Raw genomic sequence first — 272,505 nt, 5'->3', positions numbered from 1 at the left:
AAAGCTTTGTTGAGAGTAAGATTGTAGCATGTATTAATAGGTAAATTAGACTAAATACTTACAAAACGAAGAAATAAAAAAACAAGTTTAGTTTTAATATAATTTATTTATCATATTATATTATAAGTATTCAATTATCTCTACTTATTCTAATTATAACTTTAAGATTACATCAAAACAAACGTATTACAGATAGATAGCCTTATATTTAGCAATATATTGCAATATAGTACAATTAGCGTAAGAGCTAGCAATAACAAATTCGGCTACACTTTACATACCTTTTGCGAATTGCTAGCTCTTAAACTATTACGTTCATCTTTACATTTAAATAATTATCACGTGGTTTAGTTACCTTTACGCTCACGAACGTTATGTCATGAGTGAAGTCTAGTCGAGTCCCTACTCGCGGCTACTTCACTCATGTCAAGGCAGTTCGAAATTCGAATTACACAAAATAATTTCTTACACAAAACAAACTAATAACAAGATAAATTAACTGCAGTATTCAAAACCCTTAACTAAAAGATATACATCCTAGTGCAGGTAGGATTACTTCTCACAATACTGGTCTATGGCGTTATAAAATTATGTACTAAGCACACAAAATAACATGTAAATAAATATGGTAAATAACAAGTGAAGAGACGTGCCTCTACTGTACATATATACAGATATATGTAAAAGAGAAGAGTAATGATAGATTTATAAAATGCTCTTATAATTTTGTGTTGCAGGAAAAGTTTGTTTCTTCACTTTTCACTTTTGTCAACTCCATAATACAATAATTTCGATTGTTATGTACATAATATTATATAGACACGCTTTGTATTTAATTCGATCGTTATCACATTAAATTGTTGTTCCAAATGTTATCACCATTAATCGGTCATTTATAAAATGATGTCTGCGACATGATAAACGATAACGAGATTTATTGTTAACAAATAAAGATATCACTGAGCGCTTACTATGAGCTTAGTATGTCTACCACAGGATAAATATATACAGTAGCACATTCAAGTCCTTGAAAACAAATTCGCAAGGCAAAAAAAAAAACAAAAAGCGACACACAAAGTTATAACCGCGCGTGCGCGAGTCTGCACTGAACACTCATAAGTTATCTGACGCCACTAGTCTATGCATGCGTGCGCTCAATCCCGACCAGAGATAAGATATTACTGTATATTATTTATAGTGTGAAACGATTATATTTGTGCGTTATACATAGCTCGATGCTTCTTATCTGATCCAAATGCTACTAGGATACGACTTTTTTGAAATGCGTTACACGTCAGTGATTTTATTCGTCACTTACGCGTCGCTGCACCCGACAGCGTTGCTATTGGTTGCTACCATCATATTATGCTGCTATATTCCAAAATATATCGTATCCCAACACATTACGCAATCCTACACGTACAAAATATGTCGAACTTGTGACAGATAAGCTGCCACCTCCAAGCCCATAGTACGCTGCAAGTACACAATAAATATAATTTAACTATACGATATAATTCGGCTTTAAACATAACATATTTCAACTATAGCTGTCAACTACACGATACAACCAATAAGACAATTGTTCAAAAGATCTATAACATAAAAAGTTTCCTGTGAAATCAATTTTCTATTGTTACTAGAACAATTACGGTAATTCGCTCAGACAAAGCGACAAATAACACAAAGGCGAAGTGCAAACACAGGTGACATTCTAGTTCATTTATTAAAGCGTTAAATATATGTAATAAATACTGGTTCGAAAGTCGATCGACTTACAAAATATAGCCTTAACATAGCATAATCTAAATCACTTATGAGGCTTTCGCCTCGACAAAATGTGATACCAGCAGGGTAGCATGGCCACAGAGGATGCGAATTAGAAAACTGACACCACAAACTGTCAGTTTTCTTTGTCTATCTGTCACTTTATCTACTGTCAAACAAACCCTTTCTGGCCATGCTAAGCGTGCTGAAATTTGAACGTCCTATTCTTCGTAAACAATTGTTTGTACTCGTAAATCACGTACTAAACTACCGATGTTTATTGGCCTACAGCCTACAGGCAAAATGCACGGCGCCCGCGTAGCGCCGAAACTGTACATGGTGTGTCAGTTTTCGAAGTTGCCATAGAATTACACCAGACCTTTTAGTTAAAATATAAACACAGAAACACGTCTACTGATCGTATGTAGTCGTCGTTAGTCCCCTGTATTTGAATTTTAGTATATATTTAAAAAAAACATAATATATAGTACATACCTAGATGAAAGAACAGAAAGCACTAATTAAAATAATATCATAGTCATAGAAAGCTCCGTGCTACGCTAAGCGCGGTGCTTAGAAAAAGTTCAGGAAGTAAAAAATGTTGGATATGCAAGGTGTAACTAAACTAAATGATAATACTTTAGGGTATGTATGGGTCTCGTATATAAAGTTCGCTGTGAAAGTAGCTGCTCTGAAAGAGTAACTTTTTTCACCTTGGTATGGAAAAGTTCATTATGCGCAGCTTGCCCATACAAATAACAAAATTTGGTCGTCCAGCGCTGCTACTTTCACAGTGAATTCTATATAAGGGACAGATACACACCCTAAAGTATTATCACTTAGTTTTGTTACACCCAGTACCTATACTATGTGGATTATGGCCAAATAATAAAACGCTGCTTAGTTGTTCGCTCCAATGAGCACCTCTTGCCCAGTTGATTGTGCTCTTAAATAGTGACGGATTAAGACTACTTGATGCCCTAAGCAATCCATGCTTGTGGGCCCCCCTATCCTTATCTCAACTAGAATCGGTCTTTGGACCTTTACTCTTCTGGTGCCCCCTCAGACGTGATGCCCTAGGCAATTGCTTAATTTGATTAAGGACTAATCCGTCACTGCTCTTAAAGCCTTACCAATCTGTGATGCTATGGGCCAGTCCAAATATATCCAAAATGGAACTCTGAATTAGCTATTCTCAACCAAAATTTTCTAACTTCGTTATCGTATACTTTATCTACTTGTGTTCATGAGACAGAATGAAAAATGTAAACACAGTAGAGCCTTGCTATCTATTGATTTCAAACTTCGATTCGTCATCAGTTAAATGACAAATCTCTCAATTAAGTATTGATAGAGCGTTGTTTACATAAATGATTCTCTCTCGTGTACATACAACCTCTACACGTAAGGCCATGATGAAATAACCTCCAACTTTTTCGAGTCGGACAGCGAACGTGTACGCTCGTCGGGCGTGCGCCGGCAATCTTGGCGTGTGATCGTCCATCATGGCCCAGCAGGCTTACCATGGTCACCATAAAAGCGCTTTCTTTCTACGGAAGAATAGACAAAGTGAAATGTCCATTCTTTCCCGTTTCTACGTTGTTATGCTAAGCCTACAGGTGTAGAGGTTCCGTTCCTCGTCGTGCGAATGGCGTGCTAGCGGACACTCTACAGGTGGGTGATGATTATGTCGTCGTCGATTTCGTCTTTCTCGTCGTCTTCTTCTGGCGGTTGTTTGGCGGCTTCGGCGGCCGCTACAGGGTTTTCGGCGATGGCTTTCAGTCGGCGGGTCTAGAAAGAAACAGAAAGTTAGGTAGTTAGTTGCAAAAAAGTTATTTAGTTGCATTTATTTATAAGGTGTAACAAAACAAGTGACAATACATTAGTATGTGTATGTGTTCCTTATATTATTATAAAGTTCACTGTGAAAGTAGCAGCGCTGCAAGAGCATTTTTTTTATTATTTGTAAGGGCAAGCGCCCCAGCATCATAAATGTGTCCATATAAATCACAAAAAAAGCTATTTCAGCGCTGCTACTATCACAGCGAACTTTATATAAGGAACACATACACATCCAAAAGCAGGGGTCGGCAAGTAATTTTAGGTGAGGTCCGGATACTGTGGGAAACTTTTAACGAGGTTCAGAAAAAAACACACTTGTCTTTTGTAGCTTAAAAATATTATTTTAATTAATAAAAATATTACGTATACTTTATCTATGTATTAATTGGTACTTGGCATAAAATACATTACAATATTTCGCGGTCCGAGATTCGACCTTTCGCGGTCCGCATACGGACCGCGGTCCGCCTGTTGCCTACCCTCCTAAAGTACACTGTATAGTAGATGATGTTGAATGCTCGCTGGCTTAACGAAAAAGCTAAGATGCTCTCGTCATATTCGTTTTCGAAGTTTGAAATCAGAAATCCTATTGAAAATTTATGCCACTTGTCGATTCCTTTTGACAAATCCCGAAATTATCGAATGCAAGTAAAAATGTTGACATGTTACATGGACGGTGGACTTGTTTACATTGAATATTGATACAGTACTGATCCAGCGTGCAGCGTCAGAAAATAGAATCAAAAGATAGTATCTGCCACAGTATCAATGCAATTAACGAAATTCCAGAGTAGCTGAAATTATGAAGCCTCGCATTAGAGTTTATTTTCTTTTGTGTATAAATGATGTTCAATTTTGAATATCATAAAATCTCTTATACTTATATTTTATTTTCCGTGTTCACAAAAGATACGAAAATCTCTCATATTGTCATTTGCCGTTATTTTATTTCTGCCGATATCAATTAATGTAATCTAGTTGTAATATGATAGAACTATTGCTTCTACGAGGGGCATTGCCCTGTGATTCAATAAAATAGCTATACAACGGTGTTTTTTGCCATTCAATAAACAAAAAATAAGTAAAACCCAAGTCCTTTTTGCTAGAGGCTTGGTGATAAAATCTCTAGTTTTTGTGAACACGAATTTTGTTTATAACGTGAGACTACAATTCAGATTTATTTTATTTCTGAGAGAACCTTTAGGGCTGCGCTATACTGGAATGGCAGCGGCGCGGCGAGCACTTTCAGTGTCATATGATTTTAAACTTTATCTTCATTATTGTAATACATAGTATTGCTTGAGAAGTCAGCGGCCGCCCGTGGCCGCTCTCGGGCCGTAGCCGCTGGTGCCGCTGGCAGCCGCGATTTCTCAAGCGACACTATATTCCATTAACTACAATAATAAAGATAAAGTTTAAAATCATATGACACTGAAAGTGCAGGCCGCGCCGCGCCGCTGTTATTCCGGTGTGGCGCGGCCCTTATTGCTTTTGACATAACTCGGAATAAGAATAATTTACAGAAACTCCGAAGTAAAATAAATGTAATTGATTGAATATGCAATTTTGGTTTTTAAAGACTCCGGAAAAGTAGTTACCATCAGAAAATATTGTAAATTCATTGGCAACCGTGCCGCATTAAAAATCCCACATACCTAATTTCTCGAGACGACCCCAACTCTGTTGCGCAATCGTACATTTTTGCGAAACAATACTATATTATCTCCATTCCCGTCTCTCAAAGTATCCGTCGAAATCCGTTCAGCCATTTAATTGTAAATAGGTAGACACAGTCACACTTTCGTATAACATTAGCAAGAATGGACGGATACTTGATCCATCCTTTCATTCGTGGAAAGACTTATAAGTTGAAACTCACCTTTCTCATATGCAGTAGCTCAACGATGAGGTACCCAGCGAAGCCAACTATGAGCACCACCATCATGACATAGAGCTTCATGCGTGCACAGAGGTGCGTGGAGTACGCATATGCTACCACGAAACCAGCGCTCTCCCAGAGACGGAAATTCGAGAAGGCCGCTTCCTTTGTGCGCCGGAAGAGAACGCCGTAGATACCTGGGATAGAAGACTTAAGTTTAGCGTTTGTATTAAACTAGTATCGACGCCTTATAAACTCCGTTACGGAGTTTATTTAAAGTTTTTACGTCCGGTTTTTGACATTTTTGTCAGGAGTTCCGAGTTTATATATTTAATAGAGTTGTTTATTGGTATTGAAGTTAGCACTCAAATCAAAGTCAAAGTGCTTGTGAATAAAGAAGTCTTGTCAAAAATCTTGGAAACCGAGCTATGTAAGAGTTTCGGTTATTATCGGCATAATACAAGAAGTTTTAGAGGTCGAGACATTGACACAGAAATATGTGATGTAACGGCACGCATAGATTCCAAGTAATGTCCCGTTTTACTCTATGGATACGGAATCCTAAAGAATTCACTCAATCCTGTTTTATCCAGTCACTCAGAGCTTTTCACTTCGGCTAATTTGTAAGCACTTGACAGAATTGATCACATCACTGAGTGTAACAGCGAGGTCGCCCAGTTAACAAGCGGCAAAAAACTAATGGAATTTTTTGCAACACTTTTTACACACGCCAAATTATTGATTATTTAGTTGACGATGAGCTTTAGCAGTTGGCCAAAATAATTTCTAAGAAAACATGGTTTTTCATTATCAATGATTATTATCACCAGGCGTTCTTCAAGCCACAGAATGGCGAGAAGCGGTTCAAACTCTTGTTGGAAGCTAGTTTTTTGCTCGTCGGGTATCCGTCTTATGAAAGGAAGTAAAAAGTAACTTTAAGAGAACTGACATTCTATAATCACTTATTTAATAGATCCATCTTTGCCAGACGTTCACACCAAATAATATCTAAACTAGAGCATAAGAATCTAGAAGAACTTACCATTTATCTGCGTCTGCCACACGGCGTCACCCACTCCCCAGAGTCCGGAGATAACGAAGAATACAGTCGGAGATTCCGGGTTTGGTTTCCAGATGAGCAGCCAGATTATCAGGCTGAAGTGGAGGGCAGCCCCCATGACAAGTATGGGGAATCGTCCGATGTACTTCATGGCTGTTCCGAAGAGGAGTGAACAGAGCGCATTCACCACGCCGAAGCAAATCATCACGTAGCCAATGGAGCGGATACCGAGCGCGCACGACACGTAAGCCTGGAGACGAAATAGGATTTGTTAGGTTTTATTTTATTTTATTTATGCAATTTGGGGCCATCTATGGACTGTTCGCCCATATCCTTTTTTGCTATTTGACCGGTAGAGCATGATTTGTTAGGTTTGTATCGTAGTGTTTGTAGCCAAGGGAGGCCTACTCGGTCATAATATTTCGCGATGCATTTGCACTTTAAGTTTTGATGAATACTAGGGCGTATTTTTATGGCTTTATTTGTTAATTGGAAACTCCTGTTTCTAATTATATCTATTGTATCTTTAGAGTTTACTAGCTTGTTTGCCCAACAGAGATGCTATGCGGCGTCAATTCATTGTGTTGCTCTCATGTTATTATTGAATATTTCGACATTTGAAAGTACTACTCGACAATATTAAAGATTGCAATGTTCTCAAGCGCCTTGCACATAAGAGCTGCGTTTTAATTAAAATCAAGGGCAAAATAAGAAATAAACACCTAAAAATAAAACTGCAAACGGAAAACCTCAATGGCATTTGATTAATGAGCTAGAGATAACCCATCCGTCAAAATTTAATGGGCCGCATAATGAACAAAAAATTTTGACAAAAGGACAAACGTGTATGACATTTAGGTCTTACCTGAGTATAGTCAGCTCCGATAAAAGCCTGTTCCATGCCTATCCATAGCGTGATAGGGATAAGCAGTTGCTGGTTTGGCTTCTTCAGCTGATACGCAGTTGCAGACAGGAGTTGGATGCCTGTCACTTCTTTTGAAGGGTCTGCCTTACGTTGTTTTTCACCGTACCTACATGAAATGATGTAAGCAATATAATCATCCCTAAATTCAAGATTACCCTATTATTACCAAAGTTAACATGCCAACTGTATTAATTGCAAGCATTTTAAAAAACCTCTCTTTGATAACAATTTGTGAGAAAAGAAAAGGTAAACTTTAAGGAGAGCATTATGACGTGTAAGACATAATATTATAAGCGTGATGACAAAATCTCAAAATTCTATAGTAGTCTACCAGATGTTGCCAGAGGATTTATGATCATCACAGATATACGCTCCAGGAGTAATTGAGGGGTATTGTACTATCGTATTCATACACACCTGGATAGGGGATCCACAAGCAGTGCGACCATGAGCACGGCGACGAGGACGCAGGCGAGGTAGATGGCGCTGATCTCATAGATCTCGCTGTCGGGAGGGCGGTGAAGATTGCGGTTCTCCATGTGGCCACCGCCGATCATGCAGAAGTTGGCACCGCACTTCAGCATGCTGCTGTTATCGTGCGTCGCACCGCCCGCGTGCACGCCCGACGAGAATACTGTGGGACAAAGGGTCCATTAAATGCAAGTTTTATGGGAAGTAGAAATGTTTTTTGGGAATACTCTGCAAGCGAGTTCCATTGTTAAAAGCCAACTTTTGTATAATGTGCGCATGCGCATGTGACCTCAATAGATACGCACAAAAGAAACACGTTTTAAAGGAAAACTAATAATGAGAAGAAGATGACACATGGATACAAAAATAACTTACCTAAACTAGATATGAGGTTTCCCCAGAGCTCAGCAGTCTGCCAGGCGAGGAAGAAGAATCCGAAGAACCTGACAATGATTCCGTCCACTGCTTGGTCTGTCAGCTTCGCGTAAACACTACCAGCCTGCGTCAGGTAAGTAGCTTTGGACGTCCACATGGGTGCTGCGCCCAGTCCGACCACCACACCGGCCGGAACCAGCGTGTAGAAGGCGGGGTAGAACTGCGCTCCGATGTACGGAGCGTAGCACAACATGGACAGACATAGCGTCCATTTCACAGTTAGCCTCTTAATAAGGAAGGTAGGAACGAAAATACAGGACAGCACCAGCGCCGCGTAGATGGAGCTGAGCGATACAGTCCCCAGGCCGTCGGCGGCGTTGATCGAGGACTGCAGGTTGGCTGTGCCTTGGAACGCCGTGAACTGGACCATGAAAGCGGCACTGACGGCCGCGACGTTCTTTAGTATCCTCCATTTCTCGTTGCGCGGGAGTTTGACCTTGCCCGAAGCGAAGTTGTCTTCCTCCGTGGTGGGGAGGGGGGGTGGTTTGACGATGTCGTCGATGGAGTCGGCCGAAAAGCCGTCATTCTTGAAGCCGGTCTTGATTGTGTACACTGGGTCCTTGTCAGGCCGGTGATCTTCACCGCCGCCGTGTGTTGCTGTCATTACGTGTTCTCCTTGTGCCCTGGAAAAGAGAGCGAATATTATTATCATGTATTCGAAATCGCCATATTTGTTTACTTTAAGAGATGGTCCAAAATAAAAGAGTCTGGTATTCAGTCCTAGTCATCTTTCAGACCATTCGATCATACAACTATATCTGTTTAACATCTTGGTAGCAATTTTGGATAGTTGCAGTGGAAGTAAGAACATGTGGTGGGCCAATGACCGTTAAAATGAATACGTCATGCGCTGATAAAAGGCCACCACTAATTATGGAGAGAATTGATATTGACGCATCTGAAAACAATCAGTCCACAACATTTTGTCTTATCGTTATCTCAATATGGCATCCTAATTAAAACTTCTATTTGTGGGTTTGGTTACAGTTTAAGCTAAGCATTATCTTAACTGAGTTGGTTTAATTCAGTTTTTAATTCTTCCGCAGTGACCCTTATGTACCAAGCATACCCCTAAATAGTGAAAAGAAAAATTTGTGATAAGAAAAATGAAAATTTGTGCACCAAGACTTTGAAAATTTACAGTTCTCGCGAGATTTTTTGTTGGATGTAACACGTAGTCGTGGGCAAATTATTTGTTTATAAATAAGTTTATTCATGCACTCAGTTTTTCATTGATCGCCATTTAAGGCAAGGCCGCAAAGTGGTTCCGCAGCGAATCCAAATTAACTCTTACGGAATTTCGTACTGGTATAATTTAAGTTTTAATTCCGATTCGTAATTACAACTACCGTGGGAGAGTACACGAACGGGTACCACAATGACGTTGAAATCCGGCGTCAAATATGCTGTACGGATGCCGGTTACCAAAAAAATGCAAATATTATCTGAAAATGGTAAAAAGTAAGAGGTTTTTATAACCTACTCATAATTTTAGATCGCGTGTAAATTTGTAAATTTTCAAATTTTTTTGTCCTAAACTATTATAAAATGCAACAATATTTAATACTTAGATAGCTACTGAAAAGTATTATATTAGAAATCTCACCTAAGGTTAGATAAGGCCGGTTTCTTATATAGGTACATATTATGCCTAATATTTCTTGATATTATGTCCCGGGTGCGCATTACTAAGGGCATCAAACAGCACGAGACAGCTTGAGTATCCAGATATTAGGTTTTTCCCGATAAAGCCTCCAGGATATAGCTCGAACCTAATACTAGCACCTCGATAGCATCTGCCGTAGTTAACTAAATTGCTGCGAAGCCATAGTGCCGCGCATTGTATGCTAATGCGCGTATTTACAACATATAAATTAACACTATCAACTCCCATCTGACTTCCTTTGAGTTATATATAATCGAGATGATGAAGAACTTGATGAAACCGAAAAAGTATACTCGAAAAATACTGCCATGCTGCATCAAGACTCACATAGAAGTTATAACTAAGACGAATCCACTGAAAACTTTCAAGCTTAAATGTAACGAAAGCTGCTTAGACTTAAGCGTACCAAATAAAGGATACCAAAGAAGTACTTGGATACATTAAAACGACGATCTATATTTTGGCGCCATGAATTAAATATTGCACAAAACGTTAACATTGAATAGCCCTTGCTAGTAGGTATTACAAATGCGAAAGTGCGTAATGTCTTGTTGCCTCTTCAGGCTTATTTTTTTAAATTTTAGATCTAGATACTCCTTAAAAAAGGGCATATTTTTAAGATTATTATAAAAATAGACAGTTGCTGCGAGTTATACTTATTTCAGTGCTAATAAATTAAGGGTGCAAAATAAAGTTGGAGTACAATTATTTAGGCAGTGATATATTATATTCGGCGCAGGTTGTAACCATCGAGCCATAGTGTTACAACGAGCTATTGTTGTTATTGTTATCAGTTATCAGAATAAGCTTACCTCCGATTTGACCTGTATGCTGACGCCTTGGGAGTTAAAATGTACTAAACTAGTATATTTATTGTTTAGCGTGTACTCCTAAGCTATGTTAGCATCGCTGGTCTATGCCGAATTTTATTTTTAGTTACGCTAGCTCGACGCTGCCAAGAAAAAACATCCTTTTAGTGCATTCTACTGCTATATTGCTGTTTCTCTGCAGTTTTTATAACATCCATTTTTTTAATGAAATAAGGGGGCAAACGAGCAAACGGGTCACCTGATGGAAAGCAACTACCGTCGCCCATGGACACTCGCAACATCAGAAGAGCTGCAGGTGTGTTGCCGGCCTTTTAAGCGCATGCAAGTTTACTAAACCTAATAAAATAGTATAGCCAAAATTTGAGATACGTCTTTACGGTTGTTGCTTTTAGCAAATAGGTGTAATAAGCCGTGAATACACCGCGTCACATGTAAAACGTCGTACCTGCTCCTAACGTCGACTTTGATATTTGTGATTTATCCTACGAATAATAAAAACTAAGGAATCGTAACTCCCATACTATTACCGTTTTAAATTTGGTTCCTTTTGATCTGTCATGTAACGTCAGCCTAGTACCGCTCAAGGTCACCTAAATATTGCAAATGTATTGAAATGTGTACCTAAGGTACACTTTTTTGAGAAGTATTGTGGAGCATGTTTTTTGACGGAGTTACTTTTCCTTAGTTTTTATTATTCGTAGGATTTATCGCATAACTTCTATCAAGAGTTGCGTAAACTACATAGCAAAGTGGTTATTGCACAAACATAATATCATAGAAATACAGTGTAAAAGACACGTCCAAATAGATAAACCTGACGGTGTGTGGCGCCTTTGCCCCGAACGTGCATTCTGCAAGACTTTGATTGATATCGTTCGCTTCTTTATTTTTAAATTATTATTAAAAATAACATCGTGACTCATTAAAGTACGAGGATACAATATCAATCATCGTTGTTTCCTCGGAATTTTTTAAGAATTTATTGTCTAGAAATGTTTGGTAAGCATTCTTACCATCGTCTTGTCTGTCTATAGCTTTTTAGTAGCAATAATATTAATTTCCTAATACGAAAAACAAACTAAAATTAATTAGCAATATAAATTTGATTTGTATCAACCAAATTATCAAACAGGTGCAAAGTTTTCAGATACAGCCTTCTTCGTGTTTTTTGCGTGACAATTGCAAAATTAGATGGATCGGTTCCGAAAATGGCGAATTGTGTTGTTTTCCCACGGTATCACCGTACTTCCTGCGGCACCCCGTCATCATCAGAAGGTCAGATCTGGACGTCACAGCTAATAGTGCCCAATAGAGCCTTACGTAACATCTGTGCAGGTGACAGATATCAGTTCTTCCATTGTGATGGGTCTAATTAAAGGCTTTATTACGCAACATGATTGACGTTACAGAATTTATGCATGTTCTTGGATTGGAGAATATTGTACACGGCTGGCGCGAGATGCAGCGCGGGACCATACATTTTTCGACAATCAGGTGATCAGTCTGCATTGTCCTAAATAGCTAACACTCGAAACGTACTAACACTTACAAAATTGGAAACAACATTTTTCAACAATCAAGCCCTCGACCTGCATATGCCGATATAACATGCATATTCCGATATAACCTTGAAAACAAAATTTTCAACAACCGAACCCACAACCTCTGTCTCTAATCCACTGGACCATGGAGGCGTTCATTCATCATAGAGATAAAATCTCTACAAGTAGCGAACTATTAATAGTAAGGGGATCGCGTGCGTCTCTTTATTGGAACTAATGGGTCTACGTGGAATCGGATCATCTTGATTAGCTGTGGGAACCGTTGAGTGATCATCACTCTCTGGACGACATGATACCTAACAAAAAATTTCTACCACTGAATCTCCTATTTAAAGCTAGCAAAGAAAGTGGCAACCAATCTTGAAAATTTTTTAATATTATGATCGCAGGGAAAAGGGCTAAAAATGTTTGAGGACCGGAATAAGTCAGAAGGAAATTAGGAGTGGGAAGAATTTCAATTTCCCTCGCAAAGCAAAGCGGGAGACACACAAACAAAATATCTGTGAAGCTATTCCTTCTGTTGTTTAAATTAATGAAACTTCGTCCCTTGTTCGAACCACTCGGTTCCCACAAAACTACAAATCAAAATTCCCATAAAATGTCAAACTAACGTCAAACGCGTTGTTTGACGTAATATATTACGTATCAGAATACTAATTTGCCGCTTTACGTTTTATTTACGTTTCTTATTTTATTGGGCTAAAAACTAAATATAACTATAATCTATCTAATGCTATTATTACTTTTCGAGAATTTACATATAAACAATCTGTCTGGGCGCCTATTGCTCCATTAAGTTGTCGTTAAGCTATCAGTTGTCATGTCGGTCAGGTTGGCTGCACTATGATAACCAGCTTGTAAACGAGGTGGTACACGTGGGACGTGATATTATTTTCCCGGATTTACGAGCTTCGGCGCGAATGTGTGTGCTTATTCCCAGGGTATATGGTATATGCACGCCAAGGACATAATATACATTGCATTTATTACGAAAAATGCCTAATATATTATGCTTCTAATATTAATTATTTATTATCACTCGATTGTAGACAAGAAAGATAACACGTTTGATGGAGATACAAAGTCAGTTTAGTTTACATCATCCCTTCCGCTGGACTTTGATAATAATTAATAATAATAGTTAAAATCGGCACAGGGTTCTAACCCTATTCTTTCTTCGCCAAGGCAATACTACTGCTGACTGAAGATCTAAAGATAATAAATTCACACGCTTCTCCACTTATCCGTATTCTTGTCAACCTCACGAGATCGTGGCCGTGACATACGGAATCCGGTTCGCGCGACAAGTGTGCACGCGCCTTTATTGTGACGTCATACGGTAACTAGCCCCTCAAATATATTCTTCAAGTACTTTTTAAACTGAAAATGGATTTTGGCAAGGAGAAATTATAACTAAGTTTATGTTATTATTTACTACTACTCATACCAACGCAAGTAGTAATCTGTGTTTGGGATACAGTATAAGTAGACTACTATGCCACATATATAGATGGTTTTTAATCGATTACGGTTTTTAGTCCACACATTTTTGGGCATTCGCCTCAGCATTAATTTTTTCACCAAATTGGTAAATTTTTTGATTAATAATAATAAAAGGCCCGTGCCACTTTAGAATATTATACTCGTTTATTTTTAAAGTTGTCAAAGTGTTAATATAATAATTATGATGCGACCATGACTGAGCTCAGCTATATTGTAAATGCAGCGCTGCATCCCGAGGTCGAATTAAACAAGAAGGCTGATCAATCTGTTCATTAATTTTTACAGGGTTGACAAAACTAATTTGTAGACGTGTACAACTAATTTTGAAGTTAGGGTTATAGATTTATTATTATAAGCCTAAACTGTCCCACTGCTGGGCAAATGCCTCCCCCTGTCTCTCTCCTGCGCCACCACTGGCTGGTATGCCTCCAGCTCATCACGCCATCCTGTATAGGCCGGCCTCGGCGGCGGCGTCCGTCTTCGGGTGCCCACTCTGTTGAGATCCTTGCCCAGCGCTCGGAATGCATACCTACGGCCTAAAAGTGACTTGGCAGGCTTGACACCTACATCCTTGATACCTGCTTTAGAGCGCAGTGTGGTGTTCCTTATTTTTTTCTTATTCCTCTTTGCCAAACCCCGAGTTGGGACTTCTGTAAATCGGTCAATGACAAAGTTTGTGCACCGTAGGTTGCACATGTCGACGAGTCTGCGCTTCAGGGTGATCGGTAAATTTCCCTTCATCAGCGACTTCATGGACCAGTAGCTCTTCCAGGCGTTTTCAATGGTAGTTAGGTAGTTAGATACCTGCAGGCCTATGGTTGACAGCGCTGTATAAAAAAACTTTTACTTGGCAGCCCTGAATATTTGTAATTACCTAATTTCGCCGATTAACAGCACGGCATGAATAATGAATCTGTGCGCTAGATTTGCATCGGATTGTTTGCAGTAAATGACATTTTACTACAGTCTATTGTTTTCGAAAACAGTTTTTCTACTTTTATCTTGTCATCATCTCAGAAAGTTCTCGCTATTAAGATGTTATCATGGCAGTTGTAAGAACTGGCACATTTATTGAAAGCCGTTTGCGTATTTATGAAAGGAGCTGGACTAGCCCAGCCTACTACAGAATTTAAGATCTACCCTGACTTCTAAAATACAGCTACAGTGTACATTACCTTTCGAGGGCTTCCCTAGAGTAGATATACTCTGGACTTACAATATAGATACACCATTTAATAATAATCAAAGCAATTGCATTACAGAGAATGGCAAGACAAATATGACTTGCTGAAACCTAACAATGCGAATATGGCCGTAATAAAGTGCTGGGGGGGGCGATTAAAGCCGTCGTTAGGTGTTCACAATGGAACAAATTTCAATTTATGGGCAGGAAGCGCGGGCTTATTATGTGATGGCGTATTGATGGCCAAGGCCGAAGAACAATGCCCGCACTATAGACACTGTCACATAATCCTTTTGAAAGTGGATTGCAGATTGTAAAAGAAAAATTGCAACTGTCTCACTAATGAATTTTTTTTTATTGAAATAAGGGGGCAAACGAGCAAACGGGTCACCTGATGGAAAGCAACTTCCGTCGCCCATGGACACTCGAAGCATCAGAAGAGCTGCAGGTGCGTTGCCGGCCTTTTAAGAGGGAATAGGGTAATAGGGGAGGGTAGGGATGGGAAGGGAAGGGAATAGCTGAGGGTAGGGAAGGGATTAGGGTAGGGGATTGGGCCTCCGGTAAACTCACTCACTCGGCGAAACACAGCGCAAGCGCTGCTTCACGCCGGTTTTCTGTGAGAACGTGGTATTTCTCCGGTCGAGCCTGCCCATTCGTGCCGAAGCATGGCTCTCCCACGTATAATGTGTGGATAATAATATTATTATTATCCACACATTGTGTGATATAAACAAATTGGGTACACAGAATTATAGATGTCATGTTATCTACGTTGTCCTTAAGATAACATTTTAAACTTTCGCGTTGCATTATAATTAAACTTTTTAATCGGGACTTAACGCGACTTATTTAAGTAGTAATGCTACTACGAGTACATACTTTTTCTCGACGTTTCGCACCGGGCGGTCGGTTCTACGACTAGTCTACTAGTAGAATAGTCGTAGAACCGACCGCCCGGTGCAAACGAAGACGTCGCGCTCCTGCAGTCCCCTCGTGACCACGGCCGTTGCAACACGGCCGAAACGTCGAGAAAAAGTATGTACTCGTAGTAGCATTACTACTTAAATAAGTCGCGTTAAGTCCCGATTAAAAAGTTTAATTACGTTGTCCTTGTCAGTCAAGGAATATTTCCTTAATTATTTATTTATATACCTATCAGACGAAATAACCATACGATTAAATTGAACATAAAAACATGTAAAAGCTGATCTTAAACTCAAATTCGACGAACAGTTTAAATTCGCCAAAGCAATATACAATGAGTCTCGACACCAGTGTCCGAGCCATAACATTTTATGGATGTATGGTACCTATATTTTATCGACAAATTGGATGTCTATGTCAATCGGGTGTCGGGACACATTGTGATATGTGATATGTGTAAGGTACATAAACTATAAAACAGTGTATTTATTACCGACTAACTGCTGTGCAGTTTGGCGGGCTATTAGAATATAGAAAAATAATTTGGTTTTCAATAAAGATTTTTTTTATTATTATTATTATTAAACATCCTTGTATTAGTGTAAGAATAATAAAAATTCGTAACTCTATTGCAATATCTTCCAGAGGCCATCTTAGTAGATAACAACAGCTGATAGCATACACAATGTACTTAGAAGACGTTAGAAACGATTAATAAAAATAATTGCGTTATAATAACTGTTTTATGGTTATAATTACTATGTGTCAACTCTGATCCTTGCATGTCTAGTATAATTGTGATATACTTATATTATTTTATTTAATATAGTCGTGGAAAAAATAATACTTACATTCCATATTTTCACACATATGGTCACTTCAAACCTTATTGAAAATCTATTGTGTCTGCGATACCCACGACGAAGGTGGTAGGGTCAGAAAAAAAAAACAGTACCTACTCTAAACTTAAGTGTAGCCGCCATTTAATCTGTTGTCTAATTATTCAGATTTCATCACCGTAAAATATTTTTATTTTTTATATACGTTAAAGCGTTGTTATTAGTACGATTTTTCTCAGGATAACCAATTGCTTAAATCAGTGTTTCTCAAAGAGGGGTACGCGAAATGGGTTCGCCATTCGACGGCAGGGGGTTCGCATTAAGATTTACGCAATGGTGGCTTGATAACTGGCAGGCACGGGGGCTCTCTTTTGGCACTTTGTTTTCTTTGGGGAATTTTATTAGTTAGTAAGGGGTTCGCTGTCATCTGATAATTTTAACAGGGGTTCGTGGAGCCGAAAGTTTGAGAAACTCTCTTAAATGGTACCAAATCGACATGTCAAAACGATATTTTCCTTTTCCGGAATCATAACGAAATTCACCAAGCAGCGGTTTGCATGAAGACAATATCTGGTTCCTAAACAAACAGATATACTTTCTCAGTTATATTATTGTGGATTATGAAGCGTGTGTAAATCGTTCGCGTGGTTAATTCCAGCAATTAAATAGCTGGCGCAGTCTGGTCTGAACCGATGCTAACTGACGTGCGCCGGCGCAGCTCGTCAGTTCAATCAGCAAAGGGCTAATGGTTTTGTATCGTTTGGAAAGTCCAACTGAACAATGGATATTAAGTGCTCAATAAGTGCATCGTCTGTAGACATTTTATGACGTCAGCAGGAAGTCTACAGATATTTTGATAGGGCTATGTGAAGGAAATAAATGAACTAACAATATAATTCTTAGAGAAAACTTTGAAGCATGATATTAAGCTGGAAGTTGAAACTAGTCGTAGGGTCGCTTATGACTTAGAATATACCTATTAATAGATCGAAGCAGTTGATACTAGGGACTAGTATTACCACAGAAATAAATCAAGATAGAACGGCGACGCGCGTACGTTGCTAAGGAATCGATCGTGTCAATTTTTGCTTTGCATTTAGTTAGAACAAATAACTTACTAATTTCTGTGAGTATTACCATGTTATAAGTATTTTATAACTACTAGCTGTCCCGGCAAACGTTTTTCCATATTTATAATTATTTATACTAGGTACATATCAATATAAAAAGTAGATAAAAAATAAAAACCTATTCTCAGGCCTAACGAATGTACGTACAAAATTTCATTAAAATAGGTTGAGCCGTGTTTATTACAAAACTTGGTTTCGATTTAGTTTAAAGCTCCGTTTTTTGAGATTTGTGACAGTAGTTCGTCTACTCACTAGCACTTTTTATTGGCTACCCTCGATTCTCGAACCAATCGACAACATTGTTTAATAGATAAACCATCAAAACCCTCTCAAACCCGGCATTAGCGATCTTATTCGCTATCGTTTTCAGTCAATCGATGTGTAGCGAGGTGTGAGCACCGTTATGTTTATATAACCGAATCGTAACCCAACTCGACTGGAACCAGAATATAACATTCCAGAATATTCTAGGACTTATACTCTATCTGCCGTTCTCAGAGACGAATTTAGATTGTAACTAATTGAAGATTTTGAAATAAATATCATCATTATCATAATTTTGGTCTACGTAGCAAAATATGCATTTCTGGAAAAGTGCGTCTAAAATTTCTTTTAAGCGATATAAAACAATTAGAACCAACACACGAAGATTTTAATTGATTTATTATTAAAATACCATGAAAATCACAAAAGAAATCCATTTCGGTGTGAACACTGTATGAAAATATCAAATCAAATTTAATTACGCGGTTCTGGGGTCTTTAAAGACCCCAGCGTGAATAAACACATCTGTAACACAATAGATCTGCAATCCATGACAGCGTTCCTCATGCAGTTGCAGCTATATCCCGGCACACTAACACCTGTGTCTATTACACTGACACTGATAGAGACGCTGTGGCAAGCTTCATAAAAAGAGCCACGGAGGTGTCAACCGAACACATAAAAGATTATAACATAAAAATGGCTATAAAAGACAGGAACGATAAAGTCCTAAGCCGGCAGCTGGTAGATTCGACACAGAACGATATCTCTTTAACACCCTAGAAACTCCACCCAGCTTGAGTGACCCCTCTCCACCAAGTCAATGCACAACATCTAAAGGCAAAGGGTGGAGCAGCATAAAATCTAAGGAAATCGTAAAATGTCGGATCTACTGGCCGCCACACCGACTGGGACCTCACCGTTCAAAACATTAAACTTATTAATAAATATATATTTATTTATTATATGTATGTATTATAGTCTATTATATTAAGTATATATATATATATATATATATATATATATATATATATATATATATATATATATATATATATATATATATATATATATACAGGGTGTAACAAAAATAAGTGATAATACTTTAGGGTGTGTACGTGTTCCTTGTAGAGAGTTCACTGTGAAAGTAGCAGCGCTGAAATACCAAAAATTTTTTCACTTTTGTATGGGGAAACTCGTGACGCTCGAGCCATTGCCCATACAAAAGTGAAAAAAAATTTTCGTCTTTCAGAGCTGCTACTTTAACAGTGAACTCTCTACAAGGAACACGTACACGCCCTAAAGTATTATCACTTATTTTTGTTACACACTGTATATATATACATATATAAAAAAAAGTGGCCATGGCGTGATGGACTAGACGTAAGGATATGGACGAACAGTACATAGACGGCCCCAATTTTAATAATAAAAAAAAAACACACACACAATAGATGCACGCGAGCTTAGATAAGTGGCAATTATATCGAAATATAATTCCTTTTAGGAAGCTACCTAAAGAGCGGAGTTGTTACGATTAATTTAAAAGCCCGGACTTTGCGAAAACGAGAAAAAAAAATCCGGGCTTTTAAAGACCCCACGAGACCAACCGAGGGTTAAACAACTTTGTTTTGCTGAGACATACTAAATATATATTAGTTAAGACTAATATAATAATATCTTTTTACCACGTGTAGTGGTACGTCATAATTGTGACGTAGCTATTGTCAATATTGTAACAAAGAAAGCAAGGTTGTAATCTGTTACAATGGTGTATAATCGATTACTTAATTACTATGCAAATATAATCTTATGAATCACAATTCACAGCTGATTTAAGTAGATGTTTCCTTGTTTCGCTACTTGGTTATCTGAAATGACGCTTATATTGTGTGCGTGCGGGCGATTCGTTCGTATAGTCTAGTGACTACTGTATATTATTTAGTAGATGACACCCAAAATTCGTTTATCGCGTGGGAATCGTAATCAAAAAAAAAATCGAGGTTTTTTTCTGGGATTAAATGTATCCGGAGAGATTTATACCAAACTAGCTGTTGCCCGCGACTTCGTCCGCGTGGACTTCAGTTTATAGCGCGCGATGTCAACAAAATTGGTGTCAAAAGCTTTTATAAAAAAACCCTGGTACCCCTTAAATCAATACAGCTGTGCAGTGTGCAAACAATAAGTACTTCATTTTTGTATGTTAAACTTTATATATTATGCCAAATTTTAAAGCTTATTTAGCCCCCCAATTACACAACTTTACCCATAAACTATTTATCATTGATAGGTTTAGCCCCAATTTCACCAACGTCTGTTAGTGTTAACAGCTTGTTAAAATATCCTGTCTTCTCTTTCATTCATATGAAAAACAAAACAGCTAACGTGATACTAATTCGAGCATTAACTTTAACAGTCGTTGGTGAAATTTGGTCTTAAGGTTACGTCACTGCCTGCACAGATAAAGTACTGAGTTATTTAATACCGTAGAATAGATATAACAATCGAAAAAAATCGAGACTTAAATGTAAGATGATACCACCTCTTATAGAAAGATTTTTGAGCAAGCGTCAGCGCGATGTAGAAGACGCACGGCGCCATCTATTATGAATTTTTTGAACAAATTTACGACCCTTACAACCCTTTTTTCCAGTAAAAAAGTAGCCTATGTCCTTTCTCAGGCTTTAGACTATCAGTATACAAAATTTCATTACAATCGGTTCGGTAGTTTTGGCGTTTGGCGTGAAAGCGAGACTGACAGACAGACAGACAGACAGAGATACTTTCGCATTCATAATATTAGTACAGATTATGTGCATACTGCACAGCTGTTTTTGGGTATTTTGATTAATTAAGGGCCGCGCTACACCGGAATGGCAGCGGCGAGGCGAGCACTTTCAGCGCTGCCATTCCGGTGTAGCGCGGCCCTAAGAGGGGTACCACTTACCAGGGTTTTAAAAAGTTTTTAAATTTGACACAAATTTTGTTGACACCGCGCGCTATAAACTAAAGTCCACGCGGACGAAGTCGCGGGCAACAGCTAGTTATGAATAAAAACAATAATATATAATAAAGTAGGTATGATTAGTTCTGTTATAATAATGAAGTAAAAATTAAAGCGCCATCTGTTTTCATATATTAGAATTAAAATGTTGATTGCATTGATATATTTTCTGGATGGAATATAGGCCAACACAACACACTCGAACTCCTTAGAAATGCAGTAGGAGTTCTATAAGATAAGATAGATTGATTATTATTATAGCAAGTGATAATATTATTAAACATAATATTCTAACGTATTAAAAACTATAAACAAAAACATAATAACTAATAAGTATGATTAGTTCTATGTTCCAACGAAGTAAAAAAAGCGCCATCTGTTGAATCGTATTAGAACTAAAATGTTCATTGCTTCGCGTCGATATATTTCTGGATTTTTTATAATATATTATACATAAAATATATTTAAGATTTTTGAAATATTATTTTAATACACATCCAAGACCCAGGAACATTGAAAACTTTTTGTTCCGCCTGCGGGACTCGAACCCAGGACCCCCGGGATGAGCGCTGGCCACGCGCAATGCGAAGTAATTTTCATCGATATTTTCATGGAAATAAGATATTTTCCCACATCAAAATGTAGCCTATGTCCTTTCTCAGACTCTAGAATAACTGTGTACAAAATTTCATTGCAATCGGTTCAGTAGTTTTGGCGTGAAAGCGAGACAGACAGACAGACAGACAGACAGACAGACAGACAGACAGAGATACTTTCGCATTTATAATATTATATAATAATATAATAACTAATAAGTATGATTAGTTCTATGTTCCAACGAAGTAAAAAAAAAAGCGCCATCTGTTGAATCGTATTAGAACTAAAATGTTCATTGCATCGCGTCGATATATTTCTGGATTTTTTATAATATTATACATAAAATATATTTAAGATTTTTGAAATTTTATTTTAATACACATCCAAGACCCAGGAACATTGAAAACTTTTTGTTCCGCCTGCGGGACTCGAACCCAGGACCCCCGGGATGAGCGCTGGCCACGCGCAATGCGAAGTAATTTTCATCGATATTTTCATGGAAATAAGATATTTTCCCACATCAAAATGTAGCCTATGTCCTTTCTCAGACTCTAGAATAACTGTGTACAAAATTTCATTGCAATCGGTTCAGTAGTTTTGGCGTGAAAGCGAGACAGACAGACAGACAGACAGACAGACAGACAGACAGACAGACAGAGATACTTTCGCATTTATAATATTAGTATAGATTTCAGCAAGATCACACACTTTCGCATTTATAATAATATTTGTATGGATGTTATGTTAGATATTTGTATATTCAGTTATCTGAGTGCTGACCAAAATCTTTTGTGTAAGTAGGTTCTGCAATGTGTCGAGTCTAGAAGTTATTGAGTGTGTCGAAAGCCGTTTAGGCTTTGGGAAAGTGATCTCTAAATCATTGTCATAAGGTCCTATAGCTGGATAATAATGAATGAATATGTAAGAATGACTACTAATAGTTAGTACAATATTAGGTTTCGTGTACCGAAACATTATGGAAACTAGTTTTTGAGGTTACAATTATTAATAAGGCAAGCAAAAGTAAGTAAACACCTTCATTTTGGAACTTTGGTTGGAATAAGGTGTTTTCTAGACAAATACTATTTGGCAAACGTTGTTTTTTCATTTACAATGTTGGAATATGCTTAAGGCGGAGATTAATCTCAATCAAAAACGATAACCTTGCACACAACCAAAGACCAAGCGTATACGCATCGCAATAAGATTTATTTTAGCTTAGCATAAAACTGTAACTACTCGGGCGGATCTTCTCTATTTTTCATGTTTTTTTTTTAAATATCTTTGGAAATAAATATTATGAAAAAAAATTGTTCGGTTAAACAGATTTTAATATAGATTTACTAACAATTTATTCAAATAAAATGTATAATTATCCTAGTTAATACTTATTTTTCGATGAAATAGAGTTTTTTCGGGGGTGAGTTTGTGAATTAATTACAGCCAAATTATTACGTTTTATTAAAATGTTTATGGTTTAAGGTATTTTAAATATTGTGCTTTATATCTCATATTTTTTAACACTTCGTTATTATATTGGAACTAGGTAAACCGGGAGTCACGGAATAACAAATTGGGGTTTATCCTCACCTTAAGAGTATCAAAAGAAGATCCGACCGAGCAAGGAGTTGAAATTACAGGCGTTGCAATCTTGTCTCAAAATCTCTTGGATTTTCAATTGTGTTAGTAACGCTAAAACTCGAAAACGGCTGAACGGATTGGGCTGATTTTAGTCTTAAAATATTTGTGGAAGTCCAGGGAAGGTTTTAAAGTGACACGAAGTTCACCGGGACAGCTAGTATATGTATAATAAAACTTAAATAGCACGACTCAGGACTGCGCACTGATTGATCCGTTATAATGTTATTTCAGGAAAAAGATGTTGACCACTTTTCAGACCCACAGTATAAGCTCACACAACAATATCGCTAAGCTATTGAGGTGACACAATCAGGAACATAAGCTAATAGAAACCCTGAGACTATAATATCAAAGGCTTTTGCCTTTTTTGATCCAGATCCTGCCAACACAGGGGATGCTGTAGTGGGTATGTGTGGTGGGCTATTTGCCCATTAAAAAATAATAAGGTTATTCGTAGAAATCACGATAACCTCTGACTATTTTTACATTTCCGTATATCCCTATCCTTGGACCTGAACACGCGTTTAACGAATGAGTATGCCAAATTGAATTAAACAGTTTGTCAGATTGCGATAAGCTGCACGTTGCGAATCATCCATTGTAGCATTGTTTAATATTTGACCAATTTATACCAATTATACGCTCTATTTTTAATACAATGACTAATTCAACTTTAATTGTCGTATGAGACAGAACCTAAATACAGTGCTGTATAAATAGCATTTATGATTTCTGAGGAACATCTTTGATGTTTCGTTGTATAAAAAGTTTGGGAACTATTATACAAGGTGTTACAATACACAGTGATAATACTTAAGGGTTTTTATGTATCCATAGAGTTCACTGGAAAAGTATTAGCGCTTAAAGATCAAACATTTTTGGGAACTCTATACACACCCTAAAAGTTATCACTTTTTGTTACACCTTGTTATATATTTTTTTAACAAATAAAATATCACAAAATAGATAAAACAAAATAATATCAAATCTGGTCAAACTAAAAGTTATAATCGTCATTTTTGCTACATGCTGAATCATTTGTTAGCTTGCATTTAAAGTAAATTAAATCTAAACATGATGTAGATTGAAATAAAGATTCATCTAAATATATATAACTCTGACTGAACTCTGACTGACTGACATAGTGATCTATCAACGCACAGCCCAAACCACATCGGATCGGGCTGAAATTTAATAAATTCCACCACTAAGGGGATAAAATAGGGGATGAAAGATTGTATATAACAATACTTCTTAACGTGAGCGAAGCCGCGGGCAAAAGCTAGTAAAAAATAGAATTCTTTCTTCATAAACAATTTTTAACTCGGTATTCTTATAGGTACCTATAACATCAATACTATACTGTACGTTTATTACAAAACTGCTTCGATTTGCCAGGCATAGCATTAAAAGCAATTACAGTTCATTCCCGTTGAATAGTTCAATAGCATTTCCATTCCTCGCGGTCAGCTGATGTCCACGTGAGAGGCGCAAGGCTCTGCAACATGTGCACATAAATAGAATAACGGGTACCACTAGGGTTACCACTAGTATAAAAAACATTATTGCATCGATTTTCCGCACAAAAATCAGTTATAGGCTAAAAATCTATATTGTTTTTATAAATTTTCCACAATTAGCTGTATTAGAAGCGTTGTTTATAAGACGCGCTGGACAGTGTGTAGCAAGAGCAAGTATTTTTATTAGTACATACTTATTCGTGGATAGTTTTGAGGTTTTGTTCTTTCATAATTACAATAATTAAAATCTATTTAGAGCAAATCATTTTATCAAAATTTTACTGGATGGATTAAAAGAAAACCTACACAATTTGATAGCTCGAAAGCACATGCACTACTTTTTTACTGGGATTTTTATATTTTCATGAACTCGTAAAAAAATCAAATCATAAATTCATTGCTCTGACAACCCTAGCGCTAGAGGGCACTAACTAGTAACAAGCGTTATTTATATCTGCGCCGGCGCCTCGCAAATCTCACTTTATATCCATCCAGTACTTTCTTCGCTTAGGCGAGGCAATACCAGTTTGTCTAGATATCCCCGCCAGCACATTCAGTTTGAAGTTGAAAACTTGACATTTAAGTTGAATTCATTTGAATACCCACTTTGGCTTATCTTATGTAGAATTGGAATAGGATTTAGAAGAATTCTTATGGTAAGTTTCCAAGTATGTTTACTTTAAATATATGTATAAAGGATACAGTGGAAGAGAGTGAAAATTATATAACTTGATCTTCCCGAGTTCCGTAAAAACGTTTGGAAGGACGAATGGATGAACAAATGAACACAAAATAGATCTTTAAATGGTGTATTTCTTTTGACATAATATACGGAACCCTAAAACGAATCTTTCACATTATCTCCTTTCGAAATCAAAACTGCGTTAAACCATTGCGCTAAATGAGGACGGTGCTTGGGGAAGCTACATGTACTGACTTCTTCTCAAGACACTAAAAATAACCAGACAGGTTTCAAACAAAAGTGGCGCATATATTTGTAAGCGTACGGCGACTGAGTGAAAGTGCCATTGTAAGGAAGCGTGCACATGTGAGCGACGAGTGGCCGGTCAGCTCTCACCGCTCAAGGTCAGGCTACGCCCCTTAAAAGCTAGATTTGAGAGTAATATAATATTCTAGTTCAAACAAATTTGCGTCTAAAAAGCTGAATTTGCGACTATCATTAATTTAGGCTAGACTAATAATAGCTAGATTTGAGTCTATCCTTCTCTTGTAAAAACTATTTTTGAACTGTCTTTTAACATAATACAAGATCGTTTCTCTTTCGGTGGTTCGATGGAGCAATACAGATATATTTTATAACATCGTTTAAAGTACCGAGACGTAGGCAAGACGAAGTAAATACCACAGCTGTTACAGCGGTGCATAATCAAATTGTCCAGCGGTGTCATGTGACGTATTGGGCCCACAAAGGTAAATTTTTTTCATAAAATATTAATATTATGTTTCATTTTTTGCTCATGCGAGAAATATGTCATGCTATTAATTCTGACGCAACTGGACCTATGACTCTTGCAATGCTAACAGTGTGTACTAAGTTTTATTCACAAGGCGCTGGACTGTAGCCAACACTTTATAATGCGGGTCACAAATATGACCATGGCCACCAGAGGAGAATCATGTGCGTTGTGAGTGTTGGGTCATTTGGTACAGCAAATAACATTTTATAATATATATAAATCTCCATTCCAAAATCGCCAAAAGCAATCCATATAAAACCCATTTTTGTATCAATATCAGTTACATGATTAAATAATATAAAAGCTGTTCCTAATTTTTCTGCTCAACATTTTAAAAAAATAAGTCCCGCTGTTTACAAGGAAAATGAATTTATTTAGTAGGTAGATGGCTACTGGTTTTGCTATTGGCTATTTGTTGCATTTGGCAAAATTATTGACGCAAACAACTAAATAAAGGCAAATACGGCCTTCCACACATGGACGTCAAATACCAAACTTTTACTTGATTTTGTTTACTTTCCTATTTGAATCTTTTGATGTGCGACAAAGGTACGGATTCGTCAATTGGGTATTGGTAATATTTGTCAAATAGGCAAATAAGGCCAATACTTTGTCAAACATACCGTCTACACATGGTGATTGTTTGACGAATACATCAAAATATACGCAAATATACAAATAGCCATGTGAAGTGCCACGATAAGGTGACATTAGACATATAGTTTTTACATGACTTTCGAAAAGGAGGCTACATAATATTTCTTTCACTAACAAAAAAAAACGTCTGCATGTTTGCACAGATGGACAAATATTACTCCATACAATAACGTGCTATTATTTCGCACTATACATTATAAATATTGTACCATACAGGAATACTATAGAATACAAAAATCGGTACTTTTAAATAATAGAAAAAATCAACAACATAAAAATGGACATTATTAAGAGCGCGCTACGCGTTGAAGTCTTTAATAGAGACATATTGTTGTCAAACGTATGCAAATTAGATTAAAATCACAATATAGCCGTTTCTTTATTATCTAAATCTACAATTATACAAGTGATATTTAAGTTTGAAATTCCCAGAAATGATGTGTTTTAAATACTTCAACATTCGTAGTGCCTACATATTTTAAGGTTACTTAGAAAAAAAAAAATTGAGATTGTAATAATTATCTATATTGCACCATATAAACACGTGGCATTTCGTTTGAATTTTCGTCGGTCGCGGTCGCTCGCGGCAAAGATCCGAAAGCCACCTTAAAATAAAATTGAAGAGTTCAGTACGGTAAGACTGATTTGTAAACCATGGCTTTTCCGAAATTTGGCGCACATAATAACGTCGAGCGGAGCGGAGTGGACCGTATTTTTCATACACTTTTATGACCGAGTGCGTAAATAAGTTATCATGGTAGTCATAACGTGCGCCTATTCCTCAAGTATACAGCGAGTATTGATAAATCAGCTATGTGACGAAGGTCAGTGATCATTGAAGTAGAACCTTCTTTTTTTCCGACGTATCCGTAACCACTGTCCATACTAATATTATGAATGCGAAATTATGTCTGTCTATCTGTCTGTCTCTCTGTGTGTTACATCTTAACGTCCAAACCACTCAACCGATTTTGCTAAAATTAAGTATGGACATACTTTGATACCCGGTATACTTTTTATCCCGGAAAAATGGACGGTTCCGGCGCTATAAACGAATTTTGGCGTAACGGAGTTGCGGGCGTCATATAGTAAACATTAATTGATTTTATGAAACAATAATATTTGTATATTTTGTCGTTTGAGGCAATATTATGTTATATGACGTACGTGCTGTTTTGATAAGCGCACGCGTCATTATTTAATCTTAGTGATCGCTTTTTACAAAACCGCTTTTAATTAACGATTAATCATCATCATCATCATTGAGGAAATAATATTTGAAAGAAAGAAAGAAAGAACTTTATTTGGTAAAAATAATTGTACATTAAAAGAGGAAATAAAATAATTGAAAACCGTATCTACCAAATTGGTGCTTACTCAGCATGTGTTGCGATTATAGTCGCAACGCTGATTTTCAGTAAGCGCCTTGTGCTTTTAATAAGTAAATAATATAAAATTAACTTTTAACTTTTAAGAATACACATTTAACAGTCTTGACAGTCTTTAAAGTCTTTTTTTTTTTTTTTTATGAAATAAGGGGGCAAACGAGCAAACGGGTCACCTAATGGAAAGCAACTTCCGTCGCCCATGGACACTCGCAGCATCAGAAGAGCTGCAAGTGCGTTGCCGGCCTTTTAAGAGGGAATAGGGTAATAGGGGAGGGTAGGGAAGGGAAGGGAATAGTTGAGGGTAGGGAAGGGAATAGGGTAGGGGTAAGGGGATTGGGCCTCCGGTAAACTCACTCACTCGGCGAAACACAGCGCAAGCGCTGTTTCACGCCGGTTTTCTGTGAGAACGTGGTATTTATCCGGTCGAGCCGGCCCATTCGTGCCGAAGCATAGCTCTCCCACTTTAAAACATAAACAATAGAATTAATATCTCAAATTAATATTTCAAACCTGAGCACATGACTTGACGGTAACAAAGGACATAGGATATCAAAATCTAAGTTTGAATTCTGTGCAATATATTGGTGACTACTGTTTCATAGACCAGGGTCCAGGGATGGAGAATCTTTTGTATCAACGTGCCCTTTTCTGAAAAAATCTTTCTTAAGAAGTTATAAACGTGTCGTTTAATTTTTTTGTGATTAGCCTAAGCCTAATTCAGTGATCTCTTTGCAAAAGTGGATCTATAATTGTCATTATTGGTAAATAATTATCTCGATACTAGTTTTGTGGCCAGTAGCGTCACGCGTGCTTCAAATTGTACTGGTGCTACGCGTGCTATTGATTCGCCATCCCTGTCATAGACCACTTCCAGTTAATATTATTCGTAAATCCCCCTGATCCCTCTAAATTTAAGACTGTGCCTGTTGTCATCAGTTTCAGATAACTGTGTGTTTGTATGTGGCATCTTAGTTTCTAAACGAGTTGACTGATTCCTATCTAAATTTCATTTATTCAAAATTTTGTGATCGAAATAGTTAAGAACTATGTATATTTCGATGTAATTAATTAATTAAATGACATCTATTAATCAACACAGAATTTTAAATTATATTTTGATTGTATAGAATTTTGAATTTACCATTATTCTGGAAGTATCAGAATTCCATGACTTATTTAAAAACTGTATCTACTGAACTTGATCCTTTTGTATGGCGAATCCTTCATTATAACGGCGATGAGTCTGCCACTTCCATTCATTCTGAAATATATGGTTTCTCATAATTGTATCGAGATATACAATAATAGCCTTAACACAATATAATGAGTTGTTTCCGTGTTTGATGACAGTAATTTTTCTGTTGAATATAACTTCTACTTTGTTATGTTTGTTTTAATACTGATTTATATTAATGAAGCTCATAACTGAAGACGAATCTAAGAACCGGATAACTAACATTATAATATATAAAACTCAAAGGTGACTGGCTGACATGGTGATCTACAACGCACAGCCCAAACCACTGGACGGATAGGGCTGAAATTTTGCATGCAGGTAGATGCTATGACGTAGGCATCCGCTAAGAAAGGATTTTGATAAATTTCAACCCCAAGGGGTTGAAATAGGGGATGAAAGTTTGTATATAATAATACTTCTTAACGCGAGCGAAGCCGCGGGCAAAAGCTCGTTATAACATAAGGACAATCACTTATTTCTTCCGTTATAATTCGAAAAAACATTGTAACTTACCTACTTCATCATCTGACTAATATATTTGGCTATACGACCCATGTAATCCACATTATTTTGATTTCAAAACATTTTTCGGCTCTAAAGCGCTCATTTGTGCAAAAAACATCTAGGACCGCGACATTTATCGAGACTTAAAGCACAATCATACCAAATTTGAGCGGTTTGGACGTGAGGAGGTGACATACAGACAGATAGACAGATAGACAGATATACAGACTGACAGACTGAAAATCTTGTTCAGTTGTTTATGCGTAACAGAAAGACTAACAGAAATACCTTCGCATTAATAATATTAGTGTTGATAGTATAAAGTACTGGATTCCAGAGGGCCTAGACAAGCGACAAGCGATTATCGTAAACGCCAACGCCAATGCCACAAAATGTATAGGATTTGACATCAGTATTCGCTAGCGAAGCAATGACTTATGTCAAATCACATACATTTTGTAAGCGTTTACGATAATCGCTTGCCACTTATCTACTAGGACAGGACTGGATCAAGGCTCTGACAAGTGGACACTAATTAAGTTTCAATACAAACATTACCTAACCAATGTTTGTATTGAAACTTAATTATTATACAAGGTGTAACAAAAGTAAGTGATAATACTTTAGGGTGTGTATGTGTTCCTTGTAGAGAGTTCATTGTGAAAGTAGCAGCGCTGAAAGAGCAAAAACTTTATTGTGAATTATATGGGCAAGCGCCCCAGCGTCATGAATTTTCCCAAACAAAAGTAAAAAAGTTACTCTTTTAGCGCTGCTACTTTCACAGTGAACTCTATTATATAGGGGACCCATGCACACCCAAAACTCAAAAGTATTGTCACTTAGTTTTGTTACAGCCTGTATACTGGCGTTATTTACTATACTATATCAATATCACCGCTGTTTTTTGTTCGTACATCTCAGTCAATATTGATAGTACAATTTTAGCTTACGTGCTAACTAGCTTGATAATGTAATGACCAGTTAGCAAAAGTTAGCACCTACTTCATTTACTGACGCTCTATCAATGTTTAATATTTATATTATAACAACTTAATCAAATTAAGTTTTTAATAGTCCTGAATAATTACTGTGACAAACTTGTAAAAGAAAAGTAATGAACTTTAGTTTACCTCGACAAAGGAAGACCATCTTTTAATAAAAAAAACGTACCGTGCGGATTTTTTGTTGTTCTACGACGAAATTGCAAAAAAATACCTAAGGTTAAAAACCCAAATACAAATTTTGTTGTGTTTGGGTTTTTAACCTTAGGTAGGTTATGATTCGAAGTACGAAAATTGGGCCCCAGACCCCAGTTATAGGTACTTTGCATAAGTGACACAGTGTATTGTTATTCAAAAATTTGTGCAAATGTAAACGCTGAGTTTAAATGTCAGTATGCCAGCGCGATTCGAGTTATCTTTGTATTATAATAGAGACATGGGGCACGGTAGTGCTGACGCCAAGCGCAACGCAAGGTCACTAGAGCTTTCCTTTTTTAAACCCTTATCCATTTTTATGAACTTTCTTATGGAGATACTTTGTGTCCCGAAAGGAAATATAATACATTAATAATGCATTATTCCCGGCACTCAAAGGAAATAACACAACATTGTTATGTAGATACTTTAAGTCTCGGGGAAGGAATATAGGATACTTTTTATTTCGGAAAAATGTACCGTTCCCGCGTGATAATCGAATGCGTGCGGTGACATAATATGCGTTGCGACTTGTGGGCATCAATTAGTAAATGAACTCGCCTAGTTAGTTACTCGCAACAAGGAATATTCAAAAACTATTTATTTCCCAGCTTTCGTTAGGTTTTTAAATCGTAAAGTTGTATTACGCGAAAACTGTTGTGCCTCTTTTAATGCAATTATCATTCTTATTAAAAGTGTTTAAAGAAATGACAAAGACACTAACGTAAGTGGTAACAAAGAGTTTGGTCATAATATATCATTATGAATCACACTGTTTAATGTTATGAATCGTCAGTGCATTCACTTCGCGAAGAAAACCAAAATAAATAAACATGTCGTAATATGGCAGTCAAGTCACAATATCAATAATATACAGTAGTGAGTAGACCGTCTTCATACTAATTTGCGTGATTTTAGACAACTTGAAGATGCAAAACAATAACTTGAAAATGTATAATGTCAAGAATAAGGCTATGTTTTCTATTGTATCATAGTGACATAGAAATAAACATATCTGGATTAATTTTGCCGTTTAGTTTTTGCGCGACTGTCATTCAACCTATACAATTTTACATTAAGGCGGCCCCTAGACGATCACTTTTATTGTGCAATATTACGTATTGGCTAATATTATTGACCGTCTAGGGTTAATTTTGAACGTACGAACGAACGAAAATAAAATGTTCAATATATTTTTCAGTGATATTGAACAATAAAATTGATCCTCTAGGGGCCCATCTAACACTACAAATAGTTGCGAAGCACTTTTGGGTTGTCAATAGCGGTTTTATGTGCTTGTACTACAGGGTTGCGAAATTGCGATTCATTCTAGGTGGTGCTGGGTTGCGGACTTACGTAGCTTCTTAGGGTAAATTCAGACCGCAACGCGACGCGTTGATGCATTTGAAAGCATGGATTTGGCGGATTTCAATGGGCATTGTCCAAAAAAAATAACATGTACTTATTTTTTTTTCGTTAAAATAGGGTATTTTAAGAATATAAATTAAATAATTTTGAAATTCATTGGCTAGTTTTTTCTCAATAAATTTTTAAAGTTTCGCTCTGACGTCATCATCGGCGGCTAATTGACCTCTGCAGTATGTTTTAAATTTCCTTTCAATCTTATTTATAATGGCTGGTTCGACAAATGCAAGTTCTCATTATGTGAAAGCTGATACGAGAAGCTTACCAAAAGTTCGAAACGTAATGTTAGTCGAATTTATTGCTAATTTAACGCCATTGAAGGTCAAACTAAGGTTAAACATATTTGTTCAAAAATATAAGTAACTAATGGGCATTTTTTTCGTTTATATACAGAAAAACGATCACTGACCTTATTCCTCGAAATGTTTTTGTAATGAGCAAAATTAAAAAAAAATGGACAATCCCCATTGCGTGAGACGTCTTATAAATCTGTCAAGTCCATACAAATGCATTACTCGTCGCGTTGTAGTCTGAATTGACCCTTGTTCTAGGTGGTTCTAGGTTGCGGACTTACGTAGCTTCTTATACTACTACTACTCGTATAGAGTCGTAGAGAGTTGCGAGGTTGCGATACGTACTACGTGGTTGCTGGTTGTGGCGTCGTAATATCCCACCGCTGGTCGCGGCGAAGTCCGGGCGAGTGGCAGGCCAGCCTACAACCAAATCCCACCGTCAGTGCGACTACTTTTCTCGCACAGCTTACATTCGCTTATTGCTTAAACAGTGCTTGTACTTGAAGACTAGACACCAAGAAGTTCGCTTAGCTTGAATGAAATCGATATTATTTTTTTTTAATAATGGGAAAACGAGCAAACGGTCACCTGATGGAAATCAACTACCGTAGCCCATGGACACTTGCAACATCAGAAGAGTTGCAGGTGCGTTGCCGATTTATTGATATAGCACAGAAACAAAAAAACATTTCATTAGATGCTGGTAAATAATAGTAAAGCAATCATTTTTAATTCCACTCCAGCATCCACTAGCGCCTGCTACTGTATCTATGTAAAACATTCTCTACTTTTCATCTCGCTCCTATCTATGGAGTTGTGTAAAGGATAATTTCAAGGCAGAGTTTTTTGTTCAGGTAAAGTAATACCAAAATCACAATCGCATTGCACATGAAAACATCAAAATTAGTAGACACAACATAATATCGCTTAGTGTTTAATCAGAAGTTAACACATATAACCCCGACCTCCGTGGCTCAATGGTTAGAGTGTGTGGCAACTCAAGCCGGGGGTCGCGGGTTCGTATCCCGCCGATGGAACAAAAAGTTTTTCAATGTTCCTGGGTCATGGATGTGTATTAAATATGTTTATGATATAATAAAAATCTTAAATATATTATGTATAGTATAAAAGTATTAAATATATTTCCGTTGTCTGGTACCTGTAACACAAGTCCTTCAGGTACTTAACACGGGGCCAGACTGACGTGGTGTGAAGCGTCCATAGATATTATTATATATTATTATATTATATAACCCGACTATGTTAATTAGGCTATACGCATCTATCACACCTTATTTGTTAAAATCCTATCAGTAGTTTAGATTAGGCGCCATTATGAAAAAATATACATCATTATCGTTTATTTATCTCTATAGTCGGTTAAAAATATCGCGGAACTGGACAAAACGCAAATCTTAACCTTTTTGGAAAGTAATTCTTAACCCAGTTTTAAATGCACATTCTGTTACAACCTGTTTTAACCTTGGTACTGCTGAGAGATCTGGGACTGAGCTTATAACCGCTACACACACTCAGATAGTTCCTGCCAAAGCCAAACTGTCCAATAAAATTGCCATATCTATATCTTATCTTATATCTTTAAACGAGCAATTCTTGTATATATGTATATATATAATTGGAATTTCGGAATCGGCTCCAACGATTTTCATGAAATTTAGTATATAGGGGGTTTCGGGGGCGATAAATCGATCTAGCTAGAAATCATTTTTAGAAAATGTCATTTTATTCGTGTTTTATCGAATACCGAGTAAAGCTCGGTTAAATAGCTAGTTATAATATTAATACGCGAGCGAAAAATATTGGAACCGGTTTAAAAAAAAATGCGGACACGGTGAATGAAATTTAGCACAGTTATATTATATAATTAGTTTATATGGTGAAGGAATGCATCGAGCTAATGTTATTTTGAAATTATGCTTTTATTATACATTTTTTTAACAAATAAAACATTACACACACTACAACACACACACTAGGAATTTTGAATGACTAGCCTATACATACGAATTATGCTCTTTTATTTTTGGTTGAAGTTTGTTGTCAAATTGAAAATTGATTATAGTTTTTTTATTGAATCGTAAACACGGCCAGGACTTAAGATCGAATTTCGACCATTGGGTGATCTCTAGTTTTTAAGAAATGTGAAAGAAAAATTACAGTATCATGTGTAAATTTTATTTACACATGATAAGCTGTTACATGTTATTTAAGTCCTGTAAAGTTTAAAATAAAATGTAAAAAATATAATGTATAAAATAACAGTAAACAAAATCATTTTTGTCTTAATTTTTTGGCGCAACGGTTCGATCATTTTGGTAGTTAGTACTTAGTTGAACATGACGTGTAAAGGTTATAAGGAACTTAAAATTATAGGTAATGCACTTTAGCGCCAAGTGTTAAATTATATAATTCATTATCAATCAAGTTTGTTCAATATCGTTATTAATTATCCAATAAAATTATTGAATGGTATATAATATAATATAATAATATCTATGGACGCTTCACACCACGTCAGTCTGGCCCGGTGGTAAGTACCTGAAGGACTTGTGTTACAGGTACCAGACAACGGAAATATATTTAATACTTTTATACTATACATATATTTAAGATTTTTATTATATGATATACATATTTAATACACATCCATGACCCAGGAACTTTGAAAACTTTTTGTTCCGTCGGCGGGACTCGAACCCGCGACCCCCGGCTTGAGCTACCAACGCGCTCACCACTGAGCCACAGAGGTCGTCATAAACAAACACATTTTTTCTGAGCTTTAAGTTTAGGAAATACATTTGACAGTCTGTCACGTTTTAAATCCTAAAATAATCTAATTTGAATTTTTTATTAAACTATATTTTATAACCAAGGTCATCTTAATTATCACTTGATAGCGACTGAGAACAAGTTATAAAAATGTTATACACAAAAAACCTTTTTTTTTGTACCATCGTCGGTTTTGTTTGAATATTATATATTAATACGTAACGTATATGTAAATTATGTAAGCTGCAGTAGTCGTATCGTAAAATGTGTCTGTCTGTCTGTAACCTCTTCACGCCCAAACCGCTGAACCGATTTTAATTTTTGGTATGGAGATACTTTACGTCTCGGGAAATAATAATAATAATAATTTCTATGGACGTTTCACACCACGTCAGTCTGGCCCCGTGCTAAGTACCTACCTGAAGGACTTGTGTTACGGGTACCAGACAACGGAAATATATGTATATAATAATATTTTTATACTATACATATATTTAAGATTTTTATTATAATATAATACACATATTTAATACACATCCACGACCCAGGAACTTTGAACACTTTTTGTTCCGTCGGCGGGATTCGAACCCGCGACCCCCGGCTTGAGCTACCTACAGCTCACCAACTGAGCTACAGAGGGGAAATGATAGCTTTTGTTGCGTAAACATTCACTGTTCCTGTGCGCTCAACTAATTTTGGCGCAACGGAGTTGCGGGCGTCATGTAGTTGTAAATCATATCGTAATGTAAATCATAATTATGTAGAGTACAGACTATAGAGTATGTAGTATATACTATAGTCAGTTTGTTGCGTGCCCTGTTAATGCACTTTATCTATGTAGCCGGTCTTAAACCAAGGACACGCAAGCAGTCGAACAGGAAAGGGAGATAGTGTCTGGGAAATGAGAAGATGCTAAATATAAACGAGTACAAGAATCTAGTCTGCCCATCCAAACTCATATTACCTGTGACAGAAACCTTATTTCAAGAGCATAAGGATCATTAAAAGCTTTTAGGTAGAGTCATTTATAAATATGTTGATATTTAAAACTTCTGAGAATATATTTTATCTACTTATAGAATGTTTTGCTTTTATTCTTTTCATTTATGAAATTATCTGTCTTATCCTTACGTTGTGTTCTTTGATTTTTAGTTAAAATGTTGCTACATGCCTTTTCCTGTTAGTTCGAAGACAGCTTTAGTTTGTTCTTCAGGCTCCCTGAAATCATATCAATAGGTTTTCATGGTTTGTCATTGCTTTGAGCACTTGTTTAGAGAAGTAGCAATGGTGGAAATGTGTCTATTTAAAAATACCATCTTGCCTAATGCCATCTTACAATAAATTAGTCTAGATAACAATAGATAAAGATATGCTGTTGGCGAGCGCGGAACAAGTAGGGTCACGTAAGATGCATCTACGATAATAATTTACGGCGGTTCCGTAGACGTGACCACACACTTCCGCTATTTCGCGGATTCACAGGATTCGCAAAGAGTCGTCTGTGCTAATAACAAAATGATTTATTAGGGTCAATTCAGACCGCAACACGAGGCGTGGATGCAATTCTAAATTTGTACTGAATTGACAGATTCATTCATCATCATTGTTATCCGAAATTTGGTTTGTTTTTTTTTTTCTGATTATAATATATGTTTCTGATTTTGAGTGTCTATATAACTAGTCTTCTAAGAAACGCGTACGTAGGACAAAGGCGTCCATGGTCAATACTAATCTCTCACCATCAGGTGCACCGTCTGGTCGTTTATATACTGTGACTGCATCTGACCTTGATGATTTTATCTGATTTTAAAAGTACAAGTCTGTGGTAATTAGTGTTATTGTTTCATGGAATTTACTCGTTAAACCAAAACTGTTTTTGTTCAAATTCTATTATGATCACAGTATAAATTATACATGGTAAACCAGCATCTTACAAGTCCACATAATATTATACGCTTATGTAGTGTCGTTGGCGTGATTTTAGATAATTTTTAAGATCACGCGTAAAACTTGTCTCTATGTTGCACGAATTTGGTTTCAAGAAAACGTTTGACTTGTGCTACTGTGTATATTATATTTGTATTGTGTTATGATTATAACGATCATTAAAATTTTATGCTTTTATTAATTAATGAGAGGAGTTTACTGAAGCTTAAAATGTAATTAAAATATTTTAGGATGAGTCATACTCACCATAATATAATATATTTAATGTTATGACAAAGAATGATTTTGATAAGTTTTGTTTTTTTTCACAAGATTAAAATACGAGACTCATTTTGATAAAAGACTGCAGATTATGTTTTGTAGAGCCTACAGCACGCGGCACGTCACATAGTGACACATAGTAATATTATAAGCAAAGTATATTATTTTTATCTACCAGAAAAACGCTTCAAGATAACGTCGACTTTTTTTAAACGAGTTTAAAAAACTAATAATTAAAAATATACTTCCTGGTAAATAGCGCGTTTAATGACAATATATCACAAATCACAATGTCAGCTATCCATACTAATATTATAAATGCGAAAGTATCTCTGTCTGTCTGTCTGTCTGTCTGTCTGTCTGTCTGTCTGTCTGTCTGTCTGTCTGTCTTGCTTTCACGCCAAAACTACTGAACCGATTGCAATGAAATTTTGTATACAGTTATTCTAGAGTCTGAGAAAGGACATAGGCTACATTTTGATGTGGGAAAATATCTTATTTCCATGAAAATTTCGATGAAAATGAATTCGCATTGCGCGTGGCCAGCGCTCATCCCAGGGGTCCTGGGTTCGAGTCCCGCAGGCGGAACAAAAAGTTTTCAATTTTCCTGGGTCTTGGATGTGTATTAAAATAAAATTTCAAAAATCTTAAACATATTTTATGTATAATATTATAAAAAATCTAGAAATATATCAATGGAATGAACATTTTAGTTCTAATACGATTCAACAGATGGCGTTTTATTTTTTACTTTATTGTAACATAGAACTAATCATACTTATTAGTTAGTATGTTTTTGTTTATAGTTTTTAATACGTTAGAATATGATGTTTAATAATATTATAATCCATACTAATATTATAAATGCGAAAGTATCTCTGTCTGTCTGTCTGTCTGTCTGTCTTGTTTTCACGCCAAAACTACTGAACCGATTGCAATGAAATTTTGTATACAGTTATTCTAGAGTCTGAGAAAGGACATAGGCTACATTTTGATGTGGGAAAATATCTTATTTCCATGAAAATTTCGATGAAAATGAATTCGCATTGCGCGTGGCCAGCGCTCATCCCGGGGGTCCTGGGTTCGAGTCCCGCAGGCGGAACAAAAAGTTTTCAATTTTCCTGGGTCTTGGATGTGTATTAAAATAAAATTTCAAAAATCTTAAACATATTTTATGTATAATATTATAAAAAATCCAGAAATATATCAATGGAATGAACATTTTAGTTCTAATACGATTCAACAGATGGCGTTTTATTTTTTACTTTACTGTAACATAGAACTAATCATACTTATTAGTTAGTATGTTTTTGTTTATAGTTTTTAATACGTTAGAATATGATGTTTAATAATATTATAATCCATACTATACTAATATTATAAATGCGAAAGTATCTCTGTCTGTCTGTCTGTCTTGCTTTCACGCCAAAACTACTGAACCGATTGCAATGAAATTTTGTATACAGTTATTCTAGAGTCTGAGAAAGGACATAGGCTACATTTTGATGTGGGAAAATATCTTATTTCCATGAAAATTTCGATGAAAATGAATTCGCATTGCGCGTGGCCAGCGCTCATCCCGGGGGTCCTGGGTTCGAGTCCCGCAGGCGGAACAAAAAGTTTTCAATTTTCCTGGGTCTTGGATGTGTATTAAAATAAAATTTCAAAAATCTTAAACATATTTTATGTATAATATTATAAAAAATCCAGAAATATATCGATGGAATGAACATTTTAGTTCTAATACGATTCAACAGATGGCGTTTTATTTTTTACTTTATTGTAACATAGAACTAATCATACTTATTAGTTAGTATGTTTTTGTTTATAGTTTTTAATACGTTAGAATATGATGTTTAATAATATTATAATAATATTATATATATATACTAGCTGTTGCCCGCGACTTCGTCCGCGTGGGCTTTAGTTTATAGCGCGCGGTGTCAACAAAATTTGTGTCAAATTTAAAAACTTTTTAAAACCCTGGTAAGTGGTACCCCTCTTAGGGCCGCGCTACACCGGAATGGCAGCGCTGAAAGTGCTCGCCTCGCCGCTGCCATTCCGGTGTAGCGCGGCCCTTAATTAATCAAAATACCCAAAAACAGCTGTGCAGTGTGCACATAATCTATACTAATATTATAAATGCGAAAGTATCTCTGTCTGTCTGTCAGTCTCGCTTTCACGCCAAACGCCAAAACTACCGAACCGATTGTAATGAAATTTTGTATACAGATAGTCTAAAGCCTGAGAAAGGACATAGGCTACTTTTTTACTGGAAAAAAGGGTTGTAAGGGTCGTAAATTTGTTCGAAAAATTCATAATAGATGGCGCCGTGCGTCTTCTACATCGCGCTGACGCTTGCTCAAAAGTCTTTCTATAAGAGGTGGTATCATCTTACATTTAAGTCTCGATTTTTTTCGATTGTTATATCTATTCTACGGTATTAAATAACTCAATACTTTATCTGTGCAGGTAGTGACGTAACCTTAAGACCAAATTTCACCAACGACTGTTAAAGTTAATGATCGAATTAGTATCACGTTAGCTGTTTCGTTTTTCATATGAATGAAAGAGAAGACAGGACATTTTAACAAGCTGTTAACACTAACAGACGTTGGTGAAATTGGGGCTAAACCTATCAATGATAAATAGTTTATGGGTAAAGTTGTGTAATTGGGGGGCTAAATATGCTTTGAAATTTGGCATAAAATATAAAGTTTAATATAAAAAATAAAGTACTTATTGTGTGCACACTACACAGCTGTATTGATTTAAGGGGTACCAGGGTTTTTTTATAAAAGCTTTTGACACCAATTTTGTTGACATCGCGCGCTATAAACTGAAGTCCACGCGGACGAAGTCGCGGGAAACAGCTAGTATTCTATATAATAAAAAAAATATTTTAAATTTTGTTGGTCTCGCTAAAATTCGAGAATGGCTTAAACTTGGCTAATTTTAAAGTTGTTGAAAGTTTCGTGGTAGTCCAGGGAAGGTTTATAATATTATGAGGGAATATACGAAGTTAGTTATAGTTGGAAATTGGAATGGATGACAGAACCAAAATTATGGTAAATAATTCAAAAAGAGAACCTACGGACAGAGCTAAACCTTCTTTAGGCAAAATGCTAACGACAGATAGACGGGTAGACGAACATACTGACAGGGTATGTTCGTCTACCCGTCTATCTGTCGTTCGTCTAATAATCGTAGTATGTCTGGTCACAGACGTCCAGACATACTACGATCAAATCATCGTAACAGATCCAACAATCACCGTGTCAAATTATATATCAGTCTAGTTCATATCTTTATATCTTTAAACGAGCAATTCTTGTATATCTTATATCTTTAAACGAACAATTCTTGTATAATATATATAATTTCAATCTCGGAATCGGCTCCAACGATTTTCATGAAATTTAGTATATAGGGGGTTTCGGGGGCGATAAATCGATCTAGCTAGGAATCATTTTTAGAAAATGTCATTTTAGCTGTGTTTTATCGAATACGAGTACCAAGCAAAGCTAGGTCAAATAGCTAGTATATATTTAATATATATAATTGGAATCTCGGAATCGGCTCCAACGATTTTCATGAAATTTAGTATATAGGGGGTTTCGGGGGCGATAAATCGATCTAGCTAGAAATCATTTCTAGAAAATGTCATTTTATTCGTGTTTTATCGAATACCGAGCGAAGCTCGGTCAACTAGCTAGTATCTTACATCTTTAAACGAGCAATTCTTGTATATATACTGAATATAATTGGAATCTCGGAATCGACTCCAACGATTTTCATGAAATTTAGTATGTAGGGGGTTTCGGGGGCGATAAATCGATCTAGCTAGGAATCATTTTTAGAAAATATCATTTTATTCGTGTTTTATCGAAAACCGAGCAAAGCTATTTGACCGAGCTTTGCTCGGTATTCGAGGTATTCGAGCTAGTTATATTAATATGACAATATGTCCCTACGAGATTTGGCCTTCCTACGGCCGTAACCCGTGCACCCGTTAACAAGTAGCGAGCCGATCGTGTGAATTGATATTAGCGGGCGAGGCGAGCGAATTGATAACAATGACAAGGCTGTTCGGCCTTGCGAATCCGTTGCTCCAGACTTGACTGTGGGTTCCGTACTACTTGTAGAACTTAGTGAAATTGGATTTATGAGTTGCGACATCGAAATTAGTCAAAAAGTTATAGAAAAACAATGCGATATCAAATAGAATATGTGCGGTCGAAATGCAATATCAAATAGAATATGGAATCAAAAATAAAGTTTTCTAAGCCCAGTTCACCAGTCTGTCACGTCTGTTACGTTGGCCTGCCTGTCAGTATGTTCGTCTACCCGTCTATCTGTCGTTAGCATATTGCTTAAAGAAGGTTTAGCTCTGTCCATATGTTCCCTTTTGGCTTATTTACCATCATTTTGGTCCTGTCATCCATTCCAACTATAAAATGACCCTGTCTATCGAATTCCAGTTTCTATTGTCCTTACACGAGGACGATAATAGCATTGTCTATTATATAATAGTAATTGTATAATGAGTTCAATTCTAACAATATTTTATGTTCACAAACTACTATACGATGAATGCATAGTATTATTTCGCTTATAAAATATACTGTCATTAAACGCCACTACTCAACAACTTAAACGACAGTTAATCTACGATTAAAGTAATTGTTATTTTATCTGTGTACCTATCTAATAATCATCAGTTAAAACTACAATTAATTATCACCAACAGTTTGAGCTGCTAAATAGTAGTAAATACTTTAAGGATCTGTTTCACTACTTCCTGATAAGTCCCGGATAGGCAGTCTACAACTTAAACTGACAGATAAAGTATGCACTTTATCAGAAAGTGGATCAGGCCCTTAATCTTCTAAATAGGCAGTAATCTTTAAAACGCACTTGCGACTTCTTCAAATTCTGAATCTGACAAAAACAAATTCTGATGGAAAACAATTGATTGCTTACCATCAGACTAACCGTTAGTAAATTTAATAGTCATAATAGTGGCGTAATGTTTTCCAAAAACTCAGGAAAGGATACTATTTGGAAATTTATGGAATATTAAAATGTTAAAAGTATCACAAAAATGTATTAGAAAATAATAAAAACAACAATCAAGGTAATAAAAGGCTTAAGGATAAATATTAACGTCTTAAAAAATAATTTGGGGTTTTCCGGTCTTATTTCCTTATATTATTTTTTGCATAAATATGAAAAAATACCGTTACAATAGCTAAATTAAAGTAACTGTAAAATAAATATATGTATAATATAGATAATACAATATTATGTTTAATAGTCATAAGTCATAACTCTTAACAATATCTTTGGCGAAGTAAAAGACTTAAACGGGAACGAAGGTTCTTGCATAATTGAAATTATGCAAGGACCTTCGTTTATTAACAGTTATTATTTGAATTAATAATTTAATGAATTAATTTAATCTTTTTGTTTTCTGATAGAGAATAATTGTTTCTTCTAAAGGAAAATAAAAAGGGGAGATTTAGAAAGATTCACATATTTTTCTTTGTGTTTTTTGTTCTTTTTTGTAAACAACCTAAGGGCGGAATTTAGTGATGATAATGATGATGATGATAGCATAATTACTTAAAGGAAGTCATTATATTTTAAGCTGAAGTACTTTTCCTACTTCTGCTTAAAATATTATATAACTTAAGGTGACGCCGCGTTAAAATAAAAACATCGTTTTGGATATTATGTTTTAGATCGCTTGTTTTCTATGAGAGGACAAGAAATGGAACAGCAAGAAATGGAAAGGGCGTAAGCGACAAAATGGTTTTTGTCGCGTAATTTAAAAACCATAAATATATTTCATATCAGCTATAGGCAAATTATAGTATATGCTTGTTCTAATCTATGTACAAATTTTGGAAGCTTAAATCACTCTCCTCTGTTGGCAAAATTAGAATCCCTGATTTTATAGAGGTCTTTTTGATTAATTATTCTGTGTTATAAAAGTTGACCAATCTATGGGTAATTCAAAGATAAAGACATGATGAATACTGACAATGTACTTTAATTTCTTAGCTTTAGTCATTGTTGAGACAAATCGATATCGCTGCAGCCAAATTATCAAGGCGTCACCTTTATAACGTCATGAATACATCAATGCTAAAGTATTTTTCTTACGGTAGATTGAATTGTGTCCTTGAATAAATCTTTATTTATTTCTGTGAGCTCAACGCAGGAATAAGTTTAGGCGCCCACCACATAATACTACATTATTTTTCTACTTCCAGTTATCCAAAATAAAGCTACTGTGTGTGTGCACCCAATTTTGGCAGTGTAGTGAAGCTAGTCTACTGTATATTGCTTACATTATGTCAATACTAAGAAAAGTAATTTTGCGATGAGCAACAGATAATTTCTCACTTCGCTATTAATTTTTTATTGTTCTTATTTATTGTTATATAATAATATCTTAATTATGTTATTAACCTGCAAACAATACAGACCAGAATATTCCAATATACAGTTTGAAAACGTTAACAACAAAATACGATTAATAGATTATATTTATTAGGCATTTGGAACTAATTATGGTAACTTGGTAAGTATATAGAATCTACTTGCTTTAATAACTTAGTCATTAGTCAATATAGGCTATCGTGAGACGAAACGAAAATCAAGTTGGGCAAAAACCAAAACTAAAGTTAATCGTCTATGAAATAATCTGCTATCCATGGTCTTCGTTTCATTAGCAAGACTAGAGTAGAATATTGGTGACGCTTGCAGTAGTCCTGTGAGTGAGTTAATACTTTACAACGTACTTATACCTAATTATATTTAATTTCAGTTAATGTGCACATTACCTAGATAATCTGCAGATTCCCTGATTAAAACTATTTACTGATTAGAACTATTTAAAAATCTAACACTTTAACGGATGGTCCGTTAAATAATAGAAGCGTATAATTATTTGCACTCTCCCTAGTTAGTTTGCATTCCTTTCCTTCGTAAAACTCCTAAAAACTTTGACTGAAGCTTGTGAACCTAAGACTTTTGTTGTTTTGATTGGTTTTTTCTAGTTGATACGATCTGTTATATTTTATTAGTAGTGTAACATTTTGCTTCAAATTTAATAACTTATTCCTTTGTTTATGTCCAAAAAATATTATTAAATAATTCTGTACAACTAAATAATGTTTTATTTATTTTATGTTTTATTCAAACAAGAACCTGTTTTATGTAATTTAATGAGAATAGAATAAACTTTTTGCACTTTAACTGACTCACTCAGATAATCTGCAGTCTAACTTGTTTACGCACATTAACGGTAACATAATATACATATATTATGACATAATGAACCAATTCCAAATATCCCCATAAGACAGTCGGACTGATAGCAGGCCCGATCTGATCGGAGTTCAGAAAAAAAAGAAATTTACACGGGAATGCACGATACCAGCCCGTTCTTGTCCGCCTGCAGTCAGTCCGAATAACAATGCGACCAAATTTAACTACATGCCTTAATAAACTTCCCCATTTTTAACCGGCTTCCAAAACGAGGAGGTTTTAAGTTCGGCAGTGGATGTTTTTTTTTTCTAAAGCGGTTCAATAAGGGTTCAACTCGCAACTCAGTATAAAGCATGACAATTTGACGTCACGCTAACGCGTTGCTCGCGGGAACAAGTCGATAGGATCTTGATGACATTATAATTGCCTTATAACAGAGCGCAAGGCTGAATATTTTTTAACTACATAACAGCTGATAAACTGACAATAGTGACAGTATAATATTAAATTGTTGGTGTTATACTGACTGATTCGATTATCAAGTTTTTTTTTGATTTTGATTCGACCTGTCAAATAAACTCGAATCGATATTGACATCGCGTTGTTTTCCAAATCACATAATTTTTTGATAACAACCATACCTTTTATCGTGGCACTCAGTTTACCAATTTTTAACATAGGTACTCAAAATATTTAAATATGAATTTAAAAAAAACCATACACGATATCCTGTAATGGTTCAGCATTAATTGCGTGGAACAAATGCAAGTTATTAAAAATTAAAAAGAAAAAATATCAAAATTTAAACGTATTATTCAGAGTTGTTTTACCTCTGACATATTAACCTTTATACCAGCAATATAAGGTTCAATCTTGCAGTAATAAATAGCTCTTAAATCTGAAACGACTATACCAGTGATTAAACTTTCGGTCTTCAAGCCCGCCTCTCGTATGTAGTAATTTTCGGCAAACCTGTACTTATAATGTATTTTGTTTGTACATGTACAAAACATTTTGAAATTAAAATGTTCGTTTGAGAATAAAGAGAAACTCTTTTTTTTTGGTTTGTTATTATGTAAACTAAGCGTTAATAAAAATAATAAATTTTGATGGACTCAGTATGTTTAAGATTATTTTTTTGACACATTCAAGATCTAATGCGACAAACCTTAATATCATCTAAAATGTGCAATTTTTCCCTTCCCCGTTATTTTCAAAATACGTTTTTTACTCGTTCTTGAATATTTCTCTATCAATATCACAAACCTATTCATAATTATAATAAATTATATTACGATCACAAAAAGTCTACGTTTTTAAGTAAGGCATAATAAATGCCTTAACATCTACGCAATTATAAGCAGTAGATCTTCTTCCAAATACGTCCGTACCAGATTTATTTTAGTACAATTAGACGTTCCGCGCGGCTTCGCCCGTGTAAATTAGGAATTTCACGGAAACCGTGAATTTTTTCGCAAATTGTAGTTTATTCTAAGTGGTCTATTCTGTATCAGTACCAAATAACATAAAAATTGTTCCAGTAGTTCATTAGATATTAAGCCCTTTTAAATAATTTCCCCCATTTTTTCCACATTTTCCTCTTTTTCTTCGCTCCTATTAGTCTTAACGTAATAATATATAGATTATAACCTTCCTCGATAAATGGGCTATCTAACACTGAAAGAATTTTTAAAATCGGACCAGTAATTCCTGAGATTAGCGCGTTCAAACAAACAAACAAACAAACTCGTTCGCTTTGTAATATTATATAGTATAGATACAAGGATGTTTGAGCACGTGCATATATTTTTATTATAATAGTAGACTTGTATAACATGAAATTTCGAGATACACACCCAATACCTAACATTATCAATGGATGACGCAAGAGCCACAAAACTAATACGCCATTATCATTAGATCCTGTTTTTGAGTCCATCTAAAATTGTATTTTACCAGATCTCGTCTCGCCATGCTTTAAAATGTGTTGAAAAAGGTTAGAATCTAAGTTTTAGTGTGAACATCAAAACGTACTTTTTTCTCGCCCTGACTATTTGCTAAAAAAGGATTGAAAACTACAGAACGAACATCAAACCAAACCATCTTATTAAATATTTCCAACTAGATGTTACGCGCGGCTTCGCCCGCGTAATTTAGGAATTTCACAGAAAACGTACATTTTCCGCAAAAATTAAGATTATCGCGTTCAAACAAACAAACAAACTCTTTAGCTTTAATAATATTATAAAGCTATAGATAAACAATTTATACTTTCCTCCTCGCTGTTACAGCCGATAAAAAATAAGCAGTTCCTGCATAATGACGCAATACAAATAAAATAGTATATTGCGTGATATTTTACAAAATTCTTAAAAATGTTTTTTATTGGTAAGATTGTTTTCCTGTGCTGTTAGTACGCGAGGTCAGTGCAGCCTTCGATTGCTTTTGAAACCCGTGTACGTTAAATGTTAATAGACAGATAGGTGGTGCACAATTTTAAGACCGCTCCCCAAAACTGACAGTGGAAAGAGCAAAATACGTTGGTGGGTAAGAGCGGGTACACATTGGGCGTTCTGAAGCGCGCGTTAGGCGTAGGCGCGTTAAACGCGCGCTTGCATGTGTACGCTTCAATAGAATCCGGGGTTCTCAAAACGCGCGTTAGCAAAACGCCCAATGTGTACCTGCTCTACCGAGTAGGTAACGAAGAATATTTTTTTTTCTAATTTCCGATTCTCATTGCGACACATAAATTATAATACTTGACGTGCCAAATAGTGCGATGCTTTTATCAAATTCTTTACATTTATCGTCATATTTATTTATTTAACTAAAAATTATTTCGACAGGTTCCAAATCAAATACCTAATGTACAATTTGGAATTTGACAGCATTTCTCATTTTTATTTTTGAATTGCATCGTTGAAATGGTGCAATTCAAAAATGAATGTCAGTAAACCTGGAATTAAATAAGACAAAAGATGATAGAAGCAATAACTCATTTTGGCGTAACAGTTCGTTGGGCGTTTGCAAGCGGCAAATAAAAGAAAACAGTAAGGAGAAAGTGATTGTGAAACGATCGCAAATGAAACCCATACAAACAGCGGCAGGACAACGCCAGATCTTGGTCAACACTCAACACAATATTATGACAACTAATAAAGTTGATATTATATTTTTTTTTATTATAATGCTCTTGTTTTTATTCGAGGGTTTAGGGTTAGGAGGGATTATACTGTCCTATGTCTACACACTTATCTTCTATTTTTGTTTTCTGTTCTGTTTATTCTATTTACCTCCTTTTATTATTTTAGCACAATATAGCAAAAAATCTTCCCACAGAGCAAATGTTTTGATGAATTTAATTTTTTATTTCAAGGGCCCCATGCCCATTACGACCTCTGTGGGCTGTGGCTCAATTGGTTGAGTGTCTGGCAGCTCAAGCCGGGGGTCGAAAAAAAAAGTTTTCAAAGTTCCCGGGCCTGGATGTGTATTAAATATGTGTATGATATAATAAAAACCTTAAATATATGTATAGTATAAAAGTATTAAATATATTTCCGTTGTCCGTCAAGTCCTTCAGGTATAACTTAGGCCTTAGCACGGGGCCAGATTGACGTGGTGTGAAGCGTCTATAGGTATTATTATTATTATATTATTAAATTCAGTTTTAAAGATAATATTATAACATAATTAGCAAGATATATAAAATTAATAATCTATATTTTAAAAGTTCAGTACATTAATAAGTACAACAAAAAGTCTTGTTTTTTGTTAGTATTTAATTATTCATAATTCCATCCAAAAATAAAAATAAAACGTGAAAATCGCGTTTTTTTAGGTTGTCACGTCTTGCCGTAGGATAATTTGCCGATGCAGGAGTGTATTCTGAAAGACCTCGATACAGAATAAGTCACCCCGTATTTGTTTTGATAAGTCGCAGTATCGAACGATTCAAAAGGTGATTATCGTTACGCAACGAAACTAGTCTCGATTTCAACGTTTCGCGATATTTGTAGAAATTCGCATTAGTATTCCAATAGCAGAGACGCTAATGCGAATATTCTGGTACACAAGACACCATTAAAATTTGTACTACAGACTATAAATACTTGTTAGAATGCAAACGTTGATGGATACAATTTTGCGAAACCGAATGCAATATAAATAAACGATTTATTTGCAAGGAATATAACTATGCAGGTGCAAAATTGTACACTTTTTTTATAAAACTTAACCATTTATTTTATAAGTCAGATCTTCTTACTACTATTTAATTCAACTTCTTACTTGAATCAACACGACACGACATTATTTGATATAATGTCGTGTCGTGTTTATACGTTCATCTTATTTTTATGAATGAAAAAGAACGCATGATATTTATCAATACAACAAACAATAAACTGCTTCATTTTTATTATTTTTATTTATTTGGTCACAGAAGATTTATCATCGAAATACAATTACAACTTGATTTGTTTACAGAAGGCGCTGGAACATTCACAGGAGCTTCAACATTGTAAAGATTATATTATAACAAACCAACAAAATATCACGTACAAAGCTCTAGATAAAGACGTTAGCTGTTATCTAGTCAATTACAGCTCGCGTGCACTCGCTCGCCATAACCTATGTTTATGGTGTTGTAAATCCACAATGCGACATTTTATGGGTAAAGTTAGTTATACCTACACGGTTTACTAATATTTACACAACGGATTATGCAAGGTCTGTCAATTTACTACGATCCTTAATGCTTTCGAGTGTCGCCCGCATTAGAGACCCTGTGCTAGAAGCGACTTTAGAGTCATCATAATAGGACCCCGGACTTCGAGTATAGTGAATTGCATTCAATAGTTTCAACACATAGAATATATCGAAATTCTATGTTATTTGATTTTGCATTGCAAGTGCATCACGGGAGTATGTCAAATACCAAACATTTTTGATATGTAAATATGGTTGTCAAAATATCATTTAATCCGATCATATAAAGCAGTGCTTAGCCTAATCCAGAGCATTAACTACTATTCTCAGAATCATTTCACTACTTTTTGCATGAAAGATTTATCTTTTCAACCAACCATTCGTTCAGAAATTTCCTCTTTGGTTCACAATAATTACCTAGGTCGAGTAGTATTTCAACTCTTTGTTTAGTCCATCGACCCGTCCTAAGCTTTACCATATAGTTAGTAGGATTAGTATTTCATAATAACAACATTTGCTCAATTTGCGCTCGGATACTTCCGTTGGTTATCGTGTTTTATACTCGTATACTGTCGTTTGCGAATTATTCGATAATGATACTAAGGGCCTTGACACCAACAAAATTAGGTACAATTTTAGTAAACACGTTGTAAGTAACAAGTTTTCCCTACGTTTACTGTATATTTGAAAAATATTATACTTTTGAAATATTCTTTACTTTGCAAGAAATCCATATTCAAATAAACGATTATTATTTGGAAATTGTCTTTTTTTTTAGTTTTGGATTTGATTTTTTTATTTCAAATGCGATCTTCGATCATCCTTCTGTATCAAAATATATTATTATAATGTAGGTGGCCATAATAATAATAACAAGTTTAATTTTGGTGTTTCGAAAGTTCTCTTAAAACCCTGATCTAAAAGTAATAAGCAATTAGAATTACTATTCTACTTGCTCTGCCCAGTGCCCGAGATAAGCCTGTTCATCTCGACAGGCTAGTTCCCGGACCGTTAAGTTAAGGCACTTCCCCTACGGAGATGCCGTAATTTACCTACCGTTTTTAGAGTATTATTAACTCATAATTTGAAAGCTACAAAATTATAATAAAAACTTGAGAGGTGTCAAGGGACACCCGAATAGATAAAAATAGTGTCGAGGTCAAATCAAGGTCAAATATCGTTCTGTCTAGCCTTCAGATTTACGCCGAACGCGCGATAAGGAACTTCGTTCCAAAAATACAGCGATAATCTTAAGCATTTATGAACATTCCTTTCTCTGTTAATAATTTCCTATTTTTGTTTAGTTTATTATGCTCATGATGTCAGTTTCCAAAATAATACCAATTTATTTAAATTCAAGCATACATTCAGCATCTCCTTAGCATAAATTAATTTACAAATTACGTTTATTTGAAACACACGCCAATAAATCGACATTTTCATTAGCTACTTATTTGCCGTTTGATTTTTTTTAGGTCAATTTTGAACTAAGATAAGTAAAAAAATAGGATTTTGGTGCGATCACGGCAATGCGGCAAATGTATGATCAAGGTCGTTTTCTCAGGGGATGGCTTAACTAATAGAGCAACTCTGAATATATTTGTTTCAGATAAAAAATGTATCATATTCGTTTCCCATAACCACAAAACAATTTTCATCAATGACGTGACTCACGATGAGTCTAGAAACGTCGAACATGTAGAGTGAGAACTGCCCATTGTTTCGGATCGAGCTCTTATATAAAACTGCGACACCACAGCTTCGCGAGTTTCTGCGAAAATTTTGCATTTTGTCCGTTTCTGTCATAAAGTTAATATACCTAGCGGAATAGAGAAACAAAGGCCTGAGCAAGGGAGATGTCACTATCAGTAACACTGCGTGGTAAAAAGAGACGTGTGATACATGACAGCAGCCCTCTTTTTTTGACGTCCAGTCGGCACGTGCCGCACGTTGACAATTTAATCTCATAGAATTCATGTTCAATCATGTTTGTGTAAGTGTATACGCACACATATTTTTCACACAGATAAAAACCAATTTCGGTTTCGTTTGACAGCTCGAGATTGTTGCTCTGTTCCGCTAGGTATATTAACTTTATGGTTTCTGTAGTACCCGATGAACTATTTGTGTTGTTTACTTTTTGTATTCTCCGAAACTTCGAAGTAAACATGGTTATGTCTCCTTTTCCGCAGTTTATATTATCAGTCTATAGCTTTATCAAAATCGAACTAGGAGTTTCGAAGCCTATTGAATATGCTGATATCCAGCACTAATATTCCTGAAGTGTAGTGTTATCAAAATATTAAATTGTTAGAAAAAACTTGTTGAAAGTTAGCTGAAGTAAGACAAAAGACTATATCCGAATCCAAACATGAATAGCATAATACAGTCGAATGACAGAAACGTTTACAAAACAGTGCAGTTCTTGGAACCCGATCCTTTTAAGTCGATTCTTGGCTTTAATCGCGCTATCAGACTTTAGATAAAGTACGAAATTAACAATAATTAGGGTTGTAATACCTCGATCGTGGGAATCGCAGACACAATAGATTTTCAATTGTTATCCGACAGCCGGGTGCCGCTTGGGGACTGATGGGAAATTAAAATATAGGTTAAAAATATTCATTTTACACAAATTGTAAGCCTATTATTAGCTACACTTTCCTTAATATAAAAAAAAGCGAATACATATTGAACTTTACCAATAACTCTAGCTGGAAATTGAGATGGGTATTTTGGCAAAACAAGACATAGTCGTATTTTTTTCCGCAGTCCGATGATTGTAGTCCTTTGTATCTCGATGTGAGCTGACCCTTAGAGAGTTTCTGCCGGTAGATGTACCTCTCTAGCAAGGATTATTCAAACAACGTCGCGTCTAACTGGAAAGTAGGTCCGTGCTACATGTACTGTTGCCAACAAAAATATTTCAATTACTAAATGTATACTCTCTGAAAAATCTAAATAAAAATAATGCAAACATAAAATATATAACAATTAATAAAATTTCTCTTCTTTACACACGATTAAATAACGATAAAAATAGTAACACAAAGAATAAACCGCAACATTTTGTATTTGTCTGGTAAATAGTCCAACGTGTCATACTTCGAACAACATTCATATTTTTAATAATACCTCTATAATATAGGAGGTAAATGAGTAAAAATATTGTCAATATTGTGGTAAATTTTGACCTAGGTATTGCAAAAAAATGACGTACTCGTACACAAACAACACAAGTTTCGAGAATCGCTTCGTTGTTTATATGACATAATATTTTTGTTTGCGGTTCCAATGACCCAATTTTAGTTTAGTTAAAAGCATAAGCTATAATAATACCAATATAATATTATTTTAGCTAACATATAATCACTAACATTTTTTAAGTTTAGAAAAAAATAATAAATTATTTTTCACTTTTGTGTCGGACTGTACTGTACACTTAGCCACACAAACCCGTTTGGGTACCGTTTCTGAGGCAGACGCAAAACGAGGACATTACTCGTCCAGAATAGACGGAGCTTGGAGAATAAGATGCCGTACTCTGTAGTCTGCATAGACTTTAAAGCAAATTTTAAGGCAGCATATAATATACTGTCAAGAATTCAAGATTGGACCTGATAGCATGCTTTTCAGGGTTTTTAGATGCATTCGATAATTTCGACGGAAAAATTAGAAATCAATTTGACTTAACCAGGAGGAAGAAACTTTGAGGAAATCAAAAACGTATTTACGTTTTTGACTGTCGAAACTATCTATCGTAAGTCTAGGGAACCAAAAAAACATTAAATTCAACTACGCCTCATTGTGTCACAGTAACGTACCTAATTAACGTAAACGCCTTACTCACATTTTTAGAATTTTTGTCTAAGCATGGTTCTTCTAAAATATTGCAATAATTCCAATATCATTATTTATACGTCATGTCAATATAAAATGGAAATGAATTCTTGTTAGATGTTTGTATACAAGTCAAATAATAAAAAAAAAGCCTGATACTAGTTCAAGAGTCAATACACCTTGACTTCAGTCAATTTGCATAGTTAATATTGATTATTGTACAAAATACGCCGAACAAGGTGACTTCTTGCAAATAAACGAAAGGTAAAAATATGGCGGGAAGAGGAATCCGTGCCAAGCTCAGGGTTGGCGACGCAAAGTTTTAAATTTTATTTCACTTCCTCAAAAATATTATATTATGACAGTATATTACTTGAAATAAAATGTTTTGATTATTTGTGAAGTAGAGATAGTTTTTGGCCTGACAAAATGTTTGATTTTATGACGAAGTGGCAAATAGCATGTATATTTCTAAGGTACGGTACTGAATTCGTTATATCATTTTTATGTCATAGATATAAAAAAAAGTGCGGGAAAGTAGAATTATTGTTATTTTTATTGTAACAAATTCCTCATGTTTTAATAACAAAACGGATGCTATAAATTCGTTTTACGTAAAGATTTAAATTGTGCATAGTACATCATTAAGAATATAATTTACCTAAATCAATTAATTACAAATTAAACAATACATTAGCTGATTTATCCAGTGAACGGATATAAGGATTAATTCGATTCGTTTACTATTTTCTTGTACAAACTACCGAAGGAAATGACTACATACTCAACCCGGAAGATCAGTTTTTTTTTTCTAATTATTTTGACACTTCCATCTACAATAATATACCAAAAGCAGTACACGACATTTTTTGTACACTTAAGAGGTAACAGACATACAGACTTATATATTTTATAAATAACAAATATGAATTAAGTATGGTATATTATTTTTTACTATTTATTAATATTTATGCCCAGTTATTGTTTAGTATTTTGTAAGTAGCAACCCTACATGTGAGGCAAGCGGGTGCTGTTCGGTGGCGCCAGCACAGCGCAGAGACGAGGTGAAATCCTGCACTGGCGCAGGGTTGGCACAACTATTTCCTCTATTATATATTCATTATAAATATATTGCAACGAATTGTCCTTAGGGCTGCCGCCTGCCACATACAGTTCCTCTACTAAAATGTTTTTATCTTTTATATTTGCTATAAATTATTAGCCGTAGGGTTGACAAAAACTAATGTCTTTATTAAATATTATTTATTTCGCAAGGAGTTCGCGATAGGCAGCCCTGGTGATTACATAAACAAACATAACGCAAGTGCCTTTGGCCTCATTCTGAGTTCAATAATTATTTCGTGTCACGAATACCTAACTGTTATCATCTTGGTCCATTAACTGGACTTAATATCAATTGTGTTGTGCGACATGATAATGGTCATTAGGCACTAAAAATCTGTTTTCATAATATAGATTATAGAGGTATGTATTTAAATCATTATACTTAGTACGAAAATGCTTATTTACTTTATTGAATACTTAAATAACTGTAGATCTTTATAAATGGTCAAAAATGTCCAAAACGTTCTAAGTAGTCAACTATAATATTTGACTAAACGAAATCCTTCAAAGATAAGGCCACAGAATAGACATTACTAAGACTATTTTGTAGTCACTAACGACTACATTATTTCGATGGTCGTCGCTTGTTACGGAGACAGTACCTATAGACTACTAAAACAAAGAAACCAGCTGTATTGATACTTATATTTTCTTGGTATTAGCAGTATTAGCTACATTTTAATGGCTTCCACACTTCGATATTGGGGGCCAATTTCAATGAAATCAAGTAGGATTTATGATAGTTCCTAAATGTCTGCGCAGCCACAAGAATTCTCATGATACTAATAAGTGGGATTGATAAACGCCACGATTGTCGAGAAAGCAGGCGCAGGACGGACTTTTTACATGATTCTATTTATTCTGAAATCATTTTTCTTTTCAGTGAATGTGGTCAGCCTGCATTGTTCTTAAGAATGTTTGAACAAACATTTTTCTTGGTTCCACTGCAGGAATCGAACCCATAATCACGAGGAGAACTGAGAGGAAAGGCTTCCCCTTTGGCGTTGGAGACATTGATGCTATAATAATTATTACTTTACCCTTGACATGATCTGTATCCTAAGGACAAAATAATTAAGATATACTCTATTATACCTATCTTCGTAGTAAAATACGGAACGGAAACCTGCCAAACAATTCCAGGACAAAAAGTCAACAAAGTTCTTTGAAACTACTTCAACTTTGCTCGAACAAAAAGTTCTACAGAATGCGCAAAAAACATTATCCGCATCCAATCGATAACATTTTGATTTGACATAATATCATGTCACTGTCTAAAGTAACATGGTTGTTTTTTGTTTCAATCAAACTAATCTCTAGATATTAAAATAAATTCCTGTCATATCAAAAGTTTCTTGTCCTTTAAGTTTTTTACACATTTTCCATTTGCCAGGTTAGACTTAAAAAACTTTTACGAAATGTATTATTCGGTGGTTTCTGCTTAAAACAAAAACGACACTCAAGCAGTGTCGTTTTTGTTTTAATTAAAATTATTCCAAGAAACCGATATTTTTTAAGTTACTGATTATTTATTAAGCTACAAAACCCGCACGTGTTTAAGATGATCAACAAAATCGATATATTATTTCGATATCAAGCAATTGTGGATTCCTCGCACGGCGCGACACAACCTTGCTGCAAGGCTTCGTCGGTCGTTGCTGAGATCACTGACACTACTCATATCCACCCGATAGACATGTCTACCTGTAGACACTAGTATATCTACTAGAGTCTACAGGTAGACATATTGTAACTCTAGTAGTATCTCTACTAGTGTCTACAGGTAGACATGTAAGAAGAAGAAGAAGTTAGAAGACCAATATAATCAAAGCTTGTATAATGACGACACTATCTTCATTACAAGTTAATCGACAACTTGATGTCCAAGCTCAAGCATTAAATTTTTTTTTTTCATTATTGATTCAGAGTAAATTAACATTTACAAGCAAATGTATATAACGCAGCCAACTGGTTTAAATAACCGTACAATCAAACAGCTAGCCCTTTTACTGACGAACGAACGAACAACCCCATTCAATCACACGGCTATACGTCGCTTAGCCGACTTGTTGACTGAAACGTTCGACACTACAGCTAGATACTCATTTTGAACACAATTGCAATAAATACCTTGGTGATGCAAATGCAAAACTACGGGATTGTGAAATCATAATCCCGTAATTTCTCCTCGAATATTAGTTTATATTTTGATTCACTCGTATGTGTCCCTATAATTTCTGTCTCTTTAATAATACTTATAACGTATACATATTTACGAAAAATCTCTTAATACAACCACAAAACACTGGTTAGTTGACGCCATATTGTAAGCAAAACGCACGAGCGCTGAACTAATTCAATCAAACGGCGGCTTTTGAATCAGCTGTAGTGTTGTACGTTTTGAGCGACTTAAATATTCAATTAGAAAGCTAGACGTGTGATTGAATGGCGTTGTTCAGTAAAAGGGCTAGCTGTTTGATTGTACGGCTATTTAAACCAGTTGGCTGCGACATCCTACTAATATTATAAAGGCGAAAGTTTGTTTGGATGTATGGATGTGTGGATGTATGGATGTTTGTTACTCTTTCACGCAAAAACTACGGAACGGATTTTAATGAAACTTTACAATAATATATCCTACTAATATTATAAAGGCGAAAGTTTGTTTGGATGTATGGATGTGTGGATGTATTGATGTTTGTTACTCTTTCACGCAAAAACTACGGAACGGATTTTAATGAAACTTTACAATAATATAGCTTATACATCAGAATAACACATAGGCTACAATTTTAACCGACTTTCAAAATGGGGGAGGTGTTATGTTCGTTTTCTTATGTTCAACGATTACTCCGCCGTTTGTTAACCGATTTTCAAAAATTTTCTTTTGGTATATAGGGTATCATCCCAATTTGGCATTATATTCACAAAAGTGGTGATCTGATGAAGGATCCATAAGCAATCGAGGGAACTCCTCAAAATTTATAGGGAAACATGTGGTGTTAATAGCTAATTTTTATAGGAAAATGTACGGTTTCTGAAAAATTCCTAATTTACGCAGGCGAAGCCGCGCGGGACATCTAGTATATAATATTATTGTTACAAGCCACTGAGATCATAAACCGAATAAAACTTGAACAGCCGTAAATCATACCAAATATTATATCTAATATAGTTGTAAACATAAACAGTTAAACACGTTAGTAATACATTATAATGTAGTGACCGCAACGAATGAAGCGCTTGTGCTGTAAATTAAATAAATCTATACAACAAATACTACACATGTTGCATAAATACAAAAGGAATAATTTCATGAAGCACCTTCCATACGTACCTACACTATAAAAATGTTTTATTGGAAATATACAAACGGAAATCAAAATAAACGACGTTGCGTCACGATGGTAGCGGTGCAAATATAAAAATCAAGGCTGAACCTCTTGTGGTCAATGTGATGTAACTGATAAACAAGGAGATAAAAAGAGGAACAGAAAAACGACAGACATATTAACCAAACTCATTTCAGACTTTCGGTAAATAAAACTAGATTCTCTGGATTCTCATTATCCTTTATATATATTAAGTTTTTACTCAATTGTGCTATACACAGGAGTATGTTTTCTTATACCTTTTCTAACCCATTGGAATTGGCTGGATACATGTTTCTAATCGGATAATCAGGCTGTCTCAAACTTGAATACAACGTTTTTAGTTTCAACCAATGTACTCCTAAAACACTAGTAATTCTCCTAAAACACTCTAGTCATTCTCCTAAAACACTAATAACTCTTCTAAAACACTAGTAATTCTCCTAAAACACTAGTAATTCTCCTAAAACATTAGTAATTCTCCTAAAACAGGTGCACAATACTCCTAAAACACGGCGTTACCCTTGCCACAGCGGACATTCTAGCGGCGACACCCGTACCAGCCAGTTACGCAAACTCGTGAGAAACCGAACAGGATCTGTATAATTTAGATTGTTGATTTGCGAATTCTGTAACACTCGATATTGCCAGCGAATAGCGCGCAGAACCCGTTAAAACCGTACGTTTTGCCACATTTTAGGTAGTTCTTTTTCAACCAATTTTTTTTTGTTTAATCCGGTACAGTCGTTATGTAGGATAAGTGTCTTTTCAAATAACTCCATAAGATTTTCTTGCGCTAATCTACGATAAAGTAAATCGTACATTAAGGGTGGGTACCCTTGTTTGGGACGGTTGGGTGCACCAACTTACTTTAATTATACTTAACTTTAACTACAACAAAATGTCAAATGAACTGTCAAATATCTGATTAAAGTCAATAATGGACGCCATATTTGAGGGCAACCTTAACCTTAACTATAACAACGCCTCTGGTGCAACCCACCCTTAATATTTTGTCACCTCTTTCTTTCTCCGTATTTGTGAAAGAGAATAGGCTACTGATAATTAGACAAATGATTATTATGAATAACCCAAAGTGGCACGTGGGCCTTCCAAATTATAATCGTCTCTATAATTATGATGAACTTTTTCTGCAATTCAATTTTGCGGTTTTAAATCCGGTAGCTAAACCCACGAAATAAAAAACTAATAACACTTTGCAAGGATAGGAGCTTATTCATTCAATAACGTAAAGATTTTGTATTTAGCCAATCAAAAACGCTTAGATAAACTGTTGTCAAAATACCGACCATGGGTTTTTCGGTTCTCATTAGTTATCTGTATAATTAAATGAGGAACTTATCATACTAATTATTATTGTTCTTATCGTACTGACTACTGCTATTTTGGTAAACCGTCCAAAATCAATTATGTCACGTTCCAAACACGTGCTGGTAACGTCTGCTCGGAGTTGTGTTTACATGTCTATTGTCCATTAAAAAGTAAATTATATACACGCTATAGTCTATACATTTTACCTACCGTATTTTATACTCTACTGGATATACCTGCAACAGCGCAACAGCAAAGAACATTGTGATACGAAGGAAGGGACAATGCTTTTGTGTATTGCACACACATTTTGGCACTATGAAATTACACTTGTCTCCCTTGGTTTCAATGCAAGCCATAATCACTGAAGGTTTTGGAAGGATTATCTTCTTCTATACATATAATAAAATCGTAGAGGTAAAATTTTTGTACATTTAAAATAAACTTGAAAAAACGAGTCAGGGGCATGTTAGAAGAGTAGTAGAACACATTTTAACTGTTTTTGAAATTTTTGTTTCTCTGTCTCTTTGTCTGTTTGTGCAGGCTAATCTCCGAATCCGCTGAACCGATTTCAATGAAATTTGGCGTGGTGATACCTTACATCCCTGGTCAACATCATAGATACTTTTTATTAACCGACTTTCAAAAAAGGAGGAGTTAATGTTTACTTTGCTGTTTGTGGTCAGATTTTCAAATTTCTTTTTTTGTTGTATAGATTGCCCGAATTTGATACCATGTTTACAATAAAATTGGCCAAGTGCGAGTCGACTCGAAAAAAGACCAAAAAAATCATGTTTGTTGTATGGGAGCCTTCCTTAAATATTAATTTTATTTTGTTTTCAATATTTGTTGTTGTAGCGGCAACAGATATACACAATCTGTAAAAAATTTAGAACTCTACCTATAAAGGTTCTTGAGATACAGCCTGGAGAAGACAGACGGACAGACAACAAAGTCTTAGTAATAGGGTCCCGTTTTTACCCTTTGGGCACGGAACCCTAAAAACGGTGACTTGATAAGTAATGGAATTGAAGGAACTCCACGAAATTTACAACGACAACCAAAGTGATTACCAATTCTAGCAAAGGTCGATCTTTCAAACTTTTCCTAATATTCGTAAACGATTATTTAAACCCTGGATGGATATTGACCACTGCGTATCTCAATTCGTTACCGCCCTTGGAAATTTTGAAGTCAAACTTTACGGATCTAAGTTACTAGCATCGGTCGGGCACATAGGTAGAAATGGTAGAATATGTACGACCGAAGGCAGTATGTTTGAAAAACCTCTTATCATGTTCTCTGGGAGAGTTTTTTCTGCCAGAACTACAATGCTAGACAACCTACAGTGTAAATCTGATGTCGCATACTACGGTGATATCGTGGACAGCGCTATAGGAACTTAATCCGTGCCTTCAAGCGTTTTTGTCACAATTATTATTGGCAACAGTCTAACACAACAAATTCCAATTTGTTGTGTTGATCTTCTCTATTTTTCATGTTTTTTTTTAAATATCTTTGGAAATAAACATTAAGAAACAAAATTGTTCGGTTAAGGACATTTTAATATAGATTTACTAACAATTTATTCAAATAAAATGTATAATTATTCTAGTTAATACTTATATTTCGATGAAATATATTTTTATCGGAGGTGAGTTTGTAAATTAATTACAGCCAGTTAAAAGTGGTTTAAGGTAAGTATTTTAAATATTGTGCTTTAAATCTCATATTTTTTTAACACTTCGTTATTTTATTGGAACTAGGTAAACCGGGAGTCACGGAATAACAAATTGGGGTTTGTCCTCGCCTTAACTCGAATGTCTCTTCGAGCATACGTGATACAAACTACGATCGAATCATTTGAGCTATCGGAAGAAGACCCTAGAAGCATTCGCAACTTTTAAATATCGCGTTGACTGCAAGGAGTTTGCAGTGATCATCCGGGAATTATGCCCCGATCCCGTTACTCCTGACTTAAAACCACATTCCTCGCAACGCAGCTTAGCTCAGCTCCAGTGGAAACGCAGCCTTGTAGTTTATAGTTTTAGCACTCTGCAACTAACATTTTCTTAAATATTAGCTGGACTAGCGCACACTTGGATAACATCTGGCTTGACATAGACAAGTCTATCATAAGAACAAAACGAAGCACTCAATTTTTAAGACTGTTTTGTCTATGAAATCTTTTGTTTCAGCGCATGTTCAGACTTCCGACTGATCCGTAGGCTAGTATTATTCTCATTTCTGTCATAAGTCTAGTCTATCATAAGAACAAAACGAAGCACTCCATTTTTAAGACTGTTTTGTCTATGAAATCTTTTGTTTCAGCGCATGTTCAGACTTCCGACTGATCCGTAGGCTAGTATTATTGTCATTTCTGTCAATACTTACTGACGACATTAGCGGTATCATATTATCCTACTTATAAAACGTCATACTTGTCTCACCTTTCTCATCACAAACAATAGTATAGGGCGTCGGATACACTAGTCAGAATACTCGGTAATATTTCGGAACATACCAAAAGATTAATATATTATTATAGCGTGTCGAACCGCGATTACGAGCAAGCGTGACGTTGTCAGAATGAGTATTACGATGTGACCAATCGCGGCGGATATATAATGCAGTATCGCAAATGAAAGTTCTAGAAAGGTTTACATTTGACACGCGTGCCGAACAGCCTGACAAGCGATTTAGCCGAATATGAGACTTGTACTACACGACTTAGAGGCAGTGGCGGCCTTAGGGGGTGGCGACAATCGCCCGACGCCTAGCGCTCTTGCAGGGGCCTCGCGTCAAGCAAAAAGTCATAAAGTAGCATTTCATTTTAATTTTTGGCGGTGAGGTCCCGGCATCGACCGCGGTGGACAGACGGCCAAATGGCCTCGCAAAGATCTGCCGCCCGAGGCCACATAAGGGGTAAGGTAACCACTGCTTATGGAACTTAGGGTCAGAAACAGTCATTATATATTGCAATGTGACAAGATACAAATTAGGAATTAGTGATATTGTTTCTGAGGTATTGGGCTGGCTAATTTGAATTTGAATAGATCTTGGATGAGCAGCGTACTATAAATTCTAAACCTGTGTAATCTTCTTTACATACAGAAAACGGACGAGCAAACATGTTTTTTTTTAAATATGCACCGTACATTTACATAGTATTGGGCATGACATTATTTGAGTGTCTTTATTATGAAGGCATAAAACATTACCTGCTTCAATAATAAGCTTTGTCTACACTGTGCCTTTTTCTATTCGTCAAGGGCATGCGTTATAGCGCAGTCAACAGTGAACATGAGGCATGCCCGCGACGCATGCCCTCTGACCGTATCCAAAACTTCAAAAATGACAATATTGGCGTTGCGTTCCTTGACGCATTCAATTATTGAATGCGCCAATATGAAAGTTGATGACGAAAATTGAAGATGAAAGTATACAGTGTGGACATAGCTCAGAGATTTGCGTTTTTACCAAAAATGTTATGGGCACAAAAATAATGAATAATTTGCAAACAAGAATTAGCAAACAAGTCGATGTTGCAAATCGAATCGAATTAACCCATAACCTCTAGTGATAAATGTACCCAATAAATAACACTAACACACATTCCCGACTTGATCGATGAACAACGCTGTGTGCATACGCGTACGTATATAATATTATAAATACAAGACATGCAAAGAATAAGTCAGGTAAAGGCAGAGCTTACCTAGCTTATAATTCCTAGGGCACTAGTTTCTAGTATCTAACTCAAAAAATCGAGGGAAGGCTCAAAGTCTCATTTTCGGATAACTTTTAGAAGACTTTCCTCGATTTTTTGAATCCTCATAGTTTTGGCTATCTTTGTTGGAAATAAAATCTGTAGCAGACCTGGCTTTGTCTGACAAGTTAGAAAAGTCATATATATTAGAACAAAATATTGTATAGCCTGTTCATTGTGTCCATATTTTATTATAAGTAAGATGATTAGTCACTCGATTCCAGCACTGGTTCAGAGCTGTAAATGCAAATCTGTACCCTCCGCATTAAGTTAGCTTAGTTTATCTGGCAAGGATGTCACATAATCTATGTCAAGTTAACGGTCGCACTTGACAATTTACTTATGCCAATTAGTGGCTTACATTTAACGGGATGGTCTTTCTGGTTACTGTTTATTCTTTGCATCTTTACGGTTACCGGCTTTCCACATTCTTATCTATTAATGGTGTCAAATTTATATTTTTTATGAGAGTAGGCCACTTTGTTTCCGCCGCCGCCCCATGTATGTAAAGATGCCTTTATGGACGCCGCCGCCCCTAGGCCGTGGCCTATAACGGCCTATTTATAAATCCGGGACTGACTGTATCAGCGACTATTTGGCGAGTTATCAAATGAAAGTTTTGTGTGGGCTCTATATTTTATTTTTAATCAATGCCACTAATTATTTCTTAGAAAATGTGCGCGCTGGAATCACTATAGTTAATGAAGCATTAAATCACATTCCTAGTTAAGTGCGCTTAAACTCTGAGTTGCCAGGATTGTCGGTAGAAGTGAAAACGAAACATCAGAGTAGGTATAAATTTTCCCCGCGTAGTAGAACAAGAGTTGTTAGTACCCTATAATTCGTCGTTGAATTTCTAACACAACGTACGTCAATAGTAGCAACTTTTCAGGAGAGAGAAAAAATTGTTTGAATTTTGTAATAGACATCATACTTTATGTTTTTGTTGGCCGATACGCGTTCAGCTTGCACTGTATCAAAATGTCAAAATAGGCAAAGAGTGACAGTTTACGTGGTGTTAGATTATATTATTACTTCCTGTCCTACGCCGCGGTCTACTCTCCCTCCATCCGAATTTTCGATCAGGTCACATTGCCAGGCGCGAGATAATTTTTTAACAATCTCCAAAGAGTACACAATATCGCAAAACAATTTTTAAAACTTTAATAACTTGTTTGCTCCAGCTTTTTTATGTTTTACATTCGAATAATATATTAAAATATTACGAATGTCGTATAAATAACGGTCAGTTAATAGAGCTTATAGGTAATTGGATTATTATAACGATTTACACCGAGATAAAGTAGGAAGCACGATCAAATAGGAATATTCATTAGCGAATAGCAGTCGGCCTCAGGGGAGCATAAGGACGTATGCACATTGTGCTAGTTAACAGTGTGCACACGTCCTTACATATTATAATGCTTAGAAGATGATAAAAACTATCCATACTTAAATCTGTTTGTTACCCCCTCACAACCAAACCACTGAATCGATTTTGCTACGTATGGAGTTATTTTGAGTGAGTTAGTTTTAGAATTTGGAACATCTAGGGACACTTTTTACCCCGTTAAATGTACGGGCAATCTCAGTTGCGGGCTTCATCTAGCAGTAAATAAAAAATCGGCCAAGTGCGAGTCGGACTCGCGCACGAATGATTCCGTACCGTTATAGAGCAAAAGTAAGCCACAAATTGTGTTTTTTGTATGGGATTTTTTTATTTTATTTTAATATAATTATTAATTATTAAAGTACACATATAATAAAGGATTTAATTAAAATTTCAACTGTCAAATTGTTACCATTATTGAAATTGAGCAAAAAATTCCAAAAAAATCACGTTTCGTGTATGGAAGCTCCCATTCATTATTAATTTTTTTTTTTTTTTGGTATTTGTTGTTATAGCGGCAACAGAAATACACAATCTGTGAAAAATTCAGAAGTCTAGCTATAGCGGTTCTGGAGATACAGCCTGCTGACAGACAGATGGACAGACGGACAGACAGACAACGAAGTCTTAGTAATAGGGTCCCGTTTTTACCCTTTGGGTACGGAACCCTAAAAACTTCGTCAGACACGCGTATGAAAATTATCATGTTTATTGCATACCTATTACCGTTGTCACAATTTTACTGCGTTTATAAAAAGGAATAAACTATTTTTTTTTCGTTTTACACTATTTTATAACAATGTTTTGGTAAAGGCTTCTTAACACTTTCGATATTTACTAGATGTTGAACTTGGATTCACAAAAAATAATTTATCGTGCGGAAACCACAAATAACAAAATCCTATATAAAATATATACATTACATACAATAATTTTATCAAAATTAATTAGGAGGTTTAAGGTGACGCCGCGTTAAAGTAAAAATCGTTTTGGATATGTTTTAGACCGCTTGCTAAGTGCGCTTGCCGGCCCGGCTTCTTATAGAAAACAAGAAATGGAACAGCAAGAAATGGAAAGGGCGTAAGCGACAAAATGTTTTTTGTCGCGTAATTTAAAAACCATAAATATATTTCAAATAAGCTATGGGCAAATTATGATGTATGCTTGAACTAATCTATGTACAAATTTTGGAAGCTTAAATCACTCTCCTCTGTTGGCAAAATTAGAATCACCGTTTTTATAGAGGTCTTTTTGATTAATTATTCTGTGTTATAAAAGTTGACTAATCGTGTTATGCTATGGGTAATCCAAAGATAAAGACATGATAAATACTGACAATGAACTTTAATTTCTTAGCTTTAGTCATTGTTGAGAAAAATCGATATCGCTGCAGCCAAATTATCAAGGCGTCACCTTAAGCGAGACTTCTTTGACTTCCTTGAGTTTGGAATTGGCACCCTTGGGAAAGTTAGTGTAAGATATGGTGAGGTCCAAAATTTTGAGCTCTGAAGCATAAGGCAATATATAGAGAAAGAGTTTGGGAACCATCAACCAAGTAACCACATTATCCCATATTCCGAAAGATGCGTACTTAAATAATTCCAAAAAATAAAGATGCGTACTTAAATAATTCCCTAAATTAAAGGCTTTACGTAAAACATGAACATTATATTGTGATTTGTGTGAGCGTTGAATGTACAAGTGTTCTCTGATAAGAATTATTTACGGCCTGTTCAATGCTCACGTAACTATTGGTGTTATTGCGCGCTTAGACGATTTTCTGCAATGGATTACAAAACCTTATCATAGGGTTGCCATCCATATTTAATTATTTAAATGATTCTGAAATTTTATGTAAGTTTTCTTGGCAACGGCTTTAAATTGTTTAAAATTATATTAAATATTTTGGCCGAGATAAAACGCTGTGGCTAGATAGCTACAGCTTTATGGGAAGGCACTAAATGTGTGTGTTTTTATTTCTTTGAACTTCGAGCGAGCAAAGCACGATTTACCAGGTCTGATTTGATAGGAAATTTTGAGGTAATATTCGATATTGAAATGATCTAACATTAAAATTTAAAGGAACATGCTTTTCAGTTTTCAGCAAGGTCAAGCCAAAGTCCACCAGATAGATTTCAGCTGTGGCCTGTCGTATAATATTATTCCGTATGCAATAATATTATAAGATTATTCCGTTGCCGCTTAATGAAAACTTTGATAGCGCGATGCACGATTGTGGCGCTAGTAGCTTCAGTTCCTTTCCTTATAATGATAATTTAACTTGATTTTTCTCGTTAACTGGCCCAGTCAAGTCATCAGCTAACAAATGCCACTAACTGTAAGCATTAACAGTAAAAACTTCACAAATGACTGTGGTTAAACAATGGCTGGTTTTTTGCCAATCAACCACTTAAATTATTCTCGCAGTGTCAAGGAGTAATGAATATTTGATTGTATTTTTTTATAATATTATGGCAAATAAAAAGAAATGATGGGTAATTATTCCTAACGGCTAACACCCGTGTGGGAATGTTTTGATGAACAATATGAATTAATGAACATAGCAATTTATTTGTATTTCTTCTAAGGTTGGTTGAGTATCTTTATGATCGTGAATTAGTTATTTTTGTAAATTAAAAAAAAACATGAGGTGCGGCCGCTCCATCGATTGCTAAGTTTTCTACCTAATTTCTAGGATCTGTTTTTAGGGATCCGTACCCAAAGGGTAAAAACGGGACCCTATAACAAAGACTTCGATGTCTGTCCGTCTGTCTGTCTCCAGGCTGTAACTCAAGAACTGTAATAGCTAGAGAGTTGAAATTTTTACCGATTATGTATTTCTGTTGCCTGCCATGACAACAGATACTAAAAATGACATAAATTAGTAATTAAGGGGGCTCCCATACAACAAACGTGATTTTTTAAACATTTTTTGCTCGGTATTAATGATGACAACAGGCATCCACCTGAAATGTTCAACAAAATATTATTTAATTTGATTTATAATTTAATAATTAAAAATTTAAATAAAATTAATAATTAAGTGTGCTCCCATACAAAAAACACATTTTTTCTCCTTTGCTCTATGGTGGTGCGGAACCCAAAGTGCAAGAGTCCAACTCGCACTTGGCCAATTTTTTGTTTCTTTAATAGCTGTTTGTTTGTATCACAATTGGCATCTCGAAAACAGGAGTCCTTGACTTTGACTCAGGCTAATATTTTAAATCGATTCATACGGAAATAAACTGTGGTTGGAAATATTTTTATACATTTTGTGGAATATTTAATATTACTTCCGTAAATATTAGCAGATGTTCCGACAACATTTCCGCCTAGGGCCTTGGTTGATCATCCTGTATAGATGTGTTTATTAATCAACTTTATTAAGACATCGAGATGACAATTGACAATATGTTATGCCGCATCATCATTACTATGAGCACAGCTAGAATGCTATAACTATTCTCCGTTCCAGTTCATTTTGTCTCATGTTTGTCTCATCTAAATGTAAAAAAAAAGTGAAAAATCGATCAAATGTGAATTTGATTTATTGTGCTATAGTGAAATTTATTACTTATTATAGATATAATAATAAATTGAGCTTTATTTTTTAATTTTGCTGATAATGATTCGGAATGGATTTTAATATTGGACTTATTGATATTTATATATTTTTTAACTTATTTACTAACTAAATACACAATTTTTATAGATAGATTGATTTGAGACAATTGCTTACCAATATATAGATATAGCTGATAGATTCATTTAAGCTGACAAAATTTTTTGTTACTTTTAATAAGTATGTTTTATAAGTTTTCTGTATTGCTATTCGTTGGTCCATATAAAATAAAAATATAAATGCATAATATAGTATGCTGTATATAACTAAACTACGTTTGCGACTTGCGAGTCAGCTAAATATAAAAACTTGAGAGGTGTCAAGGGACACCCGGATGGAACGAAGTTGTTCCTTATGTATAAAAAACCTGTATACAATCAATAAAAAAAATAGAGATAGAGAGAAACATGCGCTACCGCACGGCTTATAACTATAGCAAAAAGCACAGACATAGATCAAGATAGATACCGCATGTCCCGCGAAGTACATAACACATGCGGTATCTATCTTGATTTAAGTCTGTGGCAAAAAGTGTCGTTACAACTTTTTGGCCTTAATTTTTTCCGTCTAGCCTCCTTCCTTTCGCAAGGCGCGATAAGGAACTTCGTTTCAATAAAATGCGACAGCAACTCCCTGTACCTAATTGTTACCTACGGCCGATGCGCCTGCGCACAATCCATCATATTTAATTCAAGTAATTATGCATTCACTATAGGGTTATCGAGGTTATCCATTGATTTATGCGACTTATCCACGTTTATCAATATTTATAATTCAATTTATACGAATTTCGCGAATATGTTAATATTCATGATTGAGCAACATTATAGGAAACGAAACACATAAAATTCTGAATATTTTCCTGCTGGCAACATTGATATTAAATTTTGATTGTTATCACGTATCATACTGAACTTTATAATTATAGGTGTTATTGAGAAGTAAAGCTTGTCAGTTTAGTCCTGAAAAGTTTTACAGTAGGCAACTATTTACAAGAAGCAGGAGGTTTTAGTGGTTACTCCCGGGACCCGGTCGCGGATCTTACGTCCGCCCCGGGGAGTCCCATATACCTCGGTGGTCCTCCCCAGGCCCCGGGGCTGCGTAAAGGCATTCCCCCAACGCAAAAAGGGTAACATTTTACAAGACAAAAGTCAAACAAACATATTTCTCATTCACCTATTCGAAATATCTTCTCCAAACATTTTATTCGTATTTTAGGTCACATTATGTAACATTTAAAAAAATACCGTCGATATTTGTCAATTGAATAGTCCTTACGTTTCAACAGTTTCAAAACAATAAACAAAGTCTCGCGCGGCCAAGGCTGCTGCGGCCAACAATGCTCGGCATTAGCGACACTTGTGACCAACGCGCGACGTGCGGCTTTGTTAGCTTAGTTTCAAGCAAGTAGATCCATAATAAAACGCGAAAGTGTATCTGTCTGTCTGAGACCTCTTCACGCCCAAACCTCTTGCGGATTTTGCTGTTTGCTGGAATTTTGGTGCAAAGGAGTTGCGGGAGTCATCTACTAGACGATTTCTATGTCCTTCTACTCAAAGTACCTCCATACTTCAAAATCGGTTCAGCGGTTTGAGCGTAAAGAGATGACAGACAGACTGACAGACACACTTTCGCACTTATAATATTCGTATTGATACATGGGCGTACCCAGGTTCTGGGCCAGGGGGGGCAAATTACCCAGATTCTGGGCCAGGGGGGGGCAAATTACGCAGATTCTGTGCCAGGGGGGGGCAAATCAGATTTTTTTTAAGCTAGGTGCTTATAAAGAATAAAAAATTAATAATTTTTAGTTATAAAAATACAAACAAATGACAAAAATTCGTTTTATTATTTTCAATTTTTATACATGAAAGTACTAGATAATATACTTAGTAGGGACGTCAACATGATCCAGCTGCCCCCCCCCCCCCTGCCCCCCCCCCCCCCCTCGGTACGCCTATGTATTGATATTTGCCCATGATCGACGTCCATTGTGCGTCCACAGCTTCGTAATCATGCTGGCAATCATTTATCCATCATGGCCCAACATCAAGTAAGATAAAGTTACTTCTTCTCGACGTTGGGCCATGATTCCGTATTAAATACTTAAGGCAAGCACTTACCTCAATTCCAAAACGATAACCTTGCACGCAACCGAAGTCGTATAATAGCAATAAGATTCATTTTAGCTTCTTCTCTTCTGTATGTTATTTTTCTCTTCTCTCTTCTCTATGTTATTTTTCATGTGTTTTTTAAATATCTTTGGAAATAAATATTAAGAAAAAAAATTGTTCGGTTCAGAACTTTTTAATATAGATTCACTAACAATTTATTCAAATGTATGTTATCCTAGTTAATTACTTATATTTCGATAATAAAGATTTTTGTCGGATGTGAGTTTGTAAATTAATTACAGCCAAAGTATTACCTACGTTTTATTAAAATGTTTATGATTTAAACCCTTTTAAATATTGTGGTTTATCATATTTTTTACATTTTGTTGTTATATTGGAATTAGGTAAACTTTTTTTTTTTTTTAATTTAGGTTGGAGTCAATAAATAACAAAATGGGGTTTGTCCTCGCCTTAAGTTTATTGTTTCTGCTGTGTATGCCAGTCTTAAATGAAGAATTTTCGAGTAAAATATTGTAGTAAACGTCATCAAATTTCACGCTTAGGTAAATACAATAATTAATGTTGGCTTTGACTTTTGCACGCGACGTCAAAGTATGCTGAGCTGTGTTTTTATGCTATACCAATATTTATTTTATTGGCATAGATTCACGATTATTGTCTCAATGATAGGTAATATCCAAACAACATTTTTTTTCTTGAGACAAGGAAAAGCAGTCAAAAACACGTATTGTAAAGAGCGCCTAAGGAAAACACACGTCAATAATTACTACAATAAAAAAAACTGTAAGAAATGTGCATACGCATTACGCAATAATATTATGTGCAAGGCTCATAAGTAACAAGTCATACGTCATCTATATCTATATCTATCTATATATCCTATCCTACTAATATTATAAAGGCAAAAGTTTGTTTGGATGTATGGATGTGTGGATGTATGGATGTTTGTTACTCTTTCACGCAAAAACTACTGAACGGATTTTAATGAAACTTTACAATAATATAGCTTATACATCAGAATAACACATAGGCTACAATTTTAACCGACTTTCAAAATGGTCTTTTGGTATGGTTCAAAATGGTGGGGGAGGTGTTATGTTCGTTTTCTTATGTTCAACGATTACTCCGCCGTTTGTTAACCGATTTTCAAAATTTTACTTTTGGTATATAGGGTATCATCCCAATTTAGTATTATATTCACAAAAGTGGTGATCTGATGAAGGATGCATAAGTAATCGAGGGAACTCCTCAAAATTTATATGGAAACATGTGGTGACTTCGGTTTCGTGAGAAGTATTCTAAGCATATGCTACCAACAAGTAAGATTTTGCACCGAGGTATACCTGGTATACCGTGGTTCGGAAGGTGCTGAGAGAACTCCTGATTCTTTATAGATACAAGTTTGGGAGTTTCGGCGTTGTTTTAAGAACGGAAAGCATATGCTACTATGCAAATTACATTCATCGTCATCATCATCACTACCATTTTATACCATACATCGTCCCGTGGTTATGACTTATGAGCCTATAATGACCCTGTTATTGGTACTTTTCATAGTCTTTTAGATCGAGACTCGAGTTTGTCAAGCGATAATTGAAAAAAATCTTTACTTAATATTGCTTGAGAGTATGTTTGCTTGAACGCGCTAATCTCAGGAACTACTGGTCCGATTTAAAAACTTATTTCAGTGTTAGCTAATTTATCGAGTAAGACTATAGGCTATATATTATCACGCTAAGACTAATACGACCGAAGAAACTCAGGAAAATGTGGGAAAAACGGGGGAAATATTAAAAATTACGAACTACTGGAGCAATTTTTATGGCAATATTTGGCATAGATATAGAGTAAACCAAGTGAAGGGAGTAGGGACATAAGAGCTATTTTTTATGGGAAAATGTACGGTTTCCGTAAAATTCCTAATGTACGCGGGCGAAGCCGCGCGGGACATCTAGTACATATTATAAAACAAAGTAGCTTTTTTTCCCTCATATCCTTTTGTTCCCTTTAATCTTTAAAACTACGCAACGGATTTTGATGATTCTTTCAGTGTTAGATAGCCCATTTATCGAGGAAGGCTATAGGCTATATTTTATCACGCTAAGACTAATAGGAGCGAAGAAATAGAGGAAAATGTGGAAAAAACGGGAAAAATTATTTGAAAGGGCTAACTTGAACGCGCTAATCTCAGGAACTACTGGTCCGATTTGAAAAATTCTTTCAGTGTTAGATAGCCCATTTATTGAGAAAGGCTATAGGCAATATTTTATCACGCTAAGGGAAAAAACGGGGAAATTATTTGAAAGGGCTTATCTCGCGAACTACTGGAGCAATTTTTATGTTATTTGGCACAGATAAGAAGTAGACCACGTGATCCTTCACGTGGTCTACTTCTTATCTGTGCCAAATATAATCATAGGCTATCGATTTTAATAATTTTTTCAGTGGCTATATATTTTATACCCCTGCGACGCTGGGGCGGGTCGCTAGTAATGTTATAATGGTTGACCGCAAATGAATGACCAATTTGTAGATATTTAGGGATATTCAAGGTGCGAGCTGACTGTCAGATCCTGTAAATATTTGTAATGGGCCGGGTTGTTGCAATGATAAGGTTCGTCTGATTCTTTACCATCATACTGTCATCATCACAAGAACAGTTTTCATATTGTATCAATATGTGATAGAGATGTTGATGATCAGATCACAACAACAATTATTAGCATTTCCTAGTGACTGACCATCCTTAAGTTATCAATTTCCAAGTTCACCTAGAAGGTCGTTCCCGTGACATGACGTCATACAAATTATAGGCGACACCGAGTCTCCACTCTGCGCATACGCATGGAGTATGTTGTATGCATGACTATGCCATATTGACGGTTTGTTCATTTTTCACATTTCAACTGTCAACTTACCAAACAGTACATCATAATATTAATACGTGAGAGAAAAACTTTGTAACCCTTTTTACGAAAAATGGGGAAACGTAGGTGCATGAAATTTCGCACAGATATAGTTTATATGGTTGAAGGACTGCAACGAGCTAATATTGTTTTAAAATTATACTTTTATCATATATATTTTTAACAAATAAAACGTTACACACACTACGACACTACTACTAGGAAAAATGACTGATTTTTGAGTGACAAGCCTATACATACGAATTATACTCTTTTATTTATGGTTGAAGCTGTTGACAAATTGAAAATGGATTTTTTTTTATTTAATTTTATACTATTTGATACTATTAGACAATGATTAAACGGCCAGTCTGAGATCAGCTGAGTCCCAGAGACAAGAATTGAAAAAAACTATAATGAAGACAATATTTTTTACAAAATATAGGTAGTAGTCCTAATGTCGTTGCAAGTAAGGTCGATCTCTAGTAATCATGAAAAAGGCTATCGAAATTTGGAGGTTGTCAAAGGATTTCGACTCTGAAATAATGATAATCCCTCTTTTCCTTTGAGCTAGCTTTGCGCCTCTTATGCTAAGTACTCACAAAAGGTTTTGCTCTATCGAGCAATCACGTAGAGTAACTACGGCTCGGGCTTTCGTCCACACATTCGGCATTGCTCGATAGTTTTATTATGTATGAGCTTTTGCCCGCGGCTTCGCTCGCGTTAAGAAGTGTTATTATATACAAACTTTCATCCCCTATTTTAACCACTTGGAGCTGGAATTGAATTGAATTGAAAATCCTTTCTTAGCGGATGCCTACGTCATAACATCTACCTGCATGCCAAATTTCAGCCCAAACCACTGGACGGCCAGTGGTTCGGGCTGTGCGTTGATAGATCACTATGTCAATCAATCAGTCACCTTTGAGTTTTATATATATAGATTTAAAGATTTAATTCCAACGAGCCTTCGAGCTGTAAGTTTTGCAGTCAACACGATGGTTTTGCTCGATTTGGAGTAAAACTATCGAGTAAAACCGCATGTGAAAACAACTTAGTTAGTATTCTTCATTAGAATGAAAACAAGTTATTATAAATGATGTAACAAAGCCATGAGGTTCAAGAATTATGAAATGAATTGTTAAATTACAATAATTACCGCTTTAATGATATTAGCAAGGAATTTTATGTTTCGCAACGTAAACTGTTCTTTGGATTTTGAAATCGTAGAATAACACATAAAAATACTGCATAAATACGTATACAAATCCGAGACTAAACCTTTGGAATATGTCACGTCTTTCTCCAGTGTCTATTCCATTGCTTCTCTATATTTCATAAAAATCTGTTGAGTCACTTAACTCAGACTGTATCAGACTTTTTTTCTAATTACATTGGTATAGATCAGCCGAGAAGAAGACAATGCAACAAGTGTAACATACCGATGTCAATATGGTCATGTTACGTCATAATTCCTGACGTGCGGCGTGTCAGGATGACGTGTCATGACGTAGACCGCTGACCTTGCGGTTATGGATTGGAATGAAAGTAAATGTCTAACGAAAAGTTATTTCCTTGTCGCGCTAATTAAAATAAGTTTCAAATAAAATAACTACTTAATTAATGTTATGACTTGTGGTGTGACTATTAGGTAGAGTTGGAGTTTCTTTCTAAAGCCTCTTGAGTTTTCTCTAACGATGTAATATCTAAGGTGTAATAAGTTGGATCTTGAATCAACAAATTGTAAATTTTGTTTTGATAGGTACTTGATATAAAACTACACATGCACAATTGCACGTCATGTCTGTTTTAAATTTGTAGAAATAGATACTTAATATAATGCACATGCACATTGTACATACAACGCAATGACCACACATTTTGCCGTATCTACACTCTACAATAAATTGACACATCAGCAAATTCCGCTTTGAAAACAATCACATGCTTGTTTTGTTTAATATCAAGTTGCATTGTTATTGTTTTTCCTAATGTTTACATTTGGGGACAGTGATATCATGGACACAGACATCCTAGACTGTGTCATGGACAAAATGTCACGCATAATTAACTAGAATCAAAATAAAAAAGAGGCACACAACTTTGCGCAGAGGCAATATCGTAACCAAAGAGGTTAATCCGATTATTGCTAGTCAAAAAAGGGGTTAAAAATGGGGCAAAATTTCATACAAATTTTGCCATTCATTATGAAGTGTTGTGCCTCGCTACGCCGTTGGGATCTTAATTTTATCTATTTAAATTCAGAAGGAACTTAATAAACCGGACTAATTATTAACGTTAAATTTTCTTAAATCAATCGGATATTCGAAAATTCGGATAATCGAATGTATTACATTACAGAAATCGGGTTAACGTGGGAGAGCCATGCTTCGGCACGAATGGGCCGGCTCGACCGGAGAAATACCACGTTCTCACAGAAAACCGGCGTGAAACAGCGCTTGCGCTGTGTTTCGCCGAGTGAGTGAGTTTACCGGAGGCCCAATCTCCTACCCTATTCCCTTCCCTACCCTCCCCTATTCCCTTCCCTTCCCATCCCTACCGTCCCCTATTACCTTATTCCCTCTTAAAAGGCCGGCAACGCACCTACAGCTCTTCTGATGATGCGAGTGTCCATGGGCGACGGAAGTTGCTTTCCATCAGGTGACCCGTTTGTTCGTTTGCCCTCTAATTTCATTAAAAAAAAACCTGTAGACACTACATAAAATTATGCGTTTGTTATAAACGACACAAAAAATCAATGCTTTACGAAATAATTATTAAGATTTAGAAGATTATTAGGAGACGTTTTCCTGTTAGTAGTCCGGATAATCGAGTTTCTACTGTATGAGGCTCTATTGGAAAGGTATGCTAATGTACATACATTTATATCTATTGACAAGGAAAATCATCTCAACCTTAACCCGAATATAGCGAAGGTGATAGAACGATTAGCAAGTGCTTTTCCTCAAAAGTTATGATTTAATTGTTATTCAAAAGGACATCATAAAGCATGCATTTTATTTAAAGCATTACGTTTTTTTTTTCAATTTCTGATTAGTCATATATTTAACTCTAAAAACGCTTCTAAGCTTTAAAATTAGTGATGAATTCAAAATAAGCATTCGATATTCCAGCATCTCAATATTTCGTTATTTGCGTCAAAACTCCGTTACATACTTTTGCTACATTTTAACGCTTAAAAAATCCAGTCCTTATAAACCGTTTCTATATGTTTTAATTAAATTGTCGCAATCGATATGTTTTATTCAATTTTGGACTTTAACAACTCGGCGTAGAGGCTGTTATAGCTTGCGCTGGGCCGGTGAAAACGAAAGTCGGTAAATGTGTGTCCCATCCTGTTGACATGTACATATTCACCACAAATCGTATATAAATGGAGGTTTATATAGCTATTAGAGCCTTACCCAACAAAAAGTATGAGTATCCTAATGTAAAGTGCAAAAAATGAAGCGCAAATCCTTTTTTTTTTGGGTTGATTAAAATGTGTCGTAAACGCCAATCGACATAGTGCTCCCAAAGTGATAATGTGCATAGAAATTTTCGTAATTTTTCGGCAACGGTCGTATTTCCCGTGCATCGGAAGACGTCACTGCAAGCGCTGTTTTTAAACTTAAAAGAAAAACATTATATTTATTACAGTACTCCCAAATTAAGGGGGTGACTAATCACCCCCTTAATTTGGGAGTACTGTAATAGTCTTGCGACAATTGAAATTGCCTAGTTGACCTCTATTACAAACAATTTTTCATAGCAGGTAATAGGTTACCTAACTTTTTCTTAGTTTTCTAAAGTCCTCAAAAATAGTGTCGAACACAACAATACGAGTAGTATTGACCTTGTGTACCCAAGAGAAATGTTTCGCACAAAAACCCGTTGCTGAGTAGTTTCTGAACAATGTCGTCGAGCAAGAAATTAATGTGGCAATTTAAAAAAATCGGCCAAGTGCGAGTCGGACTCGCACACGCAGGGTTCCGTACCGTTATAGAGGAAAAACAGGTCAAAAGTTGTGTTTTTTGTATGGGAAAAAACACATCCCATACAAAAAACACAATTTTTATTTTATTTTAATATTATTATTAAGTACACGTATTATAATAAAGGCATTTTTGAAAATTGGAAGTGCCACCCTGTTTGCATTATTGATAAAGAGCAAAAAAAGCAAAAAAAAAAAACACGTTTGTTGCATGGGAGCCCCCATTAAATTTTTTTTTTTAGTATTTGATGTTTTAGCGTAACAGATATACATAATCTGTGAAAATTTCAACTCTCTAGCTATCATCGTTCTTGAGATACAGCCTGGAGAGAGATAGACGGACAGACAGACGGACAGACGGAGAGACGGAAAGACGGACAGACAACGAAGTTTTATTAATAGGTCCCGTTTTCACCATTTGGGTACGGAACCATAAGAATCACACACGAGTAAGAAACAGCAAAATCCTGTAGCGTATAGATCACTTATTAGACTTCAACGAGCTCCGCGGCCCGTATTTTATCTTAGAATATCCATTTTTAAACAATTTTTTAGTATTAATAAATATGCGTAAGTTCTGAGAACACCTATATTGAAATTTAACGTTCTTAAAGATATAGTTTTTGTTTCCAGAATTTCGTAATCGAGGTAATACGAGTAATATATTTACTATGATACTACAAAATACAAATATACAACGTGACATGTTAGTAGTTATTTTCCCGCAGCAGAACGATTTACCTACAGACTATAGTAGTACTATCGAATTACTTCAAAAATCTGTGATCGAATCATACAAGTTATGTTTTTTAAGTAAAAAACATTTTGTATGACGTACTATGGCAACTTCATGCCGATAGGCGCGAGCGGCTATGACCCGAACGAATTTTATTTATGATTTGAATAAAAAAAACTTCACAAATCTATTGCACTACTAAGAGAATCATTTTACTGCGGGAAAACAACCATTAAAATTTCACGTAGTATAATAATATTCTATACATATTATTATATAACAAAGTCGCTTTTTCCCTATGTCCCTTTGTTCCCTTTAATCTTTAAAACTACGCAACGGATTTTGATGATTCTTTCATTGTTAGATTGCACATTTATCGAGGAAGGCTATAGGCTATATTTTATCACGCTAAGATTAATAGGGGCGAAGAAATAGAGGAAAATGTGGCAAAAACGGGGAAAATTATTTGAAAGGGGTAACTAAAACACGTGAACGTGGGTGAACGCGCTAATCTCAGAAACTACTGGTCCGATTTGAAAAATTATTTCAGTGTTAGATAGCCCATTTATTGAGGAAGGCTATAGGCTATATTTTATCACGCTAAGACTAATAGGAGAATGTGGAAAAAACGGGGGAAATTATTTGAAAGGGCTTATCTCGCGAACTACTGGAGCAATTTTATGTTATTTGGCACAGATAAGAAGTAGACTACGTGAAGGATAAATAGTTGATCGATTTTAATCATTATTTCAGTGGCTATATATTTTATACCCGTGCGACGCCGGGGCCCGGTCGCTAGTTATTAATAATAATCCGTGAGCTTCGAAAAATGAGTACCTGATTAAGGCGTGAAAGAAATATCCTGTGACATGTCTAATAATTTCGCGCTCGTCTCAGAGTGTTGGGCTGCACTGACCGACGGCCGTCGCGTCGCCTGGCATTACGAAAAAAAGCGTCCATAGATATTATTATTATTAATTTATTATATCGCATGAAAATCTAATTTTAAATAATTTTTAATAAAAGTATTTATTTTACTTGTGATCTTATTAATTTCGTTTGCATTTAGTGGACACCGGATGGCCTTCAATGATAATTTTAAAATAAAAAATATTGTCTTGACACGTGTGAAATCCATAAAAAGTAAAAACATTACATATTTTTTACACTACAAGGAAATGTAAAGATTATGTTTTTATTTCCTTTTTTTCTTTTGTTAATATACTGGATATACTCAATATTATGTTAATTTTATATAATAAGTAAATCATGATTAAAAACAATAATACTAGGGGACTATTATTATTATTAATCCTTATATCAACTCGCTTATAAACATTAACCAAAACAGTAATATTGTGCTGGTTCAAACAAAATTCCGGTTCGGAATTTCATCCTTATCTTAATTATTCGTTAGAACAAATATATCTAATTAATGAAAATTGATAATACGAGTTAAATATTTAGGCACGGCCAGACTATCTAATATTTGAGATATTACCTTGGCTTAGGTAACATGACTATTTTTTTTTTGTCAGATCTGGATGTATATTCTGCAGAATTATACATAAAATAAAAAGTCGGCCAAGTGTGAGTAGGACGTAAAAAAATTGGGTAGTTTTATGAAGGCCCCAAATTAATGTAAAAATACTTTTAAACTATCGTTTAGTCTGTTTGCAAAAGCGGGATAATTTCGGCGTTGCGGGGGACACCGGGAGAGAAAAAGCTGACTGTCCTGTTATTTTAGGCCAATAATATGTAGATATATCAACTATGTAAGTGAAAAAAATGTTGAAAACAAGTAATAAAATTGTATAGTACCGTCAGGCGACACGTACAACGCGTTATCTAGTCGTTACAAGATAAAATTACGTTCAATACACGTATTTACTGGAAATTTCAACAATATGGAAAAACAAGTGTACCTACTCATCATCAATATCGAATCTTGCCTTGGCGTCAGTAACGAAAAACGACAGGATGTGTCACGTAGCTCAGACAAAAATAGAAATGTTGTAAAAAAGAACATATTACGTTATTGCACATAATATTAACGTGATATTTGCTTTCAAAAGAATAGCCTATTTTTTTCTGAAAGTTTGACTTGTTCGACAATGTCAGCTTTAAGTGAAAATACACTTTTTTAATTTTTAATTGCGTATATTATTTACATTTTCATAACCACACACTTTCAGATTTAACAATAACTACTGTCTGAGAGTAATAAGATTCTCAATTTTATCCCTACCTTTAAGGCCTACGATGAGGCTGTAGTATAAGTAAGTATGTAGTTATGTACCAAGTATAAGTAAGTGAATTACACTACAATAAAGGTAGTCTTAACCAAGTCGTCGAGTGTTTCATTTCACCTATCGGGGCCCATCCTCACAAGGCCAATTGAATCCGATTTGACTGATAGAATTGGCGATGAGGGTGGCCTCGTGCATAAAAGAGTGCTCAACCGAGTCCGTTCATTTCGGCCTGCGCTCAGTCCAACCGGATCGATCGGCCTCCTTGTATATGGGAGCCTTTACGATTCCGTAAAATTCTTCGTTTAAGTATCGTTATAAAGGTTACACGGTACACCACTAATTATTATTTAATTACCACATTATCTAACTGCTACTTGTCTGTCATAGCGTATGAGATATGACGCATTATTTCACATCGCAACCATAAAGTTAATATTCCTTGCCGAATAGAGAAACAAAGGCCTGAGCAAGCGAGATGTCTCTATCAGTAACACTACGTGGTAAAAAGAGACGTGTGATACATGACAGCAGCATTCTTTTTTTGACGTCCAGTCGGCACGTGCCGCACGTTGACAATTTAATCTCATAGAATTCATGTTCAATCATGCTTGTGTAAATGTATACGTACACATATTTTTCACACAGGTGAAAACCAATTTCGGTTACGTTTGACATCTCGAGATTGTTGCTCTATTCCGCTAGGTATATTAACTTTATGATCGCAACAAGACATGGCAACGCAGCGATGCATACCAGTGACTTTTGACATTTAAATCTAATAAATAATATATAAAATTCTCGTGTCACAATGTTAAATAGCGTACTCCTCCGAAACGGCTTTACTGATTTTAACCAAATTTTATATGCATATCCAGTGGGTCTGAGAATCGGCTACTACGGAGTAATGCTCGTCGAGACCCGTGCATCCGCCAGCTGTAGGAGACAGGAACATCGCAGTGTTTTAGTGGGTAGGGCCGCGGCACTCACTATCTTTGCCGCGGCGAGCCCCACATATCCGCAGCGGGAGTACCTATCCCCTGCGTCGAATGCACACATTTATAATGATAAGTTCATTTGTTGAATAATAACAGTAAATTATTACAACTCGAGACTGACAGCGACCATTGTTTGTGCGACGGTATAGCGATGGACGTTGCCATGGTAACATACTTATTTAGTCACTTCAATAAAATAATACGGGCGACATACTTTATATGGCAAAGAAACGTTTTCCGGGACAGCGGTTTTATATTTTATATGCATCTGCATCGCCTTAAGAGGGCGACTAACCCCAAAAATCAAACATCGTTCTTCTCTCTTCACACTCCCGCCCGTCTTTCATATGCCAGGTGAAAAAGAACGACGCGGATTCATCGCCAAATTAGTTTTTTCTCAATAACTCGATAAATATACAACATTTAAAAAATCCGCTAGGTCGATCTCTCAATGATAGAATTTTATACAATGTGTTAAAATATTAACTTAGTTCAATGCACGGTTGTGGCAATAAATGAAAAATTCGTGAAAATTAGATGCATCTTTGTGAATTTTTTTCTATCGAGAAAATTTTAAGTTATCGTGTTTTTGCTCAGCTCGAATTCTCGGAAATATAATGTAGTATCTAATTTTAGAAAATGAAACAAACCGGGGCTTATTTTCAAGTATAAAAATGAATTATAAAATCGACACTTTAGGGTTAGTCGCCCCCTTAAGTCTTGTTAGTAAACACCAAACAAAACAATAAACAAATCATGTAAAATGAAAACAATGTTATAGGTGGGGAAAGTAGATAATGCGGTCGTTAATTTATTGCAAACTTTAATTGAATAAGGTAAACTATGATATTCTTTTATAAAAAAAACGTCATTGGAAGTAAATATAAAACGCCAATAATTGTCGATCATTGCCGATTGCAAGACATATTTAGCTGGGTACATAATATAATTACACTGGTTATACACTAAAATTAACAATAAAGCCCAGGGAATCGCATGCACCATAATAATGATCGTAGTCATCGTCAAATCCCTTAACTTTTTGGTTCACTTCGTTGACAAAATTATGGAATGTATGTTGTCTTAGTACCCTGGTTTGCTACGATCCAGGAAGCCAGAAGTAATTGGCTGGGACAGCGTTTGGTATAACTGTGCCCTGAAAGTAATTATGGTATCTCGTATCCTAGAAGCATATCGTCACTGAAGCTTTTAAGTTATTTCTTGCATTCAGCCGAACACAAGCATAATTTGACGCATTTTCGTGAGGTATTTACTGCTGGGTCATTCGTGCTGAAGCCCTCAGGTTATTCCTCGACGCGTGTTTATCTTGCGACAGATCGTGCGCGCGTGTCGAATTTCGTTCGCACGTCCTTGTTCCCAAATCGTCGGACCTACTTCGTCTGGCGATCCTTTGTAGAAGATATGAGGAAAAAGCCAAGAAACCAATTGGACTAAACTCTACATCACCGCAGAATATACAATTTCAAGCTGGCCGACTATCGTACAACTAAATATCACACTTTAATTGGACAACTTTTTAATTGTGGGTAATCGGAAAGGAATTGCGGTTTTTTAATGATTGGTGTCCAATTATTTAGTTGTAGTACAATTTAGTTGGAAAACTGTGCGAGCTCTCATAAGTCGCTACAGCTATTAGTATACTATGCAATTTAGCTGGCCATCTTGAAATTGTAAGTCTGCGGTCGCTCTTAGGCTATAAATAAGCCTAAAGGCCTAAATCTGAGAAACCCCTACTAAACGTTTAGGCCATTTATCAAACGATGAATGCAAGCAACGGTTTATTGTGTTTAGCTTTCGGATAATTTAATACTTAAGTCTGTTTCATTCACAACATAGTACCTACTTTTGCATGATATACCCGTTTTTTTTCTTTTGAGTCGGAAGGCTTATTAAAAAATGCTTTTATCCTTGAGTATCATTCATGATTTGGACACTGTTGCAAAAAAAACACATTTCTACTACACTTTTAGTCTTTAGCTTCGTAGGCTTTATACCTAAAGACAGCTTAAAAGAGTAAAAACCTAGTAGATAATTTAGTCATCGTTGTAAACCAGCATTTAGCGAAAAAAGTATTGTTTCCTTAAAAGGTCATTCGTGTGTAAAGGAAAGGATGTTTACGATGTGAACGCACATCCTAAAACAAAAATTCAGAACAGGTTTCTCTCGTGTGCAATATTTCGTGATGTCTCTGCATGATACAAGATAATAATTGTATCATTTAAATGCATAAGGTAAATTTTGCATCTCGCTTTTTAACCGAAGAAAGCTCTCGATTTGACAGGAAATTTTTGGTGTTTTGTGATAATTCTACCGATGAATCGATGTTGATAATAACTTTTGTGTTAATCGGTGGTATACTAGCATCAAGCATGGAAGGTAGACCTGGGTGAATTATCGAGAGTCCCACCAATACTTAATGCTCATTGCTGTAAACTTTTGGGTTTATCTAGGTGATGAAAAGCTGTATAGCCTTCCGGTGTTAAAACCTTTGATGCTATCACAAAAATATAAGATTATTATTCGTAAATCGTAAAGTACGCTGCACCGAAGCACCGTGCGAAAATGCCCTTTACTATAAATCATTCTGTAGATCGTTTTGTAACTTCTAACTAAGCTGGCCAAGTTCTAATTCAGAATTTAAATGTGGCAAAGCCGTGGCAATGCTTCTCATGAAGATTTATCACCATTCAGTAGTTGCTCTGAATTCATTACATGCATGCGATTAAAGATAGATCCAGTTTACCACTTTTCACAATAATCTGATTCGCATATTTTCGCGCATGATTACCACAAATTATTTTTCCGTAAGCGCGTAAGTTAAATCAGTCGACAATGTATTTGGAAAAAAATTGACACAAGTTTACGCGAAGACCTGCCGGTTGGCAGCGGGCGACATGAAGCAAACGCAGACGACGTGTCGCACCGACACTACTGGTTTCCATGTATTTCTATGAAATATCAAATACCCTCCGCAGCTAGCGACACGAAGCTAGCGTGTCGCTAGCTTCGTGTCGCTAGCTGCGTGTCGCTAGCTGCGTGTCGCTAGCTAGTGCGAAAATATGCGATTCAGATTATTGTGAAAAGTGGTAAACTGGATCTATCTTCAATCTATGAATGGTGATAAATCTTCATGAGAAGCATTGCCACGGCTTTGCCACATTTAAATTCTGAATAAGAACTTGGCCAGCTTAGTTAGAAGTTACAAAACGATCTACAGAATGATTTATAGTAAAGGGCATTTTCGCACGGTGCTTCGGTGCAGCGTGCTTTACGATTTACGAATAATAATCTTATATTTTTGTTCATAGAAATACATAGACACCAGTAGTGTCACGACTCACGACGACACGTAGTCTGCTGCAACTTCATGTAGCCGGCTTCCAACTAGTACCTTTTGTATCAATATTGACCAAAATGGCAGCTTTTGAAAATGAGTGTTTTTAATAAATTAAGTAAAAAAGATTAAGTTCTATGCATATAAACGCGCAGGCAACATCTACTTCTATTTAATTGCATCCCTTGAAAATTGCGATTACCAAATAGTTAATTATGGTCCGCTATAATCGCTTATATACAAGGAGACAATTAGGTTCCATTTGCGATCCTATTGTATATAAAATTATATGTTGCAACTTGCAACTCATGTTAGATATTGTAATGGAAGAAACTTAAAAATAACTAAACGTAATATATAACGTATTAATCCGAAGGGGCTCCATAACAAAAGGTTGGGACTTGGGAAACTCTGCCGTCGATCATTTTTAGGCTTCCGTACCCAAAGGGTAAAAACGAGACCCTATTACTAAGAACTACACTAAGACTATCTGTCCATCTGTCCGTCTTTCCGTCTGTCTGTATGTGTGTCTCCAGGCTGTAACGCAAGAACCGCTATAATAGCTAGACTTCTGAAATTTTCACAGATGTGTGATTTCACAGTGTATATATCTGTTGCCGCTATAACAACAAATGCTACATACAAAATAAATTAAATATTTAAGGACCATACAACAAACGTGATTTTTTTGCTATTTTTTGCTCGATATCAATAACGGCAACACATATGAACTTGAAATATTCACGAAATACTTCAAGTTCAATTGTATTTGTACTTTAATAATTAATAAATAAAAATTAAGGGGGCTACCATACAAAAAACACAATTTTCAGCCTATTTTTGCTCTATTGTGGTACGGAACCCGTCGTGCGCGAATCCAACTCGCACTTGGCCGATTTTTATATTATTTTCAGGATGCACAGACACTTTAATGCAGTATCTCGTCGCAACCGTGTTTGAGTTGAGCGAGTTTTATTTCTAGAACTTCTAAATTAAATTAACTATTTTAGTATGCGTCTATCAGTCTGTATAAATTTTTTAAATATCTGCGATAACCACGATGGAGGTGTTAAACCTCCATCGTGGGTATCGCAGACACAATTGTTTGTTTTTAGGTGTACCTAAACATACGAGTATGCCACGTACTGTAAGTATTTCTATTAATTTTTTTTGTTTTTTTTTTTTACGAAAGCAATTTTTCCTATGAACGGAAATTTGGAATAGTTTGTTATTTATTAAGGTAAACTATTTGTGTTATTGCTTACTTGATAATTATAATTGATAGAAGCTATTAATTTTAAAATGTATAAGTTGCAAAATTGTATCGCAATCCAAAAATGACCCTGTGTCTTAAAAATATTCCATAAATGGAAGGATGTTTTATTGAATAAGGAAATCATTCATTTAAGATTATGGAACTAACTCAGTTAATTAAGTTATGTAAACTTCCTACGCAAAAACTAAATTCTTCCTCTTGCAAAGATGCCTCTAAGTATCCTAAACTTACAAAATAAAAATATTAATATATCAAATTGTTAATTAACCCATCAATTCCCAAGCGGCAGCCGGCTGCCTCATAAGTCATAACACTTGAAAACTTGTCTGCGATACCCACGATGGAGGTGCTACGATTTAGGTTATATTATTATTGAAAAAACAAAAATACGAGACTGCCAAAACGTATAGGGCTTTCAGTACTTTCTTAATCAGGACCGAATGCCTAATAATAAGCAGGCTTTATATCGAACCAAATATACAGGCATACAAACATGTAAACACCCAAAAACCTTACTCAACTTTACAACTTACACGAATAACTCAATAACTAACCTTTAAAATTTAATGACCATAATCAAGCCTAGCTCTTCAATGGTTAATGGTTATACAATGTTCCTCGCCAGCCTGTTTGTTGATGGCTAAACCGCCTCGAACCGCCTCTAACCAGCTCAATCTGGTTATTGCCACCGTCGAACTAGTTACGGCCAGCTCAAACCGACAATCACTATAATTCATTGTCGATATTTTCATATTTATGAATGATTTGCAGAAACTATTTAGTTTATTTCATCTGACGACATTCGTTTCAGTGTGTTTTCTACGCCCGCCAACGTATCGATTCGAAATGCGCCTACGCAGTTTTCAAGACTTTGACATTTGGAGTGTTTACATAGCTACGTAGACCTGTCTCTAGTTATATAGTTATACGGTCGATAAGAATCCATACTAATATTAAAAATGGGATAGTGTGTTTGTATTTCTGTTACCTCTTTACGCATAAAGTACACTAGCTGTTTGACCGAGCTTTGCTCGGTATTCGATAAAACACGAATAAAATGACATTTTCTAAAAATCCTAGCTAGATCGATTTATCGCCTCCGAAACCCCCTATATACTAAATTTCATGAAAATCGTTGGAGCTGATTCCGAGATTCCAATTATATACAAGAATTGCTCGTTTAAAGATATAAGATAAGGAGTTATTAGGCCGTAAAAATGTATGAAATATTTTATTTAGTAAAAGAAATCGACAGTCTTTCAAGTTATACAAAGGCGCAGCAGCGATGATAAAGTGAACTCTGAACATAATTAAAAATCAACGTGTTCACTTTGCGCAAATACAACTATTTGTTTAACCCACATTGTGACGTCCTATGAAAGTAGTCAATGTTAAAGACAATAAAGTTTATGAATGTTGAATGTTTGTACTTTGCGCTCTTTTGTTCAATAAAAAAACATAAAACTTCCGAGTTACCAAACGCTTTCTAATGATTTAAGCTGTCCTAGTAAAACTTAAGGTAATTTCTTTAGTCTATCCCCAATAGCAAATTATTTACTTATTTATTCATTTATTTAACTTGTGGTTTAACTTGTCTTATTTTTTTCGTTGTGAAGGTCTCAGTCCGAACTTCTACAACGTTCAATTCGACGACGTATCTTTCAAAACAATTTGATAACTTGCAAACAAGTTTTATTTCCCTGTTCGAATTGTTTCAAAACCCATTCAATTCTAATGTATTTTTTTCCTAGGGACCATTAAGTCGTTGAGATCACTTGTCATTACCTGACACATTGTTCTTTGATTCGATCGATTAAACTAGGCAATCGTCTGCGAACACAATGACATTTTATGATCTTAGTGTTCGAGAGTTATATCCTCCATGTTATTATTGTAACACGTTTTCAGTCGATGGTTCCATTTCTGTTTTCTAATTTGATCCTTTATTGATATTGCGAGCCGGTTTTGTGAGCTGTAAGAGCCGTTTTCTAAATGTGATAAATCGCTTGCGGTTTCTCCGTCGTACTTATTTTTGTCTCATTGGAAACGTAATTTAGAGTTTAGACAATATTCTTATCACTCTTTCGACTTCATTTCGGTGGTTGTCGTCTTTCACACGTCCATCGTATTTTTACGAGGTTTAAAACTCGTTTAAAGCAATGCCACGTGTGATTGTTTCTAAATATAATTACAAGATTACGAGCGGTAATTGAAAGTGATTTTGCGACATTGTACAATTTTGAAACATCGTCGTTCTAAGTGAACTTGAATATTAGCAATTCTCTTCGAACTGTCCTTTGCTTTGGCCCGCTTTGCTCCCCTAAATTGTAGCTATAAAACTCGTTAAACAATTGAACAATAACACTAACAAGTTAATGAGAATTCTTAGGATAATTTAATAGGTTATTAATAATTAATAATAAAAGTAAATGAGATATTAAATCAGTGCGATGTTGAAATTGTGGAACTATCAACGTTCAAACAGAGTGGGAGCACGTAGCTCCGATACCCGCGGCTCCAACTAGGAAATTGTTGTTGTTGCTTTAAGAAATATTATTGATAAGCTATTGCCGACGGCTAGGCTGTCGTATTTCATTGTTTCCTAAAAACTTTACGCCAATCGATTACCAAAGATTTTGTCCAAGAAAGCGCGAAGAAGCCAAAAAAACGATTAAAAAAAATGCTCAGGTATTCTGTAACATGTTTACGGTCGATAATGTTATTTCGGTATACAACAGATGCGAGCGAACAAAAGAATCAAACACAAGACTAATCGGCGTTCACAGTGACAATATAGCACCACAAAATTTTCAAAACTACCTTCCAAAAAAACACAAAAACAAAAAAAAAAGAATCAGTAAAATTCGCATCGCGCAAACTTACCCTTAGAGTTGTACTCGATGTATGAATCCGGATTAGCATAAACGTTCACTGGACACTTCACTACGCGTGTGCTCGCGATGGCTGCTTGTCGTAACTGAAGGACGCGCGGCGCGGGGGCACCTTATGAACTCTTGCGTAGCCTCGCTGTAACCCGCGGAAAAGCCTGCGCCCGCGCGCCGAGCTTTATCTACTCCGGAGTTTCGGACTTTTCGGGAATTTCGGAATTTTATTGGTTTGGGTATTTATTTTTATTATGTTAGAGATTATTTGGGGCTTGGTTTTTTTTATATTATTGTTGTTGGGTCTTTTGTTACTTTTTAAGTACCGATGAAGTTGATGGACATACGATTGCGATCTTTCTGACTAATTAATTTTACTATTTTATTCTCCCTGGAAGCGGTTAGAAGGTTGTTATATTTTAAAGTTAAAATCACCAAAATTTCCAGGCAGTAACATAAACTAAATAAAAGAATAAATAAAAATAGTAATTTCTTCACATAACAGCGTTAATTACATAATTAAAATGTTATCACTGAAGCTGAGTGTAAAATATTTTACAGCATCGTTTAAGATAAGGCGTATTTAATTAAGTAAAAGATAATTAAAAAATTATAATATAATATGAGAATGTGAAAAAATAATTTAAATATATTATGAATTATTGTGACCGCTATACTAGCCCATTGACATTAAGTTTGCCGTTAGCCATCAGTTTAAAAATTTAATTTATATTATTATTTAAATATTATATATTATATTGGTGTCAAAGGATATATTTAAAAAGTTTCCGTTTTTTAAGCTTTTCTAGAGTCCATACTCTAGAAAAGTTGGAGGCGGACAGATCTCCAATTTATTTCTCTTTATATAAATTGAAAATAAAATAAACATGACAAAAATAAGGGATAAGAAGAAGTAAGAAAGAAATGAAGCAGACTGATTATTACTTACCACAGAAACCTCTTTTTTATATATTAATATACTTAATAGATATTATTAAGTATATTTTGTGGATTAAAATAAAATAAAATAAAACCTGATAAAATATAATGAAAATATTTGAGTTTAGCCATCCCACTGCTGGGCAAATACCATCAACATGGATCACCAGGAACATTTAATGATATCAGTCATCCTGTTATATCCGGATCAAACTGGCGGGTCAAATCGTAAGCCATACCATAAGATGCCAATTAAAATAAGAGAACACCTAATTCTCAGTTTCCTGGAAGTATGGATTTTTCTTTGATGACGTCACCGCACTCAACACAAGTACAGATTAATTGAGAACACTTAAGCGATCGTGCATCTTGCAGAACTAAAGGCATTTTTAATTTACACTCGCGATTCAACTATCTGAGAAAAAGAACCGCCTCTAAACTCGAAAGGAGATTTGTTCCTATTTCTATTTGTTTCATATGAAATTATTAATGCTTTGCATGTTTTAATAAAAATCATAAGTACTGAAAAGTTGGCATAAGTTGACATGGCTAAAAAATTAAGGAAAATGCAAAAAAAGACTCTTAATCATGAAATCATATTAATTTTGCAATTAAAATATTTAAACAAAAAAAAAACAATGTACATTTAAATACATTTAAAAGTATTTACTAATAATATAGTAATGAATAGTAGAATGAATATTAGAATATTTTCATAAGATTACCTACTCATCCAACTCATTCAAAAATTCATTAATCTGAGAAAATTTGTTTTTAATTTTAAAATGTTAACGGAATCAAAATATTCTATCAACGGATTCCGTTATTAATTAAATAAATTAGCAAAATTCTTGAAACTTTTGGAGCGCTGATTGTTAAGATATTTCGAATCAACGAACCCTGTGTTGCCTACAGCGTGACCCGGAAAATTCGAAAATCCAATTTTTTGTTGATTATGTAACATACTCGTATTGTAATAATCTTTATAAATAAAAATGAATTATAAAATTTGTTATTTCGCTAAAACTTGAGAACGTCTGAACTCTGAACTAATTTTGCCAATTTTAGTCTTGAATTAAGTAAAATGAGTTGAGTGGATACGACGATCATCCATAGTCTTATATATAAAAATGGATTTTCAAATGTGTTAGTCGCGCTAAAACTCGAAAACGGCTGAACGGATTGGGCTGATTTTAGTCTTAAAATATTCGTAGAAGTCCAGGGAAGGTTTTAAAGTGACACAAAGTTCACCGGGACAGCTAGTAATAAATAATAATAATACTTATCATAAATGCGAAAGTGTGTGTGTCTGTTTTGCTGTCTGTCTGTCTGCTACCTCTTCACGCCTAAGCCGCTGAACCGGTTTTGCCGAATCTCATATCTTTAAACGAGCAATTCTTGTATATATATTATATATAATTGGAATCTCGGAATCGGCTCCAACGAATTTCATGAAATTTAGTATACAGGGGGTTTTGGGGGCGATAAATCGATCTAGCTAGGAATCATTTTTAGAAAATGTCATTTTATTAACCCCCGACAAAAAAGAGGGATGTTATAAGTTTGACGTGTCTGTCTGTCTGTCTGTCTGTCTGTCTGTTTGTCTGTGTGTGTATCTGTCCGTGGCATCGTAGCATCCAAACGGGTGGACCGATTTTGATCTAGTTTTTTTTGTTTGAAAGCTGACATGATCGAGAGTGTTCTTAGCTATAATTCATTTATACGTGGGAGAGCCATGCTTCGGCACGAATGGGCCGGCTCGACCGGATAAATACCACGTTCTCACAGAAAACCGGCGTGAAACAGCGCTTGCGCTGTGTTTCGCCGAGTGAGTGAGATTACCGGAGGCCCAATCCCCTAACCCCTACCCTATTCCCTTTCCTACCCTCAACGATTCCCTTCCCTTCCCTTCCCTACCCTCCCCTATTACCCTATTCCCTCTTAAAAGGCCGGCAACGCACTTGCAGCTCTTCTGATGCTGCGAGTGTCCATGGGCGACGGAAGTTGCTTTCCATCAGGTGACCCGTTTGCTCGTTTGCCCCCTTATTTCATAAAAAAAAATAAAAAAAAAATCATCATCAGCCTGCTCAGTGCTGGACAATCAGGGTTTATCTGGTTCATGAAAGGCCGTTAGCAACTTATAGTCGTTTGATGGGTTTTATATTTCATTCTAGTTCCGTGACATTTGTGAATATACAATATACGTATACTCATAATAATGGAAAGTTGACCTGGTGCTGCAGCATCACCTGGTAATCAATAGGATATCCTATTCCTCGCCAACTTAGAGCAGAGGTTTCGTGTTTGGGCTCATTTTAATTGCGACAACCAGTAAGAAGTAGATAAAGTATAAACAGTAAGTATTTACATGCTGCTGCTGCAGCATCACCTGGATTCTATAGGAACCGAGCTTCGTATGAACCCAAAGTGGAGGTTTCATGTTTGGGCTCATATTAACGGCCTCATCGAAAAGGACATTGATACATGGTAATCATGAGAATATGATTCTGTTGATAGGAATTATTCTGCACTATAACCAACACAAGTTTAAAAAGTATGAAATAAAATTAAATTAAGAAATTTAAAAAAACCCCCGCCAAAAGCTACTTTAAAAAGTAATGAAATAATATTTACTGCCTTTAAGTTCAAATAATTCCTAACTTGTGTAAAGTAATATTTTAGTCCATAATTATTGTTGTCAAGGTGTGTCGGGGGACCGCTAATGTAGATGTTTGATTTCATATAACAAGTTTAAGGATCAATTCACAGCGATCTGAATCGAGATAGGTAACCAGCGACTTGGCGGTTGTAGGTTGTAGTTTACTTGGCGGTCCCCCGACACACCGTGACAACAATTATGGACTAAAATATTACTTGACACAAGTTAGGAATTATTTGAACTTAAAGGCAGTAAATATTATTTCATTACTTTTTAAAGTTGTTTTTGGCGGGGGTTTTTTTAAATTTCTTATTATTCGTAGCATCAAACACTATAATCTGGGGGCACGGTAGTGCCCCAGCCAAGCTTTTTAGCAAAGGCACGGCCGTACCATACTTTTCTCGAAGCGGTTCGCGGCTATTTCACACTCCCTTTATCTTCGATGGTAACAAAGCTAGGAATTTAGAATTACGGTCACTAGTAGATAGTATTAAAACTCGCTTAACCTCCAAATAACATGAAATTTCGATAAATAGTTTAATATTACGGATGGTCAAAGAGTTAGTACATTTTGTCACTCACTGACTGACAGATCATCAAAATTCTAAGGCACTTCTAGCAGACTTAGAACCTTGAAATTTGGTACCCGGATAGGTCTTTATTCACAATGAAAGGAAAAAATATGAAAACGGCCAAGTGCGAGTCGGACTGGCGTACATAGATGTAATTGATTGTACCGTTGGTTCTTGGTGGAAATGCATGTTGAACACTAATCCATACTAATATTATAAATGCGAAAGTATCTCTGTCTGTCTGTCTGTCTGTCTGTCTCGCTTTCATGCCAAAACTACTGAACCGATTGCAATGAAATTTTGTACACAGTTATTCTAGAGTCTGAGAAAGGACATAGGCTACATTTTGATGTGGGAAAATATCTTATTTCCATGAAAATATCGATGAAAATTAATTCGCATTGCGCGTGGGCAGCGCTCATCCCGGGGGTCCTGGGTTCGAGTCCCGCAGGCGGAACAAAAAGTTTTCAATGTTCCTGGGTCTTGGATGTGTATTAAAATAATATTTCAAAAATCTTAAATGTATTAATTTATGTATAATATTATAAATAATCCAGAAATATATCGATGCAATGAACATTTTAGTTCTAATACGATTCAACAGATGGCGTTTTATTTTTTACTTTATTGTAACATAGAACTAATCATACTTATTAGTTAGTATGTTTTTGTTTACAGTTTTTAATACGTTAGAATATTATATTTAATAATATAATCACTTGGTATAATAATAATCAATCTATCTTATCTTATAGAACTCCTACTGCATTTCTAATATATGTGACAAGCTGACAACAGAAGGCGCTCTAAAATAAAGGAGTTCGAGTGTACCGTGTTAGCCTATATTCCATCCAGAAAATATATCAATGCAATCAACATTTTAATTCTAATATATGAAAACAGATGGCGTTTTATTTTTTACTTTATTATTGTAACAGAACTAATCATACCTACTTTACTATGTAATATTGTTTTTATTCATAACTAGCTGTTGCCCGCGACTTCGTCCGCGTGGACTTTAGTTTATAGCGCGCGGTGTCAACAAAATTTGTGTCAAATTTAAAAACTTTTTAAAACCCTGGTAAGTGGTACCCCTCTTAGGGCCGCGCTACACCGGAATGGCAGCGCTGAAAGTGCTCGCCTCGCCGCTGCCATTCCGGTGTAGCGCGGCCCTTAATTAATCAAAATACCCAAAAACAGCTGTGCAGTGTGCACATAATCTATACTAATATTATAAATGCGAAAGTATCTCTGTCTGTCTGTCTGTCTGTCAGTCTCGCTTTCACGCCAAACGCCAAAACTACCGAACCGATTGTAATGAAATTTTGTATACAGATAGTCTAAAGCCTGAGAAAGGACATAGGCTACTTTTTTACTGGAAAAAAGGGTTGTGAGGGGGTGAAAATGCGTAAATTTGTTCAAATTAAGTTATTTCCAACAATCATAATAGATAGCGCCGTGCGTCTTCTACATCGCGCTGACGCTTGCTCAAAAGTCTTCCTATAAGACGTGGTATCATCTTACATTAAGTTTCGATTTTTTTCGATTGTTATATCTATTCTACGGTATTAAATAACTCAGTACTTTATCTGTGCACTGACGTAACCTTAAATCTATCAATGACAAATAGTTTATGGGTAAAGTTGTGTAATTGGAGGGCTAAATAAGCTTTAAAATTTGGCATAAAATATAAAGTTTAATATAAAAAAATTAAATACTTATTGTGTGCACACTGCACAGCTGTATTGATTTAAGGGGTACCAGGGTTTTTTTATAAAAGCTTTTGACACCAATTTTGTTGACATCGCGCGCTATAAACTGAAGTCCACGCGGACGAAGTCGCGGGCAACAGCTAGTAAAACAATATTTGCGTGCACTTTTTCCACTATATTAAGAAATTATTAACAAATTACACGACCGGTTTCGAAATTAATCATCTTCAGGTGTACTTAGTGCAGGTAGTTTTACAAAATTAATATAATCAAAACAAATATTGGGGATGTCAGCATCATGAAATTTTATACCATTTGGTAGAATTTCTCTACCGAATACGACTTTTTTCTACTAATGTTAAAATTAATATTTAGTTGGTTTTAGCTCTTTTATATTGATAAATTAATAACGTTATGTCATATATACAGATGCCATTGTTAAATTTTAAAATTTCAATTACAATATGTCACAAAATTACTATCAAATTATTAAAATATGTCAAAAAATTAATATACACACTGTCAAACTAACTTAATATCTACCTATACAATTGTCAATTAGATCACCAATAATTTAATTTATTTGTCCATAATATTAAAAATTATAAAAATATTAATATCTATAATAAAGTCAAATAAATTAAACTAAATTAAATAATGTCAATAAATATAATAAATTATCCATGAGATATATATAATTTATAAATATCAGGTCAATAAATTAAATTAGAGGTGAATTGTAAATTAAAGAATAATGTATAAATAATAATACTCTAAATGTCTTGTAATAATATTGAATTAGATAGGCAAGTCTGGTCGTTCAACAAGTTCCCCCATTTTTTGTGTCTGTTGACTTCAAGTGCTTCTAATGCGTCCATTTTCTTACTTTTGGGCAAAACATGTAGGTATTTGATGTTCTTGTCAGGTTCAAAATTATTTAAATGCTCAGCAAACGTCGATCTTTCTGTTTTTCTTTTCCAAGCTGTAATATGTTCTTTAATCCGTGTTTTAAATTTCATAAAAAATGGCGTACATAGGGTTCAGTACCGTAAATTTGTATGGGAGCCCTTCTTAAATAATAAGTTTATTTTATTTTTATTATTAATTATTAAAGTTTTATAATAATTAAATTAGTAAAGTACAATTGAGTTTTTTCTGAAATTTTCCAAAACCTTACTGTTACCATTAAGTATATAAAGCAAAAAAGGGGTGTTTGTTGTATGTTGTATTAATAATTTATTTTATTTTAATTGGACTTTTAGCTTTTATAACGACATCAGAAATACATAATAGCACATAACACATGTTTTGTTTCTTTTAGAATATTTTTTTTTTATGTTGATACAAAAATGGATAAAAGTATTAAAAATTTTAGGGGTCCCCATATGGGGACAACTAAAACAAAAAAAAAACATCTAACTTCATAGATAGGTCTTCAAAAATCATATTGAGGTTTCTAATATCATTTTTTTCTAACCTGAATAGTTTGCGAGAGAGACTCTTCTAAAGTGGTAAAATGTGTGTCCCCCCCCCCCCCCTAACTTCTAAAGTAATAACTTCATGATAATTTAAAAAAAATATATGATGTACATTACTATAAAAACTGCCAACGAAAATTGGTTTGAACGAAATCTATCAAGTAGTTTTTTTATACATCATAAATGGTAAACCTTCATTAAATCTACTGAAACATAAAAATAAATCAAAACCCTTTTAATTTCATAAAAATAAATCTTATTGCTGCTGCGGAACCCTTCATGGGCGAGCCCAACTCGCACTTGGCTGTTTTTTTTTTGTTATTCTTCTGTGTATTTTATAATGGTGGTGTTTTTGTTACGATAAATTGAAGAAATGATTCTTATTCTTATTCTTCTTATAATTTGTGAAAATTGCTATTGCGGTTCTTGAGATCCAGCCTGGTGACATACGGATGGACGACGGATAGGCAGCGAAGTCTTATTAATAATAGGGTCCCATTTTCATCCTTTGGTCAGGAAAACCTAAAAACTGAAAAATAATATTGTAATACTTTATTAACTAAAAGAAAAGATTTTTATGTTTGTAACATTTGCAAGAACAGTATGAGTTTTGACTGCATAATTTTGTTTTACGTACAAAAGGCTACTATAAAATGTAATCAGTACTGCGATAACACTCCTTACTCGCTCGATATATGGGAGTTTTAAGTTATCAGTCACGAAAGAAGGTGTGCTCCTTTCCTGCGAGGAACATCGAGACGCTTACATCAGTGCTGCTGAACGGTTATGCTAAAAATGACCACCTTCAAGTATTAAAGCTTAATAGTCAATTATAATATTATGTGAATATAATTATCGACACAGAACTCAGAGACCGTACGTTACGTTTTCCACCTATAGAACTTACGAAGCCTCAAAAAAAATCTAAAGGAGATAGAGAATGGGTGCTAAGCTAATTATAGAAAAGTTATAACGTGACCTGAAATGAAAAGAAAAAAAACCTTCAAAAAAGAAATGAAATCCTATCAAAACATGAAATATAAAAGGAGCCAAGCAAAATAATGCATAGCTATTAAATACTTCTGTCGTAAAAAGTTTTCAGATCACATTCAAGCCAACCCTTCAACTTATTTTGTAATTTAAATCAACATTCAGTAAATATATCAATATATTTCTTTACTTTATAATTATTATAGTAGCTTGATAAATTTACTGAATGTTGATTTAAATTACAAAATAAGTTGAAGGGTTGGCTTGAATGTGATCTGAAAACTTTTTACGACAGAAGTATTTAATAGCTATGCATTATTTTGCTTGGCTCCTTTTACATTTCATGTTTGGTGGGGTTATAATATTAACAAATCCAGTAATATTTTCAGTAACAAATCAGTTGGAAGTCATTAAAACAATAGTGATCTGGTTAAAAGTAAAATGTCATTAACAACAATACAACATCATCTGGTTATGGAAACGTACTGCAAAGATGAGTAATGCTGAAACTAACACAAAACACTTACTCACTGGTTATTTTTTATAGCAATTGCAATGGACACTACATGGATAATTATTTAGTGCTTACTGAAATGCACTAGATTTGTTAAGTTTTGCTGCAGGTGTCTAGTGATGAGCAAAATTGGTCTTGGTCTTGGTCTTGCAAAAAATGCAAGACCAAGACCGACTATGCAAGAATATTGCTCCTGCTAAAAATTTTACTTAGTCGCAGTGACTATAATATGAGATAAAAATTAAAATATTTATAACAATAAATCTATTTAACATGAATTTCAAGTTCTTGTGATACAGCCTGGAAACAGGCAGACGAACAGGCAGCGATGTTTAAGTATATTGGGTCCCGTTTTTACCCTTTGATTATGTAACCATGCATTTAAACAAAAAAATTGGGATAATACGTGGCGGCCGAAAAGAAAGATCTTCCAACCGAGAGAGAATCCAAAAATCCGGATTTTTTTAAATAAAATAAATAGGCCAAGTGCGAGTTTCGCGGTTTTCAACACTTAGGTAACTGCAAGCATTTACCACAATTTCGCTTACAGTAATATAATGTGTAATCTTATCTTATATCTTTAAACGAGCAATTCTTGTATATATATAAATATATAAGTATATATATATATATATATATATATATATATATATATATATATATATATATATATATATATATATATATATATATATATATATATATATATATATATATATATATATAAATATATAATTGGAATCTCAGAATCGGCTCCAACGATTTTCATGAAATTTAGTATATTATTATATCTTTAAACGAGCAATTCTTGTATAATATATATAAATATATAATTGGAATCTCGGAATCGGCTCCAACGATTTTCATGAAATTTAGTATATAGCGGGTTTCGGGGGCAATAAATCGATCTAGCTAGGAATCATTTTTGGAAAATGTCATTTTATTCGTGTTTTATCGAATACCGAGCAAAGCTCGGTCAAATAGCTAGTATATTATATAATGCGTAGATAACCACTACTTTCGTAGTGGTTATCTACGCATAAAGCTCTATCTACACTGTAGATAACTAAAAAGAGTAAAATCATTATTTTTAACAAAAAATTGAACCCGACTTCCAAAATAAAAACAATATTCTTAAAATAATCTAAAAAGTATGAAATAATTCTTATTCTTCATTAGTGCCTTTTTCAAAATTCGACTAAACATAGTCAATTTTCATTCTTTTGAAGTCGGTACCGGCTAAGTTCTATGTCAAGTATGAAGTATCTCAGTTCTAGGCTAGTACCGACTTCAAACGAATGAAAGTTGAGTACAGAATATGTTGACGTATGGTCGAATTTTGACTATACTTACCTCAAAAAGGAACTAATGAATAATAAGAATTATTTCATACTTTTTAGATCACTTTAAGAATATTGTTTTTACCTTGGAAGTCGGGTTCATTTTTTTTTTGTTAAAAAATAATAATCTATACTATCTATACTAATAGTAGTCCACGCGCACGAAGTCGTGGGCAACAGCTAGTAATTTATATAGATACGCAATATCACATATTGCGTAATTTGATTGACTGTTATTGACCGTCTAGGGTTGATATTGAACATCACGCGCTCTTAAGGCGAGGATAAACCCCAATTTGTTATTCCGCGACTTTCGGTTTACCTAGTTCCAATATAATAACGAAGTGTTAAAAAATATGAGATATAAAGCACAATATTCAAAATACCTTAAACCATAAACATTTTAATAAAACGTAATACTTTGGCTGTAATTAATTTACAAACTTACCTCCGAAAAAACTCTATTTCATCGAAATATAAGTATTAACTAGGATAATTATACATTTTATTTGAATAAATTGTTAGTAAATCTATATTAAAACTTCTTTAACCGAACAATTTTGTTTTTTAATATTTATTTCCAAAGATATTAAAAAAAACATGAAAAATAGAGAAGATCCGCCAGAGTTGTTACAGTTTTATGCTAAGCTAAAATGAATCTTATTGCGATGCGTATACGCTTGGTCTTTGGTTGTGTGCAAGGTTATCGTTTTTGATTGAGATTAATCCCCGCCTTAACCTAGGTACTTAATTGTCAAATAAACTTGTTCAATAAAATTGAAGCGTGGTATTACACAATAAAATTGCTCGTCAAAAAAAGAGCCTGCTTACTCTGGACAAGCTTTTAATTTTCAATTTCAATAATTTATTTTTGTTTTTAGTACAGGTAAGGGGACGGCCACTACGTTACGACCGATAAAGTTTAGAAAAATATTAATACAATGATATTAATAAAAAAAATATGATATAATAAGCAAAAATTCAAATGACAACAATTATGAAATAAACGCGTTTCATTAGAACAGACCACCGTGTTTTAGACGAAATTAAACATAATACTGCCAAAAGTAGCCGCAATTTGTGCGCACTTTACCGGAACCGCAGAATCTAACGAGTGGTGTACGCACTTGGTGACATAAAAATATAAATATGTACCAAATCATATCAAAGAGCAAAAAAGAAAGAGAAAGATTCATAGGCAGATAGTGGAGTAGTGGACCTACGTCATTGGTCAGGTAAAAATTATTAGGGGAGGTTGCAACAACTTACTTTGACTTAGGTATAACTGTAACTTTAACTACAGTACGACAAGGCTTTAATTGAATGTGTCAGTGTCAGTCAATGTGCGCTGCTGGTAAAGGAGAACTGTCAAAAATGATGTTTTTGTATGATAGAAGCGTTGCCTAGTTCCTTTTCTCGCCACGTTCATAAACAGCCTTGTGGAACTCTATAACTTTAACTTTAACTATAATGCAAAATGTCAAATCTTTGGTTAAAGTCAATAATGGACGCCATATTTGACGATAACCTTGAGCTCGACAAGTCTTTAAATAACGTGACGATAAAAGGAACTAACGCTGTCATCATACAAAAACGCCATTTTTGACAGTTCTCCTTTACCAGCAGCGCCCCCGCCCACGTTCATTTAAAGCCTTGTCGGACCAGCTGTCATCTGCCAAATTCTGTGGTCAAAGTTAAGATTAAAGTTAAAGTTAGCCTTAACTATAACTATAACTTTGACCATAACTCTGACCATCAGTGTGTAATGCGTCGAGTTAGCGACCGGTCGTGCTCCGCGTTACACGCGCAGCAAAAGTAATATTTTTGCGAATCGCGCGGCACATTGCCGCTGCACGTGACCATGGCGCTCGTGGCCAACGAGTTGCTGGCGTTTATCCAGCACGCCATCGACACTATGGACGAGGTCAGCATCATGCAGATCTGCAAGTCCTCCTTCTCCAGCGAGGAGATTTGCAAGGGCAAGCAGCTGCTATACGAGACGCTCGGACAGAGCGCGAATATGCCGTCGCGACGAAGAGACGGAACGGAAAGGAGCGTGCAGGACATCATCTCCCTGCTGAAGCAGACGGATCCTGATGAGGTGCCGGCTTTTGTGGCAAAGGAGCTCCACAAGCTGCCACCCGTCACATTGGACCACGTCGACGTCGTCAGCCTACTGAAGGACATCAGGTTCCTGAAGGAGGAGCTGGCCGGAGTTCGAGGTAGATTGCAGGCATCAGAGTCTACGATCAGTGACTTACGTATTGAATTATCGCAATTAAAAAGTGGTAATTCAATATGTAGGTCACCTGATGCTGATGCCGCATTCGTCACTACTCGTCGTGGCGCGCAAGCGAGCACGTTTAGCCCGTCAGCATTATCATCGGACGGGTCAACGAACACCGCCGCTGCCGCCCCCGCCCCCGCTCCCCTCCCGGTTGCGCCGACCCTGAGTCCTCAGGCGACTCAGAAAAACTTTGCGACTGTTGCTGGTCGCCCCGCACCTCCCCCGCGGGCGAAAACTAATGGGGCGAATGAGAGCCGCAAGGCTTCGAAGAGTCGCGAGACTGAGAGCCGCAAGGCTACGAAGAGCCGCAAGGTGGAATCTTCTCGGCTTGGCAAGGACGAAGGCAGGAGGTGCGATGAGGAGGGCTTCATACTGGTGGAGAGGAGGAAGAAGCCCGCCGCCCGCAACCATCGCGGCACCGCACCATATGTACCTGAGCTGCGTCTGCGGAGCGAGGTCCCCGCGACGCCCCTGTACATATCCCGCCTGCACTGGTCCATGGAGGTCCAGGATGTCGTAGACTACATCCAGAAAAAGACGAGACTGCTGCCAAGTCTGCAGTCTCGCCACAAGGTTAACTTTAGCTCCTTTGTGGTGAGAGTACCGACGAATCTTCTGTCGACTTTCGAGGCGCCGGAGTTCTGGCCGATGGATGTAGTCTATCGGAGGTTCCGGGGGAGACTCCGGAACGAAGCGAGTCACGTCGCCGGCAAAATGTGACAGTGTTAGTTTTTAAGTATATATAAAATATGTATGTTAGTTTTAAGGTATTTATTATATAATTATATGTATGTTAGATTTAAGGTATTTGTTATATGGGCCTCTGATGCCTGAATTAAATGATTTGATTTGATTTGATAACTGTAACTATAACCACGCCTCTGGTGCAACCCACCCTAATTATAGATACGGCTATTAATTTTTTTTTAATAAAGTCAGTACAATTTCAATTCGTTTAAAACTAACTAACAACACCAACAGTCACACAGGCTTATTATTTTTCTAGCAGTTATAATTTAATTTTTGGTTTAAGTGATGGTTTTGTTTTTATAAAAGGGTCAATATGCGGAAATTTTCTGTTGTGTGTAAAATTCTAGTGAGAATACAGTTTAAAACGTAATTAGTGTACTGAAATGGAACTAAAATAGAGGAGTTTGACGTGTTCTGCGACGGAGTACGTTAATAGGGACTAATTTTGACAGATGGACTTACTAAATTACCGTTTAATATATCATATAGAAGTAACGCCTCCGTGGTCTAGTAGTTACGTCGCTCTCGACTCCGGAGGTCGTGGGTTCGAATCCCGCGTTGGAAACATGTTATTTCCAAGTTTGGTTAGGACAATGCAGGCTGATCACCTGATTGTCTGACAAGTAAAATGATCCATGCGTCGGATGGACATGTAAAAAGTCGGCCCTGCGCCTGATCTCTCGCCAGTCGTGTCGGTCTTCCGTCCCACTGGGTTATGAGAGTAAAGGAATAGAGAGTGCTCTTGTGTACTGCGCACACACTTGGGCACTATAAAATTACTCCTGCGTACCTGGCCTGGTTTCAATGAAACCGGCCACCGTCACCGAAACCGGTGTGGGGAGTATTATTATAATAGAAGTAATCTTATTTCTAAGATATTGTAAGGAGTACTGAGACATCGACAAAACGCTTATATACTAGATAATAGACTAAAATAACTTAAATGCCTAGTCTATGTTGTGTCAAAACTCAAGATGGACAACCATAATGATCACTATCACTGCGAAATTATTCATCATGGGCTAACGTGGAGAGGTGGCATATTACTAATTATTGAGCTTATTTTTAGGGTTCTGTACCTAAAGGGTAAAAACAGGACCCTATTACTGGGACCTCGATGTCTGTCCGTCTGTCTGTCCGCCTGTCTGTCTCCAGAATGTATCTCAAGAACCAGTAATATAGCTAGTTTTCTAAAATTTTCACAGATTGTGTATTTCTGTTGCCGCTATATCAACAAATGTCAAATTAATACTAAAAACAAGATAAAATTCAGCTTACAGCATCCCATACAATGATACAACAAACGTGATTTTTTTAGCATTTTTTACTCGTAATCAATTATACGTAACAGGTACTGGACCTAGGTGCTTGAAATATTCACAAAATCCTTAATTATATTTTGTTCTTTAATAATAATTATTAATTAGAATAAAATAAATATTAAAATAAATATACCCATACAAAAAACTAAATTTTTGGCAACTTTCCCTTTATAACGGTACGGAACCCTTGGTGCGCAAGTCCAACTCGCACTTGAACGATTTTTATATTTTTATTAAATTATGCTGTATGTACACTTTATACGAACGAACGCTTTTCTTCGCGTCTCTTAGTGTGTACACTGTACAATGTACATACATCTGGTCGATGACATATAGCGGTGGGAAAATACGGAAAATTCGCAGCATTCAATTAAAGTGACGCTGCGTATAAGTAAAAAACCGTGTTGGATATGTTTTAGATTGCTTGTTTTCTATGAGAGGCCGGGCCGGCCTCTCATAGAAAACAAGCAATGGAACAGCAAAAAATGGAAAGGGCGTAGCGACAAAATATTTTTGTCGCGTAATTTAAAAACCATAATTATACATTTCATATAATATGGCAAAAAGTGTATGCTTGAACCAATTTATGTACAAATTTTGGAAGCTTAAATCACTCTCTGTAAAAAATAGGAATCCCTTTTTTTACAGAGGTCTTTTTGATTGATTATTCTGTGTTATAAAAGTTGACTAATCGTTTTATGCTATGATGAATACTGACTTAAAGACATGATGAATACTGACAATGAACTATAATTTCTTAGCTTTAGTCATTGCTGAGAAAAATCGATATCGCTACAGCCAATAATCCTGTCGATCCTGGCGACACAGGAGATACAGTGGTACGAATGTGTGATGGGCCAAAGCACGTTTTAAAAATACAGCCAAATTATCAAAGCGTCGCCTTATGTAACTTAATGTCGACGCGGATCTTCTAACCCATGAGCTTACGATTTAATGTTAAACTTACAAATTCTGAATCGCTCCAATACTTTTAGTATCATAGGCATAGTCAGAAGAAGGTTTTGTGGAGAAGGATTTAACTTTGCGCTTCGGATTCTGGGACAAAATTCACCAGATTTGACAGTATGATATCATAAAAGTTGAAATTTTGAATACTCTGAATTTCTTCTTTTGACTCGTACATTATTGGTCTGCGTCAGTCTACTACTTTAGCGCTACTTCATCATTATAAACATAATATGAAGACTGTGTTCCGACTATGGAATGAGTTGGATTCAATGCTTCTCCTCTTTAAAACAAGACTTATGAGATTATGAATACCAAGCATGAGCTTCTCTTTAAAACAAACATAGCATGTGGACCTATCAAAACTTGCCACCGGTGATCTAGCAAAGGGGATTCGACAGGTATACGGAATACGGATACCTTCAATTTTTTAAGTCCGAATTCCGAACATAAGGTTTTATTTTCAAAATTCAATTAGGTAATTTTGAGTAAGGCCTATTAGGGTTCCGTACCCAAAGGGTAAAAACGGGAACCTATTACTAAGACTTCGATGTTTGTCTGTCCGGCTATCTGATCGTCTGTCTGTTCGTCTGTCTGTCCGTCTGTCTGTCCGTCTGTCTGTCTGTCCGTCCGTCTGTCTGTCCGTCTGTCTGGCCGTCTGTCTGTCCGTCTGTCTGGCCGTCTGTCTGTCCGTCTGTCTGTCCGTCTGTCTGGCCGTCTGTCTGTCCGTCTGTAGCGGATTCAGAGATTAGCCTGTACAAACAGACAAACAGACAAAGAAACAGAAATTTCAAAAACAGTTAAAATGTGTTCTATTACTCTTCTACTATGCCCCTGACTCGTTTTTTCAAGTTTATTTTCAATGTACAAAAATTTTACCTCTACGATTTTATTATAAGTATAGATAATGTGGCGGTACCCACAATTCGCCTAACATTCCTGCATCGCGCTATCGAAGTTTCGGAGAACGGCAAGATATATACAACGTCTGAAATGACGTCAGTGGGCTTCGGCCTGACCGAGCATGCTATCTCGCTCGGTCGGAAGATCTTCCTTTTCGGCCGCCACTAACAACGTTAAATTGGTGACCACCGACAAGAATACGCATCCTTCTGGACATCAATCATCATCAACACTCCCCGCCCCTCCGCACCACGTCAGCAGACATCAAGCATAACCGGGTCGCCTCGACCATAAGCCGCGTTGGAGGTCCGCGCCGGTCGAACCCGCGTCTGGCTTGAACGGGGCAGCCATAGGCTACAACGACCGGTCAGCAAGCAGAGCACGGGACCCCGTGCTGCAGGTGCGTTGCAGGCCTTTTAAGAGGGAATAGGGTAATAGGGGAGGGTAGCGATGGGAAGGGAGTAGGGGAGGGTAGGGAAGGGAATAGGTTAGGGGATTGGGCCTCCGGTAAACTCACTCACTCGGCGAAACACAGTGCAAGCGCTGTTTCACGCCGGTTTTCTGGGAGAACGTGGTATTTCTTCAGTCGAGTCGGCCCATTCGTGCAGAAGCATGGCTCTCCCACGTATATCTTTTTTTTTCTCTTCTGACAGAGGACATTAACGTTATAAACATAAGATAAGAAAATCGCGATCCTCGTTCTAGAATCTAGAGCATCTTCTGCATCACAAGACGTGTACTCGACAGCGCGTATTGAATGAAACTGCGCAGTGTCGTTTGACAAACCGTTCAAACAGACATCAAACGGTTGCATCAAACACGTAAGGTTTGAATCAAACCATTTGATCGTCTCCGGGGCTCTTAAGATAAAATAAAAACGTAGAGGCATAGACCCACTCTTCGTGATGATATTTATAAAAAAAAAATATTAGATAGGCCATAGATGAAGTATTATAGTATTATAGATGTAACCTTAGCCCGTCATCGCGTGGCCATTTTGTGCTTATTTTCATACAAGTAGTGTGCGTTTATTTCTTTGAATATTTCTATTCGTCGATAATTTCGAAGAACATTACAATCCAGAAAAGAAAGTCATTTAGTTTATGATATCGATAAACTATAGTCCAAGTAATGAGAATCCGTAAACACATGTAAAAAGCTATGCAATGTTTGTAGCCAAATTGTTAATTGATGTGACATTTTTAGCACTAATGCCTTATATAGCACGAATAAGGGATTATTAAACTTATAAATTATCTTTTTAGCTTACAAAAATACCGATTGAAAAGCCCAAAAAACGTTGTTCAAACTTACGTATTTAATGTTAAATCCACGTTTTTGAGGCATTCTTTGGCCATTCTTATGGTTTATTATTTTGCAGAACCACAAAACTCAACAATATCTAACATAAAATGTGCACTAAAAACCTTTATTAACACTTTTATTACATGAAATATGCAGACCGACTCCTATGTTATGTCCTAGTAGGAAGGACATAATATTACACGCTTTTGACGCTTATACACCGATATAAGGCTCTCTCCTATAAATTATATCTCAATGAGATTGGCTCTATTTTGAAGGAGGAATCAGAGGACTACGTTACCTCGATTTACTGTATCTGTCTCTATCACAATACTTACCTACACGTGCCGGCGCAGGGTGAAGCGTGATGGCAATAGTTTCTTCGTTTTAATGCTGCACCTGCACCAGCGCTCCCTCTTAATAATTAGTTGCCAAGCGGTTTACTACTGGTTTACTACACTGTATGTGTGTGTGAGCAAATCGCACGTCTTGCTGCATACGAAGAACACCGTACAAAAAACAAAAATTTTGAAAATCGGTTCACAAACGGCGGAGTAATCGTTGAACATACATAAAAAATTTATATCCACAGGCGAACGTATAACCTCCTCGTTTTTGGAAGTCGGTTAAAAACCACAGAAAAACAATATGTTTATTGTATTCAGAGAGTAAAATATTTTTTAAAGTTTATTGCTGAACAAACTCTTCTTACGCAGTCTGTCTATTAAGACAGTTGAATCTCAATATACTTACTTACCAGTTTGTATACTATGCAGTAGGTACCGAAATAATCAAGCGCCATATGCTGCGGAAAATTCTGTCGACAAAATATTTACGGTCAGACAGGCGCGTGGTGTATAAATTATAAAGTATATGTCACCGTAAGATTGTAAACACCGCGAGATTGTAATATGACGAAGTGATGGATTGTAAACAAACAGTTTTCCGGTGATTTCAAATTAATTATTTCGTATTTAAAATAACTTAGTTAATTTAAATACTGTTTATCTGTTTGTCTATGTACCTATCTGTTTGTTATAAAAACTGTTTGTTTACAATCCATCACTTCGTCATATTACAATCCCGCGGTGTTTACAATATTACGGTGACATATATATTGCCACCAAAGCGCGGGGCCCGTAGCATTTGCTGATATAACCCGCCACTGCCCTCAGTACGGAACTCCAAAGGACTCGGAATCAAGTGCATTATGTATTTGTATTTTGTTTATATCGATTTACCTCGACCTTGTTACAGTTTTATAAGGTGTAAAGATAAGTATTTAGGTCGGCTGAAGACCGACGACTTTTATGGAAAGGACACCAATAAATGCTTTAATGTTACGATAAAGCGACCAATTCCGCCTGTACCCACTAGATTTACTGTTATTACGACTGGTAACTGGTTCTAAATTGATTTTTTTAAGAGAGTTGACTGCGGTCTTACAGAATAGCGGAGACAAAAGTATTGCGATCATTTAATGCGCGTTATAATTTCGTGTGTTTATTTGTGAGGAAATCTCTAATTATATATTTTGTAAGGTATCTTTTTTGGTTTTCAATCAAGTTTCTTTATGTGCCGACAAAACCACCGCCTAATATAAAATCGTCTAGGTAGCGCCTTTTAACCCGCTATTGTAAGCTACAAGCTAGTAGATTTACAGCAATTAATAAAATAGATACCATCGGAAAACTTTATCGTAGGTACCTAAGTGACGTAAATTATTACAGATGTATTTGGTGACTGGAGATACTGCATGCCATATTACTGCAAAAAGTCTATATTAGTAGAGGCAGGATTCTACTGTCTACATAAATACTCTTATCTAAAGTTCATAAGAAACAAACATTTAAACTATAAACAGTGTAAGACATAAGACGTGTTCCTTGTTTGTTCAAATACTTCTGATACAACTTGTAGTCTCGCTTACACTAAGAGACATTTTATTGATTTTTTTATTATTATTTCTTCGGAAAACTTACAGCTACTATTAAAAATTAACTGAACTAAATTGTAACTAAGTATAAAAGTTTTCGCACATCGTTTAAAATGAAAGTGTACAAAGCAAATTGCCTAACTTTATGAAGATTTTAAGCCATGTATGTCATGCAGAATGGAATTAGTTTCAAAAGTTAAAGTAACCATTAAAATCTCTATGAGAGCGGCAGTCAGTAGGTACCTACTCCGTACTACAGTAATGTTTCAGTATAAAAGTGGCTAATGCGTAAATCCTGAACTTAAACTACTAGTATAAGTAGTACTTATAACAAATTTAATTAAATTCGTCCAGTATATTGCGTGAAGAGATGCAAAAATAAAACTTTGCATTATTTTGTCACACCGATAGAAATGACTGTAATCGATTTCTTTTAAATGTTGTTGGCAATAAAATTAGCTTATCGTCGTTTCTCTCACATTTCCATGTAACATGCACCAACAATTTTTGAGCAAATTTTATGTAAACAAATACCATCGTTGATCATCCATCAAGAAATTGATTTATAATAAATTATAAGCAGAAGGGATTACTTCGAATCAATTCAGACCGCAACGCGACACGTAGATGTATTTCTATATTCTAAGTAGGTATTGAACAAAGAGAATGTCATATTATACTACGTAACAGTATTGAATTGACAGATTTGCATGACGTCTCACGCTGTTTGCAATTGAAGTCTGTCAATTCAGGTTATGTCAAGTTCATTCCACAAAGCACCACTAACCCCATAGTTTTTTTCTCTTGCCCAAGATACCAACCTTCCTTATACGATTTCCTTCCCCCTACTATTCCTCGCCCTATCAATTTTACTTCAGTTCTGTCCTCTGTAAATACTCCCTTAGTTGAAACTTTATGTTCATACATTTATACTAACAGTATTAAATTGTAAGGTGTATAGGACTAACCCTAGATTTTTCAACAGTCACCGTACGCGTCTCATCATACCGTAACCTTGTTTCTTCATAAAGCCATCTCATAAAGCAAAGTCTTTGCCAAAACACCCTGATACTGGCAACTCACAAAGGAGCCATTAATAAAAAAGAAGAAGAACCCCATATATATTAAGTCTATGACACATCTATGACTAACCCATTGACTTGACATTTATGAAATAACGCACTTTGTCATCTATTTTTTTTTCTTATTATGGCACTTCGGCCATCTTCGGCTATAAAACCATGGCCAGTGTCGAATAAATGGCGGGAAAATAGGGTTTTAGTAACCAATGTTCAGCATCGTTTTTCTATATCGCCAGGTCCAAAGTCAGGAGTCAAATCGGTCGATTAAGTAAAAAAGTAGATGCTTTACTGAAACATTCCATGGAGTTTTGGAGGGAACACAGAATAGTACGTTTCTGGATATTGCATCACTTTCCTACACTTGTGCATGAAAACAAATATTATGTAATGATTAATATCCTACCAATATTGTGCCTACTTGTGTTGTTTTGTGTTGTGGCTAGCCTAGCTTCGTGGTTTGGATATGAATCAAGTTTCTGACGGTGTTATTTGTGTAAAAAATAAGTCTAAACGAAGTTTGTTATACATTCAAAATTGTTGTTAAGGCGGAATCGTACGAATCTAAGCTTAATAGAAGTATATTACATAATAAAAATATACAGGATGTAACAAAAGATAGTGATAGGGTATAAAATATTGTGTTCCTAGAGTTCACTGTGAAAGCAGCGCTCAAAGAGCAATTTTTTTGTGATGTATGAGCAAGCGCTCCAGCGTCATTGTTAATTTGCCCATACAAAAGTGAAAAAAGTAACTCTTTCAGCGCTGATACTTTTACAGTGAACTCTATACAGGGAACTTTGAATACAAACCCTAAAGTATTATCAATTTGTTTTGTTACACCCTGTACTAATAATATACTAGACATCAATCGTACGGCGTACCTATAGTTCACTCAATATACTAGACATCAATCAGTTTCAACTCGTATATTATGATTGTCTCCTATATTATGTTGCAGTAGTTTCCAGTAGGTTTTCGCACGATATGAATCTAATTGGGAGTGCATTATTTACGGTTTCCGGTGCGCTAAGTGCAGATTTGCTCTCGTAATCTATTAGTATACATTGTCCGTCTGTTGATCACAGCCTGTCAACAGGTGGAAGTCATCATTACCTCCTCGGGCACATTACGTGAAATTCCAAGCTGAGATTGGTAACCTTCCCATGAATCTATTCATGCCTACATGAATATATTACCATACATGTTATATCTTTATTTCAGGCCAAATAGCCCATATTGTAGCCCAATCCTAGCCTTGAGTTACAGGTTATATATGTATAATATTATGACATTAAAAATTAAAATATAATAATATATAGGTGTACTACTTACAAAAAAATAACGACGAAGGTGTTAGTAGGTTGGTTAGTATACAATAATAAAGTTAATGTAATACTTAAGAGTTTGTATTTGTTAGTAAACGTACCTTAACCTAACTACTTCTTATTACTTAATACTTAAGAGTTTGTATTTGTTAGTAAACGTACCTTAACCTAACTACTTCTTATTAAAGGTACGTACACGGTACACTTGTCCAGTATTTTTTAAACGGGCTGTCAATTTTTCTAAATAACGTTCTGTCGATACTGTTGTCTGTTGGTACTATTTCGAAGTCTTTCCATTGTAGATGCAATAGGCATGATGACAATTTTATTTTTTCTTATTGGTAATTGAAAGACCCTTAAAAAATAGAAACATCGCTGAAAGAATGAGTCTGATAGCTTAAAAATTCACTAAGATATGACAATGCAAACATCTCATAAAATAGGCCTGCCCGAAACGCTCCATACAAAGTGCTACGAAAGTATGACGTCACTCTTTCGTAGTTTGTACGCATCGGGAGAGAACTTTGTTCGATAGGTATTATTAAATATTGCGTTTATGTAAGAGGTTTCTCAAAAGTTGCTTTTAATTGCATAAGTTATCGAATGGTATACAAATATTAAGAAATTTAATTGAAAAAAAAAATCGAATTGAATGGAGAACTTTGAAGGCGCATAACAAAAAAAATACATATGCTATCAAGATGAAATTTTGGAAACACTTATTTTTTCCCGTGATTTCTTTATTTTATTAACAAAATTTGCTGATCTTTGACCTTGTCATCATCCCTATTATTTTACGAATTATGGCAAAGAAATCATCAACTCCTGCCAGTGCAAACATCGTGGATGCACTATAACAGTACCGCGGTTTTCCCAGCAGGATCCTCAGCGCGTCTTTGTACTGGATTCGGAGAGTGTTGTAAGCCCGCCGCGTAAAACTGATCCATAGACTGCATGTGTAAAAAGATTGACAGAAGCTTTTCAAGAGGAGCAATTTTATGTCATTTGTACAGCGTGCAAATCTACGGGCCAGCATATTGCAGTGGACTGCCAACGCCCTCCTTTCCCTCTCCAAATCATCATCATCCCGCAATTCGTCCGTTAGTATGTGACCGTTTTAAGACCCCCCCTCCCCCCCTAAAAACGTCACGTAGTATGGGTATGCTCCCTAAGTACCGACCGATGTACTTAGAAAATTAATCGATGGCGCAATGCAGGACTGTGGCGGTAATTGTGGGTACCGCCACATACGCCGCCGTGGGCGACTGAGCGAGGTGATATTATGCCTGGTCAGGCCGAAGCCCATGAAATTGATTTCAGCTGTCGTATATACAGTGTGTAACAAAAATAAGTGATAATACTTTAGGGTGTGTACGTGTTCCTGGTAAAGAGTTCACTGTGAAAGTAGCAGCGCTGAAAGACGAAAAATTTTTTTCACTTTTGTATGGGCAAGGGCTCGAGCATTACGAGTTTCCCCATACAAAAGTGAAAAATATTTTTGGTCTTTCAGCGCTGCTACTTTCACAGTGAACTCTCTACAAGGAACACGTACACACCCTAAAGTATTATGACTTATTTTTGTTACACCCTGTATACCGACGAACTTAAAAGACTTCGATAGCGCGATGCAGGAATGTGGCGCTAATTGTGGGTGCCGCCACTTTCTACTATGGGACATTTAAAGTTCGGGTGCGGTTAGTGATAAAGGCAGTAGTGGCGTTAGGGCCAGGGGCGACGCTGAGCGATCGCCCAGAGCCCCGGATAAAAATGGGGTGCTGAAGGCAAACAAAAGGGGCGCCAATCTTTTCAGCGCTACCAGCACGAGAATTCTCGCTTAGGGCGCTGGTAGTGCTAAAACCGCACTGGAAAAAGGGGTACTTAGGTGTGGTGTGGAAATAAAACAATTATTGGTGGCAAAGCCATTTTTGAATTTTTAATTTTTTTTTACATTTTATTTTAATTTTAATTTCAGTTCCAATAACATCTAACTACACCATCGAAAATAGACCATGCAACATTTAGTTCTAGTAACTACATGTGTAATTATAACAAAAGTATCATGAGAGTAAAAATTAGACTTTGAAAGTTAGGTAAAAAATTTACCATTACAATGAATAAATGTAAATATAAATGAATCTAATTTATAAGTTATATAGTAAAAAATCAAATATACAATTTTAAACACAATTCCGTTTCGCTTTCCTTACATAAGTGTATAACTTTACCCTATATCGTGGACCCTTCGAAAAATTTAAATATCGTTCCTAATATTCAGCCTCATCAATTTCACGCTAAATTTAAATAAAAGAATAATTAGTATTTTTCTTAACAATACTTTCCGAACCATCTGCATCTAAAAACTAAAATCCCTGTAGAACAACTTAGACTCGACGTAGTTACTACACGTAGTTATCAAGACGAGAGTAAGTGACAGTAATTGACACGTATTGGGCATCTCCCAACTCTAGCAGCTGGGGGATGTCAGACAACATCAAGAATTTAATCCACCTCGTTCATCTCGTTGTTCTCGTTGTAGAGAGCGAGAAAATCCAAGGTGTAATCGGGCTCGTCGTTTTCTTCTTCCTCGGCAGATTGGCCGCCATTTTCGTCATTCGACTGAGCCTGCAGTTCCGCTACATCCGCGGTGACTATGATTTCGGCCGTAGCGTGAATGTGTTCATCCCCGCTCGACTCTTGCTCGCAACTGTCACCTTCGTCGCTGGAAATACCGGTCTTCAGGTAGGCATGGATCACCTCGCAGCGCCTCGGCTTCTTCGGCTTGCCTCCCTCGTCATCCGAGTTCTTCCAAGTCAGGAGCTGAGAGAAATCCCTCTCGAGGGTGGCTTGGACGTCGAGCAGGTCTTGATCGATGACGTCGCTTCCGGATCGGGAGCCGCCGCGGGATTTCTTCCCCTTCTTCTTGGTTTTCTTCTTGTCGCGGGCTTTATCGGAATCGGAGGAGCTGCTGGACTTGACGCCGCGGATGACGTAGTCCAGCACCGTGTCGAGGGTACGCCTCATCTCTCTTATGGACTCCTCCAGATTTTGGAAGCGCATAAACAGGTGGGCGTAGCTTCGAGACATGCACCTGATGGGGCAGTGCCCTATGTCCGGGTAGACGCATTCGATTTCATCATCCTCCAGGATGTATTTGCTCATTGCATCTGGAATCAAAGAAAAATGTTTTTGAGCACAGTGTTGGCAGTGGGCGGGTCGCGATTACGTAATACGTATTGAGTAACAAAGAAATGGTTTTAGATTTTACTGCCATCTACTGGCTTTCTACCACATTGTACTTCCAAAGGGGTAAAATTGGTATCTTAAATTCACAAAGGAAGTTTCTCAAAAAACTAGCAGGGGAGGTTTTATGTACTACTGAACGCAATGTAAGTATGTAGAATGTACGAGACGTTTAATCATTATGTTCAGGATCAGAATTTCAGATAAGGCAAGTGGCCCCAAAATAAAGAGTCAAAGGTAGCCACCCCCATTGTTATAAAAGATTTTAGCACTCAATTGATCACAAAACAAAGTAAAAAATAAACATATACAGTAATAAAAACAAAAACTATTTCGATAAACGAATAATGAGAACAATAAATTAAGAAATAGTTTAATATTATTGCAGCACTTACCAGACATTGTACTAGCTCCAGCAGCTGAAAGCCTCTGGTCCAGCCGAGTCCCGGGAATAGTGCCGAAGGGAAAATCAATACATCGGCTCCGGATGTCTGTGTTACCAGAGTTTAACCTTGGCCTCCACTTCCCTTGTGTCGACGTGAATAAATTATTATTGCAATAGGTCTTAATATTTGGGATTTTAATCCTATAATTATAGGTACTTAATTGATAGATTTTTTGTATAACTTTGATTTTTTTTTTGCAATTGCAATTCATAGACGTTACATGTTTTGTATGTTGCATGCACTGTGTGTTTTCAAACTTTTATATCACTATAACTTGGTATACGATGTTTTTAAATTATAAAGTTAATTTTAATAATAATTGGCTGATATTATAAATGTTATGGTTTGCAAGTAGCATTGAAAATTACATAAATGCAATTACCGTGCATTTTCATTAAATTTTGTAAGATAATTTGATGAAAATGCACAGAAATTTTTGTGTTATCTATACTTAAGAAAAATGAATTTGAAGTTGTTTTTCATAAAAACATGTTCATAATTTAGTGCATTGCAATACTATGTTTAATTAAATAATTTTGATTAAATTACCCAGTTTCACAATACACATAGTATTGGAAAGTTCCACTTTTATAGTTCACAGTCACAGTTATCATAGACTTGCGAATACCATAATCAGAAACTTCGGACTACAACTTAGAAGAACTTAGGTCTTAGTCTTTAATTTCACAAAGTTTTGTTGTACCTTCCCTTGTCGAGGAACAAGTCCATATTTAACTGTGTAATATTTTACTGGTTTACTGGGTGGTTTTAAGGAGTTCTGATAAAAAAATTAAAACAACATTTTAGTTCTAAAGTTGCAAGGATAATTTTTTGTCAACATTTTTGTCAGGACATCGTAAAAATAAAGTAACAGATGAATATCAAAGCCAAAAAACTCATATTATGATAAGTCACAGGAAAGCTTTTAAAATGAGGCTCAAAATTTGTTGAAAAGTGTCTGCTTACCCTAAGGCTCAAAGCGATGTGCTCAACCTAAAGTAACTAATTGGGGACCGCAGTGAATGAAGGAATGACGTAATTTATGATTTGTCGAGTGGCTCGCTACTCGCTGGTTGCTGGCAAATGGCAATTAGGTTTTTGCGATGTTTTTTGCAATGTAGCATGGTATCGCACTGACTATGTTGCTGCATATCGTTTCTACGAAGAAATATCAACAGGAAAACTTACTTTCATGGTATATGTAGTAATAAGTAAGTAGGTACAGAACATTACTTCAAGGAATTAACAAATTCTGATAAAAACTGAAGATAATTAGATTTTAATATTTAAATATTAAAAGAGACGTGTATTAAAAAGGGACGAATGAAACTTGGAAAATGTCTGTTACACGAACAAACATTTGGAAAACCCACAAACGCTCAGATGAAGAAAATCAGAGAATATAATAAAGAAGAGCTTTAAATGCGTTTCGGTTATTTTGACTAAAAGAAAAGTTTTTGGCGTTTTCTGCTAAGGGCTAACTACACAAGACGTAGTTTCTTTTCAAAATATTTTTGTTTCAAAATATTCCAAATTGCGCCAGGGTAAAAGTGTATAATATGGTGAGGGATGGTTTTGCTCTTTTTGTATCAATTACAAAATAAATTATTTAAATCGTTTGTAACACGCTTTTTAAAACTATTTTTACCTTTCGGAAATAAAAAATATGTTTCCTGCGTAAAGTTTGAACATGACTGGGTTATATTATTTGTAAATTGGCACCTATTGCAACTTCCTGTAAAAAAACCCAATATCCGGTGTTGCCCTTGGTCCTTGTAGGGAATAGCGGGGAAAATTATAAATGCATACTTTATATATTTAAAAATGGTAACATTTGATGCCTATATTTAGATCTGATATGTATTGATTGGGCTGGACTGGATGATGTATTGATTAACCACACCCAGTAGATGGATGGGCACAGTAGCCATGGGCGTACCCAGGTAGGGGCAGGGAGGGAGCGTCTACCCTAGAAGATAAAACAAGCGTCAATTTTCCTGGCAAGCGGGAAATAATTATTTTTTAACAAAAAATTGAACCCGACTTCCAAGATAAAAATGATATTCTTTAATTCTTATTCTTCATTAGTGCCTTTTTAAAAATTCCACTAAACCCCAACTACTTCTGCACCCAATTTTCATTCTTTTGAAGTCGGTACCAGACTCCTTGACATATTTCCCTCGATTGCTCATAGATTCCATCATGAGATCATCACCTTGTTCCAAATTCAGATTATACCCTATACAACAACAAAAGAATTTTCGATATCGGTCCACAAACAGCGGAATGATGATCAAAGACATCTGTCTCGATGTATAAAACTATGAAAAACACTAATAATACTAATAATAGAGTCGTAATGTGACTTTGCAAGGTATTAGGGTAGTGACGATGATGATGATTAATCCTATGTACAATAAGCATATGCCTTAAATTCTTGAAACAACGTCCAAACCCCCAAACATGTAATATCCGGGGATCTGTTCACCACCTTCGAACCATGGTATAATTATCTTGGTGCAAAATCTATCTTTTTGGTGACATTTACTTAGAATACTTCATATATATATCCAAAAGCACCATAATAATGTTTCTTATTAAATTGAAATACTTCAGCCGAATCGAAATCACAATGTCATCCAGGTAAATTGTGGTTTTAGTATAAATAGCGAGGAATTCCCTCGATTACTTATGGAACCCATCATCAAGTTACCACTTTTATGAACATGGTACCAAATTCGGATTATACCCTATAGTCTATATATTTTGAAAGTCGATTAAAAACGAGTTACCAACTCTGCGCAAAATGAAGTGTTGGAAACAAAATATCTTTTCAGTCACATTTTATAGTCATGATTTCTTGTTTCAATATAGGTAGCAGACCGACCATCTTCTCGAAACAGGGTATGCTGCTCCGCCTAGCCAAAATCCTGGGTACGCCCATGACAGTAGCGGCTTTAGGGGGGGCGACACTAGGCGACCGCCCAGGGCGCCTGACTATTATTTTTTAACAAAAAATTTAAACTGACTTCCAAGGTGAAAACCATATTCTTAAAAATATTAGTATCTAAAAAGTATGAAATAATTCTAATTTCTCATTAGCAGCTTTTTCGAAATTCGACACCTCAACAAATTCTTTTCTCAATTTTCATTCGTTTGAAGTCGGTTCGGTACCAGCCCAGAACTGAAATATTTGACACAGAACTTAGCCAGTACCGACTGATTCTATGTTGATAGACGAACTAGCCAATCATTCCTATTATTGGAATTTTCTTAGGAAATACTATGATTTTCTGTAGTAGGTAGGTATAATCTATAAATTGCCTATATTTACTTGTTGTATCTTTTATATTTCTGGACGGTGCCGCTTTTATTTCCACCACCAGTCGATATTACATTTATACAATTAGGTATGTTATATAGTCTGTCAAGAAAGTCATGACAGGCGGGAAATTTTTTAAATGAACTAAAAAATAAGAGAACTTTATTAATTCGAGATAAAAATGTGCAAGGTGACAATATTTAAAATGTAATATAAGCGTTCTCTGTAAAAATACAAAGAAAAAATACACCTTTTAAGCGTGATTACGTTTAGAAAATTTTCCCGCCTGTCATGACTTTCTTGACGCACTATAAATACATTTAATCATAGACATAATATATACTGTAGGTTTATGCATTTAATTAAACAAAAGCTCACAGTTCTCTGTAAACTACCTTTACGTCTGTATGCATACGGAAGCGTTATCCTTTATTGCTGTTTACGATTATGATTAACAGAGGCAAGATAATGAGGAGGAAAATGCAAAATGGCGTGTAAGATCACAGATAAAGCGATCCTAGTTATGCTAGACTAGATCTTGCGCGAAACTGTAAGAAATTCGCGCTGGAACTGTGTATGTTGCCGCTATAAATGCCCTATATCCTTCGCCAATTATGTCTTTATTGTTCTAAGGTCCCACAAAATCCCTTAGGTGTGGTTGCATACCAAGGTATCTAGACAAGCTATACTTGGTAAACGAGTTTTTGAATCTTTAGTTTTTTTAAGACGTTGCCTACCTGTTTGACAAGCAAGGAACTAACGCCATGAATGGTGTACAAAATGTGCATTAGTACCATCGAGGAAGTTGATTCCTATGCAATTGACAGACCAACGTTATTTGGTCGAATATGTCAATTCAATGTTAATTGTGATCTGTCAGCTGGGTTTGACGTAACGCAACCAAACTACTTCCCCCGATTTGCATAGGAATCAAGTTCTCTGATAGTACAAACTTATGAACACTTCAGAACATTTCAAAGACATGTTATTTGACTAGACCTTATCAGAATTATTTTACATTTAGGTGCTTTACGAGAATAACCCTTGTATACTTACCTAGGATAAAAATCATGCCAGAGGAAAAATAACTGTGAACTTTCCCCAATGTCGCACGCGTTGAACTTTAAGACAATAAATTATAAGAAAATACGCATACGATAAATAACGCTTGGCCTAACCTATATTCTTACAACTATCCCAACTATTAATCAACCAGTGTCCTTTAAATTTAGACTAGACCAGGCTGTGGTTCTCAAACTTTTCTGATGGCGGAACCCTTTTAAGAAGCGACATTTTGCCGGACCCCAAAAATATAATAAATTGTCTCCATGCCGCATGTCTTATGACATTTCTAAAAACAATTTATGTATCACTGGCGGCGCCCCTAGAAGGCCTTTGCCCCGGAGGCCTTGGGCCCCGAGCACACTTTGAGAATGGCTGGACTGGACTGTCCACTGTGATAGTGAACAATTAGTATGAAATGTCACTTGATATCTTCCGCATGTTTGCTAATAGATTGTGAGAATTCCATACGATTTATTCCATTCATTTGTCTTTGTGTTTTTATGGTACGATGGAGCGATTAATTGCTAAGGTTTGGCACGTTAAGACCTATTTTGATAAAGTTATTAAACTTAATCTGTCTTAAGTTTTCATCGAAGCTTTGTGCAATGCAGTTTCGCATGAATAAAAGACTGTTTTGTAGTATGCAGTTAGCAATGGGGCGCAATATGTGATAGCTTGATATCATGGGCGTATATAAGGGGGTGTCCTGGGGGTCCGGACCCCCCCCCCCCCCATTACTATCCATTTTACTTGTCCAATTTCGATAATAATATAATATGTACCTCGCCGATTAAAATCGGTGCGGTACATGTAAATATAAAAAAATATTTTTGATTTCCTAAACACGTTGCCTATTTGCTGCTGGGTTCCCCTTCATGGGCGATTCCAACTCGCACTTGGCCGCTTTTTTACATTAGGGAAGCCCCCCTTATGAAAGCTATATATACGCCCGTGCTTGATAATCAAAATGGCAAGACCACAATTATAGACATATCAAGACAGTGCACAGAATTTCATACTTTTGACATAAAAAGTTTTTGCCTCGACATCACTAGACAACAAAAGTAACCTTTGCAGTTGGCATAACATTTAAAAATTCGCATCAGGCAAATACCTCAATAGGCGTGGGGCGGTTTAGACTCAAACAACACTCATACACTCAAACAACTAGCACAGTTCAACAAAATAACATTGGAGAATTGAGATATTGCTTGCACTGTAGATTCTCGGTGGACATCACAATAATAAAACTCGGTATTCCTGCACTATAATAATATAGTGATAACAGGTACACATATTTCCATGGCAATAGTTTTATTAAGGTCACAGCACACATGTCAACTCGGAAAGGGATCGGCACCGTATCGTCTCGAGCCGTTCAACATTGTATGAAACTCCCTACTGCAAAGCATACTAAGCAGAATCGTGACGTAATCGCCTCGCCTCGGAAGGGGACAGCGGTCGGCGAGCCGTAAGCGAGGCGTCGCCTAGCCGTAGCCGAGTTGACGTACAGGCGCTACTGATACGCTTTGGTTATGTGCATAAGTTAGGTTGACGCCCGATTGACGCCTGGTTGACGGCGAGGCGAAAGGCGATACGGTGACGATCCCTTTCCGATATGATATGTGTGCTGTGACCTTTACCATGAAAATGATGCCTATTAGTATAATATCTATAGTTGCATTTATTAGACTAAAGTTTAAAAATATATATTTTGCAAAGTTTAAAATGAAAAAAAAACAACCTTATAGGTTCTTTACATTTTATGTCGTGGGACAGATTATATTTCTTGTATGAAAACACAAAACATATGGAATATAATTATTTAATGTCAAAACAACAGTGGAATACAACAACGTACAAAGTAACCATACATGGGCGACATAGAATATGCTTTTGGCAAATATCTCTAAGTACTTAATGGAATAAGGCAACGGTATTGCTCACTACTATTCTATAGTATAGTTATCAGGATATTAAAACGCTACTTAAGTTAAGAGTCTCTCAATATTAAAGAATATATACTTCGATTCTACTGTCTTAAACCAACAATAAGGCTTCGTAATGTGTTCAATAACAGAAAAATAGTATTATTATCGTCAAAAAAACGTGAAATGACTTGTTTTTGGAGATTTGAGTAAAGAAAACTCGATTAATTAGAATTTGCATAAGAAACGACTAGTTTTTTTGCGTGCGATGATTTTCGGAATTAATGCCGCTGCCTTGTAAGGTTTCATTCTATAGACAGGGATTGCTTACAAAGTCAGATGCTATATCATACTTTTAATGAAAATGTACTAGATCTGACAAGGAAAGAAGCTTCATCAATGTTGCTTTAGAACAGAAGATCAAAGTTACTTTCGCATGCTCCTATACATTCAAGCAAAATAAGTGCTTAGCTGCCAGCATACAATATAACATTCTAAGGATATTCAAATCCTAATAATATTTAATATATATTTAGTAAAGTTAAAATTAGTATTTAAGAAACCTACATACTTCACAATTAAGACATCACTTTAAACGAGCAAATTTTGTATACATACGTATACTCGATAATATTAATCAGAATCTAGGGAACGGCTTCAAGTATTAAGAATTAGTTTTAGGGGAGAAAAGGTGACTTTGCTTTAAATTTTTATATCTCAAAAACTATGCATTATTCAAATTAAATAATATACTATTTCATTTGTTTTACAACTGTTTTACAAAAAAAAACGGACATTAATAATACCTAACCTACACATTTAGCTTGGCTTACAATAAATTCATCAAAATATACAACACCATGTGTTACTTTTACAATATTCTCATAAAATACTTTACACATTTACACTCTTATTTTTAATCTCAGATGGTAAATATGTTTCTATCTCTACTATCAAAGGCAGTTAAGAGGGAGAGAGAAGGAATTTACTAACTGACATTAAAAATCTTATATTTGTGTACTTTAGAGATATTTTGCCGATTAAACGTACCTATTGTAGGGAAATCGCAAGCATCTATTATAGAACTCGAAGTAATGTGAGAAAATATACACATCAAAATTTGAAAGAAGATAAGACTGAAATTAGTCGTTAGTGTTTTGGCTGATTGACGATTCTTTGGCTTGAAGTAAGAGTAATTTAGTAAAATTATTTCAATTTTTTTGTACTATACAGCGTGTAACCAGGGCCGGACCGTGAGCTTACGAGGCCCTAGGCTGAAACTACGTAGGGCCACAACATTTTAACTGTCAGTTCGTAGTACCAACGCCTAAATTGTATGATAAACCTTGATCGTAGGATTCTCAGGGATACCAACATAAATTTTATAAAATTATGAATTCTTTCGCATTATCGTCTTTTTTTTGACTTGACTTAGCTGGGGGGCGATGGCCCTTGAACTCATGGGGCCCTGGGCTTAAGCCCAAATAGCCATAAGGTAGATCCGGCCCTGCGTGTAACTAAAAACCATAAAGATTTGTAATAAAAATATTTACACACCGAAAAACCACATATTAAGATGTCTCTGTCATCTGCCTTTCAAAGAGTCGGACAAAGACAACACATCTTATATTCGATGTGTATTTATTTTAATAAGTTAACTTTATAGACAAACGAGCAATAAAACATATGCTTGAGTTTTGATATTGTGCTTTCTATCCATTAATTATTGCGTTTAGTAACACGCTATAAATATAGCAACATACTATTTACACGTCTAAATAAAGGAAGCTGCAATTCTATATCATGATATTATACATTCAATATTCATACCATAAAGTTTAATATACCGAGCGGAATAGAGAAAGAAAGAGCTGAGCAAGCGAGATGACACTATCATTTAACATTGCGTGGTAAAAAGAGACGCGTGATACATATTATGACGGCCAGAACTCTTTTTTTTTCATTTGTTTTGACTGTCAGTCTGCACTTATCGGCACGTTGATAATTTGGGCTCTAAGAAAAATGTATGTAGGAACATCATTTTCACACACACGTAAATAGATTTGTACACACAGATGTAATTCAATTTCGGTTTTGTTTGACAGCTCGGGATTGTTTCTCTATTCCGCTAGGTATATTAACTTTATGATTCATACATTTCACTTCGCTATTGCAGTTTGCATGATTTCTGTCAAAGGAGAATGACAAAAAATGTATAGTAGTTGGGGAGGGGAAGAGGGGATTTCGAGAGTACCGCGAGCGTGTCAGATTAAGCTTGTATAGGTTTCCAACATGTGTCTAGTTATAATGATGGTATATTATAAATCAGATTTCTCATGTGGTGGGTTTTTTTTTACCATTGAAATGTCATCGGATCTGTCAGATTAAGATACTGGATGTTTAGTATACCCCAAAGAAGCTTCCATATAAAGCACTGACGATTCAAAGGTTTGGTAAGCCTGTAGGTACATTTTAAAATATAAAAAAGTAAAGCTTCATATTTTCCTAACTAAGCTTCTCAGATATTTTATTTTCTGAATATATTTTCTTTTTCAAAACATTAAAATGGCTGCAGTTTCTGAACCCACCGCTAAAATAAAAAACGCTCTTATAATTTTTAGTCAGTTTTATCTAATGTACAAAACCTACTAAGTCTCCATGACGCTCGAGTGACTACAAAAATAACACCCTCCCCTCCTCTACTATAGAGTTTGATCCAAATGTTCACCACTTACGAGACCCATATATAAAAAATTGTCTACTAAATACTGAATGATTATTACCGGACCGCCATCAAATATAGGCTGTTTTTTTTTAGATTTGGACCACTTCAGTTCATTCTCCTTTCAGATTTAACCACAGTATAAATAATATCATACAGTAGGTAATTCAGTTGTATCATGAAATCGTTCAACACAAAGACAAGATGCTGTTGAAATATCAGCCACTTTACAATTCGTCATTTTACAGATTTTTTATGTTCAATGTAAGGTTTTTTTTTAATCAGAAGATTTAAGCTGGCCGCATACGCACGTTTATTATATTCGATTTTCGAATTCGTATGCATTTTTATGCATACGAATTCGAAAAATTTTCGCATACTTTTCCGTATTCGATTTTTATCGAATACGGAAAAGTATGCGGGCAGCCTTACAATTCGTCATTTGACAGATTGATTTGTTCAATGCTCATCATTTTCTTCAACCCAGAGATTAAGGCTTAGGCCAAAGCTACGCGACCCCGCGACTGCGAAGTGGGAGCGTCAATACAAAACACACATTTGACAACTTGTCAAACTTGTGTTTTGTATTGACGCTTCCGCTTCGTAGTCGCGTGGTCGCGTAGGTTTGAACAAAGCATTATGCTGTATTGTGTGCCTTAGTAACATTCATGCCAAAACAAAAAATATCTGAACATTAAGATATGAAACATTTAGGGCCTGTTTCACCACTTTCTGATAAAGTGTCTAATAGGCTATTCACAACTTTTTTGACAGATACTCGTTACTTGATCTGTCAAGTTAATTGGTGGATAGCCTTATCAGGAAGTGATGAAACAGGCCCTTAGACAAGCGTAACTTATATGCCGCACACAAATTTAAGATCGCTTGGCAAAATTGAAGAGTATTTGATGTTGAGGGACACTACTGGTAGATCAGTGATCAGATGGATCATTATTGGTAGATCGCGATCACCAAGTGACACGTTATTGGTAGATATTAAGAAAGTTATTTCGCCAAACAATCTTAAACTTGTACGCGACTTATACAGATAAACACATCACACTTTTGTGTCGCACAGTTAGGTAAAATCAATCATAACAGTTAAATGCAGACAATGTTGTCATATATTAACAACTAAATCAACAAATCAATAACTAGTTTTCGTCTATGTTGTTTTGCAACTAAATAAACATTTTCATAATTGTTCAACTAATTAAACTAATTTATCTACATACTATATGAAAAGAATAGAACAAAACATACACCATAAAATATATTTTATACATATATTTTTGTTTCTGACATAGCTATATTACATAAAAATTACAAGTATATTTTATTTTAGTTTTTGTTTGAGTATGGGCTTTATTGACAGCACGATATAACTGAACAGTTCGATCTCAGTAGACAGCTTTCATGTATCTACTTCTTTAACATTTTCCTTATGGTTTGGAGATATTATATTTAATGTGCTTTTTGTGGACCGTGATTTTTTTAACAGCGAAAGGAAGGATTAAAGATTGAACTTTATTTACTACATAAGAAGATACAAATTTCCTTGCTATAATTCAAATTTATAAACTAGATGTTGCCCGCAACTTTCGTTGTGAAGAAATTCGTTTATTCGCGCGTTTTGTAATCTTGTCTTTGAAAAAAAACTAGCCTATGTCCATTCCCGGGACTATAAGCGGCAATTTTTTATGTAGATCAATTTAGCGGTTTTAACTTAAAGAAGTAACAGGTAGATCGACGTGCACACTTTCATTATTAAATATTTCAATTATGGATATTATTTACAAATGAAGTCACATTTTATCTCGTTTAGATTTCGAGCACAGAATCAGAATTCGAGCTACATATGCGTATAGAATATTTATACTTTTTTTTCTATATGGTTACGAATATGTAGCTAAAAGTTTAAATTCATTACTGCTAACCCCGCCGAATATAAGAAAATACGTAGCGGTAACTGTGTACCTAAATTAATATCTAGTATAGGGTGAGAGCCAGCCATCAGACATTCGTCATTTTATAAAAGTTGTCAGTTCTCCTGCATATGTAAGACCTCCTATAATAGAGATAAGACCGAACAGCAACTATAGAGTCTCGGTCGCTGTTAGGGCTGGTTTACACGTATTAAGTTGATAAGTAGTTTACTAAATTTTAACTTAATTTTAAGTTTTTTGTTGCATGTAAACACAAAATTTAGTAGCAAGTAGCTTTAGTTAAGTACTAAACAAGGAAATTAGAAATTTGACTATTTTCTATTATGTTGGCAGGCGGGGCTTGTCACTTGACACACTTCGGGCAGGCACTTCAAATTAAGTTAAAATTTAGTTACTACTTATCTACTTAATAAGTGTAAACCAGCCATTACTTTAGGAGGTATGCAGTTATGAAGGTCTACCTAAAGTTCAATTAATTATAAATCAAATTTTTTTAGACTTCCGTACCCAAAGGGTAAAGACGGGACCCGATTACTGAGCCTTCGTTGTCTGTCTGTATGTCTCTAGGCTGTCTCATAGCACTTGACAATTTCACAAAATCCTTACTTATGTCTGCACTTTAATAATTAATAATAAAATGAAAATTTAAGGGGGGCTCTCATACAAAAAAATGTGGCCTATTTTTGCTCCATAACGGTACGTGGAACCCTTCGTACGCGAGTTCGACTCGTCCTTGGCCGATTATTATCTTATTTAGTTTGGGATAGCTGTAGGATTCCTAAAGTAACCACGACCGAAACTCCATAAATGCTGGTCTTACCACTATAAAGGTATACAGGAAAACTTTCAAAAAATGACGAAAGTCCGGCTGTCGCTAGCTCTTGGGCCATTACGGCTGTAACATCACAGCCTACAACATTCTCATAGGAAGCATAATCAGAAACAAATTACAAAATAGTAATATGGTTGCCAAAACCAGTCTTATACGTAAACGGCTACAGAAGTGATGTTTTACTGTTATGAAAACTATTTCATACATTTTGTTTACTAGCAACTCATTTTATACAAAAATCTATAAAATGATAATATATTAAGTAGTTATATTGTCGTAAGCGAGCCTTTAAAATGGAGCGAGCATTTAAATTAGAAGTCTAAAATTAAAATAGCACAGGCAAAAAGGAAACATGCCAAATTGTTATATATATACAAATAAAAATGTTTTTTTTATTTTGTTAAGCCTCGATAACGGCTGAATCGATTTGGCTAATTAGTCTTGAAATATTTGTGGAGGTCCAGGGAAGATTATTATAAAATAACTAAGTTATTAATATAACTATCCTCCTAAGACCTAAATGGTCTTAGGAGGAAAGTCACCAGGTCTTTTTATATTTATATTAGCGCTTTGTCACACTAAAATTATGCTTAAAGCCGCTACTGAAAATTTCAATTAAAAAAATACTTTGATATACTTTAAATATCATTCATTTGCATTCATAAAACATGTAGCCAGTTAAAAAAATGATAAAATAGTTTTAAGCACGGCAATAAAAACTCAAAATTCACTAGGGACTTGGATAAACATTTGCACCCCAATCATAGACATAACAGAAATGTACCATTAGGGAAATTAATTCAAAGGCAAACGAAGGACCTTTGTTATTAACAGACGCACTCAGACACGTACATTAATTACTAACGGCCGTTCCCAATATTCAATCTATCTCTGGTTTGACATACAACCGATCGCAGCTATAGTTTGTGCGTTATAAGATGATATGGGCGACAGTTTTCATATTCCTTGCTACGGTTTTTTTTTTACAAGAAAAAAAAATCAAAATGTAATAAATTATATTCCATCTACAAAAACAAATGTTTCCTATAATTGTAAATGAATAAAAATGAAAAGATGCTAAATGCTAACTTATTAATATAAAATTATACATATTAACTGTGAAATAGGAGTATAAAATTATCGTTACGAAAACATTTGAAAAAGGGCAGATGCATGAAACGTAACTTTTGTCAATAGAGATTGACTCTGTTGAATCAAAATCAAATCGATAAAAAAGGGCGGCCATCTTAAATCGCCGGCACCACTAAAATTTCAGTACGAAATCGATAATTTCGATTGCAATTCCTTTACGAAGTGATTCGATATTTTTAAACAATCGATTAATTTTTGTTAGGTAACTTCCCTACTATTGTCAATTATAATGTGTCACGCATATCATCATAAAACGCACAAACTATAACATTGAATTGACATAAAATGTATATCTCTAATGTCTAATGTGAGCTATTCCTATCTCTAGTAGGGCAAAACCAGAGATAGATCAAATATTGGGAACAGCCGTAACTGTAATTAAATTAAGATTTTGACATGAGCCCCATACATTATCTGTCAAATTCTTCATTAAATTGAAGTTTTTCATCTTTAAATGTCTCTAAATGCGGCCGTTAAGTTATTTCAAGTCATAATCTTTTTAGCATAGTCTAACGAATTAAAGAAGGTATATGCTATCAACAAACTTCTCTGACAGTACGAATGATGTGTATTTACAGGTTTAACTTAGCATATGCATACACACATCTAAAACTAAATGACATTTTCATTCTTCATCAATATGCATGCGTGTTTACTCGCGTGTAAGAAATTAACAAGTAACTTACGCATGTACGACTGAAAAATGCATATGAACGTATTACTGCAAAGCATGCACTGCACATTTCTGCAACATGCATTTCACTTAACACGCATATGCGTGTTTATATTGCATATGTATAATATGCATATTTAATAGTCTAAACGCGCTTAGCACTTCTGTCACCGCTAGCTTTCCTTGGAGTTTTGTGCATGCGCCAAGTTCTTAACTTTCAGGATCTGTTTTTTATTCGATGATCTGAAAACGCAATGCATTAAATAAATAAATAGTCCTAGCATACTTAAACCAGTGCCAGACAAAACATGATAGATGTCTTAAATAAATATGAATTGTTTGCATAATGCAATAATAGGTTTATTCGCTTTAAAGCTACAAAAAATCGCATGGTGCTTCTTACATTACTTGCTTAAAAATACTATTTTGTGTGTTAAAGTGGTCTTATAATAATTATTATTATCGCTACTAAACTACCTTCACAGCTATTATTATCAGACAAAGCAAGTATTTTCTAATTAGGTAAGAAATATATATATTATGTCATGTCATGACATTAGAAACCACTATCGGTATATCGCGCCGAGTTTCCTCAAGGCCATGGTACTTACTGTTTCTAGGCAGCACTAGCGGCTGGTTGTCTGGTACCGTGCACACATGCAGGTTGCCATGGTAACTGTACTTCACAGTCAAATGTTTGTCCTCGCCAACGCAGGGATCGTAGAAACCTGACAGCTCGGACTGAAATGTTAAAGTTATACAGGGTGTGTTCTTAAACTCTAACAGGAACCCTAGACAATGCAGCATGACATTGCGTTACACGGTGATGTCATGCAAGCAATTACATGCAAACTACGTGCTGTACATTGTTTGACAAATTGTTTATGCACGCACGATCGTTTGCGATCGGCATGTCATGCAACAACTGTACTGTCACATAAATGTATGTCATGCTGAATTACCGTCTAAGGTGCGCTTAACACCCGGTTTCTGAAAGGTCTATTAAATTATTGATCAACTAAAACTTGTGTTAATTTAACATGGGTGTCAAACCAATTTGAGTTTCTGAAACATTGATCAGACGAAAATTAACTAATATAATATTATGCTATGATCATTTTTAATTTGTATGCAATTTGTTTATTTTCGTTCAATAATGTTTTGACGATCTCTGTTAGCTTAGTTGGTGGGCTGTTGGTACTTGGTAGCTCAAGCCGGGGGTCGTGGCGAAACCCAAAATGGCGGTTGACAGCTTGGCAGTTGTAGCTGTTCAATTTGACTCGAGAATGTTAATTCATTCTCGAGTCAAATTGAACAGCTATGTCAACTGACACACTGATCAAATTAAACTAACTAACCATGCTTCTAGCAACCCAATTGGTACTTGACAAAAGATTTAACAGGCGATTAGTTAATTTTAGCGTTGATCAGACTTCCAGATACCGGGTGTGAATCCTACATCGCGCTATCAAAGTTTCAGAGAACGGCAAGATATATTAATACAACGTCTGTAATGACGTCAGTGGGCTTTGGCCTGACCGGGCATAATATCACCTCGCTCGGTCAGATCTTCATTTGTGGCCACCATATTCCCATAACAGAGTACCATCTAGTTCTCACCTTGCTAGCCTCGAGCAGCTCTAGCCGGCTGTCCCTCGTGAGACACTGTACCGGTATCGTCACGTCGATGACCTCAACTGGACCGGTCGGTGACGCGTCCTCGTCCGCCTCCGTGTCCACATCGTGAGCTGATGCTCCTGAAATGATTATTATTATTATATTATTTATACTAGTTGTTCGGCAAACATTGTTTTGCAATTTAGAGTATTTCACCCATACTATTTTTTTGAAGTGACTAAATAAGTATGTCACCATGGCAACGTCCATCGCTATCCCGTCGCTCAAACAATGACTGACGGCGACCGTCAGTCTCGAGTTGTAATAATTTACTATTATTTATTTTCAACAAATGCACTCAATATAAAAAGTAGATGTTGTACGATTCTCAACCCTAGCCGATATGCTCGCTAAGATTCACGATAACCGGTCGAGTCATTTCAGAGGAGTTCAACCACGCATCCCGTGAGACGAAAATTTTATATATTAGAATAATTTAGATAAAGTATTTCGGTGTCGCTGGACTGGTCTAGTCCAAGTATGCGCAGAAACAGCTACACTCTTTCTTTCAGAGAGAAGGACGATGTTTGATTTTTTGCGTTAGTCGCCCTCTTAACTTGACGATAATTGAACTATTGTCACCATAGTGACACAATATATATCAGGTCAGAGCCGTTACCTGCAGGTAGTCTCCCATACAGCGCTCTGATGATGACCAGCCCCTTCTTCTTCTCCTCGTCATTCCGGATGCGGGAGTACGTCTCCTTCATCAGCTCGATGGTGGCTCGCGCTTGACGCTGCATCTCTTGTAGTCTGGGAAGAAAATGTCATGTCAACATTTCATAACAATACTACTTTAGTGTTTCATTGTATGGGACTGGATCGAACAAGAAGCAAAACTATACTTACTAATGTCATATAAGAATACTAGAATTAGACTACACATTTTGACAATGTTTGTTTTTTTGTATAAGTGTTACACAACCGTAATTTTGTGCATATAACTACTTACTAATAACGGGTGACTTCGATTTCTTTAGTAAGTCAATTACTAAAGTAATCGAAGTCACCCGTTATAAGTAACATATAAATAAAAATAAATACTTGAAAAAATGTGACAATCACGCGAGAGTCAAAACTCCAAAACGTGGCACAAAACTTCATAAATATTAATTATGTGTAAATACAAAGTTTTAAGAAGTTGTAAATTTTGTGGCTCATTTCACCGTTTAGAGTTTAGACTATAGATTCCAATCTGCAAACTTTCAAGAGAGTCTATTCAATCTTAAAAGGCCGACAACGCACTTGCAGTACCGCACCTCCTAATGTTGCGAGTGTCCATGGGCGACGGTATTTACTTTCCATCAAGTGAACCGCTTACGTGTTGCCCCTTATATAAAAAAAAATCGACCAAGTGCGAGTCGGACTCGCGCACGTAGGGTTCCGTACCATTATAAAGCAAAATTAGGCCAAAATTTGTATTTTTTGTATTGGAGCCCCTAGTTTTTATTATTCGTAGCAAGCCCTCCTTATTTTTTTATTTTATTTTAAAATTATTATTAAATAAAAAAGTACACATATAATTAAGGATTTTGAAAAAAATTTAAGTAATTTTTGCTCTATATCAATAATGTTGTCATTATAGATATAGAGCAAAAAAGGCCAAAAAAATCACGTTTATTGTATGGGTTTAATATTCTTTTGATTTTAGTATTTGTTGTAATAGCGGCAATAGATATACATAATCTGTGAAAAATCAACTCTCTAGCTATTACCGTTCTTGAGTTACAGCCTGGAGACAGACAGACAGACAGACAGACAGACAGACAGACAGACAGACAGACAGACCGATAGACGGACAGACGGACAGACAGCGAAGTCTCAGTAATAGGGTCCCGTTTTCACCCTTTGGGTACGGAACCCTAAAAAGATTCTACTAACCTCTCAAAGTTAGCCTCCATAGACCGTCGTTTCTCTCTTTCCGTGCGCTCTCTTGCTATGGGGTCTAGTAGCAACTTCTTCAATAACAACCACGATACAAGTGGTACTGTTGTCGCATAGAACACGGCAGATGGTATCACTTCCTCACATAAGTGTATCGGTACAACTATACTTTGGGTGGAACAGGACCATCTGAAAATGATAAAAATGTGATAAAATATGCTGTCTTGGGACCCGTTAAAAAATAGCTACTACGTGACGCGCCCTCGCACTAGGGAGTAGGGACTTCTCAAGTATATCAGCTGTACTACCTGTGTTTCTTTTGTCAAAATCTATACTCTCATAATTCTAGTACTTGTGTACTCACTTCAGTTTGAGCATAACTCCACTGGGCACACCCAACATGACTGCGGCTGACACACTGCTACTCTGTGACACTTTCTTCTCAGCACCGTACTCTGCTATAGCTCCAAATGTGCCAACCCTGAACATAGACAATATTATATTAAGAATCTTCATTCTTCATTATACGAATATATTCAATAAATTAAATATTATATGAATAGCTGAAAGTATGACTCTTTACACAAGGTTTGAACAAACTTGTAATTTGCCAATATGTTTTGAATGATGTGATGTTAAAGTTCAGAGGAAATATGGCACAGGTTTTTTAACACTTTTGTACAGTTACATAATTAAACATAACATAAATTATCTCGCATAGTGCAATAGCGCTTACTATATACAGCAATAAATAACTATATTTCAAGAAAAATCGCAAGTTCCTTAATATAAGCCTTATTAGAAAAACATAATTGATTTGTCAAAAAAGTAACATTCTAAGGCCCACTTGCGCCAAAACTTTGAGTTAAATAAATAACTCGGGGCTTAATAACTCAGTGTTAACGTTTTTAATTTTTAACTCATACTACATATTGCACCAGAAGAATTTATCCCAGAGTCAACTAACCCGGGCTTATGTCATGTTCATTCATTCTTTTTACATCCCGCCAAATATGATAGAGCGAATGCTGAATAATTTAAGTGTACTGCTCTCTCTCGCTCCACAGTACTTTGAAATAACACGTGGTTCTATGTCGCATTGTGTTGTGAATTGTGATATTTTGTGCAAATAAATTAAGCGGAAAATGATAAAAATTGGGAAGAAACCCTTGTGTCCAATGCTTATCTAGTCTGCCTATTTATAAAGGAGTTCACTAAAGACGCACTAATCCAATGATATTATTATTAAACTTTGGTATGGAATTACTTTTTATGCTCATTTGCATATTGCAATTATTTTCAATTTTATTTAAGTAATAAAAAGAGAAGTTTCTTTTTTTAGGCGAAATCTTCGATGGAAATCTTTGTCTCTTTGTGAGTACATACGGGACCCTAAACAGATCGGTCCGTTCTACAATCCTTCTGTAATACGAGTCCGAACTAGTATTCGATAATTTCTTCATCATCATCAGATAACAACCACTGATCATTTATCATGGTTAAACACAAAATAAAACCGGTACCTATTACTGAACACAACAAAGTAGGTCATAACCGAAAAATCTCAGTTTTGATATTACTAACCCAGAGTTAGTCGATTTAACCCTCCGACATCGGTGCAAGTCATAACCGAAAAATCTCAGTTTTGATATTACTAACCCAGAGTTAGTCGATTTAACCCTCCGACATCGGTGGGCTAAAAATTTAAAAAATTAACTCGAGGTTAACTCCTAACTGTTGGTGGTGCAAGATATGATGTCAATTTAAATTCGAAGTATAATTTAACTCAGAGTTAAGCGTGTTAACCCAGTCTGGCGCATGTGGGCCTAACAATAATAAGATAGACTACTTAACATGAAATATTATTTTAACAATTCAGTCCTTATTATACACTTCGTTTTGCGAAGGCCTTTGATAGTAGAAACATTAATAATACAAGGTAAATCCATTGTGACAAAATCATAGCTCAGCAAGTATGAATAAATAATCTTAATAATCGCAAAGCAAAATATTTACCATAGCAATAATAAACATAATATGAGTGCACACAAAAGTTGCTAAGCCTGTGGCTGAGCCTACATAAATTTTAAAAATTAGGCATAAGTCCAGTTTACAGCCTGAAATCTAGGAAAATAATAATTATTAAAATGTCTTATAACAATAATGATTGATGATGTAAAATAATAATGATATTATTTCCCTAATCTAGGCTTCATCTTAATAAAAGAGAAATGCCTAGATTTTGCCTGCATTTAATAACAATATGCAAACTAGCCTACTGGATTTATGTGACAGAGAAATAACTATTAACACAAAGCCTTGGCATATATGGTAAGATAATAAAAAAAACATTATATATAAAAATAAATAATAATAGGCGTCAGAAACGTTTTACAGAAAAAATGGATCCGCACATTTCTTCCGGAATAAAACTATCCTACGACCGTTTCCGGGACTCAAGGTATCACCATACCAAATTTCACGGTTAAACGGCTAGGCCGTGAAGAGGTATCGAATTTATAGTATTAGTATGGTTAGATGTAATATGTACCTACAAGAGTAGTACAGGAAAGAAAATACTAGAAACAGCTGGAGGAGGCCTTTGTCAACAGGCACACCGAAATTATATATTTTAACAAGATACCTCTTATAATATTATAAAAACATACAATTCGGAATTAAAAAGGATAAATAATAATGGATACTCACTTAAAAGCCAACCTCAGCTTCATATCGTGGTTGGGTAGTTTCCTCATGATGTTGAGTGATATGAAGGAGTGCGGCGATCCGATCTGGACTGCTGAGTTGAGGTGATACTTCTCGGAGTCTCTGGCATAGGTAGACGTCATGGAAGACCCACCCTGACCCCCCGCGCGGTAGGTCAGGTAGCCCACCGAGTGGGCGTCGAGTTGCATCGCCATTGCTGGAATATAAATTATAACAATCGGCTAAGTGCGAGTCGGACTCGCGCACGAAGGGTTCCGTATTGTTATAGAGCAAAAATATACCAAAAATTGTGTTTTTGTATGGGAGCTCCCCTTAAACTTTTATTTTATTATTAATAATGATTAAAAATAGCAATAAATACATAATATGTAATTAAGGACTGAAGTCCCTACCTGTGGCCATTATTGATATCGAGCAAAAAAAGCCAAAAAAATCATGTTTGTTGTATGGGAACCCTCCTTAAATATAATTTTATTTTGTTTTTAGTATTTGTTGTTGTAGCGGCAACAGAAATACACAATCTATGAAAATTTCAGAAGTCTAACTATAGCGGTTCTTGAGATACAGCCTGGAGACAACAATGAACAAACGGGTCCAGTTTTTAGTTTGTTACAACAATAAATTGCTAATTTATTTATATTTTCTATTGACAGTATAATATGTTTTATCCAAGCTTATTAAGAGATAAATTCATTTCTAAGGTTCCGTACCCCAAGGGTAAAAACAGGACCCTATTACTGAGACTTCGATGTCTGTCTGTCTCCAAACTGTATCTCAAGAACCGCTATAGTTAGACTTCTGAAATTTTCACAGATGGTGTATTTCTGTTGCTTCTATAACAACAAATACTACATGTACTGCTAGTGTCCTTATAAATTAAATAAATATATAATATCAATAAATATGACATTAAATAAGTGTGGCATAGTACTCACTTGACACAAAATTAGGTACAATTCCCCGTGAAGTGAACTGCAAGCCTGTACCAAAGTTAAGGAACATCAGCCGGGATATTGTCCGGAACATCTTGAAGCCCACAATGGGTCCGTTGCCAATACCACACTCCACCTCCGTCCATCCTCGCTCTGAACTTAGATGCCTGTTGGATACTGTTACTGCTCCTGTGCCTGTAAATACAGGTTGTAAAAATTTGGTCTTTTAGCGCTGCCACTTTCACAGTGAAATCTCTACAAGGAATACATACACACCCTTAAGTATTATCATTATCACTTAGTTTTGTTACACCTTGTATAATGAGCTGGTGTTATCTATCTTTTATTATAAAGGTGAAGAGTTTGTTTGGGTTTTTGTTGCTTGAACGCGCTAATCTCAGGAAATAGTGGTTGGTGGAACTGGTTCGATTTGAAAAAATTGTTTTTGTTTGTAAAATACTTATAATCTTAATAAAACCCCAAAATTTTAGTGTGGACTTTAAGCACTATAATTTGTGTTAAAGCAAATAGCAAAAGTAATGAAGAATATTCATATTAAAATAAAGGACATGTTATGTCCCTGATTTATTCTGTTTAGCAATACCTATGCCATTTTGTGTAGAGATGTTTCCGGAGAGAGTACTAGTGTTTCTCAGTGTGACGGGCACATCGATGGACTGTTGTATGCTCATCCCGGAGACCTCAATGCTTGGGATTATTGTCGTATCTTCCCTGTAAGCATTAAAAAAATAAAGCCTACTGACACCAGTCTGTATTTAAGTTATGTTGTCACTTTCGTTCTACGGAAATGTAAAAGAGAAGGCATAAGACAAGAAATTACTAAAAGCTATGTTGGCCCAAGTAAGTCGTAAACATTTGTATGTCACATTATAATATTTCCAAAAGATTAGAGGCTAAAATCTATTTTGTAATAACTTTTTTTCTTTAAACTTAGATAAGTAACAGCACTTCTTTAATTAATATCCGTAAAACATCACCGAAATAAAATCCTTAAATCAGAAATAACATAAAGCCAAAAGAAAATGTGTTAGAAGATTTGCTTATAGACCAGATATGCAGTAGTTTAGTCAAGTTCTATCTACAGCACTACAGTATATGATATTATATTATCAATTTAAATTTAGTTTGTTATTATTTTTAGCAATATTCCGCGAAAACAACTTCCCCCTTTAAGTAAATGAGTGAGTGTAAGCATAGGCATGCGTACAGCACCTCCCTCCTCCCACACTGCCTATACGTACACTCGCATGCAAGAACTTGCAAACACCACCACCACACTAGCAATAATGTTGGCAAATCCGTGCAAGGCCCCTCACCACCATGCAGGTTGAAAACCTCGACGCGCGTTTCGCCCCAACACCGGAGCATCCTCGGGATGTGGACTCTACGAACAACGTCCGTTAAGTGCCGCCACCGGCCAAAACACCGCCTTTTATACACTATCGAGCCCCACTACTATCCCCACTACTCTCACTAGTACCCCCGAACATATTAACACTATTGGTGGTGTTTGCAAGTTCTTGCATGCGAGTGTACGTATAGGCAGTGTGGGAGGAGGGAAGTGCTGTACGCATGCCTATGCGTACACTCACTCATTTACTTAAAGGGGGAAGTTGTTTTCGCGGAATATTGCTAAAAATAATAACAAACTAAATTTAAACTATGGATTTCCGCAAAGTAACGCCTGATACTATTAACTATTATCAATTTACTTAAAGCCTACCACAATGAAAATGTAAACTTACTAATATAATGACAACTTACAGTAGTTCATATTCGTCATAGTATTTCATGAAGAGATCAGTTGCATTGATTGATAAAGTGATAGTGCCTCGGGGGTTGGCACTTTGCTGCAACCTCCTCTCCTCCCGTTCCCGTTTGAGCCTAAAATAAAAAACATAATCAAATGATAAAATTCGGAGACTATTATGTTATATGCCATTATGGCCAAAAACACAAGACCAGGATGTTAAATCTAGGATTAATTTTACTTAATATAGGAAAATCATTATTTCTGTACAGGCTACTTGACCTATATTCAATTTCATTGAACAAATACATATTTCTAGTAGAACTTGGCCTAGAAAACTGTATTTCACCCTTATCATCAAATAAAAGCTTATGATTGATAAATAGTCGATTTGAAAATATAATTTTATGAAAATAGGATTTGTACTGACGAAAACGCTTTTGTGGTACTTCCGAATTGGATGTGACGTCATCTCATTCCTAATTTAATTTCTTTTTTTTATCGCGCTCGTTATATGTAAGTTTATTTGTACATAAATAATAAAAATAAGCCTAGAAAGATTTGTAAAATATATTTTCTTGAATAATTCTAATAAAACATCAGTTTTATAAATTTTCTTGAACAATTCTAATAAAACATCAGTTTTATAAATTATCTCCATTTATTGTAGACGGGAAATGAAATGGCCAAAACTTTTCTCCAAAAGTTTTCAATATTACAAATGATTTTTAATTTCTTATTTACTTAATTCTTTTATAATTTTTGGGCACTTTTAGACACGTACATTTAGCATATAAAAAATGTTCAATAAAGAGAGCTTAAAATACAAAACGTATGACGTCATACTATGGCGGACAGTATTTTCGGCGCCATTTATAAGGCATATTTTTCAATTAACATTTTTATGGGTTTCTACTGTGTAAAATATTAAAATATTAGTTTTTTTTGTAATAATGAATGATTATTAAGCGATTAGCATGAAGAAAAAAATTAGGTCAAGTAGCATATTCACAATTGAAGATTTGGGTGGATGAAGTGGGTGAGTAACAATAATTTGAAATAAAAAACTTAATAGGTGTAATAAGGGACACCCAAATGGAACGAAGTTATTTCTTATGTTCAAAAAACCTGTATACATATTATACACTGAAAAAAAATATTAAAAAAAAACGCTATTACTGACTCCCAGGAATACTAACAACGCGTTGCTGTTTATTTTTAAAAAAACGCTATCTAGTCGACGCACAGGAATACTTACTAACAACGCCATCTGCCCCAAACATGCAGGTACTAATAAAAAGTGTCGAGGTCAAATCAAGGTCAAATATCGTTCTGTGATCTGTCTAGCCTTCAGATTTACGCCGAACGCGTGATAAGGAACTTCGTTCCAATAAATGTGGATTCTATGTATCTATACTAATATTATAATGCGGAAGAGTTTGTTTGTTTGAGTTTGAGAAGTAGACCATGTGAAGGATCATAGGCTATTTTTTGTGGACCAAGTTGTCTGTGATATATTTAAATTTACGCGGGCGAAGCGGCACGGAACGTCTAGTAGCTAGATATCGCAGGCTTCAAGCCAGAAAAAAGGCTTCTTTTAGAAGAAAATGGATGCATTGCACATTGAGAGTTTTGGAATAGTAAAAAATACAAAAGATCATTTCACGTATTAAGGAAGTACTTTCATAGACACATGCAAAATTTTAGTTGTAGAGGTCTATTTTCTTCTTAAAAAAACGACTTTTTATACGACTTGATGCCCGCGAGCCGCGATATATTAGTCAGTCAGATCACAGAAATAAATCAAGATAGAACGGCTAAACGGGCGGAGTACGCGTGTTTTAATCTTGCACTGTAGCGCAAGATTCGTTGAAAGTTTATTCAGTCAGCGCGCACGTCTCGACTTGATTACACCGGAGCGGTTGTGCAAAAAATGCCTCATTGTGTAGTGTCTAATTGTAAAAACAGAAGTACGAAAATGAATTGGTCAAAAGGAGGTATTTTTTTCCACGTTACCCGTGGGAAAAAATACCTCCTTTTGACCAATTCAGTCATTTGTTTTAACTAAAATTTTCAATGGCTACCACGATTTTCAATGTAAAACGACAATACAACTTATTCATATCCATTACGTGTTTCAAAATATTTTCTAGACCTCGTTTCAAGGGGAACGCGCATTGTAATTGTAAATGAAATTGTGCAATACGAGTACGAACGCTCTACTATTGTTGCGTCGACACTTGAACTAAGATTATCGATAATTATCGGTAATCTCAGTTAAAATGACGTTTTATCTTTATAAAAATGGATTTCCAATTGTGTTACTAACGCTAAAACTCGAAAACGGCTGAACGGATTGGGCAAATTTTAGTCTTAAAATATTCGTAGAAGTCCAGGGAAGGTTTTAAAGTGATACGAAGTTCAGCGGGACAGCTAGTAATACATAATTTGAATTAACGTTTTATATAAAGAGAAAAGATTTGATTGTTTGTTTGTTTGCATTGAATAGTCCAAACTACTGCCCTTATCGATAATACCGATATGTCTTCGTTTTTTTCAGTGCGTGTCAAATCACTAATTCCTTAGCAATGACGTAACATTTGGGGATGTGGCTTGTGCAAAAATTGACACGAGCTATTCCTTAGCAATGCACGTGCCTCGCCGTTCTATCTTGATTTATTTCTGTGAGTCAGATGATAAAGTAGATAAGTTACTATAGATAAGGAACTAAATGAGTAATTGTTCTTAGCCAAAACCATAAAATTAAGAAAGTGGAAAATACCTCTCATATTCTTCTCTTATCTCCCTTGGTGTGCGAGTCCGAAAAATTATCTCCCAACCATCCACCTCCAAACCCCTTTTGCCTACAAAAATACAAAACATTATAGATACAAAGCAAAGCTTCCTGGGGCTATATCTCAATATTCAATTTTGGTACATTTGGAAACAAACTATTGGTCCAACAATTATTAAAGCATGAAGATATACCATACAAACATAGTAATTTAAACAAACCGAATAATATGTGTTACATACCTAAAGTATCATAGATTGCTCTCTTATGTGAGTCCGATAGCACTTCGTAAGCTTCTTTAATCTTCCCGAAAATTTGTTCAGCCCATTTCTGCTTATTTGGATCAGTACTGTGTTTGTCTGGATGGAACATACGTGAAAACCGACGATATGCACTGTTAATTTCTTCTGTTGTTGCCTTAAATACACATATTAAAATTAAACATTTAAAGGGACTAAAAGAAATATTATTAGTTATTTGTATTATTATTATGATGTCCAGATAAAATTTGCCTGCAATTAACTTTTAGCAATTTCATTGAAATGTTTACAATGGATAAAGAAATCTCATGAACTCTTTGGTCAATGTTAGGATTCAATCTTTAGGTATAAAACCATTTTTTTAATACACTTCACTTACTACATACTTATTTATAATTTGAAGATATAAAAATGGAAATGTCATGGTATTGTAAATTTGTGGTTTGTTCTATTTGTAAAGAATGTTATGTGCAAAACACCTTCTCTAATAATTGTATGTATTAAAATGGCTTGTATTATTTATGAAAACTGAGATAACTATAGTTATATTTTCTGCATGTAAGTTATGTTTATAATGAAGTAGGTACATAACCTTAAAATTATTCCAATTGTACAATATACGAAAATTAATTATCAAGGTGGAATTAATGCAGCTTGACGAGGAAGTTTGCATGATTTCAGTAGCAATAATTTAAAAAAGAAATCCTTTTCGGGAGTTATATAATAATGTTGTAATAAAGTGATAATTTGTTGACATATAAAAATATAAGAATATTTACCGTTTTGGACACATTTAATAACTGATAATAATTATCTTCTAATAAAATACTTTCCACTTCTTCGTCCATCGTTTTATTTTATAAAAAACCCTTTATAATACTATAACCCGACCCGATGAATTTCTTTTACCGCCGGACTTCAATGTTGCCTTGTGTCAAAAAATACTGTCACTTGAAGTTTATGGAGTTCTGCTGTCTATGCCTACCTACTCGAATTTAGTGACATGAAACGACTTATATAATCGATTTTTATGGCTATGTTCCAATATGTATTGCGACCACTGCACAGTGCTATCACTGTAGAAAAAATAGTTCCGATAGGTATGGAGATGCAGTACACTGCCGCAGTACCCTAGTGAAATATATGACGTCATCAATCGTCGCGATATTGTACTGTGAGCACTCATGGCATTTTCGAGGTAAGGTACTCGCAGTAGATCACGTGATATATCAAAAGTCAACTGTCAAGTGTCAAAACCACTCGAGTGCCTTACGTTTTAAATTTAAAATAATACCTACAGTTAGTGTCCGACCGAAGGTCTATTTTTGGCCGAAGCCGAAGCCAAAGCCGATTAATCGGCAATCACCACAACCTTACTCTCAGTAATTAATTTTGTTCAAAATTTTCTATAAGCTACAATGAATATTAAAATTATTTCAAAACTTCAATATTGACAATATTGGTTTACCTATATTATATTGACTGTTTCATATAGAAGTTGATTTAGAGATAGTAATAAAAGCTTGTGATTTTGTGATTTATTTATTAATTATTTGTAGTCGTTGAGTGCGTGAGCGGGAACCTAAGCGATTACTACTGGAACTTATTCAGGGTGCTTAGGGACAAAACATACTAAAAGTCCTGACGTCTAGGAGGTGAGCCGGAGGGAAGGGAGGGTGACAAAAGTCTCAATTTTTAGTTTTTGGCTAATACCTTAAAAACGATGCGTTGTGGCAATAAAGTTCTATAACAAAATAAAAGCTTATTCAATTCTCTATAACTATGATTCTATATAGTTTTTCCAAATTCTCATCCGTTTTTTTAACTACACGCGCTGGAAGTTTCGGAATTGCTCTCAGGCATCTACATTAGCCGCTGCTACAATCCCTGGTACAGTGACAAAATATATTATTGTTTTAGTGAAACCTCAGGCGCTGGTAAATCGCCTATTGTCCTTGGCGTCAAGAAATTACCTACATTTTCCACCCCCACTCTTGAGGGGTCAGCCCATTCCCGAATGTATTTTTATATATTTAACTAAGCAGGCTAACAATTAGTGTATGTTCCAACTGATGGAAGCTGGTTACCGTAATGCCTTGCGTCGTCTGCAACACCAGGGGTGCTACTGGTGCGTTGCCGCGTCAAGGGGTGTAATGAGGGGATGGGGGGATGTGCTTACAGGCCTCTCACTTACCGAACGAAGCATAGAAGCGGTAAAGCTACTATTCAAACAGAATTAGAAAGGAATATTTAAAAACAAAACACTTTTTATTTTCACTTTTTCTGAGCGTGTAGTTCGAAAAAGGATGAGAATCCGGAAAAAGTGTGTAGAATCAAAATTAAAGAGAATTTTATATGTTTTTTTTTTCATTGTAGTACATTTTTGCTACAACACATCGTATTTAGTTATTAGCCAAAAAAAACAAAAATTTAGACTTTTGTCACCCTCCCCTCACTCCTGCTCACCTCCGTTCCTAAGCACCCCGAATAAGTTCCAGTAGAAATCTCTGAGGTTCCCGCTCACGCATTCTACAACTACTTTATTGACTGTACTATTGTAAAAATAATAATAATTTCTTTATTATTTCACAAATAACAATAATTAGACCAATTAATCAGTCTTTGTTTTACTCGACTAGACCGAAACTAGACTAAAAAATAAAATAAACAAACACTAACTTCTTAATAAAAAATTAAATGATTTATTAAGAAGTTAGTGTTTGTTTATTGTATTTGACAGTGACCCAGTGGCTTCCGCATACACGACCGGTCTGTCGCTCTCTCACGACTCACTCAGTCTTTCGTTCAATTTTGACGGTTGCTCGGACCTTCGGCAAAGCCGAAAAACCGAAGGTTTCGCCGAAGGTGATTTTTTTGGCCGAAGGCTTTGGCTGCCGAAGCCGAAGCCGAAGCTTCGGTCGGACACTACCTACAGTTTAATCCGAAATTTATAAATTTCTGTAATAAATTTGGATTAATAATAATAAAAAATGGAAGAATTGCAAAAATTAACCTTAATAGACTGTGTTGAAAATGTTCAATACGAGCTGTCAAACGACTTACGTCACTGCATAGATAAATTACTGGTTATTTATCGTAGAATAAAATAAAAATCGAAAAAAATCGAAACTTAAATGTAAGATGATACCACCTCTTATAGAAAGACTGTTGAGCAAGCGTCAGCGTGATGTAGGAGACTCACAGCGCCATCTATTATGAATTTTTGGAACCAACTTAATATGAACAAATTTACGCATTTTCACCCCCTTACAACCATTTTTTCCAGTAAAAAAGTAGGTAGCCTATGTCCTTTTTCAGGCTTTAGACTATCTGTATACAAAATTTCATTACAATCGGTTCGGTAGTTTTGGTGTAAAAGCGAGACAGACAGACCGACAGACAGAGATACTTTCGCATTTATAATATTAGTATAGATTAGTAAAGATTTGATGATGATTAATTAAAGTACTGCTCAAATGATAGGGTCAATCTCCGGAGTGTATATTTTTTTCAGCTCTAGAGCTGTTCGAATTGCAAGAATGTCATTTATGTCATCAAATAATGAATTAAATTAAAATAAAAATACATATTAAGTATTTTATTAATATCTGCGTTACAAAATCATTGAACCAAACGCTAATGACTATAAACCATAAAGTTTGCAATATTTTCTAATCACCGAATAGTATAGTGATAGCTTTTTACCAATATTCATAATATACCAAACAATTTCCCCGAATTATAAATTATAATGATTATTTTACTGCCGTCGAAAATATAAATTACAGGTATAATCATGCAAGTGACATTACTGATCAGAGCTTGACCTATTTTCGTTTATTATCCAAAAATTTTTGGTACTTTTCACAACGAATAGCTTAGACAATTTCGGCTTGTATTTATAATATAACTAGCGAGTAGCGACCCGCCCCAGCTTCGCATCGCAATATATAGCCATGAAAAAATTATTAAAATCGATTCAGCAGATCTATAAGTAAAAATAGTCAATTTTTTAATGTATTTGCTAAAAACCGAGCTTTGTGAGGGCTCGCGTGGCGCGTCGTAAGTCGTTACACCTTGACTGACTAATGATAACACAATATCTACATAATATAAATAAAAATCACTGTTTAGGCACAAATTATTATAGGCATGATAGTTTTTCTGTAAACTTTACCACAAAATGTATAGGTTCTGGGATATAGTACTAGGTCTAGCTTCGCGCGCCCTGATAAAATCGATCGATTTCTAGCATTATGTTTTATTGGGCCTATGAATCGATTTTAAGTACAAGACTCGATGACACTTAATTATTTTTATCTGTATTATAGATTTCTGCTCTATGCCATTTTTGACGTTACGTTACTAATGTGATGTGAAATGTCAATTTTGTGTGTAGAAAATTATTTTCATAAATATAGTCCCGTTAAAAATAATGTTGTAAATGTAGTCGTATTTATTTTGTGCGGTATTTATTAGTGTGATCGGATCATTGTTTAATTACAAGGTAAATATTGTCTACAATATGAATTTTCGGATAAAACGTTTTGTCTAGGTGCAGTGCAATTTTTATGTCGACTAATAATTGTTTTTGGTTTAGCAACAAATGTTTTTATTTTGCATTAGTTTAAAGCTTGGTTCTATTTATATGTAAAATAATATGAATGAAAATATTGTTGGTTGCCCTTGAAGTTTACGGGTACGATGCGTAGGCGTAATTTATTGTAGTGTACGTAAAAGGCAGTTAAATATATTAGCATTTCTCGCTCGATGATTTCACATAATAAGTGTTGATCGATATTTTAAGCACATGCTATTCGGTCTCGAGTGGTTTTAGAAATGCACCAATAATTTCTCCGACATTGAATTAATTGGCTTTCGCCGACGGCTATTTGCATCATAATTCATACAATAAGTGAAAGTTTACTCTGCTCTGATGAATAATTATGCACTTTAAAAGACAATATTGGTACCAGCTTCTGACCTTATTATAGGTACTTGGTACACTTCATGTAGTAAGTCAAGTTAATTATTTAATATTGTGCTCAATTTACATGCAAAAAGAAAGTTTTTTAAAATCCATGTTACAATTTGAATGAGACTGTCAAGAATGTTTTGTGTGGTCCAGTTAATTTCGTGTGAATTTTATAAAGTATTCTTTATGTAGTTTAACTACATAAGAGATAAAATTATTTAAATGTGACCAAGTTCTACTAAGCCATAAAAATTAGTCAAAATAATTGTAGCTAAAGTATGTTATTTTTAACCCCCGACAAAAAAGAGGGGTGTTATAAGTTTGACGTGTCTGTCTGTTTGTCTGTGTGTGTATCTGTCCGTGGCATCGTAGCATCCAAACGGGTGGACCGATTTTGATCTAATTTTTTTTGTTTGAAAGCTGACATGATCGAGAGTGTTCTTAGCTATAATTCATCATTATCAGCCTGCTCAGTCCTGGACAATCAGGGGTTATCTGGTTCATGAAAGGCCGTTAGCAACTTGTAGTCGTTTGATGGGTTTTATATTTCATTCTAGTTCGTGATATTTGTGAATATACAATATACGTATACACATAATAATGGAAAGTTGACCTGGTGCTGCAGCATCAACTGGTAATCAATAGGATATCCAACTCCTCGCCAACTAAGAGCAGAGGTTTCGTGTTTGGGTTCATTTTAATTGTGACAACCAGTAAGAAGTAGATAAAGTATAAACAGTAAATAGTTACATGCTGCTGCTGCAGCATCACCTGGATTCTATGGGAACCGAGCTTCGTATGAACCCAAAGTAGAGGTTTCATGTTTGGGCTCATTTTAACGGCCTCATCGAAAAAGACATTGATAGATGGTAATCATGAGAATATGATTCTGTTGATAGGAATTATTCTGCACTATAATCAACACAAGTTTAAAAAGTATGAAATAAAATTAAATTAAGAAATTTAAAAAAACCCCTGCCAAAACAACTTTAAAAAGTAATGAAATAATATTTACTGCCTTTAAGTTCAAATAATTCCTAACTTGTGTAAAGTAATATTTTAGTCCATAATTGTTGTCAAGGTGTGTCGGGGGACCGCTAATGTAGATGCTTAATTTCACTTAACAAGTTTAAGGATCAATTCACAGCGATCTGAATCGAGATAGGTAATCAGCGACTTGGCGGTTATAGGTTGTAGTTTACTTGGCGGTCCCCCGACACACCGTGACAACTATTATGTTACACAAGTTAGGTTTTTTTTTTTTTTTTTTATGAAATAAGGGGGCAAACGAGCAAACGGGTCACCTGATGGAAAGCAACTTCCGCCGCCCATGGACACTCGCAGCATCAGAAGAGCTGCAAGTGCGTTGCCGGCCTTTTAAGAGGGAATAGGGTAATAGGAGGGTAGGGAAGGGAAGGGAATAGTTGAGGGTAGGGAAGGGAATAGGGTAGGGGTTAGGGGATTGGGCCTCCGGTAAACTCACTCACTCGGCGAAACACAGCGCAAGCGCTGTTTCACGCCGGTTTTCTGTGAGAACGTGGTATTTATCCGGTCGAGCCGGCCCATTCGTGCCGAAGCTCTCCCACGTATAAACTTTGAACTTATTTGAACTTAAAGGCAGTAAATATTATTTCATTACTTTTTAAAGTTGTTTTGGCGGGGGTTTTTTTAAATTTCTTAATGTTCTTTGTACATATGAAAGGGAAGGCATGATGTTTGTCCAAGAATGAGCACTTATCCAAGAATGAGCAGTTATTATATCTCTTCTTTTCATTTAAGCTATATATGTATGATACTGCTTTAGATTTGATAATTAAAGTATTCATTACATGTATGTAATGAATACTTTAATGTATATATTTCTTAAAGTTCATAACTGAACTTGAAAGTGTGTAAATCAGGGCCGGCCCTAATTCCAGTTTTAGCGTTACCAGTGCCCAGGGCGAGATTTCTTCGCAGCCCAGGGTGCTCATAATGCTGAAAAACAGGGCGCCCTTTTGTTTCCGCCTTCAGTGCCCCTTTTTATCCGGCCCCCTGGGTGGTTGTGCAGCTTTGCCCCCCTAACGTTACGCAACGCTAATTGGTGTGCATTATAAATCTATTTAAAGTGTCTCAGAAATATTGCAGTCATGTTTTGTTTCATATCTCACACACTAATTTCAAGTTAAAAAAATACAATTAAACAAATATTGAATTTGGAAATAAATGTCAAACAAGCAATACAAACAACACTTTAAAATGCTTAAAATCAATAATACAGAATCTAAAATGAGACAAGCATATTATTATTGTATTATTGTAGTTGTGACATTGATTTATTAGAATATTATGTTCCAAATAACAGCACACCTACTTTAAATGGTTATGGTGTTCTCAAGGTTGTTTATAAATGGTGAATTCAAGATTGTTTCTCTAAAACTGTCATCTAATTAGTTTTACATTTTTTAAAAGAGAATTTATTGCAAAAATATTGATACTTATTGGCCACAGCGAATTCTTCTAATATTTCCTCTTGTATGTTTTATTTATTCTTCAGCAGCTCAGTTTCGTAATGTTTATTTATTTATTACTAGCTGTTGCCCGCGACTTCGTCCGCGTCAACATAGTATAATAACAAAGATGGATACTCCGCTAACAAATATGAAAAAAGTAAAATATAACCTCCTCCTTTTTGGAAGTCGGTTAAAAAGTAGCCTAAGTTACACCTTACTACATCAGCTATCTACCAAAAAAAGTCCCTGCAAAATAACTTCAGCCGTTTCAGAGATTAGCCGGAACAAACAGACAGACATACAGACAGACAAACATTGTAAAAAATGCTATTTTGGTATATGTATCGTAAGTACATTCATATGCATGTAGTACGGTTCTTTCAATATTACAAACAGACACTTCAATTTTATTTATATGTATAGATCAATATGTAACATAATTATTAATAGTGATTGTCATTAATCCTTTAATCATGGATTCTTGGAAATCTATTGTTCTTGCGGCCACCAAGAGAAGCGTTAAAATGTTTTTCAAATATTTGATTATCACTTATTTACAGCACAAATTAACATTGCTTATTGTCACTAATTAATAATTATATAATTTTTTTGACTTGAGTAAATAAATTTTGTTTCTAAGTTCTTAACTATTTCAATGAAGTGTGTGTTATGATTTTGTCAAGACTTCATTAATGATGGAAGTTAATAACAAACTGATATTAAAATTTTTTGTTTAAGATCTATTGAGACATCAATATGCCATCTACGCATTTAAACCTGCGGGAGGACGACGTGGTTCGGCTCGCGCTGGAGTTCCTTCACAACCGCGACCTGCACATCACCCAGCTATCGCTGGAGCGCGAGACCGGCGTCATCAACGGCAACTACGCCGACGACGTCCTGTTTCTCAGACAACTCATCCTCGACGGACAATGGGATGACGTCACGGAGTTCATTCAACCCCTCAGCGCCCTCAAAGCGTTCGAGGCCGACAAATTCAACTACGCCATCCTCCGACACAAGTACATCGAACTCCTCTGCATCAGATCCGAAATAAAAGCATACAACAACGTCGAAAATATAGTCGACGAGGTCGTCAAAGTGCTCAGCGAGCTAGAGAAATTAGCGCCTTCCAAGGAGGAGTACTCCAACCTGTGTCTACTCCTCACGCTACCTAGCATAACCGATCACGCACAATTTAAACAATGGAATCCGAGCAATGCTCGAGTTCAGTGCTTTCGCGAGGTTTATCCGCTCGTCGAGCAGTTTTTGCCGTGCGATAAAAAGTCGTCGGCTAGCGGCGCGGTGCTCAAGTGTGCTAAAAACGATAGACTAATGCAGCTGCTCATTAAGGGGATACTATACGAGTCCTGCGTGAATTACTGTCAGGCGAAAGCGACGGGATCGAAGGAGGCCCAGTCGAACGAAGTCAACTTCTCTCGTCTTCTCGACGGCTCAGGGTTCGACGAGTCGGATCTGAGTTTACTCTCCTGGCTGCAGTCAATCCCGGCGGAGACTTTCAGCGTTCCATTCGAGCAGAGAATGTTGAACGTGGACGTGGAGAAATTGGAGCGTCCTTCTCTACACACGTCTTGGACGGAGCATATGCTTGTGACGCCCATCAAACCGAGGACATTCCCACATCTGGCGATGCCATTCAGAAGGCCGAGGTCCGCTGCCGATGCCATGACGCGGTCCCTTCGGCCCTTACCCGATGGGGCGCCTCGACATCCGGCAGTCATGGCTCTATCGGCCATCGACTATGGACCCTCATCGTCCTACTTCGCTGGGTTCCACCTAACAGGCATTAAGGGGAACAAACTCATGAACACATCTGTAGACAGATTATTCGATACTAAAAACGGGGATAGTATATACAACGGCCTCAACGATACGCTGAAACCGATCGACGAGCAACTCAAACCGATTGGAGAATACTCGGCTGGTACGAAGACGAATGAGTCGAGTAGCATAGGAGCGTCAAACGCGACCACTCCTGAGCACAGAGCACACGATTACTCCGCTTCTACCTCGATATCGGCTGCCGTATCAGTGGACCGACCAGCGCTGCCAGTGAAGCAAATAGAAATGCCTGGAGTTGATGGAGACTTCAGACGGGAACTACTCAAAGAGTATCAGATACAGAAGCAAAGGGAATGCGACGATTATCTTCGGAATCTCTGCTCCTCAGAAATAAGGCCACATAAGCAGTAAGTTGCAATACGATTTATCGAAGTCAGTAGTTTTTATTTCTTTATTTGTTCTTGGAAGTTTATTTACTAATATGGCAAGAATTATGTATTAGTTATGTACCGTATTTTCTGACTTAGTTAAAATCAGAGTATGAATTTTATAGAAGCTTTCTTAGGGTAGGTAAACAACGGATAGTTAGTCATGGGATTATTAAAAATTTCAGGGTAGAAGCGGGAGATACAGCGTCAGGCTTATCGCCGGGAGTGAAGTTCAATCAACAGCCTGAACCCAATCAGAAGACGAACGACCAGTCACAGTTCTTTAGGTAATAAACTTTTTTTTTGCAACTCTTAAACAATTGAAAATGAAAAAATATATTGTAATCGGTCCATCCGTTCGGGAGCTCTGATGCCACAGACAAACAGAGTTAACAGACACACAGACAGACACGTCAAACTTATAACACTCCCCTTTTTGCGTCATCGGGGGTTAAAAACAGGTCAACAGATTCGAAGATTTTTCTTCCATAATTTTTTAAGTTCAATCACTTTGAACTCAGTAAAATGGTATTTACAACAAGCATGACATCAGGCCAAAAATATTTAAAATATAATTCTCATCATGATGGTGTCCAAAAAGCTCAATAACATTTGCTATGAGTGCTACGAGTGATATGATAATATTGTTGCACATTTCTGCACATACTGCTACAGTTTTACAATAATCATCTTAAACAACCGTTGCACAGCAATTTTGCATCAAATGGTCTATGTAGTGTGAAATTACGATCAATTTGTGTGAGTAGGGGCGGCGTTTCCTGGTTTACCAGGTAGCGACAATAGATGAGAACTGTCAGTTTTGCCACTTAGTTAATGATATCCGGTCGCTAACAACCCACTGGGCGATTTTGTATCTTATGACAGCAATGCATTATCCTGTTTATAATACCAGCAATTGAAACAATTTGATTTATTGCATTGTTGTTGTGGGGCTGTAGAACCATGTCGAACAGCTACTGTTCTTTGCAAACTTGCATTCAAAGTCTTTAGATTATACATAGTGGATTGGAGATTAGTATGTAATATTCTGACTAAATTAAGAAAAAACATTTAAGAAGAAAGAACATGTAGCTGCCAGAAGCATTGTTTATTTATAAAATAAACATTTTAATTACTATGTTTGAGGTAGTAACTTTCTAAGAAATCTGACCAGAAGACTCATCACTCATATCAAGCTTTGTAAATACACTTTACTATGTGATTCTTAGAAATTGACTGTCTTAGACAAACATCTGTTTTTGATGACTCCATTTTCTATGTATTAGAGTTTGTTCTGTAAAAAAATTCGAAATAAAGATAATAATCTAAGTTTCCCAGTTGTATACCAGTTAACAAATAAATTCATTATGTATTTTATATATATTTTTTGCAAGACTGTAAATCTCCTCCAAGAAACAAAAATAATGGAATTGTTTTATCATTTCAGGAAGACTGACATAACGGAGTCTATCGAGATACCTGATTCTGCTGTCGTAAGATTTTTTATTTTATTTTCAATAGCAATAAGTTTTGCATGCATAGATAATAATAATAGTATCTTAGGCTAAGCGAAAAATGTTTTCCAACACGTTTTTAAATCCTCCTTAATAAGAAGCTGAAGCAAGCTCAAGTTTGGCTTATTCCCTAATATTATAATTCGTGTCATAACTCATAGCATGTGTAATTTAACGGACACTTTCAAATTTTTTTCATAATATATTATATTGGGAGCCAAGAGCGGACGGAGGAGTATTCAAAAGAATCCTCTTGTTTTTTGTAACCAATTTACCTATACAGTTTACACAGCAGTTAATTTACAAGTTGTTGTCTTTATCTGATACTTTAGAAAATTCGCTTGATAGACAACCTTGTAGGTACAATGCGTGTAAATATTTTTATAGTCAAGGTGCATATTGTCGTGAAAGTTACTATAACTCTACCATTGGGGCATTGGCAATAAGTTGCGTTTACGCATGCGTAAACTATCATTGTCTATTATGTCGTAACGCTATATTATATTCTATTGGACCGTAGAGCCGCTTGCAAAAATTGCTTGCAACTTTCCATTACTTTTTATCATTGTTTAGTGTACCTATACTGCATTTTTTTCATACCTATAGATCCGAGAAACAGTTTTATTATCCTCGGTAACTTATCTTTAAACGAGCAATTCTTGTATATATATATATATATATATATATATATATATATATATATATATATATATATATATATATATATATATATATATATATATTTATATATATATATATATATTCCCTGTAGAGATTTCACTGTGAAAGTAGCAGCGCTGAAAGACCAAATTTTTTTTTCACTTTTGTATGGGCAAGGGCCCGAGTGTCACGAGTTTCCCCATACAAAAGTGAAAAAAAAATGTTTGTATATATTGGAATCTCGGAATCGGCTCCAACGATTTTCATGAAATTTAGTATATAGGGGGTTTCGGGGGCGATAAATCGATCTAGCTAGGAATAATTTCTAGAAAATGTCATTTTCATTGGATACCGAGCAAAGCTCGGTCAAACAGCTAGTGGCTATTTAAACGGGGTGATTGACATGACAAACATGTGACATGTTGCCTGAAAAATTGCCTTATTATTTTTTTGTCATCATTTACACGGTAAAATTTATCACCTTATGGTCAACGTAATTCGTCGTTTTCCATGCATCGTTTATCAAATCTATCGATGTACTATAATAATTAGTACAAAACTTTGGTTGAATTAGACCTATCACCTACATAGCATCTAATGTGTTACAGTTTTCGGTATAATTATGTCGTCAATCTGATTGTTAATTGAATTTAACTGACCTAATGAATGCACATCGTTCCGCTATCACATACCTTGAGCTGTTTACACACTGCCGTGCGACACCGCAGCGTAAATGCAGCGGAAAATTATAGAGGGAGAATCGAGATGCAACATATTGGTTGCTGTTTGAAGTGCAATACATTAAAAATTATGCCCACTAATGATGATACTTGTGAGGTGGGTATGAATAAGTTCCTTACGTTATCGATGATTAAATATCCTTATATTTATCTGTACTTGACAAGTGGTAGGTACATGACAAAATCTTCATACAAATATTTTACGGTAACGTTACAATTACTTTATTCACTGATCAACATGTTATTCTCGCCTAGTTAGTTCCTGAACCAATCGGCAATATTGTAGACTCGACTTTTAAAAAACGGTTCAGAGGGCTTAGACAAGTGGCAAGCGTTTATCTTTTTAAATGCTAACAAAATTTATGGGATTTGACATTAGTATTCATACATTTTGTTGGCGTTTACGATAATCGGTTGCCACTTGTCTAGTGTCTAGGGCTGTACAGTGTACATCGATAAGAATAGTTTGGTTTAATACCTCGCCTGTCAGCCGCGTTTTTGCCGTTTCCGTCATCGGTGAGTAAGCCGCCTAAGTGCTCTCACTCGCAACATTATCTGAAAGTTTCCGCGCTCTGCACACGCCAAGAATTCGCGATCTTAATTACGTCTTGTCACACCAATACCACCAATTAAATAATAGCATGAAATATCGAAAATGCTCTAACATAAAGATGGAAAGGACCCGGATTCAAGAAGTACCATCGAAGAAATTGATTCATAGGCAGTTGATCGGCTTATATGCCAATGCTATGTTATAGTTTGTGCGTTATAAGATGATATGGGTGACAGTTTCCATATTCCTTGCTACGGGTTTTTTTTACAAGAAAACAAAAAAATCAAAATGTAATAAATTATATTACATCTACAAAACAAATGTTTCCTATAATTGTAAATGAATAAAAATAAAAAGTTGCTAAATGCTAACTTATTAATATAAAATTATAAATACTAGAGATCGCCCAGTGGTCGAAATTCGACCTTAATCTCAACGAGATTAGGACTACTACGTTTAATTTGTAAAAAAATATTGACTATCATATTTTTTTTCAACTCTTGTCTCTGGGACTCAGCTGATCTCAGACTGGCCGTGTATAAGCATAAGTATCTAAGATTCAATAAAAAAACTATAATCCATTTTCAATTTGTCTACTTGTTGTCAACAGACTTTAACCATAAATAAAAGAGTATATTCGTATGTATAGGCTTGTCACTCAAAAATCTGTCATTTCTCATGTGTGTGTGTTGTAGTGTGTGTAATGTTTTATTTGTTAAAAAAATCTATGATAAAAGCATAATTTCAAAATAATATTAGTTCGATGCACTCCTTCACCATATAAACTATAACTGTGCAAAATTTCATGCACCTACGTTTCCTAATTTTTCGTAAAAAGGGTTACAAAGTTTTTCGTTTGCTTTATAGGAGTATAAAATTATTGTTACGAAAACATTTGAAAAATGTCAGATGCATGAAACGGAACTTATGTCAATAGAGATTAACTCTGTTGAATCGAAATCAAATCGATAAAAAAGGGTGGCCATCTTAAATCGCCGGCACCACTGAAATGTCAGTACGAAATCGATAGTTTCGATTGCAATTCCTTTGCGAAGTGATTCGTTAATTTTAAATTATCGATTAATTTTTGTTAGGTAATTTCCCTACTTTTGTCAAATATAATGTGTCACGCATATCATCATAAAACGCACAAACTATAGCTGTGAATTGTGATCGCTCTGACGAGTTTGACGTAAAGCGACCAAATTACTTAGGTCGCTTTACGTCTAAGTAATTTGGTCGCTTTACGTAAGTCCTCCTTTAGTTTACTGTAAGGTCCTCCATCTGCCTCGGAATCAACTTCACTGATTGTACATATTATGTAATTAAGTGTTTCCAATAAAAACTAACGTACATTTTGTGTCATGTCTTAAGTTCATTTTTATCAATAGATACATTTTTATTTGTTTAGTACGGGCAAGTGTCTTAGGTTTTTTAATTAAAATCTATAATAAACATATTGATGTAGAGTTTCGTTTACGAAGGATGTTGGTTATATTAAACTACATCAATTTTGATGACATTTGCTACCGACATAATGACTAATGGAAAATACTACTGGGTAAGACACTAATATCTCCAAAAAGTATTATACAGTATTCCTATAGTATTCGGTACGAATCCACCGACAAATGCTAATGCATATTTTTTAACGGGCAAATGGCCCACCACACATTCCCACCACAACAGTAGTAGTCAATACTCAACAGTGGTAACCGACCACGAAAACCCTTTGATATGATATATGGTATATGACGTGGTGTGAAGCGTACATAGATTTATTATTATTATGATCTCAGGGGTGCTTGAGGTATACTAACATATTATTGCTCATATTAGTTTCGGTGTTCACGCCGTTATATTAATTGCGCGTGTTTTAATTACGCTATAAAATTATACACTAATGTACGTTAACGGTATTATATTACACTCGTATCATTATAGTTAAGCCAATGAGATGTAGTGCGAGACAAAAAGTAGATTATTATCAACTGTAAATTGTAACCTGTGTCTGCTATCTATATTCTATACGTCTAACGGCCGTTCCCAATATTTGATCTATCTCTGGTTTTGCCCTACTAGAGATAGTAATAGCTCACAATTGACATAAAATATATGTCTCTAATGTCTAATGTGAGCTATTCCTATCTCTAGTAGGGCCAAATCAGAGATAGATCAAATATTGGGAACCGCCGTTATAGATTTGACTGTCCTATCCAAAGACATTGGATAAGGATAGTCAAAGGAATCTATATATATAAAAATGGATTTTCATTTGTGTTAGTAACGCTAAAACTCGAAAACGGCTGAACGGATTGGGTTAATTTTAGTCTTAAAATATCCGTAGAAGTCCAGGGAAGGTTTTAAAGTGACACGAAGTTCACCGGGACAGCTAGTATTTATATAAGTATTATTATTATCATTATGATGTTGTTTTTGTAACTAACATCCCACCAAAAACATACCTGTTAAAATGGGACCAAGTTCCTATTGGCTAATTTTTGGCCTAAAAAAGAGTTGAAATACAATCCAATGGCAAGTCGATCGTAATCATCTTCATCAACAGCCTGATCCATAATACTTCTAATTTGAAATTGGCAGGTTAATTTAATTATATAAATATTATCTAATTATATTTTTGCGGACCAACTTGCTGATTTCCTTTGTTAATTCATGACTTTGTGGCCATGCTAAGTTTTCTGTTACATACAATAGGCTACTTGAAGAAATTTTTTTCTTCATGCTAATCGCTTCTTAATCATTCATTTTCACAAAAAAAAACTAATATTTTAATATTTTACACAGTATAAACCCATAAAAATGTTGATTGAAAAATATGCCTTATATAATATTATGGCGCCGAAAACACTGTCCGCCATAGTGTGACGTCATACGTTTTGTATTTCAAACTCTTTTTATTGAACACTAGCTGTTGCCCGCGACTGTGTAAATAATAATAAATAATTATTAGGGATTTGATCTACTATTCTAACGCGGACGACCGCGTTAGAATAGTAGATCACATCCCTAATAATTATTTATTGTACAAAAATATTCAATATACAGAATTGACTTTCCTACGATTTTATTATATATAGATGTTCCGCGCGGCTTCGCTTGCGTAATTTAGGAATTTCACGCAACAGTATATTTTGCAGCAAAAAATAGCCTATGTCCCTTCACGTGGTCTATTCTTCATGTTTGCCAAATAACACAAAAATTGCTCCAGTAGTTCATAATATAATAAGCAATTCCATATAATTTCCCCCGTTCTTTCCACATTTTCATCTATTTCTTCGCTCCTATTAGTCTTAGCGTGATAAAATATAGCATATAGCCTACCTCGATGAATGGGCTATCTAACATTGAAAGAATTTTTCAAATCGGTTATCCGATTTGAAAAACTGCTTATGCAGTTCCTGAGATTAGCACGTTCAAATAGGCCCTTTCATATATTTTCCCCCGTCTTTTTCAACATTTTCCTCTATTTCTTCGTTCCGTCTTAGCGTGATAAAATATAGCTTATAACCTTCCTCGATCAATGGGATATCTAACACTGAAAGAATTTTTCAAATCGGACCAGTAGTTCCTGAGATTAGCGCGTTCAAATAAGCCCTTTCAAATAATTTCCCCCCGGTTTTTTCCACATTTTCCTCTATTTCTTCGCTCCTATTGTACTTAGCGTGATAAAATATAGCCTATAGCCTTCCTCGATAAATGGGCTATCCAACAGTGAAATAATTTTTCAAATCCGACCAGTAGTTCCTGAGATTAGCGCGTTCAAACAAACAAACAAACAAACTCTTCCCAATTATAATATTAGTATAGATTTTTTTATGTGCTAAATGTACGAGCCTAAAAGTGCCCAAAAATTATAAAATAATTAAATAAGAAATTAGAAATCATTTGTAATGTTGAAAACTTTTGGAGTAAAGTTTTGGCCATTTCATTTCCCGTTTACAATAAATGGAGATAATATATAAAACTGATGTTTTATTTGAATTATTCAAGAAAATATATTTTAGAAATCTTTCTATGCTTATTCTTATTATTTATGTACAAATAAACTTGCATATAAAGAGCGCGATAAATAAAAGATATTAAATTAGGAGTCTGATGACGTCACATCCAAATGGCAAGTACCGCAAAAGCGTTTTCGTCAATACAAATCCTATTTTCATAAAATCATATTTTCAAATCGACTTTATTAGCAATCATAAGCTTTTATTTGATGATAAGGGTGAAATACGGTTTCCTAGGCCAAGTTCTACTAGAAATATGCATTTGTTCAATGAAATTGAATATAAGTCAAGTAGCCTATCAATCACGTCATCACGTTGACGTATTTAAAAAAATATGCGCCATCTGTACGGTATCGAAGCAGTTTAATGTTGGATTAAAATAATATGAGAATCGAGATTAAGTCTCGTAACCACATGGGTTAAGGTTTTTGTATTCATTCGTGGTTCGCCTACTCGCCAATAGATGGCGCTTTTACGACATTCTTGTAAGAGGTTTTTATCTTGTTATTATAAGTAAGGGCAATTATATTATTATTCCTTTTAATGACCATGTTATTAGATTGAGTGCTAATGTAACCTGAAAAAAAAATCTTGAGGAAACTCGCACATAGTTAGTCTCAGACCTACAGAAGTATTTAATTGTTAATTCCTAAGCACTACGTTGTGACGATGTCGTGTGTTTTAGACAACCTTACGGACACTTAGAATGACATATCCTAAGCATAACAGCATTGAAAAAGTTATTTTTTCCCGTTAAATACTGTACAATTATTGCGAAGGCCTATTATTTAAGGATTTTCCATACGTCTTAAATAAATTATAGGATTGCTATGAAAAAGTTTGATTATTTATTTTAAAAATAAGCAAAAAATAATCGAAAATTCAGTCATTCTTAATTTTATTTTAACGCCTTAGAGAGTTATAACTTATTGAGTTATTGAGGCATTGCCACTTTAATTTTTTTTAAGAATTCTTATATTGTTTTCTTTATTTTAAGATTATTAGACTATACAGTATTTAAATTAGGTGACAAAAACGGTTTCTGCATAGAATATGCTTATTATTATAAATTACTAAGTAGGTCTTGAGATTTTTTATTACGTAATTGTCGTTTGAGTTGTTATTTAATTGTCAAACGGATTTTGAGGAAATGATGGTCTTAATTTAGACTTTATACCAGTCTAAACAATGTTCTATTATTTTACAACAACAATCCTATCCTACTAGTCCTACTAATATTATAAAAGCGAAAGTTTGTTTGGATGTATGGATGTGTGGATGTATGGATGTTTGTTACTCTTTCACGCAAAAACTACTGAACGGATTTTAATGAAACTTTACAATAATATAGCTTATACATCAGAATAACACATAGGCTACAATTTTAACCGACTTTCGAAACGGAGGAGGTGTTATGTTCGTTTTTTTAACTTAAACGATTACTCCGCCGTTTGTGAACCGATTTTCAAAAATTTTTTTTTGGTGTATAGGTTATCATTCCAATTTGGTACCATATTCATAAAAGTGGTGACCTGATAAAGATATAAAATAAGTAATCGAGGGAACTCCTCAAAATTTATATGGAAATATATGGTGACTTCGGTTTCGTGAGCAGTATTCTAAGCATATGCTACCAACAAGTAAGATTTTGCACCAAGGTATACCATGGTTCGGGAGGTGCTGAGAGAACTCCTGACTTTTTATACGTACAAGTTTGGGAGTTTCGACGTTGTTTTAAGAGCGGAAAGGATATGCTACTATGCAAATTACCTTCATCTTAATCACTATCACTACCATAAACCGTTATAGAACCTTGTGTCGTCCCATTTTGATACTATTATTGGTACTTTTCATAGTCTTTTATGATATGTCACTTAAACCGCGGGTAACACCGCGGGGCACAGCTAGTTACAGATACATGAGAGCTATAATAGTCGCTAGTATTATAGGTACTAACAGAGAAGTTGATTCATAGTCAGATGGCGGACTTACTTTGATCGAGTTATGCTCATTAGTCATATTACACTTACATTGAACTTCTTAAAAACTGGAACGTGCTGGTATTCGAGGTACTGTTCTAAACTCACTTCACCGAAAGATTGCAGAGTGTTATTATTGGGGGTCAAATTAGTGATTATCAACAAAATATCGTATTTGGCGTCCCTCAAGGCAGCGTTCTCGGCCGAACTCTCTTTAAAATCTATATAAACGAGCTTTGTAACATGTCTATTCCAAACTGTAAAATAATCTCATATATGCTGATGACACGGCACTCATCATAATATGTGGCCTTACGTGGGATAAAGTACGATATTGTAGAGCGTCCGTGGCCTAATGGGCAGACCTTCGGTTCGCACTCCTAGAGGGTGCAGGTTCGAACCCGGGTGGAGGCGTGTACCTATGAGACATTTTCAGATCTTAAGTACATAATACGGACGCTCGTACGGTGAAGGAAAACATCGTGAGGAAACCCGCACATAGTTGGTCCCAGACGTATTGACTAGTTCTTTCCTCTGGACTATGCCGACTATGATGCGAGAATCCCGTATGCGCTTGGGCAACCTTACCGACATTTAAAAAATCTTGTCCCAGGCACTACAGTATTTGAGGGAGTGGTTACTTCGCTCTGATAAATATTGTATAAATCATCCACAACGGATTTAAAGGCCTAGTTTTGTTGCTATTCTTGATCATACCATGTCTTGGAAGAATCAGATCGACTCTGTATGTTCTAGAATTAGAAAATTAGTTTATGTCTTCAAATCGCTTAGACTGATTCTGAATTTCAAGAAACTAAGGATGATTTATTACGCCTTGGTTCTGTCACTTCTTACTGCATTACCTCATAGGGCGGAGCTCCAAAATTTCTAACATTACGATTAGAAAGGGCCAATCGGGCTGTACTTCAACTCTTGCTAATAAACCATACAGATTCCCAACCAAAGAGCTGTATGCTCTGTGCCAAGTGCCCTCAAGTTAGGCAATAATTTATATTTAAAAGAATTATGAGAAAACATACTGAAATCCCCTTTAATCCAGCTGCTAGCGCTAGAAAGCGTCGATCTGATTTGGTTTGTCCTGTTGTCCCTGGAAAAACTACGATCGCAAGCCGGCATTATCCTTATATTAGCTCAAAATTGTACAATACGGCTAATAAAATTTTAAACATGCACCATCTTACAAACCGAAAGTGCAATAAAGAAATTCTAGAGTGGCTGACCTCACTTTCGTATGAGGAAACGGAAGACCTAACTAAAACTGTAACATAAACGCAATAAATGACAAATATAATATATTATTTAACACACACAGAAACCCACACTCTCTCTCTCTCTCTCTCACACACACACACATACACACACACGCACCCACACTATATTTTTATTTTCTGTTTTGTTTTCACATTCTTGTAATACTTTTAATTAGTCCAATTAAGCTATAACAGCTATTGTAATTCGTTAATTTGGTACTAACTGGTTCGAAGGTGAGCGTTGACACTTGTGCCCCTATGGGCTACTATAAGTGTCATCGCGAGTAACTGTTTTTGTCTATTTTGTTATTCTGTTTGGAAAACATTTCATTTCATTTTATTGAATTGATATAATCCGTCCAAATGACGCAGAGCCGCGATGGTACATAGCACGAGACCAAACGGATATGGTGGGATGCGTCCATAGATATTTTGTTTTGCGCTTACATAATCGCGCGCTTTTTGTTACCCCACATATTTTGAATCCTCATCGAAAAAGGTCTGATTTATGGTTGTCGTACGTCAAAACAAGTTTTTACTGACTGATGTCATGTCGGTCACATTTCACACCCACTAACAATTACTCACATGTAAACAAATAATAGCATTTGTTCTGCGCAGTTCTGTTATGGTATGACTTGACTTATTGAGGTAAAAGGAAATATTATGGTATGACTTATTGAAATTCACATACAGGTGAAACTGTTTTTTTAGAAAGGCAAAAATGTAGGTGGCGTTTTTTATAATATATTAATTATTTAAATGTTTGGTACACGAAATACAGATTTCGATAAATTAATATTTTGTTTGCTTATTTATAACGACTTACATTTTATATTAAAAATATTCATTTTACGGAGTTCACTCTTCGTATGCTTTCGCTACTCACCGCTAGATGTCGCAAGTGGTTTATAATTTTAAAACATTTTTTTTATAAACAACTCTACGAATATAAATTAGTAGATAACATTATTATACATTATATTTACCAACATTTTGTTTCTTATTTACTTCAATTTTTAAATACTTTACATTGTGCATTGATGTACCTATAAGAAATAAATACTTTTAGTTAGACAATTAAATAATATTATATATTTTGCATAACTAGAGATCGCCCAATGGTCGAAATTCGACGTTAGTTTCAACGACATTAGGACTACAAAATATAGGTAATATTTTTATATTGACTTTATCATATTTTTTTCAACTTTTGCCTCTGGGACTGTCTGGATCTCAGACTGGCCGTGTAAGCATTGTCTAATAGTATCTAAGATTCAATAAAAAACACTATAATCCATTTTCAATTTGTCAACTTGTTGTCAACAGACTTCAACCATAAATAAAAGAGTATAATTCGTATGTATAGGCTTGTCACTCAAACATCTGTCATTTTTCCTTGTGTGTGTGTTGTAGTGTTTGTAATGTTTTATTCATTAAAAATGTATGATAAAAACATAATTTCAATATAATATTAGCTCTATGCACTCCTTCACCATATATAAACTATAACAGTGCAAAATTTCATTCACCTACATTTCCCCATTTTTCGTCAAAAGGGATACAAAGTTTTTGGCTCACGTATTAATATATAGATATATTATTGTATAATAAAATATATTGGCATAGTACTATTTAGGCAAGTTGATTCATAGGAAGATTGCAGACCTGCGTAATTTGGTCGCGTTATGTCAAACCACGGAATATATAACACTACTATATATTCCGTGTGTCAAACCCAGCTCGCCAGATCGCGAGTGGCGACTAATATTGAATTTACATACACCAACCGAATGACGTATGCCCGGCAACTGCCTATGAATCCATTTCTTCGATGGTACAATAAAAAAATCAGAAACAATGAAGCAGTGTCACGTTAACCCATCGTATGCAATCATCATTTGTCTTAATCCTGTCATTATTTCAAGTTATATCTGGGTCAATGTATTTATTTTGGAGACCTCTCGCTCCCGAGCATGGTGCGCTGCATGCTCGAGAGCGATGAGGCCTGGCAGGCGGCGGTCTCTTTCTGCGAAGTTGTTATGTCGCAGAAAGAGGTCGCGGAGCGGGACAGAGAGGACGATCCCACCTCTCTGCCACACCGCCGGCGTAGGACGGGAGTGCGGAGGTGACGTTATGCGAACCTCCTAAGTCTTGTCTAACGGGGCTCTGGGAGAGGAACCTCCCCGGCTTAGCCAGTCCCGGCGCCGAGGGGAACGCTTCAGTTTGCCGAAGCAGCAGCATTTCAAGCAACAACGAAGGTAATATTATATCCTCCTCTGCATAGTGGGCACCATGATAGTAGGCAAATTTTGAAATACGTATAGGATCACAAAAAATGTGGTAACTGAAGATTTCTTCAGAAGAAGGGCACATTAATACAAAAAAGGTTCGCCATATCTGTCATAGATAGTTGATACGAGATTAGACTTACATCTAAAGATATGCATATATTATGAATAGCTTAATTAATATGCAAACACGTTTAATTAACTGTAATGGCTATAAGTATTAGAATAAGGGCACATCCGGCAACAATGTACCATCGAGGAAATTGATTCCTAGGCAGTTGACGGAGCTACATCATGTGGTCGGCTTATGTCAATTCAATGTTAGCTGGGATCGATCGGATGGGTTTGACTTAACGCGACCAAATTATTTAGGTCCGCCATCTGCCTAGGAATCAACTTCTCTGATAGTACCTGAGTCCTGACCGTATAAGACAAGGTCTAGTGAGTACAGTTAATTTATCCTTAACTACTCATTAAGGTTCTATAAGAGAAAAAGTAAGTAGGGTCGGAATTTTGTTTCAAAAACCTAGTAGCAGATGCAAGCATTATTTTTTTTCAAAGTCCAGTCGCGTTGCCGTGTAGGGTATATACCCTATAGTTTTGTGCGGCCTTTAATATTTATAGGCCGCACAAAACTATCATCGCTAGTCAACATTTCTTTATTTAATGAATAGTCAATAAGATATTAATAATTTAATAAGGTAATTATAAATATAAAATAATACTTATTAACGTAAATTTTGAATCTAACATTCGACAAGACAATAGGTCCTTACACTGCACAGTGACTCTATAAGTGATAGAAGATTTCCTACGCATTATTTTCACTGCGTAGTTTCCAAACTTACACTAAAATTCATATAGATTCAATATAGTTTTTGATCGCGGACAAAATATCCATTCATGAATATTCAATATCCATCCATTCATATACTCATTAATGGCCCATAAAATTGACAGTATAATTGACAGAAGCGTTTTGGTAAATGCAAGGGATACGAATTACGAATACGTTTTGTGATAGTGATGAAAATATTGACAGTTACGGTAAACCGGTGTACAGATACATATAGGTTTCATAATAGATGGTACAATAAAAATATATTACCATTTTCTCCTCTTAAGATTTTTTTCTGACCCCAAAAAGTTCAACGTTTGGGTAAAAAATCTTGTATACGAGTATACCGGGATTGTGTATTGGCTTATAAGTATTAAAATCTACCATTACTCCTACTAAAGAATCTAAAGATCCACATCATCACTAACATTATCTTTATATTATCGAAATATCACATTTTGGACCCAAGCAAAATAATCCTACAACGTAAAACTTGTTACGCGATCTCTAGGACTTACGCTTCAGTCTCGAAATCAGTGTTGATTTATATGGACATTGGACAGGCCTCGAAAACCGAGCGGGCGGCGAGTGCCGTACTAGACGGCTTATCCACATAAATCTATTCGTTGGAATTTGGAACGCGCCGCCCGCTGATTTCAAGACTGAAGCCTTAAAACGGCATAAGCTTTGGACTTAATATTACAGCCATATCAAATGACGCCTATTTTTTAATTCAAATTTTCCAATTAATTCAAATTTTAGGGCCGCATTTTCAATAAGATCTTTATCTCAGATATATCATCATAATATTAAAACGCGAACGAAAAACTTTGTAACCCTTTTTACGAAAAATGGGGAAACGTAGGTGCATGAAATTTTGCACAGTTGTAGTTTATATGGTGAAGGAGTGCATCGAGCTAATATTATTTTGAAATTATGCTTTTATCATACATTTTTTTAACAAATAAAACATTACACACACTACAACACACACACATGAGAAATGACAGATTTTTGAGTGACAAGCCTATACATACGAATTATACTCTTTTATTTATGGTTGAAGTCTGTTGACAACAAGTTGACAAATTGAAAATGCATTATATTTTTTTTATTGAATCTAAAAGGCCGTATACACGATCGGTTCCAACCACCAACAGAGGTCACCTTGGTAGGGTTGGAACAAAAATCAACCGTGTAGACGCTTGTTTTTGGTTGACCAACCAAATAACCTTCAATAACCTTGGTAGTGAGCGCAGCGCTCAGTCGCACATTGATCGTCGGATGCGTTGCATGTGGTGTGTAGCGCCAGTAGCCAAAAATCCTAACGTTGCTAGTAAACGTTCTTCCACAGACACAGCTTTTCTCATTAACAGTGATTAATAAACCCTTAATTACAAAACAAGACACAGGTCTTGTAACTTGTTTTGTAATTAAGGGTCGCATCATTTCTAATAATTCGTTGAAAGATTTTTCGTCCATTCTAATATTCCCCATATTTTTAAAATGATTAAGTGGCTCGAAGTTTTTCTTTCTTTTAACCACAGTTTCATATACAACCGTATTTTTTTACGTTTTTTTTCATCACATATACAAGCCAGCGCTATTGCGGTCTTTTGAGGTTTAGATAGTGATCCCATTGTTCACTTTTCCACAGCCTAGCCAAGACGAGTTGATTTACGTGTAGATAGAGATTCAACTTTGTTGACCCAACCAAGGCGACCTCTGTTGGTGGTTGGAACCGATCGTGTATACGGCCTTTAAGATATTATTAGACAATGCTTACACGGCCAGTCTCAGATCAGCTAAGTCCCAGAGACAAGAGTTGAAAAAAATATAATAAAGTCAATATTTTTTACAAAATATAGTCGTAGTAGGCCTAATGTCGTTGAAACTAAGGTCGAATTTCGACCATTGGGCGATCTCTAGTCTCAATAATACTCTCTAAATATGTAGGCTTCAGAGCCAGGAATATACATTATACATATTGTATAAAGTAGGTAGCAATTAATTCACTGCTCTTAAGGGCCGTGTAATCGTAAAGTTGAGTTAATGAAACATGTAATTGATACACCGAAGGTTCCAGTGATAAGGCGTATATATAGGTGTATACGTAGGTAGTGGTTTTGTTATTTATTGTGCGACATATTTTAAACATGGCGTTTACTTTGATGATATACAGTGTGTAACAAAAATAAGTGATAATACTTTAGGGTGTGTGCGTGTTCCTTGTAGAGAGTTCACTGTGAAAGTGGCAGCTCTGAAAGACAAAAAAATTTTTTCACTTTTGTATGGGCATGGGCCCGAGCGTTACGAGTTTCCCCATACAAAAGTGAAAAAAATTTTTGGTCTTTCAGCGCTGCTACTTTCACAGTGAACTCTCTACAAGGAACACGTACACACCCTAAAGTATTATCACTTATTTTTGTTACACCCTGTATAACAATGCTTACGTAAGGTATGCTAGGGTCGATTCACACTGAGTCATATGAAGATATTTTGCAGATCAGAGGAAAATTCGTCGCCTCGTTGAGTATTGGTGTGAAATGACTGAAATTATAGTTTTGATACGATGTGAGTTTTCAAGATATTAGGATTAATTTGACATATCCGTATCTTAATATATATATTTCTTGTGTGCGTGTGTATGTGACTGAACTCCTCCTAAACGACTGGACCAATTTTGATGAAATTTTTTGTGTGTGTTCGTGGAGATTCGAGAATGGTTTAGATTTACAGTTTGGTCTGCTGGAAAATGTTTTTTCAATTAATTTCTTATTTATAAGGAGTTGTTGATTTTGGAATGTTTTACATTAGATCCGGCGGACGGCGCTATCATCGCATTCAATATTATTCTATTTCAATTTTAGTTTGTCCTGACAGATGGTGCTACGATTAATTTGAAAAAAAATTTGTTATTCAATTCATGTGCTGATTAAAATATTAAATAAATAACACATAGGCTACAATTTTAACCGACTTTCAAAATGGGGGAGGTGTTATGTTCGTTTTCTTATATTCAACGATTACTCCGCCGTTTGTTAACCGATTTTCAAAATTTTTCTTTTGGTATATAGGGTATCATCCCAATTTGGTATTATATTCAGAAAAGTGGTGATCTGATGAAGGATCCATAAGTAATCGAGGGAACTCCTCAAAACTTATAGGGAAACATATGGTGACTTCGGTTTCGTGAGAAGTATTCTAAGCATATGCTACCAACAAGTAAGATTTTGCACCGAAATATACCTGGTATACCGTGGTTCGGAAGGTGCTGAGAGAATTCCTGATTCTTTATAGATACAAGTTTGGGAGTTTCGGCGTTGTTTTAAGAACAGAAAGCATATGCTACTATGCAAATTACATTCTTCATCATCATCATCATCATCATCACTACCATATTATACCATTTCATAGTCTTTTAGATCGAGACTCGAGTTTGTCAAGCGATAATTAAAAAAAATCTATATCTACCTAATATTATAAACCTGAAGAGTATGTTTGCTTGAACGCGTCAATCTCAGAAACTACAGGTCCGATTTAAAATACTTATCTCAGTGTTAGATAGATCATTTATCGAGTAAGACTCATCATTTATCGAGAAGGTTATATTATATTATTACTCTAAGACTAATACGACAGAAGAAACTCAGGAAAATGTGGGAAAAACGGGGGAAATATTTTTTATGGGAAAATGTACCTACGGATTCTGTAAAATTTCTAATTTACGCGGGCGAAGCCGCGCGGGACATCTAGTATATTATATATTTTTGCTAAAATATGGTCTATGACTTGGAAATGGCAACATTCAGATACAGTAATAATTGTATTAGCGAACAACATTGCGTTGATGATGCTCAATACGAGTATGTATGAAGGTACGCCATATTTGGAGAAACAGATAAAGAAATAAGCAAAATATTTGGATATGTGTCCGTAATCTGAGCTAACCGAATCTAAGACCGTAAAAGGGTCGACAATGGTGAAAAGGCACGTGTGAAATTCCAGGGATTTCCTCGATTTTCCATATTTTATCAAGATACAATTTATATTTTATACCAAGTATTAAACTGAACATGCTTCGGATGTTAGCTAATACTCAAAGTTTGATATTATCTCAGGAATCTGAAATATGCATGACATAATATGGTAGGTATTCATATTGATAATATCTATGGTGTTTCGAGTAGCTTTATATTTTAGATAATTTATTGCAATCTATATATTAATACGTGAGCCAAAAACTTTGTATCCCTTTTGACGAAAAATGGGGAAACGTAGGTGAATGAAATTTCGCACGGTTATAGTTATATGGTGAATGAGTGCATCGAGCTAATATTATTTTGAAATTATGCTTTTATCATACATTTTTTAACAAATAAAACATTACACACACTACAACACACACACTAGGAAAAATGACAGATTTTTGAGTGACAAGCCTATACATACGAATTAAACTCTTTTATTTATGGTTGAAATCGTTGACAACAAGGTGACAAATTAAAAATGCATTATAGTTTTTTTTATTGAATCTTAGATCCTACAAGACAATGCTTACACAGCCAGTCTGAGATCAGCTGAGTCCCAGAGACAAGAGTTGAAAAAAATATGATAGTCAATATTTTTTTACAAAATATAGGTAGTAGTCCTAATGTCGTTGAAACTAAGGTCGAATTTCGACCATTGTGCGATCTCTAGTTAATATAATAATATGGGTTCTTCGATTTAAGTTTCAAGTGTGTCATTATGGTTAATGGGATATGGTCCAATACTTCTGTACATATTACTTGCTTGACTTATTTAATTTGAATATAACCTAACCATTGGTGGTAACTTATTGATATCTTACTTCAACATAATTCTAAGCTTCAAACTCAAAACTTAATTATTTAAGAGCTTGTTTGACCTTACGACATGTTCGTATCTATTTGATCTTCGTATTTAACCTTTACGACTTCGTTAATATGAAAACACGTATTTAATGTGCACTAAAAGAGAGGATTAACTTAAGGTGATTAACAGTCTGGATTATTTTTTGTCGAAACAAGGCGGTACTTTACGAGTCCTTGGAGACCTTGGTGCGAACTCGTCTGCGGCCCACTCGCTCCTTGTTTACGAGCCGCTCTTATTTACTTCGTCACCAATATTTACATGCGTCTAATTGTGCGCGAGCGCATGAGTCAGGCGTGTCGTGCGCTCAGCCGTCAGCGCCAGTCGAGCCGCGGTATATCCGAGGACATAGACGCCTCGCACGGACCTTTAATTGTGTAGGGTTGCCGACTGCGTATTGGTGAGCCTGTAATTGTGTAGGGCTGCCGACGAGATTTTGGCGAGTGGCCGCGATGACGGTGAAGAAAGCGATCGCGATGCGCCAACTGGACTCCATGTTCGGGAATATGACTATGGAGGGGGAGGGGCGACATTCCCCCATAGTGAGTTCCACCGTGGAGCACGATCCGAGATGTGACGTGCACGGGAGATGCAGCACCCCCTACCGCTCTTCGCTGTACCTCCACAGCAGGGAGTCTACACCTGGGTTGAGAGAATCGGTGTCGCCCACCAATGGTCTCATCATCAGGTCCGTATTAATGTTGTGCAAGACGTCGATTCACCCCATTTTTTCATAGAAACCTATATACTTTTTGCTTTAGGAGTATGTCTATTACTTAAATATTTGAAGCTGATTTTTGAGATAAGTACCTAGCTAACTTATTATTAGCGGTTTTGGATACACATGTCTATCCAATTTCATTAACTTGTGCTAATCAATATCGGTTAATTACCGCAGGTATGTCAAACAATAAAGTTATTCATTAAAGCAGGAAATGTTTGGGTTTGTATTATTATAAAGTGGGACTAATTTCTGACCTGCAATCGGTTATAATGGAATATGTGGTACAGGCGGCGCGGTTCGCTGGGTCTGGCTGGCTCGCCGGCCAAGGAGATCGAACATCCCTCAACGTTTCCGAGTATTCTGCGCCGCGACAGACATAGTCCATCCCAAACCCCACCCAGAAGGGACACACCGAGCCCAACGCAACGATACAACAACAAGCGTCACTCCATGGGATCGTTCCCGAATCTCTCCCGAACGAATATCGTGAACTACAATCGCCGTGACTCAATAAGCAGTAACGGGATTAGAGACATGAAGAGGGACTACGTTGGATCCAACAACTCGCTATCCAGAAAGAGTTCCATCGATACGAAGAAGTCTTCGACGGATTCGCTGGATAACTGGCACGGTTGGGACTCCGGGCGCCATACGCCGTTGTTGAACGAGGATCGTCTGTATGGATACAAGGTAATGCCCTTTCTAATCGTTGCGTAGTACTATATAATTTAGATGCGCCATGCGGTGTGTGTGATGTCGCGCATACTATTATGTGCTCGATCTATTGCATAATACTGTACTTTACTGTGGAAGAAACATAATACTTTATGACTTGTTTTATAAGATGAGATGCGGTTACGATGCTATGAAATTTATATTTTTAATCTACTTAAATATTAAACGTTGGTTATGATGTCGTTGAGCAGAAAAAAGTTGAGCAACCACAGACATTCATACTTCCACTAATATTTTTTTAGGCTGTACAATATTTTGGCCTTTTTAGTTACATTAGGAAAGGCGTTTTTCACAGGAAATAATATTTGAACTCTATAGCAAATACTATCTACCAAGCTTCTTCAAGCATAAGATGTATTCGAGTGTTATAGACCATAAACCTAATATTTAACACCTGCAGTGTACAATGAAAGATGCAGCTTACCATGGAATATATACTGCAATTAGAAAAAAAAAACTAATTAATCATCATTACTCCCCTATCTGCGTTCTGGCGCGAGAGAATCACGCGATTTGAGAATTTATAATGTTTAATTCTTGGCCGTTGCGAAAGTTTGAATACGCGAGGCGGCTGGCTTTGAGCGAATTATTGTGTGTTCAGAGTTATTCCACATCTGGAAGGCCTGTATCCCAACGATCTATGGACCATTCTCGTATGAACTCCGAGGTAGAATAAGTCTGAATGCGCTACTGAGATTATGTTTCACTTCAAGGAGTGTTAGCAAGTAGGTCGTTCACCTCGTGTTAAATGTAATTAAAGATTTAATAAAGCATTCGTAGAAATTGGAAGATAATAATTAGATTAAAACGTCTAGAAATATAGTTCATTTGAATTGTAGTTTCTATGGCAGTTATTCTTACGTCATCGGTCAATAGCAATGGGCCAATGGCAGTCAAAACTGGCCAACCAAATGCGAGTGGCATTTGGTTCATAGTAAGATAAAAAATTAAAATAGCCAAATTGATTTTAAGTAATTGGCTAGAAAATTATCTTAACGTTTTACACGATTGTATAATATAACTTCGCTAGCGAAAACGTACTGAGTACATCGCAGAAGGCCAACTAAAATACCAAGCATTTTAGAAACATTTGCATGCACCTGGTTTAAGCTATGGCGTGCAGTTAACTAGGCCCCATTATATTATCTAGAGTCAGCAAGTTACATTTTAAATATCATGTTTTAGTCCAGTCCTTTCCAGTCTTAAAAAATCATTTTAGTCAGCTGTAACCAAGATAGTCTGAAAGTAGGCCGTTGCCCATGATTTTTGCGCGAAAAAAGTATCCTACATCCTTCCTCTATGTCTGTAAAATTGGCATAATATCCTGTTTGCTGGTGCAAAGTAAGTTCTCGTCTTGGCGCTGCTTTACATGAAAATATTTGTATTAATGCAAAATCATTAAATTTAATTAATAAATGTCGAGAATATTTAATTTAAGCTTTATTCAAAAGAAACTAAATAAGAATAAAAAAATTGCCGGTATCGGGGAAATGGACATTCAGAAAGAAACTTGAAAAGAAGTCCTCATAATATATTACAAAAGAGCCTTGCATATTACTTGTAAAGGAATATTATAAGTGAAATTGATTTCAGAAACCTATTACTTTAAATATATTGGACGTAATATTTTTATAAGAAACTCAAAGCAATTTTGTCCATGTTCGTTGGATATTTTGAAGTATGTTCGCTCCGGCCTCCGAGCGATCATAATTCGTCCGTAATTCCTTTATTTTTTAGTTTGTTTCTAAGGTTCTCGGTTACAGTATTTTTTGCTATTGACAATTTTTTTCGGTAGTAATTAACAAAACTAGAGATCGCCCAATGGTCGAAATTCGACCTTAGTTTCAACGATATTAGGACTAAGTACCAATATTTTGTAAAAAAATATTGACTCATATTTTTTTTTAACTCTTGTCTCTGGGACTCAGCCAGATCTCAGACTGGCCGTGTAAGCATTGTCTTAGTATAATACTCCCCACACCGGTTTCGGTGACGGTGGCCGGTTTCATTGAAACCAGACCAGGTACGCAGGAGTAATTTTATAGTGCCCAAGTGTGTGCGCAGTACACAAGAGCACTCTCCATTCCTTTACTCTCATAACCCAGTGGGACGGAAGACGACACGACTGGCGAGAGATCAGGCGCAGGACCGACTTTTTACATGCCCATTCGACGCATGGATCATCTTACTTGTCAGACAATCAGGTGATCAGCCTGCATTGTCCAAACCAAACTTGGAAATAACATGTTTCCAACGCGGGATTCGAACCCACGACCTCCGGAGTCGAGAGCGACGCTCTAACCACTAGACCACGGAGGCGTCAATTGTCAAAAAAAATTGTCTTAGTATCTAAGATTCAATAAAAAAAAACTATAATCCATTTCAATTTGTCACCTTGTTGTCAACAGACTTCAACCATAAATAGAGTATAATTCGTATGTATAGGCTTGTCACTCAAAAATCTGTCATTTTTCCTAGTGTGTGTGTTGTAGTGTGTGTAATGTTTTATTTGTTAAAAAAATGTATGATAAAAGCATAATTTCAAAATAATATTATCTCGATGCACTCCTTCACCATATAAACTATAACTGTGCAAAATTTCATTCACCTACGTTTTCCCATTTTTCGTCAAAATGGATACAAAGTTTTTGGCTCACGTATTAATATATAGATGTAGTTTATGATGAAAAGTTACAAGCATCCAAAATCATTTACGACGTGATTTAGAACGTTTGGCGAATAAATTGTGATTATAATTTTAACTTCAATATCTAAGAATTCAAGTTTTGTTTAGAGTTTTAGTAGATATATAAATGCTCGGCAGCGAAAATAATAATTAAGTTTGCATAAATATCAAGATATTTATGCAAACTTAATTATTATTTTCGCTCAAAAGACTTTACGTAGTTACTACTACTATTGCTAAGTGTGGCTAGGATAAATATAGTTTTCATCAGTAAGATTGTAGGATGTTTAAATAACTGTTTGTGGAAAATGAATGATTATTATTACGGAATAAGTAGCCAGGACGTACGAAGTTTGTCGCAATTTTTTATTAAATAATTATAAGAAACAGTTGAACATTGAAACATGTTTATCTGATTCTCATGAGACAGCCTGCGACCGCAGCGACATTCGAGTTATAAGAATAGGTCCCTAAGTAGAGAAGATTTTGTTTATGTCGCTCGGTAAAGAGCAGCGACAAAACATCCGGATAAGCTATTTCTCACTTACGGCCATTCCCAATATTTGATCTATCTCTGGTTTTGCCCTACTAGAGATAGGAATAGCTCAGATTAGACATTAGAGACATATATTTTATGTCAATTGTGAGCTATTCCTATCTCTAGTAGGGCAAAACCAGTGATAGATCAAATATTGGGAACGGCCGTTAGGCGGCCACTTAACCTACAATACTATTGATACAATAATATGGTAAAATAAAAATTAAACTAGCTCAAACTGTTCAATATTAACCCTAAACGGTAAATAATATTGCACAATACGTAATGTTGGGCAATAAACAATAAATATAATTATAAGTACATACTTGCTGTGCGAACGTTGTATGCTGCGAATGTTGATATAATATTATGTTAGATATTATATAATATACAGTACATATTATTAATATTATGTATACGTAAGTATGCAATTTTAGCCTTAAGCTTAATCTGAGCTTGGCTTTATACGAAGATACTGTTGTGTGTATAGTTAAAGGATTTTGCCAATGTGCTTAAACTTCTAGAATTTCAAATTAAATAACGAATTAAAAATGAAAAGAAAGCAGTTGATGTTTCTTAAGAAGTGAAAAGCAGTGCCATCTAGCGTCGAATAGAAATTATATTATGATGAAAACAAGAACAATTATTAACATAATATTATTATTGCGTGCATCGTTTACGTTGTGGCACACGTTGATATTATGAAACATGAAGATTTTCGATTTTTTTTTGTAAAAGCATAATATAATATTATAAGCTTACTATAAAAGTTTTAATCTTTCTCTCGTATTGAGAAGACGGAAGCAAATAGATTTAATAGATCATAGAATTTTATCTTCATTATTGTATAAGAAACAGGCAATCAAATATTGACTCTTTAGTTATTCTACATCATACAAATGTGCGGTTCTCCCAAAATCATAATTCGATCGAAAACAAATTCGCAATTTGGACTCTACTATGGACTCTGTGTAGTCTATAGTAGAGACTCATATTATATTCTAACTATATTACTGGACCACTAAATACCACAGTTTCTCTATAGTCTAAATCCTATAAAAATTGAACACCATTTTGTCCATTATCGTTTGGGAACCACTGGACTAGACTATATAGTTTATATACATTGTACACACCGCGCGTAGGTCTATTATTATGTATTAATATGCAATTATGTTAAACGTACATAACAACTTGTCATTTTTGCTATGGCGCATTATAGCAATTATGTGATTATATATTTTCGCATAATGTCCAACAAGGCCTGTGTCCTTGTTAATATTTTTTCCTGTTTTGTATTCCGATATTGGTTCATTACATGGTTAAAATGTTTATTATGTTGTTGTTTTTGGGCTCATTGAGATTGCTCATCCTATTAAAAATAATACGTGTGGCATTCGGGGACTGCCGCGGTAAAGCAAAGCATTTTTTGTCAACTTATGCAATTGTAATTCGCATTACAATTCGCAGTTAGTCGTTTAAATACCTGGGCCTAGAGAAAAGTGTCAAGCGATTATCATAAACGCCTACAAAATGTATGGGATTGGACATTAGTATTCGGTAGCGAAGCGATGACTTATGTCAAATCGCATACATTTTGTTGGTGTTTACGATAATCGCTTGCCGATTGTCTAGTAGGGCAGAGCAGGCTTAGCATAACAATCAATCATTCAACAATATTAGAAACAAAAAGAATGGACTGACAGATTTTAGTGACAATATGGCGGATTTCCTTTGTCAATCTGTCACTTTGTCTTTTCTTTCGTAGAAAGAAACCGTTTCTATTGGGACTATGCTAGACCTGCAGGCTAGCTGTCGATCATAATGTTGTCATGATATTTAGAAACGATAGGCAACAACTCAGCGTGGCGAAAATGGCCCTAATGTGTGTTTTCCAGTTAATACTATGTTTCCAAGCTGATTGCCAGCTGCTAATTTCACAATAGAAACATATTCAGTAGATCATCTTTATTATAAACCACGCGAATTAGCGCTCGCTCAGATTAGCGTAATTTGGTATAAGTTAAGAGAGCAAATAATGCAGTTTTACGTCGCCCGTGCAATATCTTCTCTCCGTGTTTATAGAGTTAGATTTGAAGGACTTGTGAGGACAAAACTGAGTTACTTTACTCGCTACTGTATGATATTTATACTGTGCTTATGTCGTGGTGTCATGACTCCTCAGCTGTGGCTAGGTTACTTTACTCACTACTGTATGATATTTATACTGTGCTTATTTCGTGGTTGTGTCTCATTTATTCGCTTTTACTGTGATGAGAAATTTATTGATCTGCCATACCCGAGTGCCTTCATGTGCCGTTTCAATTTACGAATCATCATTGAATACATAATTAAAGTGGAAATATCTGTGTATCTGTAAAATTCTGAGGAAATGCGGCCTCTACCTTATATATCTTATATCTTGGAATATCTATCTATAATTGGAATCTCGTAATCGGCTCCAACGATTTTCATGAAATTTAGTATATAGGGGTTTCGGGGGCAATAAATCGATCTAGCTAGGAATCATTTTCAGAAAATGTCATTTTCATCGCATACCGAGCAAAGCTCGGTCAAATAGCTAGTATTTATTATGGCAATAACTATGGCGAAACCTCAGAACAGGAAAATAGGGGCCAAGCGATTTGGCCGTTTAGAATATTCATCTTCGACTGCCCAATGCTCTTGATTGACGTCGATTTTGCATGTTTAGACACCTTCACAATCATATTGACAATCATGGTCATCCATCGTGATCAGAAGTGAAGTGTCACCCATTACAAGGTCAAGGTTGATCTTTGACTTTCAGTCACTCACTCCGCAAACTCTGTCAACGGTTTTCTATATGTAGCATATCGCTCATTTTACATACTACTTAAAAGTCAGTTGAAACCTTTGGTAATTAAACTTTCATTGAGGACTAACCTTTCTGACCAACCTTATCCTCAAGGGTTTATACCGGTAACTTTGTACCTTATCCCCTGAGCGGTAAGGCCGACGAGTACTGTACATATGTAGTGATAACTTATGGCATGTTTTCGTGTGCGACCTACACGCGCCCTTACATGGACAGCTCTATATATCATGTACATCTGTTGTAACAATGAGTTTTTTTGGATTATAGCTGGCTGAGCACGCCCTTTGCTTATGGTTTTAGCTGCTGTAGTTGATGTCCTTGTCTAATAGATATGCGTGGTAAAGGTAGATGGATAACTAAAATATGTAGATATATATACCTAAGTACATAATATAATAAGGGACAAAAGATTTTGAGTGTTTTGAGTAGGTATATTTTAAAATTGTACAGACTCTAGACTCTATTATAAACGCTAAAGTTTTTGAGTGGAACTGGTATGCTTTGAGTGAAAGAGTAATAATAACTAACATCTTCAAAAAAATAATACTGAGTGCCACTAGCAAATGTCGGTCCTTCTCCAAAGAAAACTACCGTGCTGGTTAGTTACTAGCTGACCCAGCAAACGTTGTTTTGTTATATAAATTATTTCTAGTATGAATATAAAAAAGTAGATAAAAACTTATTCTCAGGCCTAATTAAAATTGGTTGAGACGTTTTGGAGGAGTTCACGCGCAAACACTGTGACACGAGCATTTTATATTATACTAGCTGTCCCAGCAAACGTTTCTTTGCCACATAAAGTATTTCGCCCGTATTATTTTATTCAGGTGACTAAATAAGTATGTCACCATGGCAACGTCCATCGCTATCCCGTCGCACAAACAACAGTCGCCGTCAGTCTCGAGTTGTAATAATTTACTATTATTTATTCAACAAATGCACTTATCATTAAAAAGTACCCAGTAGCCGATTCTCAGACCTACTGAGTACCTATGCATTTAAAATTTGGTAAAAATCATTAAAGCCGTTTCGGAGAAGTTCGCACACAAACGCTGTGACACGAGAATTTTATATTATACTAGCTGTCCCGGTGAACTTCGTGTCACTTTAAAACCTTCCCTGGACTTCTACGAACATTTTAAGACTAATATCAGCCCAATCCGTTCAGCCGTTTTCGAGTTTTAGCGCGGCTAACCCATTTAAAAATCCATTTTTATATATAAGATTAGATAGTAGACTAGTTCTGACTAGTTCTTACGCATTGTACGAATATTTCGAAGTTCGTAATAGGTTTACAAATTTTTGACTATTTCGTTGCGAGCCTTCTAGCGTTTAGCCTTCCAACTTTATCTTCAAGACGTTGTTTTATCGCTTTAAGCCCATCACAGACTTAGCTATAATATATATATTAATATACCGTACTATAATATATATTATAGTAGCTACCAGAAATATATATTATAGCTGAGTGTGCGGTCACGCGAAAAATATTAATATATATTTTAGCTAAGTATGTGACGGGCTTTAGTATTTCTATTAAAATGGATAAATATTTAAATTTTTTGCCTCTGTTTAGCTGAAGTCAATAATGTCTTGTTCTTTTGAATTTTGAAACTTTCCCGAAATTCTCGCTGAGTAAATGAACTGTGAAAGTTTTCTGAGGTAAATAATGGTCCCAACATAATTAAGTAATACAAGCTTTACTCAAACTTTGGCAGTTATGAAAAAGTTTTTGATATTTTGTATTTTAAATAAAACTTAAATAAGTTCGTCACGAAGATATGATTAAAAAGTGTGAGAAAATTTACAGGGAGCTACCGCTCCCTTTGAAAGTCTTTGGAGACAGTGTTTGTGGGATGCGATTTTGTGCTTTTGCGACATATTTTGAAACAAAATATTTCGTACGTGCTAATTTTAACTATCCAAACACGATGTCCTTCCTAATAATACTGAGCCTCGTGACTCGTGAGTGGTGACTCCTGTGTCGTAACTCTGTCTATAATTGATTGTACTGTCGGTTTTTGGTGGAAATTCATTTTGAACACAAATAAAACACAATATTACGTGCACTTTTCCACTATATTCATTAATTACTACAAATTTAACTTAAACACGACCGGTTTCGATATCGTCAGGTGTAACTAGGGACTTAACGTCGGTAGTTTTAAATAATTAAATATAATCAAAACAAATATTAGGTAACTCTGTCTGTTAGTCTGTTAATCACGCCTAAACTACTAACGGCCGTTCCCAATATTTGATCTATCTCTGGTTTTGCCCTACTAGAGATAGGAATAGCTCATAATTGACATAAAATATATGTCTCTAATGTCTAATGTGAGTTATTCCTATCTCTAGTAGGGCAAAACCAGTGATAGATCAAATATTGGGAACGGCCGTAAGCGGATTTGGATAAAATTTGAACAAGGGATAAATGAGATTGATTTGATTGAGGTAAGTAGATTATAATATTTATTTTAATCCGAATCCCGAATATTTAAATAAAGTCTAAATAAAAGTTTTATTACGTTACAACCTACTACGTTATAACAAGTAGGTATATAGCTATAACACTATACATACATTGCATACTTGATATTAATTTTCTGTATGTAAACTGTTAATATAAACATGATCATTGACTAGCATAACAGACACAAAGGCTGTGGAATTTTCAGATTATTGTATTGTTTACTTCAGCTCACTCTGACTCAGACATGAAGTCACTTTTGCTACCATTTACACAATATTGGTAAAACGCTTAGACCATTCGCGCAAATCCGGGTTAAGCTATCTGTTTTTAATAAATATTTAACTTAAGTTTTACAATACGTTTGTTGTATGGGAGCCCCCGTTAAATATTTAATTTATCTTGATTTCAGTATTTGTTGTTAAAGCGGCAACGGATACACACAATCTGTAAAAACTTCACAAGTCTGGCTATAGCGGTTCTTTAGATACAGCCTGGAGACAGACGGACAGACAGACATCGAAGTCTTAGTAATAGGGTCCCGGTTTGGTTCGTCCCTCTGGGTACGGAACCCTAAAAATGATTTGAACGAATTCAACTTGAACAAAAAAAGACTTGAAAATAATGATGATACCTTGACTCGAAATATTTTAAGTAGTAAACTATTACGACCTAATTTTATTATCAGTGTGTCACTGATATGGCTCAGTGTTTTATATTACCGTGTATTAAATATTTCAATACATTATTGTTCCACTTACTATGTGTAATTGATATTATGATAACTTATCAGTAAATACGCAAATAACTATGACGTATTTAGTTCACGCTTGGTCTTCAGAAACTCAACAAAATAATTGAAGCAAAACGGATGAAGTAGCTCTAGCTTTGAAAATTTTCGTTTTTTTTTTGCATGAGGCTTTTGGGACTGGGAAAATGATTAAAAATAAAAAAGGAGTTTTCATAATATCGGTATAGATCAGGGCTTCCCAAACTTATTTGTACTGTGACGCCCTTGGGACTTTGGCATTTCTTTACAACGCCCCTCAACCCAGCCCCCAAAAGTACTTTCTAATTCTAGAACTAGCCCAACATAGGTTATCATAAAACACTATTTGGACATTAATATTGTTATAAGGAAATAATGACCAAATTAAAAACACAAGCATAAGCCAGCAAGGCTGGCTAATGTGAAGCTGGCTTTTCTGAGCATAGCTTCTGAAACCGGGGATTTAGACTGCCCGGGATGTATGAAAGACATATTAATGGGCGAGGCGTTTACTCGATTTGGTTGTATTGACATGCGACGCCCTTGGGACAATGTTGCAACGCCCCGGGGCGTCGCGACGCACAGTTTGGGAAGCCCTGGTATAGATATTACCCGGACAATGAAGTAAGGTACAATGTTTGTTCAAATTATATTGAAAAAAAAATTAGTAATAAAAGCCCTCAATTTTCTCACTAGTCAAAGTATCTGTAATCCAAATTTCATCAAAATATTTTGTTCTGTAAATTTAAACGACTTACTTTAAGCTAAGTACTCCTAGCACAGGTTTACCTTTACTTAACCTCGGATTGACAAAAGTAAGCTTTAGTCAGAAACAAAGGTACACTCTATTCCCTTGTAATCTGCAAAATATCAGAAACGTATTTGTTTTAAATCAAAGGGCTTACTCGGGATCTCATATTTGTGCTCGTCAGCCAACCGAACCATTCCGAAATAGTAATGCTATAAAAATATACTCAAAGTATTGTCATGGAAAATACTTTATTTGGCAAATAAGGTCGCGTTCAGACGTACCCGTTTTCTGCGCGCGCCAATTCAGTTCGCGTGTTTTCCCAAACGCTATAGCAGAAAACGCGCAAGTCTGAACGCGCCCTTAATGCTACTACTAAAGTATACCGAAAGTGTATACTTGAAATTGAATTAAAATGAGTCAGAATCGCCGGAAATTCTATCAATGTCGTAAGTTCTGTCTAAAACCAGTACATAAACGATATGCGTAAACGAAATGCGTTCGGCAGGACAGATGCATGTGATATTATAATGGAAAAAGCATCGCGTTGTCCATGACACATAGCAACGCGAATTTTTAAATCCTATACATTTTTGATTTATAACTTCGCTTTCGTAACAAGCGAATGCAAATTGTTTAAGTACTCTATTTAGGCACATTCGACATCGATTATGGAAAATCTAGTCAAATGTGCCTGTATTAGCGTCGAAGAACAAATGACAACTTACATTTTTACTCTGTCCATAACACGTTCGTAATCGCTTGTCCATCATTGGCCACCGTGTAGAGGCCGCCTAACACGTCGGAATAGTTCTCGAGTCGCTTACCTTGCGCAGTTTCTAAAATTTAATATTCTAAATTCAATATGTCATTGTACTTTCTCCGCATGGAGGTTTAAGCTACTTACTCTGATTTAGTTACATTGAATTACTCGAAATTCGTAAGGTCTGCTTTTCTTTTGACAATTACATACTTTGTAGTCATGCAATTTACTAACTCGCTTTTCTTGAATACTTTAGTTTATACAGTCTTACTTGCTAGTTGTTACGAAATGAGCGTTTGGCATTAAAATCCGTTGCGTTTCTTGAAAGATCTGATTTAGCATAGTATTTTATTGGGATAGACAGCAGGAAGCAATTTTGTATATGTAGCGATGAGAAAAAGGAGAACGATCAGCTAAAAGCGTTTAATGTACGATAGGACTTACTGAGAAAAAAGTGTTTTTAGTAACGGGACAAACTTAAGGTTCTCATGTATGATGTAAATGTAAGATGCAAACTGTAAATATGAATTAGTGTCACTATTATAAATAGCGTTGACGTGTATGGTTATAACAAGAATTACGTTACTGCGCCATTTGCACCTTATTCTTATAGTAATAAGAGCGAAATAGTTCGTCGTGGTCATTCCGAAGGTGGATTGCATTATGCAACAGTGAAATGACGCGTGATCACCTCGGTAGCATGATCTAACAATATCAATTTTTATTTAATTTTGATATTGTTCGTCATTTAAGGCCGTCCCCCGAGCAAACGACCTTGGCCATACATTTGCCGCGTTAACGAGATCGCACCAAAACCCAATTTCTTTACTTAACTTACTTTAAAATTGAGCTAAAAAAATTTAAAACAGGGAATATGTAGTTTATGATATTGTCGATCTATTGGCGTGTGTTTTAAATAAAATTAATTTGTAAATACTAAGGACATGCTGAATGTATGCTTTAATCATAATATTAATACGCGAACGAAAAACGTTTGTAACCCTTTTTACGAAAAATGGGGAAACGTAGGTGCATGAAATTTTGCACAGTTATAGTTTATATGGTGAATGAGTGCATCGAACTAATATTATTTTGTAATTATGCTTTTATCATACATTTTTTTAACAAATAAAACATTACACACACTACAACACACACACATGAGAAATGACAGATTTTTGAGTGACAAGCCTATACATACGAATTATACTCTTTTATTTATGGTTGAAGTCTGTTGACAACAAATTGACAAATTGAAAATGGATTATAGTTTTTTTTTTTATTGAATCTAAGATACTATTAGACAATGCTTACACGGCCAGTCTGAGATCAGCTAAGTCCCAGAGACAAGAGTTGAAAAAAAATGATAAAGTCAAGTCAAATACTAAGGAGATGCTGAATGTATGCTTTAATTTTAATAAATTGGCTTTACATTGGAAGCTGATATCATGAGTATAATAAACGAAACTAGAAAATTTAAAACGTGGAAAGGAATGTTAAGATCCTGAAGATTATTGCTATATTTTTGTAATAACTCTGTAGCTTTCAAATTATGAGTTTATAAGGCTGGCGAATCTTGCCCGTCTTGAACGTTATGGCCATTGGTCGGTTTACACGTATTAAGTAGATAAGTAGTAACTAAATTCTAACTGTCATCCAGTTTCGTACTTACAAAATTTTAACTTGCTACTTGCTACTAAATTTTGTATTTAAATACCATTAACAACTTCAAATTAAGTTAAAATTTAGTTAACTACGTATCAACTTAATACGTGTTAACCAGCCATTAGAGTTTCATAGCGAGGCAGAGCTTGCCAAACTTTTTTAGTTAAACCCCAAAAGATGTAGAGTAGAAAATGGTTGATTAAAGTTGACGTTGAAGATATCTTCGCGGTTATATCAGTACCTAAGGATTTAACAATCATTATACCTACATTACCGCTTGTTTAGAGCATACACATAATATAACGTTTTCACTATCACTAAGAGTCCCAAAGGCAACATTTGGGAAATTCATTAATACGTAACATGCTCCATAAGTGTTCCATTACGACCTTCAGTTCGCTGGCAAAAACGAGAACTCGTCTAAAAATACATGATAATATAAAGCTAAAGAAAACTACTGGGTAAGTAGTGGAGTAATAAAAAAAACTGACATTCAAAAGGTCTGTTGTGTTAGCTCCTTTGCTATACCAATTTTGATATCGAAATACTTTTAGGCCCGAGAAATGTGTGAAAACATCTAAGGTATGTTAGTTATAAAATAATGTACGGTTACGGTACGGAAACTAATTTGTAGGCATTCTTTGGTATAATTGATTAAGCTGGAGTTCGGGATCATAAGAATTACGATGCGTACTCGTACTTCTGTATTTAGGACCCATATAGGAGCATTTTTTGACATCTTCGTTAATTCTAGTGTCGAACTTATTATTCTGAGGAATATCATTTGTTATAATAACTTATTTATGTCAAACACCCATACAATCTTAATTTTGAACTACAGCCACAGTGAAAGTAAAATAATCCAGCCTTACTTTTTTCGATAATACTGGACAGTGTTATCAAAAAACAAAGTCAAATATTGATAACAGTTATGTAAGTACAGGACATGTTGCAAGCGACAGCCCGTCGGTTCATATCCAGTTATTATCCTTGAGATCAGGCCTTATTTGTAAACGATACTTGGTAGCCAGGAATGTCCCCAAAAAGAGCCTTGTGGAATTTCACCAGTTTTCGCTAAAACTTGATTTTTTTCTTTCTTGTCGTGGGGATTCTGCGGAGGTGTTCGCGATCCTAATAATAGGGATGACGACAAGGTCAAAGATTTTTTAAATAAAATAAAGAAGTAGCGATAAAATTTAAGTATTTCCAAAATTTCAGCTTCATAACTTATGTATTTTTTTGTTATGAGCCTGCAAAGTTGGATAGTCAAGTCGATTTTTTTTTAAAATGCCTTAATTTTTATATACCATTCGATAAGTTATGCAATTCATAAAAAAAATCTTAAGAAATCACTTTCATAAACGCAATATTTAACACTAGCTGTTGCCTGCGACTTCGTCCGCGTGGACTTTACTTTATAGCGCGCGGTGTCAACAAAATTTGTGTCAAATTTAAAAACTTTTTAAAACCCTGGTAAGTGGTACCCCTCTTAGGGCCGCGCTACACCGAAATGGCAGCGCTGAAAGTGCTCGCCTCGCCGCTGCCATTCCGGTGTAGCGCGGCCCTTAATTAATCAAAATACCCAAAAACAGCTGTGCAGTGTGCACATAATCTATACTAATATTATAAATGCGAAAGTATCTCTGTCTGTCTGTCTGTCAGTCTCGCTTTCACGCCAAACGCCAAAACTACCGAACCGATTGTAATGAAATTTTGTCTAAAGCCTGAGAAAGGACATAGGCTACTTTTTTACTGGAAAAAAGGGTTGTCAGGGGGTGAAAATGCGTAAATTTGTTCAAATTAAGTTTCGATTTTTTTCGATTGTTATATCTATTCTACGGTATAAAATAACTCAGTACTTTATCTGTGCAGTGACGTGACCTTAAACCTATCAATAATAAATAGTTTATGAGTAAAGTTGTGTAATTGAGGAGCTAAATAAGCTTTAAAATTTGGCATAAAATATAAAGTTTAATATAAAAAAATGAAATACTTATTGTGTGCACACTGCACAGCTGTATTGATTTAAGGGGTACCAGGGTTTTCTTATAAAAGCTTTTGACACCAATTTTGTTGACATAGCGCTTTATAAACTGAAGTCCACGCGGATGAAGTCGCGAGCAACAGCTAGTAACTAATAAGTATGATTAGTTCTGTTACAATGAAGTGAAAAATAAAACGCCATCTGTTGAATCGTATTAGAACTAAAATGTTCATTGCATCGATATATTTCTGGATTTTTTATAATATTATACATAAAATATATTTAAGTAAAAAATAAAACGCCATCTGTTTTCATATATTAGAATTAAAATGTTGATTGCATTGATATATTTTCTGGATGGAATATAGGCCAACACGGTACACACTCCTTTATTTTAGAGCGCCTTCTGTTGTCAACTTGTCACATATATTAGAAATGCAGTAGGAATTCTATAAGATAAGATAGATTGATTATTATCATACCAAGTGATAATATTATTAAACATAATATTCTAACGTATTAAAAATTATAAAAAAAAACATAATAACTAATAAGTATGATTAGTTCTATGTTACAATGAAGTAAAAAATAAAACGCCATCTGTTGAATCGTATTTAGAACTAAAATGTTCATTGCATCGATATATTTCTGGATTTTTTATAATATTATACATAAAATATATTTAAGGTTTTTGAAATTTTATTTTAATACACATCCAAGACCCAGGAACATTGAAAACCTTTTGTTCCGCCTGCGGGACTCGAACCCAGGACCCCCGGGATGAGCGCTGGCCACGCGCAATGCGAATTCATTTTCTTTGATATTTTCATGGAAATAAGATATTTTCATTTCATTCAAGAACCAACGGTACAATCAATTACATATAAGATATTTTCCCACATCAAAATGTAGCCTATGTCCTTTCTCAGATTCTAGAATAACTGTGTACAAAATTTCATTGCTATCGGTTCAGTAGTTTTGGCGTGAAAGCGAGACAGACAGACAGAGATACTTTCGCATTTATAATATTAGTATGGATAGCTATCGAACAAACTACCTAAGCGTGACGTCACAGTTAGTTAACATTTTGTATGGATATCTTGGAGAGTTTTTACTTTTTAAGCTATCAAAGTCATTTTTTCACCGATATTCCTATTTTTGAATGGTCCTTCACTTACCAACAAGAAAAAAAAATTTCTTCTCTTGGCTCATACATTTTGAAGATCATTATCCAAATTCCTACCCCTATAGGTCAGGATTTTCATATTATGATAAAACATTCTTCGCTTCTGTTTTAGATACATCTCAAAGCCCCTCTTCAAGTTGAGAAATGATCGAAGTCGATTGCGCACGCTACTAACAGCACAACAACATCACAGTAGCAATCTTGGTAAACCATCATCCATCATCATTTATGATCCAACGTGAAGAGGGGTCTTCAAGACTCAAGTAGATACATAATTATGTCAATTGATTGACGATTTGCGCAGTGTCCTTGAAGTCGAGAATCGCGAGTCAGCAACAATGCGTGTATACTTGTTTTTCCTCAGAGTTTCAACCAGACTGATCCTTATGCCGACTAAACAAGGTCCTATCAGACGTAAAAAAAAACTGAACAGAATGATTTTCTAGTGTAGGACGATGATGCTTCTTATGTTATGGCCTTGGCGTATATGGCGACTAATTAAATGTTCGAGTTTTCCAGTAAGCCGGCGTTCGTGGGCGCTCATAATAGATATGATTTATCATTGGTTACCTGTTTAGGTGTGATTAATAACGAATAATTAGCACTCTATTATGTAATAGCCGACATTGTTTTGACTGAGTACATGTCTTCATCAAGAATGATCCACATGACGTATATAAAAAATATTTAGTTTTAGTGTTTTTTTGAAAAGTTAAAAAATATAATTAAATAAAAATTGTTTTACATTTGAGTGAAATAAATCTTTTCAGAAAAAATCTTTTTCTGTTTGAATAGTTGTATGACTATGGTGAAATTTAAGTTAAATTATGAAAAACAGGGAAAATGTAATTTTAAATAATTTTCACTCTCTCTCTTTCTTCTCAGCAGACGTGAGTAGTTCGCGTTATTATCATATATTTTCGTAAAATATTTTCTTATATTTTATTTGCTTTAATATTCTTGTGCCAAATATTTATTGGTTTTCATAGTCAAGAAACCTAATTTATGCTTATGAAATCTCGGAATCGGCTCCAACGAATTTCATGAAATTTAGTATATAGGGGGTTTCGGGGGCGATAAATCGATCTAGCTAGGAATCATTTTTAGAAAATGTCATCTTATTCATGTTTTATCGAATACCGAGCAAAGCTCGGTCAAATAGCTAGTGTATCTTTATTTGAGCATTAACAATGAATTAACAAGTTTAATTCGGAGGCGTGGTAGAATGTATCTCGAAAACTGAGACAAGATTATGAGTTATGAACGACATGATACAGCAAATATGAATAACGTAGGAAAACGGCGTTTTACCGTAACATTCCGAGAATTACGACTTATTGTAAGTAGTGACTATTTTAACCTTAATTTGTTACTATTGATGCTCGATTTCCAGAATTGAAAAGTATTAAGATTTCTCCCTATTGTATTGACAACGAAATTAATTATAAGAAAAACCATGATGCGTTTTGCGATAGCGTGACGACTGACAGAAACTATTTAAAGAAGCATTAACTCGAAACGAATAACCGCAAACAAAGGTGGTTAAATTAGCAATAACTAGCCTAAGGTGGCGAAAATCTGTTTTTAGAAAACTCAAGAAACCGAATTTATGCGTGAACAAAAATTAAGTTATGCTAAGTTATTCCACATTGTAACGAATAACCGAATAACTATAGTAGTTATTACTTATTGCTAATTAACCACCTTTGTTTGCGGTTATTCGTTTCGAGATAATGTTTCTTTGAATAGTTTATCCGTCAGTCGTCACACAATCGACCATGATATTTTGTCTTAAAATTAATTTCGTTGTCAATATAATTAGGGAGAAATCAATACTTTTCAATTCTGGAAATCAAGCATCAATACTAATAAATTAAGGTTGAAATCGTTTCTGCTTACAATAAGTCGTAATACTCTAGCTAAGAAAGGATTTTGATAAATTCCAACCCCAAGGGGTTCAAATAGGGGATGAAAGTTTGTATATAATAATACTTCTTAACGCGAGCGAATCCGGAGGCAAAAGCTCGTTCATAATATTTTCCGTATCATGACGTTCATAACTCGTAATATTGTCTTAGTATTCGAGTTACTAGTCCCCAGTACACGGAACTAACTTTTTTCGAATTCCAAAAAATGAAAGTAGTATGTACGAGGAGCCATGGTGACGTCATATCGACAATTCCAGGAGTCAAGCATTCGAAAACGCAGCAGCGCCGAAATTTTTCGCATAGAAAAGTTTGTCGGACTCCTCGTAAACAAGGCATAGGTATACATTCTACCACGCCTCCAAATTAAACTTGTTAATTCATTGTTAATGTTCAAATAAAGTTACATTTGCATATTACAATGTGGAATTAGTTAGCATAACTCAATTTTTGTTCACGCATAAATTAGGTTTCTTGAGTTTTCTAAAAAGAGATTTTCGTCACCATAGGCCGGATTTTGTAATAGATTTTATTAGATTCGGAGAAAGCAAAATACTTTTACACATTAGGCTTTTTTATTTTTATGGATGATTTGTAGAAAGCCATTTTTTGCGCTCATTTAAATATTACCTAACATTTCTAGATCACAGCTCGGTCACCGAAACCGGATCCTCTCGCTGTTATGCCAAGTTATGTTACGAGTTACGACGTTATCAAATCATTATAAAATATAATATTTTGCTTTATAATTCAGAAGCGAAAGTCGACTGAGTCACAATTAAGCGATTCTGGAGGCTCTAATTCGTAATGATCCGTGTCAATGCAACAGATCGACGGCGTGCACGCGAATGTACCGAGTCCCGAATGTACACTGTGTCACTCGTCGCGCACTCCACAAAACGTACTGCGGTCTGCGAGTGATGATAACGGAAGTCCACTATCACCGGGAAACTACAGAAACTATTTAGTATTAACCACTATTTACAGTATTAAATCTGCTCCTACTATTAAAATGATATTTGCGCGTGCGCTGGCCGTAGTATGCAAGCCGTTTGACCGCGCAGGCTACCCCTTTCACTTGTATTCGCACGCAGCGGAACAGCCTTTCTCTATCGCTGTCCTTGTCGCACGCTGGCGGGCGGCGGCGGCGGCGACGGCGGCGCCGCTCGGCCCCAGTACCGCAGTTTCCGCGGCTACATCCGCACGGAACGCGCTCGGATGCCCCCCGACCCGACATGAAATCGAAGCCGCACTACGTCGACGCGCCGTTTCGGCCGTGGCCGATGATGCCGCGCCCGGCGCAGCCCAACTTTTACTTTCGCCCACCCGACCCCATGGACGCGAGAAACTTCAAGAGCTCCTCGAAGGGCTCCACGTACTCGGAGCTGTCCGCGATGAGCGCGTACAGTAACAAGTCCAGGGACTACTACTTCCTGTCGCCGAGCTACAGATCGGCGGGGGCGCCGACGCCGAGCGCCCAAGAGCTGTACCTGAACCGGGAGCGGGCTCGGCCGAGCAGGCCGGCGCGCCCGCCGTCCCCCGCCTGCCCGTGCGCGCGCTCGCGCTCCCTGGAGGACGTGCGGACCGAGGTAGTGACGGAGTGGGAGGACGACGACGAGAATGGCAACAGGATAGTCGCCCCCGCGACCAAGTTCAACCGCCCCACCTACAAAACCAACACCGAGCTGCAGAAGCAGGGCTTCCTGGCGCGCCGCTCCATGGAGAACCTCAACGACCGCTCGCCCCAGCCGCTGCCGCCGAAACGCATCGCCGCCTTTCAGGTAATCGGGTTACACAACAGAGCGGATTACCATTTTGGGACGTCGTTTCGGCCGCTACTTACGCGATAATGTTCGCATGTTTATGCACACTTTCTAAGGTATTGAGCAGTAGGTGCAAAGTGAATTTTGAGTCGGTGGTTCCGTGTGTTGTTGGTGTGGTGCTGCGCAGGCGTTCTGCTCCGCCGGAGCGCGGTGCGTTACGGCCCCTCGACTAACGGAGATGGCCGCGCATTTCATATCATCTCCGACAGGTGTACATTCATACACAATTACCATCATTATATCATGAGATTTCTTTTGCGCTGCGAATGTTATTTTACTCGATGATTTTCTATTTTGTAATTACATGTTGAATTGCTGATGCATTGAGTAAGAGAATTTATATTTATAGATGGTTAGCGCGAGTTTACCACTCGATAGCTGATCTTGTAAGTAAGTCGTTTTCTCTTACTGATCATTATATTATTAGCTGTGCTGTGCTTTGCGATAATCTTTTGTTGTTGCTGTGCATTGTGCAATTTTCCAATGTCTACGCTTAACGACTTATAAGAAAGTTATGGTTATTTTAAATCAACGGACTTCTACTAACTTTACGACTAATAAAAGTCGTCCCGACTTAGAAACTGTCATTTCTCCAAAGATAGTGAATACGTCATAATAACACATTTCAGGTCTTAACTACAACGTCATATGACACAGTGTTTTTACTACTCAGAAGTTTGAATACGGATAAGAAAGCGTCTTGCGCAATCAAATATTATATCAGCGAGAAGTTTCTAATGAAAACCAATTTTTGCATCATCTAATAATTTATTTGACATACACGCGTGTATATAAGTCATATAAATTCTTCGATAATTATCTCTTATGCAAGATTTAAGCCTTTTAATAATTTTGTAAAAATTACTAATGCTTAGGCACAGAATATACATATACCAAGTAGTACCAAGCGTAGGTAAAATTTTGTGGGAATTTAGTTTATAAAGGTAAGTTTGGTATTAGTTATGACTTGTTCCGTGATAAATACGCGAAATGGGAACATGTTTGATCCGTGACGGACGTATTAGGGTCGCGATGCATAATGTAACTCCCCACCGACTATTGATATTTGAAACATTTGAATCCTTTATCTACTTTTACTAATTGATACTATGGTTAAATTGACATTTGCACTTTAACCCTAGTTATTCCGTTTTGAAGTTAAACGCCCATTTACCTTAGTCTGGGTTACAGTGAGACATCGGTTGGATATTATTTATTAACCCGGCGAGGATGTGGAGGGGTCAATTTGACCCCAACAGTTTTTAGTCGAGTGCGGTTTTTTTTTCCGCGACGGTAGTAGTTTGGACGTCTCAGTAGCTGTAGGTAAAGGACCCGCCCGCACGCCGCACACCGTCGCTCAGTCGGCCGGCGCCTGCGACGGGAGACAGACGTGCGCGAAGACAAAAAGGGTAAATATGACCCTACCACAACCGCGATGTAACACTTTTGTGCATCGTATCAAAAGTATTTTTTATTAAATATATTGTATTTTCAGGTGGTTTTAGGCACAATGAATAACCAGGCTGAGCTCATACGTCAAATTTTGTTAGAACCAGATAGTGAAGATGACTTATTGTCCGACGGCAGCGAATTAGAAGATCATGTGAGTGCTCGCAGTCAAGATAGTGGCACTGAACAGGATTTAAGTAGCGATTACGATAGCGAGGATGATGTACCGCTATCTGACTTGCAATTTCCGAATCAACGCTTACCAGAGGAAGAACAATCGGATAGTCAGGTAACAAATTTGTTTTTTGTTGGCAAAGATGGAACAAAATGGTCTAAAGAACCCCCTGTACAACAAGTTCGAACCCGGTCTGAGAACATCATCAGACAAACATCTGGAGTAAGTCAAGTAGCAAAGCTAGCGCAATCGGAACTGGAATGCTGGAGTTTGTTTTTTCCCGAAAGTATGCTCTCTATTATCCTGACTCATACTAACTTGCAAATACGAGAAAGGAATACTGGTTGTGAATCCATCCCTCATTTCAAGAAAGAAATAGACATGCCTGAATTTAAGGCTTTTATTGGTTTATTGTACATCGCCGGCTTTTACCGGTCTGGAAGGCAAAATACCGTTGACCTTTGGGCTTCAGACGGCACCGGAGTTGAAATATTTCGGTTGACTATGTCACGGCAACGATTTCATTACATTCAAAGCTGTCTCCGTTTCGACAATAAAGATACACGCGACGAAAGAAAACTATTGGATAACATAGCACCAATACGGCAAGTATTTGAAATGTTTGTCGAAAATTGTAAACAATCATATATCCCGGGAGAATACGTAACCATAGACGAAATGTTGCTTGCATTTAGAGGCAGATGCAAATTCCGACAGTGCATACCGTCAAAGCCTGCAAAATATGGTGTAAAAATATTAGCCATGGTTGATGCAAAAAATTTTTATATTTTAAACCTAGAGATTTACGCCGGAAAGCAACCAGTAGGACCGTTTGCAGTAAGCAACAAACCCTTTGATGTGGTGAATCGTTTAGTACAGCCTATTTCCAAAACTGGACGCAACGTGACTTTCGACAATTGGTTCACCAGTTTCGAACTTGTTTCTCATCTGCTCAATGAGCACAAGCTGACTTCTGTGGGTACAGTGCGCAAGAACAAGAGACAAATACCAAAGGAGTTTATCAATACTCGCAGTCGTAATGCACTTATCTATTCATCGAAGTTTGGATTTCAAAAGGACGTGACCCTGGTAACTCATATACCAAAGAAAAACAAAGTTGTTATACTCATGTCAAGTCTCCACCATGATGCTGCAATTGACGAATCGACTGGCGAGAAAAGAAAACCTGAAATCAACACGTTTTATAATTCCACTAAAGGTGGAGTAGACGTTGCAGACGAGTTGTCAGCGACCTACGATGTTAGCCGCAACTCAAGAAAATGGCCTCTGACCGTATTTTATGCAATGTTGAATATGGCTGGAATCAACGCAAATATTATACATGGGTCTAATACACAAGCAATCCAGAAACGTCGCAACTTTATTAAAACATTGGGCCGTATGCTTGTTACTGAACACTTGAGAGCACGAAAAGAAATACCACAACTGCCGAGACAGCTACGTAAGAGAATCCGAGAATTCAGTGGAGAACCTGATGAAGAACCGCCTATCAGAGTTCCAGGAGTGCGAAAAAGGTGCCAGGTTTGTCCTTATGCTCGACATCGTAAGACTAGCAACGTTTGCGAAGATTGCCATAAAGTATATATGCCCAGAACACATTGTTTCGTTCTGCAAAGATTGTGGTACAACAGCAGAAAATAATAGCGTGTAGTATATAACAACTGATAATTTAATTATTGAAAGTGATTGATCTCATATTAATATACCAAATTATCTTGATTAGTAAAAGAAGTTTTGATAAATTTTAATTTTTTTAAGGTAAGAACGAAAGGCCTTGTTAAAGTTGATTGTTTTTTAGTCTTTCGCAATAGTTAAAAAAAATAAAAATATTTCGTATTTATACCATTGTTTTTAATCAATATCCAATAAATAATATATAATCTATCCAATCATTATCGAAGTTGCGTTAAATAAGGTGAATTTAGGCATTAAAATGGTAGTAGAAATACAGGGTCAAATATACCCTCCACAACCTCCACGTAACTATTTTCACCACATCCTCGCCGGGTTAAGTATATTATAATATAATATTATCTCTCTCTCTTTGCGTTTATGTAAGGACATGATAATAATTAAAAGAAATACCAGATATTCGTGCGAGGTTATAAGTACAAATTGGCATTTTCAATTTCCTTGTTTATATTATAATCTAACAAATAAACACAGTGATACCCGTTATTAAAGTTCTGTTAGCTATGGCCTACGGTTCAGCCATGGATTACACGGCTTGACAGGTTTGATGGTAAATTATAGAGGGGCCGAGTGACGCCTCTCTTCGGATACAATAACATACCAGTTTTGTACCTTATGCCAATAGGTGATAAGGTCGAAATGTGTAATTCAACTGTACATTAATCTGTACAATACGTTAACGGTTAATATGCTATTATGATATTATTTGCACAGCTCATTTCAAAGGCTGATTTATGAGAGACATAGTTAACAAAGCTTCCGTAATTTTTTAACGTTCTAAGGTCCACCTACGTCAGTCTAGGTAAAAGTTAACTCCGGGTTAACTATTAAGTTGGACTCTGGTTTCGTGTTTTATGAAAAAAAAGGTATGTTTAACTCAGATTGGCGCAAGTGGGCCTAAGAGTTTAGATATTACTCCAAGATATGTCCTAAGCTAAGCTAAGACCGCTTTAATGCTCTAGTCGCGAGGCACAAATAATATAAATTGTGAAACGAGAACAGTGTCGGCTTTTTTAGAAAAAGTAGGAGATTTGGAAAATGCACAGTCATTATTGCCATAGTCTGATGTCATGGAACGCCATTGGTCACCAGCGCTAGCACTAGATACTATAATGTAGTAAAAAGCAGTAGCAGTAATTAAGAAAATTCAGTCTTATATACAAAAAAAATTAATCGTATCGGTCACAAAAAACGTAATTTATTTATAGCAAGAACTACGCGAGCAATGTTCCTAACATTGCTAAACCTACAAAGCAATGAGTTCGGAACTCCGAAGTTGCTAACATGACATGTTATTGTGGTCTTTCCAAGTTTGTATTTCGTATCTAACAAACATCTGAGTAATGTTTAATTATTATCATCCCTCTGTTTCGCGTTTTCATTTTGGAAAAATGTCGAGAAGTTAATCAGTTTATACGTTAAGTGTATGAAATGTTTCGATGGTTTTTATAATACCGTCCCTATAGGGATGGTGGTGATAATGGTGGCCTTGTAAGGCTGGCCACATAAATACATTTTCTTTATTTGATTTCCGAATTCGTTTTCCGTATTCGGAAATCCGAATGCATGGAATTCAACACAAGCATAAACAGTTAGGTAAACGAAAGTAAGTAACGTAAGTTAAGTAACTTAAAGATTTATTCGACGTTTGACAACGTTTCTGTCAATATTCTGATATGACGTGTGCAACATGTCGGATTTTGTTCGGTATATTTGTAAATAATGTTAGTAGCGCCATAGTAGACAGAATTATAGAGTATGTCGACTTAGAACTGATGTTGAAATTTTTAAATTTGACGTATTATGATGAAAATCATCGCTAGGGTTGTTAAATCGTTACCTACAAATTTCAAACTATGACATATTCGCTGGACGTGTTCCTCTTTGATCGTATTCTTGTTTGTGTTTTGGCACATGCGATTGAAATTGTCAGAATCCAATTTTGAAATCTTTATTTTAAATATTTCAAAATAAATTATATCAGCCAGCGCGAAGCACATTCCGTTCATAATCCTAGTGAAACCTGACGAATTTGACAGATATTGAAACCTGTCCGTTTCTTTGCAGTCGAACTACTGGTAGTTATGTCTATTGTGGTAGCGCCCTCTGCTACGACCTTTGCGTAATAAGTAATAACCCCTATTTTTCTTGCATTAGGTTAACCTTTTTTTTACTTTTATTTAGGAAAACAAACAGTACAAATTTATATATTATAAAATTTCTAGGAATATTACAATATACCATTTACATGTTTTCACATTTATGATTCTAAGAAAAAATAAAACTTATAGACAAATGACACAAAATAACAAACATAATAATAATTAATAACAAGCTGATGCTCAAAGTCTGCTTATATAATAAAATATTACGTATGTATATTTGACAAATATTTAAACTTAAAACAAGTAATGAGTTAGATTAATTTCACGAGGTAACATGGGCATTGCAAGAAAACCAGTGCTTAGAGAGTTTATGTTTAATACTATTTGGTTTATCACTGAATAGGTCAATATTTAATATTTCGCTACAAGTGTTGAATTGTTTAGAGGTTCTGATAAAGAATGAATTACTTTTGTAATTAGTGGAAAATACAGGAATGTGGAGGTATTTATTCTTTCTATATGTTCTGGGAGGTATATTTATTAGTATTTTAGATAACAGAGTAGGAGAATCTACATTATTCTGTGCAATTTTTGATAGATATACAACATCTGCTATGTTACGTCTCTGATGAAGAGGTATAATGTGGTGTCTAACACATCTCATGTTATAGCTCACGTCGGTGGTTTTAGTTTTGAACTCTAGAAACTTAAGAAATCTTTTTTGAATTGACTCAATTCTATCTATATATGTGTTATTCAACGGGTTCCACACAATAGAATCGTATTCCAGGATGCTACGAACCAATGCACAGTATAAGATTTTCATAATTTTGATATTTTTAAATTCCGAACAAGATCTGAGCACAAAACCTAACATTTTATTAGCTCTGTTAGTAATATTGTCTATATGGGCATCGTAAAGAATTTTATGGTCGTGTATGAAGCCTAAATCACGTATTTTGATTTTTGGTTAATCGACATAGAGGTTGGTCTTTTAAAGTATAGTTATTTAAACATGGTTTACTTTTACGAGTAAAAGTTACGCTAAAACACTTGGAGACATTCAAATCAAGTTTGTTGTTGAGACAATATTCTTCTAGAGCCTTGAGATCAATTTTTGACATCACATAACATATACCTATAATTATAATTGTACATAGCTTAAGTCCTTTTTACTTTTTATTTTCTATTCTGTATATGTTGTGCGTTGGAAAAAATAAACGTATTCTATTCTATTCTAATTTGCAGCTGTAATTGGTCTGAAGGTCTTAAAATACTTTTATAGATTTTCATGTCGTCGGCGTAGAAGCAGGAAGAAATGTCATTGATAAATATATTAAAAAGTAAAGGCCCTAGTAGCGATCCTTGGGGAACTCCTGAAGGGGTATGATACCATGAAGATTCATAGCCCTGCAGAACCACCAGTTGATACCGATTCTGAATGTAAGATGTAAACCAGCGAAACAGATTACCGTGGATTCCAGCTGATAAGATCTTAAGCAGTAGTATGTTATGATCAATACGATCGAACGCTTTGCTGAAAATTGTGAAAATTGCATCTACCTGCCCCCCCCAGACTCCATATTTGAAACGAGAATGTCCGTAAAAGTTACTAAATTTGCCCTTATAGTTCCGCTGCTGGATTACGGTGATGTTTGTACTTTCGAACTCCGTGAAGAACTACTTAACAAACTTGACCGTATGCTAAATAACTGCATCAGGTTCATTTTCAATCTTCGTAAGTTTGATCATGTCTCTCAATACCGATCTAAGCTGCAATGGCTGCCAATTCGTCAACGTCGATCACTGCGTGCACTGTGTACTTTGTACTCTCTCCTTTACTCTTCTAGCGCTCCTCCATATTTGTCGTCCCACCTTGAATTCTTCAGTAATACCCATAGTACGGAACTACGATCATCCAAAAACTTGCGCCTCCACTGTCCTTCTCATAATTCCAGCATTGTCCACTCTTCCTTTCTTGTACAGTCCATCCTCCTTTGGAACGCCCTCCCTCAAGAAATCAGGATGTCCCCTAACAAAAATATCTTTAAACATAGAGTTCGTCAATTATATTTACAAAATCAGTTGAATGATAATAAGTAATTAGATTTAGTTTCCACAGGAATTCATATTTAACAATTTTTTCCATATTTTCTTTTGGTAATTTAGTATTTTATTATGAACATATATTTTATGTAGGTATATTTTTTAATTATTTATTTTAAATAATTATGTATGGTTTTATCATAATATTATAGTGTGTACTAGTATGTAATAGGTAAGTACGGTATAAGTAGGTTTATTATAATATAATGTATTAAAATAAAAGTTATCAGACATTAATGTTTATAACACTATTTATCACATCATATTTTAACTAAGTAATATTGTTTTAGAATGCGCCTATTCAACATTCTCATCATCACCCTAAGGTTGGCTGGTAGAGAATGCCACTAGGCATTAAGCCCGCCTATGTAAATATTTGCATGAAGTGTTTAAATAAATAAAAATAAATAAAATAAATTTGAGGCAGTGGAGCGTTCACTAATAAAGCCATGTTGTTCAGGTATAAACCAAGATGAAATGGCACTGTATACTTGGGTGTAGACGATTTTTTCAAGAATCTTAGCAAAAATACAGAGCTTAGAAATAGGCCTGTAATTAGTGATTTCGCTTTTGCTGTCGCTCTTGTAAATGGGGGTAATAAACGCTGACTTCCATATCTTTGGAACAATGCCCTCAGATATGGAACGCGAATATAATATAGTAAGTGGTGTAGTTAAGTGCCATTAACTACACTTCACTATGAATAACGGCGCAATACGATCTGGCCCAGATCCTTTAGACAAGTCAAGTGATTGCATTTCTTTAAGAATCGTGTCAGTATCAATCTCGATGTTACCTATACTGCAATGCAGGACAGAAGAAGATACATATCGTTCAGTAGCTGGGTTGAGTTACAAGGCTGCTGAAAAACTGATTGAAAATACGAAGCAAAAAGGTCAGATATTTGCTCGCCAGATTCACCCTTAACTCCATTATAGTACAAAGTCGCGGGAAGTGAGTTAGTGCTCTTTCTGTTCGACTTCACATATGACCAAAACTGTTTCGGATTGGTAGTGATTGAGTTTTCTATTTTTTTAATGTAAAGGTTTAAGGTAACAACTTTGTTCTAATAATTTGGCTCTTTTGCGTAATAAACTAAAAGTATTACGAGTATAATCAGATATATTTTTATAAATGTGATATTTTTTTAGTACTTTTTTTAAGCAAGAGTTGTACCATGGTGGAAAATGACTACTAGGACTAAGTGTTTTATGAGGTATATAGATATCAATAAGTTCGTTTAGTCTATTATAAAAAAGATCAACAGCTTGATCTAAGTTATGATGTTTTAACATGTCCCAATTACATTCAGTTAAATTAGAATTGATTAAATCGTAGTCTCCTTTTTCAAAATAGTATTTTACCCTGGAGTTATCCTTAAGAATTTTGTCTCGTGGAGGATTAAGGATAATGTAGGTATAGGGATGGATGGTGGTTATCTTCTGGGACGAGCGGTTGATTGCAGGATAAAACATTGATACATTCACCAACATTGCATAATATTAAGTCTAAAATCCTATTACTTATATTTGTATGAAAGTTAAATTGATGTAAATTACATTCACTCAAAATATCTATAAAGAGTTGCTGAGTATCACCACTAGCCCCTATGGGGTTCAAATCATTCGAGTCGCTTTGGTGCCACTCTATGTTGCTTAGATTAAAGTCGCCCATTACAAGAAAAATATCGTTAGGATGTGAATTGCAAGTAATTGATAATTTGTTACTAAAGTTTTGTAGTTGTAAATTAAAAGGATTTCCTAAGTTTTCCTTGCATAAATATAACGAGCAGATGTGTAAATTAATATTTCTCTTTTGGCTGTCCTTAATTCTAATTGACATCCAAATGTCCTCTGCCGATGATTCCCACTCCGGGTGGAGATCAGCTGACAGGTCACGACGTACAGCGATCAGGACACCGCCCCCGTATTTTTCATTTGTGCTACGGTAGTCACGATCACGTCGCCAAACTAAATACCTACTGTCAAATAATTCAGTATCGGCGATGCCTTCTAAAAGCCATGTCTCAGTTAACGCAATAATATCATATGAGTGTAATAGCAGGTTGCGTTTGTATATGTGCGTTTTAGTGCGAAGTCCTCGTGTATTCTGATAAAGTATATTTAAGTTACTTGATAACATTGAGCCAGAAAAACCTTTCGAAGATAGTCCGCAAATTTGCCACCACTGTGCCACTGAATAGTAGAGCCTTCAGTAATTTTCATTGTGTAAAGTAGTGTAGTGTAAATAGGCTTTAAATCACACCTTACGAATCGTTGTGAGTTGTGACATATGATTTAACACCGGCATAACAATTGAAACAATTGCTCAATGTTACACATGACCGAATAATTGGTCTGGTCGGTTTTGGACCACTGCACGTGTTGCTTTATAATCCTAATTACATTTATTCATATTATGTTTCGTAACGGTGAAAAGTTTTGCGAAGTTTTTGTGCGTGAAAAATTACGCGCATTGGGCATTAATATGATGTGAAAACTTGCAGGCGGGCCAGTAGGCCTACAAGGCACAACAAAACCGTTTTCAGACTCAAACGATCGAATCAAAATGCCTACTCTTACAATGTCATTTCACGTTTGATAGAGTTAGGGTCAATTAAGACCGCAAGTCGCAACGCGACGCGTAGATGCATTTCTAAATTTGTATAGACTTGATACATTTGCAAGACGTCTCGCTCAATAATTGAGATCCGTCAAATCAGTCGTCGCGTTGCGGTCTAAACTCTCAACTGTCAGGACACGCGCGCGCGTTGAGACGCGGCATCCCGATTCTTTAAAAAATTAAGATATCCTAATATCGTCCCCTTACATGAACCTAATATCGTCCCCCAAGACGGTATTACGATCTCAAACAGTGAATTGATCTCGAACGTTCTGAATATCACTTCTTTTTGCTTGAAACTGTAGAAAAATATGTTTTTTTAGGGTTCCGTACCCAAAGGGTAGGGTCCCATTTGACCCTATTACTGAAACTTCGTTGTCTGTCCGTCTATCTGTCTGTCTCCAGGCTATATCTCGAGAACCGCTATAGCTAGACTTCTGAAATTTTCAGGAATTGTGTTACATATATTCTGTTGCCGCTACAACAATTAATACTTAAAAATAAATATATTATATTTATCCCTTTAATATATTTATATTAAAGGGACGGAATAGGGAATGCAATCCCGCAGGATAATTTCAATTCCGGTATTTGCGGGATCCCGCAGGGTGGACTTAAACTTTTAAAATAAATCGTTATATTGACTTTACTTGATATACCCCGTTTTATTCTTAGGAACATAACTTTGTCGGACACTTTTTTACAAGAGTTTATTAATACTTCCGACTTTAGATATAAAAATAATAAATAACTGAACTTTTTTTAAAATGACTACTCAAAAAAGTTAAAAAAAAAAACTAAAGAACACGCTTTTTTCATCTTTTCTAAAAATTATTCATCTTTTTCAAATATAGGAAAAATTGTGCTAAAAGATTCCGTTACAAGCTCAAATATAAGTATGTCAAAAAAGTTAAGGTATTAATTGTGTCGTCACTCGTCTGCCAAACGGCTCCTGATATTCGACACAAGGTAGCAAGCAGCTGAAAAAGTTCACTCAGCCTCCACGCTGGTTAGTACAATTGTCATTTAAAGTGAATTATAGGTAAATTGAAGGTAAATTATTTAGTGGGCTGCCTGTAGGTAGTGTTCACGCACCCCGGCGCCCAGTGTTACACGTATAAATCATGTTTTTTTGTAATCCCGCCAGTCCCGCTGGATCCCGCTAAATTTTCGACCGGGATTAGTTCCGCAAAATGCATGCGGGATCTCGGTATCCCGGTATTGCATTCCCTAGAACGGAATTAGGAGCCTAAAAATAAATGTTGAAAATATGAGTATTTTTGTTAAATTTACTTTTAAACTTTTCCTGAAAACGTTAACGCATTTTTGATTATTTTAAGAATAAAGGAATAGTGAAGCTAAAGTTTGATGTTTGATTTATAACTGTAGTATTTCATTTTATTTTTTTAGAACGTTTTTAAAAAAGGGGACGATATTTGGCGACTGTACCTTACTATACCGGCTCGCAGTTTGACTTTAACTAATAAAAAAGAAAACGAGATAGAAAGTAGTTTTTATTGCAGTGTATAAATTAATGGTCCGTCCATTAAATAAATAAATTAAATTACATCCATTAAAATTAAATAATAATAATATCTATTTCCATTTTTTGTCAATGGTATTATAGTGAGACCGCACTACGCGAAACCATAAAGATAATTATTACGTGTAAGAATAGGGACGGTAATGTACTAGAGCATTATTTTGTGTTTTAATTAAATAGTAATTTTATAATCTTCTCTACCTTTACCATTTCGCCAAAGTATTTTTTACTTTACGAGAAACACAAAAAGTGTGATACAACTTAAACAAAATGTAAATTGTTAACAGTTAAGACTCAAGTATATCCGCGCGCGAACTCTGAGGAATCAACCAGCCACGCTTGACCAAATACCCCCACTTTCTCAACAATCCTTATTATTCCTCTGAGCTAGCGTTCATACAAATTCCCTATACAACAATAGAGTTAATGATGATGCGCGTCAGAATGTGACCTCGAAATTGTAGACAGATGTTTTCATTCAGACGAGCATACGCCACAGTTTCCAATTAGAAAGTTACGTACTTCGCTGTTTCACCGCGCCATTGTGACTTAGTTCGCTTGCATACGGTTGACCAGCGACGAGATTATGATTAGAGATGTCCACGAAAAGATAATGGTCAGAAGAAGACCACGTCCCACGAAATGAATTTTGAAAAGGGACAACATATAATTATGATTAGGGAAAATAGCCACGAAAGGGATTAGGGAAATGTCCACAAAAGATATTAAGTATGATTAGGTACCAAGAAATGACCACAAAAATATTATAATTAGGACGAAGAAATGGCCCGAAAGAAAATATGGCGTTTTCGGACCAAGAAATGCTTAAGAAGTAGAGTACGGGAGTATTAGGCTGCGTCCCCATCAGACACGGCACGGCGCCGCCACTGTGACACGGTACGGCGCCGCACCGTGACACGGTGCCGTGTACGGTGCACCGCGCGCCCCTATTCTGGTGAAACTTCCGAACAAAATTTGTGTCCAAACTTAAACGAGGCATAATATGAAAATACATCGCGTAATGCGAATATTGTCATGTATACCGAGGAAATTTTATCTATAATAAATAATAGATAAAATTTCCTCGGTTCCTTTTTAACCGACTAAAAAAATATGTAATGATTCTTTTTCAATCTTCGTCTTAGTAACAACAAGAGAATAATTTTTTCGCGATCCATATCCATTATCCAGACAAGCACTCTCGTTCGAGCGCAAATATCGACTGAATAGGTACGCACCGTACGCGGCACCGTGACACGGTGCGGCGCCGTACCGTATCACGGTGGCGGCGTCCTGCCGTAACACGGTGCCGGCGCCGCGCCGTGTCTGATGGGGACAGAGCCTTAGGGACCGAGAAATGGCAACAAAAGAGATTATGATTATAGGACTGGAAAATACGCAAATTACCTTTTTAACGGTTTCTTCGTCAAAAACACACACACACAAAAACTATCGTCCTAAGTATAAGTGTAATAAAAAACTAATTACAAAGAGTTAATGCTATTTTATAACCGTTTAATAAAAAGCGAGAAGTATAAAATTTTAAATAAAGTAAGCTTCGCAGCACAAGTCATTACCTCGGCTCGCGTTCAGAAATTATTTAACAATATTGAACAAAGGAATGTTTCAGCGATTGTGCTTTTTCTCTGTTTCTCTGCGGAATTTTCTGCAGGTCAAAAAGTTGAGTGGAGTTTTATTGCCGTAAGTAGGCTGAGCGTTGCAAATTTTGATTAAAAATTATTGAGCGAATTGTAAACAATTGCTCGATTCTGCACGTAAAATTGTTGCTTTTCGATTTTATATTGTAACTGCTTTAAGGGTTTTTTAGGTTATAAAAACTGAGATTGATTTCTTGTATTAGATTTTTTTACTGTTTATCAATTGCTTGTGCTTGATTGGCTAGCGTCAAAATATTATCCTAGATATCAATAATAAAGCTTTGAATAGAGAAAGGTTTTCCAAAAAACCTTAGAAACTGAGTACTAGACAGGGGAAAGTTCATAAGTAGACTGCGAAAGTCCTAAATCCTTAGACTTACCTATCTTTAGACTCTACACTTACAATTACTATAATATATTATTATAGCTTTAGACTCCACGGAAGTTGCATATAAGTTTTAGCGGCTAACGAATAAATCAAGTTTTTTTATCACTGTTATTACGCACGAAGTTCACGCGTCAACGGTCACCTGCTATAACGTTCTGTTTGTCGTGTACACGCGTTGTTGACGAAAATGTTTAAACAAAGGTATTTGATCAGCGACGTTTGTTTTCTGTATCACAATGAACGTGAACGTTTTTAAAGATGATTTCAAGCGTAGGTGTAAGGTCAGTGGCTTTACCGTTTTTTGGCAAAACCATAAATTATTTGCATAATATAAAACAATTTCGGAAATTGTATAAGTTGAAACTGGCGCTTTTGGGATTTTATTTTTGGTTTTTACTTTTTGATTTTCTGTAAGTAGTAGGTATTCATCTGTAGATATGAGTTCCTGATTTATAACAGTACGTATATCTACGAATAATAATAGTTTTATTATTCGTAGACACCGAGTAAATGCTGCTAGTACGCTTGTACAACGGGCGAGAAATTTGTATTAAAACTTAAAAAAAAAAACTATAATTGGATAAACACATTGAATGTAGATATTTTCACTTAATTAGGTACATATTACTTTACAAGGTGTAACAAAACAAGTGATAATGCTGTAAGGGGTGTATGTGTTCCTGACATAGAGTTCGCTGTAAACGTAGCAGCGCTGCAAAAGCAAAATTTGTTTTCTGAGTTGTATGGGCAGGGATACATACACCCCCTAAAGTATTATGACTTAGTTTTGTTACACCTTGTATACATTGAATATTCCTCCAAAGGTCACCACTCACCAGTCTAATCATTGATTTTACTTTCCTCCCCTCAAATCTTGAATATCTTCATGTCGACAAAAACAAATGTTTACACGGATCGATCGACATAATCAAATACTATCCTACTATAATCTAATAATGGATCGGAAGATAGGCTCGCAATCAAGACGACCATTCAACCGGAAGAGACATCTATCCATCGGAAATAAATTAAATTCGCATAGCTGTTGGAGTAATTGCTCGAACTCCCTGCTCCAGGAAATGGGTAAATGTTGGGTTCCCGTTTCATTATCTCCTGATGAGTTTGGGATATGTTTTTCCTTAAAAACAGTTTTTTTTTTAACTTTCTTTTTATTTTAAATTGAACTGTCTTGAGATCAATTTGATGAAAATTATTTGTATTTACACTGTTAATGAAGTTACTGAAATTCTTGAACTTTCACAATATTTGTCATGTTTTCTCGTTTAGTTTTCTAGCCTAGTTTTGGCATTAATAAAATACTACACTACAATCTTCATTCCACTCTAAGAAACCAAGCATGAGTCTGCCAAGGGTTCTTCCCTGTTTCTCAAAGGGCGCACCAAAAGTGCCCGCAAATCGCCTGTGTGAAAAAGCCTAAACGTAACTTTCCTAGCAGATTTGTTACAGGATTGCCATAGGCAGAATTTCCATAATTGATCCTCCAGAGGCCAGTCCTATTAATTAATCAACTTCCAAATAAGTATAACGAACTATGTATGTTAAGCTGTGTTTTTTTCTAATAAACCAACTTTACCAGAACCAATTATTTTTTGTTTATTATTGCCATTGTGTATATGATCTGTCAATGACATAATGTTGTTGTAAATATGTGTTTTTTATTATACCACATTACATGACATAATCGACGAATTTAGCACTTATTCGTCAGATATCAATATTTGCGATGTTAGAGTGTGCAGATTCCTAAATATTTTGTATATTTTGCGAATACATAACAATAGACTACAATTTTGTAGTCTGTGAAGTCGAATAATAATAAATATTATAATTTGTAAATAATTTTCAACCTCTCAATCACGCGACCGGTGCATCTTCTAAAGATTATTCTCTCCTTATATATTCTGTTTGGATGTTTTGTTGTGTTATGCTTTATCAGACACCCCTTTTGTGCACTTGACATGTATTAATATGCTGTGTTTTTTTTTTGCTTGTATAGTGCTCTAAAACAATAATCGAGAACGTAGACTGAATAATTTCTTCCCCCTACCACAGAATGCATAATGTTAGTTCCTCTACCAGAGTCCTGACGTTATATAAACGTTGCTGATGATTATTGATCAGTTTTTCACAGTAATTGTTCAATTTAGCCTTTTGTCCGCGAACTGTATTACGCCCAATTAGTCATTACCGTGAATTTTAAACCAATCAAACCGACAAACCACGTATTGCGGTAATGTTTTTCCGGATTCCAGACAAATATAAAACCAAAATTTATTTATAACTTTATTTAATCTTGATATTGCGGTTTTTAAAATCTGATATAGCCTAAAATATAACATGGGAAAATAAAGTTCTTGAGCAAACGGTTCTTGCCTACACGTAGGAGGCTGTCCATACCTTTAAAGTCTAACGATCACCTTAACGAATAACGCCATCCAACTTAGGATTAGATTGTATGAATTCTGAGGAAAAGTAATTTTTGAATGGACTTTCGTCGTAATTTTTCTCGCCAAATATGACGTTGCTTTGTAATGTCGCCAAATTGATTTAGACAGTGTTTCCGAACGTAACGGGTGTGATGTAAGTTATCTTAAATGTTAAGTAATTTACCATCGCCAATTGCGAAAATTGTCAGCAAACTGTTAATTTTCTAATTCGGTGCCATCTTATCTAACATCATAGTCTATAGGTCAGCTAAAAATGCATAAAAATGTTTCATAGACGATAAAAAACTTTGCTGAAAAGCGTGTGCTCTATCTAGTGCTTTTATTCGCTTGAAATAATTGAAGAAAAATTTTGCAGGTAGAGTACAATATGAATCCATTTTGCGTAAGGGTATTCGAATACAGATCCGTACTGGATGATGACGCAATCGCAGCAGTAGTCTGCGGATGGAAGTATGAGGTTGCATATAAGTTTATAGAAAAAGTATTTGAATACGTCGCGTAGCGGTGGCGCTGGATCTACGTCTACCTTTATGTATCAAAAATCACATTGCTGCGTCCGTTATACATCAAATATTTGAATACAAAATTAAATAAGAAACGTATTTGGAAAGTCAGCGATATAATTTAAACCAACATTGAACCTGTGAAAAGGCTAGGAATAAATACTGATAGGCGCTCTAAATATTTCATCGAAATATTTCTAGATATATCAATAGTAATTGATCCGTCGTTGTCTCTATATAGACAAGAAAACGATATCTGCCAATATTTACTCGATGTCGTCTTATTGGTAAGTTGGCAGTAAAATTTTATGAGTCATTAGGGTCTTTGAAGTTCAAACGGATGTGAGTCACTGGCAGACTCCAAAAGCATCGAGAAATGTCAGTTGCTAAGGCGCTTGTACACTTGAATATATTCCGCGTATGTTTTGTTATAATATATTCGCAAAATCAAATATAATACAGTATAGGACTCTACTACACTAAAATATACATTCATAATATTATTTATATTATATTTAAACTATAATATTATGAATGTCTCCGTACTAGCTATTGCAACGAAAATTGTATGGTCGACCCGAGTTTAACAAACGACTAGTTTAACAAACACTTTTTGACTCAGTTATCCTTCAATAGTATTTATTCTTGACCAATTCGACATTTTCACCCCTGATTGTAACTGCTGTCACAACTGCTAACACTTAAAATCGTCAACCCTACGAAAGTAAAGATTGCGACAACTGTTTTCTGATACTGCAAAAAAGTCTCTAGCGTGTACGTTCCTTTAAATGATTTATAGTGAACTTAAGATAATTTATCTAAATGTTTACTTAACTTAGTAATTGGGTACCTAGTGCTACGAATTTTAGAATTTTCCGGTTGTTTACGCTTTGTTTACTTATTCCTAGGACTTAGCAAAATACTGCTATGTTGCATCGCAACAACACACAAGGCTCACCTTATAAAAAATTTTTTGCTTGGCTTAAATACGGCCACTTATTAAGGATTTCTAGCTAATACCGCTTATGCACGGTATCTTAATTATTTCTGAACTAACTTATACACACGGTTAAGAATTATTTGACTTCTTAGATAATAATAATCATTGCTGAGGGCATATATCAAGAGTGTACAATCGTTACGCTAATTAGAGAATTAGCGTAACGATTGTACTCAGAAATAAGGATTATTTATTTTTATTTTATTAATTTATTTATTGAAGATTTTGATATAATCTCCATTCATTATTATCAAGCTTTTAATTAAATTTAAGTTTAATAAATATTAAAACTCTGAGTGCGAACGTAAGAGTCTATTTTCTTATGTCAAATTGGTAGACCATACCAAACTATTTGGTACGCTTTACCTTAAAAATACTCACGAATTTCTTTCTCCAGTCACAGACCAGAAACGGCAGCCATCAGAATGTGTCAGCCGTGGCGGAGGTCAACGGTCAACGACCAACTTTTAAGCCGGTCACGGTGCTGGAAGACCTGCAGGCGGTCAGATGTGCCGAGTTCCACCCCAACGGCAAGCTGTACGCTGTTGGATCCAACACGAAAACCCTTAGGATATGTACATACCCGAAGATAGATGATCTCAAGTGAGTAGTCTTCTTTATCTCTCTAGGTGTAGCGTTTACAGCCGTACTAGGATCAGTTTTGCATTTTAATGATATTGTCATGGGGACGTAAAGGTAGTTATCACACAAAGTGGTCGTATCTTTAGTTCCTCATGCGATGTTCAAAATGATACTTGATGACGTTAGCAGAGTGAGAGAAAAACAGGTATCTTTTGAGTAATACCTCATAAGATTGACGTGGGAGAGCCATGCTTCGGCACGAATAGGCCGGCTCGACCGGAGAAATACCACGGGCTCACAGAAAACCGGCGTGAAACAGCGCTTGCGCTGTGTTTCGCCGAGTGAGTGAGTTTACCGGAGGCCCAATCCCCTACCCTTTTCTCTTCCCTACACTCCCCTATTTCCTTCCCTACCCTCCCCTCTTCCCTTCCCTACCTTCCTCTATTACCCTATTCCCTCTTAAAAGGCCGGCAACGCACCTGCAGCTCTTCTGATGCTGCGGGTGACCATGGGCGGCGAAAGTTGCTTTCCATCAGGTGACCCGTTTGCTCGTTTGCCCGCTTATTTCGTAAAAAAAAAGATGACGGCGGTCCCCTTTTAGCAAAACGATCCTTGTAGGACTGAGTACACAACTTGACAAGATTTTTAAGCTGCATAGATGACGTGTCAATTCAATATACAATTCTGACGTCTATACTCACGTCTCACACAACATGCATGCACTTGATAGTGTTAGTCAATTTGCACATTGTCGTAAAATGTATTTAAATCTAATTTAAATACAACAATAAGATTACATTAGAGAGTTTTATATTGCTAACATCTGTGGGCAATATACTTATCCTGAAAATAGTCCTTAACCTCTCCCAATACATTTGGTAACCCACGCTTTATTAACCGGTTACAATTTAATAATAACCACAAGTACTATCAATTATACAATTGAAACTCAATTAGATCTATAAATGGCAGCCCGAAGTTTCTCGAGAGTATTTTGGTGAATTGGCATGTCTACTATTTTTTTTATTTTCCAAAAAGAATATGGATCTATTTTTGACAGTGGGATTTTTTCATCAACGTAGGACGAATTATTGTTAATCAAAATTCTATCAGCGACCAATTTTTTTTAATGAAATAAGGGGGCAAACGAGCAAATGCGTCACCTGAATATGGAAAGCAACTTCCGTCGCCCATGCACACTCGCAGCATCAGAAGTTTTCTGTGAGAACGTGGTATTTCTCCGGTCGAGCCGGCCCATTCGTGCTGAAACATGGTTCTCCCACGTCAAAAACGTCAATTTAGCTGTGATCTGTGTGTGAACTGTCAAAAGTCACAACTACTTACCCAGATGCCATTTAAAAATCGGCCAAGTGCGAGTCGGACTCGTGCACGAAGGGTTCCGTACTGGTATAGAGTGAGAGTCATGAAGCTAATATAGAGAGGAGGTGCCGTAATCGAATTTCCTTAACAAACGACGCGTGACAATTTGCGGGGTGAGAAGGTGTCAAGCTCCGCCCATTTCTCAATATTTCATCTATCGGCTAAAAGCAAAACTACTAGCTTAGGTCGATGTTGATGTTACTACGTAGTTCAGCTATCTAACACTAGATGTCAAAATTCTTGAATATACTTGAATATTATGAGACGTACTCAGAACTTAAAAAAATGTATATTATTAATTTTATCAAGTTCAATTAATAAAATAAGGGTTAGTATTTTGACCGATTTTTTAATGTAAGAAGTCGGTTAAATAAGGGGACAAACGAGTAAACAGGTCACCTGTGCCCATGGACACTCGCAACATCAGAAGAGCTACAGGTGCATTGCCGGCCTTTTAAGAGGTAATAGGGTAGGGGGGGGGGGGGGGGGTATGGGCTATGAATCAATTTCTTCGATGGTAAGTACATGAATGATGATAATCCACGCGCGATCAGAATGGGATCGCAATGACAGTTTTGTTTGCTAAAAAAGTAGCGTTAGCAAAATTTTCTGATAACATTAATTTATTTTCAAAATTTTTCTTTTGGTATATAGGGTATCATCCTAATTTGGTATTATATTCACAAAAGTGGTGATCTGATGAAGGATCCATAAGTAATCGAGGGAACTCCTGAGAACTTATAGGGAAACATGTGGTGACTTCGGTTTCGTGAGAAGTATTCTAAGCATATGCTACCAACAAGTAAGATTTTGCACCGAGATATACCTGGTATACCGTGGTTCGGAAGGTGCTGAGAGAACTCCTGATTCTTTATAGATACAAGTTTGGGAGTTTCGGCGTTGTTTTAAGAACAGAAAGCATATGCTACTATGCAAATTACATTCATCATCATCATCATCACTACCATATTATACCATTTCATAGTCTTTTAGATCGAGACTCGAGTTTGTCAAGCGATAATTAAAAAAAATCTATACCTACCTAATATTATAAACCTGAAGAGTATGTTTGTTTGAACGCGTCAATCTAAGGAACTACAGGTCCGATTTAAAAACTTATCTCAGTGTTAGATAGATCATTTATCGAGTAAGACTTATAGGCTATATTATATTATCACGCTAAGACTAATACGACCGAAGAAACTCAGGAAAATGTGGAAAAAACTGGGGAAATATTTTTCATGGGAAAATGTACGGTTTCTGTAAAATTCCTAATTTACGCGGGCGAAGCCGCGCGGGACATCTAGTAGTTTTATGAAGGAAAACGGATGGCGCTAGCCGTTAGTAGACGATGATGAAAATATGTAAAACTGAATGTTAACCTAAAAACCTATTTGACTACGTTTTTACTGGCACCTGAAGCTTTCATCGATCGTTTTAATTACTTGCGAATGGTGACGTCATGGCACGGACGATGGTCGTTGCACATAATATTGCAAGTTTAATTGCAACGTAGTTGATGCTACTGTAGGTATTATAATACCTACAGTAGCATCAACTACGTTGCAATTAAACTAAGTTTAACCCATCGGCCATGCCAAGCGGCACCCGGCTGTCGCATAACAATTGAAAATCTATTGTGTCTGCGATTCCCACGACCGATGTATTAACCAAGACTATTTAAATACAACATAAATACATATAGCTCCAGTCCAGATCCTGTCAATCTACAAAGTGGCATTTTCTGAAACATCAAACAAATCTTGAAAGATAGATTTTTGGAGTTTTGACGTTGGTTTGATATATTTCGTGAGAATATTTTTTTAAGAGCTTGCTGTCCCACTGCTGGGCAAAGGCAGGCAAAGGCCTTCCCGAATGGGAATATGAGAATGATATTTCTTATATTTTCGGTACATATAACATTATATTTAAAATATTATTAATAAATACTAGACGTTCCGCGCGGCTTCGGCCCCTAATATTTTTTTAATGGAAACTGTATATTTCCCGCAAATAAATAATAGTCTATTTATTTGCGGTGGTCTACTCTATATCTGTGCCAAATAACATAAAAATTGCTCCAGTAGTTCGTGAGATAAGCACCTACAAATATTTTTCCCCGTTTTTTTTCAAAATTTCCTCTGTATTTTCGCTCCTATTGGTCTGAGCGTGAAAACATAATTATAGCCTTCCTCGATAAATTACAACTCTTAAAGAATTTTTCAAATCGAACCAGTGGTTCCTTAGATTAGCGCATTCAAACTAACAAACTCTTCAGCTTTATAATATTAGTATAGATTTTGTGTTGAAATTTGTTATGCTTACTAATTTTGTTTTCATGACTGTATCAGTCGTTACCTACTAAACATATTTTCTTCTCGACTTTTGGCACAGGTATTATTCAATACACTCTACGCATGCTATTAGTATTCATGTTGCGAATGTAGACAATACAACATAAGTAAGAATGTGAAAATTTTTGTCGATACTAATAAAAATATTGTCGATATTACACTTTAAATTTCTACCTCTTATGCAGAAAAGTAACCTCAAAATGACGATTTACTTTCTACTAGAGATCGCCCAATGGTCGAAATTCGACCTTAGTTGCAACGACATTAGGACTACCTACTACCTATATTTAAAAAAAAATATTGATAGACTTTATCATATTTTTTTCAACTCTTGTCTCTGGGACTCAGCTGATCTCAGACTGGCCGTGTAAGCATTGTCTAATAGTATCTCAGATTCAATAAAAAAAAAAAAAACTATAATCCATTTTCAATTTGTCACCTTGTTGTCAACAGACTTCAACCATAAATAAAAGAGTATAATTCGTATGTATAGGCTTGTCACTCAAAAGAGTATAATTCGTATGTATAGGCTTGTAACTCAAAAATCTGTCATTTTTCCTAGTGTGTGTGTTGTAGTGTGTGTAATGTTTTATTTGTTAAAAATATATATGATAAAAGCATAATTTTAAAATAATATTAGCTCGATGCACTCCTTCAATATATAAACTATAACTGTGCAAAATTTAATTCACCTACCTTTCCCCATTTTTCGTCAAAAGGGTTACAAAGTTTTTGGCTCACGTATTAATATATAGATAATCTATTGTCAAATGCGTTCGAGCCGCCTCTGCGAAGACTGGTGCATGGTTTCTGTGGATTTTAGGCAGCTAGCAGCAGGCAACATGCTTGGTTAAATTTTCGACCTCAAAAACCGGCATGAGCGTAAAATTATAAAGTAAAGAATTATTTAATATGTCTAGTTGCTGAGACTTTAACGTAATGCATCTTATAATCAGTTAAGACGCTCCCCCTACGGAGATGCTGTAATTTACCGTTTTTAGAGCCTTATTAAGGCCATCCCCTGAGCAAACGACCTTGGTCAAGGTCGTTTGCTCAGAGGATGGCCTTAACTATGCTGTTGAATAGGTAAATCCTGTCAAAATACCTCAGAAACATGATATTCTGTGTCATTATTACCTATATTATTATCATACCATCTCTCACTCTCATAACAAATATCACACCATCTTCACTTTTTATAATCTTTTAAGTTACCCCAACTCCAAACTGTTTTATATTTTCGTAAGGAGTGAGGTGGAACGCATAGTATGCGGTTTTTTTTTAGGTCGTTATAAACCATGTGCGATATCCGTAGGCGAGCATAACTCCACGTAACGAGGAGATAATGAAGTTCCGAGCTGGAGTAAAGGCTTGTTTGTTCGAGCTATTGCGCAGAAATTGAAAATCGACGGTAATTCGACGAAATCGAGTAGGCCGTGCAAAACAAGCAGAAAACTAGATTGCAATTATCGCACTTTAAGCACAAAGGTAAAGGTTGGGCCTTTTTGCTCTATTACTCAAATTTCATAAAATCTTGCATGTTTACCAGTATTCATATTTTTTTCTTAAGGCACTGTGGTTATTGCAACTACGTAAAATGGGTTTTTTAAAACACGTTTTTAGTAAAGGAAATGTCATTATTTAAGTATAAAATAAGTACCGTTTTAAAGTTAAGAAAATTTCCTATACGCAAAGGTATATCAGTACGCAATTTAAAAAATACTGTTATAACGCTGTTTTTCATTATTAAATCATTTTATGGCTAAATTACACACTTTCTTGAAAAAACAAAAAATGTAGTATATGTGTCGTAACCTAACGTATACGATTTGATATATTTGATTCGTGTAATACAAAAAACAAAAGGTTTTTTACTCCTATTTTCTATTATCAAGGCACGCGGCGAACGCGTAACAGCCACTGTACAAGGCGCGCTGATATGAATGTTATTTTAATGTCCTTAACGTCGATATTCGTACTGACAGACATCGATCTGCTAATTTTAGGGATTACTGGGCCTTAAAGGTAATCATTAAAGAATATAAATATATATATACTAGATGTCCCGCGCGGCTTCGCCCGCGATAATTAGGAATTTTACGGAAACCGTACATTTTCCCAAAAAAATAGCTATACTCCCTTCACGTGATGTACTCTATATCTGTGCCAAATATTGCCATAAAAATTGCTCCAGTAGTTCGTGTGATAAACCCTTTCTAATATTTCCCCGTTTTTCCCACATTTTCCTGAGTTTCTTCGGTCGTATTAGTCTTAGTGTGATAATATAATATAGCCTTATAGCCTTACTCGATAAATGAGCTATCTAACACTGAAATAAGTTTTTAAATCGGACCTGTAGTTCGTGAGATTAGCGCGTTCAAGCAAACATACTCTTCAGGTTTATAATATTACTAGCTGTTGCCCGCGACTTCGTCCGCGTGGAGTTTAGTTTATAGTTGTTCCCGTGAATCGATTGAATCGTTTACGCGCAAATCAGAAAAGTATATTGTGTGGGAACCGTACATTTTTTCGGACAAAAAACATTCCGTGTCCCAGATTCAAATTAGTATCTCCAATCTCCATGCCAAAATCAAAATAGATTAAATAGTTAGAACCGTATATTTTCCGGGATAAGAAGTATCCCTTGTCCTTTCCCGAGACTGAAAGTATTGCCATACCAAATTTCATCAAAATAGATTAAATAGTTTAGGCGATAATCATAAAAGTTTATTCCGCGGGAACCGTACATTTTCCGGGTCAAAAAGTATCCCTTGTCCTTTCCCGAGACTCAAAGTATCTCCATACCAAAATTCATCAAAATCTATTGAATAGTTTACGCGCAAATCATAAAAGTATATTGTGCAGTAACCGCACACTTTTCCGGGACTAAATGTATCCTATGTTCTTTTTCGGGACTTAAAGTATCTTTCTACCAAATTTCAGCAAAATGGGTCCAGCGGTTTACGCGTGATGTCGTGACCACGCGAAATATAACGTTCGGCGCAGCTTCGCCCGCTTAGTTAATTAGATATTTCACAGACAAATTAGTCCACAAAAAATAGCCTATGATCCTTCCCGTGGTCTACTTCTTATCTGTGCCAAATAACAGAAAAATTGCTCCAGTAGTTCGTGAGATAAGCCCTTTCAAATAATTTCCCCCGCTTTTTTCCACATTTTCCTCTATTTCTTCGTTCCTATTAGTTTTAGCCTGATAAAATATAGCCTATAGCCTTCCTCCATAAATAGGCTATCTAACACTGAAATAATTTTTCAAATCGGACCAGTAGTTCCTGAGATTAGCGCGTTCAAATAAGCCATTTCAAATAATTTCACCCGTTTTTTCCACACTTTCCTCTATTTCTTCGCTCCTATTAGTTATAGCGCGATAAAATATACCCTATAGCCTTCCTCAATAAATAGGCTATCTAACACTGAAAGAATTTTTCAAATCGGACCAGTAGTTCCTGAGATTAGCGCGTTCAAATAAGCCCTTTCAAATAATTTCCCCCCGTTTTTTCCACACTTTCCTCTATTTTTTCGCGCTTATTAGTATTAACGTGATTATTTTTCCGACCCAAATATCGACCAATAGAATTGCACCATTCGACGTCACGTGGTACAACCTACATGGTATTATACTGATAATTTTTTGAAAATTTTCTCTGGTAGTTGCTATATATAAAAGACAAACTCGTCAAACTGACAGGTTGAATTCAATTGTGTCTCATGGTGCAATTATATTGGCCGACACTTGGGACGGAAAAATAATCCCCCGAATACCACACGAGCTTCAAAATTATCTGGCATTTCCCTCAAGGTTCCCTGCAAACAAATAAAGTCGTCAAGTTTTTCAGGAAAAATCACTCGCGCTTCGCGCTCGTGATTTTTTAACCTGAAAAACTTGAATCCTTCATTTGTTTGCAACGAACCTATCGGGAAATATCCGATAATTTTGAAGCTCTTGTGGTATTATAAGTGATAAAATATAGTCTATAGCCTTTCTCGATAAATGGGCTACCTAACACTGAAATAATTTTTTAAATCGGACCAGTAGTTCCTGAGATTAGCGCGTTCAAACAAACAAACAAACTCTTCCGCTTTATAATATAAGTATAGATATATAAAGTCTCACATTGTTATTACTCATTTTCGTTCAAAACACCACCGTTTATTAAGAAATAAATAAATTATTATACCTTATACATCTATCTATACTAATATTATAAAGAGGTAAACTTTGTTTGTTTGTTTGTTTGTTTAATTGTGTTGAATAGGCTCAAAAAGTACTGGACCGATTTTAAAAATTCTTTCTTTCACCATTCGAAAGCTACATTATTTACGAGTAACATAGGCTACTCTTTATTTTGGAAAATATAGGGTTCCGTAAGATATTTCAGTTTTTCCGAAACAACCAGAAAGTTTACTTATTTTGCGTACGCTGCCTAAACTATAAAAGATAGAACCATACAATGTTCTAAGTAAATGTAGATCTTATAAATATCTACAAAAATATCCGCGACACACTATACCTATATTTTTTTTTAAATGCATTACGCATCCCCCGCCCTCTCGGGGGAAAGGGCAGGGGTATGTCGGACTCCCTCCGCAGAGGTTTACCGACTAAAACCCCCCCATGCCTCGTCAACACTACACGCGGAGGAGCGGGATCGCTACGCATTCTACCACGTCCTCCGCAGCGCTTGCCGCTTCCGGCACCACAATCACTGCAGCAGCCTATGCTGCCGCCTGTCTTCACCGAGAGGCTTCCCGGGCACCGGGGGAGCCTATCTCCTCGGGGCCTATATTGTGGGCGGTGATTCCCCGATCAGCCGCCCACAGGCCTAGGCTTCCACCTCCATAGCGGGAGCGATTTCACTCGCCCCGGCTTTATCGGCTCCAGGCCACTTACGCGGCCGAGCCTTGGAGGGAGCCTTACGCTTCTGCCTCGTGCCGGGAGGCTTACTGGCTGCTGTGACACAGCCTTTAGTCCCCAGCACGTGGCTGCTCTCTTTGCCGTACTCTGCACAGAAGAAGCAGCTAGGTTCCTCCGCGCAGTCGGCGGCCTTGTGCCCCGGCTTCCCGCAACGGAAGCAATTCCCGCTACGGTCTACCGGGGACTGGCAGCTCGATGCCAGGTGGCCGGTGTCCAAACATCGGTAGCACCGCTTTGGCCTCGCGGCCAGCAGCACCACCTTTGCCAAGACCCATCCCACCTGTAGCCGCCTAGAAGCAACTAACTTCTTGGCGGCAGCATTGGGGACGTGGAGCCACACACTCCGTGCGCCCCTGGGGCCCACCGTAATTCTGCCCGACCGGATGTCGGTGGCCGGGCAGCTGCCTTCATTTGCCACCGCCTTAGTGACATCGGCGGCGGTAGCTGCGTCGTCCAAGCCGGAGACGAGCAGATCAACTCTTTGAACAGGGCGAGCGATCCTCACTGCGTCCCTGTCGAGGACCTCCCTCATTCTGTTCGCGAGGGCGTCCGCCTTCTGCTGGGCGTCCTCCCCGGTCACTTCTAGTATCCGGGCGCCCGTCCTCGCTAGCCGGAATCGAACCTTGTTTCTCTGGGAGATTCCTACTTCTTTAAGGTCGATCCGGCTCGTCGCCTCCTTTAGTATAGAAGCGTACGTCACGCTTTGATCCACCCCCTTCTCCAGTGTGAGAGTGATGGCGGCGGACTTGAGCGGACGCAGCTTTCTCTTCTTTTTCTTAGGAGCTGTCTTTTTGGCAGCTCCCTTCTTCTTCTTTCTTTCTCGCGGTTCCACTCTGGACCACGAGGGGTCTGTCGCAGACGGGACGGCTGTTCGTGCCTTCATCTGTTCGGCCTCACGAGCGGCCATCGACGTTTTCTTCCTCTTCCTTCTTTTATCTACTTCTTTGGGCGGCACGCTAGTGGCGGGTGCCTGCGATGGCCCTGCCGCTTCAGTTGTCGCCTTCTTCCTCTTTTCGGCCGGTGGCTTACTTTTAGCCTTCGGCTGTTCGCTCTCCGCATCCGCACTTCCAGCCGCTGTGTCGGCAGCCAGCGGTGGCCTCCGCCTCGGCTCTGGTAGGAGACGATCCTCCAGACCGGCGAGACGTGCATTCAGCATGTTGCCGAAGGTCTCGATATTGGTACGAGAAACCTCCGCCAACAGCTGTTGCAGGTCTTGTGTGGCGGGATTGATCGCCTGTTTGCGCATCTCCTCTAGCTCGTTGCGTAAGACGTCCACTTGCTGTTGGAGCCGCGCGTTCTGGGCTTCCAGCCTCTTGATCTCCTCCATTGCGGAGCGATCTTTCACTTCTTCGAAGACCATTTTAATGGTCGCCACCGAATCTTTAAGGTACCTTACGTAAGTACCTTTAAGATTGGAGGACTTCGTGGCGACCATTTCAATGGTCTTCAGTGAAGTCTCCATCTTCTTCATCAGGTCAGCGCGTGTCCGCTCCATAGCTTCTTCTCGCGAAGGAGAAGAAACGGGGAGTCCGGATTGGGAGCGGGTGGAGCTGATGGTCGCTCGCGTTTTCCTCGCCTCCCGCACTGCCTCAGCGATCTCTTCCTCGTCCTGCAAACGAAGGGCCTCTTCCTTCTCCCGATTAAAGTCGGCTTGCGCCTTCGCCAAACCGACATATTGGCCGGTTATTGGCGGGCGGCCACGTCCTCTTTTAGATTTAGGCACCGCCCCCTTGCTGAGAGGCGGCGCCATGTCATCATCCGAGCGCATCTTTCGGCGCGTCCTGTCCAAGAAGGCGGGCAGGCCCTCGGAGTCCAGCGGCATGCCAGACATTTCGCTGGAATCCAAGAGCAAGTCCTCGCTGTCTAGTCCATGAGTGTCTCGTCCGGGTATTCGAGTCGGGGGCGGCATGAGCACATCGCGTGTCAGCAGGACACGCGGAAAGTCTTTGTCGCCTTTCAACTTCTTGTCACTCAAAGCCGCCGCCGGCGCGGTAATGGGCGCCGGCTTCGGGCTGTCGCGCTTCTTAGTGGCATCGCCTCCTAGCGCCGCCAAAATGGCCCTCTGCCTCGCCGCTTTTGCGGCCTCCGACTCACTCATCGCAGTTGTTGGTCCCTCCGTATACGCCAGCTCTTAGTCGAGTAGTCGTAGTAGATCTATGAGTAAACAAACAAAGTTTACCTCTTTATAATATTAGTATAGATTAAAAACTACTAAACCGATTTTAATCATTTATTCAGTGAGTGACATAGGCTATATATTTTTACCCGTGCGAAGCCGGGGCGGGTCGCTAGTAATACATAAATATATAGAAATAAGTTAAGTGTTGTAACATTATCGATAAAGTCACGGCAGTCGATGACCCGTGTCGCGAAATGTAAACGTTTAAGGCCGGGTTCAATGACTCTGGCCTACAACATCCATGTAAAGGGATTGGTATAATTAGGACTTCAAAAGGAAATATTCGATAGAATCGTTAGTAGGGGCATTAAACTCGTTGCGATTATTATAAGCCGGCCTAGTTTATGCTTAGACGGTGCACAGTGGAGGAAGGTTCGAATCCTGCCTTTGAAATTTCGTTTAATGGATTGGAGAATGGATTGTGCATAGTAATTAGCGACGTTTAAACTACAGCGAATGACCGCTGCCGCCTCGAATCGCCGCGTAAACTATAGTAGTGTTGAGATTAGTATTCTGTTATCTTTGCTGTCTTTAACATCTATACTCTATCGAAAAGCCTACTTTTTAACAGCGCATTACAGTATCCTAAATCCACAAAATCCGCAAATGTTCTAAAACTTTTCCATTTAAACTACATTTTTTTTCTGGTTACACTCCCAACTCTTAAAGTTGGAGAGACCACAGCCTAACTGATCCTTAATTCGGAGCTCACCTTTTTTTATACAAACAAAATGGCGGCCAGGTCACGACCTATTTGGGAAATGACGCCGAAGCATATTTGTACAGTTTGTGCTTTGAATGCCGTGGATTGATTGGTGACTGCCTAACGATATACGTTCCTGTCTTGTCTTTGACGATATTTTTGTCGGTGCCAAATTTTATCAAAATAAGTCTAATAACCGCCATTTTATAAAGGCTAGAGTACAATTAATATCGTGTATATTACGTGTTTATAGAGAAATTTGTGGTTTGGCTCTTCTCTTCCTGATTTTAAAGACCTCTCGTTTGGCGTTGATCATCGGCTATGAAAGAAGAATATGCCCCTCTAAACGTTCGTTGTTGCTTAATATGCCATGACTTACCTTTCTACTAAATAGCTTTTCGAGTAATTATAAAATCGGCATATAATATTTTGTAGCGAATCATGTAATAATAATCATAGCCCACACCCAACAACAGGATTTGAAGAGGTCGAGACTCGATGCCTATAACGGTTTATAATAATTATTGTAGATATTTACGATAATAGTTAGGAACCAAATTAACTGACTCGTTTTAAAAATTAAGTCTTGTTGTTAAATATTTGTAAGATTCTTAGAAGCCACTTACCTATATAGTTAGTTATTTTTAGGGTTCCGTACCCAAAAGGTAAAAAACCGGCCAAGTGCGTGTCGGGCCAGGCGCAATATAGGGTTCCGTATTACCGGTTTTTTTTTAATTTTTGTATGGTCAATAAATGTACATTTAAAACGTGTTTTATACTACTAACAACATAATCTCAGTTACTTTCAAAGGAATTTGAACGAAAAGTTCCTTTATACTTCGCCGAATACATTTTTTTAGTTGCAGATCGACTATTACTCAATAACTTATGAAGTCTTCTTAGCCGTGATAGTTTTCCTTTTACATTCAGCATATTTCCTACTTACGTGAATTTTTTCACATTTCCAGAAGCAACCGTTTTGATGGACAGAGGACTCAACAGGGTTTTTTGCACTTTAAAACTTAATATTTCACAAACGGATTCCTAAATCGGAAAATGATCTATGAATACTCATAAAAAATTTTAAAAAACTATTCAACGACTCCCCACAAGATGAATTTCATCCCCGCTTGATGTGTAGGGGAGGTACCATAAAAAATATGTTTTTTAGGATTTCATGTAGGTACCATTTTGTCGGCAGCATAAATATGTGCATTCATGCCAAATTACACCTTTGTATGTCCTAAAGTCTGGGCCAAACCGCGGACAGACAGACAGACGGACAGACTGACCGAAACTATAAGGGTTCCTTGTTGACTACGGAACCCTAAAAACGGGACCCTATTACTAAGACTTCGTTGACTGTCCATCTATCTGTCCGTCCGTCCACTCCGTCCGTCCCTGTATGTGTCTCCAAGCTGTATCTCAAAAACAGCTGCCGCTATAACAACAAACTAGCTATTTGACCGAGCTTTGCTCGGTATTCGATAAAACACGAATAGAATGATATTTTCTAAAAATGATTCCTAGCTAGATCGATTTGTCCGCCCCCGAAACCCCTATATACTAAATTTCATGAAAATCGTTGGAGCCGATTTCGAGATTCTAATTACATGTCCTGACTGACTGACTGACTGACTGACTGATTCATCATCGCTGAGCAAAAACTGTAAAAGTTACAGCCACGAAATTTGGTGAGTAGGGTTGTTTTATTAAGTAGACACCCACTAAGGAAGGAATTTTGAAAATTTTACCCCGAAGGGGGTGAAATAAGGGTTGAAAGTTTTAATGAAAGTATGTCATTTCTTGAGTTAGAAACATGAAACTTTATTTTTGGGTTACTGATTAAAAATGAATGGATACGTATTTAAGCGTTTTTGGAAATTCTACCCCCAAGGGGGCGAAATCGGGGTTGAAAGTTTGAATGAAACTCCGTTATTTCTTGAGTTAGAAACATGAAATTTTATATTTGGGTTACTGATTAAAAATGATTGGATACGTGTTTAAGCGTTTCTGAAAATTCTACCCCCAAGGGGGTGAAATAGGGGTTGAAAGTTTAAATGAAAGTCCGTCATTTCTTAAGTTAGAAACATGAAAGTTTATTTTTGGACTGCTGATTAAAAATGAATGGATAGGTATTTAAGCGTTTTTAGAAATTCTTCCCAAGGGGGTGAAATTGGAGTTGAAAGTTTGAATGAAAGTCCGTCATTTCCTGAGTTAGAAACATGAAACTTTATTTTTGTGCTACTGATTAAAAATGAATGGATACGTATTTAAGTGTTTCTGGTAATTCTACCCCCAAGGGGGTGAAATTGGGGTAGAAAGTTTCAATGAAAGTCCGTCATTTCTTGAGTTAGAAACATAAAAGTTTATTGACGTTTGCGTTTGACGTTTGCTTAAATAGGGTCCGTTTTACCCTTTGTATAAGGAACCACAAAAACAAAAAGGAGAAAACTATCCATCTTTGTTATTATACTATGTTAACGCGGATGAAGTCGCGGGCAACAGCTAGTATATATATATATACAAGAATTGCTCGTTTAAAGATATAATAAGATACTATAAAACAGAATAAAAATAATATTTAAGGGGGGCTCCCATACAACAAACGTGGTTTTTTTTGGCATTTTTTGCCATCAGTTTAAATAGAAGTCTTTGCTTTTTGCCCGTTATCGATAATGAAAACAGGTGGGCACTTGAAATTTTGAAAAATGCCTTAATTATATCTGTACTTTATTACCCATACAAAAACACAATTTATGGCCTATTTTTGCTCTATAACGGTACGAAACCCTTCGTGCGCGAGTCCGACTCGCACTTGGACGATTATTTAATAATATAGTTTGGCATTCATCATTAATTAATTGTAGTTTTGCTAACTCATTACATTTTACGTTTGAATAAATGTATCACAACTTCTATTATACTTTAAAAATACTTATAGAGAACTGATCTCATTTAAAATCATTTTAATAAAATTTCGTGTGACTCGTCCCCTGTTTGAACTGTAGTTGTTTAAGTCCCCGCAACCCAACCTTCAGTTATTACAGACGTGCTGGACTGTTGTAACTTCCCCAAATTTTCCAGAATATTCCCCGGATTCAGTTGAGGGCCTTTGTGGGAGAGATAAGAAAAATATAATACGGGCAGATAAGTTAAACTGTTCCGACATTGGCCCTTATCGCCTCGAGATAATTGGCAATTTAATTTAAATAACTGATAGCAGAATTAATAAGCTATTAATGTCCCTTTCAAATGACATGATATTCTAAATGGATTTTAATGAAGATAAACTTCATGACTATGTTTATGTCATTAAGCCTATGAGGATGTCTTTGTCAGGAATATAATAATTATTATTAATATTGGAGCTTTTTAAAGTTTTTTTTTTACAATGGAGATATATTTCTTTTAAGCTTTTTTAAGTCATTTGTAAAAAAAAGAAACTATAGGTATAAACACTTCAAGTGAAAACCTTTGTGACTAAACATTAATAATAATAACATTGTAATGTTTAATACTCGATAAAATTAATTACATTGTTTTTTTACCTTTTTAGTGGTTACAGCCTTGGTTTTGAATTATCGTATTTCGAAAGTCGTTTATATACTCAGGCTGTTTCGCTCACTTGATTCTGTGCATCTAGTTTAGAGAATTCTGGCCTTAATATCTAGGACAGAATATACCTAGGATACATCAAAGACAAAATGTTATTTCAAGTTAGAAAATAATCGCGTGACCGAGTGTGGTAGTCACTAGTCATGTAGTTGAGTGGATGTTGGATGGATTACATATCGAGGGGCATAATAGCATGCACTCATGTTTGATTGAAAATCGACTGGACTAACTATAAATAGTTTTACAAACTATAATCTACAGTACGACTTATTGCTGATTTCCCTATAATAAATTGGCTATAAAACTAGCAAGGTGTAATTATAGTAGCAATTTTGTTGGCAAGTTATTGTCAAGCAAATAGGAATCATCACTACATAGTTTAAAACAAAGTCGCTTTCTCTGTCCCTATGTCCCTTTGTATACTTAAATCTTTAAAACTGCGCAACGGATTTTGATGCGGTTTTTTTTAAATAGATAAAGTGATTGAAGAGGAGGGTTTATTAATATAACATCCATTTAATAGTGGAGAAATGCTCTTAATTTTTAGGTTTCTAATGTGATGTCGTAAATAATAACATTCTTTTCTGCTTAAGTACACTGCAAATGTAAGCTAAATAAAACGAGATTTATCAAAATAACGTACTAATGTATAATTATACACAATGAAAAGGTCTGCGGAAAACTTTTCGATGGTATGTTATACTCTTATGGATATCCTACATTAACATTTTATATCATTTACTTTTTACGACAAATAATGGCTAATTTTCGTAGCGATTTTAACCAATACAGCATTTAATAATATATTATAATTAAATACCTTAAATGCATTGTTGATTTAATATAGATCTATATGGCGCTTTAGTGTGGGCGCACACGAGGCGACAGGCGTCTGCGACAGCTCGACGACTAGACGCAACGACAGGCTACGGCTGACAATTTTCATAATAAATATTTTATTCGAAGCTCCGCACACTTGGCGTCAGAGTTGCCGAGTCGCAACGACAAGCTAGGGGAGCTGCGCGTGCTCGCTCTCGTCGCTGCGTCTGGGATCGCTGCGTGTGGGATCGCTGTGCACGCGCACACACGACGACAGCCGCGCGTCTGTCTCGCTGTGAGCGCTATCCAAGGTGCACGTCTGTTGAGAATCTCAAAATGGATACGTTCGATGTTGATGTCTTCATTTCGGACGTCGAAGCGCGTCCTGCTGTTTGGGACTTACGTTCGAATGATTATAGTGACCGACGCGAGGGAAGAAAAATAAGCACCAAGGCAAGTGCAACTAGAACCTCATCCATATTCACTCACAAGATGAACAACACGGCCGTCTCACTCGAATACTCTACTACTAATGATGGCTTCCAGCACGGGGTCTAGACGCAACGACTAGTCGTCGATGCAAGCGACAGCTCGGCGTCTAGACGCAACGACAAGTCGCACTGTTTGCGATGGCTCTTACATAATATGATATAAATGAATATTTTCGAAGATATTACAGATTTAAAAAATTCGGGACGTAACGTTTGCGGGGGTACCGGCCAATGCGGGCCACGAGTACCTACCCAATGAATATTATAATATTATGTTAATCAAAACTACTGGATCGATTTAATTCATTTCTTCAGTGCGTGAGAAAGGTTTTATTTTATACCTGTGCGAAGCCGAGGCGGGTCGCTAGTAATTTTTATAAAGTAAGCGACGTGGAATGAAAAATATTGCCTAAAAGGTGAATGCCCAAAAATGTATGGACCAAAAACCCGTAATCGATTCAATCCATTTATATGTGGCCTGGTAGACTACATCTACGGTATCCCAAATACAATGTCCTTTTTGGATTAAACAATCACCAAGTACTTTAAAAACGATCGTAACCAATTGGCTTTTCTTATAGGAATCTATGATATTTAGGACGACATGATGCTACAAACGATATTGTGACGATTAGTACATAGTAAAAACACATTTATATTTGTCTACTGATTCTTATATTTATGTATTTAATATTAAAATATTCATCACTTTTATGTCTGAATGTATGTCAGATTGGTATAGAAATGGTATAATCTGTACAATGTATTTTTAACGATTATTACGTCATGATATCAGTTAACTATCTATAGTAAATAAACGATTTGATTTGATTTACGTCTTTTCGAAAATAAAAGGGCAAACGAGCAAACGGGTCGCCTGATAGAAAGCAATTACCGTCACTCGTGGACACTCGCAACATTAGTAGAGCTACGGGTGCGTTAAAGAGGGAATACGCTTTCTTCCGAAAACGTACGGTGACATCTCTTTTTAGGGTTCCGTAGTCAACAAGGAACTCTTATAGTTTCGGTTTGTCCGTCCGTCTGTCCGTCCGTCTGTCCGTCCGCCCGTCTGTCTGTCCGTCTGTCTATCCGCGGACCGCGGCTTTGCTCAGAGACTATAGGATCTACAAAGCTGTAATTCGGCATGAATGCACATATTAATGATGCCGACAAAATGGTATATTATAAGATCTTTTCAATAATGTTTAAGGTGAGTACCTCCCCTACACATATTTTAGCGGAGATGAATTTTTCACCCCACCGTGTGAGGTGTCGTTGGATAGGTTTTTAAAAATATTATGAGTATAACATATCATTTTCCGATTTAGAGATGTGAAATATGAAGTTTTAAAGTGGAAAAATTTTTTAGAGTCCTGCAGTGTCCCCCCTCCTACCAGCTAAACGGTTGCTTCTGGAAAAATATTCACGGGAGTAGGAAATATGCTGAATTTAAAAGAAAAACTATTACGGCTAAGAATACTTCATAAGTTATTGAGTAAAAGTCGATCAACTAAAAAAAGTTTAACTATTCGGAGAAGTATTAAAGGAACTTATAATTTAAATTCCTTTAAAACGTAACTGAGATGATGTTGTTAGTAATGTATAACACGTTATAAAATATGTACATTCATTGACCATTAAAAAAATATCAAAAACTAGCGGTACTACGGAGTACGGATCCTTATATATTGCCCGTGGCCCGACACGCACTTGGCCGGTTTTTACTTTATTTTCTCTAAATCTGGGGGCACGGCAGTGCCCCGCCAAGTCGGTCGTAGATTCTTATACGTGTCACCATCGTTTTTACGAGGAAAACAAAAAAAACAAAGGAGGAAACTACATAGTTGATTCAAAGCGCTGTTTAAAAATCTCAGATTTATTTTTTCAAATTATCCGTTTCGGTTATGGTTTTGAATAAAATGAGTTACATATTTACAATCTACTATTAATGGTCTACTTTCATGCATATAAATTATTTTAATCGACTATGGGTTTTTTTTGGGCATTCACCTTTATGATCCTTACCTACCTGATATTAATTTTCACGTAGCAATCGATCATTATTACTTGGAATACCTATATATTTTTATTTTTTTTGCTTTTAAAAGCATCTCGAGGCAATTGTGTTTGCCCAATTTTATCCTCCAAAGATGAAATGTGTTATGTAAGGAATCTTATTATCACTAAAGGTATTTCCAGTCTGATGCGTACACAATTCAAATATTCTTTTATTCTCATCATAAAATAAACACTCGTGTTAACGTATAACTTAATATGAAATCGATACTTTTTAGGGTTCCGTAGTCAACAAGGAACCCTTATAGTTTCGGTCTGTCCGTCCGTCTGCCTGTTTGTCTGTCCGCGGTTTTGCTCAGAGACTTTCAAACAGCTTGGACCCCTTGGAATTACGCCGAGATATAGCTTCACTCTGCATCCTCTATCGGTTGTATCACGGGGAGTGCTCTGAGGAATTGTTCGGAATCATACCACCTGCAACTTTTCGCCATCGTCCCACGCGAAATATATACCATCCTCACCACCATCCACCATCAAAAATATACCACCTTGATGAGTGGCAGTCTTCCACGGTGCGTTTCTCGCGTAACTTTCTGCCGCGCACTGTAAAACTCTGGAACGAACTGTCACCAGCAGTTTTCCCGGACCTATACGACCTGCAAACCTTCAAGAAGAGAGCGTATTCCCTCTTAAAAGGCTGGCTACGCACCTGCAGCTCTTCTGATGTTGCGAGTGTCCATGGGCGACGGTAGTTGCTTTCCATTAGGTGACCCGTTTGCTCGTTTGCCCCCTTATTTTATTTTAAAAAATAGACTATAGGACCGTCCACTATAGGTACGTCCCCTACACATCAAGCGGGAATGATATATTTTCTTCGAGTCTATCCCACCGTGTGGGGTGTCGTTAGATAGGTATAAAATATTACGAGTATTCAAAGAACATTTTCCGAATTAGGGATCTATTTGTGAAATATGAAGTTTTAAAGTGGAAAAAATCGTCGTTAGTCCAGTGTCCCTCCCTCCCCTTCCACCAGCTAAACGGTTGCTTCTGGAAATGTGAAAAATAAAAAACACGGGAGTAGGAAATATGCCGAATTTAAAAAGAAAAGTATCTTCATGTAATAGTTGATCAACAAAAGATGAGAAACTTTTCGTTCAAATTCCTTTGAACGTAACTGAGATGATGCTGTTGCCTGTTGGTAGTGTAAAACACGTTATAAATGTAAATTCATTGACCATACAAAAAAATATAAAAACTAGCGGTACTACGGAGTACGGAACCCTATATTGCGCGTGGCCCGACACGCACTTGACCGGTTTCTTAGAAGATCTATCGAGTGCCAACCCTGAGAACATCCAATAGAAAGTAACACTTATCGGAATCTCATTCATCTGTGAATATGAGCACCGAGTACTGACTTATGAGAAAAAATTATTCGTATCGTTGGAATTAATATATTCGAAAAAAAGAAATATCCGCGTGGTAGAAAAAGGGGGGATATAACTTCCTTTGGCGGTCTATTCTACCGCCGCCGTCTTAGTTATCGATACCTGACTTATGCAGGTGTCCTAATGGGTTTTAACAATTTTTATAATGCCAAAAATTTGTCTCAGTTTTCTTTAGTTATTTCATTAATGTGCCACCAGTAGGCATTTGCAACAGGAGGTACACTTATGTGATGTTACTCGTACTCCTGTGTTTACGTTACGTTAGTATAGGAACTAGTTGCAAGTTGATATTGCTCAAACCCGACTAGGCGTTTCTGGCCGGTTCCGGTTCCAACTTATAACTGCTCTTGTAAGTGTCTCCGGCAGGTGTACCTTCGGTTAATCAGATCTGCTGGTAAGGCTAACCTAACCTAACCTTAAAAAGTTCGGTGATGATGATGAACGCGTTTAATTTGTATGAAATGGGTGTTGATTGTTATTTCTGACGAATTGTCCTCGCGCAAGAAACCGTTATGTTTTTAAAGTAGGTCTGGCTATGACTCTTGTCTAAAAGTGGGTCAATAACAAAAGTAAGGCTCTTTGTGTACGAAATTATTATTTCTGGTATCTCTTGTTCACCTTAAGTTTTGTATCCTTGGTTGAAATAATTATTTTTAGCATTATCATCACTTTCTTAAAAAATATTTGCCATGAAACACACTGGTAAAATGCTGTGGGATATGTGGGATATGTCCAATGTGGGATATTGCGTGGCGGCCAAAGGAAGATCTTCCGACCGAGCGAGGTGTTATGCTCGGTCAGGCCGGAGCCCACGTGATACATCTCAGCTGTCGTATATATACCGACGCGCTCAGAAAACTTCGATAGCGCGATGCAGGAATGTTAGGCGAATTGTGGGTACCGCCATAATGCTTTATTCTAATATTTTTAGGGTTCCGTACCCAAAGGGTAAAAACGGGACCCTATTACTGAGACTTCGATGTCTGTCTGTCTCCAGGCTGTAATTCAAGAACCGCTATAGCTAGACTTCTGAAATTTCCACAGATTGTGTATTTCTGTTGCCACTACAACAACAAAATATACTAAAAACAAAATAAAATAAATATTTAAGGGGGGCTCCCATACAACAACCGTGATTTTTTTTGGCTTTTTTTGCTCGTAATAATTAATGGTAGCAGGTAGGCACTTTAATTACTCACTACATTCTTAATTATATTTGTACTTTAATTAAAAAAAAACACAATTTTTGCCAATTTTCGCTCTACAACGGTACGGAACCCATCGTTCGCGAGTCCGACTCGCACTTGACCGATTTTTTTAATCCGATTTGTTGCCTGCGTTTTCGTCAAGTTACATTCGATGAATCGAGTGTATAATATAATAATTAATAATTATTATCGAACGTAATTTTAATAAATAGCCAATCACGGCCGTGGTGTCTTCTTACTGTAAAATGCCTATATTTTCATTAATAAAATGATTTTATTATGCAAAAATGTTTGGCCCCAAATCCGAGCATTGTAAGCACTTTTTCATTGTTAGGTAAACTTTACAAACTACTAACTAGTAAAGTCTACAAGTTGGGATCGATAGAAGCCCAGAAGCCCAACACAGCTATTTACTATTTACTTATCAAAGCAGTGAACACACTGTTTGCACTGGAGTTTCTTGCCTTTGAACATTCAACTTAGTTTAACACAAAATGTTGGTCGTTCTAATAAATGTACACAGTTGTTCAGTTTTCAATAAAATTTGCTATTGACGATTATCTAAATGTGAAATTGGTTAATGGTTCTTTTTAACACGCTTTTATTACCTTGAGCTGTATGTATGTAACGAAATAATATAAATTGAGCATGATTCACATATCAAGCTCAATTTATATACATAACTAGCTGTCCCAGCAAACGTTTATTTGCCATATAAAGTATTTCACCCATATTATTTTATTGAAGTGACTAAATAAGTATGTCAACATAGCAACGTCCATCGCACAGCAACTATCCCGTCGCACAAACAATGGTCGCCGTCAGTCTCGAGTTGTATTAATTTACTATTATTTATTCAACAAATGCACTTATCAATATAAAAAGTACCCAGTAGCCGATTCTCAGACACACTGAATATGCATATAAAATTTGCATAAAATCAGTAAAGCCGTTTCGGAGGTCTAATATTGTGACACGAGAATTTTATATATTAGAGATATAAATTGACATTTACATATCTCCAGTAGTCTAATTAATTCAAAACTTTGCATACCATGTATTAAGAGCCAATGAAAATGCAATAATTTGTTAAATTTATCGAAAAAATTTAAAAAATATATATTTTTAAAAGTTTTTTTAACTATTATTATTTTAACGTGCTTTTCCTAACCACACATTCTCATCACAATATTTTTGCGTCGTCAGGACCCAGGGCCGTCATCGGTATTCAACCACCAAAACTTTTTCTAATAGGTACTTAGCACACTGCCCAGGTCATCCTAATATACATAATATATTATGAGATCTTAATTTTAACCTACTTATTATCACATTACAAGATCACAAGATCGCGAATTATGGAATAAAAGAGTCTTTTGCCCAGCTACAGTGGGCCAATTTCTTTAAAAAAATCAAGTTATTTGATTATAGCACTATTTATTATGCTCGCAACTCCGTTGTTGTCGCATTAAGTAATACTAGAGATCGCCCAATGGTCGAAATCCGACCTTAGTTTCAACGACATCAGGGATTATACCACCTATATTTTGTAAAAAAATATTGACTTTATCATATTTTTTTCAACTCTTGTCTCTGGGACTCAGCTGATCTCACTGGCCGTGTAAGCATTGTCTAAAAAAGCCCATTCACGGCAGGACTGCACGGCAGTCCTGCATTGAATGGGCCCTTTTAGATTTAATAAAAAAACTATAATCCATTTTCAATTTGTCACCTTGTTGTCAACAGACTTCAACCATAAAATATATTTCGTATGTATAGGCTTGTCACTTTAAAATCTGTAATTTTTCCTGGTGTGAGTGTTGTCGTGTGTGTAATGTCTTATTTGTTAAAAAATTTTATGATAAAAGCATAATTTCAAAATAATATTAGCTCGATGTACTCCTTCACCATATAAACTATAACTGTGCAAAATTTCATTCACCTACGTTTCCCCATTTTTCGTCAAAAGGAATGCAAAGTTTTTGGCTCACGTATTAATATATAGATTAGTATGGATTGTAAAGTTAAACTTAAATAGGATTTATTGTCATCATTAACAGATATTCATTCGAAAATTCGGCTGTTTAATAGCATTTCATTTATTATGTTTGCCTGTAAATGTTATTTACATACTCTATTTGATTGCGAATGTTTTGAATCGGTATCAATATCCAAGTGATGTAGGTCACTCACTATTACATGATAGCACATTGAAAAAAGTAGGACTCATTAATTCCAATCATTACGTATCATACAGATTGAATCAAGACTAGCCTTTTAAAATGCAATACTTTTTAAATTAAATAAATAAAAAAAGCATTGCTAACAGGAATACTTTAATTGAGTTATTAGTTATAATTTATAAATGATAAGGTTTCTGATAGAGATTTTTACATACTTACTAAGTTATTGTGACAAGCAGTAAATTTCTTCACATTTCAATTAACTTATTTTTGCGCCGCAGGACTAGAAAATTATACAAAATCCCTTCAAGGAATTGCCTTGTCTGACACCTAGTTACTAGCAATATGCACTAAGTTGTACTCTTCTGTTTCGGACCCTAAAAGTTCCCAAAAACGAATCTTCAGTAATCCCACCTACTGAGGCAACGTCTGCTTCAGATTTTACCGAGATTTTCTCAATGGTTGCTGGCAGTTACGGCAGTTATTAGTGCCGAAGCATCTTGCCCATGTTCTCAGACATTTTCATTAGTACCGGTTTTAGTGCTACCAGCGCCCTGGGCGAGATTTCTTCGGCGCCCAGGATGCTGGTAGTGGTAAAAAAAAGTGGCGTCTGTGGCGCCCCTTTTCCTCCGCCTTCGGTGCCTCTTTCTATCAGGCGTCCTGGGCGGTCGCCTAACGTCGCCACTACTGATTTTCATTCCATGATCTTCATAACATTTCCTCCTTCACAGAGACAACAGTGCACCAACAGCGCCAACAGTACTCCTCAAGAGGACGAAGCACCACAAAGGCAGCATATACTGTCTCGCGTGGAGTCCAGCTGGTGATCTACTCGCGACCGGCTCCAATGACAAGACGGTGAAGCTGATGAGGTTCAACAGTCACACGTGTAACCTGGAGGGACAGGAGGTGAGTAGATCAGACCCTTAAGTTTTAAAGTTGATAGCAGGATTAGCAAGGAGCATAGTTAAAGGTCAAGGGCTTTAATTTTTTTTTATTCGGGAGCAGCAGGATTAACAAGGAGTATATTTTAAGGTCCTTGGCTTATGTTGGACAGCCAGTGCCTGCCTGGACCATGATGCGGAACTGTCTACAATTTGAGCTAAATCGACTTTGATCATGGACAATTTTAGACAAATATCAGTCCGGTTGTTGATTGCCTGTTTGTTCATCATAGGATTCATAGGTCAACGTGGAGGACCGTATTAGATGCTACCAAAATACCTTCCCACACGCTGGGTCATATAATATTATGATAGTTGTCGAACTTCCTCGTTATTTGCAACGGCAACTTATATAGAGCAAAGCTAGCAATTGAAGACATGAGTATGGGAGAATCAGGTAAGTAACAGTGAAAAATTTTCCGTTTTTTTTAATAAATGTAGGCTTTAGCCGGGAAAATGACTTTAAATGAAAAAGATTTCATGTATAGCCAGATATATTAGCCAGATGATTAAGTAGTAAGTTACAAGATTTATTTAAATTATAAGCGAAAAAATGAGCAATTGTCCTTATGTTATAGATATTGTCCTTATGTTATAGATATTATAAAGTGTAGGTATTTGATTCTTCCACTCATGTCTTTATTTGCTTCTGCTTACAGAGCGGCGTCATAGCATTGATGATGCTGTCCCTATTTTTCTATTAGCACGAAGTCATACGAACGTGTTCTCAACACAATATGTTGGACGAGGACTTAATTAACAGAAGTTGGCGGACTAATTATCGGCTAAGGCTTCGCCCACACAGCGCCCTCTGCTCCCTGAGTTTAAGTTGATCGATTTTATTGCCTAGTTATCTAATAAAAACCACACATAAAAATAGCTATCAGAGTTAGCCCCAATGGGCATTGTCCAAAAAAAATCACATGTACTTTTTATATTTTTTTTTCGTTAAAATAGGGAATTTTTTCGTTAAAAAGAATATAAATTGAATAATTTTGAAATTTATTGGCTAGTTTTTTCTCAATAAATTTTTAAAGTTTCGCTCTGACTTCATGATCGGCCGCCCATTGACCTCTGCATATGTTTTAAATTTCCTTTCAATCTTATTTATAATGGCTGGTTCGTCAAATACAAGTTCTCATTATGTGAAAACTGATACCAGAAGCTTACCAAAAGTTCGAAACGTAATGTTGGTCAAATTTATTGCTGATTTAACGCCATTGAAGGTCAAACAAAGGTTAAACGTATTTGTTCAAAAATATAAGTAACTAATGGGTATTTTTTTCGTTTATATACAGAAAAACGATCACTGACCTTATTCCTCGAAATGTTTTTGTAATGAGCAAAATTAAAAAAAAATGGACAATCCCCATTTCACCAACGACTGTTAAAGTTAACGCTCGCATTAGTATTACGTTACCTCTTTCGTTTTTCTTATGAATGAAAGAGAAGACATGACATTTTAACAAGCTGTTAACACTAACAGACGTTGGTGAAATTGGGGCATAGCCAATTAGGATTAAACGTCGGGTTAAAGGGTTAGGCGAGTAACGTCATCGAATATCGAATATGAGTGCCCCATGTACCATCGAAGAAATTGATTCATAGGCAGTTGACGGACCTACGTCATTATATCGGGTTATGCCAATAAAACATTGACAGTCGTGATTTGTGATGCTGCCAAATCGCGTAGGTCCGCGATCTGCCTACGAATCAACTTCCCTGATAGTGCATGAAGGAAAACCAATACGATCGGACTGATATCAGGCCGATCTGACCAGACTCGTCCACACACGGGGATGCATAAAGCGAGACCGGTCATGTCGGTCTGCGTTCAGTCCGATTGGATTATTCGGCCCAGCCGATAGTTCATGACTGATAATGATAATTGAATTGACATAATCCGACCAAACGTCGTAGGTCTGTCAACTGCCTATGAATCAATTTCTTCGATTGTGCATATGCATTATGCACCATCATAAAAACAACTTTTTTTTTTCGTTTTGTTTGTTTTGATGCGTATCGAATGACAATCAATTATTATTGTGCATTTATTAGGCAATTAAACTCGTTAAAACGTTACTTCGCCGTTTGTAGACCGATTTTAATCATTCTTTTGTTGTTGTATAGAGTTATATGTATAGACGAGCTTTTGCCCGCGGCTTCGCTCGCGTTAAGAAGTATTATTATATACAAACTTTCATCCCCTATTTTAGCCCCTTGGAGGTGGAATTGATTAAAATCCTTTCTTAGCGGATGCCTACGTCATAACATCTACCTGCATACAAAATTTCAGCCCGATCGGTCCAGTGGTTTGGGCTGTGCGTTGATAGATCACTATGTCAGTTAGTCACCTTTGAGTTTTATATATATATAGATTGTATAGGTTGTTATTGTTTAGTCGAATTTTTAAAAAAGCACTAATGAAGAATAAGAATTATTTCATACTTTTGAGATCATTTTAAAAATATTGTTTTAATCTTAGAAGTCGGGTTCATTTTTTTGTTAAAATAATAATAACACTCACTTAATGTTTTATTACAAACACGTAGCCGTAGCCTCGAAAGTATTTTGTATTCAAAACTACGTGGCACTTGGTCTAATTTCCTGTTACAACACAATAATGGGAAAACTCCACTTTCCACTGAAAATATTACATCAAAATAGATCAAAACCCACTTTTATTCTTTTGCTAGTGGATCCGAAACACCTACTGTACTTCTGTCGTTTTTAGGGTTCCGTACCCAAAGGGTAAAAACGGGACCCTATTACTGAGATTTCGTTGCCTGTCCGTCTGTCTGTATGTCAAGAACCGCTAAAGCTAGAGTTCTGAAATTTTGGCAAATTGTGTACATTATCTGTTGCCGCCATAACAACAAATACTAAAAACAAAATGAAATTTATATTTAAGCGGTATAAAAAGGATTTTTTGATCGATATCAATAATGACAACAGGCAGGAATTATATTAATATTAGTGTTGGTAAAAATAGCATTAGCAATAATAATTAATTGTTAAATGCCTATTAGCAATAATTAAATTAATCGTACTTGCTAAAAAGTACGATTGCTAATATTATCGTGCGCAGCAACAGTCTGCGATCATGATAAAAATCACGTCCGCGCTGTTTCGCACCGCGGTGCTAACTGTTAATGAATTGCTATTTTTCACTCGATGCGAAATAATACACGACGCGAGCGGTGCGATGCGAACCGATAATTCACGATGCCGCATTTTTAGCAAATAGCAAAGCAATAATACTTAGCATGCTGTGACATCAAAATTAGCATGTTAATGAAATTAATAGAAAATAGCATTAATTCCCATTACTAATTAATATGTGTACTTTCTTAATACATGATTAATAATAAAATTAAAATTTAAGGGCTCCCATACAAAACACAACTTTTGGCCTATTTTTCTCTATAACGGTACGGAACCCTACGTGCGCGAGTCCGACTCGCACTTGGCCGATTTTTGAATAAGGTTTTACAATCCGGATTCTGGACTACACAAGTTATTTGTGGTAGGCCTCATGTACACGTTTTAAAATCGTTAATTTTTAATCAATTTGTAAAATAAACAAATTTAATTTCATTTCATTGAAAAAATCGCTATCTACTTGACCGATTCGTGTATATAAACCAACGAACAGAAGATTGATTTTATTAATCCCCTTAGTAATAAAAATATTTGCACAGGGTATAACTATACACAAAGAAATTGCCTTCCGACTTGTCTTTGTCTGATGCATTGGAAAGTCACAAGCAGGTAAAGACAGCTGACCTGCACGGCGATTCACGCTTCCCTGAAACTTTAGCGTGCGGTCATTGGTCAATATCTGACGCGGCAAGCGTTCATTGGATGTCGTGCGATGAAGTTTCCGAATGCGAATCGTGAATCAGGGGTTATAGCCAAGACCTTTCCTTTATCGCTTCTTTATAGAATCGTCGATGTAAAAATGTATGGAATTGACATTACACGATTCGAAAGTCAACGTCATAGTAACGAGCGCTTATGTCAATTTCATACAATTTGGTCGGCGATTCTATAAAGAAGCGATAAAGAAAAGATCTTGGCTAAAGAGTATGGGGTCTGAAATATTTACACGCTACGTAGATATCTTTATTAGTATGAGGGATAAAGATAAATTTATCTCCCGTTTCACCTTTCATCTTCTCTCTATCTCTTCCCACTTCGTAGGGGATATTTTTTACAACTCTAAATAAGTAGATAAGTTATCAGACTCGTGTCAGAGTTTCCAAGTCGGTTGAACCGGAAAACCGTATAAAACTTTTCAAAGATGTTCACTTCTTAACTGTGACGTGGACGTGGGTGATACTCTGAAACTGCGTTGTAAAGAAACACATCGTATCGCAAGTCGCAACTCTTGTAGTTGTGTTATACCTGACTACGCCTGGGGGGTGGTTATTTTCTAGTGTGCGTATATAGAAATATTTCATTGGCACGCTCTCTGGTTGAATTAGAGTTTGCAGCAGTGCTATTTCGGCACGCGCCAAAATATCCTTGTAGCGCTGTATTGTCAATGTTATGCTAAGTACTCACATGCGGTTTTGCTCGATAGTTTTACTCCAAATCGAGTAATAATTACTGTGTGGGCCGCAAAACTGATAGCTCGAAGGCTTGATGGAATTAAATATAAGTATAGATTTAGATTAAAACTATCGTGCAATGCTGAATGTGTGGACGAAATCCCGAGCCGCGGGTTTTGCTCGACGTTATTGCTCGATCGAGCAAAACCGTATGTGAGTACTTAGCATTATCAGTATGTGCACTCGCCTTTATTATAAAGTTATGATATACTATCGAATACCATAACACAATAGACATTCTGTCTACTCTGAGCATAATAAAGATATTTGAGAAATGTCAAAACAACCCCCGATACAATTAAACAGAATTAAACCGATCAAGGCACTAAAAGTCGCTTTACACGTTACAACCTTTCATTAAATAAACTATAATTTTCCAGCACAGATTATAATGAACTAGCCCAATACACTGAGGTCACTAGATCAAAATCGGTCCACCCGGTTTATTGCAACTATGCCAATGATACGGACAGGCACACACAGGTCAAACTTATATAACATGTACACGTTTTTGTCGGGGCTAAAAATACATATAAAGAGATTGCGCCTTTGTTCGCTATGAAATACTTAACAAGTTCCTGTCGTTTTCCCGTCAAACTTGGGAAACACATTTTTATCGGTTGGGGGATGTATGAAAGGCCATAAAATATTTTATCACGTTTTAAGTATTGTATGAAAAGATTCTCCTTTCTCTACGACGTGTTAGAAGTTGGAAAAGTTTTTTTAAAGTTGCTACTTTAGTGCGCAAAATTGAGGCTAGTATACGAATTGCTTAGTATCGTTTAAAACAACCCCTTTAGAAATAAAATAATATACATGTGGCACTCGGCAACTGCCGTGGTAAAGCTATTGCATAGCATTTTTATCAACTTATGCAATTATAATTCGCATACATCTAGAGTCTAGACTCTAGTCGCACGCACACAAACACCATGCCGAAGTCTGGCAACGTCCCACCGACCGGCATAGCGGTGCGGCCGAAGTCTGCCGAGCTAAAACGACGTCAGACGAATTTTAGGTGTTTTTAGTTACGGAATTTCTTTATTCGGACGCCGCGCTCAAAGCCGGCGATAAAAGCTATGCAATAGTAAAAATGGCGTGAATGAGATGAAACATTATTACACCAGCTATGAGGTGGGCTGACCGCCTCCGTGGTCTAGTGGTATAGAGCGCGGCTGTTGACTCGGAGGTCGTGGGTTCGATTCCCGCGTGGGAAACATGTTATTTCCAAGTTTGGTTAGGACAATGCAGGCTGATCACCTGATTGTCTGACAAGTAAGATGATCCATGCGTCGGATGGGCATGTAAAAAGTCGGTCCTGCGCCTGATCTCTCGACGGTCGTGTCGGTCTTCCGTCCCACTGGGTTATGAGAGTAAAGGAATAGAGAGTGCTCGCGCACACACTTGGACACTATAAAAGTACTCCTGCGTAGCTGGCCTGGTTTCAATGAAACCGGCCACTGTCACCGAAACCGGTGTGGTAGCACTATTATTATTATGAGGTGGGTATGACATACCCTAATCACCTTTCAACTACTGAGCCAACCAAGCTCCAGGGATCGCACAGTTGAGAAATATTAAGTGTTTTGTATATCGCCGGGTATAAGATACCCCTACCTCACTCACGCCGCGCCGGGTTAACAGTTAAAAGTATGATGATGATGGTATTGCGCAATAAAATCGGTGACATCTCCGTGTTAGGTCGTAACACGATACTGGGAAGCGTGACATCATATCATCGCTGTTGTTCATCGATCTTGTCGCATTCAGCCTATTTGACTTCCTCGTAATGTTACCGCAAATATAAAACATACACGTCGAGATAAGTATAGATGTAGAGATACAAATAAAGGTGTACCTATGTGAGATGACAAATGTATAGTATCTTATATCTTTAAACGAGCAATTCTTGTATATACATAATTGGAATCTCGGAATCGGCTCCAACGATTTTTATGAAATTTAGTATATAGGGGGTTGCGGGGCCGATAAATCGATCTAGCTAGGAATCATTTTTAGAAAATGTCTTTTTATTCGTGTTTTATCGATAATCGATAAACTGAAAAATATGACTCTTCCTGACATCTATTGGCGAATAATAATACTATTTTGTGAGCAACTAATTGCTTTAACGACACAACAACAGCTAAAGCTATTCCAGCAGATGGCGTTGTTAAGTAACACGAAGTCAATGAGTGTTTGGTATACCGAGCAAAGCTCGGTCATCCAGGTACTGTTTATTGATACGTATTAGGTATTATATGTAATTGACGTGTATATTTTTATCTCCATGTAATATATTGAAATTTTGGGAGAGAAAAACGACGTAGGCCTTAAACCTGGAAAATCGTGTTCTTATGTTTTCGCAGTTCTAACAACAAATGCGAATAAAATGAGTGCTAAGAAGATATAAATGAGTATTTTCTATTCGTTATATTCGTATTCGTAATGTTCTCTTCAGCACTAAATTATCTTGCAGAGAAAGCACGGCAAAATGTATCAGGCATCAGCACGGTAGTTCTCGGCAGATACCCAGAACTGAACAATAAACAAAGTAAATTACCAATTTTTCTAGAACACGTAAACGTGTATTTAAGTTAACTGCTGTACACTCACGGGCAAATGTTTGAAGAACTATGCGCTAAGTAAACGCACCGGTAGCGTTATTGTTTACGATACGAAGTCATGCCATTAAGGCTGTGCAGACGAGTGACAAACAAGCGCGAGTCGACGGCGACAGCAGCTTCTTCATACTACAGTGGTGTCGGCTGTACAAGTTAAAATTGTACAGCCGACACCACTGCAGATGTGTGTTGCCGATACAGGGGCCTTATCATTAACTTTGTCAAAACAAGAAATGTCAAACACGAACGTCAAATTTGACTAACGGAATTGTTTTTTTTTTAGGAATTGAAATGGCTTAGCCATAAACGACTAACGGAAAAATTGTAAATCAAGATGAAAATATAGTTTAAAAAAAGATTAATATTTTTTATTATAAAATATACTATTTTCTAATATATAACGTGGTCAATGTAGGAATAGTTACTTTTGCACCGATTTATTGTATTTAAAGGTAATTATTATAAATGTGTAAATGGTTTTATTTATATTTTTTGGTATTTTATAAGCCCTTTATGAAAACACTGAGAAAATAACACTCCTTCATGTTTATATTATCACAAGCATGGCGATCTAGAGGAGAAAGAATTCTCTGACATTGGCAACTAACTGAGTCGGCAATTAAAAAAGAGAAGAAGAAGGAGACAAAAAAAAAGATAATTAGATATTGTTATTAAGTTTATAGAGATTATGTTTTAAGCAAGAAATTGATAAGTTTATTATATCCTATACCTATTTGATACCTACGCTAAATAATCTACCATGAAAAAGTCTTAGAAATGCATCAAACTTGTGGATTACAATTACATGCATTACAACAGAGTTGATGTCATGAGTTGAACATAGTTTGTTGAACTTGAACTCATTCTTGAACACCTACGTTTTTTTGAGCTTTCAAATAGGTATTATTGTAACATAAACAGGCAATTTATAAGTTTAATAATCCCCTTTTCGTGCCTTGTAAGGCATTTTACATTATTAGTACTGTGTACGCTGAACCAAATATTTTTCAGGATAAAGGATGATTGCTAACACTGAGATACTATAAGTACTACATTTTATAATAAAGAATTGCAAGTGTAATGATGACGAAGTCCTAGGAAGATAATATATATTCACTCAAAAGCTTTAATTAAAAGAAATTTAATAAATACTCGTTTTTAAATGTTTTTTCATTTATTTCCTCACTTAAATATACCTACCTTAGATACATATTCATACACAGCTTTCATCAATAGGTACTACATTTGTCTTACACCTTATTATCAACCTAGTATCAGATAGGCAAGTGTTAAATCTCTTTTATATTATACTTATAAAAATATTTATACAGCGGAAATCTTAAACAAGGTCTTGTCACTTAAAATCAAAGAAGATGAATCAAATATCCCTTGTGTAAATATTAATTTATTATTATTAAAGGAGTTCAAATACCAACTTTTGATGAAAGATAAAAACAATATTATAATTTCAGACTTTTATTTGGCAAACCAATAACAATTAGAAACTGCATTGCAAGTTGCAACTATGGGAAATTGCCTGGGATATCTCAGACAGAGAGCGGTCAAGGGTTTTGTGTTCTTTGTGTTGTATTATGTTGTAGAATGCCTCCCGTGTGAGTATCTCTATATACTCACACAGGAGGAGTTCTGAATGTGTCAGAATTGCTCCTCAGTCACACACTGACTGCTCCAACGCAAATGCTTCAACGCGTGACCACTCTGTCTGATAGGTCCCTAAAACGACCACATCTTTTTAAAATGTATAATACATGAGGACTTACTAAAGTCCTCATGTACTTTAAATTTTAATGTAATAAGTAATATAAAACTAATATTATTATTATTGAGGTACAAAAGAATTTTTGGTAATAATAATATAAGTTCCAATGAAAATATTATGTTTTATGAACAATAAGTATGTTTGTTATGCAATTTTTGTTATGTCTTTTTGGAAAAAGTACTATAAGTAATGTAGGATTATATTTTTGAGTTTTAGTGACTATTCCCATTGTATATTATATCATATTGTAGTCAAGAGAAGTTATAAATGAAAAAGTGCATATGAGAATTTAGCTAATTTGGATTTTATATTATCAATGATTTAACTTTTCTAGTAGTTTAGGTGTATGTGTGTGTGTCAATATTTATTCGTGAATATACATGAATCTAAAGTTTCAAAGGTTGTGTTCTCAAAATTCTTGTTATTGAGAAAGTAATACCTTTGAATTTACCTCTTTGGTGCAGCGTTTATCATGCATGGTTTACAAGGAAATAGTTTGTGAAATAACACAAAGACCTACTGCTATCAAAAGATTGTACGAAATGCTCCTAAGATAGGTTCCTAAGAAGTACATAGTAAGTCCTCATGTATTTTAAGTTTTAATTTAATATAAAACTAATACTTATTATTATTATTGAGGTAAGTACAAAAGTATTTTTGGTAATACATAATAATATATGTTCCTATGATAATATTATGTTTTATGAACAATAAGTTCCATATGTTTGTTATGCAATTCTTATTAAGTAAGTCTTTTTTGGAAAAGTACTATAATGTAGGTTTTTGTTTTTGAGTAAAATTTAGTGATTTACACTATTCCCATCATATAATACCATATTGTAGTCAAGAGAAGAAGTTATAAATGAAAAAGTGCTCATATGAGAATTTAGCTAATTGGGATTCTAATTGGGATTGATAATATCATATCAATTATTTAACTTTTCTAGTAGTTTAGGTGTGTCAATGTTTATCCGGAGCATGTTATACATACATCTAAAGTTTAAAAGGTTGTGTTCTGAAAATTCTTGTTAAAAGTAAGTAATATTGAATTATTTACCTCTTTGGTGCAGTGTTTATCATGCATATACCAAAATACTTCAGGTTTACAAGGAAATAGTTTGTGAAATAACACAAAAACCTACAATGCAAGTATAAGATTGTACCTGTAGGTTTTTGGTAAAAATTCATACTTGTTTTACAGTAATTATACACAACACTTGTGTTCCTTATACCTTGTATGTGTTTCTTGTGTACTAAATCAATGCAGTCTTAGCTCATCGCACAAATGCAAACCTTATTGTTGACTAGACATATAGGTATACTACACCTCACTTATGTTATTATTCTGAAACCTCACTAACACTAAATGGATTACTAAGGTCTCTACGTCTTTACTTATGTATCACTTCGTGATTAACTTGAGAATACTTAATCGTTTTCCAAAAATTTGGACACTTCGAATGTTTAGTTTTTTGGTTTTAATAACGAATTATTTTCACTAAAATATATGCTATAGACTAAAATATAACTTATTAAGTAACTAACCAACTAAATAGCAATATAATTTAAGACTAAAAAGTATGTAATAAAATTACTAAAATGTAAACTATCCAGTAAAAGCTACTCGTTGGTTGGTGTTTATTGAATTGCTGTATTTGACGTAAAAGCAAGCGAGCTTATGTCAGAAGTGTTGTCATGATACCAAATGATACGAAATTATTACTCAGTTAACAATGGAGAAGTGAGTTTTGTGTCACGTGACCACTGACTGGCTGGAAAATAGAGGTCATGGTACCAAAATGCGAGCCAGTCAGTATTCTGGCTGGTTTTAAGAGCTCATGATAGAGGGGCAGGTGTAAATTGTTGCTGTTGCAGTTTAAAACACCGGCTTAGCTGTTTTAGTAGGATTGACTTTTACTCAGTCTTCATTAATATTTATCTTAGTAAATGTAGAGTTTAGTTATTTAGCTAAAATGCTGTCCATTTAAATATCAGCAAAAATAGCTACTTTGGAAAAAAATATGGAAAGCGCGCGAAGCCAATGGTCCTCACAAACATTATTTACCTGTGCTTGCGATTAAAACCCACATAATATTAGTTATAACTTATATCAATTGTTTAGTGGTCGCACGCAACACCTTCGTCCTATAGATTGTTCGGTCTTTTATGCTAAACTATTCGCTATTGGAAAAATTGGCGATGGCAAGTCGCGGGAATCTGTCGCACGTCTGCACCTACCCTAACGTCACAGCCATATGCCGGCCACTACAGTTACATTCCATTACAATTGGTGCCACTATGTAACAGAAGGCTGCGAGTAATTTTGTAACGCAAAAAATAACCTTGTGTCCTTGTGCTCCTTTCGAGATATCGAGTAACTTGTTCTTATACAATTTCTTTAAATTTTGTGAAGGTTTTTGAATTTAATTATTTAATATAAATTGCGGGTACAAATTCTATACTTACTATAACCAATGAGGCACAGAATTTCATAAAATCTTTGATATTTCATAATAATTATTATTATGGAGGCTTGTTTCTTGATACACCGCGCCGTTTGGAATTTATCTATACAGGGTGTAACAAAAACAAGTGATAATACTTTAGGGTGTGTACGTGTTCCTTGTCGAGAGTTCACTGTGAAAGTAGCAGCGCTGAAAGACCAAAAAATTTTTTAACTTTTGTATGGGGAAACTCGTGACGCTCGGGCCCTTGCCCATACAAAAGTGAAAAAAATTTTCGTCTTTCAGAGCTGCTACTTTCACACAGTGAACTCTCTAGAACACGTACACACCCTAAAGTATTATCACTTATTTTTGTTACACACTGTATACGACTAGCTGTCGTTGAAAACGTTGCTTTGCCATAATATAAAGTATTTCGACCATATTATTTTATTTAAGTGACTAAATAAGTATGTTACTATTATTTATTCAACAAATGCACTTATCAATATAATAAGTACCTACCCAGTACCGATTCTCAGACCCACTGAATATGCATATAAAATTTGGTTAAAATCAGTAAAGCCGTTTCGGAGGAGAACGCGGCCTAACATGAGCATAGCTATGACACGAGAATTTTATATTTAAGATTTAGCAATGCTACCGTTTTTGTATCATACAATAAAATTATAACGAAAATCACAATAATTCATCTGTATATAAATGATATTACACATAACTTATGGTTAACAATAGAAATCAATATCTAACAACATTATGATAACCCACAAAACAGATTACCATCGACTTTTGGCTTTATAAAAAGAACACGAATGTTTATATGCGATTCTATTATAAAGCACAGTCACAATATAACATACAGTAAGTTCGCTGCGTTAAGCGTGCGCCCGGCGCGGCGCGGCCACCCGCGAGGCGTGCTTGTTTCATGTCATCCCATAGTCCATAGAGCAGTGCATAGTTGAGATGTGTCAGCCGTCGCAAGATATAGATAGTTAACTATGGCGAGCGCACGGCGCAAGCGCCCGTGCCGGGCAGCCTTGCCGGGCAGTCGCGCCGGGCACACGCTCAACGCAGCGAACGCCCGTAGGCGCTTAACAATGCACATAATATTAGACCGTATACGGCCTGATTGGACAAACGGACGCATTTGCATCATTTCACATAAGTCGGAGTAGCAAAATAAGGAAAAATAAGGGTTTTCGATATTTCACTAGCCGCTTGAGGGCAGACACAATATGATTTACATGAATAGCGGCCTAGTGGAGTCACATCTGAAAAAATGTCAAGAACAATAATAATTATTTTCCGATACTTTCTTACCACAACCTGATACCAGGCGGACCTACGTAGCAATCATAAAGTTAATATACCTAGCGGGATAGAGCAACAATCTCGAGCTGTCAAACGTAACCAAAATTGGTTTTCATCTGTGCGAAAAATATGTGTACGTATACATTTACACAAGCATGATTGAACATGAATTCTATGAGATTAAATTGTCAACGTGCGGCACGTGCCGACTGGACGTCAAAAAATGCTGCTGTCATTTATCACACGTCTCTTATTACCACGCAGTGTTACTGATAGTGACATCTCTCTTGCTCTGGCCTTTGTTTCTCTATTCCGCTAGGTATATTAACTTTATGGTAGCAATAGGCTCTTCCTTATCAGCTGGCCTAGCATGCGTGCAACGAGATATCTCACTCTCGAGCGTAGTTATGTTGTCGATATCGACATATATCTCTTTTTCCCTAACATGCCTACGTCGAGAGATAAATTTCTCGTTCGTAGACTGGCTTACTACATAAGATACGAGTATGTCGATGATGCCATTTGAGATATAAATTTTTATAAAGTAAGGGACAGACATTGCAAGCGTGTTTCTTTATCTTCCAAACCGTAGACGACATACTAGTCATTACTACTCTTCTCATAATACCAAAATCTCAACAAAACTCGATAAAAATGTGTTGTCATGTTAGGGTTGGGACAAAAATAGCACAGATGAAAAAACACACAATTATATCTTAATTTTGACGACAGACACGAGAAAACATGTAGACAAAATTTTGTCGCAGTACGCATGCTAGGCCGGCAGTTTTCGTGTCGAACGACTGTCATGTTATGTCACGAACTTAAAACCCCTCGTTATGTCGTAAGCTTATATCGGGTTGTGGGTTTTTTATTTCAAGGACACTGCTGAGTTACTCTACTCTATACTATTTATACTGTGGCACAGTCGTACACAAAGACTAAAGAGACGCGCGTCGGCGAGTTAGCTTAAAAGGTGATTGCGGAAACGTATCTCGTTTATGTGTGCTTTGTTTTACATTACTATGATGGATTTACCGTTTATCTACTTTTATATTCTATAAGGACCGAAGGAATTGTATAATTTTAGAAGCCCTCAGGTGGTAATATTCCAAGTCTATCTGAAAGTTTCACATATCAGCATTCAGCTGTCTTGTGTTTGATGGATGCGTTTTATTGGGGTGCGTTTCGGAGTTCCAACTTCCTACAGAGGGTTGCGCGGAATGTGTTTTTACGAACTAATAGTTACGCTACTCGCTCCATTTGCCTGGCCTCGCTTAGCGGAGCGATTATTTAAAACATTTTTCTTGCAACGTTGCGCCGGTAGAAGTACAAACTAAACATTGTATAACCCTTTTAATTTTCTTAAATCATTCGATAGTGTAATGACACTACACTATCGAATGATTTAAGAAAATTAAAAGACATAGACGGAGTATGAAGACTGTATAAAGGCTTTAGAATATTATCAATTATCATCATACCACATACCTACTTGTCTTCCAAACTAAGTGTCTTCAATTCCGGTACAATTTGCTAAACAATTTAGCAGATGCCGGCTAACACTCGACACCCTCGAGCCCAATCAACCCATTACGATATTGAACACCACACGTCAGACGGACGATCGACTTGAATTACTGTGTTAGATGCGTTATTGTATTACAGAAACTATTTAGGCACTGTTTAAACCAACTAACTATTCCTACTTAAAAATGTTTCTAGAATCTACGTGGATTCATGTGTACCTACCTACTCGTCAGTTTTAACTGACTTCTAAAAAAGCAGGAGGTTTCATTACAGTTTTTTTGCCGGTAAGAGGCGGATATGTTTTTTAGCACGTCGATAATAATCGATGTCATGTTTTTTTCCAAAAATTAATTTACTTAATTTACTGTTTGAAATATATGTAAGTAATGTGTTAATGTTGTTTTAAATATATGTAAGTAATGTGTTTACCTTTCGGTCTTAAGACATCACCAGCCATATTTCAACGGATTTTAGGAAGTATTATAAGGAAAAATGGTCTAACAGGATTCGCAGTGAATTTTATCGATGACATACTTGTTTTCTCAAAGACGTTTAATGAACACATCACACACTTAAAAAAATTGTTGGAGGCTGTTCGAGAAGAAGGCTTCAGGCTAAAAATAACAAAATGTAAGTTTGCATGTAATTCTGTTAAATACTTAGGTCATATATTAGAAAAGAATACCATTACTTCTCTGAAGGACAATTTGAAATCAATTAAAGATTTTCCTCCTCCTCAAAATAGACGACAAATAAGACAATTCCTGTGAAAAATAAACTTTTATGGAAAATACATTCCCAATGTCTCCATACTGCTTGATCCTTTACATCAGCTGCTGAAGAAAGATCAGAGATTTAATTGGTCAGAGCGTTGTGAGAATGCATTTCAGAAAGTAAAAGATTATTAATGCTCCAAACCTATACTAGCCATATATGACCCACAGGCACCAACATTTATTTATACAGATGCGAGTGCCATAGGAATAGGAGCAGTTTTAAAACAAATTCAGCAAAATAGCGAAGAAAAACCAGTGGCATATTTTTCTAAAAAAATTAATGAGTCACAAAAAAATAAAAAAAGAATATTTTTAGAATGTTTAGCCATAAAGGAGAGTATAAAGTTTTGGCAGCATTGGTTGATTGGAAACTATTTTATTGTCTACACAGATCACAAACCTCTAGAAAAGTTGAATATCAAGAATAGGCCTGATGATGAATTAGGTGACATGTCGCATTATCTGTCACAATATAATTGTGAAATAAAATATTTTCCAGGAAAAAATAACACAGAAGCAGATTGTCTCAGCAGGAACCCAGTATTGGATATTGATGCAAATAATGAAGATGACTTGAGCACGGTAAATATTGATGATATTCATGACATAAAATAATACCAAGGACAAAATTTGCAAGTAAAAAAACACGAAAAGAACATAATTTGTGAAAATGGAATTTATTATAAAAAAAATAGAAACAAGAGGAAAAAAATAGTTCTTAGTGAGGATTACAGTAAAGCTTTAATAAGAAAGGCTCATGAAAAATATTGCCATTGTGGTATAAATCAAATCGAGTCAAAAATAAAACCTTTCTACACTGCACCAAATCTATCAGAAAATATTAAATATATATGCAAAAACTGTGAGATATGAATAAAAAATAAAACAAGGTTAAATAGAAGATACGGCTTTATGTCACAATTAGGACCAGCTAGTAGACCATTCCAAATAATGTCACTGGATACTATAGGAGGATTTGGAAGCCAAAGATCAACAAAAAGATACTTGCATCTGTTAGTGGACCACTTTACAAGGTATGCATATATACTTTGTTCAAAAAATCAACATGCTCGAGATTTTATCAAACTTATAGAAAAAGTTCCTAAAGAAGAAACAATAGAAACTTTACTATCTGACCAGTATCCAGCTATTAATTCAGTTGAATTCAAGACTTACCTTAGGAACCGAAATATTTGCTAACGGGTATTAACGGTACAAATCTGTATTCAAGTCTACAGATTTGTTACCATATGAATTAAAAGAAAAACAGTTATTAACAAAAAATTTGGAAGAAGACAGGAAAATGGCGCTCCAAAGGTCAATAAAATCACATGAATATAATAAATCTTTATTTGCAAAGAATAGATTAGAGCATGAATTTAAAAAAGAAGATAAGGTGTATGTGGACTATGGAAACAAATTGAACAGGAAAAAGATGGATGAAATTAGGATGGACCCCTTTGAAATTGAAGATAAAATATCGGAATCAGTATATAAAATAAATACTGGTCGTGGCACAAGATCTATTGGACTGTATCATGTCACAAAGCTAATTCCTGTGCTTGCTGATTTTTAGATTTTATAGCAAAATTTTAATCAAGCTGTTCACTTGAAGAAAATTTTACGACTCCGTGGGGGTGAGATGTAAGTAATGTGTTAACATTGATACATTACCTATATGATATTTTACTTTTTTTTTTAAGGAAATATTACTAACTAAAAAAGAAGGTGGAGAAGATAGATGCCCGCCAAAAGTATATAAAAAAAAACATTTGATGATTTTCATATTTCGAAAAAGTGCAGAATATTTTAATGCAAAATTTGTTAAAATAAGTTTTATTTCTTATTGTTATTTCTCAAAACTTTCATAGTAATAATTAAAATTGTTGATGTGTAACAAGGAGTATATTACGCATGGACACAATTGTCGATTCTCTGTTTTTAGTTTAGTAAAAATTTCTATTGTAATACTTAAGTTTTCTTCTGAGTAAAGTGTAATTTACTGTATTTAATGAATAAATTCTCTGTTTTTAGATGAATCATATTGTTTTGTGCTGAAAACTCCTACATCTTATATATATACAAATCGCGATGCAAAATGGAGTCATAGATATGTTTCATATTTACACTTTACAAAAACTTTTCAGTAGTTTTAGTTGAATTTCAGAAGTTTAAAAATAACTATATTTTAAGTAACAACAATAACATAATTTTCGTAGTGGATGATAGTTTTAAAATTTAAACATATTATTATGTTTTTGTCGGCATATTTTTGGTTATATAAAAGGTTTCTCGAGTGCTCGTATTATCGCCACAATAAAAAGGGCATTTTCCTGTAAAATGTAATAGAATATTTATGGCTAGGGTTTATCGTTCTAGCCAGGTTTCGGTTTTCCGGTCGAGTGAGGTCGACTCACTTCCGATTCACCTAACACCGCCCGCCCAACGCTCCCAAGCCCGCCCTTCCTCTTATAACAGTAGTTCAGTTGGGGCGGCTCGGCTTGTTGGAAATGAACCTGAAAAAAACCTCTTTTAATGTGTTCAAAGGGATATTTAGTTGTTTGTTGAAATTCAGTCTGTCTCTACTGAACAGATTTTCATGATTTTTGGGTAGGTATCGTAGGGTAGACCACGGGTTTTAGCAGCAAAGTGTACAGTTCTGGCGGTATGTTTTACAGTCTCTTAGGTAAAGAACAAAGTTTTCTGTTCGAGCTATAATTTGATGAAGCGCCTTAATATTGGCTACTATCTACTCATAAAGTAACTGAATGATGGTTTTATACTTGTGGCAGTAAAAAGTCTATTTGGACTCGTGATTTCACATTCAGCAGACAAAGTCGTAACGTTTTTGTTGTCAATTGAATGAAAGCCTTTTATTATATCATACTTTCTATATAATTACGCGACTGCGTCTAGAGGGTTATGATTTTTAGTTTTGAGGTTAGAGAGATTATGTAACATTATATAAAAGGCCTTAGAGCTATAAACTAGAAAACAAATCTTTTATGATGTAGGCACCATAATATTAATACGCGAACGAAAAACGTTGTAACCCTTTTTACGAAAAATGGGGAAACGTAGGTGCATGAAATTTTGCACAGTTATAGTTTACTAGAGATCGCCCAATGGTCGAAATTCGACCTTAGTTTCAACGACATTAGGACTACCACGTTTTATTTGTAAAAAAATATTGACTTTATCATACATATTTTTTTCAATTCTCGTCTCTGGGACTCAGCTGATCTCAGACTGGCCATCCAGAAGGAGTGCATCGAGCTAATATTATTTTGAAATAATGCTTTTATCATACATTTTTTTAACAAATAAAACATTGCACACACTACAACACACACACATGGGAAATGACAGATTTTTGAGTGACAAGCCTATGCATACGAATTATACTCTTTTATTTATGGTTGAAGTCTGTTGACAACAAGTTGACTGAAGTTGACAAATTGAAAATGGATTATAGTTTTTTTTTTATTGTATCTAAGATACTATTAGACAATGCTTACACGGCCAGTCTGAGATCAGCTAAGTCCCAGAGACAAGAGTTGAAAAAAAATATATGATAAAGTCAATATTTTTTACAAAATATAGGTAGTGGTCCTACTAGTGGTCCTAATGTCGTTGAAACTAAGGTCGAAATTCGACCATTGGGCGATCTCTTGTCCATTATAAATAGGAATTTAAAAAAATGACACTCCTTTTCACCGCTTAGTAGTACAGTATGTATATACTGTACTACTAAGGGGCTAAAAAAATCACGTTAGCGAAGTCCCGTGAAGAAGCTAGTGCAGGTTTTCTTTAGCACTAAGCTATAGAAAACCTGCACTAGCTTCTTCACGGGACTTCGCTAACGTGATTTTTTAACGTGTGAACGTGAATTTATTAGCTCTTGGGAGATTTTTATTATGTTTTTTAATAATATATGAAAATTGCTGGTAGAGCTAGTTAAAAGCGAAAGTATTTTTATAAAAATTACAGTCTTTCTGTGATTTTGATTTAATTCCAAGGGTTTAATCCTCTTGTTTTTCCAACTCCGTAGTCAGGGTTTGCCTTATTAATATCAAAGGGAGTATGAAAAGAGAATTAGCATTTATATGAATGTGGCCTGTATATGTTAATTAATTCAAATATCAGGGTAATTATTGCGTAGTGTTTGTACACTATAGTGTTGTGGAAAGTCAGAGCATGATTGATGTAGGTTGGCTTCAAATCATTGTTCAAAATATTACGAATTATTAAAGTTTTAGTTTATGTTACGTGAGAAATTCGGTTATCGCGGAAAGGTTGCGGAAAATAATTTTCCGGGATAAAAACTAGGTATCTCTGTACTAAATAACATCAATACGGAACGGAAAGACGAACAAACAGACATATTATGTAGTTGATAATTATCGCATTCGCTTTATTGGTATGGAATCGTAGGTATGGAAATTATTATCGGTCATACAATAATTTTCGTATAGGTATTTAACCCATACGAAAATTATTGTATGACCGACCCTAGTTTGTTAGATTTTAGACTGATAGGTCCCTATGACTAAGTTATTCTTCCTAAGTATTTATTCGGGGGCGTAGCTATGGTGGTATGAATTATATGGGGCCTCTGACCCACGGGGGCCACTCCTATGGGCCCCCAAACCAATTTCTATATGCGACCCCACAAAATATGTACTTACGCTACGCTTCTATGTTTATTATTCGCAGCTTAGAACATATTATAAGAACAAAATTTATCTTCACATGTTTGAATCGTTCGAAAAGGAAAGGCGAAGTTAATAGAGCGCCTTAATTTTTCGATTAGCACAATTGCTCACATTATTTACGCAGTCGCACCGAGTTATGCCTATCGTTGCCTGCTCACTGATTCGCTAACTACAAATTAAGATAAACGCTCCATTTTTCACCCCAAATATTACCCGCAGCGATTAAGAATATCCATTTTCGCATAATAGTCGAGTAAGTTTAGGAATTGTTTGAGTCAATTTTTGAATATGAACGTTTATTGGGAATTTTAAAAACAAACAAATAATTGCGAATGAGACGAACAAGTTTATTTTTGTGAAGATTTTCGGTTTATAAATGGAAGGAAAATTGTGTTTTCTCGAAAAATCTACCCACACAAAAAATGGCAGTGATACACAAAAGCTTCTCGTTCAGCTCATTGTTTAAACATTACTCTTATAGAAAGGCTTGAGAAAGCCATGCCAATGGAACTAGCTTGACATTGATAGACAATAAGAGGAACTTTTTAAGATGGCGGCAACTATTTTGACAATGCGTGACATGATCCTTGTAACCCTGTACATATTTTTGTTATCAGGTGGAGCTATCCATGCACGACGGTACGGTGAGAGACGTGTGCTTCATTGAGGACACGTCCAACAACACGAGTCTGCTCGTCAGCGGCGGCGCGGGAGACTGCAAGATCTACGTCACAGACTGCGCCACGGGGAAGCCCTTCCAGGTGAGATGCTAGCTAGATAGCTGTCTAGTGTCCGCAGAGACAGGTTAGGATTATATTACCTACCTATCTTGACGATGCAGGTCAAAGAGGTAGGTACACTGGCAGGGCGATTTTGTATCTTGCGACAGCATTGCAACAGGCGTTCGACAGCAGATTTTGTAAAATTTTGACCTGCTGCATTGCTGTCCATTGATAATTATAAATGTAGTTGTTTTTATTGACTCTTTAACCCCCTCCACAACTAAGACCTGCATTCTCTAAAACACTTAAGAGCTCACCTGACTCTAAAAATCAAACATCGTCCTTCTCTCTTCACACTCACGCCCGTCTTTCATATGCCAGGTGAAAAAGGACGGCGCGGAATCATCGCCGAGTTAGTTTTACTTGAATAAAAGACGAACTATAATGATTATGAAAAAAGTGTTTTGAGCAAATTTAGGTTTTATCAATACCTTTTTAGATATTAAAAAATATTAAAGAAAAGACAGCAAACTTCGAAGATCCAAGCAAAAATGTGTCTTAAACAAGGTTTTTTGTAAAAAAGAAACTATCGAGCATTTTTTGAGTAATCGTGTTTTCGTCTTAAGCATTTAATCTTTATGAACTGAAGTTACTTGTGTCAAAAAATCAGTTTTCTAGACCTTACAGATTTTGAGATCTAGGTTAAAGTATGTAGTCAAGTTAGGGTCATATGGGCTCTTAAGGTCAAATTAATTATAGCGTAATTTCTATAGAGCAACTCCGATCTCACAGTAAAATTATTGCTCTCTGAATAAAACCCATGATATAACAATCATAAAGATTGTATCATAAAATAAATACCCTCGTAAAGTTAACAATCACTATTCAAGTATAAACATCTAATAGGCCATACCAACTATTAGCTATTCAAGTTGGTCAGTCGGTTGGAAGGGGACGGCTTAATGTCTGAGGGCCGACAGCTCAGGTGCTCCTGAGGCTTTTGGACAGTTTGCAAATTGTAATATTGCTACAGTATTTACTGTAATGAATTGTAGTTACCCAAGTTTCTAGACTTAGCTCCATCAGTCTGTCCTCAAAAATGGACGGTAACATAAAAAGAATTGAGCAATTATAGCTTTCTGCGTGTTAGTAGACTAGAAGACTATTTTAATACCAGCACCCAGTAGTTTACCCCTAATACCTAAATCTTCATAAGTGAAACACACCTTTGAGATACGAGTCAATAACGTAGGAGTGTTTTTCCTGCACAACCATGGAAAATATTTCGTAAAATAACGGGCATTAGAATAATCCTACAGGATTGACGTAATTCGTTATTCGAATAACAGTAGGCCTCGAGTAATGCAAAGAAAGTGGTAATACATTTTCACTAGTGACCATAAACTAGCTCGTAGCCGAACGAAAGCTAAATCAATTACTGGCTGTTTATGACTCTCTATACTCGGAGGGGCGAGACGAGCCACATAACCTAACTTAAGATGTTTGTGCTTTGTCGTTTTGGTTAGTAAATTCAGAGTTACTGGTGTTTTCACACGTTTTCTGCTTGAAAATATTAAAAGCCGCGTTTTTTAAACCAGTGAACGCTTTGCGTTTGTCAGGCTATTCTATTGAGTTCGATGACCCGTGGACCTACGCGCTTGGTATTACTATGGGACGAATCCCGTAACTGTTCAATATTAAATTAAAAATTGTGTTCAAGTGACAAGAAATTCGCCTTGTGGTTGGTACTACTAATATATATTCTATGCTTGTGGGCGAAAATTATTATTCTAAACTAGATGACGCTTGCAACTCCGTTAAGCCAAAATACGTTTATCGCGAAGGATGAAAAGTATCCTATGTCCTTTCCTGGTAGTCAAAGTATCTTCATGCCAAATTTCAGCAAAATCGGTTCAGCCGTTTGGGCGTGAAGAGGTAACAGACAGACAGACAGACACAGATGTTGGAATCGGAATCTTATGGGCAATGTGTATTTGACTATAATTTTGGGCTTTTATATAAAGTTTCAGAATCCTTTGTCTAGGTTCTGAATCTATAACAACAATATGGCTATTGGCTATCGGGCCTTTGGGAATCCGCGTTAAATAGTCGATCATCCAGGAAAGATTATTAATACACGACCGATGAAATAGAAAACAAGCGACAGGGAAAAAAGCTCATATTTTTATGGACGTAATAGAAGTAGATGAATATGGGAAATCGGGTCTAGTAAATTGAAAGCAAACACGGACGTAATGCATGATTAGATAGCTTATGCGACTGTGCTCCAGCATAAATTATTGCCTATGGTTCTAGCTAGAGACCGCAGCTTAGAGCAACGTCATCATCGCCGGCTCTTGTGAATATAGAGATGTTGAATTTTAGAATAGAAGACACAAGTGTTAGGATCTGTTATGCTTCATTTAGATGGTTTGAAATTGGGCAGAAACGGACAAAGACAATTTGATCTGATCTGTTTGATGAAGTTCATTTTTTTAATAGAAGACACTAGTAGGAGGATCTCTTGTCCTTTACTTAGATGTCTTAAAACCGGACAGACAAGAAAATAAATATTAAAACAAAGTAAAAACAAACCCTTTGTTATTTTATTTTTCAAACATTTTAACATATTAATGCATTGCCATTGGCTCTTAACGTATGCAAAGTTTTATTAGACTACTGGAGATAGGTAAAAATCTGGCTGAAGGTAACCAAGGAGTTTTGGAAAAAGGGCCAAAGCAAATCCTGTATTAAAAGGTTTTCGTTTTAATACAGGATTTACTTTGGCCCTCTTTCCAAAACTCCTTGGTTACCTTCAGCCCGTTTTCTCGTGCATTACAAATTGATAAAGAACGTCTCAAAAGGATATTGTACTTCGCTATTGTTGCGTGTAGGTGTTAGAAAATATGAGCTCCATTTACTGAACTGATGGCTTAATTTCCTTCAACCTATTTATAACAATCTAGCCTTTGCCCTTGACTTCGCGTGCCACTACTTATACCGTATACGAAAGTTTGGTTGGTTGTGACTTGTGTGAAATTATGAATGCTTCTTTTCGTATATATATTTCGTATAGAAGTGTTTCAACGGGGATTATTTAGTAAAGTAAATATCATATTTTAATGGCTATTACTAAGGCTGAGATTTGAAAATTTCAGTAAGCCTGTTTAAAATCCATACGGTATCCTGAGTAGTAATGAATTAAATTAACTGAAAATTGAATGATATTAACTGAAAATTAAATGAAATTAATTTATGAAGCCCTAAGCGGCCGCATCCGGCCGCGATAACAATAGATAAGCTATTGTGTCTCGTTATTCCACGATCGATGGGTTAAATTAAATAAAAAAAATAAATGAAATTAAATTAACGGTTATGAAAATTAAAAAAATATTATTGCTCATTTGGTATTAGCAACTGACTCCTTCAGAAAGTCCCTTATTGGTGTCTGTTATTATTTTTCTGTATATTTGACCTAGGAAATTCCTCTCCATCAGGCTCTCAGCGGCCACTCGGGTCACGTGTTATCTCTCTACAACTGGGGCGGCGCCATGTTCGTCTCCGGCAGCCAGGATAGGAGTGTCCGATTTTGGGACCTGCGCACCGGTGGCTGCGTGAATGTCATCTCGCCGCCAGCCGGACAGGTGAACAAGGTAAGATAGAGAGAGCTGGAGAAATATTAAGATAGAGAAAGTGTAAAAGTCAATTTCTTTTCAATTACCGCCCAGAGTCAATGCTATATAACGTCCAGGGGAGAAGCTGTGACGTCTCATAGCGAGCTAAGGTTCTGCAAGCCAGAAGTGCTCAGTCATATTGCATTTGACATTTAACTTCACAGTCGAAACTTAGAGCATTCTTAGGGTTGGACCTCATCTGGCAGCACGGAATAGCCTTTTTCCGTCGCCCTTTCTCTTTCTGTCGCTTAGAACTGCCATTTGCTAGACCGAGACAGAAAGCATAATGCGATAGCACGCGGCGGAATCCTCGAGGCGATCGGCATCACGGACAAAATGCAATGGTCGGCAGGGAGACTCCGGAACGCTGAAGCGTGCGATAGCATTCTAACGCATCCTTTCACCGCCGATCACTTGCTATCGCGATCGCCTTTTTTGTCTGCGCAATGCGACAGCGCATGTTCTCATGCGGCAGCACACTGCAGCACGTGGTAGCACAGGCGGAACAAATGCGATTCCGTGCTGCCAGATGAGGTCCAACCCTTAGTTCTTCGTCACTAACATAAAGTTCTATTCACATAGGGCGGTGGCGTCGCATCGGTCGCGGTAGACCCGTCAGGACGTCTGCTGGTGAGCGCGCACGAGGACGGCGCGTGTTCGCTGCACGACGTGCGAGGCGCGCGCGCGTTGCAGCGCTTTACGCCGCACTCGGCCGACGCGCGCTCCGTACGGTTCTCGCCTGGCGCCTACTATCTGCTGACTGCGGGCTACGATGGCAGAGTTGTGTTGACTGATTTACAGGGTAAGTTTTGTATGGTACCAAACCAAGTTTTTAATATTATATTTGTCACCAGCATAGCTAGCACGGCGTTGCCCAGTCGATTCTTCGAAAGAAAGTAATGGCAGTTTCTTTTCCATGTCTACATATATTTTTCCCGAGCATGGCGTTACCCATCGACTCGGGTTTCAGTGGACAAACACAAGAAACTCTTTCCATAACAACCATCATAGCAGCAGTAATCGTACCACAGACTCTAATATTTTCAGATGTCAAAGAAGCTAGAGTCTGGCTAGCGAAAGATGAGACTTGAAAAAGGCGGCAAATTAAAAAAAAACAACGGTAGCAACCCTGTTTATAGCCGGAATTATAGTTTTGATCTACGAAATATGGATTTGAAATGAATTTGCCGCCATTTACTCGACACTGGCCATGGTTTTATAGCCGAAGTGCCATAATAAAAAAAAAGAATCAAGAAAATAAATGTCAAAAGCGGATAAAAATGGTCGTCATGCTTGACATATAGATTTTCAAAAGCGGAAGAAATTGAGTTATGAAAGAAACTTTTTCTCCAATGTTTTTCCAGTAAAAAAAAAATATAAACAGACGAACGTATAACCTCCTCCTTTTTGGAAGTCGGTTAAAAACTGTCAAAATTTAGATTCTTTCGTTTGTCTACTGACGGTATGCTAAAGCAGCTGGTGCCGCTATGTAGCCTTAGGGTCTATCGTGTCAAACAGCTGTCATATGTCACGATATAGCTGTCATGTGTCGCGATAATTTTATTTGACACGATATACCCTAAGGCTCCATAGCGGCACCAGGGCCTCTATCATGAGCTCTTAAATCCATTCTTTTTACGTCCTTATCTGACTGTATAAGGACGTAAATTGAATGGATTTAAGAGCTCATAATAGGGCCCCAGGTGGCAAATAGAATATCAAAAACCCTCATTGATTCATAGGTAATTAGCGGACCTACGACATTTGGTTTTTTCGGATATCAAAAAATGCCTTTTGCTGTTTTCAGCCAATACGATGGATAGCTAACAAATAAATCAATTGTACTTCCAACATACTCGAGCTAATAAGTTGGCAGTTATGTACGCTGGAACTTTTGTGATACAACTATATACGGGCGGATACGCGTGATGTGTTCCACATAATAAATATATTCGCCTGAGCGGCTGGCGTATATCTTTTTGATTTATATCGTGTACGAAGGAAATATAGTCGAAGGCCGACGGGGTAATACTTAATCGATATTACTTAGTGCTTATACTGTTTGGTCTTATTCGTATAATATGGAATTGTAATTTATTTGTAATAAAACGAAGAAAGTTTTAGATGTTAACCACATTTCACATACAATTATCCACCAATATGTATTATCAGAATTAGATAGAGAACTATCCTATATAATATTATTATTTTCCGGGACGTAAAGGCTCACTTCTGATGGTTAATGCAAATCGGTTCAGTAGTTTAAATGTGAAGAAAATGTTATTATTTATTCATAATTATAATAACCTGAAGGATATAGATATATGAATATTCTAAGTATTTTTAATCGTGTTACTGGTTGGGTCACTCTTTTTGACTCGTGGGCTAATATTATTAGATGTCATAATAAATAGAATAGAACGACAATAAAACATTATACGAATCCATTTTTCCTGCCAAAGAAAGTTGACTCCATTCAGGGAGCAATAAATAAGAGCTTAGGAATTATTATCTTGTATAAGGTACAATAAATAGAAACGAACCTTGCCTTTTATTTGCCATGTAGTTAATTATGCTCAGCTAAATATTGACCAAGAGGTAGGGCAGGTAACTTCTAACTACGAAAGGTGGTTGTTTTTAAGAATTTCATAACTACTTTTTGAGATTTTTTACAAAATGTTATTGACTTATTATAGGTATAAAAAAAAACAATATAAAAGTGTACGCGGAATGTTTTATTTTGTAATGTTTCATTGTCTTTACGTTGACATATATTTTATTATAATATTGTGTATCAAGAAACGAATTATTTTTGCAATAAATAGTGGATTTAGGGTACAACACTATTATTTTGTTGATCCAATGCCGATGTAAATAAAAATCAACACAGTAATAATTGAAGCAGAACACGATCACTTACAGTAAAAAATTTGCCGTTTTTTTGCTAAAATTGAGGCTTTAGGGCCTAAAAACTGATTTGAAATAAATAAAATAAATGCATTATAAATTATGTGTTGTCAAATATATTAGCTAGCCAGGGTTTTTATCATTCGTAGTAAACAGGTGATGAAGTAGTTTTAGATTAAGTACTTAGTTATCGTGTTCTTCCACTCACGTCTTCAATTGTAGTCTTCTTTTACACGCCCTTCGTATTTAAGTATCTGCCAGATAGATATCCGAAGTCGATTTAATCCTATTTTTGGCATCTATGAAAAGGTGTCGTCATATCATCATTATACGTCAAAACATAAACTTACATTTGTTTCAGGCGACCTAACCTGCGCGCTTCCCAGCGTGCCGGTAGCGCGGCATCCCGACAAAGTGATATCCGCAAGGTGGCACCCCGACGATTTCTCATTCCTGTCCACATCCGCCGACAAAACGGCCGTGCTATGGACGATACCGCCCGTGTAACCAGTGAGTCGATTACACGGTCAGTCTGGCATCATTCATCCATGTCACACTGACACCAGAATGATGACCGGAAAGTACTAAAAATGATCAATCCGCCAATCGGTTACACGACCATCCTTTCGTCAGTCGGATCTGATGGACTGAACTGATGCCAGACTGATATGACTGTGTAACCTTAGACAGAGACGTTAAACCCGCTACAGACGCTGCACGGTTCGGACACAGTTGGCATTGAACGCGAGTTAGGTTTTCTTTGAACTTGGTGTAGCCTTGTGTTTTAGGTACAGTACTATTTTGATAAAAAGTCTAGACGTTTTTTTTACATTTAAATATCCGGAATTTACAAGTGCATGAACAAACTAAGTTTAAAAAAATGAAGTTTTGTGATTACTCTCTCGGTTTAAAAGAGCATATCTTTAAAAATATAGAGCAAAATATTACTGTATTTTATGTTTGCTGCGACCGAACTGTGCAGTTTCATCGTCACGTGTTTAGCAGGAGTTACTGAATTTTTCATCATCTAAATATTACGTTGATGAATTTTAATACATTTTTGACGTTTCTTTTACATTGCTATTTTACCGGATTGGGATGATTGTTAAGTGTTCTATCATCCCTAACAGTAACGTAATTTTCTTACTTTTTTCATCTATTGACTATTACCATTGTATAATACTATTGGTTTTTTAATATTTTTTTTTTGGTTTTCACATGGATGATGATAACAATTTGAACATCCATAAACGTCAATAATAATATTGTTTGTAATTTCTTTACTTCCAATTCATACTAATAAAACAATAACCTAAACTAAGAATGGAAAAACGGGACATGAATATAAAAACTTAGTTTTATCAATAACTTTTTATGAGAATAACACACTGTTGTATTTTGTTTAGATGAACTTGGATAAATTTCCACCAAGAACAAACTACATTCTATATTCAATGAATTAAAATAGTTTTTTTTTAGTTTATGATTTCAGAAGACGACGATAGATGGCGTTTAATTGAATTAAAAAAAAAATGTAAATTAACAATACTTTAAAAAATTACTGTAAAATATTACTAGGTAAAGTCTCATAATGAACTTTTGAAATTATTTCCATTATGCCAACAAAATAATTTTAGGGTGCAGTTTTTATATTGTGTTAAAATGTCAGTATTTAAGCCCGAGTCTCACATATTAATAGATCGTGCTAATATTGTTTCCACTCGAAGTAACCAACGGTTATGTAAGGTAGCTTTAAATAAACGAATATCTAAGATAAATACGTCACAAAAATAATTTCGCTAGCGCTATTAATAAGGTAAAGAGGTATTCACACTACGGTACGTCGGCAATCGCAGCGTTTAAAATGCGTCTATTTTAAAACCATTTTATTTAATTGGAAAAGGTGATATTTAAAACGCACAATATTGGTAATATACCTTTTGATTCAAATGTAAAGGCTTTAATTAAATACAAAAAGTTCAATAAATAAAGTATTCTGCAGATGCAAAAACGAAATTGCCCGTCGTAGTTTGTGTACTCTGTTTATACCCTGTATAATGCTAAGTACTCACATACGGTTTTGCTCGATCGAGCAATAACGTCGAGCAAAAACCGCGGCTCGGACTTTCGTCCACACATTCAGAATTGCTCGATAGTTTTATTCTAAATCGATATATATTTAATTCCGTCAAGCCGGCTCGATGCGAGCTGTCAGTTTTGCGATCCACACAGTAATTATTACTCGATTTGGAGTAAAACTATCGAGCAAAACCGCATGTGAGTACTTAGCATAAAAGATGCCTATTCTGGAAAGCGGTTTGACATGCGTTACTTAATAAGTCACGAATGTGATATAATATTATATTATGTTAGGGTTTCATGACAAAAATAATATGTAAATGGTATTCTTAATGGCGTTCGCTGCGTTGAGAGTGTGCCCGGCGCGGCCACCCTCGAGGCGTGCTTGTTTCACCACGTCATCCCATAGAGCAGCGCTGCGTGAGGCGGTTTAGGCGTCGCAAGCGGCGCGTGCAGCGGTGCCCGCCCCGCGGGCGACGGGTCAACAATCTAGTCGTGACAAAATATGGGCTGAGTGGCTGACGCCTTTGTACACGTCGGCGTCGTCGTCTGTTGGCTAGGTAATATATCAATAAAAAATCCATAGGTATCGACTGTACACCCGCGCGATCGAAATAATACTGGCCACTGCAAGAGACGGCCGACGGGTCGTCGCTGCCGCCCGCGACGGTCAGGCGGGCGCTAGGCGCGGGCGCCCACGTCGGGCAGCCGCGCTGGGCACACGCTCAACGCAGTGAACGCCCTAATTCGCTTTAATTAATAACATGTCACAAAATATATTTCTTAATCGATAAAAATGACTCGATGTGCAAAAAGCACTTTATTTTTGTTAAATATTTTTTTTTAATTTGAATTCGTAAAACATTTGTTAGTGAAACAATGCTAGGTATATTGATTAATTTAAAATGACAATGTGTAGGTAATGAATGTAATTTTGAAATTTAATGTAAAATTTAATTTTTCATGAGGTGGGTGCGAAGGAATTAAATTTGTATATGTAATATTATAACACGATCAAATCGATAATTAAAATGCTTTGTAATATTTACTGTAACTAAAAAAATATTTTGAATGCACTGAGAACAATTTTTATAAACTTTTAATCTATTTTGATAATTGCATTATTTTAATCGTAATTTTGTATTTTTAAATAATTATTCACTTATCGATTTTCTTCGCACTAGGTTTTTAGGGTCCCTTTTTGTCGATGCCGAAATGCGTAATCGCACCCCGGCGTGAAGTGGCCCTTACGTGAATGCATTAATTTTTAATTTTTTGTATTATTCACTCCACTCGTGCTAATGAGGCTTTCGAATAAAATTTCATGGTAATTTTGTATTATTAGTTATTAATTTGTTTGAATGTAATAATGGATTTGCTTGAATAATAAATATTTTTCCATTTGGTGTAAATGTGCTGAAAATGGCGATTCTAATCTGTTGTATTACAATTAATAGTAAAAACATATACATAATACGGTTTATTAACATAGTTACAAGCTCAGACGAAATAAAATATAAAGACAGAGTTGAGAGTTCCATGAACTAAGGTCGGTCAAACTACGCCTCCTGTTTCACTTGTGTGCGTGAATGGTTATACATATAACATAACACGATATTATGCACACAGGTGTAACAAAATTCCGCCATGCAACACAATTATCAGTGTTTGTGTCTTTTATTAACAGTGTGTAGTAACGTGCATAAATCGGCTTCCTTTTTTGTTTCACTAAGTTCTGTTAAGTTCTGTCTTTACTTTTTATCATGTCTAATAGAAAATCATCGTCTGTAAAGACAATGATTTTGTAGGCAGTAGATTTTTTTACAAGAAATACAAAATATGCACTGTGGTTTCCAAAAATCGCTAACGTTTGAAAATACTATGATTAAATATTATAATTATGTTACAAAGGCTTTAAAATTTACCCAAAATTAACCATGTAAAAACCGTTAACGATTTTAGTAACCCAAATCCTAGTACGCCTAGAAATTTTATACGTTTATTGACTAGTACTTAGTACTTATCCTTAATTTATACCTAATCTTAGCGTCAGTTCACACCGAGACGAGAATCGCTGCTTAAAAATTGAACTTCGTTTACTGCACAAGACGACAAATTACAAGCTGTGCTGCGCTGCCTTTCGCGGCGTTGTTTTCGCAATGTGTCTTGTTGTGTAGAGAATAAAGGTCAAATTTGAATTACTATCGTCGCATCGCGTATCGGTGGAGCTGACGTTTAGAAGCGTTTTGCGCTAGTTCTGACTGCGTGTAAAATATAAATTATTGTTTCCCTCTATAAATTATGTAATCTCTGAGATTATAGTGTTATTGTATGTTTGTTGGATGCGAATGCGTGAGGTTTTGCTCTATATGCTTGTATAGGTCGCACGCAACTTTAATATCGGTCGGTTAAAATGGAGAGGAAAAACGCAATGTTCGATGTATAGGTCTGCGCGCGGGGGGACACGCTATTGGTCGATCAGTGATCGGACAAGACGGTATTGGTAGATATTATACAAGCGCCGATTACCTTCGCTTAGCCAAGCAATCTTAAAGTTTTGCGCGACTTAAAACTTCTGTGTGATAACTATTGTATAGTAATAGACCAGTATACAGTTTAGCGTAGCCAGTTTTTGACGATTTATAGACTAAGCGACGACCAGAATAGGTAGGCCATTTTCGTAATAACCGGCTCCCTAAGTTTCGATCCAACATTCATTGTAGTTAAATGTTATATAGAAATCGCTCTAGCTTCGTAGGAGTTTCCTAAAATCTATTTAAGGTCCATTTTAGGCAAGAAATGATTTCCATCAAATATGAAAAAAGTGTGTATTAAATAGATTTTAGGAGATAAAATTGTTGTTTATCGAAATATAAAGTTTATTACGTGTGTAGAAGGTGTAAATTCGCAAAGCCTCACAAGTGTGTCTGTCTGTAACACGCCTAACTCATCAACTCTATGTTTCATTATGTTGTAAGAATATAATCCATTATTTACAAATGTATTGGTTTTATTTCATATCTTAAGACCCTACGAGTAAATCATTGCAAACTCTAATAAAGATCTAAATTCGCAATAACTTGTTATTTCTTGGTATGTTTTTGATAGTTATTGCTATTTAATATAGAGGTAATTACTAGATAATCTATAATTTTACTTACTTAAAGTCTTGGTATCTATTTACTGTTAAACTGAGTTTACAATTATTATATGCGACATACTCATAATTTTATGTCATAATATTATGACTGTACATATTATTATATTAATATGAACGTATTCTTTAGTAGAGGGACCACTTCTATCCATACTTAATATTATGAACGCGAAAGTATAGGAGAAGGTAGTAATGTGGCCCCCCACTTTGTTTATCAAACATTATTTAAAAAATATAGGTCGAGTCAGAAATCTAAAAAATACAATATTATGGGACTTCTTATACATTTTTTAAAACATGTCTTAATAGGGAATAAATAAAACTCGTGCAGGATAAATGAAAGTTTTAATTAAGTATTCTTAATCAATCACATTTGGTATTTAGAGATCAAGTGATGGTAATGTGACTCCCCGGGGATGTCACATTAAATGTATTGCACAAGTGAAACTTAACGGTAAAAATCACAAATGTAATAGTCACCTTTGGAGCCTCCACATGCTACATAGCCCATTAGTCAAAAATTTGATACTGTACCCATGGCTCTCCAGCTCTGTCATTGGAACCACATTACGACCAATGTGAGGGGGTCAAATTACAATAATTATTGCTAATATTTAAATAAACGTACGTTTAAATTCCGTAAGAGAACAGTTTGATGTAGCCGATGTTTGAACACAAAAGCCAAATATTTCTGTTTCTTAACAACTATCGAAATAAAATCACACACACTTTTAACTTTTGCCGGTCGCAAGTCGCAAGTTAAACTCGATCAAATGACAATCGAACTTGACAGCCTCTATTGGATTTGTACGGTGCTAATAAAAACATTCAAATAGGGGGCCAATATAATATTATGTGCAGGGACCCCATTACCACCTTTTTCCTGTACTTACTTTGTCTGTTACAATATCTTCACATCCAAACCGTTAAACCGATTTTGCTGAAATTTGGTATGAGGATACTATGAGTCCTGGGAAAGGACATAGGATAATTTTGATCCTGGAAAAATGCACGGTTATTGCGCGACAAACTAATTTTGGCGTGTGGGCATCATCGAGTAGTTTATACAGAACGTTTATTAGAACTTTACAATGCAACATTTATAATAAACAAACAAAATAAACTGCGGTATTGTAATGGCGTTTAAATCCACCAGAAATTGCACGGTTTTGTTCTGGTGACATTGAAAAGTTTCGGAGTGCAAACTAAAACCGCACCCGCAACTCTACCGGTGCGGCGTACACGTGCTAACGTTAGCACCCGCTCCCCAAGGGTTAAATGTCGTGTTTTGATAAGACTCATCTCAGTTCGCCCACAATGTTTCAATTTAAAGGCTGCGTGCATTGATGTAGCATACAGGGACGTTGCAATCTATGCACACTTGGATGTGAAGAAAAGGCTTAATGTATTAGTAATACAAGATGTAAACACCGTCATCCTTGAAACCGTCAAAATGAACAACTTTTTCTATGAGAACAATGCTGGGAACTCAAAAAAATCCGTCTTCATACCCATAGAAATTGCCGATCCGGGGATCCGTATGGGTAACGGTTTAAAGGATAACGGTGTTTACACTAACTATATTATAAGGTCCTTACATATGAAATTGGCGTTTTGTTGTACAGGCCACTTTGATCTCAAATATCTCCTCTTTGGTTAAGAATTCGGTTCCAACGTTTTCGTTCTGGAAATTTCGACCTTCAGGCCAAGCCCCGTGGACCACCCGAGACCAAAATGAATAATGAAGAATTAAAGGCTATTGTGGAAGCGAATCCATCGCAAACCACTTCAGAGTTAGCAGCAGGCTTCGGTGTAAGTGATAAAACTGCTTTAATCCACTTGAAGCAAATTGGGAAGATAAAAACTTGAAAGGTACCTCATGAATTGAGTGAAGCAAACCAGAAAACACGCGTCGACTGCTGCTTTACATTGCTCAACCGACACAATAATGAAGGGATTTTATATCGGATCATTACATGTGATGAAAATGGATCCTTTACGATAATCGGAAGCATTCGTCGCAGTGGTTGTCCCCGGAGAATCAGCCAAATCCTGCCCTATGCGAAAACTGACTCAGAATTACTTGTGAGTGTTTGGTGGACTATTGCTGGTGTCGTTCACTACAGCTTTCTGAAATCTGGCCAAACGGTTACGGCAGGTATCTATTGTCAGCAACTGCAAACCATGTCAATCGCTCTAGTCCACTGCTGCTTCAGGACAACGACCACACACTGTACAACAGACGGCCGCAAAACTGGAGGAGCTGCAATTGGAATGTCTGCGACATCCACCGTACTCCCCAGACCTTGCTTCAACAGATTACCATTTATTTCGGAATTTGGATAACTTCCTATAAGGAAAAACAATTCAACTCTGATGTGGCAGTCCAAACCGTATTCAAAGAATTTATTGACTCTAGTCCCTCCGTTTTTTTTAGTAAAGGGATCAACGAACTACCCTTAAGATGGCAAAAATGCATCGATAACAATGGTACAGACTTTGATTAATTAAATATACTTATTATTAAAAAAATCGACTTTATATTCCTCCCACACAAAACGCCAATGTCATATTATGTAAGGACCTAATAGTTTGTGCAGAAATACTTGAGCTCTATCGCGATTCTAGCTCTAAAATGTGATCCACTCTCATGTAAAATGTTTCACACAATATATAAATTTCTTCATTTGAACACTAATACCTACGCAATACATTTGTATATTATGTAACTTAGGTACCTTTATTAACAACAACATTATACCTGTGGGCGTCTAGTTTTAGTCGCATCTAGTTCTTACTACGAATAATAAAAACTATTTATTATTCGTACATTAGCTTACATTAGTTTCTTCATGACAACGTAACCAAAAGTCACATCCAGATATTTTATTTAAAAAAAAACCAGACAGACAGACAGACATGACGAATCCATAAGGGTTCCGTTTTTTGCCATTTGGCTACGGAACACTAAAAAACACTATGATAGGTATACTTCCAAGCTGAATGGTAAGTAAAGTCTAATAATATGTAAAGTAAAATAAATGGTAAGTGTAAAATTCTGTAGTCTACCATCCACCAGGCTGGCTAGTTCAAAGGGTCAGTATTTTGCACGTATAAAATACTAGCTGATAATAGCTTGTCAAAAAAGAGAAGACGCTGTACACAATTTTGAAATCAAAAATATGAAAACCTTATTTAATCGAGATAAAAATGTGCAAGGTGATAATATTTAAAGTGCATAAGCGTTCTCTGTGGAAATACAAAGAGAAAATAATGCCTTTTGAGTGTGATTACGTTCATTAAATTTTGTACTGCGTCTACTCTTTCTTGACAGACTGTACCTACCTTCGTTGACCGTTTTGCATCTGATGCACGTGTGCGAACATCTCTCCTTTGTTCTGGTACGTCAACGGCCGTGTGTAATCGATGGTTCAAGGGCAACAATTCAGGATTTCCGATGGAAAAATATACCGAAGGAGTTTTAATCTCGTTTCTGAAATGCCATGAATATTCGACAGTATCGGGATTTTTAATTAATATGCCAGATAAGAAATGGATTTGTTGTGGAATTTGTGTGCAATCACGCAAGGTCAAATAGAATTAATTTTCTTGTGGTAAGTATATCAATTTTGCTATGTTTGTGAAGCATCTTCGAGTATTGCTTAATACACCTTGTTAATGGAATCAGGCGTTACTTTGCGGAAATCCATAGTTTAAATTTAATTTGTTATTATTTTTAGCAATATTCCGCGAAAACAACTTCCACCTTTAAGTAAATGAGTGAGTGTACGCATAGGCATGCGTACAGCACCTCCCTCCTCCCACACTTCCTATGCGTACACTCGCATGCAAGAACTTGCAAACACCACCACCACACAAGCAATAAGGTTGCGAACGAACAACGTCCGTTAAGTGACTTAACGGACTTAACGGACGTTGTTCGTAGAGTCCACATCCTGAGGTCTGAGGATGCTCCGGTGTTGGGGCGAAACGCGCGTCGAGGTTTTCAACCTGCATGGTGGTGAGGGGCCTTGCACGGATTTGCCAACATTATTGCTTGTGTGGTGGTGGTGTTTGCAAGTTCTTGCATGCGAGTGTACGCATAGGCAGTGTGGGAGGAGGGAGGTGCTGTACGCATGCCTATGCGTACACTCACTCATTTACTTAAAGGTGGAAGTTGTTTTCGCGGAATATTGCTAAAAATAATAACAAATTAAATTTAATACACCTTGTATTAAAGCAATACTCGAGTATCTATAGCTAGCTAGCTAGCTTTAGAACAGTGTTTTTCAAATATTTATGATGCGGCCAGGGGGTCGCGAATTCGCGAATCCTTAGGTTGAAAAATACTGGTTTAGACTTTCAAATGGGTATCCGTACAAGTCTTACAACCATTTTCTGTAAAGTCAGAATGAAATAGGTACTGGTGTAAAGCTGCGCATAGAAATTCGTCTATGGACATTGGATACGTCAACACGTCTTGGTCAACACTAGGTTTTCTAGCGCACGCTAATATTTTGGCGTACATGTCGAAAAGCAATAAAAATCGTGAACCTGCAAAAAGAGGAATCAATGTTATGTATGTTTCCGCCTTCTTCACGTTTCGCTATGTGATGAACAACACAAGCGATTAGAAATATTTCGGACATGTTCAGGCAGTGGCGTTCTTACCTACTCATTGCGAGGCGGCAGGTCTTTGCGAGGCCCTTTGTCATTCAATAAATTACCTGTAGGTACTTTTTAAATTTGTTTGACGCGAGGCACCTGCAAGCTCGCTCTTGCAGGTGCCTCGCGTCAAACAAATTTCGCCCCGGGCGATTGCCCTCTTCTCCACCCCCTTAGGCCGCCACCGTTCAGACGAATATGTTCATTCAGTTCATTGAACATGATGGATATTGTGTATACTCATGAACCTTCATGGCCCAGAAGAGCCTTAAAATTTTTTGGGTGCTCAGGGTTCTTTAAACAATTATCGCCGATTAATCGCAAACGCTTAACCTTCGAATTGTTTGAAATCAACAGGCAATCAACAGCGCTCTGTGGGCGCAGCATTAAAAGGTATTTTGTTTACGTTGTCAGAGGGGTTCGCTGTTTGTTCCAACGCAATTAAAAATTAATAGCTATTGCCCAAGGCGAGTCATTATTCCGCTAAAGACTTGAAAACGGATTTCATTTCCCCTATGTCGCGAAAACAAGCTTTTATGTGGCATTTAGAAGTAAATGAGTTGCGCATAAGTGCACGTTGAATTTAAAAACAAAGTATATTTCTATATTTTGGTTATACAGTATAGAATTGATTGTGGTTAAAAAGCTGTCGAATTTATGCGGAAATAAGAGAAATCTGCTCGTTAGCGTTTTTGTGCTCAGGGGGGTGAGCCAAAATCTTATCGTTTTCGCTTCGATATAGAATCGCCGATGATAATGTATGGAATTGACATAAGCGTTCGATAATATGACTTTGACGTTCGACTCGTCTTATGTCAATTCCATACATTTTGATCGGCGATTCTTTAACGAAGCGAAAACGAAAAAGTTTCGGCTAAATGGCCTGGTATGTGATTCTTGGAAAGGATGATGATGAAAGGAGGAAGCGAGATGCAATTCATATTTTCAAGTTTTGACCGACTTCCAAAGAGGATGAGGTACGTCTGTTTATCGAACTGGTAATTCTATTTTTGGAATTAAATCCGTATCAATTTGTTATATTGTGAATCGGGCAGTGGCTGCCAATCTTATTCATTAGGTATATGGCGCTTTAATATCATTTAACGGCCGTTCCCAATATTCAATCTATCTCTGGTTTGACATACAACCTATCGCAGCTAACATTGAATTGACATAAAATATATGTCTCTAATGTCTTTATGTGTGCTATTCCTATCTCCAGTAGGGCAAAACTAGAGATAGATCAAATATTGGGAACGGCCGTAAGAGAGTTTCGAGGCAATTCTAGGTAGATATACAGGTGACTTTTTCAGCACCTTTGAATTAGAATGCCGAAGAATATGGTCGAAAAGACGTTTAAACTAGAATTTATTAGTGGCCCTTATTTGCAAGATGACGAATGCGCCTAATCCACAATATGAGCGATTACAGTTTCGTACAGTGGTAGAATACGGACTGACGGAAAAAAACTATTTTGCAAATTGCACCACAAGGCAATTTTTTGGGAGCCTTTTTCGAGCCTCTGACTTAGAAAACTTGCAAACTTTGTAGAACTATTAGTAACGAGTAGGTAGTTTTCTCAAACTTTTATTTTTATTAGATAAGGGGGCAAACGAGCAAACGGGTCACCTGATGGAAAGCAACTTCCGTCGCCCATGGACACTCGCAGCATCAGAAGAGCTGCAAGTGCGTTGCCGGCCTTTTAAGAGGGAATAGGTTAATATAGTAAGGAAGGGAAGGGAACAGGGGAGGGAAGAGAGGGGAATAGGGTAGGGGATTGGGCCTCCGGTAAACTCACTCACTCGACGAAACACAGCGGACTATAGGTACAGGTAGGTAGGTAAAGGTTGTCTGGCAGAAACTGCTGCTCGCAGTAAGACCGTCTAGCTATTTGTACATATTTTTCCTTTATTGTGTTTTTTAAGTTTAAGTTTAGTTTTAAGTTGTACAAATAAAATATTTTCTATTCTATTCTACTTCCTTTTTGTTTTCTTGACACTTTATTTGCTGCTATAAACAACTACTTACCTAGATAATTATTTGAAAGGGAAATTGGTCAAGAAAATGAAACAATACATAGATGCTCTAAATTTTTATTTAATAATGTTTTTCAATCTACATCCAGAAAACGATAACAAAGATATATTGCATAAAAGTTATTTGTTTTTCGGAAATTCGACAGAAATATTTTTATGTACCATCGAGGAAATTGATTCCTAAGCAGTTGACAGACCAACGAGTTTGACGTAACGCGACCAAACTACGTATGTCCCACATCTGCCTAGGAATCAACTTCTCTGATAGTACAAAATATAGTTATATTAGTTTTTACAAAGGTCCAAAAGTCAGTTCTTTTTATACATTCAGAAAATTTGACGAAGCTTAAGCTGGTCATACACGCGCCTTCCGTCAATCGGACGGCGTCAGCGTCGTCCGTGTGTGCACTTGTGCAGTCCAAAATGAATTCATTGTGAACGACGTTCAATAACAACCTATAACTGCATTTTACTATATATTTTATGGAAAGAGGGTATATATTTATAGTCTGTGAAAAAAGTTAAGAAATTAAAAAGTGACAACATCGTAGTGTCATTCCTTTTTTCTTCGATTGATTTGAAAGGGATGACACTACGATGTTGCCACTTTTTAATTTCTTCACTTTTTTGACAGACTATATTTAAAGTATGTGGCATGCAGCCATTCCAAATGGACGTCACATATATGCCAGCTTTAGGTAATATTTATTTATTTACAAGTATGAAGTAGGCACCTTAATTATAAATTAAAGATTTAAGAATTAAGATTGTTGAAACTAATAATAATTAACAATTGTTATCTTCTAATATATTTAGCATTTTTTAAATAAACATTCTTATTAGATGTTTTATTATTAAACTGTAATATTTTATAGTAAACAAAATATTTATTTAGCA

At 36.0% G+C, this 272,505-nt stretch overlaps 4 protein-coding genes and 2 long non-coding RNA genes across 10 annotated transcripts; 1 reads left to right on the top strand and 5 right to left on the bottom strand.

Annotated features, from left to right (window-relative positions):
* Nucleotides 1-3,277: 3,277 nt before the first annotated feature.
* LOC121739277 (UNC93-like protein) lies at nt 3,278-89,313 on the bottom strand. 3 transcript variants are annotated; one of them, XM_042131641.1, is made up of 8 exons: nt 89,185-89,293; nt 33,566-33,640; nt 8,320-9,002; nt 7,891-8,107; nt 7,414-7,579; nt 6,531-6,798; nt 5,489-5,685; nt 3,278-3,558 (listed from the first exon to the last, which is right to left on the bottom strand). In XM_042131641.1, the coding sequence occupies exons 3-8, from the start codon at nt 8,981-8,983 to the stop codon at nt 3,436-3,438; spliced, it is 1,635 nt and encodes a 544-aa protein (XP_041987575.1). In that variant the 5' UTR covers nt 8,984-9,002; nt 33,566-33,640; nt 89,185-89,293; the 3' UTR covers nt 3,278-3,435. The 3 variants fall into 3 exon arrangements, with proteins under 3 accessions (XP_041987575.1, XP_041987576.1, XP_041987578.1); XM_042131642.1 differs by lacking the exon at nt 33,566-33,640 and having other exon boundaries at nt 89,185-89,313; XM_042131644.1 differs by lacking the exons at nt 33,566-33,640; nt 89,185-89,293 and adding an exon at nt 24,420-24,424.
* A 24,022-nt stretch (nt 89,314-113,335) lies between these two features.
* Nucleotides 113,336-114,946, bottom strand: LOC121739215. The gene is made up of 2 exons (XM_042131568.1): nt 114,899-114,946; nt 113,336-114,427 (listed from the first exon to the last, which is right to left on the bottom strand). Exons 1-2 carry the CDS (start codon nt 114,903-114,905, stop codon nt 113,763-113,765), a joined length of 672 nt encoding a protein of 223 aa, XP_041987502.1. The 5' UTR covers nt 114,906-114,946; the 3' UTR covers nt 113,336-113,762.
* A 13,375-nt stretch (nt 114,947-128,321) lies between these two features.
* LOC121739249 (dnaJ homolog subfamily C member 11) lies at nt 128,322-141,548 on the bottom strand. Its single transcript, XM_042131606.1, has 13 exons — nt 141,414-141,548; nt 140,617-140,791; nt 140,363-140,444; nt 137,595-137,714; nt 136,414-136,541; nt 135,813-136,004; nt 134,860-135,073; nt 132,515-132,631; nt 132,148-132,339; nt 130,886-131,019; nt 130,210-130,346; nt 129,201-129,330; nt 128,322-128,832 (listed from the first exon to the last, which is right to left on the bottom strand). The coding sequence occupies exons 1-13, from the start codon at nt 141,480-141,482 to the stop codon at nt 128,807-128,809; spliced, it is 1,716 nt and encodes a 571-aa protein (XP_041987540.1). The 5' UTR covers nt 141,483-141,548; the 3' UTR covers nt 128,322-128,806.
* A 3,500-nt stretch (nt 141,549-145,048) lies between these two features.
* On the top strand, nt 145,049-260,527 carry LOC121738301 (WD repeat-containing protein 47). 3 transcript variants are annotated; one of them, XM_042130271.1, is made up of 10 exons: nt 145,049-145,141; nt 148,840-150,311; nt 150,518-150,619; nt 151,780-151,825; nt 208,094-208,299; nt 232,342-232,519; nt 252,986-253,129; nt 256,588-256,743; nt 257,347-257,566; nt 260,033-260,527. In XM_042130271.1, exons 2-10 carry the CDS (start codon nt 148,858-148,860, stop codon nt 260,176-260,178), a joined length of 2,652 nt encoding a protein of 883 aa, XP_041986205.1. In that variant the 5' UTR covers nt 145,049-145,141; nt 148,840-148,857; the 3' UTR covers nt 260,179-260,527. The 3 variants fall into 3 exon arrangements, with proteins under 3 accessions (XP_041986205.1, XP_041986206.1, XP_041986208.1); XM_042130272.1 differs by lacking the exons at nt 145,049-145,141; nt 148,840-150,311; nt 150,518-150,619; nt 151,780-151,825 and adding exons at nt 169,371-169,781; nt 170,105-170,507; XM_042130274.1 differs by lacking the exons at nt 145,049-145,141; nt 148,840-150,311; nt 150,518-150,619; nt 151,780-151,825 and adding an exon at nt 189,336-189,924.
* LOC121738303 lies at nt 226,689-242,672 on the bottom strand. The gene is made up of 3 exons (XR_006037270.1): nt 242,660-242,672; nt 238,694-238,700; nt 226,689-226,765 (listed from the first exon to the last, which is right to left on the bottom strand). It is a non-coding gene; the product is annotated as an uncharacterized LOC121738303 (long non-coding RNA).
* Nucleotides 256,989-271,782, bottom strand: LOC121738302. Its single transcript, XR_006037269.1, has 3 exons — nt 271,771-271,782; nt 271,591-271,595; nt 256,989-257,313 (listed from the first exon to the last, which is right to left on the bottom strand). It is a non-coding gene; the product is annotated as an uncharacterized LOC121738302 (long non-coding RNA).
* Between the last annotated feature and the right edge of the window lie 723 nt (nt 271,783-272,505).

Source organism: Aricia agestis, chromosome Z (assembly GCF_905147365.1).
Source record: "Aricia agestis chromosome Z, ilAriAges1.1, whole genome shotgun sequence".
In the NCBI taxonomy this organism is placed as follows: Eukaryota; Metazoa; Arthropoda; class Insecta; order Lepidoptera; family Lycaenidae; genus Aricia; species Aricia agestis.
Note: the sequence above shows the minus strand (reverse complement) of the source record. Positions and strands in the feature narration are given on the sequence as shown.

Bases quoted from the DNA above. Each gene is read 5' to 3' on its own strand.
- LOC121739277 (XM_042131642.1), bottom strand. From the start codon at position 8,983: ATGACAGCAACACACGGCGGCGGTGAAGATCACCGGCCTGACAAGGAC. The intron at 8,108-8,319 runs GTAAGTTATTTT...TTTGTCCCACAG, and splicing joins AAACCTCATATCTAGTTTAG to TATTCTCGTCGGGCGTGCAC. The intron at 6,799-7,413 runs GTAAGACCTAAA...TTTCGTCTCCAG, and splicing joins TCGGAGCTGACTATACTCAG to GCTTACGTGTCGTGCGCGCT.
- LOC121739249 (XM_042131606.1), bottom strand. From the start codon at position 141,482: ATGGACGAAGAAGTGGAAAGTATTTTATTAGAAGATAATTATTATCAG. The intron at 130,347-130,885 runs GTAACGGCTCTG...TAATCATTTCAG, and splicing joins GTATGGGAGACTACCTGCAG to GAGCATCAGCTCACGATGTG. The intron at 129,331-130,209 runs GTGAGAACTAGA...TTAACATTTCAG, and splicing joins AGCTGCTCGAGGCTAGCAAG to TCCGAGCTGTCAGGTTTCTA.
- LOC121738301 (XM_042130271.1), top strand. From the start codon at position 148,858: ATGCCATCTACGCATTTAAACCTGCGGGAGGACGACGTGGTTCGGCTC. The intron at 150,312-150,517 runs GTAAGTTGCAAT...TAAAAATTTCAG, and splicing joins GAAATAAGGCCACATAAGCA to GGTAGAAGCGGGAGATACAG. The intron at 256,744-257,346 runs GTAAGATAGAGA...CTATTCACATAG, and splicing joins CAGCCGGACAGGTGAACAAG to GGCGGTGGCGTCGCATCGGT.